The sequence below is a fragment of the Neodiprion pinetum genome, chromosome 1 (genome assembly GCF_021155775.2).
Source record: "Neodiprion pinetum isolate iyNeoPine1 chromosome 1, iyNeoPine1.2, whole genome shotgun sequence".
NCBI lineage: Eukaryota > Metazoa > Arthropoda > Insecta > Hymenoptera > Diprionidae > Neodiprion > Neodiprion pinetum.
Window position 1 is genome coordinate 39,232,587 of NC_060232.1, and position 288,358 is coordinate 39,520,944.

The 288,358-nt window shown below is 41.9% G+C and overlaps 6 protein-coding genes and 1 long non-coding RNA gene across 17 annotated transcripts; 4 read left to right on the forward strand and 3 right to left on the reverse strand.

The window, feature by feature from the left end:
* The first annotated feature begins 2,596 nt into the window (after positions 1-2,596).
* Positions 2,597-7,065, forward strand: LOC124219217 (glucose dehydrogenase [FAD, quinone]-like). Its single transcript, XM_046626502.2, has 6 exons — positions 2,597-3,026; positions 3,296-3,424; positions 3,503-4,059; positions 5,440-5,902; positions 6,003-6,373; positions 6,802-7,065. Exons 1-6 carry the CDS (start codon positions 2,780-2,782, stop codon positions 6,892-6,894), a joined length of 1,860 nt encoding a protein of 619 aa, XP_046482458.1. The 5' UTR covers positions 2,597-2,779; the 3' UTR covers positions 6,895-7,065.
* A 1,423-nt stretch (positions 7,066-8,488) lies between these two features.
* Positions 8,489-13,135, forward strand: LOC124219223 (glucose dehydrogenase [FAD, quinone]-like). 5 transcript variants are annotated; one of them, XM_069136183.1, is made up of 7 exons: positions 8,489-8,542; positions 9,689-10,008; positions 10,314-10,443; positions 10,522-11,078; positions 11,602-12,064; positions 12,164-12,534; positions 12,996-13,135. In XM_069136183.1, the coding sequence occupies exons 2-6, from the start codon at positions 9,763-9,765 to the stop codon at positions 12,337-12,339; spliced, it is 1,572 nt and encodes a 523-aa protein (XP_068992284.1). In that variant the 5' UTR covers positions 8,489-8,542; positions 9,689-9,762; the 3' UTR covers positions 12,340-12,534; positions 12,996-13,135. The 5 variants fall into 5 exon arrangements, with proteins under 5 accessions (XP_068992284.1, XP_046482505.1, XP_068992285.1 ...); XM_069136184.1 differs by lacking the exon at positions 8,489-8,542 and adding an exon at positions 8,925-9,464; XM_046626549.2 differs by lacking the exon at positions 9,689-10,008 and having other exon boundaries at positions 8,500-8,542; positions 10,315-10,443.
* LOC138190995 (uncharacterized) lies at positions 12,372-13,533 on the reverse strand. The gene is made up of 2 exons (XR_011177183.1): positions 12,976-13,533; positions 12,372-12,656 (listed from the first exon to the last, which is right to left on the reverse strand). It is a non-coding gene; the product is annotated as an uncharacterized lncRNA (long non-coding RNA).
* A 1,783-nt stretch (positions 13,534-15,316) lies between these two features.
* Positions 15,317-21,885, forward strand: LOC124220249 (glucose dehydrogenase [FAD, quinone]-like). Of its 6 annotated transcripts, none has more exons than XM_046628857.2 (10): positions 15,317-15,652; positions 15,742-15,803; positions 16,107-16,538; positions 17,334-17,999; positions 18,090-18,480; positions 18,650-18,778; positions 18,876-19,432; positions 19,697-20,159; positions 20,245-20,615; positions 20,916-21,885. In XM_046628857.2, the coding sequence occupies exons 5-10, from the start codon at positions 18,234-18,236 to the stop codon at positions 21,033-21,035; spliced, it is 1,887 nt and encodes a 628-aa protein (XP_046484813.1). In that variant the 5' UTR covers positions 15,317-15,652; positions 15,742-15,803; positions 16,107-16,538; positions 17,334-17,999; positions 18,090-18,233; the 3' UTR covers positions 21,036-21,885. The 6 variants fall into 6 exon arrangements, with proteins under 6 accessions (XP_046484813.1, XP_068991583.1, XP_046484828.1 ...); XM_069135482.1 differs by having other exon boundaries at positions 16,107-16,516; positions 17,436-17,999; XM_046628872.2 differs by having other exon boundaries at positions 16,107-16,360.
* On the reverse strand, positions 21,628-26,519 carry LOC124220241 (anillin-like). Its single transcript, XM_046628846.2, has 6 exons — positions 26,325-26,519; positions 26,030-26,156; positions 23,963-25,776; positions 23,027-23,818; positions 22,570-22,937; positions 21,628-22,395 (listed from the first exon to the last, which is right to left on the reverse strand). Exons 1-6 carry the CDS (start codon positions 26,352-26,354, stop codon positions 22,266-22,268), a joined length of 3,261 nt encoding a protein of 1,086 aa, XP_046484802.1. The 5' UTR covers positions 26,355-26,519; the 3' UTR covers positions 21,628-22,265.
* Positions 26,520-27,681: 1,162 nt separating this feature from the next.
* Nup44A (nuclear pore complex protein Nup44A) lies at positions 27,682-31,485 on the forward strand. 2 transcript variants are annotated; one of them, XM_046627856.2, is made up of 6 exons: positions 27,682-27,967; positions 28,135-28,291; positions 28,368-28,629; positions 28,718-28,951; positions 29,065-29,355; positions 30,233-31,485. In XM_046627856.2, the coding sequence occupies exons 1-6, from the start codon at positions 27,857-27,859 to the stop codon at positions 30,408-30,410; spliced, it is 1,233 nt and encodes a 410-aa protein (XP_046483812.1). In that variant the 5' UTR covers positions 27,682-27,856; the 3' UTR covers positions 30,411-31,485. The 2 variants fall into 2 exon arrangements, with proteins under 2 accessions (XP_046483812.1, XP_046483820.1); XM_046627864.1 differs by lacking the exon at positions 30,233-31,485 and having other exon boundaries at positions 29,065-29,922.
* Positions 31,486-31,831: 346 nt separating this feature from the next.
* LOC124224863 (MAP/microtubule affinity-regulating kinase 3-like) lies at positions 31,832-203,400 on the reverse strand. Its single transcript, XM_069138195.1, has 14 exons — positions 203,296-203,400; positions 195,332-195,403; positions 81,627-81,755; positions 75,260-75,426; positions 37,644-37,705; positions 37,090-37,219; positions 36,495-36,807; positions 35,712-35,815; positions 35,453-35,572; positions 34,960-35,250; positions 34,195-34,429; positions 33,784-33,941; positions 33,412-33,586; positions 31,832-32,353 (listed from the first exon to the last, which is right to left on the reverse strand). Exons 1-14 carry the CDS (start codon positions 203,398-203,400, stop codon positions 32,093-32,095), a joined length of 2,322 nt encoding a protein of 773 aa, XP_068994296.1. The 3' UTR covers positions 31,832-32,092.
* Positions 203,401-288,358: the final 84,958 nt, after the last annotated feature.

Below are 288,358 nucleotides of genomic sequence, written 5' to 3' on the forward strand. Positions count from 1 at the left end.
GTAAACGATTATAAGTATATGATTGTTTATTAGTAGTCAATGCAACGGAGTCGGTCGAGGGAAGAAGGTATGGTCTTGGTTTAGAGGGATAGGTGTCTTGCTTGAGCGCTAGGATGGATCTGCCTTGTTTTGCGGGATGTAGGAGGCAAGCTAGCCGAGAGTAACAGAAGAATCTGCTGACTCGCGGACGATAAGAGTAGACTACAGAGCGTAAGGTAACTAAGAGTGTGGGAAAGGAATATGAAGTCTGGGGGACGTAACAAGGATATCCAATCTTAATTTATTCTTACAATGTATATTGTTTCTGTTATACAATATAATAATTGAAATGTGTTAAATTGGATGTACTTTAAAACGTCTACCGCTCGACAGGCTACTAATATATTTCTCGTGAAAATCTTCGGCAGGTAATTAGAGCTGTTTACAATAAGGCCGTAAATCCTGCGCCCGAGTTGTAAACATTAGTTTTTCATGCGGTGGGTGGAAAATGCCCCACGAGATTACATAGAACTATGGAAAGAAAAAAAAACGCTATTTCATAAAACCCAATAACATAAAAATGATATTGAAGCATAGAATTGGGTGTGAGAGGGGTCCAGGGGCAAAATTCCCGCCAGGAAGTTGGGGCTAGAGTCTTCCCACTGAAATAAAAATAGACTGAAAAATCATAAGAAACATTAATTTGGATACGAGTTTCGATTTCACGATGCGGCCGGCAAATATGAAAAAAGACAGAATCTTGATGCTTCGCTTGCGTAAAAGTAACGGAATACACCGTGTGTATCGTACTTTTGTGCAGTATCGCTCTGAAAATACTTCCCAGACAGCACCAAAAGCTTTCCGTTAACTGTTCGCGAGCTCAGCCAGAAGCGCATGGGAAGTTCCCTGAAGTTCCCCACCGTAAAGCCTAGGTATGTCCCGAATCGCGAGCTTCCCTAGAGCGCCCCGGAAGCTCCCCAGAAGCTTCTAATAATCTCAGCAGATGTTCTATGTAAGCTATTCTACAAAGTTTTAAGAATGCGTTGTCGGAACGTATAGATATCTCAACTGACAACTGTACAAAAAAACTCAAAATTAATGTTCTTAACATTTTGAGATGGTGATAAGATCGCTGAATATGTAAATTGTTCTAATAACGCTCAAATGTACTCAAAGAGTGAAAAATTAGTATCTGTATCATTCGTATTTTAGACACAACAAATCGATGTTATGTTTCTGTCGATTTGTAGTATTGAAATGAAAAATAATTGTATTCAGATAAAAAAAATAAAGGTGAGAGGAGGCAGTGGATTTCACATGAAACATTCTCAACGAATGTTAAAAAATATATTACAAATAGGTAAAATTTATCAATAGCTCACAGAATTTTCAGAGGAACTCCATAAGAGAGAAACTGCAAACTATATAAACAGTGATTTTTTCTTCTGTACCAATTTTCGTTCTGTTCAGTGCATAAACTCGTTGTTCACAGTTACAGAGATTCAGATTGATTCTAAACCCTTTGATATCCCTAGTAATTTTACGACCACGGAGTAGTAGGAAGGAGACAACACTCGAGCAGCACTTGGCACAAAAGCTGGCCCAGTTTTTGGGGCAACGTAAGAAGAATTGTCAAGGTGCGATTTAAGCGCTTCTTGCGGTGTAAGCTCGTATAGCGCACTCACCCCCTTCGCCATATGATCTTACGATTCGCCGTTTGCAAACCTTTTCCTCGGATTTAATGTCGGTTGAGATTAGAAAAGCAATCACTCGGTTTTTACTGTTTTTTAGTCACTTCAGATGTGTATTTTACGAATTTACGGAATATGTTTATAAAACGGAGACTTATAGGTTACGATTGCCGCCTTTTTTTTTTTACATTTTATAACGAAAATTTCACTTTTTTCCGTAAAAGGCGCTCAAATCGCATTTAGACAATTCCTCTAACGTTACCTCAAAACTGGAGACAAGTTTTATTGCAGAGTCTTGTCTCCTTCCTACTACTCCGTGTTTAGAACCCACGGTTTTGTATCAGCACCGTTGACACTTCCAGCCGCGCGTCTTCAAGTTTTTCTCCACGTGCTATTTGCGGTGTGTTCCGATATAAGTCCCCAGTACTGTCAACAATCTTTTATTTTTTTTACGCTACCAGGTTCGTTAGTAGCTGAGCCTATGTCCTAGGGAGTTTTTAGTGCTGTCAGACAATTTAGGAACGCACTCTTGGCATCAGGGGGTGGCTGGCAGTGCCAACTGTGCGCAACCAAAACTGCGGATCGTAAAATTACTAGGCATATCAAAAAGGTCAAAATCAATCTAAGCGTCTGTACAATCTGTAGTTGTTCATTTAATCAGGTGAAAATATGCCGTTCGTGCACAATATTGAGATTATACATCAAACAGTTAGAGGGCACAGCTGGCGCATTTGACTTTAGAAAACCCACTTGTCAATTGTGACGTATTTTCATTAATTTATGTTTATAAAAGAAAAAATATACAAAAACCTGAATAAGCACCGATATGGCACAAACAGAGCACTAATACCAATATTGTATTGTCACATAGGTCACAACCAATAACAGTGCGTCATATGACACTTATAAAATGACAGGGCGACGGTCAGTCCGGTTGAAGAATTCATCCATGAAATTTAAAATACTGCGGGATGTTCGTAAGATAAGCAAGTTCTAGCAGAAAAAGTTCAATTACAACTTTTACTGTGATTTTAGTTGATTGATAATAGTTAGAAAAACGGGGTGACAGGGAAAGATATAATTGATGTCAATAACAGCTAATATTCAAAATGTATATCAATTTTCAACTTATCTTATTGTTGTCTGTAACGATGACTCATCACCTAACTTTGGCACAAACATGTAACGAGAGGCAGCTACCAGGTCCCACTTTAGTAGACATGTGCGGTGAATCCGGTACGTTGATGTCTTTTCTGGACTCAGCCATACGAAAGAACGAAAAAATATCGGGAATATGCGAACGCGTGACGCCCATCGAGACACCAGATCCCGAGTATGACTACATCGTAGCCGGCGGTAAGTATTAAGCAATGGATGTCAAAAACGTTAGCAACATTGAAAAACAACAATCGCAATCGTGCGTGGATAATTCATACTGATACTTATTTCCGTCGGTAGTCGCGAAGAGGATTTCTTCATTGACTAGGGTGTCCGAGAACAGTTGAGAGATTTTTTGGACTGCGCAGATCATGTAAATCGCATGTGATACATTGTAAAGTTCCAAAATATCCTGAGAACTGAACGAGAAAGTGGTGAGTGCTGTTCAAAGCTGGTTCTTGTTTCAGGTGGTGCGGCAGGTTCCGTGGTGGCCGCGAGACTGAGCGAGATTTCGCACTGGAAAATATTGCTTCTCGAAGCTGGTGATGACGAACCTGCATCCGCACAAATTCCGGGTGCGGCCGTAATCATAGCTGGTACGTATTAGAGAAAGACTAATGAATTAAATTTATAAACATGCTACGAAAATAAATGAAATATCTGCCTCATGTAAGGTTCCAATTTGAGCTGGGGATACACAATCACGAACGAAAGGTACGCCTGCCTCTCAGAAAACGGTTCTTGTGAGTACGCCGCGGCGAAAGTTCTCGGTGGATGTACGGTGCACAACGGGATGGTATATTTGAGGGGCAATCCAACGGATTACAACAATTGGGCCGCTATGGGTAATGAGGGCTGGACATGGGATGAAGTGAAACCTTTCTTTCTCAAGGCGGAGGATAACGGTGAAATCGATAGAGTTGGAAGATTCTGGCACTCCACGGGGGGTCCACTATCCGTTGAGAGATTTCCCTATGAACCTCCTTTTGCCAATGCTATGCTTAAAGCAGCGGAAGAGGCAGGATTCCGCATTAGTCAAGATCTCAACGGAGACGTGTTGAGTGGTTTTGCAATGGCACAAACCACTAGTAAGAATGGAGTCAGACGTAGCAGCGCCGCATCGTATCTACGGCCCAGCAGGAACCGTGAGAATCTACACGTTTCCCTGAACTCGACTGTCACAAGAGTAATAATCGAGGACGGGAAGGCAGTCGGCGTCGAGTACTTTAAGGTAACGATCATCTTACTTACACCTTACACATCGTACTCACAGATATTCGAGTACCGATTGTGAGTCTTCATTCACGCGTGCTTGTATCATTGCTCTTACGTAGTAGCATCGGAGGACTGATGACACAGGCCCGCAAAAAAAGGTATTTTATGCTGGGGTTGAGATCCAATAGCTCTTACGTATGACCGGCTGCTGAACACAAATCCGAGTTCAAAGTGGGCGTCGGTGAACTAATTCGGTCACTAGAGCCTAGTTGTTGAAGAATTAATTCGAAAAAAGAGAACATTTAATTTTTTTCATCCAACGTTCATCTATATCTATACATAGTACAAATACGTCACATCCGACACTGAGAAAAGTTTCATTTGTTATAGTGACTAGAAAAATTCAGTCAACCAGGTATCGTTAAAAAAACTGTTTAAATATTGTTGGAATTACGAAAAACGAGGTACACGTAAACATTTTGCGCTACTGTCGATCCTTTTTTGGTAATTACAACGCAAAATCAGTTTCTTCGGTCTACTCTACGTTTTTAGTTAAATAAGGCTTTAACGTCAATTTACTGTCGCACGAGCATTAAATTTTCGCAACAGTTACAAGAAAATATAGTAACAGTGATCGTAATGAGAAAGAATAGTAACGGATACTAGACTTTCCGGTAACAGCTAGAAAACTCATTTTCATTTTCTACCTAAAACTATATTTCTCGATTCTAGTAAAAAATGAAAATAGTTAAGGACTGTGCGGTAACCGGAACTAAAAATTTCTCTCGGTGAAGTATCACTATCACCCAAAAGTCCGATCAACTCCAAAGTTCAACACCCCGATAATCCCAAAAGCTACAAACCTTGATAACGCTAAAAGCCAAATTATACTCCGATAACCCCAAACAGATGTACACGGCTGTTACTTACAAAAAAAATTACCCATGTACTCTTTTTTTAGTAATATTAAAACTAGTTTTTTGGCCCCAACGGCCAAATTGGTCCATCGACACCTTCTTTCGACTTTAGATTCGTGTTTAGCAGTTCGAAATAAATGGAAAATGATGGGTCTCGACTACAACACGACAAACTTTTTTTAATTTGTGGGCCTGTGTAATTGTAGTAAGAGGCGACTAATAACAAGCTTCGGAAGGGCTACTAATTAAAAAAATTAGCGCAACGTTGATCTAGTCCAGCCAAACGAACATGTACGCCTGGTTTAATTGAATCTTTGAGCGTCGCATACGTCTTACTGGACCGTTAGGTAAAAGCAGTGGTAAAATGATGGCTCGATTGTAGTTTCAGCGCTACCCGCTTGTGTGTTCCTTATTTTAATACAATTATCAATAGCCAAACTCATTGATAATTGAGAGCAAAATATGATAATTTCTTACAGAATGGTGAATTCAAGACGGTTCGTACATCGCGAGAAGTGATTCTCAGCGCTGGAAATGTCAAATCACCTCACATTCTACTTCTCTCTGGCATTGGGCCCAAGAAACACCTCGAGTCTATGGGCATCCCAGTCGTCAAGAATTTGCCTGGTGTTGGCAGGAATTACCAAGACCACCTGTACTTCACGCTCGACTTTACCATAAATCAACTTGACACCTACATAAACAATTGGGCAGCTACTACCGAATACCTCGACTTTCAGACTGGCCCGTTGTCCGGTCATGGGATAACCGGGATAGTCGCTCAGCTAGCTTCCAGCAAAACAACCCCCGACTATCCCGACATGCAAATATATAGCGTGGGTTTTGACGCCGCCTGTGCGCCTGGTGAAATTGGTGCTCTTAGCAGCACGGGGAAACGCACTTTCGACTTGTTCGCTGTGTTACTGCATCCAAAAAGCAGAGGTATGTAAACACCGTATCAGAAATAAGGACGTGGTTGTCTCACAATGGTTCTTCAACATCAAAGTACAAATAATACTTAGCCCATTATCCGGTGTTTTAGGACAAATCAGTCTGGCTTCGAACGATCCTTTTGAACAACCCTTGATCTGGGGTAACTTCCTGAGCGAACCCAGCGATATTGATATTCTTCTAGAAGCCATATATAGTGCTATCAAGTTGACCGATACGGACACAATGAGAGCCTACAATATGACGTTAACAGCAATAGCCAACGATGCCTGCGGGAATTATACTTTTTCTACCACCGATTACTGGAAGTGTAGGGTACACCACGATGGTATTGGCGCACCTCATGGAAGCGGAACCTGCAAGATGGGCCCCAAGCATGACACAATGGCAGTTGTCGATCATAAGCTTCGAGTTCGAGGCATCAAAGGTCTGCGCGTTGCGGATACTTCCATCATGCCTAAGGTGAACTTTGGGACAAAATGTTTGAAATGTTACACTGATATGAGAACCAACCCCTTTTTTTTACCAAAAACTAGTCTCTCCGTACACAAATTATCTGGTTTCTTTATCTAATGAGAAGGTTATAGGCTATAAAAATATTCAGTTATTGAAGTGGCAAGGGACTAAGTTGGCTGTGCAGATAGGTATCAGTTTAAAGATCACGACGTCAACACAACTATCGATGTTGTTATGTAAACGTTCAAGAACATTTACGCTAGACCTTTCCTCACGGAAAAAACACAACTTAGGTGTAAATTCACGATACTAACTCATAGATGATGCTGAATGCCGGTAATGGAGAAGTTGAGAGTTCTTTTTCGTAAGGATTGCTGCAGTAGTAGTTGGAAAATATTTTTCATCTGAAAAGTACTTTTATTTTTTGTTTACAGATCGTTTCTGCGAATACTGGTTCACCGGCAATGATGATCGGAGAACGAGCTGCAGACTTCATCAAGACGGACTCCGATCGGTTATCATATTGAACGCAAGTTACTCCTAATACGAAGTAAATGTACTTGCGCGATTAGTCACGTACATAATTTTGACTGGAAGACGATACTTTTTGAGGAAAGTGAAACTCGATGTATCTTCAAACTTGTAACGTTGATCTGTAACTCAGGATTGAAGATATTAAAAATGTATGAGATTAGAAACCGTTTATCTTTTTACCACCATTCATCCACGGAATAACAGGACCATGGATTTCGGACACTTTCAATATGATTCAAATATTTTCTTTCTGATTTAATAGAGTACTAGCTTTAAGGTCGGATGCCTAGTGTAACTGGTTTTTGTGCTCGTGCGCCCGCTTACTAGTTCTCAGTGTTTTACCATATGAAATAGTTGTAGGGGACACTGGGGCACGATGGACTCCCCAAAAAATTGTGGTATTTGCTTCACAGTATACAGAATGAACACTGTCTTTGTGCATGTGACGCAAACAGAATCTGCCTGTAAGATTTTTCCTATATAATGTTACAAATCACGTTTACACATGCACGTAAGTATAACGTATTGTGATGTTGTGACAATAAATTTCGTCAAAAAATACCACAGAACAATAAGCTAAGTGCTAACAGATTTTCAACACGACGCACAGGAATTTTAGCTCTAATCAAACGACGTTATTGTCATGTTTTCCTATGCAGTATACAATGCCAACCACTCACCAATTGCAATTTCTTGATCCTGGTCGTTCCGTTTTTTTTCGGATTCAAAATGTATGAAAATTAGTCCCGAAGGTCAAAAGTCACCAGGTCAAGGACCTGGACAGCCAGAACTACGAAGCGCTTGTCCTGGAAGTCGAGTTTCACCAGGAAGCGGACCCGGAGTGCAAGAACCACGGAGTTAGAGAACCCGGTACTCGAAATCTGCGGAGCACGATTCTCATACGTAACAGCGTTTCTCGTAAACGCGGAAAATCCGCCGTTTCCAACATTCGTCCCTCTCCATACTTCCGCTAGTCGCTCTCAACTTTATTACATTTCTCGTTCGTCATCAGGTGAACGTCTCACTTCGGCAATCGTCAGGACTCGAGTGACGAGTTATAAAATTCGAAACACGGGCGCTGTTATATTTGCGAGATTGCCCAGTTTTTATTGGTTCACCGATTAGGAAATTATTGAATTTTAACCCGCGCAATTTTTGCTGTCCACTGTCTGGGAGTCGCTCGTTGGCTGATGGATTCGCCGTTACTCCACATTTTGGTGTAACATCCCGAAATCTCTACTTTTGGGTTCCGCTTGGGATTCGGAGAGCTGTTTATAACGATCATCAGAAACGCCACGTTAGAATCCATAATTCGAGATCGAAGGTAATAAAAATGTGTATGGCATTACGACTCCCTTACAGAGCGATTTTTCTCCAGAGCAAATATCTGTCTTGTTCAGTGCGTAGACTTATTCTACAACATCCAGCTATTTACTTATTGACGAGAAAATATGCCGTTCATTCACAGTAGGTTTTACGTCAAACATACCTGTCGTCGACACAGCTGAGACATTTGACTTGAAAAAACTGGTCTGTCAACCTGGATGTATATATTCTTCAATGGCAGTCACAATACCAGAATAAGCACCGACGGGGAACTAACAGTGTCGTAATAACAATATTAGATGATAAAATAATAGGGTGAGTCCATTTTAAGAGTTGTCTACGAAATTGGAAATATTGCGGTAGAGATTAACAAGCAAGCGAGTCTATACAGAAAATAAAAAAAATAAAAAAAATGGCGAATAAGACTTTCATTGTAATTTCGGCTCAATGTGAATAATCAGGAAATCCCAAGATTAATATAATATTTACGGTATTGTTGAAACTAGTGTCTCGAATGTTGACAGTAATCTGAATTTGCTAATTGTTACTATTTATGGTGTGAGTTGCCTGAGATGAAATTGTAAATGCACTGTCACTTAATTTGGTTAAATGTTTATACTTAAATATCTAATTTGCATTCAGTTGGTATGTGCTTATGGTTATGTTTTGTATTTTATTACCTGTACATTGCCACTCCATCCTATTTTTCAGTTCTAGCTTTAATCAACAGTCTATGAGTTGTTTGTTAATTTGATCACCGTTGAAAGAGTGGATTTTTTCAAGTCAAATGCGCCAGGCGTGTTCTCTCAATGTTTAGTGCGTAGAACTAATATTGTGTACGAACGGCATGGCATGTCTCCGCGTAAATAAATGAGCAGCTGGAGATTGTACAGACGCTTCGATTGATTCTGACACCTTCGATATCCCTAGTGATTTTACGCGCCACGGGTCTGGATGAGCACCGTTGACACTTCCGGTCGGGCATCTCATTTTTCCGCTCGCGGCATGGCCTGAAGTGGGCGGCGGATAGTGCCAACAGTGTTCATCCAAAATCGTGAGTCGTAAAATCACTAGGGTTATCGAATGGGTCAGAATGAATTGAAACGTCTGTACAATCTCCACCTGCTTACTTATTTACGAGAAGACATGTCGTTCGTGCACATGATTAGATTTATACAATAAGCATTTAGAGGACACGGCTGGCACATTTGACCTGAGAAAATCCACTCCATCTACAGTAATGTATATTTTTTAATAGCTGCCGGAAAAATCTGAATAAACACCGACATGACACGAAACGAGCACTAATATCAATATTGTATCGTCACACATGTCACCAATAACAGTATATCATACGATACTTATAAAATGACAGGGTGGCGGTCAGTTTGTTCAAGGGATTCATAAGATAAGCGAGTTTTGTCAGAAAAACTCCAATTACGACTTTTACCGTGATTCCAGTTTATTGTTGATCGTCAGAGAAACGCTGCGATAAGGAAATATATAATTGATGTCAATAACGGCTAACATTCAAGATGCATATCAATTTGCAAATTATCGTATTGCTATCTGTAACTATGACTCATCACCTAACTTTGGCACAAACGTGCAACGAGAGGCAACTACCAGGTCCCACTCTAGTAGACATGTGCGGTGAATCCTGCACGTTGATGTCTTTTCTAGACTCAGCCATACGAAAGAACGAAAAAATATCGGGAATATGCGAACGCGTGACGCCCATCGAGATACCAGATCCCGAGTATGACTACATCGTAGTCGGCGATAAGTTTTAAGTGATGGTAGTTAAATGTAAGTAACTTGTATGAGAAATTTTAGACACGTTAGCAACGTTGAAAAACAACAATCGCGGACTTGCTTGGAAAATTCAAACTGATATTTTTATCAGCAGGCGCGAAGAGAATTTCTTTATCGACTAGGCGGTCCGAGAACAGTTGAAAGATTTCTTGGACTGCGCAGATCATGTAAATCATATTTGATTCATTGTAAAGTTACAAAACACCCTGAGAACAAGAAAGGGGTAAGTTCTGGATATGCAGGATGTTCAAAGCTTCAGGTTCTTGTTTCAGGTGGTGCGGCAGGTTCTGTGGTAGCCGCCAGACTGAGCGAGATTTCCCACTGGAAAGTTTTACTTCTCGAAGCTGGTGATGACGAACCTGCAGCTGCACAAATTCCGAGCATGGCCGAAACTATAGCTGGTACGTATAAGAGAAAGACTAATGAATTAAATTTATATCGGCGTTACGAAAATCAATCGAATCTCTGCTTCATGTAAGGTTCCAATTTGAGCTGGGGATACCAAAGTAGTAACGAAAGTTACGCCTGCTTCTCAACGAATGGTTCTTGTCCGTACGCCGCGGCGAGAGTTCTCGGTGGATGTACGGTGCACAACGGGATGGTATATTTGAGGGGCAATCCAACGGATTACAACAATTGGGCCGCTATGGGTAATGAGGGCTGGACATGGGATGAAGTGAAACCTTTCTTTCTCAAAGCGGAGGATAACGGTGAAATCGATAGAGTTGGAAGATTCTGGCACTCCACGGGGGGTCCACTATCCGTTGAGAGATTTCCCTATGAACCTCCTTTTGCCAATGCTATGCTTGAAGCAGCTGAACAGGCAGGATTTCGCATTAGTCAAGATTTCAACGGAGACGTGTTGAGTGGTTTTGGAATGGTACAAAGCACTACTAAAAATGGAGTCAGACGTAGCAGCGCCGCATCGTATCTACGGCCCAGCAGGAACCGCGAAAATCTACACGTTTCCCTGAACTCGACTGTCACAAGAGTAATAATCGAGGACGGGAAGGCAGTCGGCGTCGAGTACTTTAAGGTAACGATCATCTTACTTACACCTTACACATCGTACTCACAGATATTCGAGTACCGATTGTGAGTCTTCATTCACGCGTGCTTCTATCATTGCTCTTACGTAGTAGCATCGTAGGGCTGATGACACAGGCCCGCAAAAAAGGTATTTTATGCCGGGGTTGAGAGCCTATAGCTCTTGCGCATGACGGCCTGTTGAACATAAATCTGAGTTCAAAGTGGGCGTCGGTGAGCTAATTTGGTCACTCGAGCCGAAAAACTAGTTGAAAAATTATTTCACAAAAGGGCAACATGGGATTTTTTTCATGCAACAACCATTGATATCTATACACAGTAAAAATACGTCATATCCAAGTGTCACAATCACCCAAAAGTCCAACAACTGGACCGTTAGGTAAAAGCAGTGGCGAAACAATGAGCCGATTGTAGCGTGTCGCACTATCCGCTTGTGTGACCCTTATTTTAACAGAATCATCAATAACTATAGTAATTGATAATTGAGAAGAAAACTTGATAATTTCTTACAGAATGGTGAGTTCAAGATAGTTCGTACAACGCGAGAAGTGATTCTCAGCGCCGGAAATATCAAATCGCCTCACATTCTACTTCTCTCTGGCATTGGGCCCCAGGAACACCTCGAGTCAATGGGCATCGCAGTTGTCAAAGATTTGCCTGGTGTTGGCAGCAATTACCACGACCACGTGTTCTTCATGCTCAACTTTACCATCAATGACCCTGACACCTACGAGAACAACTGGGCAGCTGCTAACGAGTACCTCGCCTTTCAGACTGGCCCATTGTCCGGTCATGGAATAACCGGGATAGTCGCTCAGCTAGCTTCCAGCAAAACAACGCCTGACTATCCAGACATGCAAATATATAACATTGGTTACGACGCCGCCTGCGCGCCTGGTGAAATCGGTGCTCTTCGCAGTACAGGGGAGCGCAGTGTAGACTTGGCATCAGTTTTACTTCATCCGAAAAGCAGAGGTACACGAATACTGTGCAACGAATAGGCACATGTTGTTTCACAATGGTTCTTCAACATCAAAGTACAGATAATACCGATCTCTGTATCCGGTGTTTTAGGACGAATCAGTCTGGCTTCGAACGATCCTTTTGAACAACCCCTGATCTGGAGTAACATCTTGAGCGAACCCAGTGATCTTGATATCCTTGTAGAAGCCATAAATAGTGCTATCAAGTTGACCAATACGGACGCAATGAGAGCCTACAATATGACGTTATCAGTAACGGCCCTCTAACCCTGCAGTAGTTACACTTTTGCCACCGCTGAGTACTGGAAGTGTATGCTACGGTGGGGTAGAATAGACTTACCTCATGGAAACGGATCCTGCAAGATGGGCCCCAAGCATGACGCAATGGCAGTTGTCGATCATAAGCTTCGAGTTCGAGGCATCAAAGGATTGCGCGTTGCGGATACTTCGATCATGCCTGAGGTGAGTTTCATGACAAAATGTTTCAATCGTTACACTGATATGATAATCGTCCCTTTTTACCATCGGAAATCATTTTCTCTTTACACGATTAATTTAGTTTGTTCATCCAATGAAAGGGCAGGCTATAAAAATATTCAATTGTTCAAATGGCAAGGGACAAAGTTGGCTGGGCAGTTAGATATCAGCTCAAATATCACAACGTCAACACAACTATTGATGTTGTTATGTAAACGTCCGAGAACATTTTCGCTGGACCTTCCCGTTCGGAAAAAACCTCAACTTCAGTGTAACTTCGAACCCCCAACTCATAGATAATGCTGAATTACCATAAGAAAAAAGTTGAGGATGCGAATTTACATCCAAGTTGAGAATTTTTTTCGGTGAGGGCTGCTTCAGTAGTAACTGGAAAATGTTTTTCAACTCTTAAGTGGTGAAGAGTACCTTTATTTCCTTGTTTACAGATTGTTTCTGGGAATACTGGCACACCAACAATGATGATAGGGGAACGAGCTGCAGACTTCATCAAGAAAGATTCCGATCACTTAGACAGAATGGAAGTTCCTCCTACGAAGCAAATGTACTTGCGTGATTAGTCACGTGCATAAATGTGACTGGAAAACGTTGCTTTTTGAGGAAAGTGAAACTGGATGTATCCTAAAATCTGTAACGTTGATCTGCAACTCAGGATTGAAGATATTAAAAACGTGGATGAGATCACAAACCGTTGATCTTATACCACCATTCATGGACGGAATAAACGGACCACGGATTTCGGACACTTTCATAATGATTCAAATGATTTTCCTGTTGATTTAATACAGTATTGTCGTCTCTCGAATAATGCGCTTTGTAGAACAGGTGGTTAGCCATAAAATCTCCGGTAACACCACTATTGAAAAAAAATAAATAAAATGAACATCATGGGATCAGCTTCCTTAAGTAGCATGAATTAAGCTTTTCTAACAATAGGTAACTGGTATTTAACTTTTTTCAAGTGGCACAAAGTTTACTTTACTAAGTAGCATGAATAAGTATTGGTTTTTAAACACTTAGATTTTCCATTTTACCGAACCAACTTCGTGGCATTCTTTAGGGTTTCCGGTTTCTAGGTCCTGCGCTCCGTAGTTTAACACATCTTAGTCGTCCGTTTTGTAGTTTTCCTACGCCACCATCAGAAGTGAGGCGCGAAGCACGCAGAGGTGGAGCCCCTAGTCATACTTGTATAAATTACAAATTTAATTTACTTCTTGCGTCTCAAAATACATTACCAACAACGAAACAAAAAGGACAATTAGTAACGAGAGAAACAGAATGATAAAAAAAAAGAACTAAGAATAATGCTCCTGAAAAACGCTAACTGCGATCGTGCCAAGGCTTAAATTGCTGCGCTAATCACCACAAATTAAAAGCCTTTAACTAACTGGATGCGCTTGACACAACTACTTTGAATCTTATACCTAAATAAATACGCTAGTCACATCGAACGGGGTCTCAATAAGTAACGCGCTAAAATTACCAAAAAATAAAAATAAAATCTTAAGGAATCATTCGACTCGCAATGTCGCAAGCAATCCCACAAGTATTTATCTGTAGCTCAACTCCAAATAAACGTAACCCACTCGAAATTTTAATACGCGACATATTGTCGACGCTGCAAAAACATACCGGCATGACTCGACCGAGCATAGTGGGATTTAACTGTACGCAACGAACAACGCAATTGACTCGATCTGAAACGGTGACTCGTCTCTGCAATCTTCTGCTAAATAAAATTGACCCTACGTTTCATCGCAAAACTCAAGCTACTACCACCAAGCACAGAGATCGGCAAACGAATGTCGAGCACTCTCCGATACTTGAACTCAAAAATGGCCAACCGTGCCCGATTGGCACGCTGCTATTGTATTTCTCTCGAAATACGTTCGCGAGATTAAAATTACCGATTACCGTAACTCAACCACACGAGGAAGTCCTCCACGCCGCGGCGCCGTTGTCGGACATTCGTTTCTCGTAACAGCGGAAAATTCGCCGTTTCCAACATTCGTTCCTCTCCATACTTCCGCTAGTCGCTCTCAATTTTATTACATTTCTCGTTCGTCATCAGGTGAACGTCTCACTTCGGCAATCGTCAGGACTCGAGTGACGAGTTATAAAATTCGAAACACGGGCGCTGTTATATTTGCGAGATTGCCCAGTTTTTATTGGTTCACCGATTAGGAAATTATTGAATTTTAACCCGCGCAATTTTTGTTGTCCACTGTCTGGGAGTCGCTCGTTGGCTGATGGATTCGCCGTTACTCCACATTTTGGTGTAACATCCCGAAATCTCTACTTTTAGGTTCCGCTTGAGATTCGGCGAGCTGTTTGTAACGATCGTCAGACATACCACGTTACAGCCCATAATCCGAGATCAAAGGTGATAAAAATGTGTATAGCATTACAAATCGCATACAGAACGATTTTCCTCTAGAGCAAATATTTGTCTTGTTCATTGCGAAGACTTATTCTACAACATCCAGCTGATTACTTATTTAGGAAAAAACATACCGTTCGTTCACGATGGGTTTATGCGTCAAACATATCTGTAGTCGACACGGCTGCGACATTTGACTTGAAAAAACTGCTCTGTCAATCGGGATGTATATTCTTTAATGGCAGTCGCAATACCTAAATAAGCACCTATGGGGAACTAACAGTGTCGTAATAACAATATTAGACGGTGATAAGCTACAACCAATAACACTATATCGTAAAATAATAAAACAACAGGCTCAGTCCATTTCAAGAGTTCTTCTATGAAATTCGAAATATTACAGTAGAGATAAGCAAGATAATCGAGAGTGGCCAAAAAAAAATTGTGATTACGACTGTTATTGTGATATCGGCTCGATGTGAATAAACATGGAATCCTGAGATCGAAGTAACGGTGTGACAGGAAAGAATGTAACGTAAGTCCATAACGGCTGATACTTGAAATAAACTTGAGATTTCAACTTATCAACTTAGCCGTGTGCAGTGCTTCGACTTTCGTCATGTTCATGTCTCTCCTGGATACATTCATACGAAAAAATGAAAGAAATATCGGGTTTATGCGAGTACGGCTACATCGTAGTCACCGGTAAGTTAAGCGACAAATAAGATAAACCTGAATAACTTGGTCGAGAAATTCTGAGAACTTTAGTATTATTGACAACGGTATTCATGCAGATCTTGCTTGGAAGATTTTAACTGATGCCAAGATGCCAATTTCCATCGGTAATCGCAAAGAGGTGAGAGTTTTCTTGAGAGATTTTTTTTCTTAACATATATTGTAAAATGAACAAACATCTTGAGATAATCAAGTTTCATAGAAGTACTGTATACGAAATAGATACGTCTATTTTTCATCGGTTTTGGTCACTGGTTTTACGCCATTTCTGTTCACAAGTCATAAGTATCGCGAATCAAACGACCTTAATTGTAATAATTGGACAATATATCTGTGATGCAGATATATATTCCTATAGTACATAAACTTGGTGAACAACCTCAAGCTCTTTACTTAATTGCAAGAAAAAATTCCGTTCGTTCAGATGTTACAGATACATATTTCAGAGATACAGGCGACACGGCGAGGGACTTGAAAAAATACACTTTGACAACCATGATGCATCGTTTAGAATAGAAGCTGCATGTACCTGAATAAACCACGACGTGGCATTTATCTTGTAATAACAATATTGAACTATCGTACAATTTACCGCCAATAACACCACGTTATAAGATTATCGACAGGGCGACAATCAGTCCATTTCAAGACTTCGTCCATGAAATTATAAAAATTGCGGTAAGCTGTTAAAGAATCTGTTTGAAATTTAATATACATTTGTTGAAAGCATTTTTCCAGATACAGTCTGTGATAATGACAATCAAAGGAGTGTGTTTTAATAATAAATTCATCGCGTGGTGATATTAGTACGCAAGTGTACTTTGTCAATCAGATGTATGTAAGGGAATTTCAAGCTGCAAGTATAGGAAAATCAATACAAAGTGCACTGAGAAAAATTTCATTTGTTTTAGTAGCTAGAAAAATTCAGTAAAATAGGTATCGTTAAAAAAATTGTTCGAATATTGTTGGTACTACGAAAAACGTGGTACACGTAAACATTTTGCGCTATTGACGATCCCTTTTTGGTAATTGCAACGCAAAATTAGTTTGTTCGGTTTACTGTACTTTTTTAGTTAAGTAAGACTTCAACATCAATTCATTGTTGCACAAGCATTAAATTTTCGCAACAGTTACAAGAAAATCTAGTAACAGTAATCGTAATGAGAAATAACAGTATCGGATACTAGACTTTCCGGTAACAGCTAGAAAACTAATTTTTATTTTGTACCTAGAACTGTATTTTTCGATTGTGGTAAAAAATGAAAATAGTTAAGGATTGAGCGCTAACCGAAACTAAAAATTTCTCTCAGTCTGTGGATATCAATTCAGGGTTGTATATTAAATTTACTTCACCGCCGAATTCGTTTCGATGAAAAGTTGTGAAACTTAATATCAATTTGTCTTGCTATTGTCGGAGACCGTACCATACAATTAACATACTGCGTGACACTTTCGTGATACTTGTGTCTGTAATTCTTTCGCGAATTCTTCCATTAACAATCAATTTATTGGGGTTCAAAATTTTCTACACTACTGTTTGCGATGCATGTTCCTACCACATAAGAATATTATATGGTTATCAATATTATTGCATTACGTGTTTGTAAAATTCTTTAACGAGTTTTTAACTCGGTTTTTAATATTGAACCAGCTTTAAAACCCTCGTTCGCTAAAGCTCGCTCGGGGTCGGATGCCTAGTGTAACTGGTTTTTGTGCTCGTGCGCTCGCTTACTCGTTGTCAGTGTTTCACCAGATGATACGAGACTTACCAGATACCCCACGCTCTCGATGCTTGAAGATTGTTTAATGGGTGATAAACGTTAGTCCGCTAGTCCGTGAAGTCGAGTTTCATCAAGTAGCGGACCTCGAGTGCAGTAACTACGAAGCGCTAGTCCTGGAGGTCGAAATCCACAAGGCAAAGGACCTGGACAGCCAAAACGACGGAGCGCTTGTCGTGGAAGTGGAGTTTCATCAGGTAGCGGACCTGGAGCGCAGAAACTACACAGCGCTTGTCCTAGAAGTTAAGTTTCACCAGATAGTGAACCTTGAGCGCAGAAACTACACAGCGCTTGTCGTGGAAGTCAAGTTTCACCAGGTAGAGAACCTGGAGCATAGAAACTACGGAGCGCTTGTCCTGGAACTCGAGTTGCACCCGGAAGCGGACCCGGAGTGCAGGAACCACGGAGGTAGAGAATCCGGTACTCGAAATCTGCTGAGCGCGATTTTTAATACGTCCGCTCTACTGCGCGGTTGTTTCCAGACTGAGGAATACGACGCAGTATACTTGATATCCGAGTATTAATTTAGTTGTACAAGGGTATGAATGATCATTTCATATACCTAATTTGGAAATGTCATTTGAATTTGCGTTGTGGATTTGTTTTAAATTTAAGATCTTTGTTAACAGTGTAGACATTCATAGGACAAGCGAGTTTCGACAGAAGAACTCCGATCACGACTTTAACTGCGATTCCAGTTGATTGTTGATCGTCAGAAAAAACGCTGTGACAAGGAAATATATAATTGATATCAATAACGGCTAATATTCGAGATGCATATCAATTTTCAACTTATCTTATTGCTATCTGTAACGATGACTCATCACCTAACTTTGGCACAAACATGTAACGAGAGGCAGCTACCAGGTCCCACTCTGGTAGACATGTGCGGTGAATCCGGCATGTTGATGTCTTTTCTGGACTCGTTCGTACGAAAGAACGAAAAAATATCGGGAATATGCGAACGCGTGAGACCCATCGAGACACCAGATCCCGAGTATGACTACATCGTAGTCGGCGGTAAGTATTAAGCGATGGATGTCAGTAGTTGCAAAGAGGATTTTTTCATTGACTAGAGCGTTCCTGGGCACTTGAGAGATTTTTTCGAATATGGAGATAATATCAATTATATCTTATACACTGTAAGTTCACTGGTCACTCTGAGAATTAAAGAACAGCCTTACTTCAGGTGGTGCGGCAGGTTCTGTGGTGGCTGCAAGATTGAGTGAGATTTCCCATTGGAAAGTTTTACTTCTCGAAGCTGGTGATGATGAACCCGCATCTGCACAAATTCCAAGTTTCACCACTGATATAGAAGGTTTTAGATCTTAGAGAGAAAGACTAATTTGTTTAATTTATAACGGTGTTATTGAATTCATATGATGAACGCTAGTCAAATCTCTGCTTTTTACAAGGATCCAGTTTAGAATGGGGATATCTAACGACGAATGAAAGTCACGCGTGTCTCTCAACGAACGCTTCTTGTACGTACGCCGCGGCGAAAGCTCTCGGTGGATGTACGGTGCACAACGGGATGATATATTTGAGGGGCAATCCAACGGACTACAACAATTGGGCTGCTATGGGTAATGAGGGCTGGACATGGGATGAAGTGAAGCCTTTCTTTCTTAAGGTGGAGGATAATGGTGAAATTGATAGAGTTGGAAGATTCTGGCACGCCACGGGGGGTCCGCTTTTCGTTGAAAGATCTCGTTATCAACCTCCATTTACCGATTCTATACTTAGAGCAGCGGAAGAGGCAGGATTTGGCGTCAGTGAAGATCTCAACGGAGACGAGACTACTGGTTTTGCAATAGTACAAACCACTTCTAAAAATGGAGTTAGACGTAGCAGTGCCACATCGTACCTACGGCCTATCAGGAACCGTGAGAATCTGCACATTTCCTTGAACACCACTGTCACAAGAGTAATAATCGAGGATGGAAAGGCAGTCGGCGTCGAGTACTTTAAGGTAACAATGGGGTGACTTCTATTTTACATGTCCCATGTCGAGATTGTAGGGCTCACAACAAGTCATGTATGATGGAGCACATGGAGCACCGTAAAGTCTACCCAAATGTTCCAAATCACTGGGCTTCACAGACTTTCTAATTCACTGTTAGATAGAATCAAGAGGGCAAAGGTGGCTCCATTGTAGTTTGAACACTATATGCACAAATATCCCTTATTTTGACAGAATTTTATGTTAAATGCAGAATGTTATAATTTGATTTAGAATGATGAGTTCAAGACGGTTCGTGCATTGCGAGAAGTGATTCTAAGCGCTGGAAATGTCAAATCGCCTCACATTCTACTTCTCTCGGGCATTGGGCCCAAGGAACACCTTGAGTCCATGGGTATAACAGTAGTCAAGGACTTGCCCGGCGTTGGTAGCAATTACCACGACCACCCGTACTTCATGCTTAGCTTTACTATCAACGAGAACGATGTGTACGACAACGATTGGGCTGTTGCTGCTGAGTACCTCACCTTTCAGACCGGCCCATTGTCCAGTTATGGCATAGCCGGGGCGATCGCTCATATAGCTTCCACAGCAACAACCCCTGACTATCCTGACATCCAAATATTCAGTGCTGGTTACCAAGCTGACTGTGCGCCGGGAGAAATTGGGGCTCTTCGTAGCACGGGGCGACGTACTGTAACCTTGTCGGCATTGTATCTCCATCCGAAAAGCAGAGGTATGTAAATTCTGCATGACGCAATGACACATGGAGATCTTCAATGACCTTCCAATAATATGGATCCTTTCATCCGGTGGTTTAGGACGAATTAGTCTGGCCTCGAACGATCCTTTTGAAAGCCCCTTGATCTGGGGTAACTTTTTGAGCGAAACTAGTGATGTCGTTGGTATTTTGGAAGGAATAAATATTGTTCACAAGTTGACCAATTCAAATACTTTGAGATCCCATAATATGACATTGTCAATGTCAATCCTCGAAGCTTGCAGAGGTTACACTTTTGCCACTACTGAGTACTGGAAGTGTGCGTTACACCAGGCTGTAAAGCCCGTAGGTCATGGAACCGGATCGTGTAAAATGGGCCCCAAGCATGACGCAATGGCAGTTGTCGATCATAAGCTTCGAGTTCGAGGCATCAAAGGACTGCGCGTTGCGGATACTTCCATCATGCCTCAGGTGGGTTTTGTGGCAAAACTTTCGAATTGTTACATTGGTACGATAATCATCCCTTTTTCATCAGGTATGTTCATGATATCAGAGGGTAGGCTATAAAAATATTCAGTTGTTTAAGTGGTAAATGTATGTAGTTCGGGGTGCATTTTGGTATCAGTTCAGAGGTCACATTGTAAAGGTAACTATCGATGTTGTGATCTCAATGTGTAAGAACCTTTACGCTGAACCTTGCATCAGTGGTCGTAAGAAAATGTGTTTTTTATCCCTGGGCGGTCCAAACCACCCTTATAATTTTGTTTACAGATAATTACTGGAAATACTGCGTCACCGACAATGATGATCGGGGAGCGAGTATCTGAATTCATCAAGGAAAGTTCTGGTCTCTCTTCAGAATCAAGAATGGGAGTGGTACCTACGAAATAAATGTAATCGCGTGGTTAGTGACATCCGTTAATGTAACCGGAAATCGTTTTGTTTTTTAAATGAACGATAAATTGCCTCTTCAAGACCAATTGTCTTGCGATAACGTAGAGTGCATTCAGAGATGAAAAAACTTTTATCACTTCATTGGAAAAGGGATTCGGTAAACACTGTGCAATATCGACGGAACATGTTTCGGTAATGGGTGGAACTCTTTTCTAGTGAACAAGATCATGTTTGAACATTTTTTAATTTGCGCTGATTCTACTGACTCTTATTTTATTCAAGAATCACTTACTGAGCACTCGGAAATATTCTTTATCACTCTGAAATTTCGATTTTGTTGAGAAAAATCCGCTATATGTGACGTAGCTGCATTCGTTACTTCGAACTTTCGTTCAGAAATCGGAGAAGTTTTTCAGTGTGCAGAACAAGTTTTGATCAAATAAGCAACTCAAATCCAGTATAATCAGTTGCACTTTTCTCCTACTACTATTACCTATAGAAATTTTCATCGTTAGCTGAAACATTCATCTTCTCGAGTTGGTGCAGATATTTATGAATTCATTTATTATAGGCTGTTGTAAAATTCGGTAATAATATTTTGAAAGTTTTTGTAATTTCTCAACGCATTTAATCAGTTAGCATCGATCTGCCAACGTCAATTCAGATATGTAAGTCCAATATTAAAAAAGCATGACTTATAAATGTATAAAATGTTGTCATATAAATATAACAACACTTTCTGACGTTTGTATATTAAATTAAGACGCGATAATCACACATTGAATATATTTTGAACGAGAGAACATTTTGTATATTCATTGATGTTTAATGGTGCATAGAAATTGGATTCTTTATCCAAAATGACACTTAATTTAGCTACCAACTCGTATGATTCAAAGTTGTACAAATGTAATCGATAATTTATAGTTACGTAAGAATTTATAATTCGGGCTGTGTTCCGAATTGTAGTTCTTGCGTTTTGTCAGTATATAATATGTTTACATAATACGCACATTTATGAAGTGATCAGTCAATACATGGTATAGTACCATCAAATTTAAAACACACACGCTGTGCGTAACAGAGGTTTGTATGCCCGTCAGAAATAATTGGTTCAGGCGCACGCAAAAAGTTTGTTACAAAAATATTAAGAACAAAGACACGATTAAAATGGTAGTTCATAAATAATAGACATCAAATGAAACACATAATCCAAAAAACGTGAAATCACAGGTCAGAGACTTGTTCGTAAGGAAATCGGCGGTTCACGTTCCAATCCCGCAACGCCGACACAACGCGATTAATCTTCGATTTCCATAGGTTTAAATCTTTCAGTGTATCGCAGCACAACAAGTTTCTGCAAATAGAATAGTTATGGCGGTTTTTTTTTTTCAAATTAAACAAATATTAACCCGCCTCAGATGGACTGGACAAATTCAATCACACAGCGGGTTTAAGTTATACGTTATACAATAAAGAAATTTCATCACCTGGATCGAAAGCCAGAGTAGAAACGAAGGTAATAACTCACCGAATCACAGTGCAGGACAATCGGCACTCGAGTAACATACTATTTCTGTCCGATACGTTCCTCTCTCTGAAGGTTTCTATCAGCAAGGTCCTCGGCTTGGCGCACATCGATCTGTCGACGGCATTTATCTCGGGTGAGGTACAATTGCTGAGATCGATGGTAGCCAGCGGTTGCTTCTCTTCTTGGTCGCACGGATAGTTCCAAAACATCAGAGTTTGATTCTGAAGGACGCACCATCTCCGGTTCCAAGCCGCGAAACCGCCGGCCTCGTCACCGTGGGTTAAAAAACCAGCGTGGTAAACCGACAATTGGAGCTTGGAGGAAAGCGTCAGGTCGATTGTCCCGTAGAGAACGCTTCCTGTTAATAACTGAAAACACACCGTGCATGCCAGTCGACTGATGCAAAATTACAGAGTTATGATTGCTTGGAAATCACATCTTCATGGCTTATACTTACGGAAGTCAAGGGCCACGGCGAAGTCAGGCTCAAATCGTGCAGATACAGTTCCACCATTCCTGAAAGTACGAAGGAGGTGTTTCTGATCGGAACAGACTCAATATGGCGCTGTCTTCCGGGTGAAAGAGGCCTGTCACTTCTCCTAAGTATCAGCTTCTTTGGGGAGGGACACGTCGCCTGTCTTTCGGCTTTGTTCAGGTGATATTTGTCGTCGTGATTAAAGGTTGTCCTGCGGAGTTTCAAGCAGTAGATCCTTATGGTGATTTTGAAGTTGGGGGGGAGGTTGGCGATGAAAAATGAGTCCGGGAATATAATCCTGGGACTTTGTACAGGGCAGGAAATCGGTCTGGTCGCCCATACGGTTGGTCCTTGGGAAACGGCGATCACGAACCACTGGACAAAGTCCCCGGTTCTGCACTCGAACTCGAGTATATCCTCCTTCAGGGGTAGACTGAAGTTCTTTATCGTAACTTCCCCCCTCTCCCAAGGCTCCTCGACGTTATTGTTTTGCTGTGAATTTTGTCGCCGTTTGATTTCCTCGAGGATAGCCTCCTTCCTCAGGCCCGCGACCAGGAGCGATCTCTCCGATTCCACCTGCTCGGTACTCGACGAGAATTCCTTCATCGAGTGGCAGAAGGTCAGTGCTTTATTAGCCTGGTACATTATCGTCTGTTGAATGCTTGCGTCCTGAAACAGTGCTTGTATCGTCCGGTCGTCGCTTTTCATCTCCACCGTTGTAACGGCATCGTTCGTCGCATTTTTTGGCAGAGACTTCAGTCCAGGTCGCAGTTTCTGAAACAGTTCATCATATCAACCATTATATGAATTATAAAATAGAGAATCACGTTTACACGCCTCATATTCAGTCGTATCAAAAAGTTCTGAACATCGTGAATGATAAATTGGACTAAATGTGTGCCAGAAGGCTCAGCGTACGTTTTTGATACTCTGAGTGAACGATCTATAAATCGTCATGCCCCTGTTGAAAGTGCTGGTGTACGGAGGAGGAGATTCAGTCGTCTGCGTCTTCCTCACAGCGGAACTGCTATTGTTCAGTCCCGACGTGGTTCCTGCGGATATCAAGTCACTGGCGCAAAATTCTGAGTAACTTTTTGGGTTCCCCTCGGAAGGCGGGAAAGTCATGGTGGTATTGTAAAGTTCATTTCCAAGCGCGTCGGCCAAAAAATGATCAACGTCATAGGGAATTGTGGAGTTGAGGGTCTTATCCTTCGGAGACGAAGCGTTCGGTGGGCTTCCCAAACCCTCGGGAGAATTCGGTGCCGTGGTCGAAGAAGAGGACGCGATACTCTGTGAATGACGAGGACCGGACGCCATAATTTTTGACAAGTTGGTGAGTAAAGACTTCCGAGTCGATTCCAAATTCAGTTTGAACCCGTCATTCTTCTTCACATCTCTATTGTTTTCGGCACATTTCGTCTCGGATGTTTTGGCTTCCTTGTCCAAATTCGATGTCGGCCCACCGTTGTTCGTCGTTACACTCTCTGAAACGCTGCTCGATGTTGCTGGTTTCGCAATATTATTCGGCGGCTCGTCGTTGCGGGTTGAAGTTGGATTTTCATTGAAGTTAAGACGATTTTTACTGCTCGTCGATTTACTGGCCAACGATGCCGCGCACGCTTGTTCAGGACTGTAGGGTGAACGGTAAAGCTTTTTGGGTGTGTATCCCGTTGGCGTGAACGGAATCTTCGACAAATTTGGGTAAAGCCGAACAGGAGGTGACAGCTCAGCGTCGTTCTCCGGAGTGTAAAAGTCCGAATGAAACTTTAGCTGTCCGATATCGGCGTTCAAGCGTCTTATCTCAGCGGTCAGAGGGGTGGTCGGTGAGTCAGGGAGAACTTCAGGATTCGTTGAACATTTTTTCTCTGCCGAATTACCTGCAATTGTCACTTCCAACGATAACTTATCCGGTCTTTTATTTGCCGAAGTCTTGGCGGGTGAACCTTCGACTTTGTCGTTAACTGCTTTCTGTTTACTGTCGCCTATTGTTCTCAGTTCCGGTGTCATTTTGGGTGGTATCGAAATCTCCCTTTCTAGGGTCTTCAACAGTTTAGGTTCCTCGGAGCGGCTGCACGACGAGTGGCGTTTGATTGCTTCACGATCATCGATACTCTTGTCCGAAAAATCGTCAGCCTTTTCTCGTTCCAGATTTTTCGTTGCATAAGCGTCGTGAAGCGGTCCTCGCCACTTCACGTTGCCAAGTTTAAACCCTTCTATATATGTCGGTGCCGATTGCGGCTTGTCCTTGGTTGAGTTTTCAGTCACAGTTATAGAAGTAGAGTTGGAAGTCTCCGACAAATCCGAGTCACTTTCTACCTCGTCTTCTTTTCTTTTTCGCAATTTTCTAAAGCGCGGTTTAGCCACATACGAACAAGCTGCTTCTGGCGTCTGTGCGGTGTTGTTACTTTTTATCCGCTTCTGATCCTTCTGAATTTTAGAAGTTTTCGAGAATACTTGACTGTCACTACTTTCATTATCCATAATACTGCTCTGCGATACCTTGCCGTTCACACGTCGTTGGTGATATCGAAGATTTTGGTACTCAGGCGTAGATTTAGACTGGTCAGTAAGATCCGAAGAACTGTATCGGTTTATAGGATAAAAAATGGGAAGATGGTCTCGTTGGCGTATCAAACTGTCACTCAACGTCACACTCGTTCTTCGCAGGATGCGTGGTTTGTCATCAGCAAACTTGTTTTCGCTAGTATTTCTCCGGCTGATCGTTTCACGATCTATAAACAGACGGCAGCATTACCATTTTTGGACTATGGACTATTAGCGCGTACCCAAGTTTTCCCATAAACAACTTTTAGAAAAGCTCATTTTCTTTGTTATTTACACATCGTATTAATTTTCATAATCATGGTTCCACATTTACAGCATAATTGACAACTGCGAAGTGCGTGAGGAAGTTTGTGATTAATTCTGATTGAAAATTGTACAAAAACTGTGAATAAAAAAATAAAAAAGAAAAAATGTTTCTACCTCCGATCTTGACTGCAGGCTTGTCATTAATGGCTCGCAAAATACTCATTTTTCTCTGCAGTTGATCTGGACTGCAATGTAAGCTCTCCTCTCGAAATTGACGCATGCTGGCGCGTTGCAGCATGCGCTAAGAACGATATTTGATTAGAAAATAACTAGGCGTAACGATATCGAAAGAGCCCACCATGATTTATTCGAATTCAACGAGGATGTGCGATTGCTATGACCCTTCGGTCTCAGCATTAGGCTTTCGACTACTCTTTGATAGTGTGCGGTTACTTTTGATTCTACATACCCGCGTGAACGGATCCTGTGTCGAGTCCATCCCAGACGAAACAACAACGCAACAGCGAAACACTCTTCACCGAGGATCACCAAAGAATGGTAAATTGTCTTGAAAATGCGGCAGCTCTCAGCGTTAGCGGAGTAGTTTTATTTGCACGAGCGAAATACTCTAGGAAGATAAGGAGAATAACCTCGCTAGGCCCCATGAGTCAACCGTCATCCCCTCAAGTTCAAATACATTTATTGGTATTCGAAGAGTACACTATTACGTGTAGATATAACCAAAACACGCTGCTGTATGTCAACATGCGTTAGAGGTAGATCTGGTACTATTGTGCAACACTGACCGCGAAATATGACACATGGACTGTAGCAGTTTGTGAAAACTTTTTAGAATGAATCAGTTCTTAACGATGAATGAAAAATTTTTTTTTGCTATACAGATATTCATAAGTGAACGTGTATTTTTTCAACGAATCTCAGTGTGAAGTAATTATTTGGAATATTTATGAACAACTCGTATTATACTCAAGTCGCTGTATATAATATGAATGTTACTTTCGAATTAAATTATTTAATTACCTTTCTCTGGTTCGATTCGGAGTCTTTGAAAAATCGAATTGACCAACTAGCCTGATAATTCCCTGATTTTGCATTTATATTCATAATACTTTTCCATGTCTCTATACAAGTGCATTTGTTGTGATGATTCAGAACTACGATGTTAGTCGTAAATTATTGGTCTATTTTTTTTAGTCCGTATATGATATTGTGATATTGGAACTACAAAAGAATACGAGTTTAAGTGTTAATATCGAGCCAATACAACTTACTGATTTTACACGTTGGAGCAAACTAATTAAAAATATATTTTCCATCGTCGATGAATACAAAATCCATTTCAATTCATCATATTGAATCAACCATCTTCATTTTGCTCCTATATTTGAAAATGCTTACTTTAATTTTGGAATCAATGGTCCGAAAAGTCTTGAACCACTGTTCAAGACAATTACGTGAACAGAGAAATGTATGTTTTGTAAGAGTAGCCGAATGAACAGTTTTATCGGAATTTACTAAATATTCGATTTAGCCGATAGATGAAAACAAGAGATTAACAAAGCTTCGAAAGTTTTTTCAAGTACTCATTTCTGGTTTATCTTTGAATCGAGCTGTTGGTGGAGCTAAAAAATTGTTTCAGATGGAAGTAACAAATTTTTTAAGTAAATGTTTCATGCGGACGTGTAATTTTGTGTTGCGCCTGCATATAGGCAACTGTAAGTATAAATCTCTGAAATGAAGAGCGGGTAACTGATTCGCGTGAAGCTAGGCGAAAGTATCCTATCTCAACTTGGCGTATTCTATCACGATCCTAACCTCAACCTTAACCTAAGTTTTCCTCATTCGAAATCATAACCTGTAATCTTAAAACTAGTTTTCCGTTGGAATAGGAGTAGAGTCGCAAGTACGCCAAAGGCGGAAAAAACAGCAGCGTGGTTTGTTAACAATAAATCCAAGTGATTGTTGATGATAGAGTAGAAGATGTTTGAAGCCCATAGTATAAATGCCGAACACAAGGACCTGATACATGACATAGCTTACGATTTTTATGGTCAACGCATGGCAACATGTTCCAGCGACCAGTTTGTCAAAGTGAGTAGAGCTTCCAACCGAATTTCGAATTTCTCGCTCATTTCACGCATATTCTCAACTTCATTCGCATAATCACATATTTTCTTCTCTACTCCTTCACTTTGCCAAAATTGATATTACAGCAGTATTCTCGTTCACGCTTTCATTTTGTTATGTTTTTTTCTTAGGTTTGGGACGAGGACGAACACGATAACTGGCACTTGACAGCATCATGGAAAGCACACAGCGGATCTGTGTGGAAAGTAACCTGGGCGCATCCCGAGTTTGGTCAGGTTTTGGCGACGTGTTCATTTGATAGAACTGCAGCGGTCTGGGAAGAAATTGGTATAAATTTCTGATCTTGGATTGGAAAACGATAAGCAGCAGAGCATTTATATTGATTGTACGAATCAAATTTCAGTTGGCGAAGGTTCAGGCTCCGGTGAACGAGGGATGCGACATTGGGTGCGGCGGACCAACTTGGTCGACTCTCGGACGTCAGTAACAGATGTTAAGTTTGCGCCAAAGACTCTCGGTCTTCTCCTTGCGACCTGTAGCGCGGATGGAGTGATCAGAATTTACGAAGCACCAGATGTGATGAACCTGAGCCAGTGGACTCTGCAGCATGAAATTAGCTGTAAACTTCCATGCAGTTGTTTAACATGGAATCCTTCATTGTCGCGGTATATATAGTCAAAATTTTCTTCAATATTGCTGGAACTGAACACCTAAAAAATAAGGGGAAGTGCAGTGCTTTTCCTTTTTTTTCAGGCTCCACCCACCTATGCTCGCAGTTGGCAGCGACGACTCGAATGCATCAAGTGGCGGCAAGGTCTTCATATACGAATACTCAGAAAACAATAGACGGTGGACAAAAACAGAGACATTATCCAACGTCGTTGACCCCGTGCACGATATTGCATTCGCACCCAACTTGGGACGTAGTTTTCACACTTTAGCGATAGCCACCAAAGATGTACGGATTGTAACGCTAAAACCAATGCAGTAAGTTTCGCTAAAAGTGGGAAGAAATTGTTTTTAAGAAAATACTCTCGCATGATGATTGGCATTGAAAAATTCTAAAAAATTGCTCCTCAAGTGTTCTTTTTTCTCCTCAGAGATGCGGCTCAAAGCGGTTTGTCTCGGTTTGAAATTACGACTGCTGCCCAATTTGATGATCACTATTGTACGGTGTGGCGAGTGTGCTGGAACATAATGGGGACCATATTAGCGAGTTCAGGAGATGACGGCTGCGTTCGTTTATGGAAAGATAATTACGTGAATAATTGGAAATGTGTAGCAGTTTTGAAGGGAGATGGAACCTCGGCTCACAGTGCCGAAATTCCACAGATAGCAACACCTCCGAGTCACTCGATCTCAGGAACTCAGGCACCGCTATCCACCACAAGGTACTACAAGCTGGGTTCCATCAGTCATCCTAATCAAGTACCATGGCACTAATTGAGAACGATTAATATTTCCGTTTTGAATTATGTAATATAATTTATACATCATTACTTTTCTCTCACATTTGATCGATTGAGAACAGATTAGCGAGTAACGATTTGTGATCTTAAAATTTTCACCGCTTTACGTAATCATCCTTTCTTTTTCTCGTATCTCGTCATCAATTTTTTAGCAACAGATTTGATCATAAAGAATTGAAGAAATAAATCAATAGTCAATACGTCGTAAAAACGATCTGTTTGGATTAAATCACTTCTGTATTAAAATGAAGAAGTCTCTTTTCTCTTCCCCTTGTTTACGCACAGTTTTACACCAAAGTATTTAATTTATTTGAGATATATAAAAATATCATTTTACACTTTACGTCAATAAGTTCCTTTACATCAGATCATAATGTCCGTTCTCAGTTTTGGAGCCATGTAAGTTTATCACAATTATTTAGCATTTAATGCATTCGATATTTGTATTGTAATGTGAGCCCAGTTTTTAATAAATATTATTCCTATAGACCCGAGCACCTTTTTATTTTCTCCTGTAACCCATCTTGCAATTTCTTTATTTTTCCTAAAACAGACGGCCAAATTTACTTACATCGAAATTTAGGAACGGGTGAGAGGGATAACATTTATTATAACCGTTGAATGTAAATTAAATCCATGAATTCTACATATCTGCGAATTTAAGACAAGTTACCAAACACTTAAAATCTGGACGAAGTAGGTAACTTACACATTTGAAGTTTAAATTTCAGAAGAAGATTTCAAAGTTTCGTCATTTATGATTCGTTTCATAATTCGATGTATCTTTTTGTCGTTTCAGGAATATATCTATAGCCACGGTTACGGCGGAGAGACCAACGACGACAATATTATCGACTAGTAAGTGGCAAGCCCCTGTAATAAAAGGCCGTTTCAGCAAGTCTGTATGGCTTGGAAATCCAAGCGAACCGTCACTCCCCCCTCCTCCGATCATAGAACGCCCAAAATCGAAGAAGTAAATTTTTAAATGTGTCTTACGTGCGAGTCATTGATAACTTACTACGTTTGCTAATTAATTGGTCGATTTGACAACGGAGCAGATTAATTATACTTTAGTAAAATTTTACTAATTTATCGACTGATTTATACACGCAGACTGGATTTCTGTCGCCTTAAGAGCTTCGGATAAATGTGATATTTAAAATGATATTATATCATACTTGGTTACGACGATATGAGACAATCGTTATACTTGAAATATCTTTATTGAAACAAATAATACTAATGATAATCTTTTAATTAACTCACCGTACTCGTACGTTAATATTTGACATTTTGAAACAGTATTAGACACTACTGTGTATTTATACTTATTGGAATTTTATACTTTTGTTGCTTAGAAGAAGAAAAAAAAACAGAACAATTCTCATTCGCTGGCAATACAAAATAACAGGATTACAATCGAATAACTCACATGTATATGATAGACAATGATCGCTGCAGGATATATTTGTTGAGTATTTGTTCAAAGTATAATATTGCAGTATTAAGGAAAGCAAAATATTTTCAATGGCTTTTAGCAGCTGTATAAAAATCGTATAATCATTAGGGTATACCGCATACGGTATTAACTTTTATTTCCTTTCGGTGATACTTTCTTACCTAATACGTATAATTAAACCCATTTTTTATTCATTTAGCTCCAGCGATATTATATTATACTCAGTCGGTTACTTATTTTTTCCATTCAAAAACAACTAAATTCCTATCTTTTCTTGTATAGACATGTTTATGTATATGTATAGGTATATTGTTCAAAAACTCGCGTTGTACTTATAATATGAAAATAAATTTTCTTTGGTATACTCGGTTAGGAAAATATTTGTCATTGTCTCTCGTTCCTTCCGATTCTGTTTTTATTTCACTTTCTTTTTAATGGATTGCCGAAGAACATGACGCAGTTATTCAAACGCTATCAATTTATTCATTTTCTATACCTATGTACACGTGTTCTACGTCGTTAAATTTTCCATCCTTCCAACGCTTGAGTTTCTTCGAGATGAGAAGTGCATACACAATTAATATAGACCTATGTATAATAAATACCGTATAAACAACGTTGGTGAATGTCCAAATGAAATAATATGTAAATTGAGTCAATTTTAGTATTTTTTTTTTTTTCTTGTCAATTTCATAAATCTTTACAGAATTCAAGCAATAATCTCTATGTACAATTATCAGTTCACGAGCTCGGAAGCAAATTGAAAACACTTGGCATTTCGAATTCAACATTTTTAAATTCTCGTATTTTCTACTCAGATGCTGCCAATCAAAAATTGAATCGCAACTCATGATTTCTATTACCAATATAACAAAGAGAAAAAAAAAAAAAAAATGTAGAAAAATATAAAGTTTTTTCCTTAACCATACTTTTGCTCAGACAATTTAATTCGAATTTTCGATGTCTAATTTACTTCCAATATTCTGTATTTTTTTTATTCTAGCTTGAGTTTCTTCACATTATTGCGATGAATAAAAAAAAAACATCATTACGTCCTGTTTATCCAAACAGGAAGTCACGCTAGACCTACAACGATAGATCAAAGAAAACATCTGTGGTATGCGCTACGGATCTGCGAACGAACCACGTGATCGCATAAAGAGCGGAGTAAATTATTATGTCAGTTTCCCTCGAATACGTTTAATTTTCTTTAAAATGACAGTGAAAAGCCGGCGCTTCTCGCTGCGCGGCCTCGCTTCGTCGGATTTCGGCTCGCACGTTTTGCAGACGCTCCCGGAGTTGGTCGGACATCGGAGTCCCGGAACTTGCGGCGCCGAGGCTTCGTCGAGAGAGCGAAGCTCCTTTGCAGGGCGACGACACTTTTGCCGATCGTCTTTCATGGGCGCTGATCGCTGACCGAATCGCCGCTCCGATCTGCTCAATGCTGCACGCTTCTTCGCGCTAATCGCAAGAATTCCATCCATTTTATAGCATACGATGTCGTTTCGACCTCATTTCAACGTAACATAGTAAGAATGACCAAAAATAATTGATTTTCGATTAAATCGATTAGTTTTTCCTGATTAATCGACTTTAATCGATTATTTTTCAAACTCGATTAATCGACTAATTCGATTCATTCTTCCCGATTCAATCGAGTCGTGTTCGATTATTCTTTTGGACTCGATTAATCGATGCATCGATTATTTTTAGCCTTAGGTTTACTGATAGCGGTAAAGACAGCTAGCCTTTATGGATTTTGGCGTAATAGGTCAGACAAGTGGTGGGTCCGGGAGAAATTTTATATTATTCTACTGTATGCGGAATCGATTTTACGTTGGGATCCCATACGACAGATCGGTAAGTGTAGGGTTCTAGAATTACCCTCGTAACCGCTCGTAACCGGCAAATTATTGCGAAGAGATAACCAGGGCTGGCAGTTTTTATATATCTGCAGTCAACGATTCATCGAAAACTGCAATGATTGCTCAGAGAAACTGCAGCCGCAATGTAAACTACTATATTGAAAATTTCCGAAGATATCTGAGGTAAATTCGTGCAGCAGTTGAAATATGGCGTCCCACTGGACTAACAGCTGATCGGATCAGGTTAATCACACGATTATGAAAGCGCAGAAAACTTTAGGTAAACTAGAGGATTTCTGTTTCGTTGTGTTGAGTTGAAAAAGTGTTAAATTTACGATGAGAAATCAGTTTTATAATTAAATACGATTTTGCAACTGCGTAATTGTTTTTTCAATGCCAAGATGGCATCTTCCACTATTTATTGGACCCAGATGAATCTTTTGGAAAATCATTTCAACGAAAATCTCTCGATGTTCCTGCATATTTTTTATCCCAAGTTTACTCGGTATGTTTCCTTGACGATTATACTATGTGAAAATATTGAATTGAAATAAATTTACAATAGAAAGTTTCACCAAGGTCTATGTCCAAGAAGGACAACACAACACGTTTTTCACCCTCTGCACAAGTCCTAGAGATCGGAGGCTACCTTACTTTGTTAGAAGTTTTGGTCGCCCCGTGTTTAGGTTCAGCCTTTGTCAGCGAGGGGTTATGGCTTTCGGTGCAGGCAGTCAGGGGTCTTGAACGTCGGATGTTTCTTTCTGACGTCCGGGTTCCGGTTGACAGGGCGACCCTCGTCGTTCGAACATCCGTTTTCACCGCTGGAGACCTGCAGTTTAAGCTCGATATACTTTGCTTAATGTAGATTTTTTTTTCAAAAACATTATGCAGTAAGGTATGAAGATAAAACTGAGTTTATAACGTTATAATACGTTTTTCCGGTTCGTTTTGTACAGGGTTGCGTGGTCGTCTTTTTTGAAAATGGTTTAACCGCAACTACTTGAGCTTGCAGCTTTCAGGGTTTACCTGTAGAAACATCGCTCGGTAACTCGATCTCCTTGACCCATTGCACCCGACTGGTTCGAGCGGATGTCTTTGCAGAGTGTTTGAATCGTAGGTGGCGAGGGTCGATCGTTTCGCGCGTCATATTCGGCCTCGACTGCCACAGGCTGGAATTGTTCACTCTGCGGATTGCAGTTCTTAACCATTATTAATACGGATTGCAGTAAGATAAAATAAGCATGTTGAGATAAAAAGTTACAACCTAGCTATTATATATTGTAAGTGAAAAGCGCATGGATCGATAATCGAAAAATGAACGGGAAAATTTTTGAGAACGAAGTTGGTACGAGGAATGAAAAATAAAAATTTTCGGAAGAATGCGATATCTCTTGCCGATTCGCATCATGTGCGAAATAAATCAAAATCGAATCTCACGTTCTGAGAAGAGGCATGATGGGTCTGTTCCCGGAGGCAACTTCGATCACGTTTCTCCAGGTTCTTTAACTTTTGGTTTATCCAATGTTCGACTGGATCGTGATGCAGGGATATCTCGGGACGCAGATAAGCCGGATGAACATTTGGGATAGTCCGGACTTCGTGGGGTGGAACAATTCGCGACATTGGCTGACTTGGCTGCCGGGTTACTGGCCTTTCTGCGAACCCAGCGACGCTGTGCAGAAGAAACTAATTTTCAGAAGAAGCGACTTTGTAGTTTATTTATCTGGTGGAATATTGTTTCCGTAGAGCGAAATATCTCTTTTTCACAAGGAACCCAAATTTATAGTCACAACTATTGTAGTTTCGAGTGAACGACGATGAATTCATTAGGAAAAAATTTTGGTTTTATCCAAGTAAATTCTTTCCTTACTACATGCTGAACCAAATAGAATTTTAAATTCATTGCAAGAGAACCGTTTGGTCACAGATATATTATATTTCCAAAAGTCATTTGGTTGATTGAATATACAATGATTTGATAGAGAACATTGCAAATTTGATTTTACGAAATTCCATGTCCTACGAAACAATTTAGTTGAGTCAATCACTCGTTGGGTTTAAGTAAGAAATGTCATTCGATCACAGCGTTTTGTATCAAATACTGAACTTTAATTCTGCGAGTGAGGATTGGAAACTATAACGTTTAAAGGTGTGTCGAATATCAAGATCAATTTCGTATTTACTACCTGCGAATGAGATTACCTCTTGTTGATAGTCTTGGCTATGATGTGGCTCTGCATGCGGTCCGCGCTGCTTTCCCACCTGACGTGGTGCGCCACCGAACCCTGAACTCCTGGACTTGTTGTAGATTGATTTCCATGAGCTGGACATGTGGCGGAAGAAGTTGTTTTAGAATTTTTCGGGGTCCACGTGCCACCTCTGGAGCCTCCGTTCGAGGATGCTGCCAGTTTCGAAGGCAGTGATCTTTGGAAAACCATGCTGCGCCTCGAAGTGGTGCTTGTAGATTCAGGATTTACGTGAAATCCAGCTGGCCTGTGGAGGAAATTGCTCGCGGTGACTTAGTAAGATCGAAACTGAATTTTTTTAGCTGATAATTCATCCTTACAAGGAAGTTATCTCAGGTCGATTTATAGGATTTAATTTTTTTTTGTAAACTATACGTATTTTTTTTATATACCATTAATCACTTTAAGGGGGTGAAACCACCCTCCAGAATAAAATTACGTAAACGCACCTGGAATTTTCGGCGGTATAGTTATTTTGAGCGCTCGTGTATCTTGCGGGTTGTGTTGCGGTGATCCAGGACCTCGCCTTGAAGGCATGGAAGGATCCGACTTGTCGCATCACGTGAGCTCTGTTTCAGGATGTAAAAACAGAAATACGAGTTTTATTCTAGCCGAATGCATCGAAAGTGCAGACGTAATTTAATATTGTGTGTTCATCTTCCAAAATTAGAGTGTAATTTGGCACCCCTCGTTTTTGCCGTCACTCACTTGATGTTGTACATTCCACCTATCTCTCCGTACTTAGACTGAAGTATATCTCGCTCGATAAACGTTCTGTCCATGTTAGTAGCCTTGGCTATCTCGTCGACAATCTGTAAAATGAAAAGTATCCTCAAAATATTTTCATGCGGACTCAAAGATCCCAAATGAAAAACTTCAGAGAATGTACCATATTATAATTCTGAAATTAACCCTTTGTAGTCACACTGGGTAGAATCGATTCGTCGATCATCTTTCGGCCTAAATATCTAATAGTCCCTGGCTTCAAACGGGACTTTGGTCACCATATACCTGGGGTTTAAGGTTCCCCTTATAAGTACGGACCGTTAGTCATTGGAATCAAGTTTCAGTGTTGACCTGACTTTCGCTCAAACAACATGGTGCGTGCTGAATAAATACCTTTGGTGGAACTATTTTTTCCCCCAAAAGTATCACATGTAAGCGGTATCACCATCAAATTTTAGTTGAAAATATAAAAAGTACCAAAGTTATGATTTTTTGAGTGAAAGTGTCTTTTTTCGTATTGATCTCCTTACGATATTTTTTTTTTTCAAATATATTGCCACTTGATTTCTTACAAATCGACTTTTCGTACGTAATCCGGAATGCTCAAAGCACGTTCCGTAATTTCTTGATTTACATCGGGTGGATAGTTGTCCGAGGATCATTTTTATTTAAAACGACTGACCCGAATCGACCCCGTAGACTACCATGAAATTACTTAGCATTGTGACTGCAAAGGATGAAACTTCGTAACAGTCGAGTGATTACCGTGTTGTGTTCAAGAGCAATAAGATCGGCCTGCGAAGCCTTGGAGGCAACGTTCTTTAGCCTGTTCGCGATCCAGGGATGAAAACAAAGTTCCTGAATGGTGATCCGCTTGTGAGCTGTGGGCACTAGCAGACGATTAACGAGGTTCCTGTACTCGCCTGACATCGAGGCGATAGTCTTCTTCTGGGCCTGAGTAAGGCCGCGGTTAATTTGCGTCAAAAGTTTTCTCCTATGTTCCTCGGATGACGTCTGACCGTCCCGTGGGCTCTGAAAGGGGAGCCGACCAGTTGCCATTGCGTAGAAAACGACTCCCCTTTTGAAAAGAAGGGAGGAAAAAAAGAAGCAATTTAAACGGGTGTGAATATTACGAGTATCAAGATCAGGGGTCTTCGGTTCGCATTTCGAAAACACGATCCCGGTATCAGATTCTCCTGAAAACAACCTCGCATCAGGGGAAATTAAATCACAGCTGCAGCCTGTCTGCAGACGGTGCTTGCACACGTGATTAATGCTTCCCCCAATGTATTCCTCGACAGTTTTCACTATTATCTATCTTCGGTTGGCGTATGAAAACGATCATTTTAACGGAACCTACAGACTCCATAAGTCAACTTCCGGCCCGTATCTCTTGCCAACTACGAACAGTTCCGGAGCCGCGTACTCCGGCGAACCGCAGTGTGTTTTCAGCAGGCTCTCACCGGTGTACATGTTGCTTAGCCCGAAATCTGTAACAAGATTTTTGTTTCAAGTACCATAATAATTGCACGCACTGACACCTGCGGTCAAACTTCGGAAGCTGAATTCTCAGGTTTTAGGCTTTCGTCGATGATGAAATTAGAACTGAACTATTCTTGCCATCATTTTGTTTCACGTGAATCAGCGTTTGATGATTTTCCTGGGTTTAAAAAAATCGCAGAGTCGAAACCGAATCCCAAGCGTGGCAACCCAGCGGCCATGTTGATTTCATTTCAACGTTGAAATTAAAAATTATATTCACAATTTGAGTCAATTTCTAATCTGATCAACGCTGTTTCGTGACAAAAAATGTCATCTAAAGAATAATTTCTCTGCTTTAGGTTTCAAGAAATTTGACTTCTTATTTTTACAGTAATCTGGCGATAATCGAAGGTATACCTTTGCGTTACTCACCTACGATTTTTATTCGCTCTTTCCAGGGGTCCTGTAACATGATATTCTCCATCTTCAGATCTCTGAAACAGCCAGCAGACATTCCATTTTATAGTTTATTATACGGTATTATTGGTGAGAATGAACGGCGCCTTTCTGCCAGTGGCATTACCAGCAGCGAGCGCCTTTAACAGCCTGAAGATGGTCTGTTCCGTATACCAGAATCACACCCGCCGCCATCAAAATCGGTAAAAACGTTTCCAACATGAAACAGGTTTATTCGACAAAAGTGTATCCTGGAAGACGTGCGGTTCACCTACTAGTAGATATCCCATCCGAGATAGCCAATATCCGTAATTACCGTATCAAAATCTGCATACCAAAACGTATATATAACCCATAATGCGGGCCGTAAACTCTGCGGCGATCACCGATTTCCTCCGAGTTTATAGGTGCAGTTGCAGGTATAACATTATACATGCAGCATCAGGGAATCTGTGCAGCGCCTAATGTTGTTTCTACATTAAATCCATATGCAGGGTCGTTACGGCGTCGAAGGTTCCCTGCACCGATGCGATGTTCTCTAGCTCAAGTTTACGCTGGTATATAGTAATAGTAGCTTCCGGGTAAAGTAGCTGCCGTAGAGACGGCGTCTGGAAAGTAGCCGCCTGCATGATTGCTCGGGTGGCTAGGTATAATGTAAATATGTGCATACGGCATCCACAAACACATCCGTCCCACGGTGAATTATCTCGCAATGCTGACTCTCGCCACTGGCGACGAGGATAACCGTAGAAGTGATGCTGTCACCACGTTCGCTCGGCAGGATATAGGGAAAGGATCCGAGCCGTAAGCTTACGGGCTAGGAGGCCTTGAGTCGCGCGAGTCATTAAAATCATATCACCTCGGCTGAGTCGAATGCATCGGAGGTCAGGCGTCAGGAGTTGAGCGGTATAAAAGTGAAGACGAGAAGAGAAGATAAAAAAAAAAAAAAAAGGGAACGAAGGAAAGGAAAAGGATCAGAAAAAGATTAACAAAAATTTACTTCTAACGTATCGTTTTACCTGCATAACCTTAGGTTGTATATGTATATACTGGTCTCGTTTGATTACCGAGTATACATCAGGCGTTCGAAATAAAAAAAATAAAAAAAAAAAAAATTATTTTCCCTTCTTTTTTCTTCACTATACATCCATGCTGCATTATACGTATAGGTCTTTAACTGGCATCAGATGTGAGGTGATAGTATTTCTTACCAACCTTCGAGAGGAATTTTTTCCTGATGAATTGTTACCGACATTTCTATATTTGCTCTTTTCCCCTTATTTCTCTGGCTGTATAAATTATACTGAATTTTTACGGTTGTAAATTTTTTAGAAACTCCGGGGAAATCTTGCTGAAAGCATATATACTGTCCGCAAAAATGATCGAAAATTAGAAAGATGTTGAGAAACGCAGAAGGATCATAATTAATTCTTGTCGAGTATTTCGGAAAAACGAAAAAAAAATTCCTAAACATTTCTACGATTAATTTTTGTTACTAAGTTGGCATTAGGTATATTTTTGCTGTGATAAATATCTTTAAGTGAGCCGATACGAAAAGGTGAAAATAGCTTTTCGAAAGTTTTTCGAAAGCCAATCATGACCCTTGCTGAGAGTGTGCACGAACCGCTACACTGTAATCGCATTTGGTTAAGATGAGTGGTTGGGTAACGGTTGAAGACTTATACGTCGAGCTCAACTCGTTAAAGTCCCTGAGTTTTCTCTTTCCTTATATTCTTCTTACTCGAAACGACGGGACAAATTGTGTTTCACTTGGTCTGGGATCGGGATGAAAATTTCAAGCGAAAGGTCGATATTGGATTAAGCAAAACTCCGAGCGGTTCGGTTTTTGGTTACACGAATTTTCACTTCTGCGATCAAGGCATACGCGGAAAGGGGTATCAGTGAGTCAATGCTAAGTTATACCCATCCATATATACCTACAACTTAACAGCTTCGAAAGAAAGAGCAAAAAATCGTCGCAGTTTTTACTGCAAAGACTGATCCATGCATGCATGCGTGCGTGTGTTATTCGTATTAAACCTAATTACTCAAATCGCGTAACCTTGCGATCAAACATGCTGCAGAGACTGGTAAGAGGATCAACTGCTGCATCTCGCGGTCACGACGATGGTACCCATAATAGTTCCGAGTGACCCTGAAGCCCGGGCTCCGAGTCTGTTCGCTTATTTTTCACCCAGGGTCCTTTGCACTTGACTGGAAACACTTTGGCTCGAGAAAACGCGATGCGATATGTACCTCCGTAGATTTACGGATCATCAGCCGCTCGGGAATTGTTATAAGCTCACAGAGAGCCGTTCGATTTTCAATCTTGGAGCAAATTATCTCTACAAGTTTCTAAGTTTCACAGTTTTACACTGGAGAGAATTTCAACAGTCGACGAGCATTCTTTGTCTTATCATCATCGCCATGGATTTATACAAATCGTGTCCAGACTTTGACAAATTGCAATTGTTTGCTTGAAAATTTTGCTTTTCGAAACAGTGAAAGTGATGATTTAAAATTACTTGGATGCTACAAGGTATCGAGTTGCTCGCTATATGTAGAGGTTCACGTAGTGCGTAACAGTTTGGTTCTGATTGTCTGGAGACGGTATGCTGCAAGATTAAAATCGAACTTGAACATGTCGATTACACTATACAGTCACGCCTGTCATCCAAATATCAAGTTGCGTTAAGAACACGCGAATTTCAGGGTCCTGGGAAGGACCGAGCAAGGATCGGAGTGAAAAATAAACGAGTAAATGGGCTTGCTAGCCGGACTACGTGGCAGGAGGGAGAGAATTTCAATTCGATTTCGTTCATTTTCACCCGTGCTTCTTCCCTCCGGCCGGGAATGAACGCGATGAAGGAGAATTGCTGGGAAGAATGCGATCGACTAGCCGCTGCTGCTGCTGAGCGGCGATAGCCAAGGAGTATAACTAATATTGGGAATTACGTCAAACCTTGAGCCGTAAGTGGTGCTCCATGTCTCGACCACCTGGCGTGATCAGGTGCTTTCGAGGGGCTTATCGGAAGTTTATAGAAATTGATCAATTTCAATCGTAGGTATCAGTTACCGGTAAACCGATGTCTTTGTCGGTCGGCAAATGACTTTAACGGATCAAATTATTTTCGAAAGAATTAGCTGACCGTCGAATTCGTGAGATTATTCATGACTTTAAAAGGATGCTATAGTTCAGACTTTACCGATCGCCTTAGATGTAACTTGTTTTGATTATTATTTAAGCCCGCGCATCAATGGTGTGAAAATATCACAGTCAGCGCATTTCAGCATGGAATTCCGAATAGAAATATGAAAAAAAAAGTTTTGATTTTACCCAACAATCATGCCAAGAAATGTATTCTTATAATTGGATTACCACTTCTCACAGGAAAACATTTCCTGGAGCTATTTTCACACGGAATCAGAAAGTTTTTTTGACATTTTTATCCGACAATGCATATCAAATTTAGCTCATTGCGGCATTTTCGGATCAGTGCCGTGTAGGCTTTCAGAATAAATATTGTTACATTGTTCAGTCGTTAAAAACTGACTATAGCATCCTCTTAAGAACGTAAGAAGTTTTGCTTATTGTAATTTTCGTAGGATATATTTCGAAACTGTGGAATAACAATTTCGGAAGAATGTAGACTCTGGCAATGACTGACTGATGAAAATTAAAATCGAAGTGAAAAATTCTGATAACTCGAAATTCCGGTAAAGAGTTACAACGAGAAATATTCGTGACAGTTTGTCAGTTATAAAATTTACCTTCGAATATCTCTTTCAAGGGTAAGCATAATTTTCATAATTTTAATTGGGTAGTCATTGGGGTTCAGGTCTAACAATTTCCAAGCTGCACATGCGGCAAGAAGTATAAGTTTATCGGCACGCCCCGCATACCGCCGGCTGTACGGAGTCCCGATAATCTGCCGAGAATATATAAACACGGATATGTGGATGAGCGTGTGTATAAACATATCCGATTCTCCGGTGGAGGCTGCAAACGTGCATTAAGGATGCGAAAATTACTCCGGCTTGAGTTTATGCCGCATAAAAGTGAGACCACGGTAATGCAGGATCGTATCTACCGTGTCTTATCACGAGCGTAAAAATTAATTTTCATATTACAGAGGATGTGTAATATCGAGAAGAAGACGTCAGCATAATTTTCGACCAACGGCTGATGAGAGTCTAGCCGCTTTTCGAGTTTCCACTTCTGTCGCTAATTCCTCTCTTAAGGGGCTGAGAGAAGTGCACAGCTACACGGCGTCCGCAGAAACTGAACGAATGTACGGCGCTATATGCAAATCTTTTGCTTGGCTGAACCGCGGTTCAAGGCGGACGCTTGTTCGACCAAATATGGAGCTTACGGCTTGGATTTTTAACGGATTTCCAATGCCGTGGGAATGCATTGCGGGATATGAAACAGCTCAGACGGTATCTGAACGCCTCAAACGCGAAGTCCGCGGATTCAAACCGATCTCCGCGTACATGAGGAAACGCGTAAAATTTCTTTCATGATGTATTTATCCCACAAATCGCCTTCGGCGCGCACCGAAAGCAAGTCGTTAAACAAGTCCCGGAAGTAACGAGTCACTGAACTAATGACGTCAAATGGGGAGTAAAGGTGTGATTCAAGGCTGAGTGTCTCGATTAAAGAGTCTGTTCGATCCGGGAAGCGAGGAAATATTCTGGAACATTCGATGCTAACGAGAAGGGCTTACCTATGCATTGATGAACATTTATCCTGCAGGATCGAAGGTTGGGGTTTCGAAGTTTCTAACTATTTTTCTATGCGTCAATAGCTCCAGGGATTGTCCTTGCATTTTTCAACTTCATCCTATAACGAGCACGCGGTTTCTCCTTGAATACCCATTTTAAATCCGACCGGTCATAGGTCATAAATTCCCGATAATTCTTCACGATCAAGTCTCATCGCGCTCTCCGCATTAAAAGTTTTTCGATCTAGCTTCGAGTCATGCATTACAAAGTTGATAGTGGTCGCTTGAGGTCGTGAAAAGTTTGTACATCTGAAGTAATTTGCCGAGTCACGCTGAATAAAATCACTCCAGCTCGCACTGGGTAACATGTACCTACAATCTTACGTATAACATCACAATCGTGGGAAGTCTCTGAAAGATGCCTGTCATATTATCATGAAATCACGTTGCGATGTAAAATTGGCTTCTCACAATTTTATACAATCATTTGCAATCACCTTCAGTGTCGTTGACCACTCCTCAATTATCCAAGCCAAAACATTTGAAACCGAATGCATGAGCTCGCTTGGAATCATTCAACATGAATTGTCTTTTGAGCTAAGTGGAAGTCCAGCTAGTAGTGCAGAGTAATTCGAAGCCCACTGAAATCAGTCGCAAAGCCATGACCAAAAGTAGTATGAAGTTATTTAAAATTTAGTTTCATTAATGAGGGCAGGTGATGAAGAATAGCGTTGAGGATATATCTGGACTGTAGTTTGAGGAAAAAAGTATTGTGTTGAAATTGTGATGAAACATAAAGGTTTAGGAATTATCACTGAAGGCAATCTTATTATATTAACCTAAAAAATTCCCCGTGATTACATTGGAAACAATTTTAAAGTATTGAGATTCAACTGTAAATTATAACCGTAAATGTCGAATTTCTTTCACCATCTAACAAGCGAGCTCAAGAATAAAACCTGTATCATACGATTCGTAAAGAATATTTAATTAACGAATAAATTGAGCTTATTTTAAATCAGAATTGGATGAAATATGATGTTTTTAAATACAGTTGAAATTGGGTGGTTAGAAATTTGTTGTTTTTGGTTCGCAATTCCTTCTACCGAGAGATTTAATATGAAAAGAAATTGCAGCACCCGCCTGCTCGAAGGCAACCCAAGTTACAGCACGTGAGAAAGTAACGGGTTGTGTTTCGGGTTGCCTGCTCGCAGGCGGACGGTAGCGATTCGTTTCCGCGATAATCTCGGTATGGATTGAATTTCGCACAGCTCACTTAGACATTTTTCGCTCTATATAATTGTCTTGCCATTTTTTTTTTTTGCCACATATTTTGGACTCGACTGTACAGTCCGGGTGTCCTTGAGTCTGTGGAAAGTAATCTGAAAATTGCAACACTCGCCTGCTCGCAGGCAACCCAAGTTACGACGCATAAAAAACTAACCGGTTGTGTTTCGGGTTGCCTGCGAGCAGGCGGACAGTGAAGATCGGATTTCTCATAGCTCAATTAGACGTTTTGATCCGTATGATTGTCTTGTCAAGTTTTTCTTGCGACATATTTTGGACCTGACTGTACGACCAGGGCGTCCTTGAGTCTGCGGAAAGTAATCTTAAGTCAGAGTTTGAATATGTAAGCTTGTGCAGGGAATAGGAGCATCCCCTTGAAAGATCGATGAGCCTCGCGTTCTGCAGGATTTGCGGAAAATGGCACGACGCCGCCTCGAGTTTCGGGCAACACCGCGGCAGAAGAGGCTCCTCCGGATGTCGCGTCGTTTCGCTTATGATTAATTCTGGGAATCGGACGGGTTTCGCCTCCGCTTGAGGAACCGTTGACCGCGGCCTCTCGGCGGTGACGGAAGAGTTTCTGGTGCGCGTGGGCGCGGAGCTGGGGGTCGGAGAACCTCGCGCACGAACCATGGGAGCCAGACGAGGTCATCGGCCACCCGCGCGTTGCGCCCTTCGCGTACATCCACGTTGGCGATGTCTACGTCACCTCGCCTCGTCCCGTCCCGTTCCTCCTCAGCCGCCTCCCAGGCCACTCCGCGAAATTGTCTCGTAATTCACAAACAGATTCGCTGCACGCCTTCCGAGAACACGTGTCTTCGCACTCTCGAGGTCAATCCTGCAGTCCTCGTCTTTAAACGCGATTTTTCATGCGGCAATCCTTTTTCCTCCTTTTCGCGCCCGCGCATCTTTATCTTCGAAGATCGATCTACCCTTTGAGGATACCGGTTAGGTTCGGATCAATTCTTATGGAAGCTCTCTTCAATTTAGGCTTGGTATTCAATTATTGGTATAATTTAGTCTCTGCGGTTGTTTTTATGTCACTGGTTACAATTTTGCGATATCGAGATTGACGAATTGAAAAATAGTGGTTCAAACGTCAGAAACGAACTTTTATAAGAATCTGTAAGTCTTTTTATGTAATCCGTATATCTTCTTTTTTTGTGCTTATTTACAGTTTTCAGAATCTCTGATTTCTCGTTACACCGACAAAGAAAGTCGGAGAACAGAAGGTTTTCATTTAAACTGCGCTTCACTCTTTAAATTTTGAACCCCGATCTCATGTCGCAGCCGTTTTCAGGCCAGTTTCATGATTGTAGAGACCTGATCAGAAGTCTGCATAATATTAGAATGTATTTTTCAGAAGGGATCGGGTCGGAATAAAATATGTTAATTTACTAACGTACCTGTAGCAAACGCCCGAGATCAGTAGTAGTGCAGCAGGGCAACGGCCTGCAGTTGGTCCTGCATGATTCATTCTGATCAGCTAACGGAACAGGTGTGAAAACATAAAGTTAGCGCTGTTATCGTCGAGACAAGTGTGTCTATTGTCAGTCGTTGGACGACGTTTAAAGTAACACAAAAACGTTCGGTTAAAACTTTATCTGCCATCGATGAATCCACCATGTGTTTCATGAAAACCGTCTCGGAAAAAATCCCGGATTATTGTCAAAATCAGGTATTTGCGTAGTCTGTATTTTTTTTTTATATGTATTTATTAAGTTTTGACCAAGTCAGACACCCGTATTATTTCACGATCGATGTCAAACCCAATCCTTGTAACACACATGTAAATTTACGTCGAATTTTTTGATTTCGAAATTCGAGCCTAACGTAAAACGCATTTTAATCGAACGAGCCGCGACTTTAATCTGCAAAATTGCGACCAGCTTAACCGTCTTAAATCGGCCCACAAACTGGCGAGTAGCTCAACACCGAAGAATCCGATAATCGAGACAGTATTTAGTCCGGGACTTTGTCGCAGGATTTACTCGCGACGGTTTATGCGTTGCTGAAAATCGTCTGTAAGCTATTGCGCCAGAATAGAATCAGAGGTCTTAAAGAGAAATCTCCGAAATCTGGATACCTGGAGAAAAATAAATTGAAGAAAGATTTCAGACGGTTCAAGCTCTTCGTCGTGGAAAAAAAGAAAATTAATCATTGGTACGATTTCAATTTTCTCTAAATTCTCTGAAGTCAAGGAACACAAAGTGCGGGTAACTCTGTTGTTAAAAAAAAATCTGCTCAATGTCATACGTCATTCAGACGGTCACAGAAATTTCTAGCTCACTTGTTACTCTCACTTGGATTTAGTTGCTAAAGAGCTTCGGTGTGAATAAAAAAAAAAAATCGACACCAGAAAAAACTTTGAGATTTTGTTTCTAATTTGCGTTCAAGATTAACTATAAAATTTTTATCGTCTCATTTTGAAGTTTGAAATTAGAGAAATGAATTGGCAAGAAGTGAGCCACAAAATCTCTTTCAAATTCTTCTTTCGGTTCTGATTTTTCCCACCGGTAAAGATGCTGTTCTTGTTTTTCGCCGAAGGGTTTGACTAACAGAACCAAAGTCACAGTTTTGAATATGCAAAAAATGAGAAAAAACTTTCAGTTCCTTTCTGAATCTCGAGTACGTGGATTTTATTAAAATTCATTATACTTGTCGATCTGCAACGCGAGCAGCAATGTTTCGAAGTTATTATTTACCGGCTATTCGGCGAACCGGTTTCTTAATTGATCGGTAGCGGTTACCACCCCCGGTTCAGGCGGTGTGAGACACGGCTGGTCGCAGTTGGTAGCGTTTCGTGGTCCCGGCTGAGCAGGGGGACATCTGAAGGGCAGTGGGTCAGTCCCCGTCTGCCGGCGGGACCTTGGGCCCAGTTTGACGTGGTCGAAGGGGCTCTTGACCCTGAAAGATCGGTCGCAGCAACCGGCGCCACCTCAAGCGGCGACGGTTTTTTGCTACCCGCCGCATACGCAGATTGCGTTGTTTTGTCGCTCCAAGCCGTTTTATGTTTTTTATTTTTAATTTTTATTGAAAAATGTCTCGTCATGGGAAAGAAATTTTCTTAAAAAGAAGGGAGGCGAGAGAAAGTTTCTTTCGACAGATTTGCATTCGGCACCGAAAATAACCGACAAAAAATAGTCGCGACGGATTCGTGATGCAAAATACAGGCTATTATACATCGGAGCGAGTTTCGTATCGAGGAAAAGTTCGAACGGTATGGGGGAAACAGTTACGTCTGTATAAAGTCTGTTCTTTCCCATACGCTGGGAAACGCATATGATATTTGCCTGAACTGGTCTACAAGTAGCGCAAACTTTATTCCTATACACCGTAACTCGAGTATAAAAGCATAGCCTTCGTGCAGCCAGGTAAACTGGAGAAACGTTGGATCGCCACTACGTGGGTACATTTTTATTCATGATCATACCCGCCGTCCCCCAACATTCCGTGCAAGGTAATACCGCACGGGAAATCCATGCGCCCACAAACGGAGCCATGAATGAATTGCGAGAGCTGAATATTTAGTTGATGGGCACTCGTCGATCGTGAAATGGCAGCCGAGCAGTTCGTGCCATACTTTTCTTCAGCCTGGAATAAAATTCGATAACTAACAAGCGCTGAAAGTGCTTTGCCAGTCAAAAGAAAATCGCAAGCGTGTCACCGGCAGCCATGTTGATTTTCTTAGAGCGTTCAAATATGACTGCAGTCGAATGTTTCCATGGATTACCAATCGTGCGTGATTTTTCCTGTGCTCGTATCGCATCGTCAAATTCGTTTTTGTGCGAACGGTTGAGTTTTTCACTTAGCTCGACGCTTTCGGTCCTCGAACTGCAGCCTCATAGTGATGCGTATAATTAACGTTAAGTGCAGCGTTTAATACGTACGTGTGTACATATTACGGGCTGCGACGCTCATGCATTAATTTATCAATTAAACCTGTTCCCAGTCCGACGTACAGTCTATATTGCACATCCGATAGCCGCCGGACGCCTCTCTTGCATCTAATTGGGAGTGACCCAAGTCCCGACAGTATAAAACGTAATTGATAACATGCCGGGGGACCCGTATACTCGCGTTATAAGATACTCGAGGGGCACACGACCCTCGCGTAGTTTCAATCGATTTTTCAATTTCACGATATTACGCTGCGTTGCGACTCGACGTGGCCTTAGCCTTTATATTTAGCTGCTGTCACACATTGCGGAATTAGAAACAACAGGGTTTCGGAAATTGTACAATAATATCCCAATTTCGGGGAAAAACGCTGGAGGCAAAGTTGGGGAGTTCAAAAAATTAATAAGAAATTCATTTATCTTCCACTTTTCTTGAAGGTTCGAATAAAGACTGATAAATAGAAAAATACATTTCGAATTACCTCGCTGTAACACTCAACCACTTTCCATAAGTACACCACTTTGCTCCTGTCTATCCTTTGCTTCGATCATTCTCTTTCGCCGAGTGCTGTCAAATCTCACTAATTCGTGTCGAACACCCGTCATGTTCGCCGTTTCGCGGTCCACGTTGGTCATTAACTCGCACCACGTGGGTTCCACACGCACAACATCGCTGTCTGTACCAGAGTGCGTAACTCGTCTGTATATCAGGTCGTAAAGGTGTTCTCTCTAATCAAACGCGATTTTAATGACCCGAGACGTTGCTGCTAAATTGGTAGGTGTTTAACGCGTCCCTTGCACTCTCCCCTCTCTTCCGCGCTAACTGTATCGACAAAATGTTTCGTTGCAGGCTTTCCCGAGTAGCGAGGTCTACCATATAGAGACAATTTACAAAAGAAAACGACCTTTCATCCATAATCTCTCTTTTCGTGATCAATAAACCTACCGTTCGGTGGCTTTAACGCACCGGCTTGAAGCCCAGAGGGCGCATTGACCCACACACCGTTTGCTCGCTGCGCATGCGCTCGCGTTCACGCATGCGCACTATGTCCTCAACGCATTTCAACCCCTCTATCTTCGTTATTCATGCTCCTGTGTTCCCTCTTCCAATTTTCATACTTCGCAAGCAAAGTGCACAGAACGTAAAGAAAGAAAAGGAGCATAGTTTCACGCCTCATCGTCGCAGGAGCATGCAAAGATGAGAGGCTGGAGGTCGCGAGAAGGGAACTCGCGACTTAAATGACGGAAGAGGATACTCGAGCATCTGGAGAAGGGTTCTTCCCCGCTTGTAGGCCACGGGCTCGTAACCCGCGTTGATGATTTTTAGCAACGTTTCGTTTTAACGAGAATTTAGTGCCGCTACCGCTGCGGGAAGATCGTCTCTGCCTACTTGGGAGGCCTTCAGACTCACCACCAAAATTATCACGCGACGTGGGCGCAAGTGTATATTCACGGCTGTTGTATCCGGGACTAAGAGGCTGCGGGATTGTGAGTTAGCGCTGTTCCTGGCGGCGTTAATTGGTCCAATTATCAACCTGGAACAAGAACCTTAAGGAGTCCTGAGGTCTGAGCACTGTAAATGGGTTACATGCACTGCGGGAACCTTTAAAGGAAAGAACCTCAGAAATTGTTCTAGACGTTTGTAAAATGGGGTACACGTTTCTCGGATACCTAAAAAAAAAATCTTTAATTCGATAAGACATTTCACTCGCTTTCCGAACGATCTTTTTGTCACACAAATGGCCGATTTCGATCGAAATACTTGGATCATTCTCGCGATGCGCATTGCGTTCGTTGTAATTAATTGGCAGGGGTTAGACGCGCGTGGACTTTTAATGTTTTAGGTATAATAACACGGTCAGGCGGATGGCGACATGCGTCTGCGTACCTCACACACAGGGCTGTATAATTTATACGTGTGATTGCGAAAACAGGGCCTCGGCTTATATGAAAATAGTTTCAGGCAAACTATACTAATTTGGAAGGACCACCACCAACACAACCACACGTAACGCGCCAGCGACGAGATGAGCCCGAAACTTCCGCATCTCTATTACCTATCGGCATCCCTCAGGACCTCGAGGTGAACCTCCTCGACCCTTCATTCAACCCCTTGTCTGTGGTTGAACTTACCAACTTCTGATGACGACGTTCTCACCGTTATGCAAACTCTTGCTCTTGCCATGTGTGCGATTTATGCATGACTATCTCTGTGGGTGTTTTGCACGCGTAGAGTGTTGTCGGTTTTGATCCACAGAAAAGTTCGAATACTGTGAAATTCTCCATGTTTTTCACGATTCAAGATAAACTGGACATAATTTTATTCCTTCTCGCCACATTCAGTTGACCGCATTGTGTTAATTTACCGATGTAATCAAAAAACTAAGAAAAACGCTTTATCGTTATTAGGAAACTTCGTCTAGTTGAATTAAGTTGATTAGTCGAATGAAGGAAAATTTTTTTAAAACAATGAGTATTATTCTTCCTTACGGAAAGAGAACCGAATCTTTTTTCACTTGTGCGGAATAAACGACATTACTCGAAGAATAAGTGAGTGGGAGAAGTATATCCTTTTGAAAGAAATAAGTTCATGCTTCAGTGGATCAAACTATTGGATTGTATATATGCAAAGTACTTTTTTCATGTAACCACGACTAAATTTTTTCCTTCTCGCGAATAGAATTTCGTTACCACAGCGGATAATAAATTTTTCTCGGTGAAATCGAGAGATATCTTGTCTCATTCAATGCTTGAGAAGAAAGAAAAAAACTGATCATGCAAAAAAATAAATATAAAATTCTCGACCAAAATACAACGCAGTTTCTCTAACATACGTGCATGATATGTGGGGATCGATAGTGATGCGTTATTCATAATTTAGAAAACCTTCGCAAAATACATGCCGCGGGTTGAAAATACGTAATTAAATGAAATTCTGGTTATCGAACATTTAGGCTGAAAGGCCCCGAACCCGGTTCGATGAATTAATCTCACGCGCAATTACCTGTGGTGAGTATAACAGTATAGTTTGCGGGTTACATACTTCCTATACCCATGCCACGAGAGGGTGAAGCGCGTATTTCATGACCCGCTCTCTCTGTATAATCCACGTTTGATCATTTGCCAAAATTTAACCAATTACGCGGACTCCATCCGAGGTCCAGGCGTTTGATGTGCCTTAGTTGGTTCTCTCGGAATCCACCCGCACATTTCCGGGTGGATATAATTGAGTTATAACGAATTCCAGCTTTCGTTTAAGCCGCACTTGCGAGAAGGCGTGTTTCTGCTGATTAGAAATCCAGGTCAATATCGGAGTCACATTGGTCGGATGTTCGTAAAAAAAAAGTCAGAAATAACGAAAAAATATAGTCAAATAAACTATAAAATGAAGGGTGAAACGGTCGGGAGGTCCGAGCTGTTTTATTCCTTCTTTGTAGTAATAAATTACTAATATCATCACATTGATAATCGTTAGCAAAATTTTTTATAAAACGTTTCTCAATATTATTATGCTCAATTTTCTATCATTTATGAAATTATCCAGTGTTTGAGGCTATCTTCGGCAGTTTTACGTCACATATTATATGAATGGTGCCAAATCAACTAATTCGCATGAGCTTGAAGCTCATTTTCTCTGTAACTTCGGTGGAAGACTTCATTGCCGTTACATGTTGAATGAAATTAGGGGTAATTGACTTTGCTTGAATTTCGTGTATGTCAATGTAATAATCAGCCGAGCTTTTATTATGGCCCAGGTGGCCTGAGCCCGGGAATTTCGCGTATAACTTAATCGGATGTTGCTTGGCATAAAGGGCGAAATTGATTTATAGCAGGAGGGGGTATCGGGGGAGGGGCAGTTAAGTCTGATTCTGCCATTCGAGTGATATAATGGACTACACCTACACATTCGGTATGATGTATAGAACTGTGTTTATGTACCTCTGAAGATCACTTTGTGCGAGAGCAATTTCCCGTCTGTATTCCCCATCGAAAAGCAGCTCGTTCTCTATACATTATGTTCGAAGCGATGCTTGCTTCGCGTTTCCCAACCGACCAAACTAATTTAGCGCTAATTAAGTTTTCACATAATTACAAGATATCAAAGCGGCTGTTCAGACATGCACGAATTAACCATCTGTTCAGACATACAAGTCAATTTTTCCTCACCTAATTACGACGTTCGCGGTTGTAACTTTTCCATCTGTTAACGAAGTGGAATGGTAATGTAATACGTGTTGAGTAAAACGATGGATTCGTTGGTGGAAATATTTTGAGAAAAAAAAAAAAAACATTGGATACCAATGGTTTTTGAAACAGGTTAGAAATTGCATTCTAACGAGTCTTCGGATAGGAAACAGACATTTGAGGTAGGAAATATGAGCTGACGTGTAATGTAACACAGTTCTCGAAGGTATGATTGTAATATATCTTAAAGATAACCGAAAGAGAAGAGACTGTAATATCGGGTAAAAGTTCTCGGGACTTGGGAGAAGTGAAAATATTCTCAGTATCGCGCCTGAGGCGATAGAGATCCAATCCATGCACCCTCCGCGATTGAATTTGTAAATTTGTTGAAAACTCGTTGTAAAACGGAGGGTAAAAATAGTAAAAAGAAAAAAAAAAAAATACCATGACGAAAATCGCATCATCGCAGCTACTGCCGGGAAAAAATTCGACGGACGAAATAGCTGGGAGTGGAGATGTTATACGCGTGACTCGATTCAAGACTCCGAAAGGTACGGGAACTGCATTACAAAGCAGGGGGAGCTTTGTGTGCAAGCTTTCATTCTGCATAGGTTGCCCGGATTTCCGAGCTGAAAACCGAGCCAATTCACGGAGGACGAGTAGAAAGCACATTGAAAAGCTGCACGGGGTCCTTTGATGATTGGTAGAAGGTTGATCCTTCCGCGAAACTTGATCGGCTGAGCTTTTCGGCTACCCTTGAAGACACGACCGGATTGGTGAGGACTTCAGCCGTCGTTTGGAACGCGAAAGGAGGTACGCGCAGCGAGTCTAACGCTTGCATGATCCTTCGGGATCCTTTGAAGGATCGAATGGAGTTGTGCTTTCGACAGGAGAGGAATATACCGTCGAAACGCTCTAAGACCCGGGAAAATGTCTGTGTTGAGTTGAGCCGAATCCTACTGGTGGAGAAAGAAAAATTTAGTCGTACATGTAAGCTCAGGAAATTAGTGTTTGTTAGTAGAGAAATTATGTTTTCTAACGAAGAGGAATTTTATTCGCGGTGAAGAGAATATTATGTCTTGAATCAAATAAGTAATTCAACTAAATCGAGATTATTAGTTGATGCAAATGCGATAATACCGCAATAAAAAGAGAAAGAATAATTCGGTATTATTCTTACATTCGAGCCTGACAAAGCTTCCTTTTGTGATGGACCATTTTTTTATTATTATACTTATCTACGCATCTATATTATGGACAGATAGCTCCAAGGTAATGAACTTGAGATTTCTGCTGATTCAACAATCCGTATTGCACTGGCGAATTTTTTGATCAACGAATCTGTTGCACATTTTTTTTTATCCACTAACGATTTGAAGGAAACAATGTTCACGTAAAATCGTTTACATCTCAAGAATAATAATAAAAATATAGTTTTCTTTTTATCAAAAAAGTATTCTCGTCTTATCCTGCAGAAAACATTTCATCTGATTCGACTAAACGAGATTCAACTATACGTGAATTTCATTGAGAATTGTGGAGTACTTTTCAGGCTAAGGGTGAAACACATGCAGCAACGTGGATTACGAATGAAAAACAATAATCGATTTCCGATTGAATTCATTAATTTTTTCCGATTAATGTAGTATAATTAATTATATTTCAAACTCGATTAATCGACCAACTCGATTATTTTTCCTCACCGTCGATTTTCGTTTTTTCCTCCCATGAACGACGCGATACGATATCATTGATTGATGTGATTAGAGTACCAATTAATACGATTGTCCTACTTACTAAGTATATATTTGATATAATAAGTGAAAGATAAACGTACATTTTCGCCGGAAATTAAAAAATATTTTTTTTAAACTATAAATTATAGAAAAACTTCTCCGCTATTAAGACTGTATACTGAAATTTACGAAATTTTGGTTTCAAATGCACAGTTTCAAAAAAATACAAAACAATCGATTAATCAATTAATTTTTACCAATTCAATCAACTCGTGTTCGATTGTATTTTTGTACTCGATTATTTTAATCTTCGTGGCCATCGCTAGACTGGATCGTTAAGATCATACGAAGATGAACGGATTCTCATTTTTCATTCCCCATAAAAAATCAGCCGAGTCAACTCCGCGCATAGATTCCTTTTCAACAACTTGACGTATAATTTTTTTGAAGAAATAGCACAACGATCAGTCCAATCAACTGAACAAATTCCGAGTAAACGAAAACACTCATTTGTCGAATACGATGACGATATCTATCCTAGATTCGGTCACGAGTCATAGAGCAGGCCAAATGACGGAGAACTATTCGGTATCCGAATGTGTGACGTATGGGCGGTGATCGAGGGTCGAAACGCGGAACGGTGCTGCATAATAACCGCATTAATATCGAAACAAGCATTGATATATATTTTTTATTCTCCTCTCTCCTCGTACCCACTTTCAGCCCATATCGCCGTACATTCGTCATTTATTCTCGGCTCTTTCAACCTACCGATTCAGATGCAGTCGCCCTTCGGCATAGAACGGACCCGAGAGAGCGGAGATTCCCTACCGCAGCGAAATTCTGAAATATGATACCGAATACCGAATACCGGAGAGCGAATGGCGCTATTCACATCTCTCATAGCTATTACCCACTGGCGAGATAAACTTCCCGAAGGTTTGCTTTTGATACATATTCATCACTACGAAATATCGATTGCCACGTAACTACGGGCCATTCCATGCCAAGTCGACCAGGTTTTGACCTAACTGTTTCGAATTTGCTTCATAAATTTTCACATCATATTTTAGACCTACAAAATCCCTAACTTTTTTTTTCGTGCATCAAACCGTTTTTAGAGTAATCAGCGATTCTAAAATAACCTTCAAAATTGGTCTCGTATGGTGGTGTCATTTGGAAGAAGAAAAAAGAAAATTTATTACTGTGAAAATTTTAGAATTTCATTTAAGATTATGTATAGAAGCTAACGTTGTTTGATTAAACGTTCTTGAATCTAATTCTAGACAATTTCAACGTAATTAACGAACACGTTTGTTACAGGAAAAAGAAAATCGGTAGTTTTCGAGGTGCTAAATAACACCTAAAAACGTAATTTTCACCAAATTGAAAATGATGCGGTCTCAAAACCTTGTCAAAAGTTGCCACGCAATGCATTCTACATTACAAATTTTCTCCATCTCACACCGCGATTTGCCCGGTTAATATTAGCGAGAGAGTTTGAATGTCATTGTCACAAAGAGGTAACGCTGCTTACCGGTTATCGACTTGCTTCATTACGTACGTAATATATATAATTTTTATTCAGAGCCACATCGTATTTTCAACGAAATGTTCAACGGTACATTCGTATCCCGTAACACTGGCGGGTGGTTTTGCGAGGTTGACAGGCTTTACCGCTCGACATTCTTGAGTGGGATGAAAATCGATGACTCCGTGTTTCGATAAGGAGTGCGGTGCTGTTTGGCACGGAAGCTCGATGTCAGTATAATAATAACAGCACTCGGACCGCTGCCAGAAAGTCTGATTCGCCCTCAAGATGTATTCCGTTGAACGCGATCGGGCTGTTCGAACGTGCGTTTCCGGGGCCCGGAGCCGCCCTTGTCAGCGTCAATTCACCCAGACCTCGGTACCATTCGAGATTCTACCCCTCGTCGAGAAGTTTCGAGGGTCTCGCAGGCAGCCTCGAAGAAGCGAGCGAATCCTTCTTCCGGAAACACGGTCGTACATACATCTACGCTGCAGTCTTCTTTCATCTTATCCCTCCTCGCGCAGTGCGCCATTCGGACTTTCCTCGCTTTGAACTACTTGCTTTGGCGACCCAAATGTGCTAATTTTCCCAGCCGGGGCAAAGGAAAAATTCGGAAGAGCCAAGTATTTCGCTCCGATAAGCGAAATTCACGACTCTGCGATGTTCCCGGTACGTCAAAGCCTGTCGCTGCTCGTATCGATCAGCCCTTTATCGCTATCCGTGAAGTGCAGAATGCGCCGCGGTTCATTATACCGGTCGGCGGTAGAGGTTGCTTTATACGATCCAGCGCAGAATCAAGGCCCGATTTCCTCAATTAGCCCGTATCGAAATTAATTTCAGGCCCCATTTCACAATGGCTAATAGTTAACAAGTTCCGGTGTATGCAGAAATATACACACAACCTCCTGCACACCGCGCAGCCAGCCATACCGCCATGGTGTATCGGCTTTCACCGCGTGGCCAATTTCAATCCCTCTAGGATCGTATTCACGTCCATTGTATCAGCTCTTAGCCACGCGGCAGGCAGGCAGGTGGGTAATGCAATGTGGTATACACATAACGTACGTAATAATTACACCATGATCTATGGAACGATATAGCCTCTGACTGCGTCCAATTAGCATGCGTGCTTGCGACTCGTGTATATATTCAGGTATATACGCCACGTGATTATGCCGCCCCAGTTTGGCCAAGGCTGTGGCTGCGGCTGCGTTGCGGCCGGAAAGAGGCCGCCGAGATTGGAAATCGCAAGGCTATCGGTTTGTAGATTAGACAAAACGGAACCTTGTAACTACAACGAACAACCACTGTCCATGCTACCTTATATCGTACGTTGAACCTTCTGACAAGGAACCATCGAATTCAATTCAACTAGGTATACTCGTCGTGAGATTTGACCCCTTTTTTCATTCCATGTTGGCTCTTGCAGATCTATTGCCGAAACAGCTTGTCATCCGTTTTCGATCAACGCCGATCCCGTATTACGCAGAGAATTGTTTCTGACGTATTCGAATTTATATAAATTTTCAGTTATGGATGACGCGAGCGATGATCTACGAGGTGGGAGGCCAACGTCACACAATGACATGTCAGAAGCGAAGCTCCGGGTCCTTGCGTCAGTTTACTACGTGGGTAGAATAACTACCGAGGGTTTCGAAACGTGCAGCATTTGCCCGGGGGAAGAATCGACCTTTAAAAAACGTCGTCTAGTTCTCGTCAATCCTAGCATAGGAATTTTTCTGAAATCGTCCTTGGCGCCGAAGGGATTAAAGTATAAGTCCCTGGTCCGAATCTAGTCCGGAGAATTTTTCACCTCGTGATTTCGCGGATGATCGAGCAAATTAAGTAAAGCGAGACAGAGGTGATTTGAAAAAAGAAGAAGAAGAAGAAGAAGAAACCGAGGAGGATAAAGGGGCAGAGGAAGCAAATGAAAAGAGAAGAAAAGAAAAAAAAAAAAAACTGTCCCAAGGGCCAATTTTCGCCTGAATACACTCGAACGAGCCCTGCAACCCTGCCAAGCGGTTGGACGGTTTCAACGCGCGTGAAATCGATATTACACCGTATAAATACAGAGACACAGCGGCGCAGCTGGAGTCGAGGGTGTGCGATATGCATGTGAGCAAATTGTGCGGTAGGTACACAGAAACGTGTATGGATGTAAGGACGAAGCTCCTCGCCAGCTTTGCCGTAGATCGAGGGACGAGAAAAGCGCGCAGCAGCAGCAGCAGCAGCAGCAGCGGGCGGCTGACGGGGTGTCGAGGTGTATGAACCTCTCCTTGTATTGATTTGTCAGGGTGAACCAACTCTCTCCTGCGCTGCAGCTATACGTTCGCCTCTCCGTTTCGACTCTCCCTTTCATTTTGTTCCTGCCTATCCACCTTGTATACTTTTGCTCCTCCAACCGTGCGTGGTTCAAACAACCTGCACCCTCCGCACTGTGCGTGCAGTCTCTCTCAATCATATTCGGATGTGTCTCGCCTCAGTTATCGCCAAATGTTTGGTTTTACCGGGAGTCGAGGACTCCAATTAGTTTCTCGACGATACTAACCTCTTCGTACACTGACGAGACTTTGTTTTGCAAAGCAAAAAATGATGTCCGAGGTCAGTCAGGGTTCGAGCAGTCTGCGATAACTGATATGTTGGTACAAGGAACATCATGATTATCAGTACGAAAGCCTTAACGTGACCTTAAGACACTTCGAAAGTCTATACCTGACTTACAAAAAGTAACCATAGTCGAGCTGCGGCCAAGAGGAGTAAAAGAATGGAGAGCAGCGTTCGTTGGTCCGGGTGATTCAGTTTGGCGGATAAGGAGCCAGTCGTCTTACTTGTTGCGCCGCGTCTGGATGGGCTGAAAGCTCTCTATTTCATTGTCAGCTGAACCCTTCCACTTACCGGGGTATTGGATTCAAGGACCCAGCGTTCCGGCCTCGTGGAACAATTACCTTACAGAATAGACGTGGGATGCTGAGGAGTATTCCGGGCCTCATAAATATTCCAGCCGTACATCTACACGAGGCCACGTCACGATCGCGGTGTGTGAGTTTTCATCTAGATCTTGAGGTTTAGATCACCCGATTAACGCCTCCGCCGTAGCGGTAACAGTGCAACCCTACAGTACTCGGAATAGATCTCACTACCTAGGCTGCCGCTATTTTCTATAATCTAGGCCTCATTGTCATACGACAATGGTATTCTAAGACGGAATTAAGGCGGCCGCCATCGAGGGGTATGACGAGAGAAATGATGGTAGTGGTGACAGACGAGCTGCGGGATGAACTCGGCGAGGGATGCTGACGCCATTGTCGGCCTCTCTTCGCCCGCAGGTTCAGCAAACCCCAATTCTGAATCCAGGTTCAACGTTCAGACGCATCCTCGTCCCGACCGCCACCCATACCCGCTAACGCAGAAGGCCGCCGGTTCTTGCGCGAGAAAATATAACGACCCACCCTTCCCGGCGCACCCGGGTGCAAGACCCTCCGCAAAAGCTGAACTTGGTTCGCAGATTTCCAAAAGCGAAGCTCATCCGACCCGCTCCACAGGTTGACGGAGAAAAATTGAGGCTCGATCAGGAGTCGAAACCTGGATCAGATCAGTTCCAACAGATTGGAAAGCTTCTGTGCCGCTGATCATTGGCTAAGCGTTGAATACGATTCCCTGAACAAGGCTGAATTCATGCCTGAATTCACGTTGTATCGACGAAGGCATCCGCGCCGACTTACGACCGACTGGATCTGAGCCGAGGCGGATAGTCGGCTGGTACGCGCGTGCAGAGTGACGGGGGTGGTTGACTACTTCTATGGAAACCTTGTCCCGGCCTGAGCCTCAGCCTCAGCCATCCCCCTCATCTGGGCTAGTCCCTCGACCTCGGCGAACCAGCCCGAAAGGTCGAAAACCTCTGTTGCTTCGCGTGCCTCCGTCCTCGATCCTGAATCCTCATCCTCCAGCGTCCTCCACTACGCTTCGCGTTCTAGGCTCGGGTCTGGCTTTCCCTCTGACAAGTTTCATCGTTTTATAGAAGCTCGTGGGGTCGGGTTTCCTTTGAGCCGAGATCAATTAACGCTCCAAATTCTCGTTTCGTACGTCTGGAACGCAGTTTCGCTTCCTGTCCCGACCTTATGGTGCGGCATTATCAACGTCGATGGTTACCGCTGTCATTATCACAATCAGCTTGTGCCTTCTCTGTCTGGCATCGCGGTGACCCTGATCCCACGATCACTTTCACCGAATCACTGCGTTGCCAAAACCGACACCCTGCATCCTCATAATTACAAATTCTCCACACTGTCACCACCGAGCTGATTTCTCTCCGATTCATTCAGCACCGGTCAACTATTGTTGTTACCGGACTGCGGGTTTCTTTATTCATACACTGATTACCATTGCCCATAAATATAAAGTGGACGCCCACGTCACTCGATGGCCTGTCTGTTCGGTGGCGGCCTCTGGCGTCTCAGCGAAGCCCATCAATCCCTGTCACTGACACTTCGAAAGCTTTCGCGCTGTCATTAAACGATTGCTGTTTCCCATTACGTACCTCAGGCTGGCCGAAGCAAGAGGAAAAATCGCTGTTCCCTTATCTTCGACATTCTTTTGGAAATTGGGCGAGGCTGTCCGATAATCCTATTCGACATTTATAGCCCTGTCATTCGAGCTTGTTTACGCCAATTACCGCGGATGAGTTCCCCCCGCTTTCCTTCCTTCCTTCCTTCCGCTCTCGATATTTCTCAGGTTTCATTTCGACTTCGCCACCCGCACTTTGAGAGAACGGGGCATTGGCCAGCCGCGGCCATTCACGTGGAAGACGTGTTACCGGGCGGATGGGATTCGAGCACCGGGTCTATTGCCCGTGTTTTTCATCTCGTCCAGAGGGAACGGCAACGACAGTGCAGAGTGATCGAGTTGATCGTTTTTTTATCGAGACACCCGCGGCAACGTTATAGCGACAAGCGACGCGTTTAGCGTAATTATTTTCGTAATACAACTTCGTTAATTAAAGGGGAACACATACACACACACACAAAAACACATACACACACTCTCTCTCTCTCTCTCTCTTTCTCTCTTTCCGATAATTGCCTAATCGTCGAAACTTCCGTAGAAAATCATTTCGCCGAATCGGCTTGTATGTACAAAACAGGCGAGAAAACTTGTATGAAATCTTTGCAAAACAAGAAAAACTCATTACAACCTTGAGGCATCTGGCGTATTTTTAATCGAGCAACTTTTCCAATAATCACCTTCTCCTCGCTCTTCCGAACTCTCAACCCTCGCGATATCAACCCTCGCCTTCATCCCCTCTACACTGTAACTCGATGTCGATTTTACTCTCTTCTTCTTATTCTTCTCCTCCTCTCATCTCATTTCTCCCTCCATTGAATCTCACCGATTGTTTTCTGATATCCTCACATCGATACCCATCGAAATTCTTCGCTCTTCATAATATTGCACGACAGCAGCGTTGAACCGACGATGTAAGTGTACCACGTTTTGATTGCGGTAATACATCGGTCGCGACTTCAAGGAAATAATATTAAAAAAAAAAAAATAAAATCAGTCATCAATTCACTTCCGTAATTATGCAGGCTCATTAAAGACTCATAATTTTAACTCAATGTAAAGAAAACGATGCCAGGCAGTTTCAAAACAATTAGTCTCGTTTGACAGTCCTTGATTAACCGCACGTTTTGGAAAAAAAAAAAAAAAATATGAGGTGTAAAACCAAAATAAAGCAAAAAAAACGAAAAAAGCGAGCACCGAAATTTTCGCACTTTGGGCAAAATCCCGTTTATACTTCATTTCCGCACGTTCGGTAAATCGAAGAATTTATTATTCGCCGGTGTAACGTCGATACGGGGTGTAATTCCGAGCCCCAAGTAGGCGTCAACTTTTTGCCCGAAGCCTCCGAGTCTCTCCGGCTCCAACTAATAGACTTAATTATGTCTCCCCGGTCGGCTCCGGCTCCCACTAATATAATATAGGAGCTCGCCTCCGCGCCTGAGGGACCTTTTGTAAAACCAATGACCCGGCACAGGGCCGAGGCGCCGTGACCCCTTGGGGAAACGATTATTTTTCTAAATCGTTCAATTTGTCGGTGTTGGAGAGGCAGATTTGTTTCGAAGACAGAGAGAGAGAGACAGAGAGACAGAGAGAGAGAGAGAGACAGAGAGACAGAGAGACAGAGAGACAGAGAGACAGAGAGACAGAGAGACAGAGAGACAGAGAGACAGAGAGACAGAGAGACAGAGAGACAGAGAGACAGAGAGACAGAGAGACAGAGAGACAGAGAGACAGAGAGACAGAGAGACAGAGAGACAGAGAGACAGAGAGACAGAGAGACAGAGAGACAGAGAGACAGAGAGACAGAGAGACAGAGAGACAGAGAGACAGAGAGACAGAGAGACAGAGAGACAGAGAGACAGAGAGACAGAGAGACAGAGAGACAGAGAGAGAGAGAGAGAGAGAGAGAGAGAGAGAGAGAGAGAGAGAGAGAGAGAGAGAGAGAGAGAGAGAGAGAGAGAGAGAGAGAGAGAGAGAGAGAGAGAGAGAGAGAGAGAGAGAGAGAGAGAGAGGATCTGCAGCCTAAGTTAGTACCCCGTTAAACTACACGAGGGCGAACCGAATTCATCTTTCAACTTGGATCGCGTCTGTCCGATTCTTCCGCGTTTTTTTCCCTCTTTTAGTACCAGGGGTGAATTATTGTTCGGTTCAACTATAAATAGGTACAAGCACGGCATCGACACGCAGCAACGTTTAACACTGCTCGCTGTGTCTGACTGTCCGTCTGTCGTCGATGGAAAAACATACACCACACGAATTTATGCTCTCACGGTAGGTTAACTTCCAGACGAGCGCTGATGTATGTACCATGAGCTACAAAGTTAGTTTCTTCGGAGTGATCTCCGTTCTTGAGAAACTTGAAATCGTTTGTTGATTTCTTCGAAGGTTTGTTTTTTCACGTTATAAAGGTCGAGCCGAATATTTATCGGAGGAAAAACATGAAATGAGATACATTCCAAAAGTGTTATTAAATATAAGTCCGTTGAATCTGATTAAATAAGGTATTTGTAACCCAGAAAACATGTTGATAATCTGTTTAAATAATAATGTTTATCAGAATCGAGTATAGATTTTTGTTGAGAAAAAAAAAAACAGAAAAAAAAACAGAGTAGCCCTCTCTGGTTATGTTGACATAATGAATTGTATACAATAAAAATTTCTTCCTGTTATATGACAGTAATTTGTTTCTGTTTAAATGCAGCCAAATTAGCTTCAATAAAACTTGAACATTTTTATTCCTATTCATGTTACATCTTTGCTTAACTCTTTCAATCACGCATTTTTGAAGTCAGTATTGTGGCCTGAGTTTTGTTACTCGGGGGTTTTTCGGGCTCAGTGACCACGAATCTGAAGTCAACATTTGATAGTCTCTAAATCCAAGATGCCGGATTTAACAACAAAAAAATTATTCAAAATTCGATGATTCTGGCCCCGAAACTTGTTACTCGGTGGTTTTTGGGGTTACACGAAGTAACAAAGATCATTAGAAGTTGTAAATAAACTGTGATAAGGCTAGGACATGGAAATTTTTGGGATGATACGCCGAGCATCCCACCGTGGCTGAAAGGGTTAAACACATTTCAGACCGACCGTACGTTCCATGGATCCTCAATCAGCCTCTATTCTGAGCAAAAGTACGATCAGCACGAATCTGGTAGTGCAGTGTTCGCCTAAAAAACGGAATGGAATTAAGAAGTTTTGCACCGAATGGGTATAAATTTCGTAAATGGACGAATTCCGTCGAAGTCGAAGGACAAGCTCGGCGTTTTTTGCCCCGGGCGGTTCCGGACGAGATGAGGCTGGCAGTCGATACGTTTTGGGATTGACGCTCGTCGATTGGGTCGGACGGGTTCTAATGGAAAATACGTGTATCCAACGCACCTTGACTTATACGTCAAAGGAAATCTATATCTATTATCCGTGAGGGAAGAAGGAGAGTAAAAACATTCCTGACTCGAGCTATCACATTCCTCATGAGTGGAACCTCCCCTTATCATCCGCCACGGTGCCCTCTTTCCTGTTTTCCGCCACCATCCTTCACTCCTCAGGCACATCTCTTCATTCCATCTCCGCATTCAATTTTTCATCCCATACATACGCGTATATATATATATTATATACATATAAATACATATATATTTATTTTACACAGCCATACACGCACATGCGGACACGATTTCGCGATCGATCGGCGTATTGCCACACATGCTCGGGTCGATTCGCGTTTCAGAGTTTCGGAATATCGCGAAAGGGATTTCCCGAGATTCTAGGGATTTGAGTGGTTTTTCTTTATTATGCGCACAGGCACGCGAGAGCTGATAAGAGCAATACGACAATCGCCGGTGAACCATTACCCTTCGCAAAAACGCAATGCAAAACCATCGTGATATCGGACAATCTTGAATCGCGCGAATTTGACCTGAAAATTTGTCCCAGATCTTCTGGATTTTCTTATATTTCGACGACATGTCACCGAGGAAATATCACTGCGAATTTTTATTTTTTATCAAGTCAATTATCCGTGCAAAATGTTTTTTTTTTTCTACCCGAGTGTAATAATTGCATATTACTTAGCATGGGTTTGTAATAATATGCTGGGGTTGTGAAAATTTAGGTTTCCTTTTGCGACTTCCGACCATTTCGATTCACATATGTATAAATAGGTTTATGTATCTGTATATACTTATGTATATTTATACAGTCATGCTGACCTGGAATACAAGTGGCGAGGGTGGTGGAGGTCTCGCGTGTTAAGCAAGACAAACTTGACAGCGTGAATTTGTATCGAGCTTGTTGTTCCTTTTTCTTATTTCTTCTCGGTCTCACAAATCACTTAGCGTTATGAAAGTGGTCAGATTTATGAGATGTTCCACAATTTTTTTTTTTTTTTTTTTTTTTCAGTTTTTGTTTTCATTTCTACGTTTCTTTTCGCCTTTTTCACTTCCTACCCTGAAACGGATAGCGAAAACAACGCGGAAGCGCAGAGAACCGTTTAAACTGAGAATGAGTGAAATAATTAATTATCAGATGATGAAAAATCGAAAAATCTTGCAGGTTATCGACAGATCATCAAAGCTTATACTTGTCAAAGGCACACAGCTTACATTTCTAGTTTGTACGAGCGTTTACTTTTAACAGCGAGTGCAAATTGTTTGATAATAAAAATTTTTCAAAAATCGTCAAAATTCGAAAATCGCAAGCGAAAGACGAGCGGATTTGATTCCTGCAGCAGCAGTGAGAAGTTCATCGGCACGTGGAAGCGAGGTTGTTCAACTTCGAATGTAACTCTATCGGTGTTTCATACTCTGGTTCCATACCGTGTAGCCTTGGTCGAACACGAGGGAAGAATGATAACCGGGTGTTGCGTTTGTGATTCACGCGCGTGTATCGGTGACTTTATGGTACACGAATCGCGCCCGGCTGCTATATGTGTGGGTGCGGCTCTATATAACACTGCGATAACGCTCCACCTGCGGCAAAGGGTGCAGAGCTCACTGATTTATCGCCCGTTTCTAGGGCCGCACGGCTAATGAAGTAATGACACAGAGAATCGTGGCAACGCGAGCTATTCTGCATCGCCTCGTGCGTTATTCCGAGCCGCGTTTTATTTCGGATTGGGAAAAAAGAAAACTGGCATGCAGAATACTAAACTTATAGGTAGTGATGTTTTATTATACGAATCACTTTCATTGCTACTATCCGTGCATTTTTCTTTTTTGAACACTAGTTTTATTTTCAAGGAAATGCAAATTCTTCTTACATATATTTATATCCAAATGAGTTTTACATTTAAGCAAGAGCAACTTCTTAGAAAATTTCTTATCCAAATTTGATGAATACCAATTTTCATCGACGAATTACGATCGGCAAAGTGTAGACGTATTTTTGATTGCCAACGCCGCAGGATGAAAGTGCGGTCAAAGGTGTTTGAACCGGGAAATTTGAAAACGTTGCTCGTGAGCATCGGGCTGCAATTTCTATGTTCCCGGATCAGGGCTTCACGCTCAATTCACCGCAGCCTCGAATTCGGATTCGGGAGTTACGTGCGTTTCGTAATTACCAGTCGGGAGGCAAACGCTTCAAGAGAGGCAGTCAACCACGCGAATAATTACTAATCAAAGGTCAGGAGCTTGAGAAGCTCGCTGAGCGAAGGAAAAACTTTATTCGAGGCACGTTCCCACGCCCATCCGGTTCACACTCGGCTCGCAGTTTGCATACAATAATAGGGAAAACCTATCACCGCAACGATTCTGCAAGAATTACGCCGCCGTCGCGTTGACAATTTTCGGAATATATAAATCACGCGTAAAACCGCTCCGGAAATCGAGATTCGTTTGAATCCACGATCGCTTGATTTCCCCAAATCCGCCATATTGAATCAAAATCGTTGCGAGAGATCGCGTGTTAGGTAAGTTTTAACGGGTGGACGGGGACGAATTCTTCGTATAACTATTTTGGAACCTCGTCCTTTTTGATGTCATGTAGCGATTTCCGGTCGCTGTGCGATCGGTATAAAATACGTGATACAACAGAAGCGAAAAAAGCTGGTCCATCTGATGTCGGAAAAGTTTCGTCCCGAGGTAGTAAAAGAAGTTTACGATTTTCCATGCGAATCTTGCTGAAAGCGAGTCGAAGCTGCAGGCTGCAATATCAACAAGCTCGGCTTTTGACATCCCCGCGAAACGCGGATTGCTCCCTTGATAAAGAAAATACGCCCCTCGATCCGCGTGTTTTTCTTCAACGATTCGTCCTTGCAGAGACGGAGGATCAGGCGGCTGATTAATCCCTCGACTCGTTCCCTTCCCTTCTTACAGCCGGATTCGCGTTGCTTTCCGATCGGCGGGGGCGGCGCTTCTTTCATCTCTCTACGCGTCGCTTCGTCCCCCTGCAGCCTTAGCAATATTCTATTATCCCAGACGGGCGGGGTGAGAAAACTAATGACGTTGCGATGGCTCTTAATAACCGGGATTACCTCGTTAATCATCGTTATAAGTGGTGCGACAAACGTCGCGGTAATTCAGAGCCAGGAATACCGAGTTCGAAATTCGAAAGTGAGAATAACCGGTGTTAAGTTGTGTACGTTACAAGTTTATAACCTAGATGATGACTTACTCTCTGCAGGTAATAATCTTATCTTATGATTAGATAAATTCACCCCACATTTCTCATCTTACAGAGATGATCTGAGACTTAAGTTCACCTGCCGTTCATTTTCATCCCTTTTTACGATACATATCATAATGATAAACTGCTAATTACTAAAAAGTGTGAGGTGACATCATTTGAATTCAAGACTTTGCGAAAAGAAATTTGATAAAAAAGGCTTTTTACATTTTACTCGATCTGATCAAATCGTTTGTTGCCTGAAAAAAAATATGATTCGCTGTAAGAGAATCTTTTTTTAAATCAATAATTCTGTGTTTTCAGTGTATTGAGAATTTTCAGTTATTATCATTATCTTTTCGGTTGTCTGTAAACAAAAAAGAGAACAATCCTATCTTCAAAGAGATAGTTGCGTGAGAAACTATTTTCCATTTTATGCGTAGTTTATAAAATTTTCTATGCATAAATACTATATGCGAATAATTGAATCTTCATCTACATATAGATAACAATAATCATTATCTCGTAAAAGACTGAGAACAACCCGAATACAAAGTCTCCGCGTCTTTCCCTCTCAGAATCAGAATCAGCGAAGGAGGCGCGACTTCGACTTGCAGGCCAATTAATCGAGTGCCCGAGACTCGAGAGGAAGCGAACGACTCCGTTTATCCCGCAGGATTGCAGGGGTTCGGTCCTCTAATATCGCGAGTGCTGACGGGGCCGACATCCAGACCGAATGAAATAAGCAGCAGGGAAGAGTGGAAATGTCGCGGAAGGAATCGCATCGATCGGATGTCCGCAGGGCTGCAGTTTCGTATCTAATTGCGTTTGCCGAGTCTGGCTAAACGTCCCGCAAGTTCAATCCCATCACTTTCCTCTCCTTGCAGGATCGGGCAAAGGATCTTCCGCCACTTCCGGGGCGGAAAACAGGGGATGCATATCCTTAATTGATTCGGGGTATAAATCAAACGGCGAAGGACTTGGAAGGCGAGACTTTTTTCCCCTCTCGGTGTTCCATTCCGCCACTCAATACACCCTATCAGCGTTTTCCTGTTTTTCTTTATCTCTTTTCCTCGAACCCGGTAAGTTAGCGTTTCTGCACGAGGCGTTTTCAGGCCGGGCTCCACGAAACTCGGCAGCTCATGGAAACCCATGATCAAAAGACCGCAACACTCGACTTCCCAATAACGCTCACGTCCGTACAATTTCGCAACGCATTTCTCAGCCGAAAACTTATTCCTTCGGCATAATATACGTTTACCGAATTTCCAAACTCACCCTTTCTCTTCCTAAAAGCCCACCGGAAACTTACGACAGCGACGATCTATTTTTACCTTCAACGGAGTAATACGTCTCGCATTATATACACCGGGAGTTTTCTGTGAAACTCACCGCTCAACGCTACCAGATTGGTATACGAAACTACATTTTGTGTTGCTACTTATTCAAAGAGCTGCGAGTTTCGTAGAAAACTCTTGGTAGAATATATTTATTATACATGCGTTGAATGTTACGGTTGTTTAAATTCATTTCACCGCAGAATTTCTCAAAGTTCATTCATAATTCTCCGATAATCGTTTATAAAGCTTTGGCTTTACATCGTTTTAATTTTGTATAAAAGCTTTCTCCCTTCCGTACAAGCACGGCGAAAATCCCAGGAGACGTGCAGAATAACCTACTCACAAAAGAGAACTAGAGAGAGAGAGGGCGGGAGAGGCAAGAAGACAAAAAAAAAAAAAGAAGAAAAATCGCAAATAAAATTATGAATTTAAAACTAGGGAGAAAGTTGCAGGTCGTTTGAAAACTTTGCAATTCGTTCATTTTTCTCCCGATTATTTACAGTTCCCGAAATTCCTCGACAAAATATTTTTCAGCCTTGGATTCGAGGCTGCGCACTTGGAAAACATCCACTCTGTCATAGCTGTGCTGGAATTTTAACCTCGGGCGTCGAATTAGGCGACGAAATAAAAATATGGGGAATTTATTTTCCCCCAGATACTCGAGGGCTGATTTTCATCAAGTGGCACCTTTTCTCACAGTATATGCAGTTCATGGTTTTTCGATCAATCAATCAATCAATCCCACAGTCCAAAGTCACACGAACAGTGTCGTAATAAATGTAGAAGCGATGTTTTCTCCAGCGTGATTTGCGTAAACTCCTCCTACGTTGAGGAAAATTCCGTTTACATCTGCGCACGCAGGGTTGCCGAATTCGCGATTTCAGGCGCAGCTGCGGTTATTACGTACATGTAATACCCCCACTACGCCTTTGTAGGATCGAGAGTTTGCATTGTCCTCTTCGTCATTTGACGGTCCTCTTCGAGCACGTGTTGATTGCTCACGTGACACACATCCCATGAATTGAAAATTTCCGAAACACATTTGCGGTCACGTGGCTTTTGCACCCGTGCGCATTCGTGATGTAAAACGACCGCAGCGCGTTAATAATATTACTTTTCAGCGTATGCGTCACGCTGTCGATTTATTTTATAGTCTGGCAAATTCTTTACGACCCTTCCGCGTACGAGACATCGCTTTTCTTGTAGAAGTGCGACCAAACATTACTGACGTGGTTTTGTTTTTGAGGATATACATTCTCAACCAAAAGTGAGTCTCGTCGACAATATTGAATGGTTTATGATACGATGAAAATTCGAAAATATTAACCACGATAAAGACGATTAAATAATTTATCAGGAATTTTTTTAAACAAAACGTTGTTTAACAAATTTTCAGGAAATCATTTTTCTGATATCGTTTATAACAAGGTGATCACAGTTGAAATCTAGTGTTTCAATATTTTTATTTTAACCACGGGCACTTGTTTAATTACATGTTGGTTGATAAGTTCCACCGGCACTTTTTTTTTACCAGCAAAATTTTTGACCAAATCGTTCTTCCTGAAGATATTCTTATGAGGATGCTACAGTCAGCCCTCAGAATCCGCGCTTAATGTCACTTATTTCGAATATTATCAAAGTCGGCGAACCACTGATGCGAAAATAAATTGCAATTGAATGACTACTTGTTGTAGGAATACGTTTTCTGGTCCAATTGTCGCATGAATGAACCAAGTTTTGGAATATCTTTCTTCGGCTTTGCATTTAGAATCGCGACGACGAGGGCATTTTCACGTCTGCAATGCTGCGTAGTCTTTGATAAAAGTAAAAAAAGTGAATTTTACTCGGTCGGTAAGGACTGACTGTAGCATCTTCTTAAGTCCGTAGACATCGGGGCCTGCACGATTTCGTCGTGGAGTGTTAGTAACGCCTTGAGAACAGCGAGGGTAAATCTTCATCGACGTCTGGCAGAGAAAGAAAGGGGGACGAGTACGTACGTATGCACAGAAGAAGTCCGGGGAGAAAAATAAAAGGAGAATTTCGTCTAACAAGCTGTTATTCGCAAGGGTTGCAGTGAAGTGTCGAAGGAAAGGAACGAGCGAGGAAAGGCGAAGAGAGAAAGAAAAGGGGCTGATTTCACGAGGCTCGGGAAATCCCTGAAGAAGGAAACAATTAGATGGCAACTCATAACGCGGATTGGTGCCAGAGGTCGTGTTCTTAAATTTTATCCTCACCTTGTACGACGGTAAAATGATGATAAGGCGACAGAGTTTTATGTTTTTCGGTGAGGTAGTATCGCTACATGTTTACAGCGTCGTTTTGACCGAGGTAACATAAGCTCTAAACCAATTTTAGCTGTTCCGAAGTAAAAAAAAAAAAAGAAAAAACTGTGATCATTATTTTTAAAGCATTATTAATAGTTTCACAATCATGGACGGTTTTTTTCTAAGTCAACTTTATAAAATATTCTATTATATTTGGTACTCGCAACTTTTCACCCCGTGAGAATAAATTTTGTTCGGTCACAGTTCAGCAATCAATTTATCCCGTGGACGAGTTTTGATTAGTTTTTACCATAGATTGAAAAATCGGTTCATCGAACGTTTTATTATTTGCTCCTTCTGGTTTTTGACGAGCGAGGTTATGTCACGCGGAAAATGAACGTGAAAATATATAACACCCAATCCAAAAACATTGAGTTTTATAAAATTCACCAAATGAAATTTTGTTTTTTCCATTGTGTAGTTCAAACAACACAAGAACTATACGACCGACGGAATCTAAAGCTCATTGTCAGTCAAAGGGTAGAAGTAAGAGAAATATCTCATACGGTTTCTACTGAAAAAGTGTCCGCCAAAAACCGAGATGAGTGTTAAAATCTGATTGATGCATTCCGGAACTTTTGCTACAGCAACGCCATCTTAATTTTCCCCTACTTTACGGACAATTTTCATACACGGAGATAGTCCTCCTCGCCTCTACCCTTCACACTCCAGACATCATCGGTATATTTTTGTTATCGATATTGTTAATCGAATAACTCAAAAACTACTGTAGCAATCATATCGAAAATCTGATCATTTTCAAGTTGCGAAAAGCCCCATCTATTTAGACCAAAACCATAAAAATCCGTTTCATTAATTCTTCAGATGTCATCTGAAAAAAATTTATCACACACACCAAGAAAATCATCAAAAAATCGTCATAGGTGATTCTTTAGACCTTGAAACGTCGACATCCGGTAAAAGCTCAACGTTTCATTTTTCGGTTGATTATAACAACTACTTCCCTTATTCTTTTTCTTCTTGGCGGGGGAGGGGGGGGGGGGGGGGGGGGACGATATCGGGCACCCCTGAGTTAATTGCCGTTAAACGAACCCCGCTCCTAGTCCTCCCTCCTAGTGTTCCCTCTTCAGCTTGTTCGCGGGAGCCGATTACGGTTAACCGGGCGTTTCATAGCTCGCGGAATCCGCAAAAGAACCGCGCTAGTTATCGGGGAACTGATTGTGAGCCGGGACGGGTCAGGCAGGCATTAGCGGGATTGCGCTAATCAGGCCACTGCGAGACTTCCTGCGCGCCCGAATGAAATTTCACCACCTCATTTAATCCCGACCCGGCCCCGCAAGCTCGATCGCCCATTTTCACCGTTGAATATCTTCTGAAGTGGTTTAACCACCGTGGGCTTCGGTCATTACATCAGAATCGATTGGTCCACGTACTTCTTAGTTTTCTTACTTTTCTCACAATTTCGACAAACATTTTCGACATTCGCCGAGTAGATTTTTGTAGATATCGTACTTGTAATATTTAAAGTCGTGCATCTGAGTATCAAGTTTTGTTTATCTTCATTGAATGGAGATACTCATTTCTCAGATTTTTCAATGACCAAATGAATTTTACGACACCAAAGGCAAACACTAATGGGGATTAAAAAATTCCGAGATAACAGTGGTGACCGTTATGGAATTTTGAAGTTGATTTAGAAAGATGAAAAATATGAAAGTGAAAATGCAAAAACCCAAAGTATAAAATTCCCTGCCGATTCTATTTTATATTTGGCTTTCGATTTAAGCTTTAAATTACTGTATTTCAAGTCTTTGCTTCTCTATGGATCCGATATTGTGTGACCATTCCACTTTTCAAACTCCAAGAAAAAACACAACAAACGAAAAAATCAAGTGTTCAGAAAATCTGAAAAACATAAGAACCAAATTGGTTTTTACGCACTGCGACAACCTGTCCGAATCCATTATTTTACATGAACATGATACGTTTTGAAAATAAATCTGATCTACATGCGGAACAAATACGATAAATCATTACTAAATTAGATACAAGGATCGAAAAAATGATAAAAAAAATATCTGGCATTGAAAGCTCACGAGGTAAAATTTCAGGTTCACGGAAATGGGTAACGAAGAAAATGAAACAACGTTTCCTTCGCGAAAAGAAGATTTCCAGAGGCGAAGATCCAAGCGTTCTGGTTCCCAACCAAAGATAATTCCTCTATCCCTCCCGTTTTCTCTTCTCGCCAAAGACGAAAGCTGTAAGACAGAAGCGAAGGGAGGATCGAGAGGAATTGGGTGTATTTCTTTTTTTTCTTCTTTCTTTCCTCCTTCCGGGTGCAGAAAGGCCGGGAAGATCGGCGAACCGGTGGATCAATTACCCGGTAAGGATCAGAGGCCTTTCATTCCCATCCTGCATCCCGCAGGACCTTCCCCCCTTATCTCCTGCATCTCTCGCCCTCGCCCCTGCGGCACAAAGAATGCGTAATCACGTAAGCTATCGCTCGTCTTGGGCACGCGCTTAGGCGAGCGGACGAAATAGAAGAATATCTAAGCCAGCCGGTGCTTTCATGTCCTTATTCTCTCCCCCCACTTCTGCAAGCCCTCCGCGGACTAATCTGGATCAGCTGAAATGAGGTAACGCGGGTAGAAAATTGTCGGCTCGAGCTTTTCGCCCACTCCTATAATTCGCGTCTCTGTACCTGCAGGTTTGCGGTTTCTTTGCAAATTTCGATCTTCTTAAAAAGGACGCATCTCCATGATGGGGTGTCGTCTCGGTTCCTCGAATTCCTTTCAGGGATTTCTCTCGTCGTCACGGTGATGATGTTCGATCGGTTTTCTCAAGTTCCACGTGCGGCGTACGAGTATGATTGAAATAAAACACACTCCGAGGATACTAGCTTCCAATGGTTGGACTGTAATAAGGTAATTCCCGCGAATTTGAATGTGCGAATTTCAGAAAGAACGGAGCTTTTATGACTCGAATCGAACGGCTCCTGAAATTATGCTTCCATGTCACAACAGCAGGCGGGCGATATACTCGATTCCGATTTCAACTCGGCACAGAATCGGGTTTCGCATTTCGAACATTTTTACGACTTCGCGAGAGCCAAGCTCTCCGGAGTCTTGATCCTGTACTTTTCCTCGTCTCGGAGAAATACTCATCCTGCAGTATACATTTTCCATCGAATATTGCACGATTTTTATCTCGGCTGGGGTGGTTTTATTCTCAAATCGTCGAATTGAAACGAGTATCGTATAATATATGCACGCGTCTGAGTTCCAGTTTGCTATTTGGAAAATTCCTCTCAATATCGAAGGAGCTGCGGAATGATGAATCAGAGTTTGCCGCTTCTGAGGGGGATAAAATATACACGTTCATATATCGTGACAGAATTATTACGAAATTCCTTACGCGCAGATCATTTGTTCACAAAATTGTCGCTTTCAAAAAAGTAAGAAAAAAAAGAAAGAAAAAAGTGCCACCCTCCTCAAATTCAAAGCACGTTTTGTCACTTCGGTACTCATTTTTTCATCAATACGTTCCTCCGAATAGTACAAATTGTACACTCTACCAGTCAATGAAAATTTCAACCACTTTTGCATAAATTTATACACGTCGAAAATTATACAATAAATTGTTTGACAATGTTGGACAATTATTTCCTCAATTCGACTTACAGATATAACTTAGCTAGCTCAATGACGCGTTAATATCGCGTCGTGATATCGCTCAGAGATTTCGGTAGTCGCGAGGGTGAGAAAAGCTGCCCAATTTAAAGGCGAGCCGGTAGAATTTCGACGAAGTGATCTATCAACTTGAGGGAAAATTGAGAATTTGCAGTTTTGACAAAAACAAACTGCCTAGCGAACATTTATAATAATATTATACTATACACACATATACATATATGTAGGGCATCAGCAGATGCCGGATAATATTGCTTATATGTGTATGTATATATATATATGCATATATGTGCCCGATATTCTCGGCTGTTTTATATTCGCCAATTTTCCACCCCGTCGTCAAAGTTCTCTCCCTTTTTTCTCGTCTTCTTCCGGCGCTGGCGTCACGTGTTCCTCCTTATTACGTGTCACTCTACAAACCCTACACCGAAGAATTTCGAGGGTGTCACTCCCGCTGCACTGCAGTACTTATATACCCTCCCTTTTCCATACACCCTGCGAAAACTATTCCCAGAATCCGAAAGGATACCTTCGCCCGTCTTATTGCCTGTGCGAGAAATCTGAAGCTTATGAATCGGACGATTTGTACGACACGAAAATGTTGCTTAACGTATACTCGAAGCTTTTGGGAGAACGGGGCGGGGCTGAAGTTACGAATTTGAAAAGTTCCCGAAACGCGCAATTCCGAATTATTTGGTGGCGAAAGTCGAAGTAAAGCAATCGAACTTTGAAGAAACAACGAAGTTTCGAACGGTCGGAAACCAGACGGCGCTAAGTTCCGAAATACAAGATTTCGAAAATTCATGTTACGATGGAGCAAAGTTCCGAGAAGTAAAGTTATGATAGAGCGAAATTTGGAAAAATCAAGTTTCGACATAGTAAAATTCCGAAAATTTAAATATACTCGCACAGCGTAGTTTACTCAACGAGTTGTTGCAAAAAATCAGCAAAAACCGAAAATCAGAATGACCAGGATTCCGAACGTAAAAATATCGAAAATCCAAAACAAAAAAAGATCAAAGTGGTGAAATTTCAGAAATTCCAGAAATTCACAGAATTGACAATCTTTAATCATTCGGAATTTCGCTGTTTCAGGTCTTTAAATTTTTTCATTTTTGCCTTTTCGGAATTTTGCACTTTCGGAACTTTGATCGTCGGGTTTTGGACCATTCGAAACTTTGATACCTCGTCAAGGTTTGATCTCTTTACTTTGAGTCTCGCCAGCAAAAATTTCGAAATTTGGTGCTTTCGGAAATTTTCAAATTTGCAATTTCAACCCCGCCCCAAGAAAACCCAGCTCCCAGTTTATCTACCCCCTTTCTTATCACATATACTTATACGGTTACTTCGCACCTCGTTGCATACTCATTGGACTGTTTCAGATTTCGACAATACTTACCATTACTTCTGGAACATGAGGTCTGTACGTTATCGTACGGTGTATTACAGTAAGATACTCAATACACGATTACCTCCATGAAAAACCTTATTTCTAAAAGACCAAAAAAAAAAAAATACCCTGCAAAAAACTGGAATTAGTACGGTTTTTGACTTTGGAGACATCTCGGCTTAGACTTGAGCTAAAAATCCTGTCACACTTATCAATTAGCCATTGTTTTTTATCGAAACAAAAAACTTTCTCTGGCAAAATACATCGATAAAAAATCAAATAGAAGAAATCGTTATCCCAGTTGAAGACAGTTTTATAAACGAATGCGACAATCGGCGACTCAGCCGGAAATCAAACAGCACTCACCTATGGACGATTCCTCTGGAATGCATGTGTTCCAGGGCCGAGACGAGCTGCCGTCCGTAACCCTTTGCCGTTTTCTCATCGAGGCGACACAGGGGCTGGTTTTTTATGTGAGTCGAGAGATCGCCACCCGTTGCCAACTCTATCACCAAGTAGTACACCGACCCGCACTGAAACATTTGCTGAATTGTTAAATAGCCGTGGATCGTCATTCGTTAATCAACGAAGAAAAGTCGACCGACCTCGCAATTTTTAATTTGTTTCAGAATTTATTTCAAATGATGGCATTTTTAAAATTTTACATTTTTCATGCGAATCGTACTTCACCTATCAACAATATTAAAATATTCTTAACGTTTTGATATCCTTATATTATAGAAAAGTATAAAAATTTCCACTTCTTGAACCCTTTTAGCAATTTAATGATATGTACTCAATTTAAAAAAATCGGTATGTCGATCGTTTTGAATGTATTGAGAAAAGATTCTGAATGATTTACGACTTCGTAAAGAACAATATACTGACAAGATTATAAAAAGAAAAGTTGGTGAGATTGATTTTCAGAAACTTGTTCAGCAACACGATAAAAAATTGAGATGAAATAATTGAACCTTATATCTGGTCTCAACATGATTAATATAGATTTACAAATGTTTGAGATTTTTTTTTAGAATCTCGAGAACGCTAGAACACTGATTTGTTAAAATAAAGCAATTAATGTAGGAGTTATAAAAAAAAGAAGAAAATATTTCTGCAACGTTTCGAGATTTTTTGCGAAACGGTTAAAGTATAAAAATGTAAAAATATTCGCGACGCGTAAATGATCAAAATGTAGAATAAAAAAAATCAACATTCTTACAATCCGAGCCTGGGGTAAAAATTTCTATATGTACACACACACATATATATATATATACTTTGGAGTTTTCCATCGCTGCAGTATCGAAATTACCGCCGCAGTGAATAACGGAGGATAAAAAAAAAGGAAACTACCAGAGGGTGAGAATGATCGGACATTCGATCTGCGAAATAAAATAAACAATCGAATATCGACGAAGATAAACAAAAAGCGGAACGGAGGGGGATAACGTGTAAAATTGACGCAGGGCCGCAGTAAACGTTATACGGAGAGCGTGAAAAATCTTCGATATTAAAGACGTCACGTGACACTTTTACTGCGCCCTGCAAAGTAACAATGTCGCCCCCCCCCCCCCCCCCCCCCACCTCATCCCGCCAAGTAGTTACTCGGTATATGACCGAGGGCGCGAAAATCGCTCCGCAGGAAAGAGAAGCGCGGATATACCTTTGATATGTGTTTCGCGATATATTCATGCAGGCACAGATGCTCCCTGCAAGCATCTCCTTTTTCTTCCACTACTCCCCCTTTCCACCCTTCGACGCCGACTCGCACCGATGTCTTATATCGCGGTAAAATGAGACGTGGTATAATAACTATAAACGATATACCTTTACGCGATAATGTAACGCCTTATACTTACGGCCACGATGGTTTTTAATACTTTAAGTTACACCGACTCCCAGCAATACTTCCTCGGTTTTTTTAAAATATTTATCATAACAGTGCGGCCTTTATCGTTCGGACAATCTTTTTTTATTCACCTCCCATCATTATTATTATTATTTTTTTTTTTCTACCAACAGACTTTGTTAAGAGATTGAAAATATTCGCGAGAAAATGGTGTGAAAAGTTTCTTTTCTATTTGTAATTTCGTATCTGGTGACTATATCGTTATAATCCTTGACTCATGTACGAAGATTACAATTACGTTGAATTGAAAATTTTTTCTCAAGCGTAGAGTTTTTTTTTTTTTTTTTCTCTTTTATAACGGAATTTGATAATTTTTCAAATTCAAAATACTTGCGACAGCTTCTGAATTCGGACTTGATGCAACGGGCGGAGAAGATTTCATAAAAATTTCATACCTTTTTTTTTTTCTTTCTATACGTGATTTGGAAAATCCTGCAGTGGGGTTAATTCGACAGGTTGAAAAGCAGAAAACGTTGGAACGAGATCGCCTGCGTCATGCAGCGAGGGTGCAAGGCGAGTGAATTATATACATATATCGACTCGAGAGGTATGACGTGGCAGAATTTTTTCACCCCCTCTCTGCAAACGTTGAGTGAATATTACGTGAGGCGCACGCGATTGCAGGTGAGCTGCAGGTGGAGGTTACAGGTATTCGGCACGGCAGGTTGCACGCCATGGCGCCTTACATAATCGGGGAGAATTAGTCGTGAGCGTGAACTTACAACTGTAACACTACGCTCGTAATAATAACATAATAAGGTAATTAAAAAGAATTAAGATACAGAATTAGATGTATAATTGTTATTAGCTAATCGTAACTTGATCATTGCCGGTAAGTACATATATATATATATATGTATATATATATATATATATATATATATATATATATGCATGTATGTATGTGCGTATGTAATATTATTCTTACAAGGCGCGTGATGTGATTACACGCGTTTTGATGTACAAAGTGAATAAATAATGCCGGATATACTCCGATTAATTGCTCATTACAATCTTTATCCACACCCATACGTAGATATATGCACGTAAATACAGGAGGAATGATATTACATGCTACACGGGTGTAATTTATTAATTAACCGGCGTGAAACAGAAGACAATCACGTAAGTGTTTCTTTCGCACGTAGACATTACGTTATATGTATCTATGTAGGTACACCTTTGTATCTTCTACACTCCGTCACGCGATCCCCGCTGTAATAATGGTTTAATAGTAGGTACCTTGTGCACAAATTGCTCGTGGGTAAAAGTTTCAGCGCATTGAGAGGAACTTGAGGGGAAAATGTTTTGGACAGAATTTTGAGGAGGTAAAGTGTAATTATTATTATTATTTGTTTTTTGTTCGAGTTGAGTCGATTTTTTTTTCCGAAAACATTGTTCGGGATTGTTATGGAAACCGTTGCATAAAATAAAATCGGTAAAACTTCTCAAATTGATTGGAATAAATACTTGTTGATTCGTATTTTTGTGTAATTAATTATTTGTACCGCTGCATCGAGCAAAATTGATCGTGTGATTTTTTGATTCTACAAAATAAATCACTTTCATTTGACACAAGCGAGGAAAAAAAAAACAAAAAACTTTTATTAGGATCAGAGAAATTATTCGTTACTTCAACGGAATCGAAAATAATTATGTCTAGTGGAATTAGAAAGTATTGCACTGATTTTATATATTCCATTATAGAGGTAGAATTATCTTCTAAATTTCACATAAATATTTATTTAATTATTAAAAAATTCTAAAGTGTAACGAGAAATTTTCATTCTGTCGAACAAAGTTCCTTCGCTTCATACAAAACTTAAATGATTAATCAATCAGTGCTTTGACAACTGTGAAAATAAATGTAATCTGACTCAGTCGGTAAAGACGGACTGTAGCATCCTCTTAACAGTCTGGAACATCCAAGGAAGCACGCAATAAACTTTGTAAAATTGAGTAAAGATCGCATAAGATATGCGATAATTTATTAAATCTATACCAAAGAAGCAGCTGGCTGGAAACGAATGCCGGGAAAGTTTGACGCAAATCAACTTCGCCACTTTGCGAGAAAGGAGGCGCATCATTCACACAGCGTGAATATACCTGCCTACATGCCTGCCGGAGAATTTCCCCCAGAGACATGCAGACTCTGCAAACAACAGCGAAACGCGTCACTTTATCCCTTCTGTTTCCTTGTTTTTCCGACCGACAGCTGGCAATGCCGTCCGAAATACCTGCCGCAAGTTGCCGGCGATCGGGGGATCGATCGATCGATCGGTAGATCCGTCGATCCCTCGATCCTCTCGGGAGCCGGTTTCCCCTCGAATTGAATCGCCAGGCGGTTATCGCCTCCCGTGACGTACGCATCGATCCGCAGGTTCGTCCCTTCCGTCGGTCTCCAAGCCTCTGAACTGAATCATGCAGAAGCTCCGCGGCATTCAACAGGGTTGAAACGATTTTCCCGAGGAAAACGTTTGCCGCTCAATCAATATTCCGTTGGCGATATAAGTCGTATTCACCCTAAGTCCAGAGACTGTCATTTTTCAGCTCGATTCGACGATCCATCATCAAACTCGCCGCTTGACAGGCAGACTCGATTATTATAATTACCCTTCACACCTTTTCGATCTGCATTAATCATTGTACAAAATGGTAAACTCGGTTAAACGGACAAACTTTACTCGTTCGTTTATCGGATACTTTTTTTTTTTACATCATCATTTTCGCGGTTATATAAATACGTAATATGTAATTATTTTTTTATCCCGTAGGTTGATGAGAAGAATGTTATGGTATAGTAGTTTGATTCCACTGGCGCAAACTATTATGTAAGCTTTTACGTTTTTTATGAAATCACATTTTTAACAATTTGTGGATTGGGCTTATTGTTAAATCAAGATTGATGGTAAATTTGTTATACACTAGTTGAGAAAGTAGCCGGCGGTTGCGATTAATTTTTCTTATTCTTGATTTGTCACACAAAACTGGTACTGCAATTCAATTTCTTTTACTTCGAATTAACAGAAACTGTCACGAAAATCTCGGAAAAAGGGTCGAATCAAAGATGTTGAAATTTAAGTTCATTGAAAATTAAAATGATTTTCCAAAACTGTTTCGATTCTATAATTACTAAAATTCTTTTTTCAAAACAATGTTGTCAACTCTTGGTAAATATGCGTTTGGTATTTTGGTACAAAACGAAATAAAAAATATGACCAACGTCCTTACAATTTTTTACCACAGTAAAATTATTCTCACGAATTATCAACATTTCGGACAGGTTGTAGAATAATATACTCAAAGATGTTTCTGGATTTCAATGTAGAAATGAATTTTGATTGACGTCGGTTCTGAATATTGAAAGCAATTGGCTTGGGTGTTAAACGATAATATACGAGTATGAATCAAAAGGTGTTTCTAAGTCGGTTTTATGCCTTCGAATGTTCGAATGTGTAAATTTTCCCAAAATAAACAGAAGAATTAACAACGAGGGAATCATGTGTCTTTTCTTTGGAGGTTCGTTGTATTTTTTCAGCCTGGATCAAATTACTTTCTGTAATTCATTTTTCATTGTCTTACTACGGAAAATTGACGTAGGCTGTTAAGTATTTTTACATCGATAAAAAAAGGCAATAGTTTTGCAGTACGAAGAAAACAAATTGCATTCATCGCGTAAAGTTCGAACCGATCTTTATCGGTATTTCGTATATCTCTTGAAAACAATTCGATTCCAAGAGATAAATTTGTTTTCTCGCAATCGGAAACAATCGTTAATTATACCCACAATGCAGCCGAATTTCCAGTTACTGATGCAATAAAAGTGGAATAAAAGGAAGATTAAATGAAGGAATAAATCGGGGGATAGCAGCCTGATTGTGAGATTATTGTAAAATCGCGCGGTATAATTTCAGTGATAAAAATCTTGAATATCACATTCTGAATTGGTAGGTAGATATAACGTAATACACAGGAATTAGAGAGGCTCGAGGATATCCGGGATATATTGTATTCGTTTGTTGTTCCCTTACACTTGCGTATTCCTACGTATTCACCCGTGCCCGTAATTACTGGCGTATGAAATTATCCAAAATGATAACCGTCCCGCTTTTAAACCCGGAAGATTGGTCGGACGTATCCGAATATACGGATAATTCGCGGCGCAGGCGGTAATAAACTTCAATCGCGAGCAGGCATACATGTAGATCCAAAAGCGCCGGATGCCTCTTAGCGAACGAATGATCAAAGGCCTTAAGCGTATTCCGTTCCGTAATTTAATCAGCGAAGGCGTCTCGCTTTTCGCCCTTTGGCAAACTCGATTCTTATGCGAGTCGCGAAACGATTTTGCACCGATCCGTGAGTCGGGATGCACTCGTGTAAGAATCGCGTGTTTTTACACCAGCATTTGTATCAGGTACGTCTTTAAGGTCATGCAGTACTCCTACCCTTACCGACCGAGCAAACTCACGATTGCAAGGGGTTTGAATTCGTGAAAGATTTTGCTCGGTCGGTAAAGGTAGGAGTATCACATGACGTTAAGAATTGATGGGACCCGTGCAGTCCGAATCGGGATGTTAAAAAGAGAAGAAGTGGATGCCAAACTCTGTCTGAGCAAAAGCTCGACTTTTGGCTTAAATATTGAAGTCTGCGTGCTACTTGATAGAGAAAATTGTGAGGATAATAGGGATGTTTTGAAAAAAATTGGAAGCAGCTTCTCGAGAATGTATCGTAAATGTTCTGAGGAAAGTAGAAAATTTTTTTTGCATTGCAACAACGGCAAATATTCGCGAAAAATATGCATAGAAAAATTTCAGCACTGACCTGAATCGTTTCGTAGAGACGAACGATGTTCGGATGACGAAGTTTCGACAAGAGCCTCGCCTCTCGGGTCAAATTCTTGAAAACGTAATCTTCCCGGATCGCCCCAGTGTCGATCACTTTCACGGCGACCTGTAACAGCGATGAATTTAATGAAAAAAAGCATTAATAACGAAATCAGGTTCCAGTAAATTAAACTCTGCGATCGGTCATCTGAATTGTACACCGAGTGAACAAGTCCAAACAGTTCAGTTAAAGAGTTGTAAAGACAGAAGTATGATATAACATAGGTTTGAAACTGCCACTAAAGTTCATCGAGTTGAATTTGGTTGAAATAATGTTACCTCAGAATATGAAATATTCTGAAAAACCATGCATTTTAGTTGCAATAACATAATTAATTATGACTTTGAAATGATTCCAGTATTGAATCATTTTTATAGCGTAAAAATCGCATCGTTTCAACGATTTTACTAAACTGTACAGCTCATTTTAATCTTAAATAAATTCTCTACAAATCAACGAAATCATCTTTTCTAATTGGCTTCTCAGTTGATCAAAAAACCATGATCAGCAAAATCATTATAAGTGATGAACATATGAAGTGATGATGAAGTAAACGAACACCTTGATGAAAAATACTCCACCGTAATCAAAAATTTTATTTTGTAGATTTGTAAAGAATTCTCTATCGAATAAAATGAGCTCTAGTTTATTAAAATAGGTCGAACGATGCAATGTTATCATTGTAGAAGTGTTTCGATAATGGGATCTCTTCAAAGTAATCAATAATTGTGCATATCATGGCTAAAATTTATGATTTTTTAATTTTACGTGTGTCAGGAGAATAATTTTCCAACTAAATTCAACTCGATTAACTTCAGTTGCACTTTCAAACCAATGTCGTATCATATTTCTTTCTTTAGATTTTCTTGACTGCATTGTACGTTTGATACACCCATAAAAACCGACGAAATTCCTCCTTGATATTTGATTCCCCCAGATTCGGGTAAAACAGTCACGCCAATAATTCTTAGTTCAACCCGGATTGGACAGAACTTTGCTTGCGTCGTTGTTATTTAACGTTCTGCACGTTCGCCTTCGGCACGCGGAGAAATTGATTTTTCCCGTAAGCTTCAGAGGGTGTGAATCGGGGTTTCGAATACCAATTAATGGGGAACAAATAAGCTGTTACAGACAGGTACGGCTACGCCAAGTTCATGGCGTTATAATGCCGCGATTAATTATTAAAGAGGCGCAGAGGAATCCCCTCGTTCATCCCTTTCGCCCCTGTGTACAATATGTATTATACAACCGCTCCACGGCTGGTTGCATATTGCACACACATGTGGTCGGTAAACTGGCGAGGCGTTTCCACCCCGGTGCCATCCCTTGTAGCGATAATTAATATTTCACGGGCTAATTAACGTTTGATTGTACCGTAGGCGTGCAAAGATCCAAGTAGACCCCATTAAGAAGATTACTGCTTAGAACTACGAGGCTCGAACCATTGAATCTGACAAAATGATTTTTGAGTTATATTATAAAAAGCTTGTAAAGGATGTACTGGCTATACATTCTCAACAAAAAGTGAGTCTCGTCGGCGATATTGAATGGCTGTATTTACGAAATTATTCGTTCAACGCCCCGGAACTTTCTTGACTGTAACGTGCGACGTTTTTACGAAAACATATTCAGAATTCACAACAAAAATTTTAGTACTCATATCCACCTTTTTCAACCAAATTAGCGAAATGTTAAACGGCCTTTACGACCGTTAAGGTTATGTAGTACTCCTACTCTTACCGACCGAGAAAACTTGCCCTTATTCTTCCTATTGCTCGGTCGATAAGAGTATGATTACTACATAAGAAGAGAGGGAAGATATGAAAATAGAACAATATTATTTTTACAAGCAAGTTTGACCGATATTACGAAGGACAGTCAGCATTTTTTAATAATTCTTGTAAAAACCCAGGAAAAAATTTAATTTTCCTGGTGGGATAATGTAATTCTCTGACTATTCACTGACCATTTCCGGTTTTCCCAGTCTGTCGCCACCCTCTATTTTTCTGTTCGTGCTTACTAAGAAAAAATTCGTTATCAGATTAGCGAGAAGTGTTCATTTCCAAGTTATCCACCTCCTCAGAGGACATTACGCTACCAGCATCCACGCAGGGTGGCACCTCCTGGATCGCAGGTGCTGGTTAGGGTCGACGTGACGTCATGCGTAGGCGAACACCTGGGCGTGAAGGTGCCTTCCAGGTTGTGCATACGCATCCGTACAGGTTATACCTGTTGGACTTTTTGTCGACCGTTGCAGCAGCCGCCCGAGTTTACGAGGACAACGTTAATTGCCGTACAATCTGCTTATACGTCGGATAACTTTTATACGAACCTGCACACAACCGCTGCAACATAATGTATTATACGCACAATTGTGTTATTTATACATAACGGTCTTAATTAAGTCGAGATTATCCGGCAATTAACTGATTCATTGACCATTTACCATCGCGGATAAATCTACTGTCACGTGCAGTTTTCCCGCCATGTGCAAAAATCTATTCAACCATGCAACGTAAATAATTTCAGTGTTTTCATACAATCAAAACTCTCTCCATCTCAGAATTATTTGCAGAAAACAAGTGACATTGTGATTTGTCAATCGATCCCCAGATTAAATATTTGATATGCAAGCTTTTAGTCTCTCAGGACCTGTTTTGTATTTTTATTATTTTTTTTTTATGAAGAAGACAGTCTGACGCAATTAAGACTAGGTATTATGGTTTTTCGGAGAACGCAAAAATTTTTCTCGGAGTATTTGAATTTTTCTCGTTTTCCGAATAATTATTGCGATCTGAACAGCACGAAATTGCGGAATGGACAGAACCTTGCATTTTCCGAATTTGGGTCAGTTTCACAGATATTCAAAACCGGAATTAAATTCTGCGGATAAGAGTTTTGGGCGGCAGGCAAGAGTGGAGCGAGTTCTATTCTTGATATGCGTACACACTGCGAAAGAGAATAGATAATTTAATCGGTTCAACTAAGTACCTGATGGCCTAACGAAACATTTGCATCGGTCACCAATCAGTTGATCCGCATCACCAATGACATAATCGCACGAACTAAATTATTTATTTCACCGTCGGTGACCGCCGCACGGTAAATTCAACGTTTTATTTTTCTCAGTGCACGTATGTACACTCACCGTGTTGAATTCTGACCGATCCGGGGCACGCATCCAGGGCTCACAATCAAACACGACGTCCAATGAGAACCGTTCGATACGTCGGTAATACTCACTCGAGAAGTTGGCTCTCGCTCTTGCCGACCGGCTTACTGACCGACTTACCGACCAGCTTACCGACGTGACAAGCGGTCCTCGTCGAATTTCGTGTTGGAGCCAAATACGGGTGCCCCTGAATCGGCCAGAATCCAACACGTTAAGTGTACACCAACGCTCACTGCAATCAGTTTAGTCGAGTCGAAGAATAAGGGGCACGTCTGTATGAAGCGGAGGAACGGGGCGAGCGGGTGGTTGGAATAATACACGCAACATATGCATAATGTAGACGTGGAGAGGCGGAAAAGGAGGGCCTTTGATGTGCAAAAAGGCTCGGGGCGGTAATTCGCGCAAACGGAAAGCGATCAAGACCTGGAAAGCCGGGGACTTTGTGGCAGCGTTTTCGGAGTTTCCCGAAAATTGACGTGCGAAAGAGGCGAATTAATCTAGGAGGATTTCAGGTGTTTTATCTCTCGGGAAACCGTGTCGCCCTATTGTAAGAATCTAGTTATAGATGGTAGATACCTGCCTCTCCGCAGCCCCGGAAATACCACCGCTTAGCGTGTTTCAACTCCGCGACAAAGGACTTGTCTCTCTTCTCTGTCAGACAGCTTTCCACGGATCCCATCCACCCATCCAGCTATCAATTATATTTACTCAGAGGTACTTTGCGCGGCTGTAGGGCTTCTCTCTCTATCTCTCTCTTTCTTTCTCTCATCCTTGACTCTTGGGACTAACATTTACCCAGCAATCCGAATCGATGCCGTTGTGATTTCCCGGAAGGGCATGGGTTGAAGCGGTATGCGTACATAGGGATCGTCGTTCCACTTTCACTTCGGATTTGCCTCTTTGTCGAAATGCAAACACGATCAAACGATTAATGATCACTAATTCTCAAATCAGCTGCTTGTATAATCCTTCATTACTCAGACGGGTAAAGCGGATCGATTTAACTTTACCGGCTACCCTCGAAGCTTATTTCGAAACTAGAAGGAGGCACTTTGGTCCCTGATCTAGTTCCAGGAGTGAATATTTAAGCATGCATTGGCAGGACCGTTTGAATCATCGACTGGAAAAAGAGAAAGAACAGTTCAAAACGCTCCCTGCAGCAGTGTTGTTTTCGTCAACGATGGCGAACACGACTAAAATAATATTTCTAATATCTAAGAGAGATAAATGTGGGTAAATTCAAATTGTACACCTTTAAGTATCAATAATTCGAGAAAAGCTGTCATAGTTGAAATGTTCAAGACGATGAAAGTCTAATGTGCCTTATTCGATTCAAATGTTGTGCTCTAAATAAGCCCAGTAAACAGAGTCAGTTGAGCTTTTCTCTTCTCGTTGCTTGCAGTTTGTTCTCGAAGACCCAAAGATCGCCGAATGATTCAATCTTCTGACGCGGATAGTTCCCAAGTTTCCGAGACCCGTTCACGTCGTTTCGCGAACGTCTCCTCCGACGCTTTCCACAAGGCTGCACGCAGTGCGACAAACTATTTGACCATCCGGCCATCAAGCATACAAAGTCAGTTCGGGTGGCATATATCATTAGCCTTCGGGCTCGTGACACGTCGGGAGTCTTTGATCTCCTAGCTCCAGTTACTCCTGCCAGCGTATTTCCCGGTCCTGACTGCCGCGCAGATCGGAAGAAGAGAGGTGAGGAGAGGAGCTGCTGCACCGGCTCCACGACGTGCTCCTAGACACGTGCATGGAGAACTCCTCGGTGGTCGAGTGCGTGACACGTGCAGTGCAAGCGGCGCTGCTGAGTTGAGTCGAGCGTGAGGCTGACAGCTTTCCTAAATGATTTCTGGCACCCATCTCTCGCCACAAGATACTAATTCTAATGTTAGTTAGTCGGAGGCTGGAGTCAACTTGCAAGAATCCTCGCTCACAGGTCTCAGCCATGACACGGATCTTGACTAACTTTGGTACGTCGTTCAGACTTCAAGAAGTGTAGGCCAAACACCATTGATCTTATCCAAGATGTTACGGACGGAAATCAGTGCTCAAATTTGCTATGCACAAGATGGAGAGCAAGAATTCTATGTGCATAAGATACAATTTCATAGGTCGGAGCGGACGTTACTCACGGTATGATCAGTGGAGAGGCTGACCAGTGGCGTGTTGACACAATTATGAAGCTGGACAATTATAGACGTAAGATAACATCGAGGATAGAGAAAATTGGTTTTTTGTGACCTTTGAAGAACATTACCGACTGTACCGACTGTTAGACTCGCATCTTTCAACCCCTGTTTGTCCCTATTAATCTTGATGTCAGTACATCGGTCCAATATCGTCGAGCATTCATTAACGTCTTTCCATCGAACGAGGAGAGAGGTACAGAAGTGGAGGAATAGAAATGGATGTTTAGCTGGACACGGGAAGGGAGCTTCGTATTTTGAGGAACATTCATTTATCCCAAAGTGTCCAGGACCCTTCAGTCTGACGGTTGTGGTTTCGGGCTCGTGCAGGGGTCGGTTGGTCTTCCACGAGTGGTCGAGAGACGATGAAAGAGTCCGCGGGGTTAGCTCAGAGGTTCTCATTTTTCCCCCTTGGATCTATTGGCTAAGTGTGAACTTTATTTCTGAACCTGACAGCCGTTATAGTCCGATCTGAGTATCTGACTACGTCAGCGCTGCCGCCCGAACGACCTCCACGCCCTACACGCCACATTCTACCGGATGATCTATAGCGGTAATAATCGCAGCCTTATATCACGACTGAGCGGAGCGTTGACCATGCACGTTGTTTCACCACATGTTCTGAGAGGGGTGAAACAGGTCGCGTCGAAATATCATGTTTTTGGTGAAATTGGACGGCGCAAAGTGGGCCGGAGCCAACAAAACTGGGCCAAGAATCCAAAACTCGAATCATCTCATCGAAACTGGTATGTCGAATATTTTTGGGTCACCAATTCTAATTCGACGTCTAGATTTCGGGGCTTGAAGTGTTGTTCAACATGCCTTCTACAGTCGGTATTAACCCAATTGCAATTACGCGCGTAATTCCATCGGCTCAAACGGACTCGCTGGACACGCGGATGGAATTGGATGCTCGAATATATTGTGTTACGAGGGTAGTTGTCCGGCCATTGATATTCCGCGTGGAAATTGCGCGAGCTGTATCGATGTCGCCCTAATGAATTTAGCCGCCTTCTATTCTGCGGCGTGTATCCGCGCCGTTTCTCCGTCCCAGCGGAAGAGCGTCATGACCGCTGCATTTGGATTTTACGAGCCACGACGTACTTCGAGGGTCGCGATACCGACACTTGTACGGACACTGGCTCTTTGTATATTGTATACCGCAATCTGGGGGCTAAATTGACCGACGTCGAATCAGTAGATTCGTTTCCCAACATCGGAGGCTGCAGGCGTTTTCATTTCAAACACATGGGAACCGTTACACGTAGTCCTGGACATTCTTTTCGGACATTTCCAGTTGACATTCGTATCCTCTTCCTCACCACCAATCACTGATACATTGTGATGTGCGAAAGACAGGTGTGACCGGCGGAGCGTTCACGCAGGTGAATTATTCACGTCTGCAGGAGAGGAGCATGGAGGTAATCCATTTGCACAACGAACTTCCAGCTATGTGTCCCGGGGCGATGTGGCTGGGACTTTGGGGTTGCCCTCGATTCGAGTATTCAGACGTCATGCTCGGCTGACTCTTTTCGTGAGCATTCCACCGCGTACGCATTTTTAATTTCAGGGATAAATATTTGTAAAGTTTCCCCACGAATCTGCCGGCTAGTACAATTCCCGAATGCGTCACTTACACGCAATGCACCGCAAACTTTGGTCTGTGCTTGAGCAGCTGATGCATCGATCATCACCGTTCAACAACACCGAAACCATCTCGAGTCTGTACTCGTGATCAGCGATGGGTGTGATATGGATTAATCGCAAATGCCAACGCCGCAATGTACGTACCTACATATATTCCTCCAAGGGTGGGTGCGAGCTTTTTTCATCGGTATACGCAGTCAGAGCATTGTCCTCCGATAATTTATTGAACTCCAACTTTTCGGGCTTTGGAAGTGCGAAGTATCGAGCGAGGGCCTCGGGTTCTGGCCAACGAGTCAGCGCCTTTGGTCATGGTTTTCCAGTGCGGATTGCCAGAGCGAAATTGAGGTCGTGGGTTAGGCAGTAAAAATCTGCAAGACGCGCATCGCCACCGAGTGCGTCGCGTACGCGGCCAATTATTCGGTTCGAATTGCGGAGGACCGATTGTGTCCAAGCCATGAGGCTATCAAAGCGTAATAACCGCCGGCGACGAGGGGCGTTTTTTGACGCTCGGCGTTGAGGGAATATTCGAGAAAAGGATTACTCGCAGCTCTCGGCGCCATCGTCCAGAGAAAATATCGTTAAATGCAAGAATAACGGCGCTTCTTCATTGCCTCGAGACTCGAGAGAGCGGAACCCTCAATATCTCAACGAGGGTTGGAACGTGCGCCTGCATAATCAGGGTTATTCACGTTGAGTTCAGTTCCCCGTTCCACCTCGCCGAAGTCATTAGCTTATGAAAAGTTTAGACCGAACCTGCTGGGGTGCGAATTAAAGACAGGTAACTCGGTGATTCATAATTATGAATCGGTTTTGTCAAATCGAAACGAAATTCGAGAATAATTATTATACAACGATTCGTTGGTGAGATGTGTTTTCCCATTTGTTTCCCTTCGAGCAAAATTGAATCCTCTTCAAACTTTGCTGCATGGGGTAAATTTTTATCTTGACCTTTGCGGGCTTCAATCAAGAGACACGAAGATTACACGAGTGTCTGTAAAACTTCTGTGGAAGGTCAATTTTCTTCGCAATTTCGCGTCCAACGGACGGGAGAGAAAAGGAAAGAATGAAAAAAAACAACACCCACCTATTCCTGATTTGGAACGACGTTGGGTAAATTCATTTTATTATACTTCAGTATGCGATTGAATAAGCGACGCGGGTATTCGAAACGGTATGTATACATAAAAAGGTAGTTTTTCTATGGTCGCGTCCTCGACCTCGGCGTGCGCTCGTTAAATCCAGTCACGTTCAAATCAAATATCCCAGATCTGAGAATAATTTGTTAACCCCTCGGCTCTCGGTTCTCAGTCTCGGTGCTCCGTTCTCCATACTCAGTAGTCGTCATAGAGAGGGGAATTTATTTGGTTGAAAAGTTTTTTTTTTTTCCTACTGGCGCGATGCGGATTCATCACTCGAGGGACGAAAGCGCGTCAAGATTTTCACGCTGTTTTCACTCCAGCTTTGAATTCGTCGTCCGCATCTACGTTCGATACTTCTGACTTTCCATTCCCGCAGGGAAACGCGCTGATAATTGAAAACAGAAAGGGCGAAGAGAAGGCAGCGCGTTAGCGAGAATATGAAGAGCCTCGTCTCGGTGAAAAAAGCTCGCACTGCACCCTCGATATAAGGCACAGGCATCCGGATCCGCGGGGCTTTGTCGAGAAGCTGTCGATCTGAATTTCGAGCAAATTGTCAGGCGTGCCGACGCCCTTCGTTCCCATTCTGCTTCTATTCCCGTTACTATACTCAGCTTGTCTCGCTCCAGTGGATAGAAGTGAAGAGGAAGAAGGGGAAAAAGGAGAAGAAGAAGAAGTACGAGGGTAAGAATAAGGAAGAGGAGAAAAGGGAAAGATATGAGTGCGAAAACTGAGAACGTGAGCGTGCGAAGAGACGCCGATCGCGGTGGCGAAGACCGAGGGAAAATCAGATTTGATCGCAGTCGATGCACAAGCCGCTGCGAGAACGTGTCTGGAATGCCAATATTTCCGAGGCAGCTTCTTAAAAGACCAGAGGACGAGGGATTTCGGACGAAATTAATTCACTGAAAGGCTATTGATATCACCTTGGTATCGGGACTATTTAAATTGACAACATCGTACCGATATTGATCAGGATCAACGAATGACTGTATTGATTTGTTTGACTATCGAAGAATAGATAATCTGTTTCAGTGAGTCTGTAGGAAACAGTATTCCGAATAAAATGAGCCGGCGCAAAGTGAAATCGAACAAACTTATCAGATTTTCAACCATCTTGCAGCGATTTCGAAATAAGCATTTTAAAGATAATCTTCGTGGCTAACAAATGCGATAATTTGATGAATTAAGAACGTCGGAGAACTAGCTCGTAATAAATTCAATGTAAGACGTATCGATATTTGACTCATCAACCTTCTTGATTAAACCGTAACCTCTGCAATACCGAAGAGAATTCTCCAGGATATTTTTTACCTACAGTTGTCTGTCTCTCTGGAAGCCAACCCTTTCTTCTGCGGTTGAAGTACGTCTCTTTTTTAATAATTCTTCTCTTCTTCTCGTCCTGTCTACAGCGCAGTTTTCATCGAGCCACTTTTTTTAAGACCCAAGCATTCAGCATCCCTCGCCGCAGCTCGAGGTTCAGCCCTTCGTATCAGACTGACGAGGTTTTACCCCATTGTATCTTATTTCACCTGCTTCTCTCAGCTCTCTCGCTCTCTCTCTCTCTATTGTATTTTGCAGGACCGCACCGATATCTCACCTTAATTAACCGCAGGTGGGGGCCGGGAGCCAAATTGAATTCCCTGTTTTTTCTTCCAGCATCATTTATATCGTTGTATCTGTACTTGGAAATCTTTGCTCGTAGACTCCACCACCGCAGTTTGATGGTTTAAGTTACGAAAATTCTATCTAGTTATTATTCAAGGCGTTAGTATCTGGAAATTTGACCTTTTTCTAGTCAGTAAAATTCCGGACTCTAATATTTTCTCAAATCCATTTAGACGGTCATTCATTTCAGAGACGTAAGATAAATTTCAAAGTCTATTATTTACCCCTTCTTATTTTAACCTGAAATATTTTTCTCTCGTCTTATTTTGTTTCCTCTCACTCTCGGCGCGTTTGGATATAATTAATTTCTATGCAAATAAGCAGAAGCAGCGTCTCGGCTCTAAACCAAACCGATCGTCCCAAAAGGAAAGTAGGCTGATTGAGATGCCAGGGTTTAGTATACTCGTATAATTTATTATAGAACAATACACCGCGCTCCGCGTGTTTAAAACATCGTCGGTTATATTTATTTCGTAATAAACCGCGTCGTTCCATTATACCTTAACGATTTCAAAATTCTCACTCTATACCGCAGCTCGAAAGTTATAACGTACCGTTAAACGCGTTTCCTAACCCTTGTAAAACTATGTCAGCATTCAACGCATATACAGTGTTTCAAATCGATTTGGATCATCACCTTGGAGAACAGCTCGATTTACGGATCTTCATCAGTTTCTTGGGTGAGTGTTACCATCAGAATCATCGATCTTCGGCAGGCTTGGCAAGGGCCAAAAAACGTGGTCGATCAATGAAGATCCCGCATGCTGTTTTATCGGTGGTCGATAAAGAGAAACAGGTCTTCAGAGTCGGGGCTCGAATGAAACGGTAATTTTGCGGTTTTCACAAGGAATGGATGAAAAACGGACCACAAAAGTGGTCGAGCATTCATCTCCAAGACTGAACGAATCTGGGACGAAAGGAAAAGAGAAAAGACACGTTACGCAAGGGGCGGTCGAATCGCGTGTGCGTGCCAACACAGATTATAGGGGTACCAACACGTGCGGCGCGAGGCTGCAGGGACCACCCAGGCCCAGAATGAGGCCCAAGCTCGATTCGGGCTTGAGCCGATGGGCGAGTCGCGGTAGGGAAAAATCAATTTCGAGTAAAACGATAAAATTTACGGTGTACACGATCGGCTTGGCAGCGGCTGGTCCTTCCGTTCTCGAACTCCGTGTCTTCTTCTTCTTCTTCTTCTTGTGAATCGGACCCTGTTCGATTCCGAGAATCACATCAAACCTAGTCTCGCTTAGCGGCTGGCTTCACTTTGTCGGCGAGGTTTATTGTGTTCATAATCATAACTAACGCCGAGGTTCGGTTTCGGTTTCGGGGCAACGTGGACGAGTAATGTACTAGACTATTTTTGTACGAATGCCATGTATGCGGCTTGAATCAGCCTCCCAGGCTTCGGTCCTCGGCCCAACCGCCGCCCCTCGGAACTCCTTGGCTCCTGCTAACGAGATATTTTGGATGCCTGTTTGGTGAACTTTCGGACCGCATCACTGCAGCGAGTCCGGGGTTCCTGTACGTGAAGAGAGAAGAGAGAAGAGGCGAGTATGGGATAGGAAACAAAACGGAAAGAAGCGAGCTATGGCCCATTTCGACGGAGTGAATTAATTGGAATCTGTCTTGGCATTACCGACTCCTCTTGAAGGCACGTAAAAGGTATTTAAAGGTGCCGGGGATCGGTTCTTGATTATTATTTCTTCCACCTATACCCATTAATGTATTCGATGATACTTTGCGAACATTTTGGCTTGTGTTCGTGAAAATGAATATAATAATTACGTGAACTTGTGGATTCTTGAACGATTTTGGTAAACGGCTAACGAAAACTCAGTTTTGCTGAAATGATGTCGCGAAATCTGGTTTCCAAATTCTTACTCACAGGCACGAAAACTTGCCGCCTTGCTTTTGCCTTGACCCTTCAATTATGCTACCACCAACGCATAGTTTTTTTTTTTCTCTCAGGCGTGCGGTGCGTGTCGAAACGATATTCAGGAGTATAAAAGGGTTCGCGCGTTATTCAAGTTTAAACGAGGCGAAGGGCCAGTCTGATAAATTTACCGTGTCACCGAGGTATAAATAACACTGATTTTCGACCTCACCTGACCTACTATAAAACGTATATTTTCACTTCCTCAATTCCTTATTCTTCTGCACAGTTTTCTCTGCCGTTATAATGTACGTGAAAACAAATATAAGAAAGCTATCTCTAAACCTTACTTTATGTTCGTTGTGCGTGTAAAGCCATGCCTTGTTCATGTGATTCAATAGAGTTCTGCTTTTGTTTGGACTAACTTGCACTGATGCATTATAGACTGCAATCACCGAATTCCAGAACCAGACAAACTTCTTTCGACGCATTTATTCATACTTGGGAAAATCGTTGTAGGTAGGAAAGAAGCACAGATGCGTTTTTCGCCGAAGAAATCGAAAAACGAGAAAAACATTAGGCAACTTTTTCCGTTGCAGATGAATTGGCAATTCCACTTTGCCTGTTAACCAATACGGAATCTAATTTCCATGACAAAATCAGCCTCTCTAGCACCCCTTCTTTCTCTTTCTCTTTCAGGTTGCATGGAGCAGAATTTCTGGAACGGTTGTTCCCCGAGGTATATCTCTCCGGATCACGAGCACGTCCGCTCCCAACTATATTCCTAAATTTTCAAGTCTCCCCTTTCCTCTCACTCTTCACCTTCTGTCAAGCTTCCCTTCCTCCAACCGACAGTTCGTCCACGAAGATCTCAATTTTACCAAACCACTCCGAAAGAACCCATCCCACATCTCTTAACAACCAGATTCAACTCAGTCTTGATTCACCCAGAGTTGTTTCGGTGCAGAATTTGCATCAGGTAACCTTACTCAAGTTTTTAGGACAGAAATAAACTTTGCCGTTCAACGAAGTCCCGGCGAAGTGCGCTTTATTTATCTAATTGATTACCCAGTAGTTTCCTAGAGAGTATAGTATCGAGTACGGAAGATTGACAATTAAATAACATTCTCGAAAGTCTACAAATTTATTAGATCAAGCACTTGAAAAAATGTCTTCATCATGATCCGAAGGTGATGTAAAACCAATTATAACCCAATTGAAGGAGTTCACTTAATTATCAGTTTTCACAGCATTATCGGTTATATCTGACAAAAGAGTGCTTCAAATAGCTTCAAATTTGGACAGGTCCTTCATTTCCGAACGAACAATATGCACGTACAAGCCCGTTCAAATCCATCCCGAAATAAAGATGTTTCGAATTCCAATGATGGCAGACAACTAACCTCGAAAACTTGCCGTATCTCGTTGAAAGATTCGGTCCCTGCGCCACGCGCATTTACTCACCGTTACGTAGTCGAATGCCTGGATAAAATATACTCAGGTATAACCGCAACGTGCATCCGGCCGCCGTTCACCCGTTGCGCATGCATCGCCAATTCCCATGCGTATCGCGTATAACGTACGCAACGTATGTACGCACGGAGTACACGTATTATGCGGACCGAAACCGGCCGATGCCGATGCTCCACGCTTGCACAATCCTTCATCTCGTTTTCCGCTTCCCGTACCACGCGTGGACAATGATTGCGCAGTTGCAACGTCCTTCTGCCGACGCTCAAGTTGGACGGCCTCAACGGTACGGTGGTTTTTGCTTCTACTTTCGCAAATTTGGCACAAAGATGATACCTTAATATTTTCCTCAGATCCTACGATTCCAGCAAAAAAAAAAACCGTGAGCTGAAAAAGAGTCGAGATAAAGGATCTAAATTGGGAAATATTCTTCTTTCAGCCATTTGGAAAAACCGAAAAAGAGACGCACAAGTACTGCGGTAAATCGATTGCACGATCTCGGATTCTAAGCTCTTATTGGGAATCTAATCCTCGTCGAGTTTGAGTCGCAAAAAAGTTTTACGGTGTTTTTCCAGAAGCAAATCGCCCACGTGACGTGGTTTGCGACTGTGACGGAAAGCTGTACTATAACCGACTCTGAGCTTTTTTCCTGCATCTCCTGCGTAGGAATCAGCGCGTCAAAAAGCCCAACGCAGACCGCTAAGGACATTTACATAAACTTTTGCCTCGTGCAGCTGATCGAGTCTGCTGTGCGTGGGCATCTTTACTGCAGCTATCTTCGATGGTTAACGAAACAACTTTTTCCATCACGCTACATCGTTATACCGATCGTAAGACGCGTCGCAGTGTATTATTTTCCTTCGGCTACTTCTTTCTCTACAACCTTTATTCCTGCTCGATTCACTCGCAATTCCACTGAAAATATGTTGCTATGTAATATTTTCACGGAGGAGAAAACCATCAAAGAATAATAATTATCAAGAAGAAATGTAAATGGTCTGGTATCTTTTTGTCTTTTATATGTGAGTCTTATTTTAACAGGAGTTCGAGTGTACCATTTCTTCTGTGAACAGGTCTTTGACCTCCTACAGGATAAACCTAGATGTGCAATTAAATTTTACCGATCTGTCTGCTTATGGGAATAAATATTGTTAATATAGTTGGGAGACGTGATGTTTATTGTTAAGTTCAAGCTTCTACCGCGACTACCAAAAGTGGAGGGTTCTTCATCTTCAAAACTAATTATCCCGAAGAGTCTTTATTTCCGACGAATGAAAATTGACCAGTGACGAATGAATCGAGGAAAATGCGCGAGGATGAACTTGGGTCGAAATTATCAAGTTTCAGAGCATCCTGTACAGCATTTGAGTTGCATTTGATCCCGGGTGCGTTTTTCCCGCTGTGCACCACGAGGAGAGTAGAAAGATGGAGATGTAATCGCGGAAGCTGGCAGCTAGGCTTCATCGCCGATAAAAGAATGGAATAAAGCGGTAAAGCCGGGGGCAGCTGCTCGGATATTCCGGTCGCGCGTTTCAGATAGCATCGAGGCACTGTCCCGCTCACGGAACGAGTGTGGGAATTAATTCGGACCTTTTAATTCAGCCTGCACTCGAGGCCCTCGGAGACCGGCACTGCTCTTATAATCTTCCTTTGAGCGGGCCAAAAATTGGAGGACTAAAAGCCCGATCCCATTACCCGCAGGGCTGATTGCGCCCGAGCAATACTCGCAGCATTAAACGTCATAACTTAGTAAGAGCTTCGTTTCGACGAGGGGAGCTTGCGGGACTCGGACAGCTGTTCACTTCGTACAATTTTCGGGGCTTCGTTTTACCAGATATTTTAGCACAGCGACAAAGCTTCGTACGTATTGTTATGGAATCGTCTCAATCGTCGAATTTCTCAACGTGCGCACGGAGAGATGAAAAAGAAACTGCAGGAAAAAAGGGACACGTCGAGGTTTTTGATAAAAGATACTCGTGTTAACTACATTTTTTACTAATAATGTAGCAGATTTTATCCACAAAAAAAAAAAAAAATTTATGTCTTCCTCTATTTTCTCCGAATATTGTACTTCTAAATCGAATGAGTTTTAAAAAGTCTGTCAACGTTGATTCAAATCGCTGACGTTCTTCTTCTTCTTTTCTTTGAAATTATCGCGTTCAACTGAAATGAGAAGTAACCACGAGCTTATAAAAAAACCATATTCAAATTATTCGAAGCATCGTTGAAAAATAATTATAAATAATTTTCGATGAGAAAGTTTCTTTGTTCACCTGTCCGATGCGATGTGCGGGATATTTACCGGGAAGCAAAAGCGGTTTTCAATTATCTTCTAATTATTTCCGCGTAATCAGTGACGATGCAGTTGTGGATTCGGATTCGATTCGCCGGTGTTCACAAGGCGACGGGAATGGGATACCGAAGGTGATAAACAAGGTTCTTATCGCCGTTCGCGATGAGACATTTTTCAATATCTGCGAAGCTGGATGGGCGTCGACGACTGCCGAGTCAGCGAAAGAGAAGCAGAAGCCGTTGCCTGACGGGAAATAGTGAGGTGGTGAAAAAAGGGAGGGGCTGAATAAAAACCCGAGGAAATTTTTCTTACTCAAGATGGGAGAAACGTTGGGTGTAGAATTTTGGTGGAAAAATCGTTCCCCGAATTATTCAATAATGTCGCGAGAGCATACAGCTGCGGGGTGATTCCGAAAATATCTCGCTCTTTCAACCCTCTCCTCTTGTCCTCTTCTTCAAATCCCCTCGCTGAAATAAAAAATGAAGCTTGCGAATACCGGGCGCAAGCTTTGGTCCTGATTACGAAAAGAGGCGAGGAAGAGAAGCCGGAAAAGCCGAGAGCTCCGGCTCCTTGGCGCCTAATCATTCAAATTTATGCGAACTTGAGGCGTTCAAGCTTATCCAAGCATTTCCCTCTACATCTTGTCGGAAAAAATCTTATTGTTAGAGGCGAACCGCTCCTAATAAACCTATCGGCATTTTCCAATGCTAGGAGTTTTCATTTTGCCATGATTTTCAAAAATGATTGACTGAGAGATCATGTTTTTGCCTTTTCTTTGTATACAATGACCATAAATTATTGAATTTAGAAAATTCGATATAAAATTCACACCGATTTGTTTCTTGACTTGTTTTTTTTTTTTTTTTTAGCTTTTCTCACTTAATTATTTTGGTGAAAAGTGTAATAGTTATATACAAGTTGAAACATTAATTTCAACGGTTATTATAACAGCTCACTTTGAAACGTAAGTAATTCTATCAACTAAACCAATAAATAAGCATAAAAAACCGTTTAAAATTATACCTGCTAAGAATTATGTCAGAAATAAACAATTCCCGGAGATTTATTCTCCGCTATACGTTTTCAAATTATATTATTCCACTCGGAATGTGCGCGTTGGTAATATAATAAATATGAGAACCTTGAAACGTAAACTGGATTTACAAGCGACCCGGGAAGTCCTTGAATGGAATTCCTCTCGTCTCCCGCATTCGTCGAGTAAAAGTAGTTGCATAAACAGCCACTCGCGAATAAAAATGTATTGTAATCTGAAAGAAGCGGAAGGCTGATTGTCCGTTACCTCGATAAACTTTATAATTGCGCTTATCGTCATTCGCGGAAATAGGAACGCGACGTGTGTTATATATACATATATAATATGTATGTATACTTATACAAGATCCTAGTTATAATGCCTCTAGCTATAGAAACCATGAAATATATGATAGGAGTATTTGAAAAAACGATGCGATTTGAATTTTTTAAAACCGATTATCAACGTCAAGTAGTTTCACAGCTGCGATGGAAATGAAACTAACAATGAGCGTAAACGTTCGAATTCCCAGCGTAATAGTTTGACAAAGTCACGAAATTCACGATCCTTTCAATTTCAATATTTTTAAATATCTTTTTCGCGACTTTTTATGCACTGCCCTGAATAATTTGACAGAGATTTTCAATACACACCGATATCAAACACGCAGTTATTCTGCCGACTGTTTACATGCATGCAATGTATTATTAAAAAATGTTGGGGAAAAAATTCCACGACATTTCCACATTTTTTTGGACCTAAGACGTAGTTTTTCCTGACATTTTCCCAGTTCTAGTAACTTACTAAAACCTGAATCGTTCAGCTTATTAACTCTGTATTCGGTTAAAATTTAATTCAAATTGAAGAAAAATATAATGTACAAAAAAGTCAATTTAAGCCGATTTGTTTTCTCGAACAAAAAAAAAAAAAAAGTAAACTTGTTACCTCGAAAAATCATTTCTAATTCCCGAGATAGAAAACTGATATCCTCAGTTTTTTTCATAAACAAATTAAACATCCCCTGTCAATTCCATTATTTCCATTTCCATCCTTTTTAAATACCCTAATATTTCCAGGTTTTCCAGGTTTTCCAGGCATATGGGCATCCCGACTCTATCGACACATCTCGTGACAATTTTTTTTTTGGTGCCACTCTCTCGTCATGATTTTCCTTTCTCTTGGCCATTTGAGCATCTTTCGCGTGACTTCGACGTGGGGAAGAAGACGAAGGAAAAAAAATGGCCAAATGGAGGGGGCGGGATGGGTGAAAAAATATAAAAAGAGAGAGGAAAGGCGACCTGTATAAAGTCAGCAAACGCGCGTCGGACTATCGCGTCACGGGTTTGAAGGCGTCATTGGCGATGCATAGGTTGTTGTGATCGCCTCCCATAACGCATCAATCTCCCCGAGAATCCCACGGGAGGTACAGAGTCGGGGGGGATGAGGTGGCCTGTCCAAAGCTTATCCGCGCTCATCTGTCACCCGCGTTTCTCTCTCCAGCTCTTCCCGTTCTTCCCGTTGCTTTGGGCTATATATATATTTCAGGCGTGCTCGCGATTCCGTATCGCACATATATACAGGGCTGTTTTTTTTTTTTTTTTTTAATTTTTTTTTTGTTATTTTTTCTCGTCTTTTTTACTTTCTCAGCATTATTTTATTTGCAAAAGGCGAGCGTGGCTTGCGTTGCTGCATCTCTATTGTACGCTAATGCGATACAATCTTTCCTTTCCTTCTGTACACCTTCATGGTATACGTCTTTGTTTGGCTGGTGTATACCTTCTATACCTAACTTGAAAGGAAAACGAAAGTAGGGTGGAGAAATATTAAAGTGAATACAAAAGATATTTCTATGTGTATACGATGTTGCGTTGGTATACGATGGCCTTGTAAACGGGACGGAAAAACAAGCTCTGTAGGGGAGCTGCTGACCGAATTGGAGCCACGGAGAAGGAGAAAACGCGAGGGTGGGATTGAAGTTTATATAGAAATTTCACGTGTATTTAAGCCTTTTACTGCCATTGCAGCATATTTGTCACAATGACGAAACGGCTATTTTTTTATTTTTTAAAATCCTGAAATAATTTGAAATATAGTAACGCGCTCTGAAGAAAGCTTTTACTGAACAATTTCATTTGAAAATTTTTTTATTTAGGCGTGAATAGTGAATAGTTATATTTTTCAAAAGTATGATTTTTCAAACATTTTCATTGGGAAAAATTTGATACGGTTGAGCAAAAGAATTTTTTGCTGTTAAAGGGTTAATCGCGGATTACGAAGAGATTTTTTTTTTTATTTGATTTTATTTTTTGAGTATTTTCCTAAAGATGTTCAAAATGATGTGCATTTTTGCTATTTTTTTTTCACTTCTTTTTACTGATTATACCCAATTAAACGTCTTGGCAAAGTAATATCGATTATAAACGTACGCTTTGGTCAGAATAATTTTCGAAGAATCGCCAACAATGAAAACCGGATCATATCAAAAATTAATCAGGTATCAGTAAATTCACTGCGTGAATAACAGAAATCATTACAGATTCAAATTTCGATAGCCAAATGTATAATTTTTCAAACAGCTAAATAAGCGTACTCGTGAAGACGAATAAATCGCAACGCAAGAACTGGAAATAAAATTTGTACATTGAGAAACAAAAAATTACTTTTCGTAGTCCCTAGATATTTACGAATTAATAATTCAGTTTAACTTGAAGCGAGAAAACTTTATTCGACGAAATAAAATTTCTTATTAATTAATTCGAAATTGTAAATAATTTTTGTAAAATTGGAATAAGCTCTACTTTCAATGTGATATTTCTTGGCATCATTGTGTAAAACAATTTCAAACTTTTTTGAAATTGATAAAAAATTATTTAGTGATGAAAAAAATTTCAACAGTTCTCTCAAATCTGAAATTATGAAACTAACAACAAGTTATTTTTTAGGCTCAAAGAATAGCATTTGCAACGCGCCGTTTGAGACACATTTCACCAACGTCATATATCGTTCCGAAGCGAGAAAACGAGATGAAAGCAGCGGGACGCGTGGCGAGTCGGAGATTAGGAATGTACGCGATATCTCTGAGCACGGGTAGCCGGATTGGCGTCGACGTATCTGGTCCCTTGTCCGGCGGCTCATCCTGCGGCCCGAGAAGCAGCGCGCTATCCCGGACCGTCGGATCCTTGCAAATCCTTGAAAATCCTATCCCGTCTTTAACCGAGGACCTTGCCGACCTCGCGGCCGATGAAAATGCGTCACCGTCGACACGTAGGGAGGATCCTTTTCACCCTCCGGGACGGCGACCTCTCACCCTCCGACGTCGTGAGGAAATTTATAACTGGGTATGTTGAATTTTTAGCCTTCCACAGCCTCGAATTTATTCTCCCTCGACTCCCGATCTCAATCAGAAACCAGAGTGACTGTGTTTATAATACATTTTATGGGTTTTGATCACTTTATGTTCTGTGAAGACCAACACGTGTCATGCATCTACCGATGAATCGAAGTTTGATTGCTATGTCCGTAGTTTTGAACTGCGTCTTCGGTAGATTCAAGTTCCTAAAGGGGAAGTGATCGTTTTTTCACGTTTGCGCAAAGCCTGCATCTGCACAACTTTGTCCTTCTTGTACTGTGGCTGGATTGAACTTCTGTACAGTGTCCAAGAAATGTTCAAAGCCGTCAATAATCAGTCCAAAGTATGAAAGTGAAAAGACACTGTCCAATAAATCCAAAACTTAGATTCTTACGGTCAGAGACGATCAGTGTTGAGGAACAGTGACCAAGGAATGTTGAAAACCAAGGATCATCAGTCGAAAGTACGAAGGTTAAGAGATACTGTCCAATAAGTACCACACCCAGATTCTTACGATCAGAGCTGGTCAATATTGAGGAACAGTGACCAAGGAATGTTGAAAACCAAGGATCATAAGTCGAAAGTACGAAGATGAAGAGACACTGTCCAATAAATCCCACGCGTATGTCATGTGCTTACGGTCGGAACGCATCAGTGGTGAGGATTCATGAACCGATTGACTATTGAGAATATGATCATACCGTCTCTTGGCTTGATTTATTCCGATTGTAATTATCCCATCAGAGGTCGATAGCCACGCAGCTATTAGACGAGGATGCTGGTAGAGATGAGCGGGAGAAGGAAGCTGCGCGGTGCACACGTGAACGTCTGTAACGTGTGCATGCACGTCACGTGCGTGCGCTAGTCATTCGTCATAGTTAGGCGGACGTGGAGGTGGTTAACGAGTGACAGATTGGATCACGTTTACTATTATTCAACGATCGGTTCGAGGTCTGTGACCCACCAGCCAGACCTCTCGCTTGTTTCTCCGATACGACGCTCCTATTTACATCTTCGGACACGCGTCGTGCACAACCTGAACTTCACGGCCGTTGGATCCACCGCAACGCGCCCTTGAAACGATCATTTTTAAACGGTCTCTTCCATTTTAGCATCTTGCGATTTTTCTTGTTCATGGTAATAGAATTTTTTTAACAGTCCCATATTATCAAGTCTCTTGTATAATTTTATGGTCTGTAATCAAAAAGTAGAATAATCGGAAGACGGAATTACAATGGTCCGATCAAGAGCTCGGATTCGAATTATCTTCCCCATCATTTCCAACTTTATTTGATCTATTTATATTAATGGCCAATTTGTTGATTTACAATTCTTGGAGGCTCAGTCGACATGAAATCCAATTGAAGGGGAAACTTTGGACAGGAGTTCGGAGGATCAGGATATTGTTGATTAATTATTCGTTAATGAATCTCGGAAAGTAAGTATACATGTATATATATATATATACGGACTTTTCTCCCGACAAGATGTGTCTATATATATACTATATAGACACATCTTGTCGGGAGAAAAGTCCGTGGAAATTGATGCGGTAAGAAGGGAGCGGGGGTCACCCGAGGGAATTGGGAAGTTAGGTAGGTGGGTTACACGTAAGGAAGTCGAAGTTTACCGAAGATATACGGGACGTGTACATACGCGACCGTTCCGGATGTATATAGGTATACATAGGGAAGGACGAAGCCGAGAAGCGGGGTTAGCGGATAGTCGTTCGATCTTAATTAAAAAGTAATTGCGTCCCCGCGATATCTAATCGTCACTTAAACGCGAAGTTTGGGTCGAAGCGCAAAAAAAAACTATGGATAGAGTGAAAGGGGCGAGGGGATGAGAGGGTGGAGGCGGGGGGGAAGCGGGATGGGAGTGTGTGATTAATCGCGGGGCTAATTGAAAAATAAGTAGGTGACGAGCCGCCGTTAGTGGAACTGCGGTCGCGGGACGCAACTCGAATAGCGGCTACCGAAGGGGCAAAGAATCAAATGTATAAGGGTGAAAGCTCCGCGGGACTTCCATTCTCCGGGGAATATTCCACGAGCCTGTCTTCCTCCCGACTTCTGGAGATAATTACTATGGATGGAGAAAAGAATGAAAAAGAAGAAGAAGAAGGGCGGGGAAGGTAGGAGAGAAACGAAAAAAATAACGTCCCGCAATCTGAGAGATCTATAAAGCCTTTTACGAGGAAATCGGATAAACTTCATCCCCGTTGCATCGGAGGGGAAGAGAGAGCTCGTATATTTTCTAGACAAATATTGAAAGGACCGTAATAGAATAAGAGTATCTTGTACCCACCTACAGGCAACGTAGACGACGACGAAGCTGAAATCCGTAACCTTCTCTGACTGTTACCATATATCTTCAGGGTGGTAAAAAATACGAGTTTGGCTCGTTTGCTAAACAGAAACGCGATTGAATGCCGCTTAACGAGAATTTTCGGGCTGACCGGACTGGGTTGTGGAAAATCCCACTTCCGGATTTAGGGAGAGAAGAATATATCACCGGTTTCCGGTAATTCGATCTTGATGGTGCACCGACAGCCACACAATACCTTGATGAATCTTATCCGAGCTGACATAATTCGTCAAAAATAGAATCGACCGTCTGAGCTTTTACGGTCCGGAAGTCCGACACGCAAGTCAGGAACAAGTGTGGTTGACGGTTCCTGGTCGTGCTTTGAATAGGAATTAATCGGGTTTCCTTATCAACGTAGTGATTACGAAAGCGACGAGACTGAAGGTTCAGGCTCTATTATCATATTCGTTGGTCTCTTCAACCAAAATCGTTTAACGAATAATTACCTGATCAGATATTAACATCAAGACGAGACTCGTGTTTCACATGATGTAAAAATGAAGTTGCGCTCCGTGTAAACAATAAGAATATAGATGCATTCCTATTCACTGACATGTAATCGAAAGCCGGTTGGATCCTCGTAGGATGACCAGTTCTTCGTTTTCAGGCTGCCCGATTCAAGTCCCTGAATATTTCGCTTCCCAACGTTTTTCCCGATGTCTGAAGCCCGATGCAGACTGACCGGCTTGTCGATAGTCTTATTGCGACATGAAACAAGTGACGTGGTAACATGGTAACAGCTGACAGGGGCACACGACGAGGACAGACTCCTGCACCCTGGAACGACGTCGCGCAATCACGAGGCCACTGTTGTTGGTTGATTTCAATGGCTCCCGTTCTCCGCTCCACTCGCTCTTCGAGTACAATATCTTCCCTCTCCCCCTCCAAAGCACGTGTGCCCTGGTTGTTGACGGTGGTACGCGTTCCCGAATTCTATCCAGCTCTTGCCGTCGTGTCGGGGGAAACGGATGAGAGAGGGGACACACTTTATGAAGATTAGAACCTTTTATTGTTATTGGCGTTAGCCGGCTAGCTGGCTTGCTTTCCCGTTTTACGACTGGACCGAGTATTAACCGCGTTCTAGGCAGCCCAACATCATCGGAGCAACCTCCGTTACGACCCTATGGAGTTGAAACCACGAGGAGTATCCCTTTTGAGTGGTAAAACTAGTCCGATGTAGTTTGAATTTCTGAACTGGATACCGGCCTGCTTGTTTTCACCCGCCATCCAGATGACGCGCGACGTTTTAGGGGTAAAACATTTTCCGAAAGCCGTGAGTTTCTGCAGATTGTTTTCAGACCGTTTGCTAATGGCTCGAGAGTCAGAGTAAGGAAGACGCAAATGCCCCTTTAAGCAGTTGGTAAAGCTCTTTGTAATTGAACGTATAAATGGTTCGGGCATGTGTTCGGAAACAAGGAATCTCTCGGAATGATTGTCAGATGCCTTTTATTGAGGATGTTTTCGCTCGAGGTTTTACGACCAATTAGCTAGGATTGCAAACCGGGGGAGTTGCTGTCTTGCCAGTTTGTCATCGGATGGAGAAAAACTCCGGCTACCCAAATAAATGTATTCCAAACACGCCGCATTTCCCAACTCTGAGTATCGTCCCGTTTTCGCATTATTGCCGGCCACCCACCCACACGATTAGTCTCGCTGTACATGCTGGAAATACTTTCGATCCCGAATTCCTGAGGCTTGACTCGGCCGGTTCCACTGACACAAAGTTTGAACGATACTCTCTGCGCAAGTTTTAACTTTCTCCGCTCTTCGTTTACCCCAAATCGCGGCAGAATCGTCCTCGGTAAGTCTTTCACCGACTCGGTGAATTTGGTAAGTGGTTATCACTCGTCCACTCCAAGTGCAGCTGCAGGGTAAATCTTTGTATAATCCTCTCATCCGTCACCAAGATGGCAAATGAGGCTGCCACCACGGTCCTCGAAGCTGCGAGTTGTTTAATGCAAGGTATGGGTGGAAAATCCGTCAGTGGAACGGTTTGATTATAAATAAAACGTGCATAACTCGGGCTCAGGAGGGGGATTCCTCGTTTATGTTTTCGCAGCTAGGAGCAAACCGCCGGCTGACGGATAACCACTTGCTCGAACGTTGTACCGTACAGGAGTGGGTGTCCCGGCTCCCCTGGCTTGACGTTTTGTCACGGTAATAATAGCATTAGTTTTCCTCCGGGCGTACCGGGCCGCACACCCGTTCTTTGTGCCTCGCTCTTCCTCCTCTTCTTCTTCTTCTAGTTTTCCTTTCTTCGACGAATTTTTTTTTTTTTTTTTTTGTTGCTTTTTTTCTCATACCACCGAACCATGGACTCTCCCATTACACTGATGGCTTAGCGGCTCGACAAAATTACATTTAGCCTAGTAGAAACAGATGACAACGTCGCTGAAAGGACGTCGCCGGTGGTTTTTTTCTGCTCGGCACTTTCCCTACTTCGTTTCAGGGTGAAGTGGGAGCGACATTTTATCTCTCCGCACCGCTCGCGGTGATTCGTTGGTGCGTGAATACCTAGGCTCGTCAAAGTTCGAAACTCGGTTGAGTAATCGGGCTTTCCCCCGTCCGAATTTAAGACCTCGCTGCAGCTTCGTCTTCGCCATTTGGCACTCTGCCTAGGCTCAGAATCGGTGGCAAAGTGGTCAGGCATTTCTAACGTCACGTATGTATATACGAGCCAGCATCGAGCAGAGACGCTTGAACCAATTGTAAACAACCACCGTCTTGCCCATGCTTTACGAAAATGTAGACATGCCCGGCTGTCCGATTTACCGGAGCTCAACTTCGACGATGATGACGATGATGATGAACGGATTGGCTTTATATGTGCCACCACTCGAGTGTTGGTGTATCAAGAAATTTCACGTCGTAGGAACTTGGTTGCATCTTTGCTGAGACAAAATGGTTTCTAATAAATTTGATCACCGACTTATCAAGACCACGAAACTAGCCTAAGATGCGAAAAATTAAATCAATGGAAGACCCGCATGGTATAATAGCGAGCAGAATGCGAAGCATGGTTCGTTCGACGGACCGGAAAAGAGTTACTCACGCCTCGAATGATCACAATTCAAGAAACCGATGGAGGAAGAGAAGGAGGTGGAGAACTTCGAGGCGGAAACTTACCCCAGGCATTGTGCCCATTAAGTTGAGCGTTTTATTCGGGAAGAAAGAATCCTTACAATGATTGTAAAGTCCGACGGGGTCAGAGAGATCTAGCATCGATCGATAATATTGGGCATAAACTGGCGCATTCCGTGTCAGCTTGAGGGCTTCGAGGTTTCGGCCCTTCGATGCACGGCTGAGATATCTCGAGTGGTATGAATGAGGGAGGGAGTCTTAATTTTTTATTCTCAAGATCCAAGGAGCTCGAAGGTTCTTCTAAGACGCCACCGAGGCGCATTGAAACTCAAGACCCTTCAGCCGGTGGGGCAGGCAGCGTCGAACAGTGGATGAAAGTCCTGAAAAGATCCCGACGACTGAAAGGAAACCTCCGGGAGGAACCGGGCGACTCGCTTCCATTCCCTCATCTCCCTGAGTACAGACGCGTCATCCACTGTCATCCCGTAAAATACCATTCAGATTACACCGGGAGTCCCTTTCATACTCCGGGCCATCCGGGAGCGAACGGATCGCGGACAAACAGGCGAAGGACGAGAGTCCTCGCGCACCAGCTCCCATAGAAAATCATAGAACATATCACCGTCGTCCGTTATTTATTCCTCTCCTACCCGCGGTGATTTGTCCCATTGAAAATACATAGCTCAGCGGATTTCTTGACCCAGAAAAATATTGCCTCTCTCCCTCGTCATATCTTTCCCATAGACAGAGCCCCGAGATTTCGAGAGGGCCTTCTTCAAAAGGGTCTCGGATATCACGACGTACGTTTTGACAAGTATTAAGTTGCGGTCCTGTCGAGTCCGTTCTGAACCATGATGATGATGATAATCGTCTTCATCGTCATCATCATCGCGTTTGTCGACCGTTTATGATTGATCGAAGGATTAATAACCCCGGCAATCAACCCCGGCTATCATTAAGATCGTTATTTTAATTGTAGAACGTCAATTAGGCACGATTATGGAGAACCGTTTTCTTTCGGCTCCAGGAGTAATTAATTAATGGACCGGTTCCATAATCGATCGACGAAATCTCGGAGTATAGGTACCGTTCAGATTGCACTGCAGTGTATATGAGGGAAACTACTTTCTCTAATACCAAGTTTATAATATCAGTCTAACGCTAATGAGAATCAACAGTTAATCCATTGCATTGGAGGTGCATGTGTAAACGGAAAATGATTCCACACATCGTGTTCAGCGCACTTTCAGCGTTATCTCGTCGGAAATATCTTCTCTCCACCCACCCTAAGTACGAGACATTCTCTTTCTGTCGCAGCAAACGGTGGTTGAGTCGAGAAAAAAAAAAAAAATAAATAAATAAACAAACAAAAGGATAGAAACAGGAATAAAGGAAATGTCATTTCACTGCGTCCTTTATCCTCGAGAGTCGAGACAGTTCATAGACCAGGCTCCAGCGGTACTCATGTGTTCGGCAAAATTTCCAGAACGCTGCACTTCGAACGCTTTTATGTGTATCCAATGCAAAGGAAAAAGGAAGAAAACAAAAAAAAAAACTAGAGAGGGAAATAAAACAGAGAGAAAAAGAGAAAAAAAAAAAGAAAAAGAAAACCGGCTGCCCTCCAGCGCCGTTGAAAAATTCATTACGCTTTGATTCACGAATGCTCTCCACGTGGGTTTCGGGATGTGGGAATATCTCTACCGAATGTATTATATTTTACGAGAGCGTGTAGACGATGTTACGTACCCCGTACACACGGACGATGATGCCTGGAAGGATCGAGAGTGCGGGACTTAATCGGCGCGCTCTTATCAGCGAAGCAGAAATATTCAGCCCTCGAAGAGGCCTCGCATTGAGCATTGAACGAACGTCGAAGCGTGCAGGGCCGGGTACTTTTCGAGCGGTGAAAGTACCGTGGCCGAGGGCCGATTTCCGCGCATTCAAACCACGCGGAGCACACGCAGAGAGCGGTTATTGTCCATCACGGCTCGATCCCAGAACGATGTTTGAGAGCCGTCGAGCACGCGGCCGTTCAACAATTCCACCCCCGTTCTTTTTGACCATCCCTTGTATTATACAGAGATTATCTGACCCCTCCATCAATTCATTTTCACCCCAGGCACACGACGATCAAACGGCGACAAAGATCAACCATCGGCAAAATGTCCGAAAGAACGATATTCCACGGCAATTAACCGTCGGTTCGATTTTAGAAAGAAAGGTATCCCACGTCGGTCTCTCCAATTTTTTATTTATTTTTGTTTTTTTTTGTTAATTGAGAAAATTACATTCTTTATTTCTCGTTGTGAGAAAACTTTTCCAGTCGGATTGGTTAAAGAACGTTATGTTCCTGTGGGTGAAACTACCAAATCGCTCCTTTACATGCCTTGCTTTGGAGGGTGGCCCTTGAGGTGTTTAATGGCAGTGAGAAAAAAAAAAAGAAAAAAACAAGGTATTGCTCAGTTTTCAGTCTGCTATAACATGTTAAAAAAGAAATGAAATCGAAGAGATCGACCTGGGATACTTTCCTTGTCAGACGAATCCGTCGACCTCTTCGGTGGTGGCGGCACAATTTTCACCCTTCGGTGTCCTCGTCGGTCAGCATTCGCTGATCCATGTTTGAGAAGTAGGCGATTCGAGCACCCTGAATACTAACGCAGGCATGGATAACCGTTTCAAGTTCCCGAATGGGGGTGAAAACTTGAAAGGATCGAAATTTGGAATGGCCGATGTATCGAAATTTGGAACCATTCATTTTTCGTCATTTCATTTTTACATGTTTGAAATTTCGATGTATTGGCCATATTCCAAATATCGATCCTTCCGAGTTTCGAACCCTATCCAAGTTCCGACCCGTTTCGTGTCTTCCCGTTTCCAAAAAAGTGTCAGAATCGTTTTTATCAACCTTGCAAGATCCGATCGTACTCCGCATCGAAAAGCTTCGAGGTCTTTGTCGCTCGCACTGCATGCTGTCGTCGCTTGGACTCGGTTAGCACGTAGATCGCGTGTCTATATCCATCCTGGTTTTGTCCCGTGTGTTACGGTCACCACGTGTTCAACTACGCAGTTGTGAAATGCCCTAGTGGAGTGACACACTGGGAAACCTCGGCGATCCGCTTTTGCCTCCCCTGAAGCTTTCCTCCCGCTCGCCGAACCGCTCTTCAACAGCAAGTGTTTGTTTTAGAATTAGACAAATATAACCTCCTCCTCCTCCTTCTTTCTACGCAGCCTCGCAACCACCGGTCGACGTCCATTGTGTGTTATTCAACCCCGGAATGAAATCACTTATACCTACATCAGAGGTTCTCATATCAAGTTTCGCGATCCAGATGTATTCATTGTTGATCAATTTTTTGCCAGATCGTACGATATTCCTGTTCAAATTGTCAATCCACTCACTTTTTGCGAAACGGAACGATATTTCCAGGTTATAGCCGAAGAAATTGATAATTTTCATACTGAAAAATCTAATACATTTTTAGCTCTCATCGAATAAATTTCACGTAGTTCCGACAGCGTGAACATGATTTCTTTGTATCCACTTTGTTCAAATCCTTTCACACTTTGCTCTTATTTTTTCAAAATGATCAAACTTACAATACTAATTGTATTATATTTTATCTTTTATAATCATAGCGGATACAAATACTTACATATTTGGAATGAATTTCAATACTCTAGATGGTCAAATTTCGATCGATAAAGCTGTTTTTTTTTTTGTTTTATACTATATCAACGAACATATCTGCTACAAGTCAATCTGAAATCAATAACCACAATCAAATCATCCAATGCGAGATTGATGATCGAATTTTTGTACCTGGGGTTAAAATTTACTCCCGAAGCAAGATCGATTGGTGAGAAATATTATTAATATACACAACTCGATATTTCGTTAATCGAAAATATATCCCCTCAACATCTCGTTTTCCAATACGAACATCAGGCGGTGTTTCGTCGAAGCGCAAATTAATTATCCACCGTTCAAAATCACTTCGCCAATCGCAATCGACACAAGTTTAGTATTAAAACACATCGGGTTTCGGAGCTGCTGGAACTCCAAGTTCGGACGTAGATCGAGTGTTTAAAATAAGATAGTTGGAAGCTCGATGCCCTCAGGGGGCAAGGAGGACTGTCGTCAGTTTACCGTGGATAAATTGTCGCGTGGGAGCCGAGCTGGGGGTGGTTGGGGTGGAGGTCGTCAATGCAGAGGCATCCGGCTCGCCGGTAAAAGCGTGCCAATTGCGGGAGGCGGTCGTAAAAACGGGGAGGAAATAAGGAGAGCGATACCAGCGCCCCCCGGGCGTCATTAAAACGAACCATCCACGCATCCTTAATACCGGGACGGCATTAAGGGACTTCCTGATCCTCGCCTCGCCTCCGTCTTCCACGCGTAATAACCGCTAATAATTCTTGGCCTTTGCCGGAACAGCCTCGCGGGGGGTTCTCTCCCTCCTCCGCCCCCATTCTAACCCCCTATCGTCTTGGTACGCGACGCGGAATCCACGGGTAGCTTTGCCCATCGAGCGGAGCTCGGCGCCTCCCGACCTTCGTGGTTAATCTATGAAATCACTGAGATATACGACCCCTGCCCTCGAGTATGTGTCACTGTCTCTCGGCCGGCTTCCCTCCCCCCCAAAAAAAAAAAAAAAAAAAAAATGCCGGGAATTCTTCGCTCGTCTCCGGATCCTCGACGCGGGGTGCCGAGGGTCACCCTTCTCACGAATCGATTCCCATTATGGGCTCGCACTCACACAGACACACACGTATGATTTAGCGTGCTCTACGCGCCGAGCGCAAGCTCGAGAACCGATGTTACTTCGACTGTGAATAATTGAAACGTGAATTTAATTGGGCGACCCGGACCAACTTTGTCCGTTCGGTTATTACCGACTGTATTATAGTCGTTTTTGTACTCGTCAGACTCTGTTGTACCTCTATTCACCTCTTGGCTCCAACTACTCGTCGAGATTCTCAATTTCTTAGATTTCTTTTCTGTCTGGTGAATGGGGGTGTGACTAATGAACGGAATTAATTGCAACGCTCGCTTCGGATTGTTACCACATATTTTTTAGACTTACCGCCGTTAGCCAGACAATTATTAGAAATATTTACGCGTTGAGCACGATTGAAAACATTTTCCGATTATTTTTAAAACGGTTTCACTACACCGTTGAGAAATAAAATGCGCAATACTTGTCGAATATTTCCGATTTAAACAAATGTTGTTAGTTAAATTATTGTTCCGTTAACTTATTTTTTTCAAATTAAAATGACATTTCTTAGATTGTGAAAAAAACTACTTCTTCCGCTATATTTAATCACCGTATTCGGTTAGTTCGGAAACTCCTTCCTTTGTGCGTACAATTTTCTTACTCGGTAAGTGCGTACCCTTCAAATTGGATTATACTTTTTCGGTAAAGCTGAGTTGAACTCCGTTACTATACGTGACTCGGGACGGAAAAAGTCGAAAATAATTGCAGACAACTTCTTGTGGTCATGAGAACAGCGTCTGAAAGAAAAGTTTTCAGTAATAATAAAGCAATATCGATTCCTCGAGGTTTTTTAGTGACAGTGACGCGTGCCCCTCGGGTTATCGATGTTTGTTTGGGATCTACAGCAGCATGTCAAGACGTTGTTTTTCCCCCCTTTTCCAGAGTAGCTGGTATATCGTGCGATCCAACGGTTGGCCTTTGGATTAAGGATCGGAGGAAAGACCCCGAAGGACTTTTACTCGAGCCATCTGCGCTCCTTTATTTCAGTTTATTCCTGCGGTGTTTTTCTCGCTGCTTTCTTTCCTCTCTGCGGGAACTTTATGCTTTCTCTTGAATATACGGCTTCCATCCTTCCAATTATCCTCCCTTGAGCGTCTCCGAATCGTCTTCGTAGCTGTCTCATCGTCCCTTATACCGCCACTTTTCAACCCAAGACACCGATAGCCAAACTCTCAAGGAGCTGGCAAAAGATTAGCAGAAATTCTTGACATTCAACGGACTTATCCGTTGGAGTCGTTGATTGTCGTGAGTGCAGTTTGTTCGAGAGTTTCGTCAACTACCGAATCCAGTGTTTTTCGATAATGTTGAAAAATGCGAAGTGTCGACAAGGAAAAATTTACGGGGTATGAAAGAAGTATCAAGTGCTGCAGGGGATGAAGACGATACGAAAATGTGAACTGATCTAATTATATAATAAGGAAGCATGATACTGGAATGGTAGAGTTTTTTCAGGACCATAAACCAGAGAGTCTAGTATGAGCATCGCTTTTCCTCTCCCTCTCTCTCTCTCTCTCTCTCTCTCTCTCTCTTTCTTCCTATCGCTATCGTTCGGCAGCGTAACATTTCGCTGAACTTTACGGGGCGCGATGATTGCGGACTACCCGAACACAAAAGTATTCTATGATGTAGTGTACTCCTGCCGTGAATGCAGCAGCAACAGCAGCAGCAGCGGCGGTGGTGTCGGGGGATGAAAGAGATGGTCCAATCACGAGAAGCTTGAACCGAGGCAGGCAGAGAGACAGAGATAGGGCGAGAGGGTTGAGAGATGAGGTGGAAGGACGGAGGAAAAGAGAGGGAGGGAGGGAGACGGCATGGCAGAGAGGGTGTACTGTGTGGTGGAGTACATAGTAACGAGAAAAACAAGAGAGAGCGAAGAGGAGGCGAAAGAGAGAGAGAGAGAGAGAGAGAGAGAGAGAGAGAGAGAGAGAGAGAGAGAGAGAGAGAGGTTGAGGACCTACGGATACCGACGCCGCTCCAAATGGGGCAGAGATTATTAAATCGTGCGGAAACCGAAAGTCCCGCTATAATACCGAACCGATTTATGATCGGGCTTCACCGGCGTCAACGTTTGTTTTCACAGCGGACAAACGACTGGATTGTTCCATTTTTCTTTATTTTTTTTTTTGATTTTTTTTTCTTATGCGAAATTGGCACAGCCTTAAGGGGGCATTTACAAGAACTTTTACAAAGTTCCTGGGTGTTTCGGTTGGTTTTTTTTTCTCATGTCTTTTAGACTGAATTTGCCTCATTAGATTCTCGTGTGAATGTATCAGGGTGATGCACGGAGTACTATTTTTGCAATTTATTTGTAGCATAACGTAATACAGATTTTTCTGGCATAATCTATTTGCAAATGCCTATGAATTGGCATAGGTTTTTTTTTTTTCAATGGCTTCGTTTCGGAAGAAAATGGATAATTTTTTAGAAACATGACGAAAAATGGCCCATTCAGAAGAGGAATAAAAGTGTACAAAAATGCAAAATACCAAAAATCGATTTTTTTCTCGAAATACCCCTTTAATATAAATATACGCGTGGGCTTTTTCTCTACCTTCTTTGCGCAAACTGCAAGCATCTTAGTCGGTGTGAAGCACTTCACGATTTGTTGGTGGTGTCGGTGGTTTCGACGTATAAAAATGGTGAATCCGATGATCTTATTGCGCGAGAAGTGATAACGATGAAAAAAGAAATTACCTGCTTTTGAAAAAATCTGTTTTTTTTTTCGTACTACGCTGACAGTCAGCTTCTAAATTTTCCATCCTTCTTTCTTGAAAAGATTTCTCATACTCTCCAACGGATAATCTATACTTACTGGCTGACTTGCACTGATGTCGCGACAAAGATGCATCTAGATATTAATAATTCTCCTCCATAGGCTTACTAAATTATTACTAAACTTTTACGCTACAGATATTTATTGCGCATCGAGTCAAGCTAATTTCGCAATGATGCCAATATTCCGATTTTCAGAACGACGCAAGCAGAAAACGAATCTTATTCTTTGCCATCATCTATCTTCACGCCTAAGATTCTCAGTGCGTTGAGACTCTTCGAAGATATTTGAGGTTTCAAAAATTTCATTCCGATCCTCCAAGTTTGAAACAGCCTCTTCGAATTACACGGAACAGAACACGAAAGGAATTTTTTTTTATCGGAAACGAAAATTTTTAAGAATCTAAGGAATAATTGGAAATTTCTAAGAATCGTTTTTTTTTTCACACCCTGATAGATTCAATTGTCTTATCCTGTGAGACGTGTTTTTAATCTTCTACAATCTTTTGAAAACTCTGTATGAATCTGAGGGCCAATTTATGTCCCCCTCTCATTCGCCAAAGCTCAATCTGGACAAGCTTCTTGACATATTTTTGAGATTATTTTTTTCCCCCGAGAGAAAAAAAGGGACTTCGTTAGTTTACTTCCAGATTGCACTGCCTAAACGCGTTCTTTCACACCGCCATACGGGGGTTGCGGAGGGTTTACCCGAGGTTCATTAATTTCCCCGAGGCTTCAGGCACCGTATTCTGCGTATTAGAGACTTACGCAACGGTACATGTACCCAAAAGAACTAGAACTCTGAGGATCTGTCAAGGGTACAGTCCAGTAAAAAAAGTAAGGAAATGAAATTTCAAAAAAGCCCGAAGCAAGTTGTCAGGCTACCAAGATTTTCTCACTTCGGAATGAAATGTACTAAATTTATAGACGATAACAAAGGACGATCATATTCAAATATCATCCAGATAACAGCTGGAATTTTCTGCTAATCACGTTTCCCAGATCTTAAGATAATACAAGAGATATTGTTCTAATGAGATTCGCATCGATTGGCTGATTTCGTTTCACACTTTATCTTCTGAGCACGGATCACAGACTCTGAAACGTCTTACCGACCGAGTAAGCAAATCGTATTCCACACTTTCTCCTCTTCCTGAGGAATGAAATCGCTTCAGACTTTCATAAATTGCGGTGTTTATAATCGGGTTTTGTGTGATCGTTGAGGAAACGCCGATAGTTTGACGATATTCGGTTACATACGTATAGACAAGCGTGTCCTAACCTCAAAGCAAGCTAGAATCGGACTGCAAGTATATTGACAGTGTTTCAATGAATTTTCCGAACCTAGTTCAACACTGACGACAAATCAACAAGATCGCAAGCTCTTCAAACGATATTTGCTCACTCGGTATGCGAGAATAAAATAGTGAGATACGATTTTTTTACTCGGTCGGTATACCGAAATCATTACCTAGATACCGATGTGGAGCGTGGTTTGCAACGAACGCGTCGTTTAATAAAGACGGTGGGTACCGAGTTGGCACAAAAGCCTTGTTATTGTCATCACTGCGACACTGTGATGCTTCCGAACAACAGTTTCCCATTTTCCTCACCGAGGCGCCAGGTCTAAGAGGATTATGCGAGGAAGCATGCACGTACCTTATATGCTCGCCTATTAAAAATGCATGTTATTGCTCGGGGAGTTTCTGCAGCGTCTCTGAACGCGGAAAGCCTTCACGGTGCACTCATCCCGTGATACGTACAACCATGCTTAATCTTTCCGAGACGAGAAGGATTTCTCGGGGGGGTTCGGTGAAGAACGTTGATTATTATTAGGTGGGGTGAGAATTCCCTGCGCTTAGTTTCCCCCCTTCTTCATTCCACCCCGATCACGTCAGCTCTACCGTGCACATGATTTTTTCCTTCCTCTACCTTCTTCGTATCTCCCCCTAGTTCCTCTTCCAATTTCTGTCGAACGTCAGCCTACAGTATCACATTTCCTCCCCGAGGGTGGGGGAGCTTATTTTTTGTGTGCCGAGCAAAGGGGGGGAAGTAATTATAACCCGTAACACTGTATTAGGTACGAAACATTGCGTTTTTGTATGTAAAATTTTGTACGTAATTTTTTTGGAATTTCTTTGATCAGAATTTTCTACAACGAAAATCAATCGTGACAATGAATGTTGGACTGTAAGTTGAATTTAAAAAGTCTACGCATTGGACTGACGGAAGTTGCAAAATTAAAATCGCTCCCTCTGCCCCGAGAGAACGGAATAATCGGAAAAAATTCAAAAAACAGAGCATCGCAACTGTGGCACATATCCGCGTACCCCTTTTGACAAAGGGTAACGATTATATATTGCGTGTCCATTAAGCACGGTGTACCGCGTGTTGTGCCAACGGAGCGGGAGAGCCGTCGGACGGAGTGAATGGTGGTTAGATTTGGGGAGCTTTGACCTTGTCAACGTAACTCGTAGCTGCCCGAGGTGCAACCGAATAATTTTAGAATTACAACCACCCTCTCCACCGAGAGCCATGGAACTACGGGGCTGAATGTAAGCTCTGAGGAGAGAAAAAAACCTACCCTTAAAAAAAATCGTAGGAGTGAATTGTTATAAATCGTAATAAGTAGTAAACCGAGTACTAAATTTTCGCGAAAATTTGTTGATAAATCTATGGATTACGTTATTTTTTTTTTCTTTGGTCTTCACAGTTCGGACTACCATCATTTCGTAATCGTAATCGTACGGCGATATGCATAAACAATTTCGTCGTGCCATCTTCGAATGGGATTGATTTCCTTTTTAAATTTAATTCTCATAGCAATTTGTTAATTTGTCAGGAATTGAGGATACTTTACCTTTGCTGGAAACCTGTTTTCCGATCGACGAAACGTTCGTTTCCAATTCTTACAAGAGAATTTTGTTTACCATTTTTCAAAGCGAAGCTTTTCCCGCTGTCAACCGCAAAACGGTCGCTCCGCTTTAAGATCATGCCTAAAAAACGGTGAAAGAAAAAAAAAAAACAAATTCCCGGAGACAGAGGGCAGGAGAAACCGTCGCAGGATCTTGGCTCCGTCGCAAGGTGTAATCGTACTTTCTCCAAGGGTGGGCCAAGACTGGATTTAAGAGACCCGGTTCAGCTGGCAAGCTGGGACAAATCTTGCCGGCGCCCGCACGAGCATAATCCCTTAATTACTCGTGGTGGCGGCTTTACCGTCTAACAGGTAATTACAAGGGGTGACTGTTACCGGCATCCCTTCCCTCCCCCCCCCCCCCCCCCCCTATCCAGATATTTATACGCCTGCGGGAAGACGGCAGACGCTGTGTGCCGAGTTCGAACCAACGCCAAGGGGAATGGAGGAAACAGTTTCAGCCATTCGTTACGCGGGTGCCACGACTAACCCAGGGATGTCTCACTTCCGGGTCGAGCTTCCTTCCATCGATTGGGAAATATGTCGCTGGGCGAATTCCCGGTCCTGCAAGCTCGCTTTATTCTCCGGGACTCGATCACCTGCGTCGGTCCTGCTTTGAACCGGACTTCCACATCGAACTCCAAATTTCCAAATCGTCATTAGCAAAGCTTGCAGACTGCGTTTTTGTAAGGTTGCGTACTAATTAACGTCCGCGATTAATTCTTACAGAAGGAAGACTCGTCGGGGGATGAAAAGCTGCGGCGCCAATTAGGAGTGTCAACTCCCCCCCCCCCCCCCCCCCCCACCGTGTTTGCGAAGTCGTGCAAAACCGCGAGAGGCTTCCGTTCCTGCAGAAAGTGGAACCCGTAAGTTCCGACGCTTTGTGCACAGCTTGCACTGTGAGATAATTACCACCTCCGGTTTTTCAACCCCCCTGAAGACCAGCTAAGCAAGGGATGCTCAAGAGCCGTGACCCTCGACTGTTGATACGACCCGCATCCTCGCTCCTCGGATTCGGTCGGAAGACACGCTGTCACTGGGTTTGGCACAGTTCCCACTTTTTTTTAGACTTCTAGGTGAAACCCGCGTGACAGTTATCGTGCTTTGAAATTTTTTAATGATTAAATCGAAGGTACCGTTGACCGATTATGAATTTTATTACAGTGGGTGGTTGCGTTCTACGAAATGTTGTAACACGCATCGAAAAATATTGTAGATACATTTCTTCTTTAGCCTAACAATTCAGGCGTTTCAAAGATAAAAAACCACCCCTAAATCTTAGCCCGAAAAATCGATTCGTTTCAGGAATTCCCGGCATTGACGCGAGACTGTTTGGTAAAACCAATTGCACGTTATTCACTATCGAAATTCGACACCATGAGCAGTGTGCATTTACCCTCGCGAGATTGCATCCCTTATTTTTTAGGGGTGAAAAAACACTTGTCCCACGTTTTTTTTTTATCTACTATACAAGATATCACAGAATAAAGAAAGACGTCCAGATACAGCTACGGATTTGTTACTCCTGTTAGACTCGTAATGAAGAAAAAATCCTAGCTACAGGGTTCAGCCGAAGTGAAACAAGAAGAAAAAGAATGAAAGAACCGTGTAACGCCGATAATGGCACTTGTCCTTTATTGTAAATTCGAAGCAGAATTGTAATCATCGGAAGGGGCGAAACGTGACGTGGAACGTGGACGGTCACCTCCTGAGCTTTGACCGTTCGAAATTTGGAGCCGCACCGAGAGGGCGGAAACGCAGGAAGGGAGGGCTTCGGGGTACAGAGATGACAAATGAAGCTGCGTGTCTCCGGCCGGGAGAACACGAAGCGGCGTAACGACCATGGCCGGCTCTCTGCGGAGCAAGTGTAATCGCTTGGAATGGTTTTTTTCAGCGGGGCGTCGGCGTCGCCGTCGCGGAAGAAGGGGCGGAAAAAAGCGAGCCTCGTTTTTACGAAGCGGGTCGCGTATAGCGATTATCTAATGCGAGTAGCGTCGACTCGCGACTCGCCAAGGGTCCGGCATTCCGGTCAGCAAACCCGAGAGCGACTCCCTCAGGCGACATTCGGCCCGGTTTTGCGGATGCCGAGCCACCTGGATGCGACGCGACGCCGTTCCTCGGGGCCGATCAAATATTGACGAGGACTACTCCGCTTGTTTACTGCGTTCAGGGGATTTCATTGGGGAAAAAACGATGGTGGATTACTTAGCGACCGTCGTGCCACTCGGAAAATCGCTGGTCCTCTTCTGGGTTCGCGGAAACTGAGTATGAGGGGCGCGGGTCGAAGTTTCGAATGATCGAAGTGCGGACACACCGTTAGACCGAAGGGTCGAAATGGTCAAAACGCCAAATGATCGAAGTTCCCAATGGAGATAAGATCGAAGGGTCAAACGCTTGGACGGTTAAGATTCTGAACGGTCCAAATTCCGTATGGTCAAAATACCGAATGGCAAAAGCACCAAATGGTACAAATTGCGAATGGTTAAAACACCGAGTGGCTAAAACACTGCATGGTCCAAACTCCGTGTAGTCAGAACACCGAATGGTCGAAACACCGATTGGTTGAAATTTAGTACGGTCAAGACACCGAGCGGTCAAAACACCGGAAGGTTAAAATTCCAAACGGTCAAAACACCGAATAGTCAAAATACTGGTTAAAATTTAGTAGGTATGGTTAAAATTCCGAACGGTCAAAACAAAGAATAGTCAAAACCACGCATGGTCACAACACCGAATGGTCAAAATTCGGAATATTCAAAATTGCGAACGGTCAAAACACCAAATGGCCAAAATTTCGAAGTTACCAATCTTATGTACGTGGTAAATGCCACTTGGCATATGCGACGAATGCTTTATAGCATATGTGCAGATTGATAACATTCGGGGTTTTGATCATTTGGAAAGTTGATCTATTACAAGTTTCGACTATTTAAAACTTTGACCGATTCGAAGCCTTGGCCACTGGAGATTTTGGCCTGTCTGAACATTGTCAGTTCGGAACTTTGATCCGCACCCGAGAAGTTATTATAATCAACCCCGGAAATGACAATTCTAGTTTTCACTTAATCTTGAAATTTTAAGGTACAGTGAATCATCGCCGAACATTTCGAGATCGATATCTCGGTGGGTGATTAATTTTCAGTTAGAAGATATCTTGAGATCGAATCAACAGATTTGGATCGTTTTGGTCGCAATTGATGCGATACTTTCTAGCTCAGAACTGTGACAATTGTCAGCAAAACCGCCTCGGCTGTATTAAAGTTATTTGGAAACATGTGTTTTCATTCGTCCGACAATAACTCGAAAGCAAATGACCCAATTTAGATTAAATTTGGGGAAATAATTCGGCTATATTTAACCTAAAACTGGTCAGATTCTGAACATAAGCATCCTGACTAACTCTGAGAATTTTTTCGCGAGAGTGAAAATTTGTTCAAAATTCAATAAATTCCTCTTTCCTTAATAACAGGAAGTTGCAGGACCGATCGCTTCGGGCCGGTTGATTTTGCCTGCTCCTTTAAGTACGTTTCATTTTCCAAAGTATCCGAGACGAGTATTTTCAATGTCTCTGCAGGCAAACTTTTAACGCAATCAATTAAAGTGAATCGCAATTTTGCATCAATTCGCAGTAATGAAATTCGACGTAATTAATCTACCATTAGGAAGTTTGACCCGGACCGGCGAACTCGAATCGAACGTAAACGCTCGACGGTAGATTTCTTCCTCTGATTTCCGACCCGCTGGTTAATCTTAATTCCGCCTGCAGAGCTGACCGAGAAAGAAGGAACCTGTCAGAGTACATGAGCATCGTTGAAGAGTTTTAAGAGCTTTCTAATCGAATCATCGTTTTCCCATTTGGAAGATGCGCCACGTTGAACGACGCACTTACTTCATTTTTTATTCAACAGCTTAAGCGCTTCTGGACAGAACCCGGAGGGTTGCCGCTTTCCGATATTCATTCATTTATGCAAGGAATCGTGTCCCAAAGAAGTTGTAATTCACTCTCGAATCGACTCGGTTTCTCATTCGATAATCAATTTCACGAGCGACGACGAAACGGAATAATACGAGAGACAGAAGACGCGCGGTAATAAATTGAATCGATAAAACTGCGAGTCCGTTCGACCTCCTTCCGTGTTAAAGAAACCATCATGGGGGATTGGACATACATGGAAGAATATGTATTATCGATCGATCCGTGTAAACTTTATTTGCTCAATTATTCTGTCAGAAAGATGAAAGAAGGAAAAATAGCAGAAGAAAGAAAGTATAAAAAAAAAAAAGAAAAAAACACGCGCACGAGAGAAAATGGAAGGAAATAAACGTTCGAGCGTGCTTGTTATATTTAATACGAAACACAACCGTAACGATTGCGCCTACTTTTGTTATAATGTAAGCCTGAAAGCCGCGAAAATGACGTGAAAGCGTGCCGCAGGCTTTTCGTGACGAAGAAGAATAATATAATTACTCATCAAATATTGAAAAACGTCCCATTTTTCCCCGCGTCGTCTGTTTTATGGAAGACTGCCGTTCCGCACGAAAAAACAATAAAAACGCCAATGAAAATAAGAGAGAGAGAGAGAGAGAGAGAGAGAGAGCGAGAGAGAGAGAGAGAAAGGGAGAACGAGCGTGACAGAAAAAAAAAAAACGGAAAAAAATAAATAACCAAACAAAAATGAAACAGCTCTTCAATCTCCGCTCGGTAATTCATCGACTCTTTCTGCTTACATTATTTTCAATGACCGTTCCTTCCTCTCTCTTTCTCCACCCCTAACGAGGTCCGAATCGACCCACACTTGAGTAGAACAAAACGAATCGGAACGAAAAAAAAAAAAAAAAAAAACGAAAAAAAAATAAAAAAGCAAAAGCACAAATAGCAACGACAAAAACAAAAACTAAACACAGAGGAAACAGGAAGTGGAAAGAAAAAATATCACCGACGACAATACAATAAATAAGGGAATAAAGGTAGAGAGCGAGAGAGAGCGAGAAAACAGGCGCGGGATTTCGGTTGCGTGCCACGCGTCAAAACCACCGCACGCACCGCACTTTTCTATAGGCTCTCGCCATTCGTCGGTGCGCATCTAAAAAAAGAAATAATAATATGCAAATAAAAAAACGAGAGCTGGAGAAGGAGGGGAAAGAAAAACGTGTGGAATAAAACGGAATGGAATGTAGCGCATGAATATTCTACGTTGAGGGAATCGCGCTGGGGTAGTTTTTAATAATTTAACATGATGTGCGAGCCTAGATATAGATATATATATATATACATATATATATATGCATAAACGATATGATATTCAGGTTCAGGAAGGCTTCGTGCATTCGTTACTTCGGTGTATCAAAATCGACATCTCTGGCCGAATCGTACGACGGTTTCACCGTTCGGAATGATTACACCCCTTGATTTTTATCGCCGTTATATTTTACGAGCAACGATAGCCTTATTTCCTAAGCTATTTTCATACCCACCGAATGAAATTAGGTTGATTTTCCATTTTTACCAAATTATCGCGTTAATATTCTCGAATTACTGATATTTTGCAATGAGAAAAACTTCGTTTGTTACGCTAATTGGAAAAATTTAGTAAAACAGGTATCGTTAAAAAAAACTTTTTGAATATCGTTGGAATTAGGAAAAACGAGATGCGCGTAACGATTTTGCCTTATCGACGATCCTTTTTTGGCAATTGCAACGCAAAATCAGTTTCTGAGGTTTACTCTACTTCTTTAGTTAAACAAGGCTTTAACGTCAATTTATTGCTACACAAGGATTAAATTTTCGCGACAGTTGCAAGAAAATATAGAAACAGTGATCGTAATGAGAAAGAACAGCAACGGATACTAGACTTTCCGGTAAGAGCTAGAAAACTAATTTTCATTTTCTACCTATAACTATATTTTTCGATCGTGGTAAAAAAATGAAAATAGTTAAGGGCTGAGCGGTAACCGGAACTAAAAATTTCTCCCAGTGTGTGTACAGGGTATTGATTCAAATATTCTACGAAGTTTTTAGAAAATAGAAGCAAAAAACAACAACACAATTATTACTGCAATATATGTGATTCTCAGTTCTCTCTAGAGACTCGGTTCTCCTTCGTTTTTGAAGGTCATTTTCTACGAGCCGGATGGGTACAAAAATAACTCGGACCCAGAAGCGGCGTTTCCATGTGTCATTCTATTTTCGAGAGTAACAGGACTGAAAAGTCGACCTTGCAGCTTTTTAGGATGTCTAGACAGAGACCCTCGACCCACCCTTCGGATAAAATTAATCCCAAACGAAGTGTTTGTGTAGGTTCGACAATCAGTCGTTGATCACTCTGAACCTTCCCAGAGTGAAATATGCCAGAAGTTGAAGGGAACACTCGAGGTACGTTATACGGATCGAGTTGCGGTAGCTTTGACAAACGGGGAAAAATACGGATCAGGTCGTCTTGTCGTTATTTTCCGATACGCGATGTTTTTTAACCCGAGACTAAAACCGAGAAACAAACAACCGGAAATACCGGAACATCGTAAGAAACTCGAAGTCACGTTACACACGCGATTTGTTTCTCTGAAATCGTAAGAAGCTTGCGTTTATAGCTTTAACGGTGAATATCAACTGAATTTTGTATGAGATACCGTAGCGTGTAACGTTGAGTTCGAGGCGAGAAAATATGAACGTAAAAATTTTCTCCGTGCAAGAAAATCAACACGAACGTAGTTTCTCGAAGAAGAAAAGAAGAGAAAAAATTGTAAGGCTTGAGCTTGCGAAATAGACAATTAATCGATAAGAAGTCGGTAAAACTGTAAATAGATAAAACTACTAACCAGAACATATAATGGATCGGAAAAACTTTGAGAAAATTACACTGACCTAAAAAAAACAAACAACTTTTTTTTCTCCATCTTATTATTATGTGTAATTATAATAGATTTATTTCATGCAATTTTTATTTTTTAATTTAATAAAACTTTGTTTTTGCGTATAAATTATAATCAAACACTGATGATGGCAACAATATTTATAATAATAAAAGAGTTGTAGAGTCGAAAACTTTGCACATGAAATTCGTCAGAAAATCTGTCTACTAGTATAATTCTAGTTATCCTGTAGCTTTCTTTCTTTTCACATCATCGATTGGGGTTTCACAAAGAATCGACCATCAAAATTCTGCAAACATTCCTTCTGACCATTCTCCGTTCTATCGTCTTTCTACGTGCAATACGTCCTCGGTTTACTATTTAAATAGATTAAAGTGGTGCGAATGCAATAACAAAACACAAAAAATTCAGAATTTTTAACCATTTTTGAAAAGAAAAAAGGGAAAAAAAATCAAATGCCAGCAAAATAACAGCAAAAAATGGAAAGCGGGTATAGATTCGGCGCATTAAAACCCTCGTGCTTATAATAACTTTTGTTCGAAGGAAAATTTTTTTGCAATACCTGAGTTACGAGTCGTAGAAAGTAACATTCAATCGATCGGAAAAATAATTAACCGTTTGACCGGAGATAGGTGTGTATAAAACCAAAAATTCAGCGATCCAGAAATAAAAAAAAAAAAAAAAAAAAATTGAAAAGACAGGATAAGTTGGCTGGGACTCGCATTCCTCAGTTTCGGTATCGGGCTCCGGGGTGATATCGGCGCGTCTTATCCCTAATAAAAGATCGACAGTGCGTGAGCTGGTTGATCCTGACATGAGAGTTTAAAACTCTGCAGAATACGAACAAGGCTGAGGGTGTATAAACGTGGAATTATATACATACACATTTACAGGTACATACGTATGTACGCGGATGTATATAAAGAGGAAGGGCCAATTTTACGGTATCGCTTCCCGCGTGCATCGGGCGCCCTTATATATATATATATATAAAGAGAAGTTGTTAAATTGGGTCGTCGGTCGTCCCCCTCCCCCATTCCACCCCCGCTCGCCGAGCGAAGTACATAATCCTGGAGGCCTAATAACATATTCCTCTGGGGGATGCGACTGGCGAGCAGGTGGAGCCACCCTTCTCTCTTTCAACCGCCCCACCTCCCCCTTTCTTATTTCTCTCTTTCGCTCTCTGCATGCCTCGTCTCGCACGATCACCCACCACCACCACCACCACCACCACCACCAGTTCTGCAGACCCGATCTTACTTCCTATACCTACTTGTCGCGAAAATCTCCGCGGCTATCCGCCCGATCCAATTCCGTCCATCCGTGTTCGCGGGGGATGATCGTGTCCCACCATCATCCCCCCCCCTCCCCACCCCCTCGCTGCTACAAATCCCTTCGCATTAATTTCACACTTCATGTCGATTCCGCAGACGATGTGATACGTTTTAAGCTACTGCGCTGCACTGGTCGTGTAAATTGGTAAAGCTGAGTGCATAGAAGAAAAAAAAAATAGAAGGGAAAAAAAATACGGTTTAGCCTGAATTCTCATTGGTTTTACCTGAAATTTTTAACCCTTTTGCCAAACTTTTATCCAGCCGTAATTTGAAACGAACTTCAGTTCAACGGTTGCTGCGTAACTTCTCGTTTTTGAAGTCTCTGTTTTATTTTTGAAGAAAAAAAAAAAAAAAAAAAACGAACTTAGGTGGTTGTTATAATCACCCAGGGAATGAAAAGTTTTGGTTCCATTAAATATCGACGTTTCAGGGCTAGAGAATCACTTTACGTACCATTTTCGAAAGGATGGTAGGTTTGGTGGTATGTGTGATCATGTTTTTATCCGACGATATCCGGATAACGAACCAACAGATTTGGATGGTTTCAGTCTAAATCGACGGGGCGTGAAACTGATTACATTTTGAATGTGATTGGTCCGGTATTTTTCGAGTTATTCAATCGACGTCAAGACAAAAAAAAAATATCTCGAGAGAGGATCGACGGACTTTTATAATTTTGGTCTCAATCTAAACAATTTTTTTTTTTACCTCAGTACTGTCTAAATTTTGGATATAGTCGGTAATCTGATTTTTTAATCATTCGAATAACAACATTTTTCAAGTTATGTTGAAAGAAACTGGCATCCGCCAATATTTAATCTATTTCTTTACCGCGAAGAAACCCTTTGCCGTATAATTTACGAACTCGTCGTAATTTCCGCTTCCGGGAATTATTCCGTATCTCTAATTATACGGGGTAAAAAAATTGGACGAGGTGCCCAACATATTCCGACTAATGTTTACCCGAGCTTTTCGGATTTTGGTATCCATTTTGCGTATCTACCGTGATTTGGGTCGCTTCTATACGCTGCAGCTAATAAATCGTTGTATCGACTAATTTGGTTACGTCCAAGTCCCAGGGGGAGGTCGACGGGTTCGGCACGCGGACTTCTCGGGCTCGTTGAAATTCCCGCTCCGTACCCCGAGGGTGTTAGCATTTTAATGAATTTCACCTCGCCGAATCGGGTCCGCGCTTCGGCGCCATATTGTTTCGGATTAATGGCTTTTCCTCCCCCCCCCCCCCCCCACCTGCCCAAGTTGTATACACAATACGGAAACGATCGTCTTCCCTATCTCATTATTACCGGCATCATAGTTATTAAAAACATTACTCGATGTAATCATGAAATTCTTGCGTTTGTTCTTAGGTTACTAAAAAATTTGCGACTATGTTTGAAACAACAACAACAAGAACAACAATAATAATAATTCAAGGAACAGTGTGATTGTGGAGATATTTCTTTTTTTATTCATTGATATATATATATACCGAGGGTTGAATATTGCCCGGAAACGTTTTCTCTATGCTTTGTATGCATGCGATGGGATGGATGAAAAAATAAATAAAAATTCTGGAGGTAGGTACATCAGGTACAGAGAAGTTGCCTGTCTAGTCCCACGAGGATCGATAAAGCGGTAAGTTGAAGGGTGGAAGGAGAGTGACGAGGGGACGAAGGAGAGAAGAGCGAGGAGTGAAGGGTGGGCGAACCACCTGTTTCCATGCGAACCACGACGATTCATGACCCTGCAATTCTTTCTTCAACCACCGTTTATTATTAAAACCCCTTCTACCCTCCCCCCCCCCCCCCCGCCCCTTTTTTTTTTCCTTCAGCGTCGTTGAAATTTTCAGGAAAGAAATATTACGACAAAATTACCCCGTTCTTCCTTCTTACATTCGCTTCCGTGCAGGTTGTAACAAATAATTTGAACAATATCACGTGGGCGATTTGCAAACGTTAAACGAGGTGACGGTCTTTTTTTCTTTTTTCTTTTTTTTTTATCGTTTTTTTTTAGGTACGCTTTGAATTCTTCAAACTACAAGAATGTTGGAATATCTCGTGGAATTTTTACGGAGAGAGAATCGCATGGCGAATAAAATGGTATTTTCTAGATATGTTTAAGTATCGGTTTTTGCAGTTTTTGAATATGAGGAATTGCAGGTCGTTTTTCAAAAAACTACGCGTATCCCAATCCTTCTTATTTAACAATCTGTCAAAATTGCCGTGACATTTTTTATAAGTTTTTATAAAGAAGAAGGGAAAATGTGTGCGAAAAAAAATTTGCGAAACGAGTTAAGGATCGGCGGCTATGAAACCGAGTGAGGAAAGCGTCGTAAAAAAGCAGATATAAACCTTTTTTTTTTCATTTTTTTCAACACGCGTCGTTATTCCCTACTTGTATATTTTCTTTACAGCCTTCACTCGCGCCGTAATTTTTTCCCTTTTCAACCCTCCGATATATATATATATACATTTTTTAACCGCTTTACAACGACATAGTTTAAAATTTTTAGAATCGTCGACGAAATTTACGATAAAAATGAAGGAGAAAAAATAATCGTAAAATGATCCCGCCACTACCAAGTTATATATATATATATATATATGTTATATGTCAAACTCACCCTGCACATTATCTCCATTCAATTTTCACCCCACGCACAGCTGCAACAACAACTGCGAGCTGATGATAAGAATTATAAAACGATGAGGTTATTTTTCCATTTCGATTTTCGTTTCATCGTGACGTCAGATCGGATCGAGGTTAAATTAGTTGAGAAGGAAAACAATTATGTGCAGTAATGTTTGGTACAGTTAATGTTTCTCTCACCATTTTTGACTTGTCTCATATCTAAGGATTGACATATTTTTTTTTTTAAATATCGAAAAATACTCGAGTCGTATTTTTTCATTCCGACCATTCTGACATCGGCTATTTTTTTAAACATCTTAAACAAACAAAAGACCATGTTTCAACGTTCCGAAAACTCTAAAAACTCGAAGTTTTTCAAAAACTGCCAATTTTTCGGTGGGTTTGAATAACAGTCATAAAAAATTGACTGCTGTAGTAAAATATGTGAAAAAATTCAGTAGTGCTTGTTTGAGATCGGTGGACCGTCCAAAAAATCTTGAAGCAAATAAGAAATGATGATGGAAAATCATTGGTCGAGTTGAAATGGAATGCCCAATTCAGTAATGAATATCATATTTTGTGCGAATTCCGATGAAAATTTTAATCGTCAGACCGAAACGGCTTCGCGTCCTCTGAGATAACGATTTTGAACGCGTATATAGAATCCGCTGAATGTTATATGTGTATGCGGTTCTGGCAATTTACTAAATTGTAACCGACCCCGGAGGCTGTACGTTCCTAGACCAATTTATACCACGGGGATGAATATCAAGCCCAATTTCGAAGCCCCTGTTATCCCCAATCAATATCAAAACCCTCCAGACTAAGTGGGGCACGTGCGGCTTTGCGCAAATGCCTCAGACAAGTTTATCTGACTAGCTGAGAACAGCCGATGCTGGACCAAAAATAATCGATTGATCGACCGACTCGATTATTCTTCGTAACGATCGGTTTTTGTTTTTTACTCCCATGAACGACGCGATGCGACATCGATTCATGTGATTGGAGTATCAATTATTATCATTGTCTTACTCGCTAAGTATACCTATTTGATACGATAAGTGAAAGACGAACGAATATTTTCACCTGATATTGAAAAATATTTCGAATGAAACTGTAAATTGTCAAAAAACTTTTACGCCATTCAGACTACTCACTGAAATTTACGATATTTTCATTTCAAATGCACCGTTTCAAAAATATACCAAATAGTCGATTATTCGATTCATTTTTACCAATTCGATCGAGTCATGTTCGATTATTTTTTTGGACTCGATTAATCGATGCATCGCTTATTTTTAGTTTACCAATGAAACGTGAAATGCAAATACAATTTCGAACTACGGTGTGTTTATCTATCCGCATGATTGTTCATTCCTATTTTTTTTTCTATCAGTCAATTGCTTCAACAAAATTCTCCCAGCTGTATACCTATGTTGTTGTTCCGTTTTTTTTATTTTTTTTTTTCAACACTTAAACTTCAGATTGCATAAAATTGATTGTGTTTTTATTCTTCAAACTGTACTTTGAAGTCGATCCCTTCAAGGATGAACTTGCATTTTGTTATCGAATTTCCGGCACGGATACAATGAAAATTATAAGTCGAATGAAAAATTGTAGTGAAAAAAATTCAACTTTCTTTACCTATAAAATGCGAATACAAATTCCCATTTTTATCAATCAATTTTGGATACATTTACACCCTTGGTACGAGAAAATGATATTGAAAGATTGATCTCGATAATCGTTACAAAAAGTGTAATGGAGGAAGATGAAGAATGTTTTCCGTGTACAAAAAAAAAAAAAAAATGGGTGCGTGTACTTATGTACGCGCGTGAGAAGTTATACTTCTTTGGCATCATTAAAAAATACACAACATGTCAAAATCTTCTGTCACACAATGATAAAGAAAAGAAGTATGTAATAAAAAACAATAAAACAAATAACGGATGTCTTACATTATATTTAAATAATCTATTAAATTTTTGTCACGAACTTTTTATTAAATGTTCTATTAAATTTATTTCTTTATTTTGTAGATATTAAAAAACCAATAATAAATATTCAACATTGATAATTTAATAATATTTAGTATTAATTATATTAAGTAATGATATTTTAATTTATATCAATAAATAATACATACGGATAACTAACCTCAATTATATTGGAGCACTTGAAAAAGTATTTTAGCACAATTTTTTCACTAATATTCACAAATAGTAAATAATATTAATCCAAATATTCAATTTAAATCACTACTGAATATATTTTATTGCCACATATATAATTCGCACTTGTATGAAAATAAAACACGTGTTGTGACTGTAAAAACTAAAACCATGTGGATAAATATTTAGCTTTTTTTCGAGACTTAATGAATTCGGTTGAGTGGGCAACTTCATCCTGTTAATTTTGTGTTACAGTGATGCGCGCGCATGAATTTGGTTGAGTGGGCAACTTCATCCTGTTAATTTTGTGTTACAGTGATGCGCGCGCATCTTGTTTCGAGACTTAATGAATTCGGTTGAGTGGGCAACTTCATCCTGTTAATTTTGTGTTACAGTGATGCGCGCGCATCCTGAAATTTCACTCTCATCAGTTTTTCATAACGCGCCTAAAGAAGTATAACTTCAAAAAAAAAAAAATCCAAAACTGCCGAGAAATCTAGTTTCGGTCTTCATGGTTAATCCAAGTGTTATTTTTCGTTCCTACCACGTGTTGTATCGGTGTTATGTTCCTACTATCGTCGCATGACGCGTCCTCGGGGGTTTAAAAAATGTATATCAACGACGGTTTTAATCAGTGTTCTATTTCACGATGAGAGCGAGCGAAATGGGAGAGAATGAAATAAAGAGAGAGAGAGAGAGAGAGAGACTAACAATAAGTGAATGAATGAGGAGAGAGATTGCGCCGGTGTTGGAGCGGCGTGTGGAAACCGGATATCAATGCTATACTCGACATGCATAACATACCCGAGACTGCAAACCCATCCACCCTTGGTTGCCGTGGCGTCGATCCATTCGTATTACATTTCGCGTCATATGTTCCTACGCCCGGGCGCACGTTTATTTTCACTCCTAATTCGGAGAGTGCTTTGAGAACGGAGACACGAGCTTTTTATGAATTGATGCTGCAGGGTCACGAGTCGGTGAATGTACGCCGGTATATGACCCTTACCTTTCGCTCTTTTTCTCCTTCTTTCTCCTCTCCTTGTCGCGCGGACAACGATCCGATCCCTTCGCCGTGTTCGCTTCAACGTAAAAAACATATAGAAAAGGAAAGAAGAAAGAAAAGAAATGCGGGGATAAATAAATGACGAAGAGATACGGGGGTACGAAACGCGAAATAGTTTTTCATTTTATCATTCGTTCTTTTTCGACGCGTAACAAGCGGCTTTTGACCGGTCATGAGCCAGCGTTTGAACTTCTCGTTGTCACATTGCACGTTCCAAGTTTATAGAGAAAAAAAAAGAGAACAAAATTCAATTCGAATTTCGGACTACTTATTCCGATTCGTGATTAACGATTTTAGAACCCTCGGAGTACCGTGTTGCATGAAAATATGACGATTTATTTTATCTCGAAACACCGTGATCCGGCATTAAAATATTGGAAGTTTGACCTTGGGTTCGTTGTCAGTGATCCAAGAAACCTCCGCCTAACAATTTCTGCCAAAATTGGATATTTTTTAGATTTTGTTCCACCATATTGCATCGCCATTTCGGATCTCGGAATCGGACTTCAGATTCGTGATCAGCCACCCAACAAACCGGCGAGTAATTGCAACGCAAAATCAGTTTCTTCGGTTTACTCTACTTTTTCGGTCAAACAAGGCTTTGACGTCAATTCATCGTTGCACGAGCATTAAATTTTCGCAACAGCGATCCTAATGAGAAAGAACAGTAACGGATACCAGACTATCCGGTAAGAGCTAGAAAACTTATTTTCATTTTCTACCCAGAATTATATTTTCCGATTGTGGTAAAAAATGAAAATAGTCAAGAACTGAGCGGTAACCGCAGCTAAAAATTTCTCTCAGCGTACATGTATTAACGAATGGAAACATATCGCGTGCGTTATAACTATCGTGTGCACACGTGAAAGAGAAAGAGAGATGAAACAGGGCTGAGGGAGAGAGAGAGGGGGAAGAGAGTGAGTGTGAGTGAAAAGCCCCGAAGAAATGTCGCCGTTGACCCGACCTCGAACGGACGACCGCTATAAAGTGGCATCCAAAAGACTTACTGGAATGGCCTTCCTTAATTTCGTACGTCGCGGCGTTACCGGTGCACAGAAGTATAACCGGCTATCGGGGTACGTGGGACGCGAAGGGACGCGAAGGGCTTATATTTTCCGGGCTGCAGTTCCTCGGACAGTTTTAGCACCGAGGCCATCGATGGACGCCCGAAAATAAGGGCGAGGAGGACGAAGAGGAAGAAGGGCTCCACCGCCCCTTCGCCGAGGAATATTGGTGGGCCTGATTCTTTCGCGAGGTAAGAAAAATTTCAGACTTTCAAAACAATTATACGCAGTTGAACGTTAATCCGGTGGTTTCCTTGATATGCTCGTGATTGTCGTATTTTATCTCTCTTTGTAAGAGTAAAAGTATCTCGAAATCGTTTCAGCAATAATTTAACCCAAGTCAGGGTTAATGCTTTTTTTTTTTTTTCTTTTTTCCGTCGAGTGTGACGCGTGAAAAAATCTAAAACTTGGTTATTAATTTACTCACCGTAGTCCGTGAATATCCGATCACGTGTCAAAAGTTCCGGCTATTATTCTCAAGCGGAAGAATTTTGATTAGACTTTGGAGCATGACTACTAATTAGAATTGAGATAGTTTTCTGAATAATCTTTCTTTTGCATTTTTCTTTTTCTTTTTTTGTTGTTTTTTTTTCCACGAGCCAGAGTTATTATTTCAGTTCACAACAGTAATAAAAACAGACAATAAGAATGTTGAGTCAAGTGTCATCCTACCGTACATAAATTACGATCGGCAGCTTTTGAGCTTGAGAAAAGGAATCGAAATGAAAGAAGAAAAGGAAAAAGGATTCAGCAGCCCCGAAAAAATTGAATTTGTAGAAAATACCGCGTAACGTGAGGCGGGAAAAGCGGAAGAAAAAACGGAAAACTTAAAGGGGGCGGCAATTAAGATTGAAGCGAAAAGGACGGAGGCAGAGCCGGGGAGATGAAGGCAGTAATTCACGCGAACTTTTCTCGGAACTCTCGGCAATTCCTTTTCTCATGTCGGTATTCCTCCGCCCCCGTCCCGGGCGCACAAGGATATGGGGTGACTTTCCTTGTACCGTCGGTGCTTCGCCGACCGGCCGCAACACCGTGCGAGACAACCCCTATTGGTCCGTTACTCATTCCATCCGTCCTCCCCAGCATCCGGAAAGTGCCGAGGCTGGACCTCTACGCCCGTTTTATATCGGTCCATTCGCTTCTTTCGGCACTGCGGGGTCACGTGTGGAGAAAAGCTAGGAAAAAGCTGGGAGTGAAGGGTGGAAAAGAATAAGGATCCAACGAAATAGGGGAGAAAAGAGGAAAGTGAGCGAAAATTCAGCCTCTGATACAGTCGAAGTAGGTCTGAAGTGAAAATATTTGGGATACGGTTGCACTTTTGTGTGCAAACTTAAATATCGAGTCATTTTTGAGACGCATAGCCGGCGTTACGAGAAAACAACAAGGTTTAACCGTTTTTTTGAGTTTTCCTTAAAAACCGCTATCTGTAGGTGAAAAATTACTTCACCGTCGTGTAGAGCTGAAAATTCTACGTCGAATTGTGTCATCGTACATCGGAAACGGAGTCGGATTAACAAATTAAGAAAAAAAGTAATTATTTCATCAAAATTCCCTGGATGCCGTCGGTAAATACAATTTCTTCAAAAATTCGCGTTTTTTGGCGGTCTTCTCAAAAACTGCTATCGATGGATGAAAAACGACTTGACCGTCGTGTAGAGTGGAAAATTCTCCATCGAATTATATACCCATACATCGGAAACGGAGTCATATTAATATATTAAGAAAAAAGAAATTGTATTTATCGACAGCATCTGGGGAATTTTGTGGAAATAATTTCTTTTTGCTTAATTTGTTAATCAGACTCCCTTTCCGATCTATGCGGACATAATTCCATGTAGATTTTTCCGCTCTACACGATGGTCGAGTCATTTTTCATCTGTAGAAAGCAGTTTTTGAGGAAACCGCAAAAAACGCAAAGTTTTGCTGTTTTCTCGAAACACCGGCTATGCAGTTCATGGATAACTTCAGATTGAACCCATTATTACCGAACTTGACCTTTCAAGGTAAGAGTATGTTTTATTTTGATTTTTTGATTATGGTTTACTAAATTTCACACGATTCTAAAGGTGAAAAGTAACCATTTTATCTAAACATGAATCGTCGCAGTAACGTGACTCACTCTAACCTCTTGAAATCTGTGACACTGCCATATTTTTTTGCTATTCTTAACACAGGTAGAAGTTTTCTCGATATACGGAATGAAATTTTGGGAATGGCCCTTTTCGAGGGTGGATATATTAATTGGTGCAATGGTGTATATTTTTAATCCCTAAGCTACTTATATCAATCTTCCTCAAAAGCTTCTAAGATTTTCAGTCTTAACATAACAACCTCAGCTCATCGCGAGACAAAAGTTTCATGCATATTTTAACTCAGGTGTAATTAATTTCTGAACGAGTCACTGGAATTAACTCGAAAACTCGGCGTGCATTAATTTTCATTTACTTCAATACATATATACATAGTTGTGTAGCTTAATTTGAAGTAACTTGGAATCAATTGAAGTCACTTCAAGTCTTTTGTTTTGTTTCTTTTTTTTTTTTTTTTCTAGTCCAGTGACCCAAATCCACTCGACTTTGATTAAATTCAACTTCGAACGAATAGCCAACTTTCCGGAACAGAGTTGAAAACAAAAGACTGTCTCCTTTAATTCCTTCGATAAATTATCACTTCAGAATTATAAATAGCTGCGATTACGAACGTATAGCAACATTGTACATTTTATGAATAATAAAACCGTTGCGTTCCAATTTCATGACCCATATGAATTGATGCGGATGAGCAATGCCGATTTATTGTGTATCTCGCTTACGGCGAAGGTGAGTAAATATGATGAACGGTACCCGCGCAGTGAAGCAATAGTCGCAACATGACTAGTCACACGAATCATTTCGTTTTGTCATTCGCACCTGATTCACGATGAAAAATACGGCATGAATCAGGATGACAGATAACGCGTGTAACCTCGCACGTGTTGCGAGAGTTGTTTGTTTTTCTGCATCGAAAGACGGATCATTAAGGGTAAAAATGATAATCAGTAATCGAAGAAAAACACTTTTGAACCGTATGATGAAAAATTTTACCACAGCGTAAAACGTTATATTGTAAGTGTAAAATTGCGGTACCTTCCAACAAGTTAAAGAAAGAGAGAATTATTATAGTTCAAGAACGCCAGAAAAAAAAAAAAAAAAAAACCTTCATTCGTAAATAATTTTCATCCGTATTCGGTAAATTTAACATTTTTGCCCAATACTCGAGGCGTGTATCACGAGAAAGTGGAAGTTTTTACAATCTGTTTCTGACACGTTTGTACAAAAATCGTTCTTAAATTCTCGGCCATTACAGTGCGCTTTTTTATGGGAAAAATCGCTCTCTACGCATCGGAGATTTTTCCTGCGCTCTTGCGGGCACGTATGTATAAATATGTACGTACATATCGCAACGGCGACAAAAGTATTGTGATTTTCTGCCGAGCGGTGCGGTGAATTGGAAGGAATCGGTGAATGGGGGGAGCCACCTTGTCATCGGCAGATGATACATTGAAACGAATGGTTCGTCGGTTAAACGGTGTCGTGGCAATTTCTACCCCATCGCGGTGTTTACTTTCGACACCTATTCAATTCCCCGGTCTCTGTTCCCGATATAAAAATCGATTATACACGAACGCACGAATGGCTGACTTTTCAGAATAAGAATTACATTGAGGTGGTTGGTTTGCGACAGTAACGCCGTACGACGAATAATCGTCAGCACCGTGTTCGTTAAATAATGAGAAAATGAATTTGGCAACGTCGCGTGATTTTCTTGTCTCGTGGTCTGCTTAAGCTTTATTTTTGTGAATCAAAATGTCAGATCAGTCACGATTTAAAAGGAGGTTGGCAAAAAAATAATAAAAATCATGTGTTTTAGCAATATTATATCCAAATATCAGAGAATAAATAATTTGAACACCGCGTGCGTGATGTGCATACTTGCGACGTTGCCATATGTACAACCTAACCAAAGTTGCAATCGGATTTGTTTTTTATTCAGATTATGTTTTTAATTATCAAATAACGGACAAAGTTCACGAAAAATTTGACATATTATTCCTGAATATCCATTTCACTTTAATCGATATTTTTTTCCCCGTTTTAAACATTTTATTCTAAAACACAACCAACACGAAACTATCGATTTTTATCCCAGTCCCTATCTACACTATACAAAATAGTTCGACATTGAAATAAAAAAACTCAGTAACCAAAGAGTCGACCGTTATCAAACTTTACAGAATAGTTTAAAATTACTCGCGGGAATTAAACATTTCCAAAAGTACTGCCCAACTACCTTAAACGTAGTCACAGTCTCAGAAAACTGAAATCACGTGATTCCATCGGTACATTCATCCGATTCGTCCTGAGTAATTTTTCGTCTGCGTGACACAGGCTGGCCAACTTAATCCCAGCCAGACGCCGATTTTCCAAACTCGAAAAGCCTCTCTAGGCTATACATTCGAGATTTTGACACAGTCGGAATGTGACTACGTGTCTACAACTGCATTCCAGTCTACATAACCTCAAAAATTTTACGCGCGTATTATCGCGGTGCACGCCGGAAAAGAGTAGAAAGATTTGGCCAGCCTGTCCAAGCAGAAAAAAACCTCGCGCATGCGCACTTTGGTGTTTAGTTTCCCAAAACTGCGAGTAGAAGCTTTTCCTCCGCAGTTGAGTTTCTGTCGTTTCGAGTATTGCGATAGATTTTTCGAAGCGAAGTGTAACGTGCAGCTCGATATTTCTCTCGCTCCTGATCCCTCTATGGTTGTATAACTTCCGATACGGAGCAGAGGCGTTTCCGGGGTTGGGTCATGGCAGGAGCAGAAAAGGGCCGTTCCATATCCTGTTCAGCGAAACAAATGACAGTTGCGCCAACTTTTCCTATACACTGCGCCGTATAACCGAGATATTGTGTTCCAGTCTCTGATTTCCTCATTAATTTTTTCTCTTTCTTTTCCCTACCTCTTCCATTCACTGTCGGTTTTCCCGTCTTCCCTCCTCACCTCCCCTCGCCCAAGATCAATACTGATGCAGCCTTTATTTCTTGCGCCCTGATACGCTCGCTATACGCGGAGAAACCGCGGCGAGGAGGAAAGGGAAATTGGCGGACGACTCGGAGGGATGATCGTTTTACGACCAGTTTCCTGGCGCAAAGGAGAAAACCAAAAAAACAATACAAAAAAATCTAAGCCCGTTTGTCAAACCTCTCACGCATCGTTCCGATACACGACATACGTGTAGATACTCGGATTGTCACTTTGCAATGCGTCGTTTGGTGGAAAAATATCAAACTAATGTAACGAGGCTGACAGCTGACCTTTGACCCTGTTTTTTTGCGTGTGGATGGTAAAACAGGTACGTTATTGATTACGTTTCATCGATTTATGTGACATAAGTAATTTCAAGAACCCAAAAATTGCTATTTGTCTACATTAAAATTAAAAACTTTGGTTATGTGATGATAAAATGGCGTCGAAAATCAGTCTCTGACGTCATGAGGACATTTTTCGATACAGAGACTAAAAAATTTCTCATCCGTTATACGCAGTGCCGGAAAGATCGATCGAGCCGAGTTTCCAATCGATATTTCAGCTCGAGGTGGACTTTTATCTTCGCCCTCTGCTAAATTATTATCCGTGGCTGAATCTTGTCGAGGGAGAAGCAGCTCCGAGTATCGATGATTTAATGTACCCGTCAGAGAGTTTATGGTATAAAATTATGAGTGTAACGTATACGAGCGGAAGGGGATTCGATGAATTTCTGAGTCGCGTAATGAAGTCGCCGAAGGAATGATTCTCCTCGAATCGGGGCAGTTCGTGCGGACTCTCGTAGCTGCCGTACGGTTCGCTGATTAACAGGGTCTTATCGTCTTCCAACCGGGAAAGCTCCAATAATCACCTTGAAGCCCCACCAGTTAATCCCGGACTAATTCTCAGCGTGACAGTCGGCCCAGCCGGCGCTCTTTTACCACCCACAAATTCACCCTTACACACCTTACACGTAGCCTTCCTTCCGCCAACGACGAACCCCTTCGAGGAGAATCTAATGTCTCTGATAGCAGCAGAGAAGCCTCGAAGCCCCGGTTGGCATGCGACGTCCAATAGCCTAATTGGTTTACAATTAGTCCTTATCGAAAGCAACGACATCAATTTTATTTAGGTACTTTCCGTTCGATTCCCTCGCTCTCGGAATTTTATTTCTTGCCAGATGCGTGGAAAACGTCCACCGATTTTTTACACGATTTGACAAACTAACGTGAAAATATACTTAATTCAGGTATACTGAAATTATAACCAGAAACTTGGATATTCGTGTTTCACTTCGACTCGCTTCGAAATTATCCAGAACCTAAAAGATTCCTCCGATTTTACCTTACGACAGGTTCATTTCATTCAGAAGACCATTTTCGACAAGGTCATTGCACTTTTATACATTTTCATTTCAATATCGCCATTCGAGTTCGTCGTAACCAACAACGATCCGATATTGTGAAATTAAATATTCAGCAATGCGAGAAAAAAGTGTTTCAATGAATTTGTGAAAAATAGTCATCTGAATGAAATAATCCATAGTCGTAAAATTAAATCGAACGAATCTACTCGATTGTTATGATTATTTTTAAACGATTTGAAACAAACCGTATTCAACGTGTAGGCTATTTTTTTCCTTTTTTTTTTTTTTTTTTCACTATTCAGTATTTTGTACTTTTGCGCGTATCTTCGAAATCATCGAAACGTAACGATTTGATAAATATTCAACGCAAAACGCACCAAGTATCGATTTTCGGCTAGCGGACCTTCTTAATAATTCGTTTTTTTTATTTTTCGCGGCATCTCGTCAGTCTTATTTGTTTTACCTATATACATATATATATATATTTTTTTTTTCCTTCCATTCCCCTCCTCCATCTTTTTTCGGGAACTACGAAGGCGGCAGAGGGTTTCCATTAATCTTGTCTTCAGTCCGCGGATTGCAGCGACGGGAAGCAAAGACATTAGCGCATTTGTGATGCAAATAAATTGTCGGTGCGACGAGGAGGTTTCCCGAAACCCAACGGATACTCCGCCACCTTCCACCTTCCACCTCCTCCACCGTCTCCTCCCTCTCGTCGCTGCAGCAGAGCTTTTAAGGGGAGGATTTTCGGGATTGAATTTTCCCGGGGGATGCGAAGACCGCGCCGAAATTCAAGGGACGCTCGATACGCGGCGTAAAATCGACGAATTGATTTTGTATCTCGGGTAGAGATATACATGCGTCGAGTCGACGACACTTCGAGTGTCGCGAGACAATTTTTAAATCATTTAAAATTCCTCCTGGATATTCTTTTCGGCGTCCCCTCGGCATCAAGATATTATACGTAATCAAAGTTTTCCGATCAGCTTTCGCGAAGTCTCTGCCTCTTCCAATTTTCGTTGTTCACTGAAAATTTTCCTCGGTGAAAAACGAAGCGTCAAAAATCTAGCTTCGGTTGTACAAAAAAAAAAAAAAAAAAATAAATAGAATAAAAAGAACAAAACGAAAATAAAAAATAAAATCGGCCCTCTCGATAAAAAGGTAATATAAACTTGATCGGCTGCCAGAACCGTTACAATTTTTTGAAATTATATATTTGTTTTTTACGCGGAGGCTGATATTAATTGTACCGAAAATTGAGCTGTCAGAAACTGCGAACGTAAGTTCACGGAGTGGAATAAAATAAAACGTGGCACGTTTTTACGTAAGAATTCGAAGAAAATTTTTTGGCTACAAAGAGTGCGCCGCGAGTTTTGGAAACTTTTTGAACAAAATTCATTCCGAATGAAGAAAGAAACGCGACGCCTAACGATCCGACGTCAAGGGTTAAATGACGGATCATCGCGGAGCATAGAGGGGTGAAATCGGAGGGTGAATTGAAGTTGGGACCGTATTTGAAGGCGAAGGGAATCGCACGTAGAAAAAGGGATATCGGAAGAGCGACGAAATAATTTTTGACCATTGAGAAAGGGGAATTTTTGATTCTTGTTGCGAGAGAAAATTAAACGGTATTCAAATTTCGATACGAAAGATGAAGCTTTCGACTTTCAGGTAATCTTCGAAGCTCCGAGTCTCTGACGGGTTTGCAGGCAAGAAATAAACGGCCGGCCAAATCCCGCGAACGCGACTAGTGTAAGAAAAGGAGTGAAAATGAGAGGAGGAACGGACAAAGTCGAGAATCTCCCGAGCGGGATGAAAAACTCGCGAATTCTCATTCCCGTTCCCGCTCGTTGACTCCCGCCTTTGAATTATGGCTCGGCGAATAGGCGGGGCGAGGGATTCTTCGAGGGGTAAACGTTACAATTACGGCTCTGCGAGTGTCAGCCCAGTGATTTAAGCTTTTCCCTATCCCCGCTTTACCTCGAGGGGCTTATATAAGCCCGGGCCGCACGGACAACGGAACCGCCTTAAAACGTCACAATTTTCACCGGCTAATCATCGGGGCGTAGAAGGAAAAGTTTGTGAATATTTTTTTGCGTCAAAAAAGAAGTCCCGAAATTAGGTATAGAATGAGAATTATAATAAATATACAGCGCGGAGGGGGAATTTTTTGTAACCTGTAAAATTATGCTGAATTTTTTTTTTTTGCCTAGATCGCCAGGAAACAAAGAATCACCGAAGATAATAAATTTTCGATCAAATCGATTATTTTTTCCACGATTAAATTTTGTCTTTTACACCCATGAACGACGCGATGCGAAATCAATTTATGTGACTGGATTATCAATTATTATACAATAAGTAAGATACGATAAGTGAAAGATGAATGAAAATGAAAAATATTTTGAATGAAACTATAAATTGTCAAAAAAAACTTTTCCGCCATTAAGCTTACATACTGAAATTTACAAAATTTATATTTCAAATGCACCGTTTCAAAAAATTCGAAGTTAATCGATTAACTTATTAACATTTACCGATTCCATCGAGTCGTGTTCGATTGTTTTTTTGCAATCGATTATTTTTAGTTTACAGTCTCAACTTCCGGGACAGTGTCGCTCAGCTTAGTGCTTTAGGTAGAGGATTGGTGGTCCCGCTACTTCGATTCGGAGCTTTTTCGCATCGCGGAATCGAGACTCTGAGTGCAAAGTTGCGATGCGACCGTTTCACTGATTTTTTTCAGTCTGTTTCTGAATTCTCCACTTTCTCACTCTCTCGGTTTATCTCACTTTTATTCTCCCTCCGTCCGAGCTTTTTGCTTATATTTGAGTAAAGGGTTAGCCGTTATCGAAGCATCCCCCTTAAAATCCAGTTAAACATTTATCTAACTAATATAGTACAAAAATCGATTAACCCATCCGCTTTTTGACAACCTTGATTTTCGTTTTTTACGATTTTCTCGACATATACCGCATGTCAAACAATTGTCAAGCATACGAAACATGGGTAAAATTTTCCGACAAATCGGTTACCGCTATTTGTTTTCTAGAATTATTCTCACACTGCGAGCAAAACAAATTTCAGAAACGTCCAAAAATTCTGAAAATCGTCAAATACGTGTGTTTTGTTTTTACTCGAGTAAAGACATTCCGAGTCAATGATTTTTTTTCAAAGTGAACGGATTAAGGGAAGTCTGGATGAAATCCATCCTTTTCAAAACCGAGATTGCGGCATTAGATTGAACAAACGCATTGCATCGGTCAGGCGTGGTGGGCGCCTGCGGTCCCTGCGGGGAATTTGTGCACGCTCAGAATTTAGATCACGTATCCCTTGTCACCTCGAGGTTCGAGTGCCCAGGGGGTTGGACAACCATCTGTCCCCACATCGGCTAACCCTTTCCCCCATCCTCACGGGGTGTCAAATATAAGCGGAAGGCTCGATGGAGCGAGAATGAAAATGAAATAAAACGAGGAAGTCAAGAATCAGCATCGCCGAGTGTGAATTCGGAGTTGCTGAAACGCCCGGTTTTTTATTTCCCAATTTCGAACGCGACGGTTTTTGGATTACGAAATTTTGGAAACGAAATACTCGATTCTTCTATTATTCTTTTCAAGCCCGTTGAGAGATGAACCCGCAAATTCAACCGTTTGAAAAATGGTGAAAAAATTCTGAAGTATCACCGACCAAAAAACTTGAAATTGATTTTGAATAGAACCATTCGAAAATGCAATGAAAAATAGCGAAATAATAGCATCAATTTTGCATCTCGCGTAATTTTCACAACGCTTTTTTTTTTGACAGGGTTGAAAATATTTGAAGGTTTTCTATTTTTTTTTTTCGAGATCTTCAAAACGCTTGAACATTCATTCAATCGTGTAAATACACGCTTTTGAAATCAACGTAGTAAAATGCGTGGTATGGAAATGAATTTTTCACCCTTTCAAGCCTTTTCCAACCCCACAACGACTGCAAACGTAGAAAACGGCTGTCACGGGGTTTCGGTTGATCAAGTTTCCTCGCCCCCTGAACGAACCCTCCGTCCCCCGCTGCAGCGGTGATTGAAAATCACTTTTTGTCCCATATGGTGCGGCAGAGTGAGTCGCACTAGATGCGGCCAAAGATTGTCCCCCGAAAGCAGAATGGCCTAAACGCATTTAGGTATTTAGGCGTTTAGGGGGTTCCGGCCACTTCCCACCGCGTATCACCGAATGATGAACCCCTTCTGAACTTTTTAACAAACACACGCACACACGCCTCGCTGATGAGCTCATTTAATTACGTTTCACGGTCCGCTACCCTCTGCAAGTAGCACCTGCCCCTAGTCGATCCCTGGATTTATTAAATATACCGCCGTGCCTTGCGATTCTTTTGATTTCACTTTTTGCCGGGGGTTCGGGACCCTTCAAATTCACCGTTCAGTCAAACCTATTCGAACCAACCACCTTCCAGTCCCGGATACCTTTGAAATCCGTCGGTCCAAGCGTAAGAAGAAATATTGCAGCCCTAGAATTTTGAATTCTTGATTTGTAAAAATCGTGTGACTTTTTTTTTTCTACGTATTAACGATCGAAAGAAAATATATCCAAATATCGATCTTCGAGTTTGAGGTAAGGCTCAAGTTACGTCAAGGGTAGGCATACCTATAAAATGCGAACGATAAAAATACGCCTCGAGTAAATAATTGAAAAAGTTGTCAAGTTCAATTATAATTCAGAGTAAATCGCCCCGTCCGCGATGGAAAAAAAGTTGCGAAATTAATTTTTCCCAATTACCGATTTTCCCGTTACGCGTATTTTAAGATGCCGAGAAAAGCCGGAGGAGAGAAAACGAGAGATTCGTCGCCCCGGCCCGATTCGCTGAATAGTAATATAGGGGGGCTGAAAGCCGTAGCAGAAAGAAAGAGAGCGACACACAGGAAAGAGCGGATGACGAATGAGAGGGATGAAAAAAAAAAGGTGGGAGAACGGCGTCGGGTATTTCCCCGATTTTAAACACGTTACCAGGGGTGAGGGGGGGGGGGGGGGGAATAATAAGAAACATTTTCATCAGTCCCAGAAGCTCATGGTGCATATAATATCTGCAGCTCGGTGAGCCGTGGGTAATAATGAAGGGAAAGAAGATAAAAACAGGAGAAGAGGGATGAAATATTAACGAAAAAATTTTCTAACAAGAAAAAAATAAAAAAAAGAGAGGAGAAAAAAATTATAAACCGGCACGATGATAACGACAAGGAAGGAAGCCAGTTGCAGCTGCGGGTTTCGCAGAGTATTTCGCTCCCGAGAGCGAAGAAGAGAAGAGAAGAGAAGAGAAGCGAGAGGGTGGAGGAGGACTATTCGCTAATTGTAAAATGGGAAGAGGTCCCGTGGGACTCGTGTTGTTGGATATGGCATAATGCGGCTCTCGGTGGATTTAAGACGGAGGGAGTGGAAGTTTGGAAAAGTACGCGGTTCGCGGACTGGTGAAAAATTAACCAGTAGCGAAATGAACGGTAAGCAAATACTTGTTACGAATCTGTACGTGGGGAAATTATACGCGGTTTTGTTTGTATTTTTTTTGGTTTCTTCGTGTCAGTCACCGTCCGGATTAATTAGAAGCCGTTAAACATCGAATTTTCAGGCCAAGGGTCTGAAGAAAATAAAAATAAATAAATAAATTCCGGCAAATAGTGTACAATATTTATAAGACCTGGTATCTTTATTTGCTTGGAAGTTGATCAATTTTTCACCATCCGAAAATATAATTCGAGATAACAGTAGGATGAATTGTAAAGTATTTGAGAAAATGCCGAAAGTGGTTTTTTACTTTTTAAAAATCTTTGGAACTTTGCCTGGAATTTTTGATAACTAGTTTGTGCGATTTTTTCAAAATACTCCGAAAAATCGAAAATACGAAGAAATTAAGTTGTAACGGTTGTGAATCGTAAATAAATTATAACTTGCAAGCAAAGAAAAATACCGATTTCTATGAGGTTTTAAAATTGTTTGCTTTGCGCCTAGAAGTTTTTGTAATTTAATAGAATCATTAAAAGTGACCTAAAAATTCGAAGCTTCTCCGCTTTTAATTGCGGAACGGTAAGGAATTATTTAGAATAAAATTTGATCATTCGTATTTGTAAATGTTACTGTTTATCTACTAAGGTTAGAGACGTCAGGTAGAACCCCATAGAATTACCGAAAGATACGCACATACTCTGATGTAAAATATTGCGTGTAAAATCGCGGGGTTTTGTTTTCAGCGTTCCTATAATAACAATAAAAATAAAAAGGGGTAAATTGAGACGCGTCAAAGCTCGTTAAAGTTCACCCGCGTAACGTAATCCATATTTTATTTTCTTACTTAATGCCTATGTATAATTATGTACATTCCTACTAATTATTTAGAAGGGTTGATTTTCCGATGAGTCAAATTTTCGACCCTGAAGTAAAGAGTATTCAGTTTCATCCGTTCACTCGGTACTCCGTATAAATTATAACGAAGATTAATGAACATGGATTAAAAGTTCGAGGGCAGAGAATCGGAGAGACGATTTTGCAACGCGGGTCCTTACGGCCAAAGGTTATATAACAAATATATATGTATATATATATTTATATAATGTAACAAAGTACGCCGTTAATTAACTCCTCGACGATTTCAACACTCTACAGAGGATGCTACAGCTGCTTTTACGGATGATAATTAATTCCGAAAATCTGAAAACCCGTCAAATTAATATCAGCCCGCGTGGAAAGGTTTAAAGTGAAGATGTAGAAATGGAATGATCGTGGTTCGTTGTCGATACAACGGGAATAGAAAAGAATCCCTGATTTCGCCGAAAGCTGAGCTTTACGCGTGGTTTTTTCTTCCGTCGCATCGGCTTTACAAGACGAAGGATTTCAATGATCCGGACGATGTTCGTATTTTAGACTCTAATGTAAAAATTGGGAATGAAAAAAGGTGAATAGTTTGAATAACGTTCTTCTTATAATATATTATTATAACCGAGAGTTTTTCGTGAAACTCATCAATCAACATCAGCGGATAGGCAACGTAGACTGTAACCTTCGGTCGCCTATCTAAGGGAATCGAGTGTCAAGTTTCACCGAAAACTCGATAGTTCTTCTTCAAGGCGTGGAAAAAAAGAACGTCTGCATTTGAGAAATGGGATGAAAATGAATTAAATATGTTTTTTTTTTTTTGAAAAAAAAAGGACTCGTCGTCCTTGAAACATCGGTACTTATACGTACACAAGTCTTCGATCAGAGATGGATGGAAACAAAAGTAAATTCAATTACGCCCCTGATTCTGGATTCCATATTGCTCGGCTGGATTCGGCCGCGTTCGAGCGGCTCCCGAAGGCGATGATCGGGGGCAGTCAGAAGGATGGAAAAGTGGAGGGTAAGAGGGAAAGCAACTCGCGCGGGGCAAGAGAGGCGGCAAACACCCCATAAACAAGGGTGAGATTCCATACACGGAGCGAAGGGCGAGGAGGCGGATCGATTTTAGTTAGCTGCGGCTCGGGGCGAAGTGTTTTCCGCTGCGGAAAGGCCGCGCGGCGACTCGGCGTAGGTAAGTAGCGTAGTGCATGGTGCCCGCTTCTCGAAGGGGCGGCGAGGCATTAGACCGGTAATCTATGGGGGTTCGAATTGGCGAATTACTCGGCTTCGAATGAAATTCTTTCTACTGGCGGACGCGGGGCGAAAGGGAACAATTGAGCGCCCTAAAGTCCCGGCGACGACAATACCCCGAATTAGAAAATTCAAGATTGAAAATTTTAAGTGCCCGATTGTCTGCCCGATTACTCTCATTCATCGAACCTCGATACTCCCACCCAACATCGGATTACACCCTCGTCTCTCACCCCCACTCGACGTGCGATTCGAGTTCGAGGCAAGCGGGTAGAATGCTTGGAATTTTTATTTTTTTTTTTCTTCAAACCAACTTTCGAGTGTAGATTCACGTGCCGTTTAGTCGAGAAAGTTTCGAGACGGAAAAACCGATGCATGGTGACTTGGAATCAATATTAAACTCTGCAGTTAAGTGCCAATTTTTTTTTTTTTTTTGTTTTCTGTTTTATCGGAATTTTTCAGTGGTTAAACAATTGTCCGTTGGATTTCAATGAAACAATCTTCTCCCGAACGCAAAGAACAAAAATGTACGAGCAGGGTTGAAAACTTGACGATTTTAAATGCAAAATAGAGAGCGTCACGTAGTTCCGAAGACGAATCCCGTTAGAGTAGGTTGTATGCGTAACCAAAATTTATTGCAAACGGTCGGTGCTGCAAAGAGAGGGCGAGAGTTTTGTTGGACAAGTTTGTTGAGCGGTGTGATTAGCAGTAATCCAAGTACCCGCAACACTTCGAAGAGCAGCCATAACTCGTAATTGGCTCATCAAAATGATATATCGTCGGCTATCAACCGATGGCCTTATATTAACGTCTTACCGAACGTCTCACTCGTTTTCGGTAACACAAGGTGAAGACGATTATCCCGATGATGATGATGATGACGACGGAGAATACAGAAAGGCGAAGACGAGAGAGAGGAAAAAGAGCATGAGAATAAGCAGAGAAATATGACAAAGGAAACTTATTTCTGCTAACAAACCAATGAATATAAAAAAACAGAGTCATAGTTAAGAATCCAAAAAAGAAAGAAGATACTAAACATTCCGAAAAACAAATACCACAAATTTTCGCACAGTTTGACAAAATGATTGACCTTCCACTATTCCAAATAATACTACAAACTTGTACGATTTCATCCCGCAAATATTTCAAAATACCGCAATATGGATCCGTGATTTTTGAATAAAAAGTATGGCAGTCTTGGCCAAAATTTTGTTGATTGAGCCAAATCCTGTCAATTCTTCTCGCATGGCTGACGAAGTATTTATTTTATCTGAGCAAACGGTTTTGATCACTGATTCGGAACAACAACGAAATTGTTTCTTGACACAATGATGTATGAAATCTTTCACCAAAAACAATTGTAATAATATAACTCCGATGATTTTGGGCAGTTATCCGGTTTTATAACTGTAATCACTGAAGTTGTTTCCGTAGCGAGAAAGTTCACCGCCTAGTGGCCGTTTTTAGTACTAGTGTACCGATGTTTACGACGGATTCTCTACTTTTTTCAAAGCACTTGGTGTTTCTTTTTACCTCGTAAACAAATTAGTGCAACTGATTCAACCAGTTACGCCAAACAAACTCCGGCTAGATTAACAAAGTATAGCATTCAATCGATGTTAACTTTTCGTTGGACAAATTCATGTATGTACCTATATTATTTGAAGTATCCAATTGTTTCTGTTAACAAACATGCGACTTGGAGGAACAGTACGTAAACTTCAGATGAAATGATATTCAGTTGATTCAATTTTCAAAAGACGTCGATACTTCACCCGATCGCGACAAGAAAGGCTTTTCTTCAATCAAGGAATTTGCTTGACCAAATCATTTTGACAAACTAACTCACTCGAAATTGTTGAATCGAAATCATCGTATCTGGAACAAATAAGGGATACTATATTGAAGTGAATGGATCCCAAGAAAATTGACTTTCTTGGTTCAGGAATTCCGTTCTCTCCGTGCAGTTGAAAATTATCCTGAGCTTTTTTCAGGGCTTTCAAGTAATTTCCAAGTTGAACAATATCTGCGGCAGAAGCACGTCGATGATAATTGCGTATATACCTAACGTAGCAACAGAGGGAAACAGCGAGCGGGAGGTCTGGTGGTTCCCTTTTAAATAACCGGAGCCCAAGGGTCACGGTGAATGGTGGAAGTGGTAGATAGGAGAAGACGTCGTAGTCACTACCTACTGAACTTTCGCCAACTAAAGCCAGTTCTAAACCAGCACGAACCACGAGTCCCGCCCTGCAGCCACAACGAAGGCGATGCCACGGCCGCCGAGTTCCATTGTCGTTGTAATTAACTGTGTCGTGACGGCGCGTAAATCGCGTCTTAAAACCGGGAGGGGGGTCGCTCGACGAAGACTTGGAACACAGCCCGGCTGCAGCTCCGAAGTTCCTTCTCGTTCAACCATTCACCCAACCACCGTGGAATTTGGAAAAGGATGAAAAAAAATGAAATGTGGAAGAGAGGAAGTCTGTAGTTGGCACCCTCGTTTTATCCTCGGCATAGTTTCTTCGGGTGACAATTATCGAACAGATGGGAAAACTGCTAGTTTTGGTATTAGTTTGGAGGGTGGTTTCACCCCCTTAAAGTGTTTAATGGCAGATTAAGAAAAAAAAAAAAAAGTATCGATTCGTTTTTAGTTTGATGTAACGTTTTACAAAAGAAATCAAATCGGAGAGATCGACTTGAGATACCTTCCTTGTAAGTCGCTGATACAGTTTTACTACAATCAATGATCGCAGAAGTTACGATGGGTTCACGATTAGGATACTTAGCTGGTACCCCGACGATGCTTTCGAAAACGCCGAGTTTTGAACACTTGCGCTGATTTTTATGATTTGAAGAAATTCGAATGTCTAACACGCCTCAAGGATTATACTTTGGGACTGATTTAATGGTTTTGAATTACCTGATTTACTGGAATCAGCCAAAGAATTGGTATCTAAAAAGTATGTCAGCTAACCGAGGTCTCTCATCTTGAGTCTACCAATAGCTTGAATGTTCTCGCATTACCTGATACTGGAACTGGGTATAACATTAGTTCCCAAAGAGTGTGCCAACTAGTCCCAGTTTCCACTCTTAAAGAAAAGAAGGAGAAGAGTCCTGAAAAGTAATTTGACACTTTCCGTCCACCAGCAAGTTGACCGATCTTGAATCACTTGCTGCTCCAAGTGTCCAAAACATTGGTTTCCAAAGTGTGCGTCAACTAGCGCCAGTTTTCCCCATTCAAAAGAGCCAAGGGATCAACAAGAGTCGGGAGATAGACTTTGGCGCATCTAGTCTACCCTAACCAGCCAAACGAAGTGTGGCAGAAAGTTGAAGAGAGAAGGTATGTGAGATGAGAATTGACCCCGCTGTGCCCGAGAGCTTTTCTCGAAACTCGCGAGTTCGACGATGGTGAATTTTGTGTTTCAGCAGCTTCACGATGAAAGAACAAATCGTTATACGAGGTTGTCGGAGTGGGGACGAAGATTCTGTAAGGTTTTCGTCGATACGCTGGTGCAGGGGTATGATCCGGGTGACTGAGGGCTCGAGAAGGCGGATATATAATGAAATGAGCAAAAGTCACCCTCTTTTGCTCGGGATCGTGAATAAGAGATGAGGAGGGCAGCCACGCTCACGCACATCCATACACGCACGCCTATTTCGTAATACAGATGATGTACTTGCGGAAAGTAACTAATCCCGGGTTGGCCAAGGCTTACATACGAACCCGCGAGCTTGAGTCTCGGTGGTGTTTCGAGAGCTTTTCATCCTCCCTGCGACGCCCGGCGCTGGATATAACGCGTGTAGGTACAAGAAGAAAAGCTCAGCGAGGACTGAGCGAAGACGAGGACAAAGACTGTTTATTCGTAATGCACCCGCACCCTCCGAGTCTCCTCTTCGAGCTTCGCCGATCCGGAATCCAACCCCGAAGCTCCAAGCACGCGATGGAAATGCTTTTAATTTCACCCCTCATCCACGAACAGTACGTACATGGGTCATTCCGGACAATTTCGACCTATACCCCCACTTTCCATTTTATTTTCCCCGTTAGCGTACGTCTAAGGGCGTCGCGTTTCACATTTTTCTTTCTCTTTTTAACTCGCTTTCCAGTATCTCTACGATTTTGGCGAAATAACTGCCACGGCCGCAATTATTTTTAACAACGTTTGCACGGTAAAGACCTTGCGGAGAAACGGAAATTCGATCTGCATTCAGTTTTTTTTTTTTTTTTAGTTTTGTTTGGGGGAGGGAGGGGGGGGGAGGAGGATACAGGCAAATAAGAAAACATTATACAAGGACAAAAAAAAAGAAAAAAGAAACAGCCACTCAAATTCTTCGTTGGGATTTGAACATCAATTAAAATTCTAATCTTCTTGAAAACTGATTTGCCGACAGATTCGCTAAATTTAAATGAACGGTGAACTTCGATGTAGACTGTGAATGTTTACAGTGTAAATTTCAAAAATTACTGCACAGTTCGTTTTCGAATAGAAAAAGGAAAAATCTAAAACTTTGCTAAGGGGGGATAAAATGTCGAGATTTTGAGACGGGAGATGAGAGAATTGAGATGGATTGGAATGCTCCATATATTCTCCGTTAGCTCGTGCGGGGATTCTTTTTTTACTCGAATTTTTTTTCTCTCAATCTGCCTCGTCTTTTTCCCGACTTATTTTCACTCCGTATTCGTATTTTATAAGCACTTCTCAAGTTTCTAACTTTAATAATTTGGAAATATTCTCACATCACTGTTCACTTTATTCAAACCCGCGTGGTGTTTGGCTATTTTTCTTTTTTTTTTTTTCCTTTGTTCCTATACGTCTCATTGAAATCTGTCGCAAACCGAGGTGAGAATTATTATAACTATTTCCTTCTAAATATTTACATCAAGGAGACGATTTGTCCGATTGAAATGAGATCATTTACGATAAATTACGACGAACCGAAAGAGTCAGACCATCGAGCGATTCGTTAATTCTGCAATTGAATCGGCGATAATGGATCTAGAACGCAAACCAAAATTGATTTTAAAATTTGATTCGACGCTTCGTAATTCTGTTAATCGAATGATATTTTCGACGGCTGAAATTCGACCCAAATCTCAGTTTGTTGGGAAACTTTCTACTCCAATCAAAGACTGCGGAGCAATCCTCGGGCTAATATCGCGAAATTGGTCTCCAATAACCGGGACGTTGACGGGTCCTTCAGTCAGAGGTTGATCTTTGGTAAGCCGACGGAACGAGAAGCGCAATGTCAAGGCGAGATGAACTCGAGATATCGGAATGGCGACATGACAGGGAGAAAAACGCATCGCGGCGAATCGAGTCCCCGTTTTCCTTGGTCAGCTCCCTGAGGGCTGCCCGGGTCTGGCAATCGGCAATCAGAAATTCTAAGGACGAAACGAGCGCTGATTAACCCCTCGAGGAAATTCAGTGAAATCCGCACTTTCTTTCGAAATATCGACGGACAGCTTTGGTCGCGGTAAAATAACGCAATATCATCTCATTATCACTCTCGGGATTACTTTCCACTTAATCACTGCGATAATTATCAACTTTGCAAATCGTGGTTTTTATTTTTTTTTTTTCTTTTTTACCGATACGCGAAAAGAAATGAACGATTACCAGGCTGGAGTCCAATTGTCTGGAATGTCCCATTTGTTTACGTCACGTAACCTCAGTCTGATGGTAAAATGTAACAGAAGTAGACGGTGATGTTACGATAATAACACGGACGAGAATACAGTGTTAATAATATTCCTTTCCGAGGCTGGATGCGGAGCGGAATGGTTGGTATATAAACCCTTCTGAAAAGGGAGAGGAGAAGACCAGCATGATAAAAGAGTGTATAAACAAGTTCTTTAGAAACGACGACGAGGCTTACCTTGGAATTAATTTGAATCCGTTTTAAAAAGGGATCGAGCTGCCGAGCGCGGGTGGTTGACACAAAAACCGAGGGGGAGATGAAAAAAGAAGGATAAAGAGAGAGAGAGAGAGAGCAAGGGAAAAAAATAGGGCAGCAAGAAATAGGAGGCAATTAAAATGTAAAAACTCCACACCCGCGTCATCCGCCGAATTCAAGCCCATCTCGTATTCAATGCATATGCTCCACGCCTCGTTTTCCTTATTCTTATCCTTTGATTATCAAATGTAAAACGCTGGCCAAGGTTTTCTTCAACCGAGCGTGTGTCTACGCATGAAAGTATCACCTGAACCGTAGATCGTTTTCTGAATCTCACACCGAACTCGGAGAAATATTTACATCTTTATGTATGCTAACCCGTATGAATAGGTAAATTTTTCACTTGGCTTGCATAATCATGCAAATGAATTTTCTTTATTAGATTGAATATAATTGTTTATTGCTAGGTGATACGAATTAAACGCGGGTACTTGAACGCGATCCGTTTAGTCAGGTTCTTCCGATGAGATATTCGATTGGTAACGCTCGGATAGCCTCAATTATGTGAACAATTCATATTCATTCAAATTATAACCTAATCCATTGTTCATTTTATTGTTATTATATTTATCACACTGTTCCACCGGATCGTATCCGAACCAAACCCAAATTATTGAACAAATGAGGTGAATCTGCGGGAATAAGTAAATTGTGTACTTATTTACTTGTAAGAATAAGCATATTTCTGGCTTATTTTTTTCGTGTAAGATCTGAGCTACTGCTTCAGAGCTTTTAACGCGGCCAGGCTTTCGGAAAATAACTGTAAAAGGCACTGTACCGTAACAATTTTTGAAAAATATTAAATTAAACAATAAAAATAAAAACATCCGAGATGTGGATACATTGGAAGCGAAACCTTTTTTCCAATTCAAGTATTTCTTTGAGCGGTACAAGAACTTGAAACCTGTTTCGTACGAATTTCGTTTCCCGTCGCGTTGACATTCACCAATCGAGCATCATGCAGCCAGCCTTCATCCCGTGGAGCATAAAGAGGGTGAAACCGTAGCGCAATAAGCGTCGGATCACCCCAACAAGTTACGCACGGAGCCAAAAACCTAAGGAAACTTTTAAGGAATTGCCTGCTCGCTGGACTTGCGCAGGAATCGTTTCGTAGAATTTTCAAATGTGTAAAGTCGAAATGAAGAACAGTGAAAGGTAAGGAAACTCTGACGATTTTATGTTCTGGCTTTCTACGCTCGGTAAAAAAAATTTCAGTTATTGTAGTAACTATAAATATTCAAGTACGACAACTGTTTGAATATTTTTTAAATTGCAATGAAACGAGCTAAATAGTAGGTACGATTATTTTGTGCTATTGTCATTATCAATGCCAAATTTCTTGGTTTGTTTGGTTTGCTCTCCTTTTTTTTTTTTTTTTGTTTATTCAAATAAGGCCTTAACATTAATTTATTCTTTCATCGACATCGAATCTTTGCTAAAGCTACAAAATTAAAAAAAAAAAAAAAAAAATAGCACAACAGTGACGACAATCGTAAAGAACAGTAATCACATATCAGATTTTCTGGTCGATACAAGTATGAAACTAATTTTCATTTTCTACCGAAGACAGTATATTTCGTTTATGGCAATGAAGTGAAAATATTCAAGGACTGAGATTGGTAACCGCAATGATAAAACAAAAAAAAAAAAATAAAATAAAAAAAATAATAAAAAAAATCCTCTCCGTGCATAACGTGGCTTTTACTCTTATCGATGTTCAAAATACGGCACGTTTTCGAGAATCGGACCAACCCCAGCCCTCGTCTTTTCCAAATTTTTCCAAACCGAAAATTCACCTGCGCTTCGGTGCAGTTAGCAGGGCGGAAATTGGCGAGCGGCAAAATGTTCGCCGAGTACTGCCGATTCGACCGAGGAGATGCAGAGGGTGCTTTCGAGGGTTATATTCGAGAGACGTTGGGGTGGCAACCGGGAAAACCCAGCGGCTCGCACCCCTATTTTCGCTCCCTGGTAGCCGGCGGAAGGGGATCGAGTAATATGGGTCGTTGCTAAGGTCTAAACAGCGGGAGGCTCCGGGGTGATGAGGGGTGATGGGGGTGATGGGGGTGATGGGGGTGATGGGGGGTATAGTTAGTGTTTGATGACTTGTGCGTGGCCTGAATATAATGATTATCATTTCCAAACGGCACCTCTGTTGATTAGTCAATTAGTCGGGGTAATTACGAGCTCACTGTTATCATCCTCTCTCTCTCTCTCTCTCTCTCTCTCTCTCTCTCTATCTCTATCTTTAATTTTCATTTTCGTTTTCTACACATTGAATACTCCTGGTTATAATTTTCTAAAGTACGTATGTTTTGCTCCGGGTGGCCGTTGGCCAAGAGTGATGATAAAATGTTTATCTATCTATCCATCTATCTTTCTCTCTCCTTCTTTTTCTCACTGATTTTGCGTTGCAATAACCAAAAAAGGATCGACGAGAATATTCATACAGTTTATTATAACGGTACCTGTTTTACTGAATTTTTCTAGTTACCGTAACGAATGAAACTCTTCTCAGCGTACGATATTTCCGTTAAAGCCTGTAAAACGATCGAATTTCCTACAGCTTTCTGGAAATAAATTATCATGTGTTTAAAATCAATGGATCACGTTGTGATACGGAACGAAAGTTGAAAGTAGAAAGGAAAAAAAATTGTCCAATAAAAATGAATCTGAGGAAGTTCAAACGAAAAGATTTTTTTGATGGAAGAATCGTAATGTTTAGATTTTGGCAAATAAGATTTTTCAAGACTTACGGAACAGTCTTTGTTTTTTTTGTTTTTCCTTTTTAATAACTTGTCCAATTCGTGCGGTCCGACCGATGATTTAATCTCAATGCATACGTGTTCGCGTATTAAATTTTACGGAGCAATTGGACTCGCCTATGTTAATTTATAATTCATGCCTCACCGCTGCAGTGTAAAGCAGCTGCTGATATACGCCCGAAACATGCCTGAATGCACGGTCACGTTGCTCACTCATTTACGAGAGGGTAATTATAATTATTCAGCCTTGTCGTCGGCGACGACGTTTTTTATTCAACCCCGAAGACGCCTCCTCCAAGTTTTCACATTCCTTGTGTTTTTATTTTTTAATTTTTAAGTTTTTTTTTTTGGTATATCTTGAATTTATTTGCAGCAGAATAAAGACAAAGAGAATGAGATTAATTGATCAGATCGAGAATTAGGGAGGGAAGTTATGCGCGCATTAATCCGAAGCACTCGACATCTGCTTATCGAAAAACTTGTTCCCACTTCGAGTGAATACTTAAGAAGAATTCGTGTCAGAAATGATTAACATCGATTCACTTTCTTTTTCTATTTTTAAAATTATTGAATTTAGAAATTTTCTGAAATTGTAGTTGGGGAAAAATTCTATACGATAATTATATCGTGTTTATTCATTTTCGAATTGACCGGAAATATAGTGATACGTTATGTGAGAAATCGCAAAAGCATAACCTGGGCAAAATCGTTGAAATTCAACCGAGTATACTCGTAGAAAACATTTTCAAATACGTCCTTCAACGAGTGAAAAAAAAAAAAAAACAACCCGTCACCTTATTTTCTTAGGAACCTCTGACAGGGTGAGAATGTAACTGAACTTTCTACGTTTTTCTCAATTAGATTATTCCACAAACCACGTATTAATTTTTTCAAATTTTTTCAAATCATATTTGAGGTTTTGTGTATTCTGATTAATATCAATAATTGCGTATAGTATATACGGTATACTTAATTCATAAGAATGTAGTTAATGAGAAAGCTAATACGAAAGTTTCTATAGTTTATTCATGTCTCGCTTTCTCTAGCAAACATACGTAGAAAATGAAAAAAAAAAAATTCACATTATTTGCATTCTTTTTTAAAGCTTTTTCGTCTGCGTTTTGTCCAGAAAAAAATCCAGTATATGCTTAATTTGGTCAGGGAAAATTGTGTTCATTCTGTCCTCTGAATTATTGTTAAAGTAAGCGTGTAACAAATTAAGTTTTTCATCTCATGCAATACCTAACTCATGGATATTTCAATTTAAGACTATCTCACATGTTTTTCTCCGGAAATGTCGACGAGCATTTTATCCGTAAGATTATTCTCTCCAAAAGTCACTGAAACAGATTTTCCTTTTTTTTTAACAGCAATCAATTCAGTGTTGTGATTTCTTGGCAATCAATATCGGTGCAGGGATTGAATATTCCAGGATAACAATATGCCGAGGAAAAATTATTTTAGTAAATTTGTAGAAAACAGTCTTCCAAATAAAATTTATATCAGCCATTGTACGGTGAAAATCGAAGGAATGTATTTACACATTTTCAACCATTTCTGAGCGATTTGAAACAAAAAGGTTCATTAAAAATATTGTTGCAGATGATTTTCTGAGTCTTAAAAGGTCGAAGTCTGGTAAAAACTCAACTTTTCATTGACCGGTGATGCCACAATAACTTTACGTGGAGGTGAAAACATAGAAAGATCAAAAAATAGAAGAGCCACAATGTCGAGTTTTTAATGAAAAGAAAATTAAATTGATAGAATTAAAAAATGCAGGGAGTCGAAGTATGGAGAAGTAAAACAAAAGGTCGGGATATCGAATGCCAGAATATAGAAACGTCAGAATTCGTCTCGATAATGTAGAATCGTAAAAATATTCTAGATTTTTTCATTGTATGTCTTAAACTTTCTTTATCTTTTCTTTCTATACTTGAACTTCCTACAATTTCATAAATAATACTTCAAATCAGATTTTTTAGTCTTTGAAAATTCGATATTTTGGGCCTCAGTTTTTCATTCCCCATCCAATAACTGCCTCCATTCATATTGCCCCTAAAAAAAAAAGGACCCTTCTCTATTTTTTTCTCCCTATACTTGAATTTCTTACAATTTCATACGTAATCCTAGGAGTTAGATTTACGAGTCTGAAAATTCGATATTTTGGACGTTCGATCGATCAGCCGTTGTAATTTTTCACCCCAATCCAAAAACCGCCCTTATTCATATTTCTCTTAAAAAAAGTACCCTTCTCCATTTCTCTCTCTCCATACTTAGACTTCCTCCAATTTCACAAATAATCCTACAAATTAGATTTGCGAGTCCTTGAAAATTTGATATTTTGGATCCATCGATAAATCGGCCATTCTAGTTTTACACCCCCAACCCATAACTACCATTATTCATATTTCTCCCATAAAAGTAAATAAATAAATAAATAAAATAAAATAAACGGAGCGAGAAGTCGACAAGAAGCATCGATTTTGGCCTTAGTTTCCTCAAAGCTCCGGAGATGCGCCGAAGCTGAACGCGTGTGTGTGTGTGCGTGTTGTATAAATATGAGCGAGCGACGCGCAGTCCCTTTAACCCCCTAAACAGCCCGCGTACCAATCAAACGCTCGCCCTTAAGCGCCATTACGGCAACCGTCAGCCAGGCTGGCAGCCTCGCCGGTTGTAATTGCAACTCACCATCGTCCCGGAGCTCCCAGCATCCCTCGCGGATAAGGTTTTACATTCGGCACCCCAAAACGGAATAATGCGAAATCGACCCACGGCCATACGAATCGCCTGGCTGGGCCGAAGCAGCGACAATTTTTACTATCGCTGACGCTGGACAAATACAAAAAAAAATAAAAAAAAATAAAAAAAAAATGCCTGCGTCTTTGTTTAATTTATATTTAAGTAAGCAAACTTTCGTATTTCGTACTTTACGTCGAATAATAATCAAAATCTTCAATTACTACTTGCAATGTTTGCTTCTGTCATTTTTACCTTGTGTTTGTTTTAAGTTTAGGATATTTGTCGATGCGTTAGTAAATCTACAAAACAAAATGATTCGTTGATAATAATGAAGGCTGAATCATACGACGTGTGTAAAAATGTCGGTAATTAATCACTTTTCGCGCAAATCCTTTACGTTTAAATTTATTTCTCTCTGTAGATGGGAAATTATTTCAACATAGTTCAGCGATTCGTTAACACATCAGCCGCACTCTAATTCCGTACTTTATTCTCATTCGATCTTACACATATTCGCACATGTACATATCCTGGCGTATAATCGGAGGGCGTTAATTATAGATGCAATTAGAAGTTGGGGAATGAACGGAATGCGAGCGGTTAAATCGATTTGGAACCCTGGAATTAGTACAGCGTTGTAAAGCGATTGTTTCAACCTATCGTCGAAACAATTTCAACGCCGACGGAAGAAGACCCGAAAATTCAGCCGCACATTTTTATACCGCGTTGAAATTCAGCCGAATGAAATTACCGACTCGAAATAATCGAGCTTCGATCGTTATCAATTTTTTAGTTTCAGTCATTACAATGCCTTGAGCCAAACTTGTGAGACGGATAAAATCAAAAACTTCGTACCTTTGAATGAATATTTTCAAAACTCGAACCATTTGTTCGAATCCCTGAAATTGGAGTGTGATTAAAATTTGCGAGCTTAACAAGTTTAGCGGTTTGAAATGTTCGAATGCATCGTTACGAAAGGCTGAAATTTTGTGTCGACGCAATTACTGCCATGGACTACGAAAAGTGTCGAAAGGATTTTTTGACTCCAAGTTTTTTGAACTCGTTAAGTTTGTCACCTGATCCGCACGATCATTCCTTGTTTGTATTTTTATTTCAAGGTTTTGCCGCGTGCGAAAGAAATTTCACCGAAGTCGTTCCCTTTGAGAGCGACGAGCTTTTCACATAGGATTCGAAATCGGCGAGGAGATCGACGTTTGTCAGGAGAGTTTAAGGTGGCCATCTGCAGTCGAATTGCGACGCGAGGCTGTTTCGTGGTAGAAAATTACGGTACTAATCCCTCCGGAACACGCATGAACAGTGAGAAATTACAGAGGCTATGAGGTTGTAATAAGGGCGAAAGCTCGTCTCGGCCGGCGACACCTAGCGGTATATAATCGCTAATCCCTCAGCGTTTGAGGGGAGGGGGGGGGTGGAGGGTGGCCGTAGTCGCGACCCAAGTGCCTCGAGATAAGGGCCAAATTGCCTGATAATTTTAAGTTTGCGAATAAACAAGGCGGTAGAAGCCGCTTCGCGGGTTAAGACGCAGCTACGCCCCCGCAGCCCAACATCATTCGTCTAGCTTCCTGCTAAGAGGTTTTGGCTTAAACGACTACCGACGAGCGTCGCTTCGCGTCCCGGTGCAGAGAGGCAGAAATTTGATAAGGTCGGATCGACGAACGCAACTCGAGGCCGCAACGAATGTCTCCCCGGATACCGTGCGGGAAGTTTGGCGGATGTGAGCGGAGAAGGGACGGGGTTCAAGTTTCGAATTTGAAAAGTTCCGAAAGCGCTAAATTCCGATTTATTTGGCGGCGAAACTTGAAGTGAAGAAATCGAAATTTTAAGAAACGAGGAAGCTTAGAATGCTCGGAAAGCCGACGGCTCGAAGTTTCGGAATGCAAGATTCGGAAAATTCAAGTTCCGATGGAGCGGAATTCCGAGTAATAAAGTTTTGATGGAAGGAAATTTCGATAGTTGAAATATACTCGCACGGCGTAGTTTAATCGACGAGATGTTGCGATAAATCAGAAAAACCGAAAATCAGAATGACCCAGATTCCGAAAGTCAAAAAATATCGAAAATCCAAAACAAAGAAAGATCAAAGTGGTGAAATTGAAAATCTTCGATCATTTGGAATTTCGGTGTTTCAGATTTTTAAATTTAAATCTCATTTTTGCACTTTTGGAACTTTGACTCGTCGGAACTTTGAGCGTCGGGTTTCGGACCATTCGAAACTTTGATGTTTCGTCAAAGTTTAATTTCTTTACTTCGAGTTTCGCCACCACACAATCCGGAATTTAGCGCTGTTATAATTTTTCAAATTCGGAATTTCAAATTTGACGTTCTATTCCGACGCGTATTTTGTCGCAGGAACTGAAATTATTTATTTCCAAACTCTAGACTCTATTAATCACGAATTAAATACATGCTAAAATACTACAGATTCAGTACGTCTCTTTCTCAATTTCATACAATTTTAACACGTATAAGATATTTTTATTTCAACACCTTTCACGGAGAAGGATGATGTACAATTATTTTTTATCAGTTTTAACAATCAGATTAATTGAGATGAAATCGTTCAAACTTTACGATGCTCCTCGAATGCGTGATGATCAAATTCTGAAACTCGTTACGTCTCATTCGAAGAAGCTCCGGCTGCTCATCTCGTAAAAATTCATGCATGGTGTCGTATTAAAAGTTTGATAACTTGAAAACAAACTTTCCAAGCTTTTGCAAATTTTTTTCATACACTTCATATAAACCGCGATACATATACATATGCATTTATTGATTCAACTAGATGAATTGAAATTGTTTCCAAGAATTCAAAACATCTAACCAGTTTTTGTAAAACAATATTAGTTGGATCGGTTTTTCTTGTCACTAAAAAATTCTAACGTCCATCTAACTTTCGGATCGGTTGAAAAATTGCGTAGTGATTTTTTGGAGCGAATTGAAAATCGCAGCGCGAGCTCGTAAACGCATCGATTAAATTAATATAGTCGAATTATCACGCGACGGCAAAATATCGCCGGTATTATCTTGCACGTACTTCCGTTGATTTTCAAGCTTCAAGAGATTGTCCCGATACATATATATATACGTGTAAGTGTAAAGCAGAAAGGCCACGAAACGTGTTCGCGTGTAGATGGAGCTAAAAAAAAAATGGAGGTGAATAAGCGCTCGCTGCGAACTGTAAAAGAGAGAGAGAGAAAGAGAGATAGGGAGGTAAAAAAGGTGTGGGACGAGTAAAAAAAAAAAAAAATATCACAGCGGCAAGAAAAAAATGTCGGAGGAGATCATTGGCCATCGCTTTCTGTGCAGGCAGACTATCCGCCTCTTGGAAAGAGGTAAATGCACTAGCTGTAAGGTGGATAAAGGCAAAAGTGAAAGAGAATAAGAGAAGAGAGGAGAAGATGGAGAGGAAAGAAACGGACAAGCGGAGGGAATGAGTTAAGGCCCGGTGTAAAAATATTCCATCCGCAGAACTAACTGTTGCAGATTGCAAAAGAAACTGCAGCGAGGATTTTTGGCTCGCTAGTACAACACTTCTTCATTCCTAATTAAAGAGATGGAAATAGCTGTACGTCGAGTTACTTGAGTCAGGGGACAGAGTCGCGGCTCTCCGAATGCTCGCGAGTAGTTGTGCTTTTGCGGCGAGCTTTTATCGCCTTCATCTGCGGCGCGAAAGAGCCGCGGAACGCTTACAAGACGCCCTAATGGGTAATGATCGAGCCAATTATTGCGATATTCTCCATTTTCGCGTACTCGGCCATTATTTTTTACCCCACCCCCCTCTAATTTCTTTAAAATCTTAGCTCCGCGTGAAAAATCAAAGAATTGTTGTCATCACCCGATCAATCGAGTATAATCGATTACTTTTCAAACTCGATTAATCGATGCATCGATTATTTTTAACTTGCGATTAGTGATCGTCGCTCAGTCGGAGAAGTAGTTGACGTTTTTTGGGCCCAATACGGATCGAGACGATTCTACGGAAAGACTGTTTTTTCTAACCACAATTTCGAGTACATCAAACTTTATCCACAGTTCAAGGCCCGAAAGCTCACCTCGCGAATCGCAGGCGTCTCAGAAAATACTCCGTAAAGGAACAGAAATATGCCCTCTAGATTTTTTTTCGAAAAGTGTGCGACATTTCTTGGAACGAATTCGCGCAGCCGTTCAGCGGGTAGGAAAAATTTTTCACATTTATTTTCCGCCGGCTGTAACTCCATTATATTTATATATGTATATTATTATTTGCTTTTACAGCTATGCAGAGGATTTTTTTCAAACACATGTATTCGACGAAAAGAAGATATGAAATTGTGAATTTCTGTACACCAAAGCGTTTTCATTTTAACGTACGGAGCTTATACTTTTTAGAACGTCGAGACAGGTATTTCCTTTAAAAGCTGCGCCGTTACGCCACAGATTCGCGTTGCGAACAAATATTTGTACGGAATGAACGAATAAACAACGGATGACAAGATTTCAAACTGCACGCATCCATACATCAGTCATTATTCGTGACAACTCAACGATTCGAATAATTCTAATGAGTTTCGTAAATTAAATCGGCAAAGAATTGTTTACAAAATGAATTTTCGAGGATTTTAGGCGGGCGCAAATCGATGTCGAAACTTTTCGAAAGATTATGAAAATATGTTCAACTATTTTCGGCTCTAGCGTATTTCTGTAAAAAAGTTCATCCAACATCAATGCACCGTCTTCGTAATATTTAAACATGTTTGCGTTGGTACGGAGTCAAGAATGTTTCGGTCATTTTTCACACTTTGATTCAAGTGTACACAAAATTTATGAAGCGTTGAAGAAAAGAGAAGAAGAAAAATAGTATGGATAAATTTATGTACAATTTTGTCTTTAGGTAATCGAAACAAAACGTATGAATAAAAAAAAAAAAACGAAATTTCACTCTCACGAGTTTCTTACGAATTTCAGAGATTGCATGGAAGTAATAGAAAATGTATAAATATTGATAACTCAAAGACCGTTCAGCGAAAAGATAATAAACAAAAAATGGGGCTCGCAGTTACGGGGGGGGGGGGGGGGGGGTTGAAATTCCTAATTTGAAAACTATCGAAAGCGGCTAATTCCAAATTGTTTGGTGGCAAAACTTAGAGTAAATAAATACAACTTTGACGAAACATCAAAGTTTCGAACGGTCAAAGTTCGAAAAGTGCAAAGATGAGATCATTTAAAAATTTGAAGCATAGAAGTTCCGAATGATTGAACATTTTCGAAGAAATACCGGTGAGCGAGCATATTTTAACTTTCGTAATTTCCCTCTATCGATACTTTATTTTTCGGAACACTGCTCCATCGTAACTTGAATTTTCGAAATCTTGCTTATCGTAATTTTGAGCCGTCAGTTTTCCGACCATTCTAATCATTGTTATTTCTTCAAAGTTTGATTTCTTTACTTCAAGTTTCCGCCACGAAATAATTCGGAATCAGGTGTTTTCGAAACTTTTCAAATTCGGAACATCAAAAATATCACCAAAACATGAAACTACGAGGGTTCGAAACCTGTTCGAGTCCGTTATTTATCAATACCACTCCTTCGGCAGCTGTTAGATTATCATTTTTCTAATAAAACTCCGTTCGGACGGTGGCGTCGCGTCTCTATGAGCACAGCTGGACGGTTTTGCACCTCGGGGTTTGCGAGTGCAAGGTTGAACGAACGAGAGACGTCGCTTAGCTAGGCTAAGGCACCGAGATGCACGCGTGCGTTCAGCGAGTGCATCACACGCTTCTGCTCTGCGCCGATTCCAGAAATAGCGCGCGGTGTTTTCCCTCAGGGGGAATCGAACTCACGACCTCAGGGTTGCGCTCGCCGCGTCCCCGCTCACTATTTTTACTCAAGTTTCACTATTTTTACTCCCATCCGCCTTTTAACGCTAGATATTCGCGCAGAAGCGTGCGAATGCATAATAGGCGGCGAAAATTCGATAATAGAAAATACCGGACTCGTCGTTGATGGTGAGAAGAAATGTAATGGATTCTTTTCACTTCACTTTCCACGCTAGCTTGATTTTACTTTGTTCCGAAAATTATTTTTCACTATATCACTGAAACTGATTTTTCTTTATTCAATAGTACTCGATTCTAAATTCGCATGTTTTCTTAATCACTGTCAATTCCCGTGAAAAACTCTGATATATTCTGTTTTCCACAATTCGAAGACATCCTTTTCAAGACTTTAATTAATGTACACTCAATCTACGATTACTTGACAAAGAAATTAGTCAAACGTATCGATTTTTGAGCAACGAAACTTGTCGACCGGTAAAAATTCGCGATACTGGGCGATTTGCCGCGCGATCGATCCCGCGTCACGCGAGGAAGAAGAAAAAGCTCGTTCCGAAGAATTTTGAACCCTCGAGCGAGTGCGATTGCCTCTAAGTTGAAAAAAAAAAAAAAACCACTAACGATCGTCTTCAAAATAGAATATCTATTCGGGGAAAATATTCGTATGTATTTCAATTTTCAAGCAAACCTCGGAGCTGCTGCGGGATAAATAATCCTAAATTTAAACAAAACTCTTTATAGGTATAAATTTGAAGTAGGCATCTACTCGAAATGGCTTCGCGTAATTCCGAGGTGACTTCAAAGCCGGTTTAAATCACCAACTTCAACGAGTGTCTCGAAAACGACTTGAAGATACTTCGTGCGATGCAGGTTTGAAAAAAAAAGAAAGAAAAAGAAAGAAGTAAAGCCTTCTACCAAACGCAGCGGATATCCTTGAAAATCAGCCCGCATACTCGTTCGGTGTAAAATCTCGATCGATTTATTTCTGGCCCAAGTTATCACCGTGCAATTTCATCCGTCCAACAAGTGACGCGGTGCAGCCTCAGTAGCCATCAGCAGAAGCTATAAGCCTGAAGAAATAAACAACGGTGTGTATATTCCGGGGTGGATATAATGCCTGTGTACACACACACACACACATGTGCACGCGTACACGCACAAAACTGTACCATCCTGCAGCGGGTTTGAGTAAAGTAAAGGGGCTGGAATTAATCAGTTTGGTCCCTGAAACGTCCGAGAGCTTTATTTGAATAAAGTATAAATCGCTGGCACGTCGCCTCGCTGACGTTGCTGCGAGCTTGCACCGCATAGGATAATATAACTCCAGCTGAACTATAAATGTTTCCCGGACAGAAGACACTCGCTATAAGGTCGGATTAATATTAGATACCAATCTGTTGCCACTAATCCAGAGGCGCGTTTATGCAGCTTTCCTGCGGCGTTCCCTGCCATGCGTTTATGCGTCGGTATTTATTTATGTGTAATACGCGTTATGTGTATGTATGTATATATATATATATATATGTACATATAGGTGGGCCGATATATTTATACCACGTACGGATTAATTAAGATTTTCACTCTCGCTTCCGCCCAAAATTTCATCAATGCTAATTCACCCTGCGAATTTCCTTCCGAGATAAAGAAAACAGAATGTATTTATTACACAGGTGAACAAGGAAACAAAAAAAAAAAAAAATTGTTTTCAATTTCCATCCGAAACCTTTATTTGTTACTGATAAATTTATCTAAATTTCTAGTTTATTGATAATTATTATTTGTGAATAAACGTGACTTAAATGCAACACTGAAGTTTGTTTAGTTGTTGTTTACCATAAATGTTTGAGAAAGTGGGTGATTTTTCGTAAAATCCGAAATATCGTTCTGGTTTCTGCAAAAAACAAACTTTACAAACTGATAAGACTATTTTTTCATTCGTTACTTACGTGGAAGAAATCAAAATTTCATATCGAGAACCACGACTCGAAATTCGTGTCGACTGGTGTTATTTATTCACTTTTAGGCGTTGAGTTTTTGCTACCGTTCGTAAGTTTGCCCGTTAACGAAGATAATCGTTATTATCGAGCCCGGGAAGTAATTTCTCGTTTAGAAAATGCAAGCACCAAGAATTTTGAAAATCATTCATTCCGTGATTTTTACTTTCCTAATAATGCAGATTTTTCGATCGTTTCGTCAGTTTTCTTCGGATGTGAAGCTTCTCTAATCGATCATTCGTATTTAAATTAAATTAAAAGATCGGTCACGTTTTCAATCAGGTGAAAACGTGTGAAAACGGATTAATTAAAAAACAGAAGCTTGGAATCTATGAATAAATTAAGTTCAACTAGGAAACTTTTCCTTTTCCATCAAAGTGGTCTTTCATTTTTTTTTTTTTTTTTTTTTTCGTTCAATCTCCGGTCACATTATCGAGTACCATTTCTCAATACGTCAAATCGTTCAAGTTTGTTCAATGTCAAGAATAATAACTCGATTTTGTCTATAAATGAACTCTCCTACAAATCACTTGACACGGATTTGTCAATACAATGAACAAATTTCTCAATAAAACGTAAATTTTTTACACGAAAAACGCAATTATCTTACATAATAAAAACATTTAAGCTGAGGTGATTTATTCGCTAATAAAAGAGCCTTCATTTACTGAATTTGGGTACACGATAAAGTTTATTTTCTATTCGTTCGCTCGAATTGAGAACGAATGATTCGCAAGGATGGAAAAAAAAAAAAAAACTAGTAAACAATGTTAAAAAAATCGTATAAAAAATATCCATCGTTTCGATTATTCGTAATTTTGAGACGAACGGCAGTTTTGACCTAATTAAAATCGAGTAACCTGAAGATCGTTTTGACCTCAACTTCGGTCGTCGGATTCCCGTCGGACTCAACGCTTCGTTGGGCTTGAAAATTTGGAGAATTCTAGGCCCACAGAGGCTTGTGCAAGTATTACGCACACGCGGCTACATGCATAAATATACCTTGCGGCTTTCCCCGCGCTGTTTTCGATCCCACTTTCCTCTCGGCGTTTCTCTCTCGTTCTACCGACGAGAGCCACGGCTTGCCGGGGCGCCCAATCTGGCAGGCATTTGCATGAAACCCTTTCCTCCGAGAGTCTAAAACCCCGGCGCACCGCGAGCAGGAGGCGTAATAGCGCCGTGGCAACGAACCAACGAACCAACGAACCAACGAACCAACCCTCGTCCGCATTGAGTCAGCCCGGAGCACAAGATGAAATATTCATTTAATTATGACTGATTAAAATATAGATAGGATGTTACGTGCCGCATTACACTCGACTGGGAGACGAGCATTCGAGAGAGTTCGAAGCGGGCTGACAAGATGAAAAGAGATGCCCGAGACGAGGTCGACAAAATACTAGACTGGCTGCATTCGAGGGACGACACCGAAAGACAACCGAGGAAAGTTCGAGGATTCCTTCTTCGCTCGGAGGATATAAACGACTTTCAGAGTAAACTTTTCCACTCCAAACATCCCCGAGTGAATAAAATCGCTCGAAATTTCACTTAGTCAATTTATTCGAGTGAAATATTCAAGCGATTTCGAATTTCGCACTTTTCGCTGTAGCTTAGCGATTTTTTTCACTAACATACGTTTGGACAGTATCTATTTTTCTATTCGTTTGCTCGAATTAAAAAATAACGATTCGCTTTACCCTTCGAGTATTTTTTTGTTTTTTTTTTTCATCCAATTTCATCGAATTCGATATATTACGAATACTTCCACATCTCGGTAACAACAATCGTAATTCCTCGAGTAGATCGTCGTTAAAAATTAGACCGATTGACGTTTGATTCATGGCGTAGCGACTCGAGCATCGGTCGTCTCAACGAACGATATCCCACCTCTGACACCATTTTCACGAACGGTCAGGCGCTCAAAGAGCGTAATAAAAACCTCAAGATTATCCAGCAGGCTGAAAAGCGATCGTAACGAACGAGCAGCTCGATCTTCATCTCCGAAAAATTCTCGTCAAAGGAAAATGGAAAAGCTCGGCATTACCGGATCGTTGAACTCCGAAGATTAGTTGGATATTTGCAGAAATGATAATAACGAAATAAGAAAAATTAGAAGAAAAAAACTCTCTCCATGAACGATCACCGTCATCAATTGCCAGTCGACCTCTGTTTGACAATAACATTTCCTGCAGAAATATATATATATATATATACATATAATGTATTGAGAGTGAAACGGGGTAGTTTGGAATCGAGGGGATGGTTCGATGGAAAAGCACCGAGCAAACGGTCGACCGCCTGCAGCTTCCCTAATTAACTATTCCTCATTAATATCACTTAACTTCTTCCTTTATTTTTTGCATCTGTTTTTTTTTTCACCCCCCCCCCTTTACCGTTCGAACCAACCGGGTTCTTTTTGACCCGACAAAATTACGGGCTTCGGCAGACGTTATTCTTGCCCCCCAAATTTACCCGGAGGCTTTATTATCATTTCCCTGCATTCCAGTAGCCGAATTTAGATGAAATTTTCTCCCGTCTGAGAAAATGTGATGTTAAACGTAATGTTTTATCGTGCACTAGCAATGCTATGGGGCGAAATGGAAAATAACAATATCAGATGGAATAAAATTTTTTCAACATTTGTGGGAAATTATACCGATATTAGTAGCGAATCGAGTTGACAAGCTGACAGAGGAGACGTAGTCAAGAATTACGTACTTTGGTGATCAGGGAGTTAACTTTTGACAAGAGATAAGCATTTATTACGTCCATGACTTACACCTGAGAATCAAGTAACCTCGAGGTGTAAATTTAAAATCGTAAAAATAATAAAATAAACAAAGAGTGAGAGCTGACGGTGAATCGGAGCTTTGCGCTTGCGTGAAAGCTCGCATCCTAGAATCCTAGGCCTAAAAAGGATCCCTTTTAATTCTCGGTTCGAAACTACCTACGCAAACGTGTTCAGGCATTGGAAACCAGCTCTTTCGTTATTTTGTAAGGCAAACCATCGGTTGTCGGCGGTTGGTTTCGGTGCTGCGATAGTAGCGGTAAGAAATTTATCTTCCTCTGTCAAACAGCCGACTTCAGGGGCCTCGAATAAGATCGCTCCAACATTTGTAAGCGCGGCTTTAACGGCCGAACGGGATGACATGCCGTGGTTTCCAAAAGCTTAATGTGCCACTCCGCGCCGAAGGGCGAAGAATAAGCTTCGCGTTTCTCTTTGAGCCATCCCCCCTCCCCACCCTCACTACCAATGACACATAAACATCGCTGAGCAAAGTCGTTGCTAATTTTTTCATTCCCGCGCACGTCCTTTTTTCAACTACAGTTTTACTACTGTACGTATCTCTTCGATAATATCTATGTCGGCCAGCTTTCGGAGTAATTACAGAATCGAAGCGAGAAAGAGTGCATTGGGGGATGACAGGGGTAGAAGGAGGGAGTCGGAAATGGAGAGATAGAGAGAGCGGAAAAAAGGGCTGAATTTATTGTAAGGCATGGGGGGGGAGGGGGCCGTTGGGGGTTGTTCTCGGAATAACCCTTCCATAATGGCGGTAAATTAGCGCCATCTTCCCATCCCCTTTCAGGGCGGATCCGCCGTTCCTCAAGCTCCTCATTCACCAGCGTTCGGAGTGAAAAAAAAAAAAAAATACCTACGTATATACATATACACACACACACAACAACAAACGGGAGGGAGAATTAAAAGAGGAAAAAACGTGGAAAACTTTCCCGTCCCAAATTACCCCTGGGGTTATTATGCCGGCAGTTTTTTTATTTATTTTTTTCTTTTACTTTTTTTACCAACCGCAACCGCGGATCGTGACGCAGCTGAAAATGTCGAGAACGTGTCGAGACACCTTATTATCTACCTATACGCTGTGAATTATTTGCAGGAAAATAATAAAAATAAAGAAACTAGATTAATTAATTAATTAAAATAGCCGATTTTCGGTCAACCAGCCTCTGCAAATTATTATTACAATTCTCCACGTCGGAATTCGCCCGACGACCAGAGTTCCGGGATGTTCGCCAAGCTTGTTCACCAAGTACATAAATGCACTCGAGTTGATCAGGCAGCGCTGTCTTGATAAAGATCCATTTTTAGTGAGCGGGTAATTGTATAGGTGTTTAAAAACCGTAGTGAAATTACCGCGTGCGGTTCATCCGGTAGTCTTGAACAACGCGGGTGTCCCCGTCACCTAACCTAAACCTACTACTCGGCTATTTATTTACTCATCCATCCGATCTCCGAGATCGTCTTTACAGCGCTGATTTTCACCGTCTCTTGTTACTTATGGTAGAGACATACGAAGAATGTGAACACCAGATATTTTTGAGACGTTTTCTTCTTTCCAAAACTTTTCCATTTTTTTTTTCTTTTTTTTTTTTTTTTTCAATCACACCAGGAAGACAAACGAACTCCATCCATCTTTCGATCCTCGTGTATTACAATATACTTTATGTGATGTTTGTATACCCGATGTTAGGTAAAATAAAATAAATTGTCAAGGGTTGAGTTAATCGGTTCGACGCGTGTATATACATCGAGTATTCAATGTAATCAAAGTATTTCGGCCGTTTGAAACGCTCAATGTCCCTGTGTGTAAGTATTTATAACACTTTATACTCGGCTCACTAAAACTCTGCAAGCTTAATATACGGATGGTCCTGATCGTGGGATTTATCTCGAAATTTGACCTAAATTTGGATAAATTGTAAGCTTACGGGCTCCGGTTTCAGGACAAAAAAGAAACGTCAACGATTTTTTTTTTTTTTTCTTTTCTTTTTCTACCCCCGTCGACATCGGCTGTTTGCTTTAGTAGCCCAGCTTTGAAATTTGTATAAATTTCGTTTTTTCTTCACGAGTCTCGAAAAAGCTCAGCACCCTGGAATTTGAAGTGAGGGCAATTTTTGGTGTGTTTTTTATTTATATACTTTGTTTCATTTACTTTTTTTTTTTTTCTTTGTTCATCATCACGGATTACGTTTAAAATCAATAACTCGTACGGTAACATTTATTCCACCCCACTTTTTGTCCACTCGATCTCGAGACTCGGAAAATCAATGTTGCGAATATTTTCAGCGATAAAGCTTCTTATACCAACAGCTTTTCGACTCGATCAATCGAAGCGAGAGAGCTTGCGGCGTTTTCAGCTCGGCTGTGTGGATCAAGCAAAGCTACGCCGGTTATCGGTGTTTTTTTGTTTCTCTTCAATTTTCGTGTTTACCTCTGTTTATGTACGTTCTTTATTTTTCTTTTCTCTCTCTCTCTCTCTTTCCATTTCCCTTTTCATTTTTACACCCCCAAAAACACGCCGCACGGGATCAAATGCGGAATCCCGCGCTTCGGCGCACGGATAATCCTTCCGCAACAATTCCGCGCCGCAGCTTCTCTCCCGTCCCTTTCTACCCTGATATTTTACTCAAAGCTCAGCGAGAGCTTCGAGGACGGGGGCAAAATGCGAGCTTTCGAAACTGTGATAACTCTCCGCGAGCAGGTGGCTTCTCCTCGGCTTTCGGTACTAACTGCCGCAACTTGGAACTGGGACTTTAGCCTTCCACCTACCCCGAAAAAATCCCCTCTTAATTTTCACTCTAAGCGGCACTTTTTTATTTTTTTTTTTTTTGTTTTTTTTTTTTTGTTTCTACTTTTTTTTTACCCCTCTCAATCTCCCCCAGTGAATTACTGTTTATTGCGCCGATTACCCGTCTCGACTCTCTTTAAATTCTCTCCGCAAAGTAAACCGAAGGATTTCCTCACGAGTAACGGGTCTGTACCCTGCCTGCATTCACCCTCCTAAAAAACAAATTTTGATCACCGTTTTTGCCGCTGCAGAAACGAAAGTGTCTCACGTTGTATTCCATCACTCTCGGAAGCCTGTTGGAGAATTTTTATGGACCAATGGATTTCACGGTTATGCATATTTACCGCGTAGCTGCGGGTCAGTGAGAATTGATACTTGGTATAAGACTGGCTTTGCGAATAATGCGAAATTCCGAAAAATTCAATGCAAATCGTGTTATTCGAATTCTTTGAATCGTTTTGTAAGAATCTCGAATCTTCGATTTTTATTTAGCGTAACCGAGATGAAACAAATTACATCTTAACGATTGTTCAGTGGGAATCTCAAATTTGCGGTTTTCCTGAGTTCCTTTTCTTCTATCTTGACTTTTTCCTTACAGTTTGCTCCTAATTAAGCAGTTTGGCAACAAGTTCGAAAGTATTGATCAAGTTCAACTTGATATCTTGTTACTATTTTTAAAAAACCAGGTATTCTTATTACCCTGTCGATAAATAATTTGAGTTCGTTGAAAAGTAAATTGAGAAAATTAAAAATCCTACATACAGACCAAAAAATTTCAACGATTTAACCAATTGCATTCAACATTTGAACCTGTGCGCAGGTGTACTTTAAAATTAAAAATCGGAAACTTCTCATCCAGTAAATCGTGAAAATTCATAAAGTTGTTCTAGAGGTCTTTTTTTTTTATTTTTGTGCAATAATATGTTTGAAAATTACGTGAATTAATAAAATAGTCGTTCACCAATCTAAATTGATGATACTTTATGGAATTGAATCACAAAAGCCTAGAGTGAATTAAATCCGATAGCGAATCACTGAATTTAAATGAAGTTTAATCGTTTCGAATGCAGAAGCGTTGAACTGCAATTAATTGAACCGAGTACGGAACTAAATGAGTTCCGTTATTAAACAAAAAAAAAAAAAAAAACAAAAAAAAAAAAAAGAAAGACTTATCACAAACGTTCCAAGCTCTATCTAGCGGATAGAATATAATCAACGTAAAATTACGAAGAGATTTTTGTTCATCAGTCAAGAGTCCGTGTTTGTACGTGTATGTTTTTTTTTTTTCCTTCCTCACTTCGTTCCAACTTCATACGCCGCGTTTCATTTAAAATACTTTCCAACGAAAGGATTCCCCGAGCGAAATCGGGCATATCCTGAAAAATTTGATGTTACAGTTTAAATTTAGGGGATGAAGGCAGCGTCCGCGTTCCGTGTTTTCGAGAAGAAGCGACCGTACAGATGGAATGCGGCGGTGTTAGGTAGACGGAGTGATAAACTTGTTTCGGTACCCAACGTATATATACGGTACGTAACATATACGCGACACTCAGCCCCGTCTGCATACCAATTCGAAAAATACCTTACCGCAATTGGAGAGAGAGAGAGAGAGAGAGAGAAGAAGAAGAAGGAGAGAATAAAAAAGAAAAAGAAAAACAACGAAACTATGAAACCTGCAGTGATAATTTACGATACCGATTTTTACGCCGCAGTCAACGAGATAAAGAATAAGACGCGTTAAAATAGATGAAAAAATATCGCACCTACTCGATCCTCCCTTGCTTGCCAGGAATTTTATTTCTCTCTCTCTCTCTCTCTCTCTCTCTTTCTCTTTTCCTTTGCTTATCATTTTTCTTTTTTCCACTCTTTTACCCCTCTGGTTGAGCACGCGCCGCGGCTTTGCGAGCGAAAATTTATATACATTAAATTTTTTTCCCAAAAGAAATAGCTGCATATATGTGTGTGTGTGCGTGTGTGTGTGTGTGTGTATGTATATATTATACGCTATTCGCATTTATTTTCTTTTCACACCGCGCTCTTTAACGCGTTGCAACGCTGTAAGCAATTTTTTACTCGGTTTAGAATGACGCTACTTTTTTTTTCTCTTTTTTTTTTTTTTTTTTTGCACAATAAATTTCACCCTAATTGGTGATACGCTCGAAAGTGCTTTTCTTTTCTTCGTATTTTTCAAATCACTTTTCTCATCTCGTTGGATCTGTGTTCATTTTTATTTTATTATTCTCTCTCTCTCTCTCTCTCTCTCTCTATCTTTCTCTTTTTCCTATTTCTTGTATCAAGTGTAAAATTTCCGCCCCCCCCCCCTCCCCCTCTGCCCCCTTTATCGTTGAATCGAAGACTAATTTTAGTCAGTTATACACTTCCGTTTTTCATCCCCCTTTTTATTCCTGCGCGCGCGCGCATTCTGACGCGATTTAAAAAGGGGCTTTTGTTCTTATAATAATAACAAGATGATTTTCTGATTTCTCGACGTTGCTATCTTTTTACGCTACGTTAAAGAGTCACGGATTAACGGAGGCGCCGAGCAGCCCTTTTCCTCTTTCCTCGTCGTGTCCCTCATCCCCAAGTTCTTACAATTTCACCCCTTATTCTTCGTCTCACTCATTTTTCTATACACGTTGAATAAAACCACCCCGTTCGTAATTTTTGACTTACAATCTACCACTGATTCAATCTTATAAATCCCCTTTGCGTTTCCCTAATTCTCTTCTTCCCTTTTTTTCTTTTCCTTGTTTTTCATTTCATCCGCTGTACAGATTCTCCATTCTTAATCTCACGGTTCTCATAATTTCTTTTTTTTTTTTTTTTATCCCAGCCTTGATTGAGTTAGGTTAGATTATGGTCCGTTTTTTATTCGATTAATAAAACTCGTTCAAAGGAATTTTTAATTTATACACATGCGTGTGCGTGTGTCGGTCTTTCTTATGCGCAAAAATGAATTTGAATAAAATTGGCGTCGATTGCTTCAGATCCTTATCGAAATTATTGAAAACAATCTCAGCATCATAATTTTTCAATTATTATCAAAACCAGGTAGAAGACAAGAGTGTTTTCCTATTCGAATTACTATCCAGACGAATTCTGATTTCTACGAAAAAAAAAAAAAAAAGCTCGAATCAATTAATTGTTGCACCGTTAAATTTGATTTTTATTTTTTGACCCGATATTTACGGTTAACGTTAACCTTTCCCTCCTCACTCTCAACCCGACCGACGTTCGTGACTCTTGAACCTCTCGCCAAACCCTCAGCGACAACGGGAGTATAAATACACGTTACATCCGACTCTCGATCATCGTCCATCGACGCCGAGTCTCAAGTCTAAGGATTAGACAAGCGACGAAAGGGAAGAAGAAAGATGACGAGGTTCAAACCTCGAAGCCGAGGTGACGTTACGCAAACAAATTAGTCGGTGGAGATGCAGGGCAGCAGCATTTCGAGGCGGCAAAAACGAAACGAAACGAAACGAAACTAAACTAAACCGAGTCGGTTCGGTTACTCGGCGCCCGGCGTCGCGCCATCAATCACACGCGGCGTCCCGACGCACTCAACCAACCCCCGAACGGAACTCACCCCAAGGATAGCCGTGAAACTTGCGGGAGCGAAAGCGGCGCTGGAAAATTTCGACTCGACGTTAACTCGCGGGGAAGAAGCGAGCTTAGGCGATGCCTTTGCGAGATGCGGCATCGAGTCCTGCGCCGACAGACGTGCCGACAGCTACTCCTGACGCTGACTAATGACGAGACCGGTTTACGGTCACCTAATCCCGATGCAGATTGTCGTTATCTCGAGGTTACTCCTTCGGTAATCACGTTCGTTATCGGGGGTCGAGAGAATCGAAAGGACATCGTCTAGGGCGGGGGTAGAAATTTTTGTGGCGAAACTTGAGGTGAAGAAATCAAACTTTGACGAAACGTCAAAGTTCCAAGAGTACGAAAGTGAGAAAATTTTAAAATCCGAAGCATCGAAATTCCGAATGACCAAAGATTTTCAGTTCCGTGAAATTATGGCTTGGTGAAATTTCACCATTTTGATCTTTCCTTGTTTTGGATTTTCGATATTTTTACATTCGGAATCTTGGTCATTCCGATTTTAGGTTTTTCCGATTCTTTACACCCACTTGTTGAGTAAACTACGCTGTGCTGGTGTATTTTAATTTTCGGAATTTTACGCTATCGAAACTTTGTTTTTCCAAATTTTGTTCCATCGGAACTTTACTTTTCGGAACTCTGCTCTGTCGTAACTTGAATTTTCAGAATCTTGCATTTCGTAAGTTTGATCCGCCGGGTTTCCGAACATTCGAAACTTTGTTGTTTCGTAAAAGTTTGATTTCTCTCCTCAAAGCTTCGCCACCAAATAATTCAGAATTAGACGCTTTCGGAAGTTTTCAAATTGGAAACTTTACACCGCCCCCATCGTTTGAACGTTAACAGTGATAGAAAATTCTTATCGCGTTTGATAATTTCTTCAGGAGAACATGAAGGGTGGAAGGTGATCGAAAAAAGTAGAATTTGAAAGCTACGAATATTCGCTTTGCAAGAATGAAGAAAGACTTTTTGAAATCGTCAATATTCTACCTTTCAAACTTCTACACCTATATATGTGTGAACTGGATTTTTTCATCAACCGTGAAAATTGGTTCCGTTGCGATAATTCTCTTCTTCTTCTCTCCCTTCTGCTTTTTCGAGTTTTTCAGAATGTTTCGTGTGAAAAGTAAAAATTTGACGAGAATTCCAACACGATAAATATCTCCTACTGCTCTTACGTTCGCACGGAGTTCCCCTGAATCCATTTTTCCGGTTCGAATGACAAAGAAACTACAACTAAATTCGTACAAATTTGATAATTTTCACCCAGCAACACCTACGCAGTTTTCAAACGAAAATTACGAGCTGGCTTAACTATTTTATTTCTCCTCGTTACTTGTTTCATCCCTTGTGAGAAATGTCGATATTATAATACCGCATAAACGATTCAACGACGTTTTAGAAAGCGTACAATAATTGTGTTTGCGTATAGATATAATACATACAATTCAATCGATACGCAATTTGTGGGGATTATACAACTGGTCGGTAAAACGAGATGAGAATATGGACCGAACGATGAGAGGGTGAGAGAGAGAGAGAGAGAGAGAGAGGGAGGGAGAAGAGGAGAGGGAGAAAAAGGTAAAATAAAATATAAAACGAGAGTGGGGATGGAAGGGAGGCTTTGCAGGATGCGATGCAAATTGGTGCTTTTACATTTTAAGAGTTAATTGTCGGAGGAAATTTGGCCTAAACGAATCTCGTATTTATATTGCCGATAAACGGCGAATGCATATTAAAGTATGCAAATTGGGTAGAATAAAAAATTGGGGTTGCTGGGCGGCGCTTTCGGTGTTCAATGGACGGCGGCGCCCAACCGAAACGAACCGAACGGAACGGAATGGAACGGAACGGAACCGAACCGAACCGCCCGCTTTTCATGCTGCATGGAGATTCGGGAGGGTGAGCCTTTAGATAAACTTTCGGATCACGAGCCTCCGCCTTATCATCGGAAAAACCTGGCGAAAGCCGCTGCTAGTCATTCGATGCGAAGCCCGGTTGCTTCCTTCCTTCCTTCCTTCCTTCCTTCCTTCCTTTCTTCCCCCCTTCCTCTTATACGCCACATCACCACCCCAATAAATCCTCGATCATCCCGCGATATTGTAATAAACAATCCCGTATTATACCCGTATCCTTACGCCTTATATTGCACCCCTTATAAACTTTTAGGCTTTAAGCCCGGAATCCGGAGGAAATTTTCAAAATTGAGTAACGGCTGGTACGCGCTTTTATTCCCTCTGGCTTACGTGAGAAACTCAAGGATACCGAAAGTCACCTCGATGATATCGTGCCGAAACGATCACGTGACTGAGCAAAGGTTTCAAACGTCTGATCGAAAGTCATCGCGTCAAATCTTATTTAAAAAAAAGGTCCCATTAAATAGCAAGGATAGATTATTAAAACGGTGAATTTTAACTTTTTTTTAACTAATTCAGATTAATCACGTTATTCTACCGGTTTTATTTATTTATTTATTTTTTTCTGTTTGTTACTGGAAAAATCTGTACATTCCGTCAATTTGTGGTAATTAAAACTAGCGCGTTTCGTTCGTGAATAAATTCACACTGCAAAATGCCCGAGACAGATTTTTTTTCTTCTTCTCATCTTGCCAGTTGCGGGTGAAAAAGAAAAAAAGGTATTCGTATTTGTACAATCGTTATGCTTTACAGATAATGAGAGTTGCATAATTCAGCGATAAACAAATTGTTACTATCAAAAATTTAACTCATACTATTTCTGGATAATAATTTCATTGCCGAATAAAATGAGTCACGGTCAGCGGGATTGTATTCAATGTACAAACAGTAGAGATTTTACAATAAGAAAAAATGGTGGAACAAAATAATATGATAAGGTATTGATGGTTAAAATACGGTGTTTAACAAAAATAAAAAAAAAAAGGTTCCGTATCATCGGGAATCTTTAAGTATGATCACGGTTATTTAACGTTCATTTAAAGACTTTATCGAGCGGTCGTATGCATATTTAATACAAAAACAACCAGCAGGAGTAAAAGAAATTTTTCTCCCGAGGAAGGTATAAGTATAAAGTTGGAAAAAAAAATACCACCATGCCTGTATAAATCGGCAATTTTACTGCGTCGTGTAAAATCTCGTTTGACAACAAGAGAGCTTAAAATGTGTGAAAAATATCGATAAGATGAGTAGGAGGAGGGTAAAAAAAAAAAAAAAAAAAAAAAACCGAGAAAGTAAAAACAGCACGAACACGCGTCAGCGAGGCCATAAATGTAATATGCAGAGTGAAATACGATCTTGCACGAATAAATATAGGCATGTACTTGATGCGCGGGGAAAATATACCGCGGATCATTACGAGGATCGTTATTTTTGAATAATATAATACAATACAGCGTGATACAACGCACGAAAGTGAATATAGACGTATAAAAATTACAACGACGTGCATAAAGTGTGTTTATAATTTACGTAGGCACACCGGATGGCTTTTCGAGTGACTGATTTTAAGTGCTTTCCGTTTTCGACCTTTGACCCCTTCGTATTCCGATTCACTTCTCGCTGTACGGAATTCACCGCACATCGGCTGAAGCCACGCTGCGATTCTCGGTGCAGAGGTGGATATGATTTATTTTTAATCCCTAACGACCGGTTTCGCAATTTTTTTCATCTCCAAGATACGTACCTACCGATATTATATACCCACCTATACACACGGCTCCTATATCTCATTATTATAGCCGTGTAATAATGTAACGACCGAGGTTCGCATTACGGGTTCAAAAGTAAATCACGGTATTTGCAACGCAACGAGAATCGCCGAGATCCGATCTAAAGTCGAGACGAGGAAATATTCCAGAAATATTCCAGAGAAGAAGTCGAACTTTTATTCGTCGACGCGTCGAGTCGCGTCCGTGTTTAGTAATAAATTCACAAGATTTACCTTGACCGTAACGGTTGTTGAATAGTCCAAACTTTCTTCATATTCTCTCGCTTAAACGTCAAGGGGATAACATCCCGGTGGAAATCGGCGGAATTTCATTATTATTCCAGGCAATAAAGCGGCTCTGGGTTCGAGGACTTACCTGAAAATATAACAACATAGGAGAACTTTGGTTAATTAGTTAGCCGGGGAATTATGTGGATGTTGCGTAGAGTTGCAGCCGGCGTTAGTTAACGGAGAACAAGATTCGGGTAGCCGTTTCCGCTGATTTATCTCCGATCTCATACCCAACCGTAATGTTACGTGTGTGAACGCACAACGCGGTCATACATATGAGAGATCCTCCGAAACCTCGACACACTTCTGGACATCGCTTATTGGGTAAGTATAAACAGCGCTTCGATAAGCGGGAAGTAGAAAACGAAGAGCAAGAAAGAAAAATGGAGCGGACAATTTTTGCCCTCGATGCGCCGAGAATTTCTTACATCTATTATCGCCAACTTTTATCCCAGCGAATAAATAAAACGAGAAACAACGTATTATGGAGTTGAATTTTGAGGGAAAATGTTGTGTAAACGAACGTTGACGGATGGGTCGAAAAGATGTAAAATAAGAAATCTGCGAGCACGTGGTAGGTGGTGCAAAAGTGTGTCAGACATCGAGAGAACGAACTTCGTATCCATTGCGCGATGCAGGCGGAAGAAGGAAAGAAGGCAAACGAGGCTGGCCGAAAGGCGTCAGCTCGGTATTATACGATGCGACCCAAATTTTCTTGCCCAACAAATTTATGGAGTGGAATATTTTTAGCAATTTTAGATAAAAAAAAACCCGGGTCCCGTCCGCCTTTTCGCCGCGCCGCGCCGCTTCTATTTAAGTATATATAGCCCCATATAATACCGTCATTCAGCTCGTGAGGATATATTACGGACGCATAAGACCGACCCGCGAACTGCCTTGTTCCTCACAAAATTCTAGGCACTCCTCTTTGACTTTATCTCTATTTAAAAACGATCATTGAAAATTCCGTGAACGCTCCAGGACCTTTCTGGTGAAAAAAAAAAAAAAAAACACTCGCGTGCGAGTTCTTTTTTAAAACTTAAATTCTCAGACCGCGGTACTTATTTCCGTCTAATTGATTACTCTTAAGGCATTCTTTTCGCCTTACGGCCAATCTATTTAAAGTTTATACGTGTGTATATCGTCACTGGGTCAGCTTAAAATTTTATCCAATCGTTCACAAAGTCGGGAATATCAAAGCTCCAACTTTAGCGCATCGTTTCAAAAGAACCATCATTACAGACTTGGATATACTGTACATATTGACGAAAATGAATTTTTTAACAGTTGATTTCGTACAATTATATCTTTTAACAGAATTACTATCTTTGCAATATCGTTCAAATGTTGTTAAACTTGTAAGCAAATCTCGTACAAGTAATTATCCAGTCTTGTGATCATAGTTACGGTGTTTCTTCAATTGATCACATAATTTTTTCAAGTCATTATTTTCTTTTGTACCAGTATGAAGTTGTGGCATCAGTCTCAAGAGAATCGTAAAGACCACGTACAAAGGTAACAGTAACCCGTAATAGGTTTCCCCATCACAGTCGCAGTGATCGATTTCATTCATACATCCATTCATCAATCATCAAATGGAATTCGAGCTTTTATAATCAGACGTCATTCGATGCGAGTTAGGTTGAGGCGAAAGGAATATGGGAAACTAGATGATATGTATCTTACACCCATGAAGACACTGAACGGTAACTTGCAGGATAATTGATTGCTTGTAACTGGGACAGTGTTAATTGGATTTCCAACTTGTGACATTGAAGCTGGCAACGAGACTGAAATTTCGTGTTCGAACATCGTTGGAATTAGTTGACACGGTTTAGATTCTTACGTGGAATAATCTTGGACTCTTAGTAAGTCGGCGAGATGTTTCGAAGCTCAAGGACGTGGAAGGATGTCTGCAGGTTTGACCTTTGCTCAGCGCATATCAGGCTCCGGATACAGGGTGAGAATCGTTGTAGTTGCGACTGGCTGAAAGCGACTAAACTTTGTCATGACGTGGAGTTCGCTCACCGTAACCGAGTTAGAACGAAGACTAACTCGCAAACTAGTTCTCCTCCGAGTCCCCTTCGCGGCACGAACCACCAGCCACCTTCCCTTCACCCTTCACCCTTCACCCTTCACCCCTCGACCCGAATCTTGATCCTCGATGCGTCCGCATCGTCGGACCAGCTCGCAAGTCGTAAATGCGATCTCGAACGACTGCCCGAGGGCTCGTCCTCGTCCTCGTCCTCGTCGTCGTCGTCTTCCACTTTGGAAGCCTCGCGCCCCTCGGGAAACCCGGGGGTTCTACTCTTTGGAAACACAACCCCTACCCCCTCAACCCTGCCAACCAAGTACTCGTCGTCCTGGGATGGAGATTAGCGCTATTCGCTGACTGCCACGTCAAACCGGTCGACTCTCTGTCAAACACATTGTAAGGATCCGGTGTCACCGGTGCTTTTAACGTCCCTTGCAGTTTACACTCTGCTTATTCGCACGTGCAATGCTTCTTCTGACGAGCTCGTAACGGGTTATTTTGCACGCCTCACGTGCAGTTATCCCGAATTTCTGGTGGATTTTTACGTTAGGTTTAGGGTCAGGAAGTACAATGTCCTGCACGTAGTAGCAGCCTTGGGTCACAATCGGTCGAATTCGCGAAGAGCCGAAAGTCTATATTCATCTGATTTGAAAACATGTAAGCAAAATGTAGGGTGATCAAAGGTCGGAACATAAAAATCAGCGCAATCCTTTGATTTTCGGACACTACGAATCCTTTGCAACTTTGACTAGGGTAATTTTTGAATTCATTTAGTACACTGATTTTGCTCTTTGACCTATATATACCCTTATGGTTGTTATTCACGTACGCTTTAATGAAACACCGTTATACAATGAAGACCACTACAAAAAGGACGTTGTCCAATATCGAGGGCATATCCATATTCATTCGGTTCGTCTGAAATCAAAGCTGATTCCGGAAACAAGGTCTGAAAAAGTGGCGGAAAATCAGATCGAAGTGGTCATTTGGAAAGTTGAAAGTGGTGTGTGAAATGACTATCTTTTATCAGAACCCTTCTTGGAGATTTCTCGTACGATTTTATTAAGTCGAGTTATTTTAGTTTCAACGCGCCCTAATTGATCAAGTACAAAAACTGAACAAATCGTCCTTGAAAGGTTTTCAAATGATACGGACGAAATCTATAAAAAGTACCTATAGTACCAGCTGACTGATCGCTGAAGATCATAGGATTCCTTATCGATCTGAACCTCCTGCAACGAGATCAAACGAGCTCGTAGATGATCGCCGTTGGCGCACGGCACAAGAAACGATGCGGAAAAGAAAGAGAGCAACAAAGGGCGAAAGGGAGAGAGAGAGAGAGAGAGAGATAATGCGCATAACCGGGCGCAGAAGCATGTTCTCACATGAGTGTTGGTGCGTTTATCCCTGTCACCTGTCTCTTATTCCACGCAGCATCCTCCCCCTCTTTTACGGCCAATCTCTTGAGAGAGGTCGAAGGAGAGGATGGGGCGGGGGAGAGGGGGAGAGGATCAGGATCACAGTAAAACCCTGACTAATGGATGGATTACACACGTCGAGCGGCGGCCCAGGAACAAACACGATTAAATACTTCCTATTACAGTGAGTTTCGCCTGCTCCTCGTTTTCCCTGACGAATCTGTTTCAGTTTCAAAGCTCCCAAAGTTGCCTCTGTGATATTAGCATATCAGTCAGCACGGATTTGTCCGTTTAACCCCGGTGAAATTAACCCAAAATTGCGCGCTCGAAGATCCTTCAACCGTTCCGACGAACCAAGTTACGGATCTGACTCGTCGGAAACGTTTCTACAAGACTTGAATGTCATCGATAAAAACGTATCTAGGGAGTTGTAATTGCAAGATTGAAAAAGATTCAGATCGACTTTAGAGAATTGATCTTGGTGATTTACCAACTCGGCTCACTTGTGTAGTAATTGTGGTATTAAAAACGCGTCGTTTTTGCACATCGAAAGCTCAGCTAATTGCAATTATTTCTCAGGCCGCGATTTGTCCGGTTTAATTCATTTTTTTTCGTTTCAACCCACGTGAATTCCGAGGAGCCTGTTATTAGCGACGAAATGAAATGTTCTTATAAAATTCGCGCGGTCGAAACGAATAGTCGGCCTGCGATGCGTTTGTTTAGCCTGCAGGAGGAGTTTGCATTCGGAGTAGAAATAACTCCTCCGAGAACGCCGAGCGACGGAGCCTGAGCCAGCCTATTTTGTATAACCAGTTCCGTTGGCGTTCCCGGGAGATTTACAATCGTGGTCAATCTTCCAGATCCGACCCCTGCTGTACCCTTCTTCCCCTCCTTCTTCCTCCTTCCTCTTTCCTCCTCCTTCGCCTCCACCTCAGATTCCTTTGGGGCCAGGTACTCCCGTCGATTCAGAGGTTCACCGTCCTAGGAGAGAACGATTCGAGGACACGAGTCGCGGGTTCTTTACAACCAGTTGTGTAGGCATGGTCTTTCACACTCGTTGTAATATTTTGCGATTCAATAACAAACTAGTCGCGTTTTACCGAGAGAGCATTCGAAGGAGATTCCAATCTGCATTAAACGAGGATATTGCGAATCTTACACCGAGTGCTTGATCGAAAATGAGTACCGTGGCATTGGACCTCATCTGGCTTTGGATGACTTAAAAATAATGTGGTGTAGTAATATTACAATCAAACCAATTCCGTTTGCCTAGTTGTTTCTACTTATGAATCTATCCACACAGTTTCGCAGAATTTTATTTTTGCGAATGATCACAGCACAGAAGTACTTTTGTCCGTTCGCGAAATTGAACAGTGCGTAGAACAACGCGGATTTCGAACAAAACGTGCGGGGAAAAAAAAACTAAAACCTGCTTATAATAAAGCAAAAAAGATGAACGGTCCGCACCGAATTTCGGGTTGATAAAAATCAGGAAAATTGGCGTGTGGCGGGCAGAATCCGTGGCATTGTCCCGGTGGACATAAATCGTTGTTGAAACAGGGAACAGAGGCAGGCTTCGGTTTAATTTTAGTATCGTATGTTTTAGCGCAAACGAGTCCAATTTGAATAAGCGGGAATTGGCGCTGATCCCCGTTGATTGTCCATAATTATTACCGAGATTTGGGGAGCCCCCGTTATCTGTCAAATATCCCGGCGACCGTCGACCATCGGCGAAGCTCGCCCGCGGGATGAGATGCTAATCTTAACGGACCCGCTTCCCCGGGGTTCGCGTCCTGCGGCGGAGGAATCGAGGACGGCGCCAAAGTCCGAAAGCTCCCGCAGGATCGCTCGAAAGCCGTATCGTCTTCTTCCCCCTCGCTCCCTCCCTCCCCTCATCCACGGCATCGTTTGAATTTTAATGCCATTTTCCAGGGGGGAATATCGCTGCCGCTGAAACTCTGCCCAGGCCGTCTTGTTGCAACCTGACCGAGGGAGTCCAATTACAGTTGCTCAAAGTTCGCCCTTGAACGACGAGGCGGACGTTCCACGATCGAATAACGGACCACCAAGTAAACTCACGTCTAGCCAACGTCCCGTTCGGTCATTCCGGGTTTTATGTCCCCGTGGATTTTGCACTTTTGTTATTATTCACCGCGGCGAAAAACTCCTCGGCACCGGAAGCCGGAGGGGAATTGACTTTTTCAAATGTTCGAGGAAGGATTTTTTATGTCATCGTGATATCGTTTTCGGACTATATTCGAACGGATACAGCGAGGAAACGTTGGCAGGCTGAGTGAGTGAATGACTGCGCATGCGCGGAAGAATTGAACTCCATTGGTCCGCGAGATCGTGCCGCGGTAATATTTTCGTCTGCTAGACAGGGGAGCTAACTTACTCGGAAGGGGACGTGCGATGTCAAACTGTCCAACATTTATCGGTGAACGAAAATTATGCCGTCACGATGTCTCGTAGCAGTCATCAGTCCTCAGTTACGCGCAATAAAGGTTTGAGATTTCCTCACGTAAAATATCCGCATAATCTTACACGCATAACCTTCCTAAGCCGCGTTTGACGACTGAAGTTTGAGTTGGCTAGCCCGCGGGAAAATCAGACGAATCTTGCGCATGCGCGGTTGAATGTCAAAACTGTCAAGTTTCAACGTCTCCTTTGGATAAAAATTTTCTCAAGTATGTATAACTTCGACAGGTCTTTCCGCCATCGGCAGTGATCCTAGGTTCAATAATTTTCGTCGACTTTCTCCTGCGATTCTCTCTCCTCCGCGAATCTGACGGTGTGGAGGGAGAGAGAGAGAGAGAGAGAGAGGATTGATGCCTCGATTCGCACATTGCGGTATCCTGACAATGTTGCAAGGCGAAAGTGTGCGGCTTGAGTTACCTAGTGCCGCGTATATAATACACCATCTAACGAGATGCCTCCATGTGTGGATACGGCGAAGAGTGTGGAGAATGCTCTTGCAACGTCGACCCAGACTGACCCCTGCAGCATGAACAGAGATAGACGTGCAGCAGCCTCAGCGGTTTTATGCATACGTTAGATTTTCAGCATCCTGTTTGATCGAGTCTCGCCACGTGGTTCCCCTTCCTTCGTCTCGGTTTTTCTCTCTCTATCTATCTCGTCCTTTCATTTATTTTTTTGCAAGGGTTACAGCTGATCGTCCCCGGTGTAATAAAATGGCACTGCGTGTGTCACAAATTACGTCTGATTTGAATCTTCGACCGAAATTTGCAACATCAAGGTATTCGTTGCAAGAGCTGATTCGCACCGAAGTGAAATCGTTGCAATTGGAAACGAACTGCGACGAACGTTACAAACGCGCACTGCAAACTCGACTGCCTTTCGCAAAACTAGTCGCGAAAACGAAACCTTCAAGGAAGAAAAGAAGAAGAAAACGAAAAAAAAAAAAAAAACGCTGAAGATATTCAGTGCGAGATTCTGGAACGGTTTTAATTCGTACCTCAAGGTTCAGCTCAACCTCCAACAACTACCATCGAACCGCGATGGAAATACATTGCGTGATCAACGCTAGTAACAAGCCGAGAACGTGATGAGATTGCAGACCAATTATCTTTATCTCTCAGAAGCACAAGGATCATCACCTGCAACGACCGTGTTACAGAAATGAAACTCCAGGACTTATGATAGAAAAACTTTAAAAGCAGCAAAGAACCAGATCCCACTTGACTTCTACCGTCTCATCCTGATTTGGTGGATTCGTTCTCCAGTTCGCTAAGTAATCAATTTCCAATCGCACTGTGGTAATATCGAAAAAAAACGAACTTTTCAATTATCTTCAACCGTTATTATCCAGCATCGATTAGCCTGGGCTGCACCTTTGCAACGCCGTCGTCGAGTATTTACAACAGTATTATTGTACGGTTTACGAAATATTATCGAATGCCATTTGAACCGACGTAGCGACGTGCAGCATCGGCGATTGTTACCAACGATAGTCAGGATCGAATGGATCGTGTAGGTACACGTAGGTATATATTTCTGAATATACAGTCACGGCGTGGATTCACGCCCACCGATCCTCAACTCCCGACGTTCCCAAGTCTTCTCTGAGGCAGATAAGATGATCCGGGAAGAGATGTTCCTCAAACGATGGATGCTTCTTTTCCGGAAAATCGAATCCAACCGCTGTTGATGATATGCCGACGATTCCTGTCGTTCCGTTTCGAACTGTTCGCTCGTCGCAAGCGAAAATTGGTCGATCCATGCATCGGAAGATTCGCAACGTGGTGCATGCAGAAATATTATATTCGTATGCACCGATGACGCGTGTTATACACGTGAATGCCATCGTGTACAGAATCTCTCACTTTCACCGTAGGTTATACGAATCATGCAACAACGTCTTGCCGAGCCTCGCCCATCACCGAGGCTCACAATCAGCCAAGACCGAGTCAGCTCGATGTTACGCAACCATTAAGCGCGACGACCTGATTCCCATAACTGTTCCAACTGTTCCGAACGCCGCTGTTCCAAGTACATCAACGAGGCTGGTTCGCCGCTCGAAGATCGCGGTGCTATCAAAGCCGAGGCCCGTTTGATTCAATTTATAATACCGAGGCACGTGGTTCGTTAGATTCGGTAATTAATTAACCGCAGGGTCGATAAATCTCTCTCCCTTCCCTCCCCTCCCAGAAAAAAACTCAAAATGGTAAAAAGTTAAAGAAGGTAAAGAGGAGCAAACTGGGACTAGGCGTGTGCTCTCCATCCTCACAGAAATATTACGAACGAGGTCTCGAGAGTCTTGCTCAAGTGACCCCGCGGCGCGACCTTTTCTGAGCTTGGACGAAGACTCGACTCTCCTTGGCTGCTCGCTCTCCGTCGGTGATTTCCTTCGTAGGTACTGTAATTACGTTATGATTTTATTTATTTTTTTTTCTCTTCTTTTCTTTTTTCTTCATTCTTTTGCTTCCCTCGTATATACTTTGGCTCGCTTTCATCTGTTGGTACAGCTGCGTTCCGCGGGATCGACCTGATTCCTGCAACGTACCGATTAAGAACGCTGTCAATTCGCAATATTGAATAATATCTTCTGTAACGCGGCTTTACAATCTGTACAATCACGGCCTTGTTTCACACGGAGAGAACGGTAACGTTCGCTGTATGGGAATCGTTCCATAATATTTCTCGAATGGAAATTATTACAACAGTTTTCATACACACGCAACGAGCTTGGTTATCGGGCAGTGGAATTAAACATCGGTGCTGAAAATCGGGAGTCAGGGTTGAGGAGGAACAGTTTTTTAAACAAACTAATTCGAAAACTGTCGTCGTTCTTTTAGAATAGAAATTACCAATGACCAACAAAAAAATTACTTTATACAAACATTGCCTCGCCAATCGCGGATCAATTTGTGGTCACCCTTATAAAAACTCTGTACTCGTTAACTTGACTTTCAATCCCTCCGATCACTCAACTTCTGACTAAAATACGACTTTGGGCATTCGTAGGTCAAAACAAAACTGTACCATTTGTGGCCGTGTGCTCAGATCGCACGTAACCAATGCTGAAATTGGATCAAACGATGGCCAAAATGGTACGAGAGTCGTGAAAATTAGTACATCTTCCTACAGTTCGAATTCAGAATAAGAGGGAATTGCAGAGCGAGTGCATAACTCGGCTGTAAGATGTTATTTGAGAAGGAACTGTATCGGTCTTCGTAATCCTGGCGCATTACGGGCTCGAATAGGTACGCGGATAGAGTTGAGCAGGATAGTGAATCCTATATGGAAGCGTAATTTATATCAGGCATGAAATTTAAAATAACAAGATACACATGTGCGTCTGAGATACGGTCGTGTGGTCTAATGATAGGCATTAAACCTCGGCGGATTAGCCTTATGCTCGGTAAGCAAATACCGTATCGCGGCTTTTCTCAAACGGGGTGCAGCGCAGCGGCGAAGAATCACTCGACAACAGCTCAGCCTGAACAAACAGAAGGTCCGAGCGATAATATCTTGTAAGAAGCGTCACGAATTGAACTGAGAATTTTTTTCTTTTTTTGCTCTCAGCGCAGGAGCAAGGCAAAAGGAAATGAGAAAAAATTTGACGTGACCGTTGAAGAGTTGCGTTAAAGGAGCGGGCAGGACATCGTCATCCTTTCCTCTTGCTCTCCTTTCTTATTCTCACATTTTCATGTCTTCCTTCGCTTTCGGTTATTTTTTTTTGTTTTTTTTTTTTTTATTCTTTCTGTTCTTGGCTTCTTTCTCAAGATAACGAAATTCCAAAACGAACCTTCTTCCGAATCTGCACAAGTTTTACTCTTTTTCGAATCGTTCGAGAAAGAGATTCGAAGATGGGTTGACAGTTATTTTGAAATTTTTCTCGAGACCTCGCACAAAGTTCGATTACTAAGTAATGATACGTATGCTGCTGAAACGTAGTAAATATCCTGCAATCTTGGCGTATTATAGTCCGGGTCAATCTTCCGTAGACGATCGCATCCATGGATGAATAAAAAATGCCCTGACGAGGGTGGGTAAAAGATGATTCGAAGTATATCTTTGAGCGATCATCTTCGCCTCATTAATTCGTCATCGAGTAAAGGAATCGATGAACTGGCATCGCTCAAGTGTAATTTAGTCGCGGTTCTTCACGATTCATTCTCCAACATTCGAGATTCGAGGTAATGCTATATAGAAAGAAAGGGGATGGGATGATTATATTTCAGGAGGAATAGTAGATTTAAGAAAGTATGAAGGACATTTCAAATACAAGGTCTATTTAAAATAACGTCTAATTCGCCTGAACTTACGATTGAATATTTATTCAGCACTTTAATTGACCCAAAGGACTATTTCTGCAAAATCAATACTTCGCTTTTGCATGTTAAAAACTGGCACTTTATTACAAGATGTGTTTATCAAAAATCCGCATCAAATAATTTGGGTAGGATTCACTTACAAGCAAAACGAGCTGATATTCGTTGAAATTGGAGAAACTCCACTCTTATTTGGCATTGACAATTGCCGAGGTATAGTCAATTTTTTTCTCGTACGCCAAGAACATAATTTTCTATAAAATCGATCAAAACTCGATTCGGTTATTGATCTTAGGCCCCGGTTTCTTGATTATTCTTATTTTGACTCTTTTTTGACCGGACTCTAGGTACACCTGATTATATGTATATTCTCGACGCTTGTTCGCTTATTGCGTTAAGAAATCGAGTCGCATGTTATCCTGTACATAAATGATCCGGCACGATTAAACAATAATGGGCAAAATAAAAGCGAGAATCAGCGATCGAAGGGTAAGAATTATAATGCAGAGTTCGCCGCGGGAGGCTCCGCGCCTTCTTTAAACGCGAAGAAGCAGTTACAAGTTTAAATGTGGCTTGCGAAAGGCGAGGAGGTAGGTGTAGGCAGTCGTGGCATAATTCCTTCTGCATGAAACAAACCTGCAACCTCGCCTCTCCTCTCCTCTCCTCTCCTCTCCTCTCCTCTCCTCTCTTCTCCTCTCCTCTCCTCTCCTCGGCTCGCATCGCATCGTTCGCCAAGTCCAATACCATAATACACAACCCGGCGAGAGAGTCTTCAACACTTCACAACTCTCGATAAAATATTAATGGTCTTGCAGCGTTCGGCGCTCGTTTAGTTCGCTGCGGTTGGAGGCGGAAAATCGAGCGAATAATCGGGCTGAGAAATAACCGATGAATTCACAACTTATGAGGTTATATAACCGGCGGAGATCTACGCCAACGAGCCGAGAAACGGGGGGAAAAGGAAAAAGAAATACAAGAAACACGGACGAAATTATCTGAGACGTAAATTATGACCTCAAATTGCCACAATAATGCCGCAAATAGTGTTAGAAACACGATGCTTGACCAATTTACGATTAGTTGATACATCTTGGTTTTATGTTTATTGTTCAACGCTTAATGCAATAAAACAACCCGACTTAGTTAAGCTCCGTGGATAAATGACAGCTGCAATTTTTTCTAGAATAGCCTGTAACCAATTTTGTAGCAGAAAAGAAATTAAGGGGCTATTAATCAATTATGGATCAAGTGACAAACGATTCCGAACGGTTTTGAACTGATTTAAAACGGTTTCAAGCGGTTCAAACGTGATCACAAATGTTATCTAAGTGATTTTGATCAGGTTAAAACGATTTGCAAGTGATCGACCTGTTTCGAGTGGTTTAAAAATGATTACAAACTGTTTCAAATCAATTTCATGGAGTTTCAAACAATTTCCGAGTAATTTCACGTAGTTTCAAAATGATTAAAAATCGTGTCAAACTAATTTCGAAGACTTTGAAAACATCTCAAAACAGTGTAACATATTGGTTTCAAAGTGATTTCAAAGCCGTTTCCAGCGATTTCAAACGGTTTCTAACCGATTTCAAGTGATTTCGCGCGAACTCTGAGCGACTGTAATCAATATTAGTTTTCGATTTCGATAAGCAAGTAGCCTCTGTAAAATATCATACCTACGGAATATTTTTCCGAGACCATTCATAGCCAGTTAAAATCGGATAATCCACAAATTCGGACAAATTGGTTCAGCCCGTTAATACATCTAATAAATAATGCAAGCCTTCCGCACGAGTAAACGAGCGTTACTTTATTATCGAGAAATAATAATGACGCAGCGTTCTGAAACTTGGCGTGTAAGTTCGCCGAGCGGAAATGTATAAGGTACTCCGTGATTAATTCTCCGCACCATCCTCTCCTGATTTATCTTCAAAATTCATTAAGCTAAGCGTCACGAGGGGTGCCAACTCTCGCGTAAATCGAGAGAGAGAGAGAGAGAGAGAGAAAGAGAGAGAGAGAGGAAGAGAGCGAGTGTCCGGAGTCCCGAAGGAAGGAGTCCAGGAGGGGAACCGAGTCGGAAACTGCGCGCGTTGATCACACACGCGAACGAAAGTGACTGTAAAGTTTTAGCCAGTTAGCGCAGCGCCCTTTGGACCATTTTCTTAAGAGCAAACGAACCGCGGTGGAGAAGAAGAAAGAGGAGGAAATAGCTCACGTGTTTGAGCGAGGGAGAGAAGCGGACCACTCGACGATTAGATTTACGGACACTTACTGCGACTTGCCAAGACGCTGCACTACATCTAGCCACCTGACCAACACCAAAATATGATTTACGGTGACGCGATTTGGACCAAAAAATTGGATGAATTTCACGTTTGGATTAATATTATTCATGTAGGTATTAGGAATCTCCTCAACTTCTCCTCAACTTCTTCATTGCCTAGATACGGATGAGTTTGGAAGGGTATCTTTATGCGAGACGATGATACTACTCGGTGTTCAAGGCTTGCGAAACCCTTCAAGACCCGGTGATATCTTTGAAGAGAAACTGATGTGACTGTGGGTGAAAAATGTTTTTCAGTCAAAGGAAGAGCTTGCGAAAGGATTTGGCTAATTGGCAATGGGATGGTTCAAAGGGTAAGCGTCTTCCGCGAATGAGAATTGCCTGAAGTTCGTAGGTGCAGAGAATAATCAGATTCATTCGCTTGGGATCTGTCCAAAATTTCCCCAAGTTAAATATCCCGGGGAAAACAAGGGTTCGACTTCCGACTTACACGGTTTTGGCATCGGTTTAAACTCGGGACGTGTGTCACACGGCTGCTAAGACATTATTTGCTGTGTCGGTGGTACCGGTTTATATTGTTGGATTCGTATTTTGGGGGTGAAAGAGAGAAACAGAGAGAGAGAGAGAGAGAGAGAGAGAGAGAGAGAGGACGGGAGATGGAGAAAGTTTTGGGCGAGGATAATTGGAGGGAATTGCGTTAAGTAAATTAAATAAATATAACTGAAGGTGAAAGGCAGGAGTTGAATTACGGATAAACGAGGGGGAGAAATGAAAATACTGAAGAACGCTGGAAGACGTTGACGAGCAGGAGAGGAGAGGTTGTCGTCAATTAAGAGGCGCGGGATTTTCAGTCCCGGAGGATCGACTTTCGACTTCTTCAAAGGCAGGACTCGCGTCCTGAGCTTGCGGAGATTCGCGTAGTTGCTTGTTAATCCGTCTCACCGAAGACCTCGTTAAGCCGATATCGATCCCTCGGCAATCCGAACGGCTAGACTTTCTCGCGTGCGGCAATTTTCGCCTCGACAAGAATCCGTCGCAATTGTATCAAGTGTGTCAAAGAATTGCCGTTACTGATCAAGCCTGCACCGACCGGATTATCGCTGGTTTTCAATCACGATTTTATTTCACTTTGATTAATTTCAAGAGCAGTGCAAATCCGAGAGGCGAAATTCTGTGACGGAGAAAATGAGATCGTTGCAGGAAATGAGGAATTTGTCTTCCATTAGTGATTGAAATCCTCGGACTTCGAGCCGTTCAACCAGCCGCGTCACTTTGACTCCAAAATTTTTTCATTCGCGTTACTGTGTCTACAATTTTGACTATCGGTACAGTTTCGGAACAGAAATAATATCGTTTTTCAGTCCGTTTGAATTGATTGCATTCAGAGTGTTTGTATAGATAATCGGTTCGAATATATCCTCAAAATTGGTGTTCACTTCAAAAAGCATCCCGCGTTACATTTCTTTTTTCAAATACTACAATTTCCAAGCCAAATCGCAATCCGATGATTAAAAATCAAATCTTATTCCCAACTATCAACAATCCAATCGACTTATTCGTAATGTATAACATTCTATAATACAATTATATTAGTTTTTTGAACAACAGCAGTTTTTCACATGTAGGAACGGATCGAATTCGTGTATGATAAACAACCAAAAAAAAATAATCTTTCGCTAAATCACTAAGTCGAATAACTGTTTTATCGAAAGTTCACTGATTCGAACGGTTTTTTATCCGAAAAAGGTTTTTCAGAATAGTTTGTACGCCGAATGAACAAAGCACAGAATGTCAACTTACGAATTTGAAAATTAAGAGCAGCCGGTACTTTGAAAAGCCAATGAACCGGAAAAAAATGTGTCGAAAATAAAAGTTCAAAATTACAGTATAGTGCTGGTAGATTCCTTTAACTGAAACTAGTAACTGATATGCTTTCGTTATTTTGGCCCTTCGAGTTTTTGATTTTTCGATATTTTCGTCAAATCGATATTTTTTCCTTCGTAATCTCGCTAATTCTTGAGAATTCTTTTCGATATTAATTAATTACCAAATATTCGCGTTCTTAGTTTTTATTCTTCTACAACACAGCTTGTCGTACTAGCCCTTCTACGTTTCGAACTTTCGTTAATTTGACTTTTAGGATTTCGACCCATCGACCTTCAACTCTTTCAAAAATTCGACCTCCACCCGTTCCGCGTTAAAATTTCACTCGCTTAAAGCATCCCCTGATTCCAAAAACCGTCCAAAAAACGTACCCACTCAATTCGCAGCCCCGTCCCGATCACTGTGTGTCACTAAAATCGATAACTGTAGCAATCAGTCTTTCAGGAACAACTCAGAGAGACGAGGTGGAAATTTTCGCTGTCAAACAAACTAACTGCGACTGACGGGAGGGGGGGGGGCTGAAGCAAAAGCGAGAGAGAGAGAGAGAGAGAGAGCGGGAGAGAGAGGGAGGGAGGGGAGAAAGAGAGAGTATGCGTGTCCATGTACACAATGTCAGCGGTGGCGTGACACTCCCTTGTTACACCGACGGCTGGCTGGGTGTAAGATCACGTTAGCCACGCTGCCTTGGGCCGGATTTCAATCAAGTTGTCCGCGGGGGGTCCTCGCGAAGTCCTTGGGGGGGTCAGGCTCTAGGCTAGGTACAGAAGCAGAGGGAGGGGGGGGGGGGGGGGGGGGGTAAGGGACGAGAAGAGACATCGTTTTGCTGTGACAATACCAGCCACTGCAGGTAGTATGTTAGCTGGTCTGCGGTCTATTTTCTGACCTCTGGAAACCGCCGGGAGAAGCAAACAAGAAGGGGAAAAGGACAATTACTCGGTGTGTATACCATGCAGGCTGAGACTGAAACGCAATACTACAACTTCAATTGTCCAAGTTTGAAACTGTCCTGAACAGCAGAGGACACCAAAAGGGTCGATCACCTTGCAACGTGATTGACAAGTCGGTCTCTTTTCAGGCAGAGTATCTTTGCACAGAAAGAGAAACGAACGGGATACTTCAACGGGAATCTTCTCAGAGGACGCTGGAAGTCATCGATAGTCTGGTAAAAATTATCCTGATACATTTTTTGAACTCTCAAGGACGTGGCCAAGCGTCTCTTGAGGTTCAACGAGGCTTTCGGAACTGTGATAATTACTGTCCTCTACTTGTGGTCATTAGACGAGGGAAGTATAATTATAGAAAAGATAAAGCGTTCGAATAGCGTAATACTATTAAAATTCTTGAAGGTCTACGGATATCCTTCTTATGGAAATCAACCACACTGACGAGCTTACTCGGCAGATTCTCGTAACTTTGAGACGAGTTCAGAGCTCGACTCGGTTCGGCCGTAAAGTGTCTTGATAAATAAAATGCGCGACGTGAGCACAACCGGGATGTACGAGAATCGTGTTAAGTTGTTGTTGGCTCCCGGGACGGTAAGAAATCACGAATTTCCCACTTCGAACTCTGTTGCAAGGCGTTCTTTGTCGGGCTTGCAGATTATCGTTGGCAAGATATACGGCTTATGAATCACCCGATTTTACGAGGATCTTCCGAAAATTCGTCCATCCGACTCGAACGATCATTGCAACTGCAGCAGCAGCAGCAGCAGCAGCGGCGGCAGCAACGTTCAGAGAAATCCTAATCCAGCAAGGATTTACACGGTGACATTTAACGGGTGTGAATCACTGGGTACATCAACTTATACATTCCAGGGATCGACTCCCACTTGCAAGTCAAGAAAATCTGTCTAGACTACCTTATGATTACCTTGAATAACGTGGTCGTCAAACTCTCCTGCTTCCATGATCCATCGTCCACTGGCCAAAGATGCGAGTCACACTGTCACCAACCAACCGAAATAATAACACCTTGCACCATACGAGATTCACATTCACTGAACAAGTAATCACAGCACTACAATGTACATTGAATGAAGGTTCAACTAGTGTGGATTGTTTAATTTCCAGACAGAAAGTGTGCCAACTTCACGACGCACTAAGTTTAGCCCAGCTTCAGGTCTGACTTCTGCTACGAACGTTGAGCTACGAGTGATGGGCGATTGTGTTTGTTTTGGTGTCGGTCCATGTTTCCCTCATTCGAGAATCACACCGTTGCTTCCGATGCGTGAAATCACGGATGTAAATATTGATTACGTAGTGAGTTCAGGGTATCACGTTCGTTGATGAATGGAATGAAACGATTCTTGTTGTACCGAAGAACGTTGAATCGGAAAAAAGATTGTGTCCTGTAATACGATGATCGGTTAACGTGAGCTGCAAGAAGCGATTCTACACGTGAAAATATCGTTCGTCGGGTCATGATAAAGTAGGTGAAATCCTTGCATCGATGATGCAGTGCCAAAAAGCATGGATTGACAGTTCGCGTATACATTAATATACATGGTGGTCCAGTTGAATAAACCCACGTCTCGATTTATCGGCAGGAGGAACGGATGCAAACCGTTACGAGAATCAGTTCGATGTAAAACTTTCTCAGTCCAAGAATAACATAAACATCTCTTCGTCGGTGCGGCCGCGAGTTTTTCGTTTCTTTTTTGGGTATCGAGTGGATGAAGAAGAAAAAGGTAAAAGAGGCGAAGAGCCAACCAACCCGAAAATAAAGAAAGCTAAAAAATCACTCTCACACAGAGACGCGCGTGGAAAAGGAAACAAGAAAACCGAAACAAACCCGGGACGGCGGTTCTTTTGCATGGTGCATAAGAGACGAAAAGGAAAGAAATCGATCCTTCCGATCGTTTCTTTTTTCTCGGTCTGCGGCAAAACTTTAACGACTGACTATCAGCGCTTCTTCGCCGGGCATCGGTTCATCTATGATTCACGAATCGTATCCCCGTGTACATATTGGCAATTGTGTGCGGAACGCGATTCGCCTCGTCCTCGTCGTCGCATGCATGCATGTGCTGCATAAATTTTACCGTTCGCGAGAATATACAGCTGCACTATTTATGCAAGTTAAAGCGCGTGACGGGATCGCGGTGATGCAGGTATTGTCCAGCTTGCACCGGAATGCACGCTACGTAACGCGTGCTGATAATTTTTGAGGTTAGTTAAGTTATGAGGAATTTTCGTTTTTTCGAAAGAATTTTACTCATTTCTCTACAATAATGTTATTATATATCGTACACTAATGCCAGCGGTTTTTTTCAATTCCCGAAACACTTCTGGAACTCGTTTTTTTTTTTTTTTTTTTTTCTTATTTTGGGTTAGCTTTTAGCTCGCTCAGCGATGCGTTTTCAATCTCATCTATATGCTTGGAAGACGACGGCCCTTTAAGGCTCCCTTCCTTTTTGTTTTTCAATATGGAGGCTGGGGCATCGTTACAATGTTGTTTTTGGCGAAAGGATCACTTCACAAGTAAGAAAATGTGAGCGGGTGCTGATGCAACAAATTCTCTGATCAATTTTCAAAATCACCGATCCTACGAAAACACATGTAACCTTTTTAGACAACTGACAATCGACTAAATCCAATCCAATATGGCTGACGCGGTACAGTAACTTTTCAGACAAGCTTACCAACCAAAAGAAAAAAAAAAAAAATTTGTACTAATCGGACTAATACAACACGGTTCTTTTTACACTGTTCTGTCGCGGAAATCAATATTCCGCAGCGTTTCGACCGAACGTCGATAGTGTTTGCGGCTTGTCTTCGTATATTCTACACCCACCGGCCGCAAAACTGACAAGTTCTGCAAAACTCGGTCCGCGGACGTAGTTCAAAGTCGGGTAAACTCGTCGCGCGTATCTTCCTTTGAACTTTTATCACCGCGTCTCAACGGGCATAATCTATGCGGCCGCCTCTCTTTTTGCTCGTATCTCTCCCTTCTTCTCTCTTATCTCTCATCTCTCTCTCTCTCTCTCACTCTCTCGTCACCCTCGTCCGCCTCGATTCTCTCCCCCTAAAGCGTACACGTGTCCTTCCTGAGCTGTTTATGCGACCGCGACACCTCGGACAGATTAACCAAACTGCTATACCACCACCCACGCGATTCGCTCTTCGACGCCGTTATTTTTGATCCTTCCATTTTTATTCCCGGTATAACATTTCTTTGCAATCAACTTTTGCACCGTTCCTCTCGGGATCTTGGCTCGTTTAGCGCGTTTCCAGCGGGCATCGGGCATCGCTTGTATCGATTCGCATAAAATTATACTTGATAAGAAAAAAATACGTAACGAGGAATTATTCTCATGCTTTTCGTGACATTTATGGCGATTATAGTAAGTTAGTGCATCCACGTACTCGTTTCGCGAATATATTTAACGCGAATGTTCTTTTCTTTTCTTTCTTTTTTTTCTCTTTTTTAATCGTCAATTTTTACTCAATACAGCCAAGATACCTTCCCTGCTGCGATAATGCTCCTCCAGATTTCGACGTTCCGACGTTCAAGCTCTAAAGTGACGACAAAAATTGTTCTACAGTAGCCTATCCCGGCAACAATTGGTCAATTTTAACATCGCCAATTTTTTATAGTGTCTGACAAAGGAGAAGGATCGATTCTGCGGCGCAAATGTTCTATAGAATCGTTTCTGCAGGAATATTCAGATTCACGTCAAGAATGAACCTGCATGAATTATTCTACATAAAAAATATTCTGTAGAATAATTCATGCAAGTTTATTTCCGATGTGAATTTCGAATTTCTTTCTGTAGAAAAATATTGTGCAAATAAAATATTGTGCGAAACGATTCTCCTGTAGAATAATTCAGAGCAGATTTATTTCTGATGTGAATCTCGAATTCGAATTCTGTAGGAAAATATATCCGTACAGAAACGAGTCTGTAGAAAGCACTCTGTACAACATTTGCTCTGTAGAACTGATTTCCGTATATAACCGAGCCCCGCACGGGACCCGTTAATCCTACGGCAATCCAAGTAAAATTCACGAGCGTTGTAGACACATGAGGCCCGTGGATATCCGAAGTCATCGGGGGCCGTTGGTCCCCCTGCAGGGACCGCTGGTATTACGCGTTAGGAGGAAGGGACGAAGTTGCAACGGGGAGACAAGAATTACTCCCTAAACACGCTCGCCCTTTATCTGGATTTTATAGCCAAGGGTTGAGGGCTGCAGGGCGAGGCGAGGCGCTTAACCATGGCCATCAGCTCGCTGCTGCAGCGCGTTGGCACCGTTTCTGGGTCTCGTTTTCCCCCCCGCGTCGGTGTCGGTGGTGGTTATACGCGTTCGTTCACGGAGCGTGCAGACGGCTTGGTAGTCGGGGGCACTTAGGCGAACTGTTCCAGCGTCAAAGTTATATCCAGATCCCTTCGTTCCGTCCTTATCCCGCTCGTCAAGCGTCGAAAGAGGCGGCGGCTGCACGTCGCTAGAGCGATTCCGACTCCACGCTGGCTTGGATGATGTATTTTTTAACTGCCGACGACACAAATAGTCTAATCTACACCATTATTACCGGCCTTTTATTGCTCGTAAATCAATTCCCTCTAGAGAGGTCTATCCGTCCATCCCCCTTCCTTACTTGCCTCGAACCGTTTTCTCAACTTCTTATAATAATTCTCACCGAGTACCGGTTTCTTATGCCAGGTAAGAGGGCGTCCAAGCACGAATTTCACTCGAGCTTTCATTCCGCATTCGTAAACTGACAAAATTTAACCGATATTCGAAGGAAGCTTAAGTCTGGGGATTGTTTTGAACGTTCTTCTTTCACGTGCGGTTTATTTTTCGCTCCGACTCGTCCGACACCTTTTTACGTCGCCAGTCAGCTTTTAGAATCGTAACCCTGGAAGATCCAAAATGGCTTCTAACGTCGAGAGGATCGGATCTCGGCTCTTTTCTTTGTCACTTTTTACTTACGAAAACGATAACGACGCTTTCTTAAGCCGATTCTAATCTGAACCACTAATTCGGTCTTAAATCCAGTCGCAGGTGCAGCCGTAGAAACCGATTTCCGGTTTAGTTTACCCTCCTCCAACCCCTTTTGGCCGCCAAACCGACGCGATGATTATTAATTATTTGTTAATTAGGAATTAACTTGCTTCGCCGTAGGCTCATCGGGGATGAAGACGCGACCTTGATGCCTGTCGGAGCCAGCTTGAACCCCACGACGACAACCTGACGGACAAATTCGGGAAGACGAGCCTTGAGATGCGGAAGCAAACTACTCCTAGTAAGCGAAATATCTCACCCTTTATTCGCGCAGTGAAATTCGACGCGGGAGAACACGAGTCGATAACATAATTAAATTTTCTGTCAAAAAGCACAAAGTAATCATGTTTCGAATTGCATTATTTTTTTCAGGCTTTTACAAGAATGGTTCGATAATTACACAGATCTGCGAGAAAGATTATTTTTTTCAGCTGCATGGGACGTTTTTGGTAAATATTACGTTTTCCAGTGTGCTGAATCCAACAATGACTTCCATTACCCTCCATCGTGTATACGGTGTTCTAGCAAAATACAAGGTGTTTGCGTAATAAAAGTATAATAATAATGAAATAAACACCATTTAATTAAAATGAACTAAACAATATTTCTAATAAAATTAAATAAACAATTTCTTTATGAAATGTATTCAACATCCCATGTTCATTCTTTTCACCTACGAAACATTTCCTTCTTCTCTTTGACACATCTCCGAAAATCCGAATTCTCCGCAATCCGTTTTCTCTTTCCCTGTTTCTATATATTCTTGAGTCACACTCAGTTACATATGAAATGGAAGTAAGAAATCACTTTTGCATAGGATTTTTAGAATCAAGACTAGGATACCAGATTTCGAGTTAAACGAGAGTTTCACTCTAATCGAAACTACGAACACGAGTTCGATAAAAAAACCTGACATGATCGAACTTTTTGCGTTTTTTTTCCCCGGCTTCAGTGAGTCAAAATCTACAGAGAAACGGTATAAAAAACCAGTGGAATTTTTTGGTTTCAGACCTGCGTTATCAGCAGCTAGCGTTGCGCATAGCGACATCTCACGAACGTTAAGAAATTAGCAGCTGTCGTAAAAACTTGTGAATCTAGTGAAAGACCGGAGCAGCAATAATCCTCGACCGACATCCGTAGGTAGGTGTATATAAGATTCATTGTCAGTGCGGTGCCGTAAATGTAGCGTAAAAGAATTTGCAGCTCGTAAATCGGGCAGCATTTTAACGTCGGTAACAGCGACTCGGAAATCGGCTTATAGTCCGCAGGTTGTGCATTCGAATCTTTCTTTAAAATTCACCACCCGAGAGTAGCGGGAAAACTGCGGCGTATGATGTCTGTTCGAAATGAGCTGGTATCATTTTACGACGAGTCAAACAGGCCGCGTGGACCAAATGAAACTTTAATATATAGCAGAAGTTGCGTGTCTGTGTGTGGGTGAGGCTGCATGCTTGTGAGATGCGCACATCTGCGCTGCATTAGGACACTCGTCACCCTGTTAAAACTGTCCCTGGAGCAGCGACGCTCGTATTATTCCCGCTTTTCTCCTCTCCTCTCCTCTCCTTTTCGCTTCTTCAACAACTTCTTCCAACGCTCTCGGCTACAGATACACGCGAGACATTTTTATTCCCCTCGGTTTTTCTCGATCATCGATTTACCCGCTAGCGTATGGCGGCCGAATAGTTTCTGCACTGTTTTCGTGAAGGAACGTGCCTCCGATTCTACGTATTTGAGAAAAAAGTATACCTAAAGGTAACACAGGAGAAAACTTTATACTTGGCAAATCGAGTTTTCGAAGAAATTACGTTATTCTTTTCGTTTTTTTTTTTTTTTTTTTTTTTTTTTTTTCTCGTATTTGAGAGACTGCTACTTTCTTCAATTCGTCCGTCGATTTTTATTTGAAAAATTGTGTGAAAAATTTTACAAGCTTTGAATGAATAAAATTTATGTACCGGGAATTCGTCAAAATTTTATTTATTCAGATGCAAGATCTGAAAATCTGAATTCTTGAATGCTTTCGAGTCAGAAAAGGTGGCCCTTGTCGATTTCAAACGCCGGGACAAAAAGCTCACCGGACAATATTATTCCCGCTAGAATATTATGGTAAACGGTTGGTGGTTTTTACGATCTTTGGACCGAAGACGAATGAATTTTCGGTTAGTAATACAAGGCAAACCCGCAGCCCGAAAAGCGACGGGAAGCGGTACCGGGAACTCTGACTTTATACGAACCGCGACTGTCGCCTGTGGTCGCGCCTCGCGAAGGAGGGAATGGGGGAAAATGGTTGAGAAAAAGAAATTAAAAAAAATTGACAAAAAAAATCAAATAAATAAAACGAAGCGAGAACAAGAAGAATGAGAATAAGAGGAGAGAGAGAGAGAGAGAGAGAGAAAGCGAAAAAAAAAGTGGGCGGAAAAAGAACGGAGTCGGAGGGAGAGAGGGAAAAGGAGCGAGGAGAATAGGCGGAGGAACCGGCCGGCGAAGCAGCAGCGTTTTATTGACTGCATAAAAGATCTCTCACAACTCGTTCCCGAGTCTTAACCGTTTACTATACCATACTTACCGAGGTTCTCGCTCGGCTTTTCTGCATTTGACACACTTTTCACGGCCGCTTCTTCTCGCCCCGCGATAAAAGAGATTTATCTGCCCTCCGCCCCCGCCCCTTTCCAACTTTTTATCGTACACACGCGGTACAAGATTTTCTGATATTCTTTTACGATTTCTGCGTACCGAACTCGATTCCCCCGACCATCCCCCGAAAACCGAAAACGAACCACGAAAAGTCAACCTCGGCATTTGTGTCAATGAATATCACATGTACTAAGAGATGGGTTTTGTAATTATCAGCCATCCGCTACTCAAATTTCTGGAATTGTTCGCAATAACGTGAGATAGAAACGGGCATGACAACCCTAAATTCCAGCCAGGTGATCAGACATTTGCCCAGAATTGCTGAATCGAGAATATTCGTGCCTGGGTTTTGTGGTGAAGGGTTTGTTTGTTTTTTTTTTTTTTGGGGGGGGGGGGGGGGGGGGGGAATTTAATAGTTGTACGAACCCCGTGACTCGATCTTGAAGCAGGTAGGTATGTACGAAGTCTGCCCTTCAGACCGCTCCATCTTTAGGATCGTAATTCAATAATATAGTAGCGAGTGAAATACTCTTTACGACGTAACATAAAATTGGTGACAGCGGTGGGATCAGACAGGCCACGGAGTTATACGCTCTCGGGGTTTCGGCTGACTCTGCGGATCTTTCAATTTGATTCTGTCCGCGTTTTAATATTCCCATCCCCTCCTCAAGTCGTTATTAAAGCAATTCGATATCTCTATAGCGAAAGAGGAGCTCTCGTAATAGAATATAAGAAACGAAAATTTCACGAGTCTGCCATGCTGTTGACCGTGAAAATGACGAAACGTTATTCGTCTTTCTTTTTTTTGTTTGTTAAAATTTTAGCCCCAGACTAAACGAAAGAAAAAGGAGCGGAGTAACAAAGAAAGACAGAGAGAAAAAGGAAAACCAAAGTACGCAGGTAGGTATTTCAATTGCGAAAAAATAATGAAAATCTCCGAGGGAATGAGAAACAGAGGCACAGAGAAGAGCTGGGAAAAAATATTAACGCGTCTCGTTCTCCTCTTCTCTCTCTCTCTCTCTCTCTCTCTCTCTCTCTCTCTCTCTTTCTCTCTCTTTCTCTCGCTTCGCACACAGTACGTCTATCCTTTTGAACGAAAAGGTGGAAGCCCTAATTACAAGTCCGTTGAACTTTTGTGTATACCTTTGACGCCGGCTGCTGGGAGGGAACGTCTGTCTGGGACACAGGCCTGTTGCTGGTACCTGGCGGTCCTCGATCTGGTCTTCGTCCTCGTCCTCGGCCGTCGCCCCGGCCCCGTGGCTGAGCGGCTGGCTGTGCCGAGAGATTATGGTAATGCGGCCAGACATTTCGGACTCGTAAAAATTATTATGACGGCGTCTCGGCTTGGCTACCGGGTACTTTGCCCGCTATCCTCCACGGTGATTCATTTCCTCTACCCCCCCACCCTCCCCTTCTTACCCCTTTCCCCCCCGTCGCCACCAGTGTTAAAGGGATACCGAGCACACACCGTAACGCCCACCTTTAAGTGCCACTCGTGTGCAGTGTTAACGAAAGCCTAATTTTCTTTCTCTCTTCAGCGTTTTCGCTATTTTTACTCGTTACACGTCAGAGATGGAAACGAGTAAATTTAAATCTCATTGAAGGGTAAGTTCAAAGTTAGAAATGTCAGAATCGTTTGCGGCTATAATGTTCAATAACGAGGAAATATGAACGAGTTTATATTGGCGGGTAATTTTTCGGTTACGTTGAACGTGCAACGAGCACGCGTGAATTTCGTGCCCGGGGCTATTGCCGAGGAACGCTCTAGGAGTGTAAGCCGTTGTAACTGAGGGTTGTCGAAGAGTTGGAGAGTTATATGGGGGTACATAAAAAATTATAGTGAAACGTTGGAAGCCCGAAGACACGGTTGAGTCGAGTCAAACAACACGCCGCTGGCCTTAGCGACCGTTCTTCGTCGCTTTCAAAGTATCCTGCATACGAACATCGGGCGCACCGTAACGGCGTGAAAAAACGAGACGCGAGAAGAAACGAGGAGAATTAGAACCGCGGAAGAAGACTCGAGTCTTTAAGAAAAGTCCTAAAAGCTCCTCCTGTAAGTTGACCGACAAAAAAATACATCGACGTTTCGGATCCTGACGGGTGACGTCGAGTCTGGTCGTCAACGGGACGAGCACTTTGCCGTATCGGAATCGGAAGCTCAGGCGAGCGTGAAGAGAGCCGCAACGTACGAGGTATGAGGATGGTTTGCTACCAGTAGGAAAAGGGACGTTCCGGAAAGTCGTCGTGCGAGGATGGAGCTGAACGCGGGCGTCGAAAGGTCTCGGGTGATGTCAAGACGACACTACGCGTTGAGGGACCAAGCTGAGGACAATAGACAAAGGAAATGAGGAAAGATAAAGCGGAGGATGCTACGAGGGAGGGAACAACGCGACTGCGAAGGACGTCGAAGCCTCTTCGTTCCGGTTCGTGTCGAAGTTCGGTGACCCGAATGGTGGAAACGCCGATCCCACCCTCCGCAATTTCACTTCCGAGTGTATCAACAATAAGAGAGGAATTTATCAAACTAAAGCCACAATGCTCAACACCGAACAAAAGCGTTTTAACTCTTTGATCCCTCGGCGACGCAGCTCTGAATGTCATCGAGTTTCCCTCAAACCCTTGATAATTCTCTTCCCATTCATTTACTCGAACAGCTTCGCTCTTTGACTATGGTATAAAAGCTGCCGCGTGTTCACGGTTCAAGCTAGTGACAACGCACTGTTGACTGATATATCTATCTGACTTACTGCCGGCAGAAAATGATTCGAGCTAGTCAGTGACTTGGGCGTGTTTGAAGCTGATAGTTGACTTATACCTATACAATTTGAATATTGACTGTAAATTGACTGGTTTCCGTTGGGAAACAGTTAAGTGAAACTTTGAAACTCCGATGATTACCAAATTTTGGTGATCCTGTTATATTCATTACGGTGAGTTCTGTATATATATATTAGGGTGATCCTAAAAAGGTCATTTTTGAATTTTGACCGGTTCACCCCCCAAATTGGCTCCACATAATTCAAAACTAATCCCTTATTTTTTTTTTAGATTCTCATCTCAACTTCAACCCGTGCCCCAAAGAGGGTGGATTTCCCCATTCAACCTTTCAGGGACACATCAAATCTACGCGACGGATTTAGATGAAATTTGGTATTATGGAATTTTTTGGACTGCTAATTACGAGTAGGAACTCAAAATCTGAAAATTCAAAGTGATGGATCCAATATGGTGGACCAAAAGTTACTTGATATTGCCATATGGGATCCGCGATTTTGAATTTTGTAATTTCGAGGTCAGATTTGTAATCATCGACCTCAAAAACGCCCGAGTACCAAGTTTTATCGGGATCAAATGTCTTTTTGGGTTTCACTCCACCATATTGAATCCACCATTTTCATTTTACAAATTTCGAGTTCAGATTCATAATCAGCAACCCAAGAAACCCCCTTGTGTCAAATTACATCTAAATCCGTTCAGTAGATTCGTTGTGCCCCTGAAAGGGCTGAACAAAATCCACCCTCTTTGGAGAACGAGTTACAATTGAGATAAGAATCTGAAAAAATTTGAGAATTATTTTTGAGTTGTGTGAAGCCGATTCGGAGGGCGAGCCGGTCTAAATTCAAAAATAACCTTTTTAAGAACCACCCTAATATCTGGAGTTTTTGATTCGACTTTTTCCCGACCTCAACGTTTCTCAGGACATTCATGGACCCAGCTTTGATTTCAGACTTATCGTCGAATAGTGACCGTCTCACTGACTTTCCGCCAATTCCGAGTAAAGTTTTTCAACCGAAGACACTCCACGCCTGCTTCGATCAGTCATCCGAAGAAGTGTGCTACCTGGGAAGCACTCGGAAATGTAAGCTTGGGTCTCGAGACTCCCTGAATCCTTCGGGCAACAGCCGAGGCTCGAGGATCTGCATGTCGGATATTTGCCCAGTGAAAAATACGGCTAGAGGGCTTCGGTGTTTCACCAGCAGGGCCGAGGGGCTTGAGGAGTAAATTTACGAGGCAAGAGGTGCGCACATTGCGCCCGGTGATTCCCTGAGAATTCCTTCAGAGGATTTTATCACCTCGTTGCAGCGTCTCGTACCGCAAGCATCGCTTTGTCGACGTTGCAGGTTTTGCCCGGCGGTGCATCGAGACGGAACCAGATGAAACGACCGCATAATCGCCACCATATACCCATAACACTTGCGCTCTATCGGCGTGCCTAGTAAGGCAGAAGCTGCCCTTTCGCCTACGCTTCTTCTTCTTCTTCTTCTTCCTCTTCTTATTCATCAATTTTCACCGTGGAAGGAAAAATCGCATCGAAATGCCAACCAATGACCTGCGTGCGTATCTTTGCCCCGATTTCGAGGATGGATCTGTTCGGCAAGCCAAATATCACCATGCCTTGTCAGAATCCATTCTTAAGCATGCCCCAATTCTAGTCGGACCCTGATTACGGCTCAAGTTGCACGAATTCAGGAATGGCAGTTCGAAGGCAGAGGGTCGATGTCATCGATCAGCCGAGTGAAGGGCGAGAATGTGACAGACGTAATCGCATAAATAACCCGAAACCCTTGGCCTTGGATTGCCGAAGAGCTGAAGAGCGTTCTGAAGACGAACGAGCTGCAGGGGTGAAAAGGGTCGGGTTGACCTTTGCAGTGCCAGATTGATGAAGACCGGATAAATCGTCAAATGATCGGTGACATTTGATCCTCGACCATTGTTGTTCCTGCACTACCTACGTTAGGTAGGTACTTCGCTCAGAGAGGACCACCTTCCGTGTATTTCTTGTTGTTACCTACGCACGCGGGTCTACGGATCCCTTACGAAAATCCATCCGTATCAATTACAGACCCCGCTGAACACCGACGGGAAGACGTTCTCCGGAACCGGGATAGAGTGCCAAGAAGATCAATTTCCGAAGTGGCTTCCTTTACCGGGAAGCCAATATCGCCAATAACCTGAGAAGTCAGGCGTAAACGATGTCCAACCAAAAATATAACAATCAGTATTTTTCGAGGAGTTGACACTTGGCGAAGAGTCTTTTTCTCGATCAAAGTCATGGCCTCGGATGTGATTCTCGAGGCTCGAGGACAAGTCAGCTCGCGTTACTTGAATTTTCCCAGATTCATCCCCGTTGCGTTATACAAGTATAACAGGACTACTTTTTCGTTCACGTTTAAAATCATTGACGGAAACAACATGTGACTGGGTATTATTGAAACGTTTTTTCTGCTTGGTAGTCAAAACTTGGAAGGATCAATATTTGAAATGTCCGACATAAATCGAACATGAATTGTTCGAAATGTTGATTTTCGAAAATGTCGGCTCTTCCAAACATTGATCCCTCCAAGTTTTGACTCCCACCTTGTTTTCACTCTTCTCCAACTTTCGATTCACCCAACATCCTTGACGGCACCCACTTGAGGTGAAATCCTTGGAATACGACAAGTCGGTTTGTTCTAGTTCGAGGAGAATACGAGGGATATACGCCACGCGAGGAGCTTAGCGATAAAATAATGATGGGAGCCTCTACGCGTGGGCGAAGAAGGACGGAGGCGGACTTGATCCACCGGTTGTTAGATTATCGGGGTTCTCCGCGTTCCAATTATTGTGCTTCGTAGCTGCTGAATTATTAACCAATTAACCGAGCGCGGTTCGAATCTTCGGCTCGGATCCCCGTTTCCGGGAGGAACGCGAGTCCGGATTTACCCCCGGCGTAGGCAGGCCCTCCTCCACCCTACGAGGCGACGTCAGCCACTCGAATTCGCAGCCCCAGGGCCCAAGTGGTTCTGCTCTCACGCCGCGTACCGTGCCGAGCCAATCTTTCCCCCAAATTTCAGTCGAACTTTCACCCCAAAAACTTCAACCCATCGATGAATTATTTACCGGTTTGTTTCGCACCGAGTGAGATCCATCCGCGTGTTGCTGCGCGGACTGCATTATTGATACCAGATGCCGATACGCACGCTACCCGACGTACGTTATTTTTTTTTTTTTTTATACTCAGGTTTTTCACCAGCTGGTATTTCACTTACGCGAGATCGGTAGATATGATATATGATCTTACGTCACGGCTGATGAGCCGCAGGTGAGCGAATTGAAAGTTAGAGAACGGAAGAACGGAAACGTGCCGTTTACCAATTCTTCACTTTGTTTCATCGACCGTACCGAGCAGCTTTTTATATGTGAAACCATTTTTTGGCGCCAACTCTAGAGCTTTTTGGTTCCACGTGGTCCCTGAAGTATTTCTATTTGGTCTAAATGGTCGAGATCCGTACTTTTACCCGCGAACAAAAAGCATTTTCTCCTAATCTGCAATAAAAATCCAAATGCCAATTTTTACACAAACTTAATACACGTCAAAAAATTTTGCCTTCGAGTTGTTTTTGTTTGGCCGCCATATTGCATCCGCCATTTTGATTGTTCAATTTCGCGTGCAGATTAGTAATCAGTGAGCCTAAAAACCATGGAACACAAAGTTTCATCAAAATCAAATAAATTTTTGAATTTACGTCGACCTTATTAGATTCGTCACTTTGAATTTTACCAGCCATCGGAAATTTGAAATTTTTTACGTAACAGTTAGCCGCTATGTATCTAATCGCAAAAGTTTTGACGGTTGGATTCCGTATAAATATCAATCGTCGAATTTCCGTTGGTTGTTCAGCCTAATAAACAAACGATCTCCGATTATATCGCAAGCGCATTAAGCCCCAATAGACAACGTAGTCTTTACTCGTCAGGAATTCACTCTGTATAAGAAATACATCACATAATTCACGATGGCACATTCACCGATTCGTCAAGCTGGTAAGTTTATCCGCGCGTTGAGTTTTCAGGGTGACAACGGAACGAAAATTCATACTCGACCGTCAATTCTATTAAAGCAAGTATCACACTGAGCAATAACCAAGTTGACATTGATAAATGTTTAAACTTTCAATGTCGCGCTGAATAGCAAAGATAAGATATCAAAAAATCACAGCATGAAAAATTTTCTGCTGAAAAAACAAGAAATCTGTATCAACAAGCTTATACTAAAGGAAAAAAAACCTGATTATCCAAAAGAAAAAAAAAAAAATTGAAACCATCGTGGAATGAAGTCGAACAAATAATATACTGGATTGTGAAATCATTTCAAGATGATTATAACATCATTTTTCCATGTTAATCCGGTGAAGATTCGATATGCGACTATCTCGTGATTAAATTGGGAGGGTAAAAAAAAAAAGGGGGGTGGAGGGGGGGAAAGAAACCAAGACAGTCTAATTGGCAACAGAATAAACTAAGGCTGAACATCACTAAGCGGATCCCTTTCGATAAATCCAACAAATCCATCATATTCATGGTTTGTCTTACATAGAAAAATGTTGTTCCGGTCTACCGCTCCTTGGAGCATAACAGACGTTTCTATCGGGGCACCCGGACCGTTGCGCAAAGCTTATTACAGTTTCTCTCTTGATCTAGAGCCGTCTCAGAGTAACCTTTACGGGGTCAGAGACGTCAAAGTGAAACAAATTGCTCGGGCTTATCAGCAGGAAATTCGGTTCGAATTAAGTTATATCATCGCTGGTTAAGTTCCACCGCGGGAACTCGAGTTCTGGAGGAAATCATTAGGTGCCCCAATCTCGGATGCCCCTTTTCTAACCCACGTGACGTGCGCACCAGGCGTGACCTTAGAAATTTGAAAATATTCACGCAGAGATGCAGAGTAGAAAATCGACTCGGGGAAAAGTTCGTTTGAATTGAATGAAATTTCTAAATAATCCAACACACTTTCGCGTAATGAAATCTCCTAGTAAAGTTACGCCTCATTTTTCCTACCTATAACGTAAAAAAGTTTTATTCAACTACCAATGCTTATACAGCCATAAACGCCTATTCGTTCCCATCAACGTTCATAACCAGACTTAACACTCTGAATTAGCAATGTTAATTTATCATCCCTCGAATCCAAGCCCTTCAATCCGCGGAGTTAAAAACAAACAAAAACAAAAAAAAAAAAAAAAAAAAACGAAATCAGAGAAAAAAAAGCAGCAACTGGAAGATAAAAACCCTCGAAAAATTCGCCCGCTGAATTTTTACCGGGAAAGTATTTATATATATATATGTACGAGTATATACAGATGCGTGTGTGTCTGCATATACCTGGATGTATGTACATATGTAACATATTCGAGGGTGTATTTTTTTCCCCAGAGAGAAAGGGATTTATGCGCGTTGTTAATGTAGATCGTAGCGTGTGAGTGGAATTTTTTTCTCGAAATTTTTTTTTATTTATATTTATATTTTCTCCTTTCTCTTTGTTATAAAATCTGTACTGTTGCGGGTGATTTGTTCGAAAAGCCTGAGAGCTTTGTGCGCGCGGGCGGTGCGTTTTCGAAATATGGTAATAAACAATATCGAACGGGCGGTCCGAGAGTAATAAATAGTTTTCAACTCTTATCGATACACCGGTTAACGGGTCTCCTGTACGATACTCACCTATGCATATGCAACGCACGCCTTATATACGCATACATGCGAACATCTACACGGTCATTAAACGCCCGAAGTTCCTCGAGAGTTGAAAATATGCCCGGCATATGGGCTTCTCACCTGCGGCTTGAAGCATGCACGCGTACGTGTACCGGGAAATATAACGTATCCGTTGCCTAAGTGCATTTTAAAACTTGTAATGTCGCCGCGTGGTTTGGACGCTTTAGATAATACCGAGGAGAGAGAGCCAGCAAATTATTTTAACGGTTCACGCTGACAACCCGCGCGGCTTATGCATTAACTTTCACGCGATAGGCGAGGAATTTTATTTTTTACTTTTTTTTTTATTTTTAACCGACAAACGAATAACTCATCCAGTGAATTGTTTCATTCGTTTAAAAAAGTCCCGACCTCAGCTATGCCTCCACGTGTGTAGAGTTCAAACGATTGACTGACCTTCCATTTTTGGAATATGTGAAAACGCGAAAGTTTGTATGACTTATTTTCATTTTTTATCATGTGACGACGACGACGGCTCGGCTTTGGAGAAGCAGGCATGTATCGTAAAAATAGGATGTATTAAAAAATAAAATGGGGATGAAAAAAAATTGCCCTGCGCGCTAGATAAACGCGATGCGATTTATGTGACATTATACAATTTCATCAATGCAAAGCTTTTTCTGACGACGTGAAAACCCGGCCGCGTTACACACGCTTGGATATATCTATATATACATCGATCCGTGTAATACATACACCTGCTTCGGGCATATCCCGTTATAAGGGGAGAGATATTCCACCCCTTGCAGGCTGGCACACTTTTTCAATTTACCCCCGAATCTGCAGCCACGAAGCTGGAGGGAGAAGATTTTCACCCTCCTCTTTTTCTCCGAACTCGAGTTTTTCGTCGCTCGAGAGAGGAGGAAAGAAAAAATAAAAAAAATTTTCGAAACTCGTCGCTGTTATTATCGTCCATATTACTCGCATGCACACGTCTGTCTGTTATGAGAGTAAAAAGTAACGTTGCAAAGTAGTTGAGAAATCATTGATACAAGGAAGGGAAAAAAAAAAGATTCCACCTACGAATCGTCCGATCTGCAGTCCGCGGGTAAAATTTCCCGTGGGATATCGAATCGGTCAAAGCGATAAAGAAAAAGAGAAGTATGAGAAAGCTCATTGAGCACGGGTAGAGAGGATGCAGCGAAAAGGCGATCCGATCCATCAGGGAGCGTTCGGTCCTCGGAATAAAGTCGGGGTCCTATCCGAGCAATCAATCACGCTCGTAGTTCGGTTTAAACGCGAAGTGAAGAGCGCCCAGTTTTGGGGATCGGCGGCTTACTTAGCGAAGAGTGAAAAGTGAGGAGTTCGCCTTTCGGAGTGAGACATTCGATACGAGGCGAGGGGATGCCGACCTTATAGAACTGTCAGGGGTCGATCCGAGCCGCTCTAAACAGGCTCGTTTGTGTCCCGGGGCCGACAAATAGTCTCGGGGTCCTCGAGACTCCTTCGTACCGACGCCCTTCGAGGCCCTCGACGATCAGCGTCGTCACGGTTCAGGGAGCGGAGACACGGGAGGCGACGCGTGTCCGAGTCCCGAGCTTTTCCGGGATCGTTAAGTCCGCCGTTCACAGCTCAGGCTCGGCTTTAGGTACGGAACGAACGATTTTATCCAAGTCCTGGTTTTTTGGAGCCGGGTTGAAATTCCGAATTTGATGAGTTTCGGAAGCGCGAAATTCCGGATTTTTTTGAGGGGGAAACTTGAAGTTAGGAAATCAAACTTTGACGAAGCGTCAAAGTTTTGAATCGTCCGAAACCCGACGCTCAAAGTTCCGAAAGGGCAAATTGCCGAAGTGCTGCACCGATCGCAGCCCAAAGCTCTTTAATCGTCGAAACGAGCATTTGGATCATCACGCGGTGATTCGTGTTCAACAAGCTTTCAACCCCTCGAACTTTGACCCCGATTCATGACTCGTCCAACTCTCTCGAACGGGTAAAACGTGAAATCAGAAACAGCAAGTACCTTCGTACACTGAGAAAAATTTCATTTGATACAGCAACTAGAAAAAGTCAGTAAAACAGGTATTATTTAAAAAAAAAAAAGTGTTTGAATATTGTTGGTATTACGAAAAACGAGGTACAAGTTACCATTTTGCGCTATTGACGATCCTTTTTTGGTAATTGCAACGCAAAATCAGTTTCTGAGGTTTACTCTACTCTTTTAGTCAAACAAGGCTTTAACGTCAATTTATCGTTGCACGAGCATTGAATTTTCGCAACAGTTGCAAGAAAATCTAGTAACAGCGATCGTAACGAGAAAGAATAATAACGGATACGATACTTTCCGGTAACAGGTAGAAAACTAATTTTCATTTTCTACCTAGAACTATGTTTTTCGATTTTCAACGAGCTATCAAACGTTTAAAAATAATTCACAGCCGACTTTCGTCCTCGGTTCGATCCTCGTGCTTCTTTTTCTCCTTCTCTCCGCAGCTTCGTTTCCGGAAAAAGTCGAGCTTGGCGGGACTGTGTCAGCAATTTCCTTCGATCTCATCGGGAAGTTCAACCGCGTTTCAAGGTAGTTTGATTTGTTTTCGTTCCGTTCTTTCTTCTCTTTCTCTTTTACTTTGTTTATTTATTTATTTATTTTTATTTTTTTTCTACGGGGTTCGCACGCAGGCTTACGCACGGTGTTTATCTGCGGGTTTTGAATTATTCCCGGCGTTTCCTCGTCTCGCGGACGCCGATGCATGGAGGGTACGAGAGGCGAGGCAAAGCAGCTGTTACGGCTTCGACCTCGATCTGGGCGAACCTTTCGATTGTTAAATTTTCAACGATTGTTTGCCCTTTCTGAAAACGCGTCACGAATACATTACGCGATACAATTCGTCAAAAATGGAAGAAACAACGCCGCCGAGAGGGAAGGACGAAGAGAGAACGGGAAAAGGAAAAATTCCCCACAGGCCACGACCGCCCGATTCCTTTCCATAGCTCGACCTTTTCTCAAGTCATATCGTATGTACAGTCAGTCGCGTTCGACCCACCGATGGACCTGCGGTGCATTAATAACCATCCTTCTTCGACGCTCGTGCGTTTCTTTTATTTCATTTCCTCACCATCGCCTCTGCAACTCTTTCGACCACGGTTTTTCTCCCCATCCATGCATCGGTTGTTCATATTTATATTCATCCCTGCGTAGCTGTTGTATTCTTCCGTAAAATAATTCATTGACGTATGCCGGATGAGTGTGATAAAAATTGAATTCTCCTACCTGCGGAATCTGCACGATTCGAAAAACAAAACGTAAATCGTATTTCTTTCGAGAGCGAACCGGCTGCCTTGCTGGGTGGTAAAAAAATTTTTAAAATCGTGAGAAAAATAAAGGGTTAAACGACGCTGTAATAAAGAATCAAAAGTCGCGTAAACTGTCTGGATTAATTTCACTGATCGCACCGCGCGACTCCGGTCAGAGAGCAATGGGAAGAGCTGAACTTTACAACGCGGGGAACATTAGTGACGAATGTGACAGTCGGGCAGTTTTGCCTGCGGGATGTCCGACACTCGCGACGTTCATGGAGGGATTAATTCACTCGAAAACGTGGCCGAGCCGAGCTACTGATGATAAAAACTCCTGTCCTCCTTGCTGTATTATTAAGATAAAAAAGTTGCTCAAGACCTTGATCGCGCAACGAAAAATGTTCTCCAATTTCATTTAATTTTCGCTCCTTAATGCCATGTTGGTAAATTGAAGGTAATATATCTAATCAGCTGAGACAGGAGAGTGAGAAAATCTGAGGGGCGGGGAAATTATGTTCCGATTTTGGGAAGTTCCGAAAGCGCCTAATTCCAAATTATTTGATCCAGAATTTCGATGTTTCGGATTTTTGAATCATCTTATTTTCTCTCTTTTCGGAACTTTGAGCGTCGGGTTTGGTCAAAGTTCGATTTCTTCACTTCAAGTTTCTCCGCCAAGAAATTCGGAATTCGACGTTTTCGGAACGTTTCAAATTCGGAACTTGAACCCGCCCCAAATCCCGGTACCAAATTCAAGTTCCGAAGACTCGCAATTCTTCCGCCGCCCTGCGAAGTCTGGCTGCAATAATTTCCCACTGAATTTCAGATCTCCTGGTAAATTATAGAAGACCTAATATTTCCGCATGAAAATCGTTCTAGACGGACACGCGCGTTTAATACCCGCAGGAATAAGCTGCCGGCGATTCGTGGGAGCCTATAAAACGGACGCACAAGGGGCGGCAGAGCGTTAAAGTGCATAGCTGATGCATAGCTGACATAGTATTCCTCGCAGACAAACGACCCGAGAAGAAGACAACTCATCCTTCTCTCCCTGGGCAGTCGTAAAGCCAAGAACGCGTGGAATGGGGACTCGGACGTCCCACTTATCACCGATGTATCTCAACGCTCCGTTTCAATTTTTTATTCTTCCTCCTCTTTCACCCTATTTCACGAAACATCGTCACACGATTCTTCCAAAGATTCCATATTTTTTTGTTATTACTGCTTGCAAGAGTCGAGAAATGAAGCGAAGAAATCTCAGGTTACACGGACGTGAAATATCGTCCATCGATTTTTTACTAAAGTTCATTTTCGTTCTTGCTTTTGTGTATAAAAATTTAAAACCGCTGAAAAACGAATCGATAGACTGAAGTTTTCTTCAGGATAACGATTGAATTTTGTTTTTTCTTTCATTTTGTACGAAAGGCTAATTATTCAACGTATTGTTGCAACCGTCATCGAAATACTTGCATGCACCTCATTCACGGTGTTTTTGCTCCTATGGAAAAACGGACCAAATTGTCTTGTCCAAATGCTGTAATTCTGCGTCATGAAATTTTCCATAAATCCTTGAGTTGAATAAACACAGAAATTATTCATATATATGTACTCTGTAATGAGTAATCCACCGCATCGTTTGCAGATCGAGTAAATACATCACGGACAAATGATGACGCCATTCGGACAGCCATATTATGTACCTACATAATCCGCATGTTGGTATTATAAAATTCCTGTGATCACTTAACCTAATTGTAATCGTGCGGTATATTTTATTTCTTCGGATAACTCTTTTTCCCTCGAGAAAAAAAAACAGAAAAAAAAATGCTCAAACGTCATTTACATTACAGCGTTAAAAATCGTTATGAATTTACTACAAATTTACTGTACAAGAAATTAGTCAATTTACAATTTACAATTTACTAAAATTCGTATTAAAGACATGGCAAGAAAAAAAAAAAAAAGTAATTCGAATTTACTAAATTGTGTGGTAAATTGTATTGTATTTTTAAATTGTATAAACAGTAAAATGTATGATGAATACATCGTTCCGTATCCGAATGAAACTTTCAATACAGTACAAGAAGTTACATACGGATATTTAAAACGGTTAAAAATCTACCACTCTTTGTCAAGTTAAAATAATCCATCCACGATTATTTATTTATTTATTTTTCTCTCGTCGCTGTAACCGTCGTGTCGTGCAGACCTCAAATGTTTGCCAAGGGCGGGGAAGAAGGACGAATCCATCGACAGTTCTCCGCATAATAATACCTTTCGTCCGGATTGTCACACCCTCATCAACCGGCGATGAAAGTCATGGAAAATCTCCGGGGCGGTTCGACCGATTTCACTTTCGGACATAATGTCCAATTCATTTCACCCTGTACCTTCGGCAAATACGGATACGCGTGTATATACGTGTTTATATATATATATATGTAATGGATGACAAACAACGCCATTGGGTGTAGGTACGTCTTTAATCTCTGGTCCATGATCAGCGATCCGAACCGTAAATTGGGTTTGTTGTCATTTTCCCTCAACCCTGATTCGAAGAGTATAACAACCGCGCCCCCGTTCAGAGAATTCGAAACATACGATTGTTAGAATTTACTAGCTCAGTTTCAACTATAAATCGAACTTTGAGCTTGAACAACTTTGGAAGGAGTCAATTTATCAAAAAATGATCAGAGACACTCTTTTTAGAGTGTTCAATTTCCTACAAAAATATGCACGATTCGTTTGGATTTTTTTTTATTGGTTTACGAGCTACAATTTTCTAAAAAAAAGAAAGAAAATTTCCCATGCTATTTAAATGGAAAATAGAAATCCGCTATGAGCGACCTCTGAATATTAATATTAATTTTTTCACCCCTCCGAAAGTATAGCGGAGGGGATTTTGAAAAAAAAAAAAAATATGGATTATGCCCAACGTTAAACACAGTAATCCGTCCGTTTTACGTACATAAATATTGCGGTTCGTTTATGCGGTACAAGTGCAAGAAGTGTTTGCGTGATTTGATCGTTCGAAGTTGTGCATTGCATAAACGTGCCGCAGGTTTCTCGTCGGTTACACACCATCTTCGCGAAATTACCCCCCCGAGGTTTTCTGTCATTTGCTGCAGTTATAAATAAATAATTGAAAGCAATTTGTATCGTGCGTAATGACGAGTGCTGTAAAGGATCACTCGGAGTTCCGGTATTGCATCCTGTTGCCGTCTAATATCGGCTTACAATTAGATCGTCTCGTAATCGTCGAAAGGTATATAACTGTGACGATCACGATTTTGCTAGATATTCTATCTTTCTTGAATCTTACGATGATTTCTTTACTCCTTTGTAATTAGCATGATATTACACGGAATCGGTAACGGGATGAAATTTTTTATCTCCTACAATCAAACAAGAATATCTCAGCCAAATATGAGCTCTTGATATTGATATTTAGTGGTGCCCATTTTATTTTTTCCATTTCCCATTTGTTCTATTTGAGATGCCGAACCAAAGTTTTGGTGCACGTTTGAAAAAAAAAAAAATGAAACAACATAAATTTTTTTACACACACACACAAGGCGCGTATGCAAATTATATAGGTTGTAAAAACGAACCGAGTATCGCTTATTCGCATCCAACCCTTATTTCCACCCAATATATTGCGTAGCGTCTGCAAGATGCACAGGAACATAGAGAAGATTGTTGTTGACATTGTTCACCCACACGGACAAAGGTATACGTAAAATATGTAGGGTATAATAGAGCCTCGGGCTGCGTGTCAAGGAAATAAAAGCAATAACCGTACCGCCAAACTGAAACAACGTGAACGAAAATTACCCTGAGAGGCCGAAAGAGCCACGAACGATTCGTCAAACTGCTGGAACGCTTAAACGCCATCAGAAAATGGGCTCACGCGATTCCTCGCCTCTTCCTCTACTCCTTCTTTTCTCCTTTATCGTTCCGTATTATTCTCTCCTTGCACGAAGGAAGAGACCCGCGATTCGGACGCACGAGTCGCTTAAACATTATACAGATTACCGGCTGACGGAGGAAGAAAAAAATAAAAAAAAAAATAAAAAAAAAAAAAAAACGTCGCGTTTCTTCTTCCTCTCTTATCCTCTCTCTCTCTGTTTTACTTTGTACAGACCGTTTAACGTAATTTCTCTCTATTATTTATAATAATCTGATATCATTAAATAATTTGTTAGGTTCAATTTTTTTTAAATTACAGGCACTTACGTTATCCAACATGTTTATTCTGTTTTCGTTGCTTCTTCTATCGTTTCTCTTTTTGTGCGTCTTTATCTTAAGATTCTCCTCGTGCGTCTGCCCGTAATGCTTGTTGAAAAAAAAGGGATAGATCCATGCGTTTGTTCGAGGTTATCGACCGCGACGTAGAGAAAGAAAGTGATTTGGAAGTCGTGCGTCTAATGGAAAGGCGAAATTACCCGGGCAGCTATAAATTAGATATAATAGAATGGATTTTGACGATTCCGAACGATTCCCTTCGGCATCTGTTGTTACAATGTCACGAGCATGCGTGCGGTGCGATTCGAAAATTGTTTCTCTTCGAGAAATTATAACGCGAGTGGTTTTATTTCTCACTGCGCTCGCTCGCAATTACATCGCATTGATATTCGAAAGAAAAAATATACATGGATGTACATCGAATAATAATAATAGATAATTTTTTGATGGAAGCTCTTCGCGCGCTGATCAGTAAAAATAAAATTCAAATTTTTGTCGAAGAGTCGATATTTTTTTTTTTTTTTTACGTTGTTTGGTTCGAAAAATCGTTGCAGCGGGAAAAATTCGGCCGAAAATTGAATGCAAACCTTGTCGGCACGGGTCGTTTAAGCTGGTTAAAAAACTAGTGGAGCCAATTTCGGTAATTTCACAGAGTCAGCCGCGGTTCGCTTCTTCCTGAACAAATTATATCTAATTGGGAATTTGAGACTCGACGGAATATTCTCAGCGAACGTCAACGCGGTTTACGGATTTCGACATGACGATCGCGTTGCGCAAGCCTCGTTTTGTCTTATTACAGCCACGAAGAGTTGTAACTTCTAAAAGATAAGTGGTTGGAATCGGTCTTTCATTCTCATCCAGCGGTGAAAAGATCGTCTTTCATTTAATAGGTTGAAATAAAGTGAAAGAAAAACAGACAAGTCGGTCGTTGGTTAGATTCGACCGAACTTCGGATCATTTGAATCGTTAGCTCGATAAAATTCTAAAAATTAGACTGTAAAAGGAAATATGAGATTCGCATAAAAAATAATCCTGCATTAATTATTCTACGAAATATCTTTCGTACATTTTTATTCAATTTAACGTAATTTAACTTAAATCATTTGGTTTCGAATTTATGTATTCGTCGTATTCGAAAACTATGCTGTCGATAAATAATCCTTGGAAATTTCGACTCGGTAATCTTAATTTGGGATGTGTTGAGTTTTGGCAATTAAATGAAAATAATTCAATAACATATCGAATCGTTAATTTCCGTGCGTAAAAATTGTTTTAATTTTTCGTCTCCGGTTGTTGAAAAAAAAAAAAAAAAATTTGAATACAAATGAAGATAAAACGAAGGTTGTAGGACAAAATCGATAGAATATAAACAGTGCCATCATCATCCAGACAAAAATCTCAAATCCGTTACTGTCCGATGCACCTTTCGTAAAATATGAGAATGAAAAATACGATCGTTACGGACAGATCAATGCAGATATCCCGTTGAGAGATCCGTCGATCGGTATGCGAGAACCGAGGCTAAGAGACACGGTATGAAGAATATACGTAGTTGGAGCCTCGTAAAGTCGACAACAGCCGCCGCGAGGTATGTCGGAAAATATAATTCGATCCACGCGCGAGGAAAAAAAGGCGTGAGACCAATTTCAATGAGATCTGTGTGCACATGTAATTCGTGCGGCGCTTAGAGAGCCGTTTTCACAATGCAAGCCGGCTGCCCTTGTTAGTCAACTTTGAATAAATCGGATCCTTGTCTCGATCAGACGTCCGAATGCGTAGAACAGACGGTGTCTGAAACCGTCGACGGTTATACATTTTTTATGATCTGACTAATTGCGTCGAATTTAATTGCTGCTGAATCACTCTTGTTTCGACAATGGGTTTATGGGTTGTTGTGTTGGTGCCGGGGATTCGTAAAATGATATGTCGAAATTTCGCATTGTTTTTAAGGCATTCGGTCGCTGCTCGATCGGGGAGTCGAATCGATAAAAAAAAAAGACTGGGATTTGGGCTTGACCAACGTTCTGTACTTAAAATCGTGCCCAAATACAACTGCGCAATAAAAATTGTTAACTTTGATCAGCTGCCTGGTGACAGGATGCAAATTTGTTCGAACGGAGTTATGCAAAGTCGAAAAGCTTGGTGGAAAAAGAATAAATAGATTCTAAAAAAATCCGCCTGACAAATCGGAATGGATTTTATTACAGTCAGATTCAATATTCCAAAATGCAAAAAATGAGGTTTTCGTTTGTTTTAATGTCGTTCGTATTTCTGTGAAGCTTAATTATCTTTATCCGTCCAATTCTTTACTTCTGCTTCTAATTATTTTTCATTCTTACCTCACTGTTCCTCTGTTTTCAGTGAAAAAAGGAAGTCTTTCAATCACCCCGCAAATGAAAGTTGAGCTTTCACCTCGACGTTTCAAGGCTTATATAAACATAAATGATGATATTTTGAAAATGGACGAATGGGTTTGAACGAAAATTGGTACTGTGAGGTATTTTGGATCGCTAATCACGAATCTAAGGTTAGACTTTCAAAACTTGTAACGGTGGATCCATTGCAGTGGTTCAAATTAAAAAAATGGTCCTATTTTCATGTAAAAACGGTATTCCGAGGGCTTTACGTCGTCGTTTAATTCGCTTTTTTTTTTTTTCTTCATCGCCCCGCAACTCTTCCGCGAGTAAACTCTCGGGTCTTCCCCTGCGCCAATTACTTCGCGTCCCGGGGTCCTTGCAGAATCAGGACGCGTATCCTCCCCTGGCCGGTCGACCTGGCGGGTGACCGGGTGCCCCGGAAGGCTATTGGCTCATCCGGATCGCCTTTACGCAGCGCGAGAAGCCGAGGAAAGGGATCCATTAGAAGCCATTAGCCATTAAAGTGCCGAAATATTTTATGCGTGCAACGACAAGGGCGTAACTGCCGCGGGGAAATATATGCGAGGCCTTAACTCACGCCGATCGCCATTCAGAGAGAGAATCGGGGAGAGGAGAATTTTCACCCCTTCGTTCCGCCGATGGGAAAAAGGAAGGATCGTGCGGGAAATACCGTAGAAAAATTGCTGAATTTGTACTGTTGATCGTTTCGAAGGAGAGAAATTTTTAGTTCCGCTTACCGCTCAGTCCTTAATTACTTTCATTTTTTACCAAAATCGGAAAATACAGTTCTAGGTAGAAAATGAAAATTAGTTTTATCTAGTATCCGTCGCTGTTCTTTCTCGTTACGATCGCTGTTGCTAGATTTTTTTGTAACTGTTGCGAAAATTTAATGCTTGTGCAACGATAAATTGACGTCAAAGCCTTATTTGACCGAAAAAGTAGAGTAAACCGAAGAAACTGATTTTGCGTTGCAATAACCAAAAAAGGATCGACGATATCGCAAAATGTTTACGCGTACCTCGTTTTTCGTTATTCCAACAATATTCAAACAGTTTTTTTTAACGATACCTGTTTTACTGAATTTTTCTAGTTACTGCAACAAACGAAATTTTTCTCAATCTAGCGATCGTTGATTATAACTGATAAGAATTACAAAAAGTAATTCACATTTGATTAAATTGATTGTTTTTATACCGATTAATCGAGTATGATCGAATATTTTTCAAAGTGGATTAATCGCACGACTCGATTATTTTTTCTTAACAATCGGGTTTTGCTTTTTACTTCCGTGAACGACGCGATGCAACATCAATTGATGTGATTGAAGTAACAATTATTATCATTGTCTTACTCACTAAGTATACCTATTTGATATAACATGTGAAAAACAAATATTTTGAAACTATAACTTAATCAAAAAACTATTCCGCTATCAGGACTGCGTACTGAAATTTACGATATTTTAGTTTCGAATGCACCGTTTCTATAAAATAGAAAATAATCGATTGATCGATTAATTTTTACCGATTCGATCGAGTAGCGTTCGATTATTTTTCTGGATTCGTTTAATCGATGCATCGAGTGTTTTTAGCACAGTGGCCATCGCTAATAACTAACAATTGTACAATGACAGTTTCTTCTTTTCTTTTTTGAACAAAAATACCGGAACAATCACTATTTCACAATTCAGTCAACGAAATTTCCCTCATTTCGACAAACGGTTTCACCGCACCGTCGAACCTTGTTACACGTCCCCCATAGAATATATTTATAAATCGGAATGATGTAAAAAATCGTCGGCAATAACGCCAATTGACCTAGACGATATTATTTTAGTATTTCTGTCGCGCCCTTCCGCACTTTCACCCTCTCGTTTTCTTTTTCCTTGATTTTTCCCCTTCTTCTTACTTTTCCTTCTCTTCGTCGCTGTCGTAATTTGCGGAAGGCGTTTCCCTCCCCCGTCACCCTGCGACTAAAGCAGAAGTTCAGCCGAGGCAGGCAAAATCTTCACTGCAAGCCAAGCTGCAAGCCAAACCTCCGGAGTAACGATCGATAGAAAATTTCCCTCGCATCGTGACCACTTTCGTTTTCTCCGTGGCGTCAGATATCTGCTATGAATTTAATTTTTTTTTTTCTCTTTCTCTTCCATCCACCCTTCGCTCGGGGGTGGTTGTGGGTGTGTATTCCGAAGAATCGTGAAAAAAAGCCCGAAGCACTTGAGCAACTCAAACCTCTCGCATTTACAATCTTGCGGTCGTCAATATTTGTACTACACTCTTATATACGAGTGGCGCTGACATGCGGGAAACTGGAGTACCTACTTATTCTTGAATCGATAATCGTAAATTCTATTGGCAAGTTTCTAAGGGTGAATTGGCCGAATAGTTTTTGAACCGGAAGAATCGGAAAAGAGAAGTAAAAGACGTTCGTTAAATCACCGACGGTGTTATAGTTGCGTAATTACGTTCAATGTTAGCGCCAAGATATTTGAACCCTGTTGAAAACACCAGAGTCAGAATCATTCTGAACCAAGTTTCTAAAGTTGTTGATATCTCAGCTTGAGTTGTTCGAATTTGATCAGATCCATTTTCGCCCTCATTTATAGCTGGAGAGTTTTTAAACATTTCTCCACCTTTTTTCAATATCCGATTCGGAGGATTTTTCGATAATTTACAGTCTCGTTAAAAATATGGTTTAATATCAGGTGAAAATATTCGTTCATCTTTCACTTGTCATATAAAACAAGCATACTCATCAAGTAAGAAAATGATAATAATTGATTCTCTGATCACATAAATTAATATCGCATCGCGTCGTTCACGGTGGTAAAAACCAGAAACCGATCGTGATGAGAAAATAATCGGTTATACTCGATCATTCGTAAATCGATTATTCCTGGCAATTCTCACCCAGGACATGTAAAACTTAAAAGATTTTTCCTTCCGCGAGGCGACGCGTTCCGCACGTCATATTTGCACCGGCAAATGCGTTTAGCGATCCGATCAAAACAAACATCGAGGAGTTTGCCCATCGGTCCGTGATTGCGAATCCAACCCGACGTTGAAGGCGCAACGAATCGAGACCCAAGCCGCAAACGGCGAGCGATTCGCGAAGGGCGAATGAATGTAAGGGGGGAGATACGAGGGGGCGGGAAATCCTTTATTCGCCCATAAATTCAATAATCCGCGACGTACAAATACGCGGCGTAAGCCCGCGTTTTCAACGCCGCACACGTACGGCGGCTTCGCCGTGCGGTTTGCGCTTTTCATCCCTTCGGCCTCTGCGAAAATCCGCATCGTCCGGCTGGCCGGCTGCCTCTGGCCGAAACGGCGATGGGTCCGTTCCCCTTTCCTTACCACCTTCCCTCACCCTTGTCAAGTGTCGGAGCAAAAACCCGACTCACTTCGTGCTAACGAGAGCGCTAATCCTCGCCGCGATTTGGGTCACGGACGAAACCCGCGTTCCGGCTCGTGACGAAAGAATTGGCCAACGGATGCGAGGGAGAACTCGACGAATAGCTTTCGGCGCGAAGCGCGCGATCAAAATCGTCCTTTTTTCACTCGACGAACTAAGAATGATCAAAAATAATCGATTATTCTTTCGCGATCAATCGCACGGCACGGGATATCAATTTATGTGATTGGAGTATCAATTATTAATCATTGTCTTACTAAGTATACTTATTTGATATGATAAGTGAAAGGTGAATGAATATTTTCACCTGAAATTGAAAAATATGAAAAAACTTTCCCGCTGTTAAGACTGCGTGCTGAAATTTATGAAATATTGGTTTCGTGTGCACCGTTCAAAAAAATACGAGATAATCGATTGATCGATTCATTTCTACCGATTCAATCGAATCGTGAGCGATTATTTTTTTGGACTCTAATGATTAAACGATAACGATGTTATCGAGAGAATTAATAAATTAACGGATTTGGATGATTGTCGTTTCAATGGACGCAGCTTGTCTTTGCCTGGAACCGACTGAATTTTAAATTTTATCGGTCATGTGGTTTTTGAGTTTTTTTAATAACAAAATTGAAAATGAAGAATTAAAATGCATCAAGGTCGGCAAAGTGAACCTCTTTTTATTCTTACAGACGGGATTTTTGCACTCGCATAAAATCAACGGCCTCGAGTCTGTGTATGAATAGACTGCTTCAAACGAGGATAACATATATATGGGGCATTCCGTGCCAACTCAACTTGGATCCTGACTCTTGACCTCTCTGATGTCGTTATCGATTTTTAATTAACCGTTCTAATTTTCTAAGGCACTCAGTTTTTCATTCGAATCGATTTCAACTATCAAACAATTTTTAAAATCGAACATATTAATCGACACACAAAATTTTTTAGCTCCAGCTCGTATGTTCGTTTTTGAAAATCTTAGACAATTGTAATCGCTTCAAAAAAAAGTTGAGAAAAAAACCGGGTGCCTCCGATGTGTAGAAAATCGCAAAGTGAATAAGAGAGGTCGAGTTTCGGAGGCAGGTCAAGTTGGCACGGAATGCCTCGTACGTTTCTATTTCACGACCCAAAGTTTGAACGCGTAAGTTTCCCTATCAAACTCAACCGATTGGAAGCAGCGATAAATTGTTCCAGCGAGGGAAAAAAAAAGAAATGAAACAACTAAAAATTGACTTTTCCTATTTTGAAATAGCTGCCTAGCGTATAAAGACGCCTCCGGTTTACAAAACGAGTAGGCAGAGAGCTACAGTCGTACCTACATAAAATCGCCACTTCAAGCCTGCGGTACCCTGCAAAGTGACCGCGATGAGGTCGGTTGCTAACCTTGCCGTATCGCTTCTTGGACTCAAAGCAACGCGTGACTATCGCGGTTTTATCTGCAGCCGCAGCCGCAGCGGAGAACGTCGTCTATCTACGCGTGCTTTTCTTATCGCTGTACGATTTCCCGATCGGTGTAGGTTATTCGAATTCTATAATTCTCTTTGCGATACGGGTGCGACGAATCGGAATCGCCGATAGGTGTAATAAAAATACCTCAACGCCTCGCATTCCGTTCTTTAAGACCGCGCGAGCGTGAATAATTCCGAAATCTTGATGTGCGCGCAATTATTCTTCACCGGCAATTGTAATTGGTGGTATTCTTTGTTTTTTTTTTGTTTTTTTTTTTTTCACTCTATTTCTTTCTTTCGTACCGAGACTCGCGATTTTACAATTCTGATTACCGCCACTGCATAGACCGTTAACTCTTTGAGTCGTAATGGTGAGTATTCTTACCACCTGTTTTGTATCGATTTTTTTTTTTTAATTATTTTTTTTTTTTTTAGTGATTTTAGAAAACTTTTCAACATTTTTCTTTGCGGTTTTTTGGTATTTTTGACGGTATACCAATAGGTTTTCAATACTCGAGAATAATAATTATGATTTAATGTGAATTATTATTGTTAGAAACGAATTGATTGAAAAAAACTCGTGAAAATTGAAGGAATAATTCATTTCCCTGAAAGACGGTCCACGTGAATTATTAATTTTAGGGGTCACTGATTACGAATTTGATATCGTATTTAAAAAATTCGAGATGGTGGATTCAATATGGCGGCCGAAAATGTCAAATTCGATCGATTCCAGAGAAAAAAACTCTGTTCAGGGGTTTCCGGAGTAGCTGATTACGAATCTGAAATCAGATTCTGAAAATTCGCCATGGTAAATCCAATGAGTGACCCCAGAAAGCACCGCATCGAGTTTTTTTACCGTATTCGATAAAATTTGTAAAATTCGTCGGCCATATTGGACACTCTATATTGGATTTTCAAAACAAGGTTTCAGATTCGCAATCAGCGACCCCAAAGACCATAAAACACTGTCTTTTTTATAAAATTTGTGACTAAAAGGGTTAAAGTCCTTCCTGTCAGTTCCGAGGGACATGGGGGGGGGTGAAAATATGAACTAGCGACTGGCTAGAGAAGCTGCAACGAAGCGCATACGACGACCGCAACCGACGAACTTGAGTAGCCTGCGTGCCTTTACGACTATTGAAACCATCGAGCGCGTAACACTGCATAAAACATGATTCAGGGACCTTTGAACTCTGCGTAATAACGCATCGCGGCAATCGTTCTCCGGCTGACTTTACGCATGTGTGTATGTACCTTGTGTATAAAGTATACGTCACAGCGTAGGTACGCGTGACGTTGCGCATTCGTACCGCAGGAAAAAGTAGAACGTAATCCACCCCCTTCGTCATCATCCGGCTGTTTGCCAGTTCTTCGCGGCCAATTTCCCCTTCGGAATGTTCAACTTCGATAAGAGCAGCTTCTTTTAATCGCAACGAATTCTACTACTTGAGTTCCGTGTGTAACCGTGTTTTATAACATGCATTTTTATCGAACTGATTGGTTTCGGCAAGAAATGTTTCGGAAGAAAGTTTTGAGGCATCAAAAGGCACGCAAAAGCATTATTATTTACATCGATTCGATCACGAACTGGACTGATAATACCGAAATAATTATTTACGAATTTTAGAATGGGTTTTGAAATTTTTTTCATTCCGATTTTCAACTTGATTTGTGAAAAGTTTCCTGACAATTTTAAGGATATTTCTCACAACAAAATAAAACGGTACCATCGCAAAGAAATAGAATTTAAAAAAAAAAAAACAAAAAACATAACCTTAAGAACTGGACGTAAAATTTTTTCATGATTTTCGTGTGTCAAATGAGATGACATCTCGTCTGGTTTCTGAGTTCACGTTTCGTTTGAAATATTTTTAAACAACAAGTTTCGCAAAAATCGGTAACGATCAAAAACAGATTGGAATTAAAAATGTGAAAACAAAAAAAAAAGAAAAAAAATTGCAAACGTTACGAAATTTAATAACACAAAGTCAATGTAACCTTCCATACAAAAGTCTCACAGCCGATGTAAAAAATAATGCGTGGTATCCAGCGAGTATTATGAATTTCCGAAACGACTGTCGAAACGGAGACTGGAAAGTGTTTACTCGTATGAAAATTGACGCAGGCTTCCCACGACGGTTGGCGTCGAGCTGAAGACCTTGGTGCTACGGATAATGGGGGGGAGGAGGAGGGATGTCGAGGAGTTGGCGCGAAGACGCACCTCCGGATGGCGTGCGAGTGATAGGGGGTACGGAGGATCGGGCCGCTTCAGGGACGGACGTAGCTCGTTACGAAATTCCCGGAGTGTCTTTGCCAGGTCGTTTCGGTTCCCCCGATCGTCGCGGAGGTTGGTTTAAACGAAGACGAGGAGAGCGGCGCGCCTTCGCGGGCAATTGTCCCTGCGGAACGCGTAATAGCGACCCACTGAATTACTTCCAGAGTCCCATTCAAATCGTCGGGCTTCCCATTAAATTGCAGCTCGAACGATTTAAAACAGTTTTTCAACGCGTCGGGCAGGATGGGCTGGGCTCGCCTCCTCCGACTCGCTCGTTTATAAACTCTGATCTATTGTGTGCCGTACTCTTGCACAGATCACAAACGACGACTCACAAGGTGCACGAAAAGCTCCCTGAACCGTAGCTGTTCCGGCTTTACGTGGAGAATTATTTTTTGAGGTTAGAATTTCGCGTTTCACCCGCGGAATCAAAGCCTCTTTACCTTTCGAATCGATCGATGAGTTCAAACCTCTCTATCCGTCGGTGGGCAGCTGATTCGTACACGAAAAGAGATACGTTTGTCCGATAAGAGCCGTGGCGAACCTTCAAAGTTCCGAGGTGGAGCTACGGGATCTTTCGAGCTTCCGCGACTGCGGCGAAATTGTTTTTGACATCCACGTTACACGTCGAGTGGAAAATTGAACATCTACGCTTATTCGTACTCCGACATTTTTTTACGTACGCAATAAAATGTCCCCCGCAAGCCAGCGCGGTAAGGCACAATGGTAGTGCCTGTTTTAAAATAATGCGCCGGTATTATTTCGGGGAGTGTACAAAATACACGCGGCGTCAAAGAAGTGAGAAAAAAAGAACGTTCAAGGATCGGCCGAATAAGGCGAGGGAGAGCTGATGTATACGCGGGAGTGAAAATACGAAATTAACATACAATTACCCGGCGGTGTCGGAGCGGTTTTCCCACTCCGTGCGTGGTGGTTATTCTTTAAATATAATTTAAGATCGTTAGTCACGCGTGTGCGGCGGCAGCGAAGTTATGGGCCGCCCACTCGGTACGTATGCACCTTGTTTAAATACACCCGCAGGTATCGCCGTCCTTCTCCCGCTTTTCCTTTTCCCCGAGCCCGCTGCAAGCTGCTGCACGTCGCGAGACTGACTCGATCTCGGCTCTTTCACGTGCTGCGGAAGCTCAAGGCCCGGCTTTATTGCGACTGTGCAGCCGTGCCTCCACTCTTGAAACTTTTTCGAATATCGCCCTTGAGCTCGGGAGCCTTGCTCGCGATGCATTCTCGCGCGCCTTACGCTCCTCGTCATCCTGCGATCCGATCGCGAGTCGATTGCAATATCTCCCACCTCTTGTAAAACGCGAAATTATCCTCTTTCGAACGATTTTATATTCACGACGCGATACAAATCTCGCGCCATTAATCAACGATCAAAATTATGGTACTCGGTAGAAATGATGCATCGGATGTCTTCATGCAGAATTTCGCCTCAAGCCACGGGGCGGCGATCTTTTAATCGAGCCCGATCTTGTCGAGGCAACACCCGATTTCCGTACGACGATACCTCGAACGAGGTCAACGCAACGGTCCTCAATCACAGACGAGTTCTATCCTCGAATTAGCAGAGACTTTGGCCTCGTTCGAAACACTTATCGCCAACTACCTGACCGAGTTCAAGGATTACCAAACCTGGTTCAAGATCGACGCGCATCGGCTGGAAGAGATGCCAATTTATCCGGACAGTTCCAGGTGAATAATATAACAGACCATCACGGCTCCTTGGACGGGTAAAGGAAATCCCGAAGAAGTTCAAGAGCGGCACAGTAGCTGCAGGGCGGTAATCGCGATGAAGAAGTTTAACGAAGAGAAGATTCCCGCCGAGCGAAACGAAGCCTGTAATCAACGAAGTTCAGTTTCGGTCTCTCCTCTCTCTCTCTCTCTTCCTCTCTGAGCGCCCGTGTCGTCAACGCTTGTTGCCCGGTATTACGAGGTTCCTACAAGCCAGCCGTCAAGCCTCTTACACAAGGTGATCGCAGGCCTTCCGGATTAGACGACGAGCAACACGAAGAGAGAAAGGGAGAGAGCCGCCATCCTCGAGGGAGGCGGGCGCTAATGGCACTCGAAAATCCGATTAGAATAGCTAATTAGCCGGTTGGACGAGAGAGGCGATGATCACTCGTATCCACGCGTACCTCGGGACCAAAATAAAAAAAAAAAAAAAAACGGGTCCAGCTGGAGTCTCTCTTCTTTTTCACACACTTGCTGTACGGATCTATGATCACCGGGGAAAAGATCCATCCCTTGTCTCCCTTGAGTCTTATGTTCTCCTGTTACGCGTTCCAGGAGAGAAAGAACCGGGAACGTTCGACGAAAGAGAAAGAGGAAAGGGAACCTCGTCTTCCGACTTGTCGTAAAGATTCTGCGGATGATTTATCAGACGGGATTCGCCGAGTGTCCACGGTTCGCGGAGTCCTTGCCGAGGAGGAGCGACCCAGGTCGGTACACATGGCTTGCCAACCAGATCGAGGGTCTCTGACCTTAAACTGCCGGACTAATCGAACGCCGAGATCTCTGGCTCCTCGGCCTTTATTTACCCTTACTGATTAGGTGCGCGCGATAAGGAAATTTTTTTTTTTTTTTTTTCCTCCTTTCGCTAGTCATTTCTTCTCGACCGTTTTACTTTCAGCTTCTCCCTGCTCGTCGTAATTTTTCAGATTCATTTCGACTCAATGTCAAACCGAAAACTATCGATCGCTGTTCCTTGAGGAAAAGTTTATAGGTCTGTTAAGAAAAAAAAAAAAAAAAAGAGAACACTTTCATGGCAAAGAATCTAAATCTTATTACCTGTGAATATACGAGGAATGTAATCACATGGGAACGTAGCAAATTTTCGATTACTGATTGGCTGGAAATTGTAATGGTTGAAATTGTTGTTCCGTGAAGAAGAAAAATTAAATTGAAGGCGAAGAAAATTTTATACCTCGAATTGTGTGAATTGTTCATCTTAATCGAAGCTTTCAAATGGCACAGATGAATTGTACGGTAATCGCGTAAAAAAAAAAAAAGGAATGAGCTATTACTCACAGGCTTTGATTTGTACGAATTATCGTGTTCTACGGTTTCCATAAAACTTGTATATCTGAGTGACGAGTCAATTTTCACTCAGGTCTTGGAATGAGTGGATTTAAAATGAATGGTAAACCGTTTACATTTCACTGCCTCCACTACTCGACGAAACCGGTACGAAAAAGTGAGTTAAAAATTCAAGCCTACTTAAAAATTGTCGAATCACTTTCCGTCAAACGAGAAATCTCCCGATAAATTGAAATAATCAATCAGCATGTGCATTGTGATTCGACTATCCGGTGCTAGCCTCTCAAGTTTCTCATCTCTGATTGCGAGTGGAGGGGAAAGACGCCAAGAACGATGAACGAGAAGCCCTTCGTTTTGTTAAATACTATAGTTGACGTCGTTTGACCCGTCTTTCCGCCCAGCGTCGCGACGATATCTCAGCTGATTGTGAGTCAGAGCTTGCGGCTTTCTCGACACGGAGCCTCGCACACAAGACCGAGGCGAAAGTTCGCCTCCGCTTTGCCAGCTGACGATTCGTCCAGCTGCGCCATCGAACAACGTCCGGGATTCCTCCGAAACCGAGCGATTTTTAACTGCCCCTAATAGCCGCTTTTTAACACTTTTAAGAGGCCAGTTTTTCTTCTCCAAGTTATACGGAAGGAATGTCCGGCTACTGAAAACATACCGGCGTAAAACTTGCGGCCGATAATGACGGTCGAGAAAAACAAACAATAGAGAAAACTGAAATTAGGTAACAGAGAATTGAAAGAGGGAAAATGAGTTGTGGTTATTATTTCACATTATTATTATTCAGTTTTCTTTGATGGGTGGATTTTTGGATCAGATGCGACCTTCGATTTGTTTATCTTAATTGCAAGATTTTTTCTATAAATAATTCTATACTCTAAATAGCATCGTTCTAGAAAATTCGCCGACATGTCCAATATTTTTTTTCTTTTGTCAAATTGGAATTTTATGAAGAAACGTTAATGTCACGTGATTTTTAGGTTGGAAATTCTTTTGCGGTTAAATCAACCGACCAATCAAACGATTTCAATTTATTGATACTGATTTCGAGTGATTTCTATAGATTTTTTGGGTTGATTTCCTTCAATTTTTAAATCACTACAAACTGTCGGAAATCGATGGAAATCATTCGGATATCTGGAAATCATGGAAAGCACAGTGCGTACGATATAAATAAATATAACATTGATGAATTAAAACAATGATACGTTTACCGCAAGGCGTACAACGATTGTCACAATTTCATCTAATTTCAAGTGATTCGAGTGAATGATTTCCAATGATCTCAATTATCCAGACTGATTCCAGTGAGTAACTCGAGTTTCTCAGATATCCAGTTTCATTTCCAACTGTTAAATTTATCACTTGCATTAAATGAACGACGGTCCCTCGAACCAAACCATTTTCATCTTCCATTCGCCTGTTCAATCACAAAGGATTCAAATTTGCTGACAAATGGGCTTGGGTTAAATCGGACCAAATATCAGGAGAAAACAATCCGAACACTGGAAGGTGTTGAAGCGATTTTCTGAAAATCTTGATTCTCAATAAGACATGCCTAATAATTAATTTTTTCAGGATGTTTCAACGCCTCTTCGGAATTCGGTCTGGTAATTTACATTTGTCTAAGATGTCCCCGATCTTCCAAAGTTTTCTCGGTTTCACTGCATTATATCTTATAGCACTAGAAAAAAAGAACCCGTTACTTGCAAAAATGATACGAATTTTGAACAAAAAGATTTTGCAAAAAAACTCGCAAAAAAGCTCGGAGTTTGTTTGGCAGTTTTATCCTCAAAATCTGATCAGGTTCAAGTCAAATTAAGCTAAACCAGAACACCAATTATTATCGAAATCGATATCCATCCGTTTTCGAGTTTGCATTGCCGAAGACGAAAGAAAACCAACACTTTTGAAAATAGGTTACAAATCACCTGACCAATTCCACTCAAAATGTGAAAGGGGAGAATCGCGTCGATAAATACTGCAGAATCGTCCAAATTCGTCGATCTACCCTTGTCGATATCAAGTATTTGTTAATGTTTTATGGGCTTGAAACGGATCCTCGTCAAAGTCAACCAAATGAACGACACTTTAATCTTCTGTGATAATCAAGACGGCATCGAGGAAGGATAGATTGGAAAACAGGAAGCAAAAATTGCAAATACGCGGGATGAGGAAGTGTGAAAATTTTGCTCGCATGTTTCTCTAACTTTGGAGGCGGCGTCCAAGAGCCGAAGGAGATGCGGCAGCGGGTTCCGAGGCCCCCTGAACCGGATCACAGCATTAACCTCCGCCCGCGCACTCCTCCACACCAGAGTGCATCTCTCTCCCTTTCCCTCTCTCTCTCTGTCTCTCTCTCGCTCTCTCTCGAAGGTCTCGCAGCGCTCCGAATCTCTCGCTCGCCGTGTTTCCGCGCTCTTCTCCACGCGTATATTTGCCAGAGTGCAGAACCTCGATTCCCAGGCTGCGCCATCCGCTTGGCTGAAGAGAGAAAGAGAGAGAGAGAGAGAGAGACAGCGAGGATATTGAGAAGGTTTTCAGCTACTGAAGCGGAATTCAAAGTACACACTGTACGTTGCAGTCTTGGTTTTATGAATGACACAGTGTGAACGCCTCTGCAGCGTTTTCCAAAATGATCAACGATATTACGAGTGCTCGAATCATGCCAGTATTTTCTCAATTTGTGAAAAGAGGTTCATCTTCGGATCCCTGATTTTTGTCCCTGATTTAACTCTTTTAGTCACAGTGGGATGATCAGAGTCCAGCCTCAAAAATTACTCTGTCCTAGCCGTATCACAGTTTACTTACAACTTCAAATGATCTTTGTTACTTCGAATAAACCTCAAAAAACAAAAAAAAAAAAAAATCGAGCAACACGTTTCGGTTCGAATCATCGAATTTGAATTGTTTTTTTGCTTTTACAGTCGCCACATTGGATCCGCCATATTGGATTTGGTAATTATCAAATTTTGACTTCAGATTCGTGATCATCGACCTCGAAAATTCTCGAGTAACAAAATTCAGGCCTAATTGTTGAGTTGAAAAATGTTTGATTTAATGAGATAAGCGGTGCTCTTTTACTGTGACTTGTAGTCTGAGTCTCAAGTTTAGTTCAATCACCTTATATTACAATCAGTACAAAGTCCGTGGACTTTCTTCCTCAGTTTCTCTTCACTCCTCTTTCCCAATATTGTCATGAGCAAGTAATAAACACGCCTGTATCTATATATCCATCAATTCGTCTGTTTATTCCACTTTGTGCAAACGAGTCGCACCGCATTTAGTATCACAGATATATATCTAATAGTCACAAAGCTTTAAGCTTGGTAATTTTCGAATGTAAAACCGGACAATTCTGGATCCACAAATTTCAGTGTTAATATAATCGCAGCATGAATTTTGGCAAACCGTTTGTTGGACAAGCAAAATCATATCTTCTGCGACTGATATTATTGCCGGGATTATACTAAAAAAAAAAATGTTAAACAAGTGTAACGATAATCAAACGAACGTACTACAGCAAAAAAAGTCCGGCTGCGCAGGTGCGATATTAAAATCGGCGTGGAAACGAAAGAAAAAAAAAATTACAAAAAATTATTTTTCCCTGGTAACGTACAGCGCTCGATCCGTTTAGAAGATAATCCCCCGTTTTGATTAAACCGCAGAATTCCCTTCCCCCTCTGTGAAAACTTTAACCACGCATTCCATAAACCCACCCGACGTCTATACGAATATTGACTAAATCGACGGGAATCAAGGGGGGACAGAAATGTTGCCAAATAATCGTAAACATTGGAATGAAAAAAGTGTCGGACAAAAACGCCACGACCTTTCATTCAATAGTTGAGAAAAAACGTGAGGATCAATTATTTTTTCTTTGGGTACATTTGCGTTGTGCTTTTCTTTCACGTAAAGTGACGTAGTGATTTTTGATACACAGGTTTCGAAAATATGTGATATAAATGTATGTCCGTGTGTTTGATCATCGTTTAAATCAAAGTTTTGATTATATTTAGTGTTCCTTTTGTTCAATTTATACGTTTTAGGGGTCAGAAGAATTTTGATTGAGACGACCGCTATATCTGTTCCAAATTGTTGAACAAAAAAAATATGTGTAAAGTTTCAAGCCACTAAGCTCCGAAAGTTTTAAATGTAAGATACGTGTAGTTTTTGTAATCAGTTATTTCGTTTTGTATGACTTTGGTATAAATTAAGAGACCGATTTGAAACTTGGCAGAGTTGTTGCTTATAATGATAGAAACAAAACCTGAAAACTTAAAAAGTTTATCATAATTATAAAATATATATCTTTTATACATAAACTTAATAGCATCACATTTATCAGGCTTTCAAATAAGAAAACAATGATTATAAAACTTTATAAATTTCAGGTTTTGTTCCTATGATTATAAGCAACAAATTCGCCAATTTTCAAATCGGTCCCTTAATTTACACCGAATAAAAACTTTCAGAGCTTAAAAGCACGCGTTCCAGTTGACGTAGAGGCTCGAAACTTTACACTTTACAATTTTTTCTCAAACGATTTGAAACAAATCCGAGGGGTGTCCCAATGAAAATTTATCCGACCTCGAAACAAGAACCACCCTGAAATAAGTACATGAAATATTAACTCCATCGTTTCGAGGTCTGCAATTTCACAACCGGCCTGTGAATAAATTGCGACAGAATCGAAGCAGATCAAGATAGATTTCCGCCTTCGTCGTCGTCACCGACGTCTTGGTTCGCCGAGGAACGGATGTGGTTTGACGCGCCGATGACGATGGACCAGTAAACATGCCTGCCTACCCAACGACCTGCAACACCGATAAGGTAACGCAATTAACTTGCCGAGTTTGTACGTAAAAATAGTCGCGGCGATGTTGATTCGCGTTATTTTCAGACATCGCTCGGCCTGTGTCAATAATTTGCAGACTGGACGAATCCATGCTCCACGACGGATGAGTAAGTCAATTTATCAAATTGTTGATTGCAACGATCGGCGAACGACGAAAAATACGCGTGAAAAAAACAAGTCAGAATGACAGTTTTTTTTTTCACCATACTTTTCATAGACTTTAAATTTTTTGATGATATCGAAAATGGTTAGAGGAAAAGTACTGAAATTGACAAGACTCGCTGGCAGCAATCGAATGAAAAAGTGTGAAGAGAAAATTGGGAGAATAAAAAAAAAAAAATTCTGAACAACAGGTGTCTCTTTTTACAAGTATGTGTATAAAATAAACTCGGAAAAATGTAATCGTTCGTTTAGAAAAAAAAAAAATTAAGAAAGAGGCAAAAACAAATATAACCGATTCATTTCCGGTAGAACAATTTCAGGCAATTTTTCAGGCCCGTTATTGGGTTCTAAAATCCTGTGAGTTGCAGATTTTTCCATCAAGAGCGAGAGTTTGAACGCGTAAATAATTGTTGAAATTAGAAAAACTTATTTTTCACAGTATTCAATACTTTCCTGATGTCACCAAAGATGATGAAATGAAGAAAAAAAAAAAAAAAAAAAACGAGAATTAGAGAGAAATAGGGGAAAAATAGGAAAGCTTCTAAACAACTATATTACATACCGAGACTAACACAGGGTGACCAAAAAAACAAAAAAAAAATTGACAAATCGTAATGCCGACTGTACAAAATTTTGTCGACAAAACGGTAGAAGAAATACAAGAAACACGCTTGTAATTCGGTTCGATCGATCGGTTATTAATGCCGGCGCCGATCGGCAGACAAAATCAGAGAGAAAAAGAAAGAGGAAAAGAAAAAACGTTTAAGATGCAAAAGGAGCTGCGTGTGTCATCGAAGGCACGTGGCGGAGAAAGAGACGAGGGTTCGAGAAGACAAAAAAAAAGAAAAAAAGAAAAAAAGAAAAATAAAGAAAAAAGGTATCGGGCCGGAGGGGAATGGCCGGTGCAGTTGATAAACCCGATGAGTAAAACAAAGAGGATGAAAAATATCACGGCAAGTCAGTGATCGGTGCGACATACATAATGAATTCGGGGTTTCGAAATTGGAATTGCGAAATGCGGGGGAAATTGTTCGGCGCTGGAAGTTAAAGGGGGGGTTTAATGGAATTATGCATGATCGAACGATGGATACAAGTGTCGTGGATACGGGAGGCTAATTTCATCCGTCCGCATCGATAATTAATCGGTGACTAATAAAGCGATGTAGGTAAACAAACGGACAGCGTTTCACGGACAGGGAGATGGGGGTGGAGGGGTAGCTCGTTACTCGATGACTATAGTAAGTATAATGAGTAAGTACGTGAAGTCTATACATGCCAAAAGGAGGAATAAGAAGAGGAGAAAGGAGGCGAAGAATAAGAATAAGAATAAGAACAAGAGGAGATGGAGGCCTACCTGCCTCGCATGTTAACGAAGATTTAACCCGCGGGCCGACGGGCATAAAACGACATCACAGGTGGATGGACGCGTGCGTGCGCGCATATTGTATGTAGAACAATCTTATGTACAACGCAGGAATGTACGACATACGCCTAAACGTAATCACGGTGTTTTGCGATCGGCTGAGTACGAATTCGTATCGCGTAGCCGACGTGCGTTCCTTGTCTGTCTCTGGGGATCGTTTATTGCGAATCAAAAATTCACAAAAACAATCATCGGGCGACACTTTCGATTCGGCAGCAATACCGTAGATGGATAATTGATATTGTAATGTATACAACGATTTCTGATCGCCGATTTGTCCTCCTCCTCATTTTCATTCTCATTCTCATCCTTTTACATATATGTATACACACACACACACACACACACACACACACACACACGATACTCGACGATACGACGGTGAGTGAAAACAATTTTATTGATTCACGACCAATTTGTTTTCCCGACTCGTTATTTTATTATTATTATTACCACTCTATCTATCTCTCTCTCTCTCTCTCTCTCTCTCTCTCTTTGCATATCCTTATTTGGGGGTCACCTTTTGTGCAGTGGAAATTATGAATATGCCTCGGGACCTTCTCGCTATGCACGCATCCGTATACATTGACTGCATGTATATATGCATATGAATATATATATATATGCCAACACCAGCTTTTCATTTCTTTATATATTCTTTCGATTTCACACTCGATTTATTCGTCATGCTTAAAACGACACGTGATAATAATAATCCTTGTAGAAAGTGAATTTTTCTCATTCAAATGAAAGTATCGCTTCACCGCAGCCGAAGCATCGAGGCGATTTGAGAAGTAAAAAATTTCGCACTGGATCAATTAAATTACACACCGCTTTGATAGTCAAAATTTGATATATTTCAGTCGCAAGAGTCAACTTCATTATTTCTGTCATCATATTTCTCAAACGTTCCAGTTTAATCAATCCGTGGCCTCGTTTTTTTCTTCTCCTTTTCTTTTTCAAAGATTTCGATCGTATTTTTTTTTTTTTTATCTTTTTTTTTTTTTTCCGCGTAGCAAAGTGTCGATAAAAAGAGTAACAAAGTAGGGTGTTGCAAAACAACCGAACTTTGTTACAATGAGAGGAGAAAAAAGCGCCCCGATAGTAGAAGAAAAAGAATAGGAAAAGGAAAAGAAGAACAAAAAAAACGAATCGCAGATCTTTCATCGAGAGTTGAAAATTTCGCAGCGTGTCTAGACGTCGTCGATGGGATCGTTGGATTCCGTCGGTTGTTCCTAAACGCGTATATTACTCGGCTATACATGTGTATACAGATATATGTATATAATATACACGTTACACCGATGCTGTATCCCTTCTACCTTCTTATACCTAACCAACTATCGCAGCAAGTTCCTCGAAGTTGGGTTTCGATTTACGGTGAGCTCGGTGTGCAGTCTTGAACGAGATCCGCGAACCCCGTTAATTAAGAGCTTGTAATCCGACCGGCTAATCTTTCCGCGATATCTACTGCACTTGGCTATCTATACATATACCTATGTACCTGCATATATAAACCTTGCGTGTATGCGATACGTGGTAAGTATACGTGACTTGTAATACGTAAATACATTCGTACGTGTTAGTTTTTTTTTTTTTTTTTCAAAGTTATCACTTGAAAGAATTGTAACGGATACTGAAAAAAAATAAACAGAAAATATTTAGAGATCGCTGCCAATTATTGTGATATTTTTTATTTATTTTTATGGTTACACCTTACGGACTTGTGTGTTTATATATATATATTAGTTTATTTATTTCTGTATCGTGGTCCAATTAATCGTTCGCCAATCAACAGCAAACTTTGCCTAACAATTTCGCAACGAGCTGTTCTCGTCCTTTAACCGAAAGATTAATCGTCTCGGAGAAATTTGGATAACAGTTTTTCTTACCGAAAGATGAGTATCGCATCACCTTAAAAAATAAACTAATATATGTAAGTCCGTAAGGTATACGCATGAAAATAAATAAAAAATATTACAATAATTGATAGCGACCTGTAAATATTTTCCTACTTCCTCCAGGTTTTACAACAATTTTCTCTCGAGTATTTGTTACAAATTTTTCGAGTGGCACCTTGGGAAGAAAAAAATAAATAAATGAATCAGCCACCCTAATAGATATGTATACAAATATTGTTTTATATTTACAGCGAAATCATTATGCTGTGCAAAAATGAATCATGGTATAATTTTGAAAGGAAAAAATTGCTGTACATCAATTTCAGGTTTTTTGTCATTCGTTCTTAATTCTCTCCAATCCTCATTATTTCTTAAAGTGCACCGAAGCTGTGCAATTGTAGGTAAAAATGATTATTTATTTTCTACTCTTTCACCGCCATGCAGGAGTTTGTAAAAGCATCCTCAAGCTGAATTACGAGTGGTAGGTATTACACCTACGTTCAGATCCACGAATGTATCGGCATCGTGTTTATAATGAGGTGGCTTTTTCGTGTCAACATCTTCTTCTTCTTCTTCTTCTTCTTCTTCTTCTTCTTCTTCTTCTTCTTCTTCTTCTACTTCTTCTTCTCCATTCCCGATGCAATCGCGGATTGTATGTATTTGCATACAGGTATGTGTGAAAGGTGTTCCGACTCTCGCTGCTGCAACTCAGTCCATTGCAGGCGTCCCGAAGCCGGCGGTGAGCTGCACGAGGTCAGATGATGATGCAGAGCTTGCGTGAGACTTTGTCTCGCTCCTTTAGTTTCCACCTCTCGTTCTTTCTCCTTTTCTCTATCGATTTTCTCGCTCACCAACCCATAGCCACATTCGCGATACCACGAAAAGATGAAACCTCGATACCGATAATGCGCTTGAAGCTTTACCTGCCGCTAAATTGCTTAAATACCGTAACGAGCAGGGTCAAAAATGAATCCCGATTCACGGTGGTCGAAAAAACGAGCTTTCGTTGCGTCGGTAAACCAAGTTCCAAGTAAATTTTCTTTTTTCACTGAGAGAGTGAAAAGTTGTGGAACATAAGAATCTGACCACTATTTTCATCTATGTTTAAACTAGAGTGGCGCTGTTTCCGAATCACCTTCGTACGCAGCTTTCTTGCAAGCTTCGGTAATGATTGAAATTCGCTGCCATGTTTAGAAAAAGTAAATTTACCAACTTTCTAATACCGTCCCGGCAATCAAGTAAATTGGTCAAACTAAAATCGATAGTATTTATTACTGTTATGGCGAACCTTAAACACTCATCAAATTATCTTACTCTTAAAGTGAGTCAGCTTTCAGTAAGATCGAATGAATATACGCGACATTTTCAACAATTTTAAAACGATTTCCAACAAAACATCGCTATTCAACTTTCGTATTTTAGCGAATATGGTAATTTAATAAAAGCCCAACGTCCGACAGTTTCGTATAAAAATCAATAAAAAGTACCGATTTTTCGATGCCCAGTTTCCGACTGGATGTAAAATACGAATGAATCTTATTTTTTTTCTTTTAATCCACCCAACTCCGTGTTCAAATCGCAACGATTAAAATAACGCAAAACGATTTATCACGCCACTCGTGCGGTGTGAAAAGCTTATAAATTTCAAGGCCAAAGAACAATTGGTATCTTCGTACAACGAACGGACAAAGCGTTGGCAACGAAAGAGGTGTAATAAAAAAAAAAAAAATAAATAAAAAAAAAAATGAAATGCATTATTGCACCGAGATAATATTATAATACATTGTGTTATTGCCACAGTTGGAATTACGATTTGTGTACACCGCGAGGCTATATATGCGATTCGTATGCATGCGGTGACAAATGAATGTAAAAAAGAATAAAAATAAGGAGAAATAAAAGGCCTCAAGATTTATTAACAATAATACAGTGACACCGTGTAACGATAATAAGTACCAAGCCGTGATGTTTTTTCTGCATTTAATAGCGGGAAGAAGACCCGCCTCGTTTACTCTCACACGGCGAACGTACGTCATGCACCTGAGTTCGAGAGCCTCGTTTTTCCCTCTATTTATTTGTTCTGTTATACCTCTTGTTTTGTTTTAAATTGCATTTTTTTCTTCTCTTCTTTTCATTCATTTCCCCACCGGCTTTGTTTGAGTGATGCAAAAAGGCGGAGAAACAGGGCGAAGCACCCTGACTTTGCGTTGCTTTGCGTTTCAGGACTGTTGCAAGCACAAAACGAACATCGAAGGCTACGACGCACTTGATCCGAAGCTACGTCGTCGTGCTTAACAACTTCTCAAACAAAATCGTGAGTAACGATCGTCCGTGGAAAACGCGGGGAAATATTTGTCTCTGATTTGCCACTGCACCAACGGGTGTTTGTTATAACCATCGTTTTATGGCGTAACCCAGCAATTTTACGGGGGCTTATCTTCTCTGTTTGTAAACACACGCATTCGCGGGATTAGCTACCGAAGTAAGTCAACTCGGGTCACCATAAACGCCCCTACGGGTGATTCAAGATATTTGACTGCGAGCCAAGAAAAACTGCACAGCGATATATGACCAAGTATATCTGTCGGAAATAATTTTGCCGAGTGTTTGTTTTGTTGTTGAAATTTTTCTTCTTCCTCTCTCCTCCTTCAAATTGACTAGTTTTCAAATTTGTTTTCACATCGCTTGTATTCTGTTCCGAGTTGCCGCAACTTTGATAAATCTTGACAAAAATTCTCTCGTTATTTGTACAACGAAAAAATTACTACGACAAATTTTTCTGTTAAACAATTTCTCAACTCATTCAGAGTCCCGGCAGATAAATATCAATTTTTTATTTCAAGCTTAACGTTGTCGTTATATTCTTATTCTCTGATACATCGGTGAGCGTTCAGTTTGACCCGTTTTAACTCGAAGATTCGTTTATATACGATATTTGAGACAGCGTCGAAATGTGAAAACAACAGTTAACGGATAAGCCGTTTGGCGAACGTGAGAACGAACGTATATTCTGGAAGAAAGGAAAAAACGATGAACAAAGAAAGGCAAGAACGAAAAATAATCTTTCAATATTAGCATGTTTTTTTCATCGGGCTATAAAACCTGTCATAATTCGCCGCACCGTGTTATATATTTATACACATACGCACGCGTGCAACGAGCAAGGAGAAGAGAAAAATCCTCGTGAGATATGCGCAGACTTGGACGCTAATTGCGAGGCCTTGTCCTCGAGGCCCGCAAGGACTTCGTCTCGGGAATTATCAACGCCATATGGACCATGCAAGCCGCTGCAGCTGTAAACGGAGACGCGGGAGTAGAAAAAATAAGCGTCTTACTTCAACTTCGTCTCAATTTCAGACCCGCGCAGTCAATCGGAACAAAACGAAAGAATAACAATTTCGAAAAAAAAAAAAAAAAGTTCCCGTCCTACGGTAGCTGGTTTTTGCTTATTAAATTTTCATTTCAAATCAAAATCACGCGTTAACAACTTTTGGCGACGAATCTGCCAATTTTATTGTATGAATATTGTACGCGTACTCGGGCAAATTGTAAAACCGTTCGGTTGCAGAATCTGAAGTCGTGTAGGATCGTTTTCTTCTGCTATGGATTATTAACGATAACTATTCGTTATGAATTAAGAATGACCATAAAATAATCGACTTTCGGTTAAATTGATTATTTTTTTGGACTCGATCAATCGATGCATCGATTATTTTTAGCTTAGTGGTCATCGCTAGCTAATACATTGACCGCAGCTGTAGATTTTCGGTAAAAGTTATACATATCCAGTCTTGTTAAAACTGACCGGAAGGCTGAAACTAGCGAGAGGAAAAAAAATCTCGACTGCCAGAATTTCGTAGATGATATTTTGCGAAATTTTTATAGCTTCCTATTCACTTTTTGCTCGTTTTGTTGAATTGATTTGTTTTTTTATTTCTCAAATTTCTCCTTCTTGATCCTAAATCGTTTCTCATCCTTTGTTTTTTTCTTCTTCTTTTTTGCAGTGTGTAAGTGTGTGTATGTTTTATCTCTATCTGAGCGCACGAGGTTATTGGCTCTCGAGCCAAGATTTTACGGGAGGCTACCGCGAAGTAAGTTATCGTCGTTTCTTAAGCCTTAAAACCTTCTTCTGGCTCTCGCCATCGGCCCCCGGGGGGCTTTGAATGGATTTTTTTTCTCCTTTTCCCCACTACGTTGTAAACCGATGCACGCGCGAGCCAACGAGCCAGCGAGTCGGCGAGTAAGCGAGCAAAGCGAGCAAAGCGCGCGCGCGCGCGCGCCAAAATGTGACGCGAATGACAGGTGTTGCGCATGCACAGCGATGGCAGTAAAATCCGCTTTTGGAAATAAACATGGAACAAGCTGGCAAATGATGGTGAAAAACACGCGATACGAGCGGAGTTAAATTTCACACATATTATAACCTGCCTAAACTTAATTTAACCATCGCCTTGTATTGCAAAGATCGTTTGTCGAAACCTTTATTTCGTTTTTGTTATTATTTTTTTTTTGTTTTCTCTCTCGCGACTGTTTACTTCATCACATCATATTCAATTCAATTCACTTATTATTGTTAATTAACAAGCCCTCAGCTCATTTATTTCTACGCCGCGCTGCAGCGGGTTGTACGAGCCTGAAATGGACTCTCGTCGCGCAAATCGGCGCAAATAAAATATCCGTTTCAGCGGGTCTTTGATGCTGCTGCTGCTGATGCTTTTTTCACCTCCTTTTTCCGTTTTTTTTTCTTTTTTTTTTTTTTGCGTTTTCTCCTTCTCCTTAACTCGCGGGAAAGCCGCGCGCATGATATGCGAGAGTGAGGAAACGATGCTAATTGAAGCGGTTCTCAACCGTAATTGAATGCCGGTATAAAAATGTCGGACAATACGAATCGTTGCAGTTGATTGTGATTGAATTCAGTCAAATTATAATCTACAATAGTGAATATTCGCGCAAACTTAACATCTGCGTATAAGTAATGCCTGCAGCAGGTACCTACGTATAAATACCTCGCTAACGTATTGCTGCGCAGAAACACAGTAACGATCTTTAATTTTTTTGTGTATCTCGGAAACACGTGGAGAGTCAATGGAACAAAACATATTTAGCAGATATTACAGTGCGACGTGGCTGACAAAAAGACAAAATTAGCAAAATTAAGGAGCGTTTAACACGGGACGAGCTGATCGGCAGCTTGATAAGTCACATCGTAAAAATTCGTACGTGTGTGTCTGTGCGAGTGTACGTTCGATTCAATGATCCTGACGAAGGACTTTGACATCAACGTGCGTTTCTATTCTGCAGGCATTGCGTTGTAAACCTACAGCTGGTCACGAGCATAATGCATAGAACGGTGGCTCGACCATGTCTCTCTCTCTCTCTCTCTCTCTCTCTCTCTCTCTCTCTCTCCGCGTCTCTCGTCTTCCTCCGCAAACGACGTGTACGAAGAGTAGGTTCAAAAACCTCACGAAGCCGGGTGGGAATTATGATTCACTGGTTGAACCTCGATCGCGTCTGTCGGATGCCTCTGGATTGCAGTCAAAGCCCTGGCACCACCTTGCGTTATGTTAACTGTCCCATGTCGACGCGTCATGTCACTCACTTCTGGTTGCTCAGGCACCATCATCCATTTCCTGCAACCCACGAGCCTCCGATTTTTGAAAAATATCAATCAACTGGCGACATTGCAGGCCGATCAGCACTCGCCACTTATGTTTTATTTTCGTGGTCGAGGACTTTCTAAAGACAATTACTCGAAAGTCGTTAGAACCGAGTCGCATTCCTAAGACATTCGTCTATCTCCATCTCACCTACCTATCGTAGACTCTGTTTAGGTACCTACTCGAGCGTTTCACCCGCTGGTCTCGTTCTTTCCTCCGCGTCTCCGACCTCGGCAGGACGGTTCGAAGGCCTGAACTTCTCTTGGAAGGACGACTTCGAGGTGACTCAGAATCGGCAACTTTGCCCGCGTTGGCCTGTGCAGCCTGTTTGTTCGGACTTACTGCAAAGCTACCCGCTAACAACGCGCAACGTGTGTTCACATTGTGCCAAGCTACTCTTGGAGCTTGGAGAACGTGTAAACCGATGCTAGTCTACCTTCCCGGACTTAAAAGGGCGCTTCTGGACGCACAACGTTCAATTGTGACCACGTGGAGTTGTCAAATGACGCGTGATAATTGTCCGGTTATATTTACAAGTTTGCCTCGAGATCATTTGCGCAAACATGAAACGGCACCTCGAGGCAAGCTTTACTCACGCCGCACAATCGTTTCTGTAAACTGGCAGCAGAAAGCCTTGTGTTGTACCAATTCCCTCAGCCTTTGTAGCTCAAGCACGATGCTGAAGAAGAACAAGAAGCCAAGAAAACAATAGCGATAGCGACGGTAATAACGAAGGTGAGAATACCTGTTCGCTATTCTCTTCCAGTTAGAACTTCAAGACCCGAAAAAAATTAGGGTCCTGATTGTCTTGTCAGCTTCAACATCTCTAATTCGAAAGTTACGGAACCTCATTAGATATTTCGAAGTACTTCTTTCTTCACTGCAGAGATTTTCTGGATGGATGGAAAGGTGATTGGATTATACCGATGTTAATACGCACCACCTCGGACGCTCAGCTGCTGCTCGGGAAAATTAACACCTTGTTCAATTAAACCAGTATCCTGGCTGGTATCGGTATTGCCGGTATAACGACTCTTTCAATGAAAGTGCTAATTCACCACGGACTGACTCTGATGTACTTACCACACCTTAGTCTCCAAAGAGTCAGAGTTTCTAGTACCGAGAGTGGAGAAGCGGATGTATAATACGTGTGTATAAGTATACAAATTATTCCAATTATCATTTTCCTCGACTATTAACTTCTCCCCCCTTCCCATTCTTCTTGTTCGTCTTATTCTCTTACTTTTTCCCCCCTCTCTCTCTCTCTCTCTCTCTCTCTGTCTCACACCGTCCTTCTCGTTGGCATCTCGAGACTTTGTCAACAATCGTAATGAAGCTAATTTTCGTGAGACGTCGAGGCGACTCTTTCCCTATCCTGCTTTCTTAATATCACCTCGTTTCGAAGCCACGGAATGCTACCATTTCTAATTTGCGAAGTAATTCTACGCGACACTTACTTGTATACGAAATTTCATCGACCTTTCCGTGTTAATTAAAGACCTGTAACTTTGACAACATTTTACCTTCTCAGCCGAGGTATGTGGAATTTTCCCAAAATTTATTGTTTTTTTTTTTTTTTTTTTTTTTTCAATATCACGAAATTCTTCATTCGTTCATCCACGATATCTTTCGATTTTCAACGTTGCAAAATTGATCCTGACTTCTGAAGACATTCATTTTTTTCACCGTTGTATTCTCAATTCTAATTATGAACATTGGATTTTTCCACAGAAACTGACTGATTCTGTATCGCCATATAAACTATGGAATCTACATAGATAAATCATGTATTTCTTTCCATTACTTAAAGAGGCATATCAATTGAAACACTTGAAAAAATTAATTGAACAATAGTAAGGTGAGTAACGATCCATTCCAATATTGCTCCTGCTGAAATGAGTTGGAAATAACCCAATTCCAGTAAAACAACAAGAAAAAAAAATATTAAAAAAAAACATGTCTACCAATTGTAACTCCACACCGCTTCGTGTTCCACGGTGACCATGAATATATGTATGAATTTCTTTCGCTCTTTCTTTCTCTCTCTCTTTCTCTCCTTCTCACACACACTCTCTAAAAGTGCTACGATATTCGTGAGTCGGAGGGACCCCGAAGAAACAATTCAAGATAGAGAGTGCAAAAAATTGGACTCGGATGATATTTTGAAAGGACCGGAGGTATGCCAGTGCATAAAACGGTTCGTTCGTGTTTTCCTTTTTTTTGCGTTACAGATACAATTGTTTTCTGGCCTTTCCGGTTAATGGGTTCCAACGCTGTGTCAAGTGTTAATGCGTGAAAAACGGTTTCGAATCAACACCGGACTCGCACAAGAGAGCCACGACCCTGCCGGTGCTTACTTAGATGGTGTAACCAACTGCAGGCAGCAGCCGCGTGTTCCGGGAAGGCGGGCTTACTGATTGACGAGTGCCGCCAACGCTAGCTGGGCGACAAATGAAACAATTTAACGCAAATTACGACCGCCGTCGTCGTCCAGACTGGTGCGGTTTGTACGGAGTGAAAATTCACCGGACTTACGTAACGATCGAGAGTCCTTAACCCATCCAAGTTCCACGTAGATACGTATAACTGCATAAACTGACGCATGGCGATGGTCGTCTGAATTATTCATTCATCCAACCTCATTGTCGCAATTAATTTTCGCCCAATTTTATTCCTACGTTTCAGTTGAGCACAATTAAACATACCCAACAACAATGAAAAATTTGCATCGTGAAAATGACTCCTTGGTGGCCCTAGCTTTTACTTGTATCATATGACAAGTATGCAGGTCATGTCAACGCAAAGCATTGACAATCCTCGTCCCCCCTCTTTGTCATTCAACAGAATATTAGTCACACCGATTCACAGCGAGCAAAGTTTCACCGGAATTGGATCTCCTCCGTCCGTTCACCCGGTTGTTTGCTCTTCTTTTTCAGTAGCTCTCCGATAAGGTGAAATATTTCAAGAGTCGTTCTACGCCCGAAGTAGACATATACCTATATATGTATATACACGTGTGAAGTGAAGATAAGAACTGGCAGCTGCCGTTGACTGGAAGAACATCGGAGGTCCAAATGGCTGAGAACGTCGGATGTGGTCGAGGGTAAATGGGCTCTTCATCAGCCGTTGGACACTTGGTGGCGTCTTGGCTTGCGACATGACTTATAACGCGACAGTGATTACGGAAGCAGTGCAAAGTCGCCAAATGCCATGCTATCCTAGATAAAAGACGCTAAGAGACAACTGAAAAACTGCACGAGCAGAAGCGTAAGAAAAATAAGTGCAGTGTAACGGCATGGAGCGGTCGTAGGACAGGAAGTAACAATATTGATGAGCGGTTGTAACGGGTGAGAGTGATCGTCGGTGTTCCCGAATGAGCGAGAAGTGACAAGTATGACGTCTTAAGTGCTCGACCCTATCTCCGGGGATACATACTAAGCGAGTACGTGCGCGTGCCCATCGGCTACCTGGTCAACCGGGAGGAGGTTTAACGAGCAAGGCAGGCGAAGAGAGCTGCCAGATAACGGAGGCCTCCGCGAAGGCCTCTTAAGAGCCCTAATGGCCTGAGCCAAGGGCTCATTTTCACCCGCGGTCATATCCACGCTGCACTCCAGCCTTCTGCCGGGCAGCATTCAGGCCATTTACTGTCACAACCCTCTGCGCCACGGTTCATGCATGCATGCATGCGGAATCCGCCTCGCCGAATGCATGCGCCAACGTGAGTGACGCTGAGTAATCTGCAATGAGCATTTGTTCCCGTGCCCCAACCTTCAAAACAATCAGTGACGGGACTGCCACAGCAGTGTTAGTTTAATCGTTGATCCTACCGCGGGCAACAGACGTTCGCTGGCTGATTGACTACTTGGAAACGATCACGAGGTCGGATGCGATATAAGATGGGGACGACCTCCTAATTCGTTTATTAAGAGGGGTCGATTGTCAAGTTAATCCTAAACTTTGTCTCTAACGAGCCACATCCCGCCCCCCGATCCCGGGGTACATGAGGCTTCGATATTACTCGTCGACAAACGGTCCTCGTTCTCGAGGACCAGGTACAGGACAGTTGGACCTTGGCGACCTTCTATCAAGTGCACTCGCGTTATATGACCGATGACCGAGTGCGTTGTAATTACGAGCACCAGTCCCGATGGTCAAATGTCATCGCCCCTCGAACCGAGTTCATGAGTAAGTGTGCGGTGTAGAATCGAAACCTTTCGGGAACAAGACCGAACTTTTCACTCCTGCCATCCGTATGATCACGACGAACATTCGCTTCGCAGAAACAAATCAGAGTCACCGTAATACCAGTCCATGATTCCATCCGCACTATGAACTATCCAATTTATTTATTTACGATACAACCAACTCGCGAAGCGGTAGGACCACTTTTACCTTAACGGATCCAGACTCGTCCCACTCTCTCTCTCTCCTCCAGCTCCGACTCGAAATCACCACGAGTCATCACTCGGCTCAAGGACCTTCAAGGTCGATGTGCTCGAAGCGAGATCACTGTTGCGTCACGTTCCTTACATTTACAGCACAACATTTCGGTTGTGATTCGCCGCAGTTGGCACGGAGGGATAATCGATTAAAATTTTTGTCCCGTCGAGCGGAGAAACGTGATGTTGATCTTTCCGGTCGCATCGCGTTTCGGGCAACAGTTTATCGGTTTAAGGTTCACTACGGTTTATGCGAGACAGTGTGAGAACTCCACGGTACATAGGATGAACGACCGAGGAGTCGGGGAACAGTGCTGCACTGTTCACGGCGCCGTCATCCTCAAGTATGTGTGCGTACATGCATTGCCACGTGGAGCCAGATTAAAACGCGACACGCGCTCGACGCTAAGCTTGGGCTTACCGAGTGTCGATGAACGCAGAAACCGTCAACGTGTGAACGCCTCGATGCCATACGAAGCATCATGGAATTTGGACAAAATACTGGTTGGGGCTTCTTTTGAGGAACGCGAACGCGAGGTAAAAGATTGGGGTCGATATTAAGATGAAAAGGAAGAAAAGAGGTGCAAAAAAAGAAGTGAAAAATGAATTCGCGTCTTCAGTCAATGAGTTTGGCTGCTTTAAGTTCAGTTCTTTGTAGCAAGATAGCAGGGATTTGAACTACTACCAAAGGCTTAGCCTGATCGAACAATTGATGGCTGCTCGTGTTAAGCACACCGAGGCAAAGCTGTTCGTCGGTGAGTTAAACTGTCGAAACTGCATTATAGAACACCGCAGGGTAGACCTGCGTAATAACATCATACCTTCGACCTCCGGCTGGGTTTGGATATTAATACAGCGAAATATTAATCGAAGTTTGGCTGGGTTAACGGCGGGGGTGGTGGGTGGATGTAGGACGGGGAGTGTTTGGCAAGTTGTACAACTTGGGCGTGTAGTAAGTCCCTCGGATGCCTGGCCTAGCCGGGGTGACGTGCAGGGCCGTTGACAAATTGGTTGGTCGTTAGCGCCGACGAGTTTGGACCCCGACGGTACGGCGTCCCTTCGCCTTTCCAGTGCAGCGAAGGCTGTCGGGCACATGTTTGGTTCCACTGCACCCCTACCGGCTCGCAGATCGATCCTCGCTCTCTTGTTGCTTCCTCTTCGATCCCCTTCGCTTCCAAGGTTCGTACGACTCTTTTCCATGGCTTCCAGTGAAAAATTCGCGACAAATTCAAGGACATGTACGGGACATTTTCAGGACCTCAAGGACTCCCAGGACCACTGGTAATCATGCTTTTCGCGTATTTGCTCTCCGATGCTCGGAAAGGAGGAACCCCGATATCAAGAATCGCGTTCCGGATGGAAGTCGCTCATTCGTTCAGAGATTTGGCCGCCCTGAGGGTTAATCTCGTTATTAACAATTCCTTGACCGTTAGTTATTCGCTCCCGGAATACCCAGTAAAGCGCGGAGTGTAAGCCCGGGGCTCGTACCGGAGTCACGTCAGATTTTCAACCTACCAGATCCCGCTCATGCTCGGTAATTAATTCCTGGATTGCAATCAAAACACCCCGAGGTTCACTTCAGCGAACCCCTTCGTGCTGCACCCTCACTCATCGTCCGCAACCTCCGACGTTCAATCCCGCGTCAAATTGTACCACCGAAGGGTAGACAGGCGTACCTACTCATCGCGAAAATATTATTTCAGACCAGAGTCAGGCTCTTTCCGTAATTGAAGAATTGGAAGTAAATCGACTCTTCGCCAAGTCTTTTCCGGTCTTCCAATGAGACCGGTAAGTCTCATTCGCGATAACTCGACGAGCCGTGCCTTAGACCCCGAAGAACGGCGGACGAGCAGAAGAGCGGAATAACCGCTTGATCCGTTTGTCAAGGATTCCTCGCAAACGATCCTTTTTCTTTTTACCGTTCCTCAGAGTGAAAAGCAAACAATCATCCTACGGGAGGTTCAATTTGGCGTTTAGTTGGATTCGCATCGATTCCCTCTCGCTCGGATCACCCCGTTCATTTGGCGAGGGGTTCGGTCCTCCAGTGCGCTGAAACCCACGGCGTGCAGGCTTTTCATCCCCTGTAAGCGTAAACAGACCAACGCGCCACTGAGTTATTGTTCCATACATAGGGCGCATGTATATTCATTGCGGGCGAGTTGACGTTCATCCGAATCTTCATCGGTGTACCTGCAGCTATGCCCGCATAGCCGAACCCCTTGGTTCCCCATGGACCACGCATCACCCGTCACGCACAGCGCTCGGCTCCCCTCGAGCCATGCTTCGTACACTCAAATCCACGAGGCAACGCGCTAGAGACTAGATAAGTATAGAGGCCGGATAATATTTCGTAACACAATTTCAGTCGGATTCGAATTTCAACACGAAATCATGATCATCCGATACCGAAGAGGCGACGCGTAATTTCTGTGTTTTGACTCACCCTCGTCCAGAGTGGCGGGTGGGGGTTTACGGCGAGTAAATCGCGGCTCACGGATGGATTAAAAAACGGATAAAATGTTAATTGAAATGGTCGTTCACCAGGCGGAGAACTGGATCGTTGGAAATGTTTCTCAACTCGCGGGTATTCGTGTAAAACAAGGAAACACTACGCCCTCGGGAATCCTCTGTGACAAGATAACCGCGGTGGCGATGACGTCATAAATAATAAGCTAGCGGAGCGGGATGAAAAAATAAATAAATGAAAGTAGGGGAAGGGAGAAAAAAGATTGATACAGAGAGTAAGAAAGTAAAGTAAGATAACCACGGCTCCGTGAAATTCACAATAATTACGATGGCGTAGAACGTGAAGTACGTAAACCACTGGGGAAAAAAAAACAACAAAACATATAAAAATACAAGGCGCATGTATGCATGATGTTACTGCAATGGAGAATGTCGTATAATGGTGCAGAAACGCGTCGAGTGCAGTGTAACTGACGTTTCGCTCGAGGCCATGAGACGAGCCTGTGACGTGCCGCATGGCGAGGGTCATCTGAATGGGTTTTGCGAAGGACTTGAATTCAACACGCGGGGCAACAATGCCGTTCGGAAAAGTATGAAAAAAAGGAGGATAAAGAAACAAGTATAACACCTCCGAGTGGTTTCAACGAGCCCCGTACAGGGTCCTTTAACTTTAATCGCGCGGGTCCCCGTTGACTTTTGACGTTGAAGAGCCGTAGGTATACCGCTGTGTTAGTCTCGAGGACAATCCGGGCTCTCGTCGTACATTTGAAACAGAAAATCATTCCTTTTTCTCCGTCTCTTTCACTCCTCTGCAGCTGGACTCTTCACCGCGGCAACTCTGACGCTGATATTGAACACTGAGTCGTTGGTTGTGAATACGTTTCGTTCTAACTACACGTATACTTTGATAATGATTGGAGTTGTCGAGTTCTGGGTAGGTTATACCTTGTATACCGAAGCGATGGTATGAGGATAACGTGAAAAAACGTCCGAGCAATTACGTAACAGATGAATGAGAAGCGGCGTGTGATGTGTGGATGGAAGAGAGAGGATAGGGACGAGGTGAAGTAACAGTTGAATCGAAAACAACAACTACAAGACAAGAGTAGGAGGAGGAAGGAGAAAAAAGCAAAAAAGTGGAAAAACCACCCTGTTCACCGTCCCGTGTAATTATTCAAATGACCAACAAAAGCCTTGCCGCGACTGACCGACTGTAATAATGTATAATTCAGATAATGTAACGTTCCTGGGTTTCACCCTAGACACGCGGTGCCAGAAGAGCGGCGTACCTACAGGGTATAGGATCTGCCTACCCGCGGGAAGACGGCAAGACAAACCGTTCTTGAGGGACCCCGTACCCTACAAAACAACACGCACGAGCTAATAACTCACACACCTACTTTCACGTCAACATTACGTGTATCCGAGTTTCTACAGGGAGCTTCACATTAACCCTGATCGACCGCAGCTCGTCTCTCCACCGGACCAAATATGACCGTTTGAATGGTTCAAAGTCTCAAAGATGGTCCACCTCTTTCATTATTCGTTTCGAAGGAGAGCTTCGGTTACTCTCATTGTCAGAGCTCGAAGAAATGTTTACGGTTCGGTAGTTCGGCTTTCATTTCACACCGTTTGTCTCTTTTCAAAATCCAGACTGCAGGGATCCAGGCACTGTAAGCAAAGTAGGTACTGTTTGTACCTTCAGTAGGTACTGTCGGTAATCTCCTAAGTCAACTTGAGGAAATTTGGACAATTGAGGTTCGAGACTACGAGAGTAATCTCACGGAGTAGCTTGAAGTCATTTGTAATTACTTGCCGGGTCGAGTCTTGACGTGAGGTACGAATGACCGTTTACAACGTTGGTCAACCCAACGCAGCAGAGTCGGGCTCTGCCCACATTCGTGACCAATTCGTTGTAGGTAATATTCTGATAAATTTTAGCAGGCTACTTAGGCCTGATGTCATTTAGTAGATTGAACCGTATTTTCTCCCTCTCTCGGCGTTCTTCCTCCTTATTTCACCGTGCTTTTTGTTTTCCGCTTTGTATTTTGCCCTTGCGTGTTCAGCAGCTCCACCATGAATTCCGGGATATTCATTATACCTATCCCCGTTTTATTATACAATGCTAAGACCGGAGTGGGTGTCTTTTTCCGTTGTATGTATCGCGTTTCGCTTTGTGACGGTAGCCGGAGGGGAGAGGGGAACACCCTGACGTGCGGACGCAGTCTGAATGAGAGCCGCGCTTTTAGGTCCCGCGGGCGCGAATTTAAACGAGTGTTTAATTAAACGGCAGAGAGCTACCAAGATCCTTGAGAAATTAGATCCGAGGCCCCGAATCGACGTAGTCAAAGGCGCGCGAGGTAGGCAGGTACGTTATACGAATAACGCGAAGCTGAGGAAAGGAATTTTCTGCGTAAAACTTTTCGAATGGCTCCGGGATTAAAAATTCCCGCTAAAATCGTCGTGCGTCTCTTTTTTTTTTTGATAATGGGTAGAAGCCGTGGGACGAGAAGAAGCCTTTGTCGAGCCCATCCCCGATTGTTTATGATCTCGCGTACCGTCAGCACGTGTTTTGTGCTTTTATCTCGACTCAAGCACCCGCGTAATCCGCACACCCCGCGGAGTGACAGCAGCTTACACCCTTTAAATTACACACATTTCTGCGCAATCTCACTCAAGATTTTCTACATACATACCCCGATGATGGCCGGACTGCCGCGAAAAGCTCGAGCTTTTCCGGAGTTGAGTAGGCATGCAGGGGTGTAACGTTTAGTGCCGCGTGACCATTAGCGGTGAAAGGTCTCTTCACATTTTGCATATTATTTCTAATTTCACTGTTGGTTTTACGTTGTAACGGTAGGCAAGCTGTACGCAGCTCCGTAACTTCTCCCGCGGGTGGGAACTTAGCGAGAGTTTACTACGCGCTGTCTCTTGTATATTGCAATGTGGTTAAAAATTGTGAGGTGAAAGTGTGGAATAAGTGTGATGCTGAAGGAGGATCTGGAGCACCGAGGAGGATAAAGTTAAGGTTAAGGAGAAGGAGGGAAATAAAACGGCGGTAAGAAAAAAAAAGGGGCCTTCTTTACGATATTGCATATTACACTCGCGTTAGGGAATTCTCTAAGGCCAACGATTTCGTTTAATTTCGTGCTGTTTGGCGAAAAGTTTACCGCGGAAAACTTTGACCGTATATTTCAACGCCGTTGGAAACCCCGCGGTTTTTCCTCAGTTTAGACGAAAGAGATAAAGAGGAAGAGAGAAACCGGATCCGGACACGCTTGAGAAAAATACTTTCCTCCCCACCTTACGGAACGATTCCGTGATCGAAATTGAGGCGTTCGAAATCACGTCGAGACGCGCGCAGGCGGATGAGAAGAGGATGGGAAATAACGTATCTACGACGTTAGAGAAATGAAGAAACGTAAGCGGTAATTCTTGGCATATTTCCAGAGGGATTTCTAGATTCTTCCCCGCAGCCCCGATATCCCGGTGAAGCCGAAAGAAGGCACAAACGCCGGTGGTCTTTGCATAGCCGTTATGTAAACGAACCCAGGGCGCCACCGCCATTGGTCCCAGTAAGGGTGGCCCGAGGGCGGGACGCTTGGGGGATGCGGATGTATGTTTTCACCGAAATCCACCGGCAGCTCTGAATTCGTATGGACTCCTTACCGCGTTTCGAAGCGTTTCTCCCTTTTATTTATCTCCCCGAGCGAGAGCTTTCGCTTTCGGAAGGGGGGGGGGGGGGGGGAGTGGGGGGGGGAGAAAAAAAAAGACACCCGACCAGACTCTTTACGGAGCCATCGTCGAGTCTCGGTATTTTATAGTTCTCGATTGATCGCACGTTCGAGAAATATCCCGATTTACCGTCGCGCGTTTCCGCATCTCCACTCCTACAAATGTCCGCGGTGAGACGCGACCTCGTCCCGTTGGACGGTAAACGGTCAGATAAGACCGTGTAGGGAATACTCGAGGGTATACCGCAATTAATGAGAAATTGATATTCTCACACTGGCCCATGCGTAACCGTATAACTCAGCTGCTCGGCTACAGGTAGAAAACTCAACGACCGTCAACCGAGCGTAATGTATCTCCGGGCCTTGCAACTTCCCCTCTGGGCGATCGGTGAACTTCGTGACGAGCCACGAGCACACGTACAAACATAGAAACATGCGGAACATACGAACACTTATCGATGTTCCCCACGGCCACACGCCTGACCGCGGTATGGAGAATTTTTATTCGTTCGATATCTTTTTCTTTCTTCCTTCCTTTTTCACCGAAGAAAATCATCTTTCAAATTACACACGCAGTCACGTTTCGTCACTTCTCTCTCGCTCTCTCTCTCTCTCTCTCTCTCTCTCTCTATCCGTCTCATTCCTACCAATGGAACAATCGAGCGAGACATTCCTGATAGAATCGCAGACGGTAAATGATGACAAATCACCTTCATCGAAAAGTTCTCCGTCCACCTTGTTCACCGTGGTTTTAATCGAAGGAGTATCTTCGGCATCCCGCGGCATCTGGTATAGGTATGTATATACATAATCTACAGCTTTCCTGGCATCCAGACGTAACGATTCGAGACGCCACCGGCAGGTGGAGCCGCGAGCATTCTCCCACGCTGAAAATCTCGCACCGCAAACTTGTTTGGCAGTTAAAAATCAACGCTGATCAAGTTTTTAGAATATATGCAGTTTCGTTCTGAATATTATCGCGATGAATCGAGCCGTTCTCGAGTGCAGTAAAAAAAAAGAAAATATACATATTAACATATTCAACGGACATTTTCGATATGTTTACGCGACTTTATAAATACAAATCGCGATTAAAGGTCAAATACCTACATCTGGGGCGATAAATCGGCATAAGATTCTATCCGAATCGAAATAAATGAGTTTGTTGACGTCAGTTTTCAACGAAGTTATCGATTACTTGTCAAAGTCTGAGGTAAAACAATAAATCGTTCCGAATTAAATGTATGTGTATTATTTTTATTACTGGCTGGTTTTCCCCCCTTATTTTCGATAGCCCGCACCGGTTTTTCTCGTATGCGCGTATAAGGCTGGAAGAGAGACGAACGGGCATGTGTGTATTTATTATACGTGCATAATGCATGTAAAGATTCCCGCGTTGAGGGTTGACAAAAAGTAGTAGCGTAGGTACTAATTAATGGTCAGCCGGCAACGAGCCGCAACAAGGCACAATGACGCTCGCACGGAGAGAACTGAGCAGCGCATCTCGAGTCACATGCAGCGGTAGCAGCGGTTCGTAATAACTAATAATTACAGGCGACCGAAGGACCGCGGCGAACCAGCAAAACGCCGTTCGGCCGTTTCTTTCGCGTCGCGAAAGACAGAAGTCCAGTGAAGGGAGAAAAAACATGTTTAATAACAATTATGAATGTCATTAAAGAGAGGGAAGGAGGAGAAAAAAAATTTGCCGGAAATTGTGCAAAAAACGCGGAAGCGATGTCGAGTCGGTGACGAAGGAAGCTAAAGTAGCTCAGGTTCGAGGATGAAAAAGGTATCGATAAGGTAAACCACGGAAGTCCCTGAGGTGTAAACATGAATTAACAAAAAGTATCAATCTCTAAATATTTTCCAACTTCTTCCGGGTTTTACGATAATTATTTTTTACAGCATTTGTCACAGACATTTCGGGTGGTAACTTGGGAAAAAAGTTGAAAAATTTAAAACACCCCACTGCATAGGTAGGTACGTGAGATTCAAAGTCGCTGGAAAATGTACAAGGCACTGAATTTATATTGAGTATGTATGCCGCGAAGAGGGAGTCGAGTTTTCGACTTCGCCGCCGAGTTACGCGGGTTATATTGAAACCCTGTGCGGCAACTCCGTGAGAAGAGATCAAACAGAGCGAGTCTGGCTGCTGCAACAGCAGCAGCATTCCGGCTCACGAATTTCACCTTCGGTCGTAAGTCATTTTGGGATTAGAAAGAGGAATTCATCGATTCGAAACGTATAGCTATACAACGTTTGTTTCAGGATAATATTATACGCACATACCTGTATATATCCGTAACCTCTCGACCGGTAAAAATGCGGTGTAGAAAATTCGGTATACCTTTATATTACACATACTCGATGCGGGGTCGGGTTTTTATATCGTTAAATCCGATTTTAAAACTGACATTGCACAAACGCGGCAGTAAATCGGTAATAAAATGTCTACTTAACCCCGCGTCACTCGAAACTCGCTTCAAGTGGGTTTCATATCGGTCCGGATTCCAGCCCAGCTCAATGTTTCTAATGTTCGTAAATCAATCCGGGAAACCATGAACGGTTTGTCGTTGTGCAACGTTTTTTTATATTTAAAAAGTAACATGTATCATATTGTATACATTCGCTGGGCTGAAGAAGTCGATAATCGGTGATGGTGGTTATACTGTTTGAAAACTAGCGAGTTCCTTCTCTTCGTTAACCATCATTTTACGCGAATTCTTTCAAAATTTTACCCAAAATATGAATATTTAGAATTTAGAAAAATTTTAGGATTTTTAGGTGTAGGATTTAATATTTCCGAAGATGAATTTGAACTACGGGGATTGACTCTACGATGTTTGAGGAATATCTAACGATTTTTTCAAGTCGACGAGACGAGCAGTTCTAAAACGGTGAACCGTGAAAAAAGCACTGGGTGCAATCACGGTGATCGAAGTGTGATTAGATGCGTACCTACTCCGAAGGTTAAGAAAAGTTTTTTAGTCTCGCCCTGTATCGACCTTGCGCGTTAACCTCCTGAAAAGACATCCTCGAGGCCGAGGCTTTGAAAATCGAGAGACGAAGTGCGACTCGCGAGTTTGGGGTGAATTGCCGAGCCTCGAGCGAGAAAAAACGGAGGCGTTGCACGGCGTTTCGACCCTGGTTGAACCCCGCGGAAAGCGGGAGGCGGCGAACTTGAGCGAGTCGATCTCCGTGTGATTGCCTACTCGGTCGTGAAGTGTGATGTTATCGTGGTCAGAGAGCCCGAGTGCCTGCGGATAAATTATTGTCGCCGAGTACGCCGGCGTCTCGAGTGCGTCGGCCGCGTCGCGCACGTCGCCCGGTCGCCCCGGCACTCGGCTGAGGTCGTCGACGGCCTCCCGGAGCCCGACACCGTCGGCGTCGCGACGCCGCAACCCCCGGCCGTCTCGGAGCCGCGGAGCGTCGCGCGGACGGGACAATAGCAGGGAGGGCGAACCGCCGGAGGTCGGCCACGCGGCACGCTCCACTGGGCCAGACCAGACACACCTGGAGATCCAGGGGGGAGCAGAGAGACATCCTCGATCCTTTCGGGGGGGCCTCGAGGTGGCTGCACTCGCCCGTTGAAACGGGTTGCATGGGAACTGGTCGTGTATTTATTTACTTTGGCGAGTTATCGCGGTGAAATAGATATCGTAAAGATTTATTAGGTGAACCGGACTGTGTAAAAAAATTAAATCGAAAATATTGTTCCAAATGTCATTGACGTTAAGATTTTTCATTTAAGCAAGACGAGGATGTTCTTTTTTTTTACTAATTTCGAATTTTATAACATTTTATTTAAATAGTAAATAAAACATTGCGATCGTTCACTTAATGACGATATTAAGAGCTCAAGCTTGGACAGCATTTTCTTCTTCCGTCAATTGAAACGACTTTTTTGACATTAAAATAGTCGAACTTTTTGATACAGTCTAAGGTGTAAAGTTCGGGCAACCAAGTGTCGAAAGCTTGGAATCAATAGCCGGATGAAGTTCCGATAAGTTTTATCGGAAAACTGTCTTTTAAACGGTGACATTTTTTTTTGTATCGAATTATGTAGTTCGATAAATTGTAATTTGAAATGGTTCGCATTATCGCGCACGTTTTATTGCTAAATTCGCACAGGTTGTCCAATTTTAGCGAATTGGGATTCTGCTTCAATCACTTGACACAGATTTTCACACAGTGAGTAGATTCAAAAATAGAGGATTAGTTAATTACGTACAAGCTAGTATTGATTTTATATGAGACGGTTTTTCTATCACTTGAAGAGATGAATAAAAATTTGACTTGATGCTATTAGCAGACGATCAATACACGAACGAAATGAGGTATCATTTATAGTAATTGGATGAACGGTGCGGTTTTTTCATTGAAAAACCAAACGTAAAGAAAAATTAAAACAGTCGATGTACTGTACAATAACGAGAATTGGAAATTTTCTTTTAGTACGCCTGATAAAACATTGTGAAATTCAATTTCTGTCGTATTTTTATTATCCGTAGCGAGTGTTTTTTCATTTCCCTGTGAAAACTGAGCATTTTTTTATTTTTTTTTCCTCATTTTTATCAAACCCGGGGTGTAAAGTTGGAGAGAAATAGCTCGGAGCATATTTCAATTAATTTTGAAACTCCATCTCGACGCCCTCGACGCGTCGCCGGATCGGCTGACTTGATCTCGAAAGAGTTTCCCCCCCTAGCGGAAATTCGCTTTTCACCGATTCCGACGGTATCTTCATTTCCGGGAACCGCGGTGCTTGGGCGTGTGATTGTGCGAAGTTACACACGCACACGCGGTACAAGTGACTGTGCAAAAAATACCGGAGAAATTACGGAATTCGTAGCAAGTGCAAAGTGGAACTTCTCGCTGCGCAGAACTGTTGCGCGAACTGGAATGTAAAAACTACTAATAAAATAAAAATAAAAAACAGAAACAAAAGACGAAGCATAATTCCGTTTCATTTAAGAGCAGCGTGCAACTTCCACGGGGCGCAGTGAAATATACGAGAATTTCGCGCTAATTCCAGCCCTTTCCCCGTAGCTCCGGTTTTTCCCCCTCCCAGAAGAATTTCTACCACCGTAGCTGTATTCTCGATCCAATCCTCCTCGGCATCGACCCTTCTCGACGCCCCAACACCGACGCAATACGCGAGTTATTACGCTACTAATTGTGAGTTTATCGAAGCAAGAGAGTTTGCGACGATCCGGGTTCGTGTAGAGCACCTGTAATTACATACCTGCAGGAAGCGTAACTGCTGCCTCTACCGGCTGCCCGATGCCTCCTATCATCTTCCGTGCGACTGCCACAGCCCTCCACCTTATAATTAAAACTAATACCATTCAACTCGCGAGGGTTCGGAACGTTCGAATTTCAACTATATCGATTACTGGAAATATATCACCCAGCGGAATTCTACGCCGACAATTCCTGAATCCCGAGTAACGCAGGTCGACAGCCTACAAGAGACACCCTCAAGTCTCTCTTCGCTGCTTCCGAGATCTCGCTAAATACGTTTCTGACATAACCTGATCAAATCCTTGCCGCGGTTCAACGGCGCAGCGGCTCACTCCTGATTGGGTCATACAGATCGCGTTGCTGTTCCCGCCAGCCAATCCACCGAGGCGGAAAGGAATCGATTATCTGGATATAGGGAACAAACTCATTGAAGCTGCTCTTCGTGGTACTAATTGACATCTGAAATGAAGGCCCGCGAACAACAATTTCGGATACATCTTTGAAGATCAGAGGATGTATCGGAAGCAGTTCACTTAACAATTTTCGACGCGGAGGAATAACGCGGGTTGACAAGCCTGCCAAACGCACCAGAAACACGCGGCGATGGCTGTTTACCGACGAGAACCCGGGGCACCGTATCCTCGAGCAGAAGTTAGTGCTCAGCCAATACTGCCAGAACTAATTGTCTGCAAACTGGTAGCCATGCCCGCGACCCCGGCTGACTGGAACCCCTTGATTCAGGGAGATATCGGGATGTCGAGGGTGGTCAGTGTCCGGTCGGAGATAGCAGCCGTCGGCTTGGCCCCAGGGATCATCGACGGGGTGTTTCTCGTCAGTTTCCAGGAAAGATTGCGGCACTTGGAGCGCTGGCCGGCTCCAAGAGTGAGTTGGAAGCGAGTGAAAGAGACCCGAAAACGTGAGAGACGTCGTAACGACTCCATTGGCCGCACGCTTCTGCTGGAAAATTTGTTTAGGTAGATTGGAAAGAAGTGGGATCAAGTGCCGACTTGCTTCTAGACACCCGGTATATGCTGGGAAGGGATGATGCATCGACGCATTGGGATTGGGATTGGGGCGCAGTACAGGGTCGCGTGGTTCTATCTCCTGACTAAATATCCGATCGACTATCCACCGCAATATTACGTTTGCGCTTGGCTCGTTAAACTAATATCTATAACCAAACGATTCCAACATCGTATGCGAGATGCGGATATTACGCTTGAGAATCGGTTTAGGATCGCGAGCGTAGTTTAAACCGTGTTTAACCCAGCGATGAACGGCTTTAACTACAGCGATTCGTTCATCCGTTCAATTTTTTTGTCCTGAAGAGTGATTTCCAACTTCCCGTTTCTCTGTGATCGGAGAACGAAAGATTTATCATAATTGCCCTGGAAATTAAAAGTTCCGTTTTTACTGAAACTCGACCTTTTCGGATACGGATAATCACTTCCGACCATTTTCAGATCGATGTTCCGATCTTTGATGAATTTTTTGTCCAACAATATCTCCGGACTGACTCAACGGATTTTAACAGTTCTGTTTGACTCAAGGCTGAATCAATTTTAAGCGAAATCGGTAGAGCCGTTACTAAAATATTTACAAAAATGTTGATTCTCTTGTCCAACCATAATTTGAAAACGGATAAACGGATTTTGGTTAAATTTGGTTCATTTGTTCAGCTTCATTCGTATTAGAACTCGTCGGATTTCAAGGAAAATCAGCTTGAACATGAATGAAAAGTTTTTTGAACTCTTTGTTAAAATTGTTACTTTCACAACTGACAGCAATAGCGGTAAATTCTAGAACTGATCCTTCTTAAGACATTCTATTTCCCAACTTGATTTGCATGTACAATCTTCTGCAGAGGACACAAAAAGTGGAAAACAACGAAGCTGAACTTTGCCGGGCATCCAAAACTAATTAGAATAACTCCTCGGAGCGTCCATGAAGTAAGTTTTTCGTGTTTCGGTTAACCGGAGCAAGGGTAATTCGCTTGTCCGTTGAATCCGTTCATCCGCACAGTGGCGTCATGTTTTTGACGGTTTTTCTCCCGTGAAGATTTTCCTCGTTTTTTTTCGTGCATCTCGGGTGGATGAAATTGAAACCAGCCTCGCGCATCTTATTAAAATTTATGTCTCGCCAACGCAACCGTCGGTCCCCCGATGTTTTCCGCATTCCTGGCTATAAGCTTTGAAAAGTTGCGTGAGCGGAACTGCCAGCTCCTAAATTCACGTATATAACCGACGGTGCGTGAATAGTTTTGAGGGGATTCACCGTGGCACAGTGCAGGAGGGAGTCCGCAGCTAACCAACCCCTTGACAGAAACTCTGATGAATATCTCCCTGCGATGCAGCGAAGGCTACGACCGTTCCTGTCCCAAAATTTGTTCACCAAGAACCCTTCAGAGTGTCGAAACCCTAATCGGGACTGGATGTGGCTTCCGTCGCAACGTGTCCCCATCAATACCCGTGTCAGAACCTCGTCTGGTATCAATTAAACTGCCTCAAGACTTCGTCAGACATTTTCCAAGACAACAACCGCTTCTCGTAAAATTACAATAGTTTGTCGAATGGACTCTACTTTCTGATTTCAGAAACTTTCCCAAACTCACCAACGAGCCCACAGCCATCGCTGTTTCGAAAGCAGTTATAAGTGTACCGCGTAAGTCGGTATTGATTTGCAGGATTAAGCCTGGGTTTGTGGAGAGTCGACGGGTGTCTTAGAACGACAAGTAGCTTGAAAAAGTTTTACACTGTTGCAAACTCCGAAGATGCCACAGGGTGACATCGGTGTTCGATCAATTCATTCGTCGACAGAGAGAGCCAGCGAGGACGAAAACTCAAACATAGCGTCGCGTGTAAGAGTCGAGGGCAGCGACGGAACTGGAGCAAGCACCGTGGTGCCTCTTCATGGAATACAAAGTTGCTTCCCTGACGTTTTCTATTAAACTGTGTTATTCAGACTGTCTGCAGAATGCACGGAGTCGCCTAATGCGCCTCTTCAAACTCCGTAATTTCCCCTGGACGGTAACGTGCGCAATGTTACATATCATACTCGTGGGTTTACGACCACGGTGGGTACGTCAGCTAATAATTTGTCATTCATCCATCCGTTCGCATGTCTGTTATTTGTCCGTCAATGAAATGATCGAGCTGACCGTGGGTGTAACTTGAGAAGGTACCATGTTCAAGGTCGACGAAATCACTCGAGCTTTCAGAACTTCTTAGGAGAGTCTGTAACTAAAAATGACGTGAATGCAGAAGAGCTTAGAAGTTTGGGGCTGACGCTGAAACAAGTAGTAAAACATGGTGCAAAACTTGAAGGGTTCTGAAGGGCAATGAAAATAACCCATTTCCAGAACCATGATCCTCGGGATTCCACATGCTAGACCTGTTCAAGGACGAGATGAAATAATGGCGATGGGTTTGATCGACCGTTCGCTAAACGGATTCCCAGGCGATTCGGCGATGGCGGAGGAGGAAGAGGAGAGCAAGCGATCGGACGGTTGAATGGGGATGGGCGAAGGGAGAAGAAGGATGAGGAAAACGTAAAACGAGTTTCGAGTCCCGCCGGCGCGCATCGTCGCTGCTCTAATCGTGAGCCTCGTCTCCGGGTTGACACCCACGGTCCTCCGATTGGCCAGCGAGCGATTGCCACAGAAATGGCCAGCGCTAATTGTAAATTATTATTCGTGATCACCTCGCCTCGGTTCGTCCGGGCTCCGCTCGACCGTATCCGCGATCCACGTCTGCGTGCGTGCGAACCGCTGGTGGATTCAACCATGTCACTACAAGAGGCAAAACGAGCGAGCAAGAGAAGCCTCGACATCCTCGTTGGAAAGGGGAAGGATCGGGAAAGGTGCTCGTGCGTCGATGTAATTGACATATTTAAGAGACGTAAACTGGTCCCCTTGAGGGGACACGACTTGGTAACATCTCCTCGATGACCTCGGTCAGCGTAAGACGGTTTCCATTTACCAGTTCGACTCGGCGCCTTTGACCGCTAAAAACCATCGCAAGTCGTCCTTCTTTCCGTCAACGAACGTCCGGAATGAAATTATGGATCTGCTTCAATCTGGGAACGAAGTTGGTTGTACACTTTCAACCGCTTGCTCACGAAGTGTCGTGAATCTCCAAGGCTCAGCTATCCCAGCGGGAAGAAACATGACGGTACCACTGGCGGTGTGGCCGAAACCGTAAATCCGAATGAACTGCAGTGATGAACAGGGACGAATTGAGGATAGAGCGTGGAGTTATAGGAAGGCAGGTTCTCGGTCTGCAGCAACTCTGGTCGACTTCAGTCAGTCGGAGAGTTTGTACCGGCGGAGATTTGCTCCGGTGGTTTTGGCCGGGTCGGGTCGGGTCGGGTCGCCTATCTCGTTCCCCGCCTAATTCTCTCCGAGGAGGAAGACAGGCTTGTTTTCCACCTCTCTCTCTCTCTCTCTCTCTCTCTCTCTCTTACCATGAGTTCTACCTTTCTCCCGTGGCCAGAGGAAGGAGCGGGAATTATCTAGATCTGTATAGATGACGGAGCACCAAGCGCTTGGCGTCCAGAGATTCAAAGTAATTCCGGTGACCGGACCACAACATCGACTCCGAGCATGCCTGAGTGATCACGGGCACAACAACAGTTGAGAAGACTTCGGGACTTCGGAGGTGTTTCGTTCCCGTTGCGGTCTCGATCCTCCGTTTCGAGTTCCCCGCGTTTTTCCGGACTTTCGAGGTGGCATCTCCAGATTTCGTTGGATCGCCTGCGGGAACCGGACCACGCAGCATCCGAGGAGGATCGGAATCGAGGGATCGGATCTTCGGCCCGCTCTCGATCCTTGATCGCGATCGTGCTGCCTGTAATTACGTCGTTATTCACTGGCGATAAGATTGCCCCGGAATCGTGACTGGCGCCTCACCGGACGCCACGTTTAAACATTTTGCCTGTATCGATTAACAAACAACAGCCCCGACTGTTTTCAAGATGGATTTTCAGCTGCGGCTGAGGGTGCAGCTACTTCAACTGGTTTGTAATTACAACCTGTACAAGTTCCGACGGTCAAGTGTCATGGACTCTTGAACGCCCCTCATGCTGACGGTGCGTTGTGTTAACGCAGCGATCATGTTCCGGTTTTGAAAATAGATTTATTCAACTCGTAGACAAAACGACTTTTCAACATCATGTGAGAGTCATCTGGAAATAAAGTGTCATTAATTTTGTAACTCTAAAAAATACCCGTGTATTACCCACGTCTGGTACGGCTATGAAAAATTTTCCAAAGAAACATCTTTTTTTCTTTTCAGAAACTTTGAAACTCCTTTGTTATAACTCTGTGGAAGGAATCGACGGATTCAGTCGAGTTTCTACAAGTTGTACGTTATTTCGTAATAAATTTTTCAAAAATTACAACTTCATTCACATCGGCAAAAATGTTGAAAAATACAATATCAATACGACCTGGAGATTGTACATTTCTTTTAATACAAATTTGACGTGTCACACTTCGCAGGAAAATCATTATTTTCACCGAACAACAATATTCGCCGATTCGTCCTGAACTATAAATGATCTTAACAAAGTAGTGATTTTCGAAAAGTTTATGAGATTTCGCAAAACAGTTGATCAGATCATCATCAATCCGTTTTACAGCTATGCATAATTGAAATTTCAAAGTTTGAAAAACGACATTTTAGAGGGGAAATTAGAATATCTGTACTATTTGCAGACATTTTTTTCCGCAAAAATTCTGAAATACGGGTCTCTTTGAATGTCTTAGAAAATTTCATATTTCATTTTCATAAGATTCGGAACTTTGCACCGTCGGAGTCTCGACAATTTCACGTGGGTTCAGCACTTTATCAATGGTGCTAACAATTTTCCTCGTTTTGGCTCGTATTTTCATTTTCTCTACGTCGGAATAAACTCGAACTCAGTGGTCGAAGGAAATTCGACCCAGATATCGCAACGCACCTCTTCTTTTCCCTGGGGATTTTGGCAAAAGCGAGTGATATATATATATATATATATCTTAACTGAGTAAAGATTTGTCTCGTTATCTTTCGCCTCGTTTCCCGGAAGGCGGAGCCAACGGTCGGTAAGTCTCGGAGATTTACACCGGTCCATTGTTTCGCACGAGCTAATAATCCGATCAGCCAAGGAAACTCGGAATTAATTACCCGCCCGACGGTGAAAACTTTGAAATTGATAACCGTGCTCCTCGAGCTTCTTCGCAACGCGTTCCTTTATGCGGCAAGAAACACTACTCGAACCTCCACGGAGCCAAGAGAAGCACAAGGGTCTTAGCGAAACGACGAGCTCGGCATTCTTGGCACTCACCGCTAAGAGGATGTAACCATAAGGAGCAAGACGAAGAAAAAGAAGAAGAGGAAGAGGAAGAGGAAGCGGAAGTGTTCTCCGAGTTTCGATGGGAAAATCGAAGGCCTTCTTCTCCAAGGAAAGCCTCGACGGCACAGGATTTTTCAAGGACCTCCTTTTGTCATGTAAATACGTACTTCCGAAAGTCGATGTAGTACCGTGGAAGGTGATGGAATTCATTATACCGGACTATTTCCAGCGATGGAGAAAACTCCCGAGGGATTTGAGATCGATTAAATTTGCACATTAATTTTAAGACCCAACAACACAACCGTTTCCTTTCCCATAATTAATGTACAAGTAAGAATCGGTGGATCAAAAATCAGGATCGTTTTTTTCTTCGCGACAAAGTTTAACGCGTAATAGTAATAAATAAAAATAAAAATATTTCGGGGACAGTATTTCTTTTAGTCATCAGAAAGGATCAATATTTGAAATGGTCAAGATATATCGAAATTTCGATGAAGCGAAAATAAAATAACGAAAGATGAATTTCACGATCATTCCAATCAGTGACATTTTCGAAAATTAAGATTTCTAAGAATTCATCTTTCGTTATTCTATTTTCGCCTGTTTGAAACTTCCAAATATCGATCCTTCACCGAGAGAAATTTTTAGTTCCGATCACCGCTCAGTCCTTAACTATTTTCATTTTTTACCATAATCGAAATATATAGTTCTAGGTAGAAAATGAAAATTAGTTTTCTAGCCGTTACCGGAAACTCTAGTATCCGTTACTGTTCTTTCTCATCACGATCACCGTTACTATATTTTCTTGCATCTGTTGCGAAAATTTAATGCTCGTGCGACAACAAATTGTCGTTAAAGCCTTTTTTAACTAAAAAACTAGAGTAAACCTCAGAAACTGATTTTGCGTTGCAATTATAGAAAAAGGATCGACAATAGCGCAAAATGGTAACTTGTACCTCGTTTTCCGTAATCCCAACAACATTCAAACAGTTTCTTTAACGATACCTGTTTTACTGAACTTTCCTAGTTACTGTAACAAATGAAATTTTTCTCATCGTTCCAACTTTTCACCCTCACCCACGTAAACTTTGATTCGGTAGTCTCGGTGCGATCAAAGTATCGAGTCATGCGCGATAAAGCTTCGGTTCCTCCGCGTTCCCCCGGTCCCCGGAAATGGGAATTTTCGATGGTTATCCCGGATCGAGCCGCGCTGCAGGTCGGCCGATAACCGACGCCACGGGGTGCAGGGCGCGTAACGGGCTCCCGAGGGTGTCGAGTCGCGCATGAGGGCAGACTTATGGCGAGGCGTAGACGCGGCCTGGCAATCGGCGGTGCTCGCGGTCGCAGTAAACCCACGCTTACAATCTCCGCTGCCATGTGTCAGGCTAATCTTTCGCTGGCGCTGCGCCGCCACCCCGAAACGATCCTGGGTTCTGGGTCCACGTCCCCCTGGTTTCCCACCCTCCTCGGGGGCGCCAACCTCGTATTCAATAAACGCGGCAACTTCGCATCACCGATAAAAATGCAATCCAGTCGCTATTTTCTAAATTTAAGATAAACGGACGATTTTACATGGGGCATAAAATGAAAATTTTTCATCTCCTCGGTGTAAACAAAGAGTCGAATATTAATTGTTACCACGTTCTTTTTCATCGGGTATTTTCTTGTAAGTGCAATTGCAATAATTTGATGCTAATTTAGGTTAGAAGATATGGCACTGACAACTATGAAATTTGTAATTTTTACGGTATTGTGTTTTTTTTTTTTTGATCAGGTTCAACGCGATTAGCTTCAATCCCAGTTTTCAAACCAATCTGTTTTTACATGCTTGAATTTTAAGAAATTTTTTACCCGATCAGAGGAATAAACTACTCCGACTCATTAAAAATTCGCAACAATTATGCTGTCGACTCTTTGCGTTCAGTTCGGGATATAGATCTGAATTGAACATGCCAGTCAGAACAGATGCCAATTAATTTTCTACCCGATGTCAAAATATCAAGAGATCAAGAAACAAGATCAAAAAAAGACGAAGGTTTGCTCGATAAACAGCGAAAGAGTGATAGTTTGAAAAATTTTGGCAATACTTGAAGTTGTGGGTTAGCGGTCGGTGTTGGGGGTGGGGGTGGGGTGTAAGTTTTTCCAAGGAAAAGAGCAAACTTTTCCCCTGGGGGGTGGCTGAGAGGAGGCCATAACGCTAGATTTACATTTCACCGAAGGATTAACCCAGGAAGAGATCCAGCCTCGAGAAAGTTTGTATTTAATCTTGAAGGAGGTTTAAATCTTTGAACACGGTTCGCCGGTTCCTGCGCAGCATATAACCCGTTAAAGAGGCAGTCGTTCGGCAATCGTTTCCCCCCTTCGCCCAGTTTCCCTAAATGTTACGCTCGTGAAACTCCGCGGAAAGAACTTGGAATTATTCAAAGCTCTGTCCCACTCTTAGTTCACCGGATTTTCTTCCCCCCCTTCACCGAGATATTTTTATTACTGTGCAGGTTGCTGCACAGTTCTTGACTGTTTTCATTTTTTATTGTAAAAGAGAAACGTTGGTCTAAGAGGTTCGAATTAAAATTGAGTTATGTGACCGTAATCGGATTATCTGGTATTTTTTATTTACCGTATTTTGTCGTAACTATAGCGATGATTTGTTGTCGGTGTAAGAGGAAATTTATGTCAAGGCGTTATCAGACTGAAGAATTTTAGTAAACCAAACAAACTGTATTTTCTTGTAATTTCAACAATATTCAAACCTTAAAGGATAAATATTTACCTACTCATATTTTAATTTTCAACCATTTGTTACCATCAATTTTTTATTAGTGTGACAGATTTCCCGACATCCTAATTGCAGTTTCTTTTTCTTTATACCCGTTCAAAATTTTCTATCTAGAACCGTGCAAAGGACTTTTTTCTACGAATCACGTATTGCGGATGCCCCGAGGATTCTCTGCCGCATCGCGGAAATGATGATTGGACCACGGTTCAAAGCTTTTCTCCGATATTAATGCTTCTTCAAAGTCATTGTCGGTGGAGAGCAAAGAAAACAATGCGAAATGCGAACTCGCACGGGCTTGAAGGGTCGTCCGATTGTCTTGGAATAAGAATCGCCATTTCCTCCACAATATCCCTCGTTGATCCCTCGTCCCTCGGGAACGCCGAATGAACGTCGGCGGGATCAAAGAACTCTCCGACCCCATCTTTGCAAAACCTCAACACGAACACCTGACCCCTTTTCCACATCTCGACCCTGGTATTGCCGCTTTTTTTTTTTTTTGCACGTAGCAATAAGTAGGTAATCATTGTCTGCGCCAACAATTGGGCGGTTGATTTTTAAACCCAGTTTCAATAGTTGTTATCGATACGAAAAGGTCTGCAAATAAACGATGATAATAAGTTTTCAAATTTGAAACGATCCGCAATTCCTTAACCGTAATCATTAGATACTTTTCACGTAACAACGAAGAAAATGAAATTTGGTAAACATTCTATTCTGATACGTGTGAAATTCTTTAAAGTTGACCCTTTTAACCGCACTATGAATTACAAAAAACGAAACGTTGATCTGCTGATCAAAATTGAATATGCGACTGTACGCGCGTGAATAAATGAAAAAAAGCAGAACCTTTCGCCAAACAACATATAATCCAAGCACGTCTGTAATGCCGTTAAAGAGAAAAAGATCGAAAAGGTCGGTCAAATGTGAGGGTGCAACGCTCTGTTTGTGAGTCGGCTCTACCCGCATTTCGGGGTTAAAGGAACAAAAATGATTGCGCGGCTAAGCGAGGGATCGGCTTAGACCCCGCAGCAGATATACGGGTGACTCGTTCTTTGACTTTGGGAAAATTCTTTGGGGAGAATTCGGGACTGGCGAGAATCGACAGGGTCCATAGCTGAGAGCCTGCAGGAAGCGGATAAATACGACGGTTGTTTTAGCGCCTTATCGGACTTGACGCACTCCTGTTTGCGGCACCCGCAAATCCGCAAGCCAACGCAACTTCGATCCGAGTAAATTTCAGGTGCGAATTCACGCCCTTCTATTTCGACCTCCCCAATCATTTGTCAAGATTTTTATAACAATTCCGATCGTTCTGCAAATCTCGATCGATTTTCATCCCCTACGCGTTGTGATTTACTTAAGATTTTCATGTCAAGTTTTTGAATATCCAACAAAATCGATAACCTTCAACGAAGCGTATAAGACACGCCGTGTCTCATGCAGGCGATAACCGAACGAAAAAATGGAATATCGTGTGAATCACGGTACGGCGTTGATGAATACCGTGATCAACGGGCGAGAAGATGCGCAAGAATTGTTCGAAAGTCGTGAACATGCGGATAGCGCGGATCCAATTTTCTGTCGTTTTTGTCCAACCTAATTGGAAGGTTAACCGTTTGTAACTGATCCATGGAATATCGAAGCCGCGAGTCTGAGATGCGTTGAAGTATCGTTATTATACCGGGGCAGATATCTATAATTATATAGGCTGGCTCGAGGCTCGTTTCTTGTTGTTGTATAACCGATGATTTGGCGCAAGAGGGCAGACCGAAGTCTCATAGTTTTTGCGGTAATCCTCGATACAGCGGTGCATGATTCTCGCCTCGGTTGGACACACGAAAGGAGGCGATTCTTTCGTGGAAAAAACGAACCGTCTCTCGTATCCGCGACGACAAGTGCAACGGATCGAGCCGAGCGATCGGCGAAATCTCCCTTGCGGCGCACAAGTCTTAACAAAAATCTCAAATCTTCCGTGAGATTTTAAAATCGCGTTCCAACCGGTCCGGCTGATCCGAAATTCAAGTTGACCGGGACGCGTCTGAAGTGTTCAGTTGCGTAACGAGCTTGAGGATATTTAGTCTGCATTACCGATTCAATTATTGAAGCTCCAGTTACCACGTAACTTGACGCTCGGCGAGAGGGAGAATTAATTCTCATGCTAATAGACTAAAATCATCTTTAATACATACCTACGTGCACATTTTACATCTTCGGGACGGATCGGTGCAGGCATCGGAACAAATTCACGGCAGACCCGCGATCGATTTAATCATTATTCAACAACCTCCGATCCGCCAAAGAATAATTTCTAAAAAATCGAATCAACGCTTCGCTAATTAATTTATTCGTTCGATTTGATTATAATCGAAACGACATAGAGCATAGAAATTTACATGAGATAGCTATCTTATAACGATAAATATTTACGGTTGTGGTTACTTGTGCCAAGTCTTTGTGAACTATTGCTATAATCAAAAAATGAACGTTATGTTACGTAGGCGTGATGCCTGGTTTACTGAAAAAATGTAGTAAACTAAACTGACGGATGAATGCTGCATTCACCAGAAATCACAGTATTAACAAATATGGGCTATTCCGCGTCAACCGGATCAGTCATCTCTCAGATATTTTTTTAATTTGGCATGTGGATTGTGTAAGGGGAGTTAGATTTTTGTGCCAAAGCGCGAATCTCATAATGCAAAATTCGATTTTTTATTAACAATAACAAATTAGACTCCCATTTTTTTCAAAAATTCATAACTTCGGCAACAAATTAGATACAATTTTTTTTTTTTTTTCAAATTACGCGGAAAGCTCCATAGAATTTAAAAAAAAATACGAAATGGTAAAAAAAAGTTGTTATCAATTGTTTATTTAACAATTAATTTTTCAAAGATTTTTAAAACAGTGACCGACACGATCAAAAAATTTTTTTAAAATTCTGACATGTTCCTTGAACTGTACTACAACCTGTGAATTAATTCCAGAGGGGTGTTTTTCTTCGTTTTCGAGTAAAAAATCATTAAAGGTGTCGATGCGCATGAAATTGCGGCGCGTCGAGTCTCTACGTAATGGCGGGCGGCCGGTTGCCGTCCACCGCTACCCCGCGGCGGCGTCGCGGCGTTATTTTAGAGTCATTTTCACGATGTAGGACATGATTGAAAAATCTGAAAAAAATACTGTACCTTCACAAGGCCTGCTCAAAGCGATAAGTGAAGTTTCAAGAATGTGTTTTTCACCGTTTTTTTATTACAGAGATTCGAAATTTGTTATGACGCATTATGATTCAAACATGAATTACGAACACAGGTCAAGTGTTGTTCCAGGATATGGAATACCTGCACCTGTGCATGCGTCACCTAAATCCTTCACTATCCAGGTAGTCCAGGTAGGGTCACCACCTCGATTCCGCGAAGGGGTCATTTGGCTAAAGTCAGGTACATTGAATTGCACCTGCATTATGTTAGCCCCATTGGTGGAATTCAAGCAATTAGAAGAGTCGTTGGGTGGGTGAAGCACTATATTCCAGGATATGGAATACGTCCACCTGTGCATGCGTCACCTAAATCCTTCATTATCCAGGTAGTCCGGGTCACCACCTCGATTCCGCGAAGGGGTCATTTGGCTAAAGTCAGGTACATTGAAATGCACCTTCATTATGTTAGCCCCATTGGTGGAATTCAACCAATCAGAAGAGTTGTTGGGTGGGTGAAGCATTATTCTGAACGAGTATAAATTTCGAGCATTTCAAAATGCATAACATTCAATCGAATACCAGTGTAGCGATCAGTGCAATACATCGTCTCATTCTTCACACAAGTAATTCATTTCTGAAAGCAATGTCTACAACAGATGTGAAACGGTGCTGTAATCCTTTCCAAAGAGTTGGCCATAATTGGGTGCGAAATTTGGTAAAGCCAGTGACACCAGCATTACGGAAAAAGTTTCCGGACCTAGGAGAATATGTGTGCATGGATTGTCGAATAAAATTGTACAAATGCAACACAATTACTCCATCTGATAAAAACGAGGTAAGTGATATGAATCATAATTATGCGAGTGGTGACGATCTTGTTTCACCTTCACCAATTAGTGAACAGAGCAGTGTGGAAATGTTTCTTGAGAATGATATCGGGCAAGAATTGTTGTGTGATGTGAAAGAATTGTTTATCAACGCGAAGTGTGTCGCGGACAAAATTAAATATCTCACAATGACTCCTCGTAGTTGGTCCATCAGAGAATTGGAGTTACAATTTGATTGTTCATATAGAATGGCTCGTAAAGCTAAAATATTGCAAAGTGAGCGTGGATTTGGATCCTCCCCAGATCCAAGACCATCTCGCACTCTTTGTGATGATGTTGTCTCTCATGTAGTGGAATTTTACTGTTCTGATGAAATAAGTCGGATCATGCCTGGTCAGAAAGATTTTGTCACTCTTCGCGATGTGGATGGTTCAAAACATCAAGTCCAAAAACGACTTGTTTTGTGTGATCTGAAGGAAGCTTACGCCGCGTTCAAGCAACAGCATCCGAATGATAAAATTGGATTTACAAAATTCGCGGAACTCCGCCCAAAGCAGTGTATTTTAGCTGGACCAACAGGAACACATACAGTTTGTGTTTGCAAAATTCACCAGAATGTGAAACTTATGTTGGTGGCGGTTAGCTCAATTTGTCAGACATTCAAAAGAACGTACCACGATTTGATAAAACAGATATCGTGTGACTCTCCAAATCCTTTGTGCTATCTCGGTGATTGTAGTAGTTGTCCAAGTTTTGATATGGTTACACACGAAATGGAAAGTTTATTCGACGATAATTTCGTAGAAAGTATTAGCTACAAACGGTGGACTCATACGGATCGATCTGTTTTAGAAACGATCACGCAAGAAACGGAAACGTTCCTCGAGACGCTAAAGGAACAGACGATAGCCCTCAAGAAACATGATTTCATTGCTAAACAGCAAAGTGCATATTTGAAAGACAGAAAACATCGTCTACAACCAGGGGAGTTCTTAGTTTTGGGTGACTTTGCTGAAAACTATGCATTTGTTGTTCAAGATGAAATTCAAAGCTTCCACTGGAATAACAATCAAGCTACCATCCATCCTTTTGTTGTGTATTATGTTGAAAATGAGGACTTAAAGCATAAAAGCTTCGTTATCATATCAGAAAATCTACAACATAATACAGTCGCGGTCCATCTGTTTCAGAAGAAACTAATCGGTAAGCTTTTTGAGTTCTTCGGTAGTGAAGTTATCAAGAAAATGATTTATTTTACTGACGGTGCTAGTGCACAATATAAAAATAAAAGCAACTTCATTAATTTGACTCATCATTTTGACGACTTCAATGTCGAGGCTGAATGGCATTTCTTTGCAACGTCACATGGAAAAAGTCCATGTGATGGCATTGGTGGAACTGTGAAAAGATTTGCTGCACGTGCAAGCCTACAGCGGCCCAATGAAAATCTTATTTTGACTCCAAGGCAATTATTCGAATGGAGTGTGAGTGCATTAAAAAATATCGCATTTGACTTCTGCAGCAACAGCGAACACGAAGAACATGAAAAATTATTGAAGCCGCGATTGAACCAAGCAATAACGGTTGAAGGCACTCGACGATTCCATTCATTTTTACCTCTATCTATAAAAACTGTAGAATGTAGGGTTTACTCTTCCTCTGATGAGTCATTTACCCGTAAATCTATGCGCTAAGATAGCCATGTAAGTTATGACGAAAACCTTTGCTCACATTTCTAAGTTTAATGCCCAGTTTGATCAAAGATTAATAGATTGTATCCATAGAATAAGCGATTTATTTGTATGAAATATATAATTGTAAGTGCGTTCATTTCGCAGCTTCCACATATCTTCGGGGGTGATTATAAGTACTAAAATAAGTAGCAAGTTATGTAATTATTATCATTTATGTGCACTCTCATGGTGCGTAACTGTTATTTTGAATCTCTGTAATAAAAAAACGGTGAAAAACACATTCTTGAAACTTCACTTATCGCTTTGAGCAGGCCTTGTGAAGGTACAGTATTTTTTTCAGATTTTTCAATCATGTCCTACATCGTGAAAATGACTCTAAAATAACGCCGCGACGCCGCCGCGGGGTAGCGGTGGACGGCAACCGGCCGCCCGCCATTACGTAGAGACTCGACGCGCCGCAATTTCATGCGCATCGACACCTTTAATGATTTTTTACTCGAAAACGAAGAAAAACACCCCTCTGGAATTAATTCACAGGTTGTAGTACAGTTCAAGGAACATGTCAGAATTTAAAAAAAATTTTTTGATCGTGTCGGTCACTGTTTTAAAAATCTTTGAAAAATTAATTGTTAAATAAACAATTGATAACAACTTTTTTTTACCATTTCGTATTTTTTTTTAAATTCTATGGAGCTTTCCGCGTAATTTGAAAAAAAAAAAAAAATTGTATCTAATTTGTTGCCGAAGTTATGAATTTTTGAAAAAAATGGGAGTCTAATTTGTTATTGTTAATAAAAAATCGAATTTTGCATTATGAGATTCGCGCTTTGGCACAAAAATCTAACTCCCCTTACACAATCCACATGCCAAATTAAAAAAATATCTGAGAGATGACTGATCCGGTTGACGCGGAATAGCCCATATATATGTATAAATCAGACTAAACAGTTGCTTGTCACAAGTTTCCTTGTTACTGGAACTCGAAACGATACTCATACCTTACACACAACTCTCCAGGGATGATGTTTTCCAACGAGCCAAAGTCAATAGAAGGTCAATTTAGGGTCAAGGGTCATTCCCATTTCGAAGAAGGACTGCGCGCAGAATTGACGCCGGCACTGTGCGGTCACAATATATTTGACCATGAGAATTTCAACAGTTATAGATGATGCTTCGGATGATCACTATAATCAACTTTTGCCATGTTGTGTTTCAGTGAGTGAGCTATACGTTTCCATTCGAAGTGGCTTTTCAACTTCGACGGTCCGTCGGAATCGAATCACGTGTCAAATGACCCCCGTGCAGAATTTTCGTCGGGACGCGTGTCCTGCCAAGGGGGACGGAACCGATCCGTCAATTGCGAAAACAGAAACATAACGTGCATAGTTGTGTTTGGGTGGGCTGGAATGGAACGGAACGGAATGGAACGTGATGCAACGCAACGGAATGAAACGGAACGGAAACAAACGGAATGAAATAAAACCGAACAGAACGGAACGGAACGGAATGGAACGCGAAGCAATCCAACGGAATGGAACGGAACGGAACCGAATGAAATGGAATGGAATGAAACCGAACGGAATGAAACGCAATGCAACGCAACGGAAAGGAACGGAACAAAACGGAATGGAATGGGCGTGGGCATCCAAGGTTTCGAATTTCGATTGCAGCGAAGCGGAGAGCCAATCAGCGGAGAAGAATGTCTCGATGAAGGAAGGAAGGCTGAACGCGTATAGCCGAATAGGAAAAAGACGAGCCCGGCTGAGTCACGTTTATATACCTTGTACCCTAGACTGACGAGGGATCTCGCGTTTAAAATTGCAAATTGACCGGTTTATAATGCCAGGCTAATCTCAACAGTTAATGTCCAGAGTTAAACGGCTGTTAATACCTATAAAACTTTTGCCTCGATCAGCCTCTCTGACAGCATTTAAAATATCTAATTACTATTTTTCGAACAGATCATTCCTCGCCTACCGGACCACCTTCGTAACCTCGAAAGCCGGCGTGTCTGCCCGTTATATACCGGGTACTCGATTCTCACACGGAAAAAGATGGCCCGATATATGGAGAGAAGAGAACGCGATCCAATTCCTCGGGGTAATCTCGTCGAGTCGCTTTGACGGTAGGCAAAAAATACGTCTTTATCTTGACGGGTTTATGAGAGACGAAGTCTGTGTGCGGACGGTCGGTAAAATACAATCCTCGGTGTATGTTGCCAATACATATATATATATACACACATACGTATATACACGCGCGTGTGTGTAGCCGCACCGACACGCGTAATTAAAGGCTCGGTTTCGTTTCAAATTACAAGCTCGAGTCTCGCGTCTGGAGCCGTGCAAAACGGCCGGCTAATATAAACATCGTATATTTATATCAATAAGTTATCTGGCGGGCGTCGATCCACGCCCGAGTCCACGGTCTTACATACAGGTCTTGCGACTCTGAGTTTCGACGTGGGCCTCTTAACGTGTCAAGCCGCTAGCGTCGCTGCGATCGAGGGATGCCCGGTGCGACAAGGATGACGATAGTCGCGCTCGCGCGTCACATGGGCGTGGAATCCTAACGTCAAAGGCTTATTCAAACATTGTAGGTTATGTTGATGCATCCCTCGATCGCAGCTCCATCTGGATTTTTCTTCAACAGAGGAGCCACTCTCTACCATTGGAATTCTATTGAGTCGCAAGACCTGTATGTAAGACCGTGCCCGAGTCGAAGCATCGGCTGTGAAACAACAAAAACCGTTTAGCAGAATTGTAAATTATACGTGTATGCTCTTTCTGCAGACCAGAACGGCGAACGCGATATTATGATTATAGATAAAAGTGAACGCGGACTGACAAGCGGAGGAGGAACGTTGCACGTACTTACGTATCTGCGATATACCTTTTTTTCCACTTTTCGCCCCGATTCTCAGCCACGGAGCTTACAACGCGTAACGGCATTCCTTTTTCATCGTGCCGTGTTTCGAAGCCTATCTCTCTTACTTTTTGACTTCGCGGAACTATGTTCATAGTTTGTATGTACGTACATGTACACATGTAACCTGTACCTTTACACATAACCGCGGCTTTCGAGGCTAAATTCGCGAAGAGCGTCCTCCTCCCGCCTAGCTATGCCTTCCGAGAACTTTGTCTGACTTAATTAGGTTCGCGTACAGCTCTTGTATTTGTCACTGTTTTTCTCTTTGTCGGCACGGAGACCGGCCACACGGATGAATTAAAGGCCGGACCCGATCTGACCAATAACCTTTAATTTATTGATTTGGCATCGAATTTGCGGTCCGGAATTGTGTTTCGAAATTCCTATTCTCAACGGCACCGGGCCACCGTGGGAGCCAGACTTTACACGACAAACTTCAGACGTCTGAAAGCGGGTCGTTTCATCCCAAAATCCTACCGAGGCTCGCCTCGACTTACGCTTCTGTTATCCCGAGTGAAAGCTTGCAGTCTTCTCGTCGTTTCTTACCTGTAATCAAAAATTGTATCTATTCAATAAATCATTCCCGAGAATCGAGCTTTCGGTTGCCACAAATTTCGGTTCACATCACAGGTCGTTTTAAGAGTTTCAACTCTGAGGGCATTATTATTTATACTTTGAAAAACATTTTGGAATTTTTTCATTGAAATTAATAACAAAATGGCGGCATGGCGCATATAAGTAGGGCTTTTTGAGTTAAAACACCTTTACGATTTCGAACTCGTAGCCCAAATCTTGATCAAATAAAAATAAAAATCTCAAATACGCACGATTATAAAAAAAAAGTTGGGATTCAGATTCAAAAATCTAGTTGCGAGCTTGAATCGATAAACAAGTTTCAAAGATTTTGTCGATCGTATAAAAATTGACCGAGGAATCTGCTTGACCGGATTGAAAACGTGGTCGTTCGCTACTTATATGCGCCATACAGCCGTTTTGTTCTTGATTTAAATGAAAAAAGATTCCAAAATGTACCTGAAACAATAAACAATAATGCCGTAAAACTGAAGTTGCTCCATGTGTTTTCGTTTTCTTTAAAAAAAATCTCCTATATAAAATAGGAACTGTTTTGGACCAACCAAGCTGTAAAACGAGTTAACGAATCGATGAAAGACCATCGATGATGATCAAGTGTCGTCGATGGCTGCAGACAGCGAAAGGCGTGTAAACGGTAAATGATGAATCGCGTCGAGGATAAGCGACGTGCCGCCAAGGGATCCCCAGGGGAAATAATTTCGCATTGGTATAAAGTCTAATTACAGGTGCGGCAGACCGGCATTTGTGTATACAAAGGTAATAAATGACGGTGTATCGATGATACGTGATCTCTCAATTAAACTTAATTAATCACAATATACGGTCAATTAGCGATGTGCGGCAGTTGGTCGTTGGGCATATTCTGCGGTACGCGCTCGTCTCGGCAACGCGAAGCGGCAGGTAGAAACCCGGGTTTCTTGGCACCTTGACAGCCGCGAAAGGAAGTCCTCGAGGTTGTCGCGACGCTCGTCAGCCTTTGAATTCCATATAGGTAGGAGGACCGGCGATTAACGGCCACAGAAGCCGGTACCATACTCGATTTTCCTAGAGACATATAACCATAAAATTTTTTCTTCCGCGCTCGTTCTCGGCATTTCTATATTCCTGTATATCGGATTCACTCTCTCCGATTCCCGAAGATGGCAAATCGATTTCGCGCGGCATCACGCTGATTGTATCAAAACGCGACGAGTCGTTTGTTCTTCCGTTTATTATTCTATCGCAAGTGCGGTAGCAAGGTCAAGATTTTAATCTCCTCGACGGTCGCGAAAGTTTGAAAATCTCGAAGAGCCGTTACAGTCAACGTCTGTAAACTTACGACTATACTTTATGTAGTACATGTATATATATTTACATATATATATATACACGTTATAACAGTTGATGCGTAACTTATTTCAAGGAATTACCGCTGATAAATAACTTCATATGAAACGTTTACAGTATTACAGTACATTCAGCCACATTATGTAGGTATGTATGTGCGTATTTACCACGTCAACGAACTTCGCATCTTTCCGCTGATAAAATATTTATTTCTCGTTATGTTTTATTACTCCGGGAACATATAACACATCTGCTACTGCAGCGCGACAGGATGCGTTCACAACATCCGCAGAAATTGCCACCTCATTTTCGTTTTCAATGTTTTTTATCCTACTACAGATATTCCGTGGCCTTGGTTAAACGTTACGAGGATAGAATGATAGCGTCGTGTTACTTTCAGAAAAGTGGTCTAAGGCTTGCAAAATATTATACTTTGGAAATTTCACGTAGTATTGAACTTTCGATGCTTTCAATTTTGCGAAAAGTCTTGAAAATGCGAACCGGAAAGTTTCGGAGTCGACTTTTACCCCATTTCGGAAACAGTGCTTCTTCTTTGAATCGCAGATATCCGATTTTCTGGAATCGGTTTCGAACTCTGTATTCGAACTCGGTAAATGAAAGTCTGACTTTTGACCGGATCTCGGTGTTTCGAAATCGAGCGACTCGCCTACGGTCACTATCGTATTCCGATAAAAATTTTCTCAGATGCTCATTCCCATCACATGGTAGTGTTGATTAATTTTTTTCCTGCACTGTAAATGATGCACGCAAACGACACCGGCGGAGGAGATTTTCTAAACGATTTGTCCTCTCTTCCTGACCTAAATTCATTCCAAATGTGAGACCGATTCGTCGAGGAATTACTTCCACTTGTCCATTTCGTCCGATCGTCCACCCTCCTCGAAACGTGGGTCAGTGTCAGACCCACAGCCTCGCTATCTTCCCTGCCCGTGTTTACAAGATATTTATGTACGCGGGGCCAGTCCGCGGCGTATTAATTAGCACCTCGAGAGTCCCAATCCGACTTAGACCTCCAGACGTTGGTCAAGAGGCCCAGACGAGGCCCGCAGCGGTGGCTCGACCTATCATTTCCTGTAACCACAAATAAAACCGTACGGCTAAATGCTGGAGGAGAACTCCAGAGTCTCGGGTCTCGGGTATCAAATGTCTGCCATCCAGCCTTTCCCTCTCTCTCTCTCTCTCTCTCGACCTGTTTTACGGGATCCAATCTCTTCGGCATATTTAGCATCGATTATGAGACGACAATAGACCTACCGGATTGTCCCGGGTCTCGTAGCCTCTCGAAAAACTCGCCGGTTTCGTGTTACCCGCACGGTGGGCCTGCCACGTGGGTGGACCTGCCAAAATTACTCAGGCACACCTCGGGAGCCACGAATTCGACGGTGCCGAATCCGTCTCTTCAACGTGAACCATTTATCCCCGGACTTTGGTCAGTTGCACAGAATAATATGGACGCAAGACACCTGGAAGAACGTTCGGATCGTTGCTGCTTATGTCGTCAGTTTGTCGTATCATCAGGCTTGGCTATTCTCGATAGGCTTTGTGAGGAGCTTTTCAATGTCGGTTCACTCCAATCAAACGCTGTCGCTGGAGAGGTAACGTCACGCCACAAAAGAAATCAAATCATTCTTACCTAAGAACACTGAATTTGTTAGGCTACTCGCTTAAATGTTCCAAGTGCCAAAAGACAAATGTTGTTAGCACGATATCGACGACTTCGAATTACCCGTGAAGCCCTGCGAAGGGTTCGGCTGAAGGAAATAGACAATCCTTTTTTTACACCTCAATATTCGTTGGTTCTTATGGACCTCGTTCTGCCGCTCTCCCTTGCAGTGAGACTTGCAATTATCTCTCTCGCCTACGTACCTTATCAGTTCCTTCGGCTGAGCAATGGTCTTGGGCCACGATGTGAATCGAACCGCATTTGCTTTGTACGCGTTGAATTCAGTTGCATAATCACCGTTTACACTCACGCCCACCTGATCGAGGCGAGAAAGGAAAAGAAAATTGTTTTCACATAAGACGATCAATCGGGAACCGCGGCTCGGATTATCGACCAGTCGATATTCCATATGGCGGCTGTTCATGGCTCCGGGTATCGACCGATATTGTGAGAGCTTGAATAAAGATATCCACTCGGGTATTTATCAGCTGCTGGCCTTTCCGTTACGACATCAAAGACCTCTGCCGCCTCTTCCTGCCGTAATATACCTTCATCTTTGAATCATTTATAATTGTGCGGCACTTGTGAACTGCAGGTATACAAAAACCCATTCCGATTTTTCGGGCTAGACATTACTTACTCTTTTTTCTCTCTCTCACTCTCTCCCTCTCCCTCTCTCTCTCTCTCTCTCTCTTTCCGTATTACGAAATTATTATTATTCGTACCATCCGCGTATCGTTGAAATTTTTTATTCTCCTTTGCGACGGAAATATTTTCAGAAAAAGAAATGAATCACAGATCAATGATTGCGATAAGAATTCTTTCTTCGTATACTCGGAATTCCAATCTTTCATCACTCGCTAATTATCATTTGGCGGATATGTTCTTTCGTATCCTCAATTCCATGTAACAGCTTGTCAGACTCGGATGAAATTCGAATAAGCTATTACGTCAAAATTTTTCCCCCACTCGACATTTCCTTTGTTTATACCAATTTCGTTCGCATTTTGTTCACTGTATCTGCAGGTCAATCTTGAAGTAATTCGGAAGATGAGGTTTTCTGAATGTTTCCATGATAAAAAGGATTCCTATCCCATCTATCCTACCAATGGACCCGGATAACAACCGTCGTAAATTCACCGCAGATGAACCGAGAGGCCACTCACTCAAGAAAGTCATAAATCTAACTGCTGGAAATCAAAGAAATTTAATCTGAAATATCGAGGAATCAATCGAGATACCTGAAATCATTGGCAATGATTGTGAATAACTTGAAAACATACGATAGGTTTAAAGAAATGTGATTACTCTCACGGTAAACGAAAAATGGTTTGCATTCATTAACTTTTTGTTGATTTACATTTTGTCACGTACTTTCGCTCATTTCCAATTTACTAACAACAAGTGATTTCCATACATTTTCAATGATTTCGTGCAATGTTCTCGGTAAATTCCTGCGATTCAATCGAATCCGAAGAACACTGAAAATCGCCCGGATCCTTCAGAAATCACTGAAATTTAGTAGGTAATATTGAAAATGAATGTAGGTCAACTAATTAAATCATATTAGAGTGAAAAATCGTTCGAAATGAACGTCAACAAATTAGAATGACAATTTGATTTCCAAGCGAATGCGTGCAATGGGATAATCCAATCACCAACCTCGCAATGAAACAACAAGTTCGTGAGAATAAAAAGAGCGCGAAATTAGCAGAGTTCCAAGAATTGCAAAAAACGTGTTTTCGCAGTCTTTCGTAAGAGGCCAGTCTTAAAAAACTCGAATTGCTGATTAATGGAAGGACCCGAATCTCGAATTATCAAAGACGCGAAAATCTTATTCGTACAATTTAAAAATGTGAAAAGTTCAAGTACAGAAAATTGAAAACACGGAAAGTCAAAGTACAGAAAGACAAAATACAGAAAAGTCACGACATGGAACAGCAGCATCGAGAATCTGTATTATACGATTCTACATTATCGAGAGAAATTTTGACGATTCTACAGCTTGGCGTTCCATGTTCTGACCTTCCGGATCTTTCGCCTCTCCATTTTCCGACTTTCAACATTTTTAATTACCATTTATCAAGTTTTTGCTTATTTAAAGACTCATGCAGGCTGTAAGGGTTGCGGGTGTAAAGTTGGTACACACAATGCGTGTTCGTTGACGCGTGCAGGCATCAGCTGGCGGAGAAAGCACGCCGCACGCGTGAATTACGCACGCACACGCACGCGCACGCAGCGAAATCTGCGCTCCGAGCTACGACGCAATCTCGGCCGATAAGCGGCGACGCGATTACTTCGTCGTTCGTTTCTCGTTCCACCGGGAACCGTTTCCGAATCCTTCATCCTGCAGACCGAGATCAAACCTCAAATATTACCACGCCTCAGCAGAACCTCTTCGTGTTCTCCCCGCAGAGCTCTTTAAACTCACCGCAACGGCTCCTCCTCATCCTCGTCCATCTGTTTAACCTTATTTTCTATTTCTCAGGGCGACCGGTGTGAACTTGTCAAAGAATAAACAAAGTCGGATGCGACGGGATCAAGGAGAATCCTTTTGGACCACTTGAAACGCCGGCATGCATGCTTAGTGTGTATAAACGGTATTAAGCGTGTCAAGTAAAAGAGGTTTGTATATAACGCGACGATCTTGTACGCGTTTTTCCATGCCTTTTTTTCGTACATAAAGTACTCGTTCCTACGACGGTTGATTGAGTCTGCGAATGCGCATGCGCGGAGTACTGAAAATACCACTTTTCGGTCCTAGGAGTTAAAAGTGGTCTTTTCTGTACTGCGCGCATGCGCTGTCACGAACAAATCTGAAATTACGCAACCCTAACCTCAATTTCGTGCTACGTGGAAAAACGCGTAACGTACTCTTGTCATATAAAGAATTCGTCTTTGACTTCACCTACGACTCATATTGCAAACTTACGTTCGGCCCGAAAAGACCGAGTTTGCCTCCGTGTGACAAAATATACTATTTCAAACTCTATATTTTTTGTTTGGTTAAAAGATTTTCAACTCATATATAAGCAGCGTCCCAAAGTTTTTCATTTTTTTGCTTCATTCAGACATCTTTATGAAGGTTTGAATATCCAAACATGTTTATTTATACTTTCTCCTTTTCTTACGCTTCTCAAAAAAGTTTCAAGTGTTTGACATTTCAATCATTTCAACAAGCATTAAAGTGCGAGAATGATTCAACAAAAAAAATGATCCCGTTATGGAACCGATCCCGAAATGATCGAATTAAGAAATATTCCCTTAACGTAATTTATTTGATAGTTAAATAATAATGGACGAACTGTATGAGTATGGTTTGAATGATTCTATCTCAAAGATGTTTGCACGAAATAAAAGAACTTGAAGGAAAAAACGAGGAATGTTTCCGGTGTATTCAATGAAATTGAAGCCAATCGGTTGGTCAAAAATCGATTATTCGGAAACTCACCAGCAGTTCCATGGTGCGTTTGATGAGTTTTTTTAAAACATTAACGCGATCGCAAACATCATTCGAGTCTGATCGATTGATGTGAATGTGTAAATTTATACAGACTGTTTACGGTCTTTTGGATCGATAGTATCCAATTTCAATACTTGACGATTTCAAGCAATTGTGGTATCAATGTTTTCCAACAACATATAACGCACCCAACCAGAGTGCAAACAACCAATCATTTCGAACATCACAGAAATCATACGAGTTTTTTACTGACGGATTGAGTGCTGCAGGTTTAATTTTAATCGAACGGCATATAACTCTCTCTCTTTTTAGCCTTACATAATTGTTATTTATCGCTTTGATTCAGGGCTGATACTCGAGCACCATTGGACCCTGCATCAGACGCAGGAACGAGTGCAACACACGTATGATGAATGCGTTGAGTAACTGCATCGCAGCGACCTTCCAGCCTAACTTGAGCTCTTTGTGCCGTGAGTAATAACGCAACTGAACGTTCGAAACGGCGTTGTTCTTTCGAGCGCAGCTGCTTTTTATTTTTCTCGTTCATGCTTCTGTTCCTTTTTTCCCCACTCCGTATCGTTCTTGATTTAATTACGTGTCGGTGCAGCGTGCAAGAAAAACTGATGTTTGAGCAACCGGGGCGAAATTGGAGATATCGAGATGGATGAGATTCGGCTGTTGCGGAAAGTTACGTATGATTTTTATACCGGAAACTGGAAAGAAAGTGAGACTGAGGAAAAAGCTTCAGGGACCGTAACAAACTTGAGACACGGGTATAATTTCTCTAGGTTATTCGAGAACGAGTGACATGACGCAGGTAAAATTCATTCACAGATGATAGCGAGAAAAGAAACGATAGAAGAAGAAGAAGAAGAAGACGAAGAAGAAGAGGCAGAAGTGGCAGCAGGGAAATAAAGATAAAATGATGTACGATAATAATACCGTAAAAATATTTTTCTCAGCTACACAAAAGCGAAAAGAAAAATGAAGAAGAATCAGGTCGTACAAACACCAGGCACGATAATATATACCCTCTTCGACAAAAGTTGCCGCTGTTGCTACAGTGAGGAAATCTTCACCTGCGTGCGATGATTTCAAGGACCGGCGTCTTGGCGTCCAATTGTCACTCTGCAGGTAACGTGAGTGCAGACTATGGAAAACGTTACGAGAGAAGAAGAGAAAGAAAATGAAAGAAAAAAAAAAAACGGTTCAACTATAACGGCCCTAGCCGAGTTTTACGATTGCCATTTCGTTCCACCACGGTATGTTACGGCGACATTTCTGGAGGGTTTCCCTTGGTCTAAGGGACGACGATAATTACCGCACAAATGATTCTTCCTTTCTTTCTTTCCTTCATTCTTCCTTCCCTTTCAGAGAGCCTCCCGGACACTTCTTTACTCCAGCTTCATGGCTCAGGCTACGGAATTTCCAACCTGGCCTTCCAACCGATCAACCGACAAACGGATACCTATTATATCCGTCCAACTAACAGCACCGGTAACGCACCGACGTCCAGCTTTCACGAAACACGTGTCGGATTACATATCTCACGCTACACGTGCTCGAATTCTAGCTGCAGTCGCACCATGTGCTCCAAAGAGAAGCGATGGCTTATGGTTATAAGCATATGACACGAAGACCGAAAGAAGGAACAAGCCGCGGCTTGGCTACGGGATCCCGGGATCTGGGTCAACTCGAATTATTATTCTACAGAGAGAAACTACTTTCGGTAACGCGTATTCGTTCAGTGTAGAGCTTTTCACGAAACTTTGACTGTGATGTGTGAACAGTCAGCAACGTGTTTTTAGAAATGTTTTACCATCTCTGGGTTAGATTGAGATCACCAAATGCCGGGACCTTGTGAAATTGTGGAAGCGAAATGTTTCATTCTTTGAAGAAATTAAAGAGAACCGTAGATCAGGATTCTTACGGTCAACCTTTTTCATAAATTGTACCCCCGTTCTACATTTTTACGTAAAATATCGTTTGTGAAATTTTCAAATTTCAATCTGCCTGTGATTTTGTCGAAATTTGTGCGTAACTTCACAAGTATTTCGAAAGTGCCAGCTTTATCAGGGTTATAACAGATCAGGACAATTCAGCACATTGTCACTCGACGAATTGGATAAGGATTTCCTTGCGTAGTAAAACAGGCTAAAATTTTAAAAAAAACATTGACATTGAATTATTCAATATTCTCGTAAAAATCTTCACTGATTATGAACCAATGTTCAAAGAAATCGAACATTTTAAAAGCTTGTGAAATATCGTGTATCTTGTGAAAAATTCACAAGAAATCCGTGAATTATTTTCATAGTTGTGACTAATGGAGATAAAAAATGTGGAAAATTTGGATACATATCTTTCCGACGATCCCAACTTTGTACGTATCCAGCCTATCACTCACCACTAAGAATCAACGAGCGTCAAGTAAGCTGATAAGGAAAAAAAAAAAACCGGCGTGTGCAGATGACGCGTACATCGCGTAGTGAAAAACGCGCTTTGAAACACAGTCGTTGGTCCAATTGGCGATGTAAAAGGGTCGTGAAAGAGAGGCAAGTAAGTATACGATTGTTAAATAGCGTTACAAGCGTATATGGATGCGCACCTTGACGTTGAGGAGAGTGTGAACGGCTTCCTCGACGCGGGCAAAATTCCCCTTGCCAAGGACCCGGAGCATCTGATACCTGCCGACGCTGATCAGCGACTTTTTGTTGGAGGGATGAACGGGGCCCGACTCGGATCTCGTCATCGCTGCCGACGCCGACGAAGGACGTAAGCCGGTCGCAGGTGCGGATCAGAGGCGTTCAAACTGGCAGGTGATATCCTTGGAGAGACGGGGAACGAGGAGGAGGAGGAGGAGGAGGAGGAGGAGGAGGAGGAGATGCCGAGCGGTGATTTTCTCAGCGATCTAACGAAGCCGGAGCAACGATGCCGAAGATCCGCAGACGCGGGACGCGAACGAAAAACGAACTTAACC

Bases quoted from the DNA above. Each gene is read 5' to 3' on its own strand.
- LOC124224863 (XM_069138195.1), bottom strand. From the start codon at position 203,400: ATGTCTGGCCGCATTACCATAATCTCTCGGCACAGCCAGCCGCTCAGC. The intron at 35,573-35,711 runs GTGAGTGACGGC...ATCCTGAAACAG, and splicing joins GGTGGAATGTACAACATCAA to AGCTCACGTGATGCGACAAG. The intron at 33,587-33,783 runs GTAAACCCTGAA...CTTAAACTGCAG, and splicing joins ACCGAGCGATGTTTCTACAG to GTCTCCAGCGGTGAAAACGG.
- LOC124219223 (XM_069136183.1), top strand. From the start codon at position 9,763: ATGCATATCAATTTGCAAATTATCGTATTGCTATCTGTAACTATGACT. The intron at 10,009-10,313 runs GATAAGTTTTAA...GTTCTTGTTTCA, and splicing joins ATGACTACATCGTAGTCGGC to GGTGGTGCGGCAGGTTCTGT. The intron at 10,444-10,521 runs GTACGTATAAGA...GCTTCATGTAAG, and splicing joins CATGGCCGAAACTATAGCTG to GTTCCAATTTGAGCTGGGGA.
- LOC124220249 (XM_046628857.2), top strand. From the start codon at position 18,234: ATGCATATCAATTTTCAACTTATCTTATTGCTATCTGTAACGATGACT. The intron at 18,481-18,649 runs GTAAGTATTAAG...GCCTTACTTCAG, and splicing joins TGACTACATCGTAGTCGGCG to GTGGTGCGGCAGGTTCTGTG. The intron at 20,616-20,915 runs GTGGGTTTTGTG...TTTTGTTTACAG, and splicing joins ATACTTCCATCATGCCTCAG to ATAATTACTGGAAATACTGC.
- LOC124219217 (XM_046626502.2), top strand. From the start codon at position 2,780: ATGTATATCAATTTTCAACTTATCTTATTGTTGTCTGTAACGATGACT. The intron at 4,060-5,439 runs GTAACGATCATC...AATTTCTTACAG, and splicing joins TCGGCGTCGAGTACTTTAAG to AATGGTGAATTCAAGACGGT. The intron at 6,374-6,801 runs GTGAACTTTGGG...TTTTGTTTACAG, and splicing joins ATACTTCCATCATGCCTAAG to ATCGTTTCTGCGAATACTGG.
- LOC124220241 (XM_046628846.2), bottom strand. From the start codon at position 26,354: ATGGACTCGACACAGGATCCGTTCACGCGG. The intron at 25,777-26,029 runs GTAGAAACATTT...GTCTGTTTATAG, and splicing joins GCCTGCAGTCAAGATCGGAG to ATCGTGAAACGATCAGCCGG. The intron at 23,819-23,962 runs GTACGCTGAGCC...GAACTGTTTCAG, and splicing joins TCACTCAGAGTATCAAAAAC to AAACTGCGACCTGGACTGAA.
- Nup44A (XM_046627856.2), top strand. From the start codon at position 27,857: ATGTTTGAAGCCCATAGTATAAATGCCGAACACAAGGACCTGATACAT. The intron at 28,292-28,367 runs GTATAAATTTCT...ATCAAATTTCAG, and splicing joins AGCGGTCTGGGAAGAAATTG to TTGGCGAAGGTTCAGGCTCC. The intron at 28,952-29,064 runs GTAAGTTTCGCT...TTTTCTCCTCAG, and splicing joins GTAACGCTAAAACCAATGCA to AGATGCGGCTCAAAGCGGTT.